The 243,793-nt window shown below is 37.1% G+C and overlaps 11 protein-coding genes and 2 long non-coding RNA genes across 19 annotated transcripts; 5 read left to right on the forward strand and 8 right to left on the reverse strand.

The window, feature by feature from the left end:
- Window positions 1–67,125: 67,125 nt before the first annotated feature.
- LOC124414532 (seipin) lies at window positions 67,126–69,629 on the reverse strand. The gene is made up of 5 exons (XM_046895493.1): window positions 69,185–69,629; window positions 68,870–69,015; window positions 68,555–68,757; window positions 67,708–68,032; window positions 67,126–67,408 (listed from the first exon to the last, which is right to left on the reverse strand). The coding sequence occupies exons 1-5, from the start codon at window positions 69,406–69,408 to the stop codon at window positions 67,290–67,292; spliced, it is 1,017 nt and encodes a 338-aa protein (XP_046751449.1). The 5' UTR covers window positions 69,409–69,629; the 3' UTR covers window positions 67,126–67,289.
- Window positions 69,630–110,027: 40,398 nt separating this feature from the next.
- On the reverse strand, window positions 110,028–154,217 carry LOC124414517 (unconventional myosin-Ie-like). Its single transcript, XM_046895473.1, has 21 exons — window positions 153,601–154,217; window positions 148,691–148,816; window positions 139,676–139,765; window positions 138,978–139,072; window positions 138,617–138,794; window positions 137,791–137,953; window positions 137,552–137,659; window positions 136,300–136,428; window positions 135,840–136,036; window positions 135,340–135,507; window positions 115,680–115,850; window positions 115,325–115,491; window positions 114,693–114,912; window positions 114,209–114,439; window positions 113,681–113,965; window positions 113,402–113,557; window positions 112,851–112,990; window positions 112,547–112,698; window positions 112,125–112,454; window positions 111,493–111,825; window positions 110,028–111,198 (listed from the first exon to the last, which is right to left on the reverse strand). Exons 1-21 carry the CDS (start codon window positions 153,601–153,603, stop codon window positions 111,113–111,115), a joined length of 3,528 nt encoding a protein of 1,175 aa, XP_046751429.1. The 5' UTR covers window positions 153,604–154,217; the 3' UTR covers window positions 110,028–111,112.
- Window positions 132,745–133,547, forward strand: LOC124414518. The gene has a single exon (XM_046895474.1). The coding sequence runs from the start codon at window positions 132,780–132,782 to the stop codon at window positions 133,449–133,451; it is 672 nt and encodes a 223-aa protein (XP_046751430.1). The 5' UTR covers window positions 132,745–132,779; the 3' UTR covers window positions 133,452–133,547.
- On the forward strand, window positions 141,765–148,571 carry LOC124414519 (arylphorin subunit beta-like). The gene is made up of 7 exons (XM_046895475.1): window positions 141,765–142,030; window positions 143,828–144,095; window positions 144,219–144,549; window positions 145,315–145,754; window positions 146,195–146,511; window positions 147,523–147,869; window positions 147,985–148,571. Exons 2-7 carry the CDS (start codon window positions 143,889–143,891, stop codon window positions 148,383–148,385), a joined length of 2,043 nt encoding a protein of 680 aa, XP_046751431.1. The 5' UTR covers window positions 141,765–142,030; window positions 143,828–143,888; the 3' UTR covers window positions 148,386–148,571.
- Window positions 154,218–163,777: 9,560 nt separating the features above from the next.
- Window positions 163,778–201,967, reverse strand: LOC124414955 (FERM domain-containing protein 5). 5 transcript variants are annotated; one of them, XM_046896148.1, is made up of 13 exons: window positions 201,780–201,967; window positions 187,087–187,191; window positions 184,373–184,415; window positions 181,401–181,577; window positions 180,783–180,994; window positions 172,792–172,944; window positions 170,785–170,799; window positions 169,499–169,587; window positions 167,167–167,399; window positions 166,798–166,962; window positions 165,791–165,916; window positions 165,401–165,580; window positions 163,778–164,661 (listed from the first exon to the last, which is right to left on the reverse strand). In XM_046896148.1, exons 1-13 carry the CDS (start codon window positions 201,873–201,875, stop codon window positions 164,270–164,272), a joined length of 1,986 nt encoding a protein of 661 aa, XP_046752104.1. In that variant the 5' UTR covers window positions 201,876–201,967; the 3' UTR covers window positions 163,778–164,269. The 5 variants fall into 5 exon arrangements, with proteins under 5 accessions (XP_046752104.1, XP_046752105.1, XP_046752102.1 ...); XM_046896149.1 differs by lacking the exon at window positions 165,791–165,916; XM_046896146.1 differs by having other exon boundaries at window positions 165,401–165,916.
- Window positions 201,968–202,977: 1,010 nt separating this feature from the next.
- On the forward strand, window positions 202,978–219,293 carry LOC124414958 (glucose-6-phosphate 1-epimerase). The gene is made up of 6 exons (XM_046896152.1): window positions 202,978–203,130; window positions 204,234–204,285; window positions 217,362–217,420; window positions 218,031–218,368; window positions 218,465–218,773; window positions 219,048–219,293. Exons 1-6 carry the CDS (start codon window positions 203,061–203,063, stop codon window positions 219,054–219,056), a joined length of 837 nt encoding a protein of 278 aa, XP_046752108.1. The 5' UTR covers window positions 202,978–203,060; the 3' UTR covers window positions 219,057–219,293.
- Window positions 219,294–223,752: 4,459 nt separating this feature from the next.
- Window positions 223,753–225,422, reverse strand: LOC124414961 (putative SERF-like protein). Its single transcript, XM_046896156.1, has 3 exons — window positions 225,235–225,422; window positions 224,180–224,291; window positions 223,753–223,967 (listed from the first exon to the last, which is right to left on the reverse strand). The coding sequence occupies exons 1-3, from the start codon at window positions 225,239–225,241 to the stop codon at window positions 223,889–223,891; spliced, it is 198 nt and encodes a 65-aa protein (XP_046752112.1). The 5' UTR covers window positions 225,242–225,422; the 3' UTR covers window positions 223,753–223,888.
- An 851-nt stretch (window positions 225,423–226,273) lies between these two features.
- On the reverse strand, window positions 226,274–229,235 carry LOC124414957 (protein disulfide-isomerase A3). The gene is made up of 5 exons (XM_046896151.1): window positions 228,984–229,235; window positions 228,357–228,588; window positions 228,043–228,251; window positions 227,779–227,895; window positions 226,274–227,674 (listed from the first exon to the last, which is right to left on the reverse strand). Exons 1-5 carry the CDS (start codon window positions 229,124–229,126, stop codon window positions 226,900–226,902), a joined length of 1,476 nt encoding a protein of 491 aa, XP_046752107.1. The 5' UTR covers window positions 229,127–229,235; the 3' UTR covers window positions 226,274–226,899.
- A 782-nt stretch (window positions 229,236–230,017) lies between these two features.
- Window positions 230,018–231,441, forward strand: LOC124414959 (iron-sulfur cluster co-chaperone protein HscB). The gene is made up of 3 exons (XM_046896154.1): window positions 230,018–230,516; window positions 230,603–230,859; window positions 230,972–231,441. The coding sequence occupies exons 1-3, from the start codon at window positions 230,118–230,120 to the stop codon at window positions 231,099–231,101; spliced, it is 786 nt and encodes a 261-aa protein (XP_046752110.1). The 5' UTR covers window positions 230,018–230,117; the 3' UTR covers window positions 231,102–231,441.
- Window positions 231,442–231,699: 258 nt separating this feature from the next.
- Window positions 231,700–232,815, reverse strand: LOC124414960 (adenylate kinase isoenzyme 6). Its single transcript, XM_046896155.1, has 3 exons — window positions 232,656–232,815; window positions 232,427–232,578; window positions 231,700–232,258 (listed from the first exon to the last, which is right to left on the reverse strand). The coding sequence occupies exons 1-3, from the start codon at window positions 232,696–232,698 to the stop codon at window positions 231,923–231,925; spliced, it is 531 nt and encodes a 176-aa protein (XP_046752111.1). The 5' UTR covers window positions 232,699–232,815; the 3' UTR covers window positions 231,700–231,922.
- Window positions 232,816–233,075: 260 nt separating this feature from the next.
- LOC124414839 lies at window positions 233,076–234,291 on the forward strand. Its single transcript, XR_006930079.1, has 3 exons — window positions 233,076–233,601; window positions 233,853–233,978; window positions 234,060–234,291. It is a non-coding gene; the product is annotated as an uncharacterized LOC124414839 (long non-coding RNA).
- LOC124414838 lies at window positions 234,109–235,080 on the reverse strand. The gene is made up of 2 exons (XR_006930078.1): window positions 234,865–235,080; window positions 234,109–234,572 (listed from the first exon to the last, which is right to left on the reverse strand). It is a non-coding gene; the product is annotated as an uncharacterized LOC124414838 (long non-coding RNA).
- Window positions 235,081–236,341: 1,261 nt separating this feature from the next.
- Window positions 236,342–240,702, reverse strand: LOC124414834 (Golgi membrane protein 1-like). 3 transcript variants are annotated; one of them, XM_046895928.1, is made up of 6 exons: window positions 240,264–240,702; window positions 238,835–239,126; window positions 238,559–238,637; window positions 237,915–238,094; window positions 237,136–237,228; window positions 236,342–237,037 (listed from the first exon to the last, which is right to left on the reverse strand). In XM_046895928.1, exons 1-6 carry the CDS (start codon window positions 240,428–240,430, stop codon window positions 236,937–236,939), a joined length of 912 nt encoding a protein of 303 aa, XP_046751884.1. In that variant the 5' UTR covers window positions 240,431–240,702; the 3' UTR covers window positions 236,342–236,936. The 3 variants fall into 3 exon arrangements, with proteins under 3 accessions (XP_046751884.1, XP_046751886.1, XP_046751885.1); XM_046895930.1 differs by lacking the exon at window positions 237,915–238,094 and having other exon boundaries at window positions 236,346–237,037; XM_046895929.1 differs by lacking the exons at window positions 236,342–237,037; window positions 237,136–237,228 and adding an exon at window positions 237,437–237,487.
- Between the last annotated feature and the right edge of the window lie 3,091 nt (window positions 240,703–243,793).

The raw sequence follows: 243,793 nt of genomic DNA on the forward strand, positions 1-243,793 counted from the left end.
GACGAAAACCCGCTTCGTCTCTGCGTCAAATGCGGATGATCGACGACTTGGGTTTGGTCTCTTCGTGTCGTTCGAATCTAATCGAGCTTATATACATACAATTTATATATAATTCCAGTTTAATAATCCAAAGTATCCGACTAAGAGGTAATTCACTCAAGGAAGTCATAGATTTACCAATTGAAAAATGGTCACCGAGTGACAAAAGCATTCTTCGAAATATAGAGAATCAATCATGATTATTGAGATCATTCGATCACAAACTAGAAATCTCAAACGATAGAAAATATGGCATTACATTATGGAATTGATCTTTGATTGAATTGAAGGATATAAAAAATATAATCTCTCGAGGTTTTGCGTTTCAATACTGATAATTAATTTAAGCATATGTGCAGGTAAAAATAAATAAATTTGAAAATAAGACTGGCATCGTTTTAGAGGTGCAAAAATTACCAAAAAAAATTTTACAGTTATAGCTGCAGTTGATTCAGAAAAAAATGGCGATGAATGTACAGCAGGATGCTAAATGAGGAAAATTGAAAAGGACTATATCATTACTAGCACTATTTTTATTACTCTGCATAAAACGTGCGATAGAAGAAGTCAGAATAATAATTCGGCCATTGAAATTCTCTGGCAGTTTTTTTTTCTCAATTATGACTTATCGATAATATCTTAAAACGATTTTCCATCAGTTCATCTTTATCGTGATATTTTGCAATTCAATTCGGGAAAGATACAGTATCAATAATTTCTCCGGTAAGTGAGAAGGATCAGTTTAAGGTATGAAAAACGAAAAAAAAAAAATCGCTGTAATTGCCATCTTGGAAAAGTTTCCTTTTCCAGAAAAGTAAGATAAATAAAACGAGGCATAAAACGTCTTACACTTTTATCTACTTACAGCTATCTCCGCAGATGGCAAAGAAGATGAAGATGAAGAAGAAGAAGAAGAAGAAGTAGAAGAGAAGGAGAAATGAAAAGCAACAGAAAAATCCGATGGGTGAATAAATCCTCAGCTGTATTTAATCGAGCTAAATACCGTGAGAGGAAATAAAGTTTTAAAATTATAAAAGCGGCGTTAGAACGTGCTAAGAAGGAAGACAAGGGAGGATCTTCTCCGGATAAATTCAAAAGAAGTTTTCGCCGTATTTCCGTCGGACAAAAGAAGAAAACGCGCGATATCCACCCTTATACACTCATCCCCCCGCAATTCTACGAGACACATAAGAGTATCGCCTGCGGGATGCTGGTCTTTTTGCAATAAACGCGTCGTAGGGAAGAACTTTGGTAAGATCTGCATCTCGGGGATACCTTTGGTTATTGTTACACCGAACAATGGAGCCCAAGTATCACTGGGAATGGTGTCGCGTGGCCTGGCATTACTTCCCTTCTCTCCCCTTTTTCTCTTCTCTTCTCTTCTCTCTGAGTTGCACGCTTTTCTACCATTTGCTCCAATTCCAACCGCCTCGGTTCTCCTGAGCTCCAAGAAGCTGCAGTTTCATCTGCAACGATATCTTCGAGATAGACGGTGCATGGAAAAACGCTGCAGCCTGTTAACGCGTGATGAAATGTTTCTTCGACCTTTTTTTCGCTATTCGTAATAGTATAGTCAACGATTTATCACCGCACCGAGAGATCTTTCTATTCTTGGAGTTACTTCACACTCCTTGTTGTAACTATTCTCATTCTTCACTGTAAACCAGAAATACGTTTCTGGAGATAAGGTGAAATTTAGTTGTTTTTTTTTTTATTTCCAACCAAAAAATCTAACAACTATGCATATTCTTTTCGATTATGGTCACTCACATCATACTGTTTTTTTTTTTTTTTTTTTTTTTTTTTCCCTCAACAGGATGTCGATGAAACGATAAATTCATGTCGAGTCTCTATTCAACAGGAAAAATCTAGTCGAACAAATAAATTTTTCATTGAAAAACACAGTAAATATTGTATTAATAACTATAACACAGCTGAACAAGAAAGAGTGTTTTTTTTTTTTTTTTTTATTCATTGCCTCGATTTTTTTCGTAATTTTTTTCATATCAAAACGTAGAACTTAAAACTAAAATCATGATTATATTAGATTGACTCTAGTTTTTTGTGTTATTTTAGTATTGTAAAGAGGGGGGGGGGGGGGGGGAGTGGTTTTTAATATAATCATGTTTTTATTCGTAAATTTTACATTTTCGAACACCAAAGTTCATTAATGGACAGAAAAAAATCAGCGCGACAAAAAAAATTTTGTGCAATATTTTTTGATAAAATTTAAATATTAGAAAGAAAAAAAAACTGTTTTTCATCAAAAAATTACTTTTTTTAATCATATATAAAAAAATTTTACTCCGAAAGTCGTTGACATGAAATCTTACTGAAACCACTCAAATATCAAAGGCAACAAAACTACTGTAGACTAGCTTAATCGTAGACAAATCGTTACTTGTACCAAGTGTTCTTGCTAATTCTAAATTCAGAACTATGTCTTGAAATATTCGATAATTTATAATATGCAATTTGTCTCGTTTTTGATCGATCTCCGATATTCTAAAGCGACGCTTCTACGTTAAGAGAAACGTCAGCGTCGTGACAGTACTTTAATGTATATTAATTTCTCAACGTTTCGACACTTTTCCGATAGTTGAAATGCTGCTTGTTTAATATTACCGCTCGCCGTTATCATTAGGACATATGAACATTATGTTAGAACATAACTTACGAATGCAACAGGTAATTCCATATACCTAATTCAATCTTCGACCGTTAAACGAACGCGTGTGTTTGTAAAAAACGTGCAAAAGTTGCACAATTCATATTTTTCTTTGCTCATATTTTTCTTGACACGAATGTCAATATTATTATTTATTATTTTAAATTACGAAATGAAGCGAAGTTTTTTGCTTTACTTGAACGCTGCAGAGAAGATAAAAAACGAAAACAAAAATTTCGATTTTCAAATTGTAATTCTTTCAGTTTTTTATTTTTATCCATACAACTTGTCTTTATAAATAAATACGAATCTAAAATTTACAATTAGCTTCACTTTTCGACAACTGACTATGATGATTTTAAGCTGCGCGGATTTATTATTTATAATTTAGGAACTTTTGGAACGAATTGCGAAAAGAAAGACGACCATAATTTTTCACTACATCATACATAATAACACCATGTAGAATCGGTGAACGAATGAAGATAATCTGAAAATTCGACCTTCGAAAATGATTCAGAAGAATTTTTGACATTTTTTTTCAAAATATTCAAAACCAACTGCCCTCTATTTGACATGGAATGCCTCATACGCGTGACACGGATGCAGAAAGCAGAGTCGCGTCAAATGTGATAGTAAAAAGTGAAAAACCTGTAGCTAGTCACAAATAGTACTCACACTCTACGCCTGTTATTTTGTCGAGTCAGAATAATTGGTTTAAAATAAAAATAACAGAGACGAGGAAAATCGTATTTACTTTTCTACCCGCGCCTCGATATAAAATATCTGTATCCAATTAGGAATTAACGATTTCCGCTCTTGTTTCGCAACGACAAGAAGAGAAGATAAAACATAGGATAAAAAAAAAATAACAAAAATAAAACGGATAAAATGAAGACAATGGAAAAGCATTGCAGAAATCGATACACGCAATTATCCAATATAAACGGTTATTAGTTTCATCGGGAAATTTCAACCATTTAACCAAACAAACAATTTTTAATTAATGATCAAGCTGATAATATTTTCAAATTAAATAAGTTCGACGATTTTGGAGAAGTCAAATTTCATAAATAATTACGATATGAAATTTCATCTACATTTTTTTTCTATTCCACAGTTCTGTTGAGAAATTAGTGGGATGATTGGTCAGATAATAATCAGATTGCAAATTAGATAAAAAAAAAAAAAAAAGTTTTGTTCCTCATGCTGTGAAACTATTTTGAGTTTGTATACGAGTGAAAGAAAAAAAAAGAAGCTTTTAAAGAACCAAATATTTTCGCCATTATTGTACTGATTTTTTAAAAATATTTTCAATACCGTGAATCCCAACAGGCTGAAAAAACTCGTATCAAGAAACTTTGTTGATTGTCGAAATTTCATGTGAATCGGAAAAGCTTCGAATTATTAGAAATCTCTTGAAATCGCTGACAATCCTTGAAGATCCTTAGAAATCACCTGAAATCATGTGTAGTCATTTGTAATCTTTTGAAATCATTTGAAGCCTTAGAAATCTTTGAAATCTGTAAAAATCTTCTGATATTCACTGAAATCATCCGAAATCTTTTGTAATCATTTGAAATCTTTAGAAATCCTTTGAAATTTTTAAAATATTCGAAAACATCTGAAGACTCTTGTAATATTTTGAAATCATCTGAAATCCTTTGAGATCCTTTGAAATGCCTGAAATCTTTTGAAACCATTGCAATCTTAAATTCAGGTGTACATTAAATCCACGAGTGATTAACCCCTCGGAACGATTTGACAACTCGAACCACCACAGCCGAAATCCGCAGTATTATAACCGTGATGATCCATGAGAGATAAACTGTGAGTTTACATCAGCAAGCGGCTATAACAGGCCTCGAGAACGTCCTGCGGGGTTGAAAAAGAAAACAATCAGAATCCCCGGCCTGCACGATGTCCGGGACAGGTAATTCTTGAGGGGCAATGGTACATTCTATAAGTACTTCACCATCGCTCCCTGCGACTAATAAAACCTAACTGATCTCAGCGTGGATTCGATCCGCAGGTGGTGGTCGCCTCTGCTCCTCCTCCTTCCACATCCACTGCACTGTCTCTCCCGCTACTACATCCACATTATAACCCGCGTTGTATGTGGCATTTTGTACATATACATGCGCACATGGATGGTGTACATACAACGTTACTCGAAAGGCAAGCACCGGGTGTTCTGGAAAAGTGTTCGTTTCATTAAGTGAAGAGAGGTGACGCTTGGAGTTGAAGCTGAAGCCGTGATTGAAGTGAATCGTTAGACAGTTTTGGAAACCACTTGAAGAGTTTCGACCTATCGAGCTTGACAAATACTGAAGTCTCTAATACTGAGTATCGTGATGGTCGCAAGAAGTTTACTCGAGTCAACGAAGCTTGGTGAGCTATGTTGGAGCACGAAATGGTCAGGAATATTAGGCTCCATTTGCATCGAATGATTGTTTGTTCGGTATATTGAAACTCGGTATTATCCGACAAAACTTGACGTTGTGAACAAGTTATGTAGGCCGATCGGAACTTTGGGTGTGTTGTACGTTGTTTGGTAGTGAAAGGAAAGTACTACGTAGAACCATACCTAGGTACTTATGCTGACACGGTACCGCTTGAAATGGATCAAGTTTTGCCTACCAAATTCAGAATGGACAGAATTATGATCCCGCTTTCACCCTATTTGAAGGAACTATAAATGGAATCAAAGGTGACGATGAGATAACAAAAGCGCTTCCAGATAGTGGAGACGGCTGATGAATTTTTTTCTTTGCTTCTTGATATGATCCATGGTGAATGGAATCACGCCAATTGAGACTCTCGATTGCATTCCACGAAATTATTAATCTCTAGACTAAACGTCCTACGCAGTGTATAGATTTCTAAAAAGAGATTATACAACGAGACAAGAACGAAGTGGATTTCACAACCAGCCTCGGTACTTCTTCGAACCAGTATAGAAATCGGAATCGTCTAAAGTCGCAGAATATTTTCATTAGCGTGGGTGAAAAATTCTGAAGTACCAGCATCCGATGAATAAACTTCGTCGAAACGACTGAATTCCAACAGTACAGAGATTATAATGGTCTGTAGAACTAATTGATACTGGTTAAGGCTAAATGAAACCCACGGTCAAAACAAACACTCAAAAACTCTCCAGCACTACTGTTATTTATGATCACGAATAAAACGACATCGTCTACACTGTGTAGTAGAAATGAATGTGAACAAGTTCCAAGGGATGTTGTCGCCATTCGTGTTTACTGTCACTAGCGCAAATACTAGTTCCAGAGATTCTTTGAACTGTCTTTTATTTTTTCCTATACTTCGATCAGGACTGTGGGTCCCGTAAATCATGACATATCAAAATTAAGGTCCCCTTTCGACTGTCAGAAACGAATATAAGAGAAGGGACAGTGTCCGTTTCTTGATAGCCACCCCGTATATGAAGGAGAAGCGACGTGCACATACATAGGCCATCGTACATATGTACACCTCAGGCTGTGGAGGGTATTATAGTAACGTAGAGGTTCTCCGGAACATTAGTTTCCCCGGCCATGGCCCCGGCGTCTTTCCCCCTCCTTCGACCCGTTTGGAACCGAGCCACGCGACCTCTGGCTTCGTCTTTGTCTTTCCCCTTCGCCCGAGGGATGCTGTTTGCGACCCTCCGTCCCTCTTTCTTCCTTCCTCTCCCTTCTTCCCTCCACCCCATCCTCCTTCTCTCACGATTCTCGAGTAAGGAGTCACGGTCAGGGCTCACCTGTCGTTGCCGAAATCCAGACCATGCTGAAGGTCCCTCGTGACCGCGTTGTATTAATTACTGACTTCGTGAAACTTGGCACAATGGGAACCACTCGTATCAAATACTTTCTACAGTGTGTATGAAAAATTCTTAACAAGTTTCTACCAAAATTCTCGATGTCAGATCACGTGGTAACAGGGTTGGGAAGTCTTACGTTTCTGCATCTTTTGTGAACTTTTCTTCATTTTTTGGCCTAAAATGGTTCCTAAAGAACCGGATAAACAATAAACCGGGCTCTACCACTTTTCTTCGTTATATCAGCGTAGTCCATCTGGACCATCGATAGGTTTCACCAAATTTCCGATTTAATCTTGTAGATGACAACTTGATGAACTTCTCGACTTTCTTTTTGCTCGTGATTTGATGTTGTAACTCGGCACCTAAGCATGCACCAGTATGAAATTTAAATATCGAATCCCTGTACATAATCTGTCAGGTTCAGTTCCATATTTCACATATATCCTGGATCACGACTAAATTAATGTGTTATAATACACTGCAAATCTCAATTTTGGCAATGAAACATTCACCAGCATTCTCATCCTCTAATAACCTCAATCACGCCGGAAGTTTATCCCCTAAATTTAAAGAATCATGCAATATTTGAGGTTAAACACAGTTCACCTATTGTCGTCTGCTAATAGCGAATACCGTTCTTTTAAAATGTTCTATCAAAGTCTTGCGTCGTTGCCGAGAAATCGGTACGAAGTCGATTTATATGGGAGCAAACTTTTGGGCGGTTTTTTACTCTTAAACGGCCGAATTGGCAGGTGAAAAAAAATACGTGTCTAATGTTTTATAATGTACTGTAACATATCGTAGAATGAAGCGAATCGGTGAGATGCACCGCGGGTGCTTTCCTTGTTAGAGTAGAATGCAAGTTGATTTCATAATGGAACGTTAAACCGAGATGACGGACGCAAAGTTTTGATGTATCAGAGTTGAGAAAGGAAACTGTTGATGATTTCGTTTGAAAAAAAATCGTATGGAGAATCAATATTTGAAGAGTTTCTTAACCAACATAGCTAACACCATGTTCTATTTGGATAAGTAATTATCAACTTCTACTCACGTCAAGCGGCCGCCTTTTGATGTTAATAAGGCTTCCGTCAGTCGAATTTAAAGCTGTGAAATCAGCCATGGTACCTCCACTGCAGGTAATTAAAGGTGGCCGTGTCGTCGATCAAGGTTTCAAACTGCAACAGAAAATAAAATTTACTTGTAGTTGGAATCCAATGTAGGATAAAAATTAACCTGAAAGTGCGTAACTCGGCTTCTCATTCCGTGTAAAATACTTTTCCGTGGAATTAAAATATATGAAACGAAAAGGGATGAGTTGAAGATGAATACTCTTTGTTAAATTATCACATTTTTTAACATCTATTATCTACTTAGATACCTATAATTTTTACTATCTATTGGTTACTAGGATTTTTCTAAAAATGCACAAGAAAAACAAACATTAATGAAATTACAACCAAGATCTACCTAGATACCGATTTTTAAATACCCCTAGACTTAGATACCGTAAAAATACGGTAATTAGTGTGAAATTCTTCAAAAAGTGACAACACTAATTACGAACTATATTTATGCAGGACCAGGGTGAAACGATGAAGTTTATACGATACATGGTTCCTAATTCGACATGCAAGTATGAAAGATCATTTTAATGAAGAATCATGATTCCTCCGAAATTTCGGACTATTGGTAGACAATTATAAAGAAACCACTGTACCCTGGCCTCCCCTACTTTCAATCTAAATTCGTTGCTCGGTCTTTTTCTGTTTTCTCACTGCTTTTCTGGCGGGTCCCTTTCTTTTAACCTCTCGTTTGGCAGGTGGTACAGCATTTGTTTTTGCGACAATCCGCTGACGTGTCTGTGATGCTGTAAAGACAACACGAATACCCTATTTTTTACACGGCAGCTTGTACCGATTAGAAACAGCTAGGAGTCCGAAAAATCGACACTAGCGCCGCTGCAATACCTGAAAGCAAACGAACGGGTCACGTGGGTGATAGCCTATCAGAAAGAACAAATTCAGTCACATGACTCCGTCACTTTAACCAATGACATACGCAGTGAATCACGTGATTCGTTAGTTCCATTAAGGCTATTGAAGCGCTGGTGGCGATTTCGTCTGTTTCTAATCGACTCAGGCCGAGGACGCTAGTCAGTCATCCAGTTAGTATATAGAAATCAGTGCGTGTCGCGCTGTCGCAGAGAGAAACATAGATTCCGGGACTGCAAATTGCAAAAACAAAAGACAACACGAATCTCCTATATCTTCAAGAAAACAGTGACCGTTAATTTACTGGTACACTCACCCTCTACGAACATGTGACTATCTCGTGACGTAACAAGTAACACCCGAAGGGCGATTGATCCTTATTTCAGGATTTCCCTGCAGGTCTCAGTGATAATCCGCGAACTGAATTCTTCGACAGTACGAGTAGGGTATCCAACGGTCGGTGATCCGGGGTAACACAAAGACAATTAGGACGTCTGCCGGGTGAAACGGCGACCTTTTGACCTGGGCACCCGACCTTCGCAGTTATCGCGGACTGACTCGACAACTGATGTATGTACTTTAACACGCCGTCGGTTAATTCGTCGAGCCATCAACTTAGCCGCGACAACGAGATGGGCGGAGGGAGGATCTGCCCTTGCCCAGGTGCGCCATGGTCGTTTGGGCAAACACCCATCATGGCTCACATTTGGCTACACGTCATGCGTGCAAAACACACGCAGAGTACAGAAATTAGAATCTTAGCTCGAGGATGAATGGATCCCGGAGTACAAATCAAGGGTTGGATGGAGAGAAAAAACGGTTGGCAAAAGTACACCGCAAAGTTAATTTTTGCGGGAATGATGTTACATGTATAGTGAAGACGAGTGTGAAACTGTGGGGAATGGGTTAATAACTTGAGATTGTATGCTACACATTTTATTACCTCCACCTTCTCTCAAATATTATCATAGGTCTGCAAAAAAATATTATATTTCACCAGCATGGGATGTTTTTGGTAAATATTATGTTTTCGACTGTGCTGAATCCAAAAATCACTTCCATATCTCTCCATCGCGTACAGTATTTTTGCAAAATACAAAAGGCTTGCATAAAAAAAGTATAACAATAATGAAAAAATTGACATTTCATTATAATGAACTAAACAATATTTCTTATAAAATTAAAGAAACATTTTTTTTTATCAACATTTATTGGAGATATGATGCCGACCGTTTTCGATTACGAACAACACCAAAATCTCATTTTGGGGACATTTTTTACCGACATTATAGGGATGCCGGTAAAGCAGCGTGTACTGTCGGTAAAAAATTACTGGCATGCTTATAATGTCGGTAAAAATGTCGCCAAAATGAAACGTCGGTGTTCTTCGTAATCTAAAACTAAACAAGCTGCCATTTCGTCATTTCACCATCAAATCTCATGGGACTGGGCTCCAAACGTGTGTTTCATCACCGCCGAGTGGCATCATACGGGAGATTTTGATCCATTCAGTGCAACTGTGAAAATTTGGCCAATTTCTGTGGGTGGTAACCAATCTGTAAAATTTTTTTCCAAATTTTGAAAAAGTAAAAAGTCGCTCCACTTTTTGCCAAAATAAGGCATTAACTCGGGCGAGTTTCATTCTGATCGCTTGAGCGGTATAGCAGTTTTGCATCCCCGCGTTTTTGAGGTGTACAACGCGTCTTTGTAAGCACCTTAAGTGCGTTACGTAAAAGAACTTTTCTTAAACCTTCAGCCTCCCATCTTCCAATTAACGTTACGCATACCGTAGGCATCGCTCCTTTTACGCAACTACGCGTACCAATTTCAATAGCTCAGAAAGAATTCTTGGTCCGAATTACTGGTGTAGGGAGATGAGGGTCGTCGGTGATGCCCAGGTGGCTTAACCTGGATATACACGTGACGTTACGTGGCCGTATCACCCGTGAGTCGGCCGTAATAATTTATACTTAAATTATACGCCTACACGCGCTGGCTAAACATACATGAGTAACAGCAGCCCTCCAAATCGGCCGAAAGAAAAATACGTTATTATTCATCTCTTTGAGGGTGAAATTTAGGGTGTATTTTTACTCCGGCGTCAAAGGGAGGAAAAGAAATCTTGAATTATAATTGCGATACTCGATTACATGATTTTGGTTTTATTTTTTCTTTCCTTTTTTTTTCTTCTGTTATTGTTTTCTGTATCACGTGTATAAGAGATATTTCCACCCCAATTTGACGAACGATTTTCCCTCATCAGTTTTTTTTTCATTTATACATTTTTTTATGAGATTGTCTTGCAAATCTGTTATTTTTCTATAAATTTTTGAAAGCTAAAATAGAAAGAGGTTTTTAAAATTTTTTTAAATATTCTCCAAAATTTTTCGATCAAAGACGATCGTTTCAGGTTAAATTTCGAAGTGAAAATTACTTTTTTAATATTCATTTCAGTCGCATATATAAATCAAGTCAATTCGATGAGTTAAAAATGTGCCCTCCAGTTATTTTTTTTTTCTCTCTTTCTTCTTTACACTATCCAGCCGTATTTAACGCTTTTCTTCATTCCGTTTTATCTCCTGCTTGTACATACTTTAGTACAGAAAGCGAAATAAGCCAACCGCAATAGCAGCTGCGTAGCGAGACCGAAGCGCAATGACGCAGGTAGATTTTAAGTACACAGTTATGTACGTAAAAAAGCGAACACATACATACAAAGCAGATCTTACTCTCTCATTCCAGTTTCTCAGACTCGTCAAAGCTCGAGCTTCAGCTTTGAGATTAAATACTTTGAGGGAGAAAATTTGATTTTAGATATATAGACGACTCTCTCGAATGCAGTTCACCGAAATACTTCCAAGTCTACTCCAACTCGCATTATGTACAATTTTTTAAACTCCTTCGGTTCATCAGATTTGCGAGACAATTTGGATTTTATTTTTTTTTATCAATATTGATTTCTATGATATCCAGACAGGGTGAAATGGGGTGTAAAATTTCTGTGGAGAGTGAAAAGAAACGTTTGAGAAAATCAACTTGCCTATATGTCAAAGAAACGATGTTTTAATTTTCTGCCAAACAGGTTTTCGGTTTCACAAAATAGAGAGAGAGAGAAAAAAAAAATTCAGAATTACAGGCTGAAACGATTTAGATAAAAATTTCACCAGTTCTGAGTTACAACCAAACCGATAAGATAACTATTTCATCTCAATATGCAGTTCATTATCGTTATCGAATTATTCCGACGGGATAAATAATGTGCATTTTTGCAAACTAGGCAGCAAAAGCCAAGCCGATTTTATACTCAAAATCTAATGCGTTCTAAGTTTGGAAGATCCGCGATAATTCAGTCGAGGATCTACCATATTCTTTAGATCGTTTTCGAGATATTTTTTGAAACGGTGCACATGAAACCAAAATTGCTTAATAGCGAAATTTTTTTTTGATAATTTATGATTTGATTCGAAATATTTTTGAATTTTAGGTGAAAATATTGATTTGTCTTTCAATATGTTACTTAGTGAGTAAAAATGTGATAATGCGTCATTCATGCAGGGGTAAAAAAAAACTCGATTGCTAGGAAAAATAAGCGAGTCGGTCGATTGATCGATTTTGAAAATTAATCGATTAAACTCGATAAATTGATAAAAAGTGATCGATTTAATGGAATATCGATTATTTCTAATCATTCTTAATCACTTTCCTCGTAAAACGTATTTATTATACTACAGTTTATTTATGATTCGAAAAAATGGAAGTCTTGTGAAATGTCAAGTCCGGCGTGTTTTCTCTCAGGTTGAATTCATCGACACGTAAAGAATCAATTCCGACCAGGTCAGGAACTCCGATCGGCGGGTAATTTGCAACAAAAGGTGATTATGGGCACCAACCCGGCGTAACGATATTGGAATACCAGCAAAGCGTACGTGCGCCGATTATCCGGAGCTTTAACGGTCAGCGAAACAAATGGAGCGCGCCCCCGTTTCATGCCGATGGTTTTCAACCCCTCGCCGTCTGCCGTTTCGACTCTCCACCACCCTTGCCCGCGATATTCGCCTGGAGGGTCGGACAGCCTGTAAGGTGTCAGCGATTCGAATCTGAACCCAAAGACCATCGGCTAACCTAACCTAACCTAACCTAAGCTAAACACCCTTAAAATCTGGTCGCGAGACTCAGCGCAGAAACAATTCCGAATGACCGTTACTTTATTTTGGGGATGAAATTTGTGTGAAAAAAGAAAACTCACTTTCGATATTTTATTGGTTGTATGAAATAATACAGTTTTATTTCTAGAGGGTGGTAAATAATTTCAATATCAATTCATCAAATTCTGGTTCATCATTTTTCATATTATTTTATTTTAATATGGTGTTCGTGACACGTCATTTTTTTTATGCAATTACAAGTAGCTTAACGAAATTAACAAAAATTCTTTGAAAACCTGATGAAATTAAGTACATTTCCTAAAAAAAAACCTTTTTTAGGTCGATTAAGACTTAATTATTTCTTAGGATCAGAATCGAAGAAACACGCTTATGGGCGAAATAAATTTTAAAAAGTGGAATATTTTTTTCCATGTACTTTTCGGCGATGCGTGAAATCTTTTAAATCTCTGGATGTCGTTGAAATCATACAAAAGCCTTATGACATAAAGCAAAACGTTTTAAGTATCTTCTGAACACCTTTCAAATCCGAAAAAACTTTAGTTTAATTTATTTAAACGTCAAATAATTTTCCAAATTCCTGTATAAAGTCTTTTGTAACTCTTCCAATGTAATATAGTTGAAATACATTAAGACTTGGAAAAAAATACTATGAAATCTTTGAAATACGTCGATATTCTAAAATTCTGTTTAATCTTTCGAATTTGTTTGAGTAGGTTTGTAAAATCTGATCAAACTGATTTTCGAGATCCTTTAAATTGTTGATATTTCTCGAAACCCTGTGAAATCTGATACGAAGTTATCTGAAATTCTTGAAATCTCTTGAAGTAATTCGCAATCTTGTGTGAAATCGGTTAAACTAATTATAGGAATTCCGGAGATTCTTTGGAATTTCCTAAAATGTTTCAAAACTTTCTGCAATCTTTGTGTCTAAGTACGCGAACAAATGATTAGCTGTAACAAAATCATACGAAAAGTTTAAAAACCAAAAGTCAGCAGTTTTATTAGTTTTTATTAAATCCATCCACTTTCTTTAATCTCCTACGTTTACAAGCAAAATTGTAATCAATAAAGATTTTGATTATTAATATTATTATTATAGACAAAGTATTTGAAAAAAATATCCTCAGAACGAATTAGTTGCCAAAATTACCAGATTGTGGGAAAAACCCCGCGTTCTCGATGAAAAAGCGTGACAGAATTTTCATTTCACGCTGAAGCCGCTACGACGAAAAATGGAGAAAACTTATAAATTCCGAACTATGACTCCGTCTTTCAAACATTAGCGGATCCCATTTTCCCATGTGCACTACCCACATGCACAGATTTAGATAGCTAAATATAGACCCTTTTTTTTTGTCAGCACCTTCCTTCGCGGAGAGGCTTGATCCTGAACCGTGACAACGTCCCGGATTTCTAACGGTCACCTCTGTGGTCCCAACAGGATTTTAGCGTTGCTTTTAAGAAAATTGAGTTACTCCGACGCCCCGGTTTTCACCCTCATCCCCCACCCGCCCCCTCAATTTTACTCTTTCACTCTTCTCACCCCGGATTGAGTTAGCTGCGGTGGTTGTCCCGAGGAGAGGTCGGCTTGTTTATTTTGACCGACGCTATCTAAATACCTCAAAGCCCTTTGTATACACGCGGCTAGGAGGGTAGGCATGGGGTCTCCCTTGAATGACTCCACGGCGTAATATCAGCGAAGTGGGACGCGTGGCGGCGGCAACGAGCAGATTAAATAATTGGACCAGGAAGCACAAGGCGTCCAGATTACAGCAGACCAATGCTAATGTGACAATCCGTTCGGCGCCCTCTTTGTTCAAACGCTAACTAACCGTGCCAAATTCAATTTAGCGGACACCGGATCCGCACGGTTATTTCAATTGTATACGTCATACTGTTCATATATCGCGAGCATATTTTATGCGTGTTTTTTCGTACAAAAAGTACCCGTTTTATATGACAATCGAGTGGGTCCGCCTGTGCGCATGCGCGGAGTGCTGAAAAACACTCCGCGCATGCGCAGTCGCAAGTAAATCTGACTTACGAAATCCTAACCTCAATTTCGTCTTGAGTCGAAATTTAGCACCGACTTTAAACCCTATGTAGCAGCTCCTCTACGTAGGGTTTAAAGATAGTAAAGTAGATTCTATTTCAATGCAATATCAGACCCTACTTTGGCGTCAAGAATGTCCGAAATTTCCCGATTTACTAAGTTTAGGCTCAAAGTAGGGTCTGTTTAGAACCTCCTTTAACTCCCAAGAGATAGGGCTAAGCCTGCTTGTTTGATACCCTCCTTTAACGCTCAAAATCATACCCCACTGATGAAGGTCCAATCATTCTGATTGATTATTACGATTGAAGTACAAAAAATTCGATTACAACGTGTCAAGTAGTCAAATTGAAATTCCAATAAATAGGAACTGGTTTACACATGCGTTCAATCGTATTTCGTGTACATTAAATCAGTTGAAATGGTTTTTATGTTCGTAAGAACGTCAATGAAATATAGTCGAAATGCAATACTAAATTTTCGTTGATTGTAAAAAAAATAGGGATTGTTTATAAATTTTTAAGAATTGGATGGTCAATGCAAAATTTCTAGGTTCAGTATCCTTTAAAGTACCTTCGTCTCGTAGTTTCGAAATTATTGCATTTGTATTTGTATACATTTAGTGCAAATTCGTCGAAAGGTGATGATGATGACAATGATGTATTTTCACGAGGGTAATTTGCACGGTATAATTTCATTCCTCCCTTCACCGGCTGCTGTGCAACAACCCTACCAAAAGTCCAAGGAAATTCCACGTACGTGGAAATTCATGAATATGTATGTACAGTACAGTATACCTTGTAGAGTACAAGTGCGATGTGAAAATACAAACGAGAAGAGAGGTTGAATTAGCACAGCTGCGGGAGGCGGAAACTTAGAGTTTATCACTGAGTATAATACTTAATTACACAACTCTGAAACATCCCTTCGCACAAAATTTTACAGCCTCGTGAAGCGTGAATTGAAAACTTGATCATTCGGAGAATTAAAAATGAAATAATAAACGAAATTCGGTCAGCCGTTAAACCGTAAAACTGGTTTGGCCAGAACCCGATATCTCATGCAGATCGTCGAGGAGAGTATCTTAACATGCGTTTCTGGTGTCTCGAAGATTTTAGAGATACTCCCGAGCTACGCTTCAAGGCTCGGACAAATCGTTGTTAGAATTTAGCAAAATACTGGAGGTAACGGTATAAAATATTGAAACTAATGCCGAGATCATCGTTTGATCAAAATTACAGGATTGAAAATTTGGTAGCTGAATAAAAATGGCGTGAGTTTTGGATCAGTGCAGTGAACATGTCAAATGAGTGTAGATCTAATGACTCAGAATATCTGTTTTACGATTAGTTGTATAAAAGGCAAAATCTTGACTTTCCTGAAGTTTGATTTATCGAATATGTGACCATCTTTATCGCAATTCTGCCATTTTCATAACGATCACAACATCATAATCAGGGAGTGATGTTACATTGAAATATTGTAATTTGCTTCATCGGTCCTACGATTTATACACACGGAAACACAATTACTCTTGTATTTACTAGACTGGATCAAAATTGGGACTATTTGGTAGTTTGCTTTTAAAGTTACTACGATCTGCTGTTGAAGTTACTAAATCGACAAGCGTCCAAATCACAAGGGAGAAACTTTGCACTTAAAAAAAATGTATAGTAAGATGAATAACAAAAACGCGCCAGTCACTACCAAAGTAGTGAAAGCAATGTTCACCAATTTTAGTTTCCGTGTAAAACACTAAGAAAGTCAACTTTGACGTTGGCTTAGGGAAAAAATCATGGCTGAAGTCAGAAAGAAGAGAGAGGTTAGAAAAGAACGAAAGCGATAGGCAGGTACTGCTGTACGTGTGAATCGAATGGGATGATAGTCGCTGGAGCAAACAGCCACTGTGCCTGCAGTCTCTCTTTCTCTCAGGAGCATCGGAGGGCAAGAATCTCGCCGTATCCCTGACATTGCCCGAAGGCAGGCAGGTGTAAGCCATCAGCTCTCCGGCACCATCTTTCTTTCCTTCTTTCTCCCGGCTATCTCTCTCTGATTCCCTGTTTCCCCCGGCGGCGTGGATGAGGCGCACAGCATCGATGGTCCCCGCTGCGTCCTACCTACACATCGTCCACTTTCCACCTGCAAGGTTCCCTCCTTTCAACCTCCGGATCGGGCACTTGCATCGTTTCTCTGATGCAGAACTACAGTAGGACCTTCTTATTGTGGTCTGATCGGGATTTGTGATCGAAATGACGAGGTGAACAAGAGACTGACCACGAAGATGTTGAAAACTAGAGGGCTTAGTGGGACTTTGAAGTTTAAAACAATGAATTTCATGGTAGCAGAGTTGGGAAGAACAAAGTTGAAAGCAATGGAATGGCAAATCACAGAGTTGAAAACATGAATGTAGTTTAACACAGTGGGGTTTGAATGAGCAACTTTGGAATTGGGAAAATTGAAAACAACATGTTCAGAAATGTGAACAAAGTTGAAAACAATAAAGTTGGAACCAACGGAGTTGAAAGTGAAAACAATGAAAGAACAAAGTTATTATAGACGCACGACTGGAATTAAAATCAACAAGAAACTACAAGTAGCAAGATTGAAAACTACGAAGTTGAAAACAGTAAAGTTGAAAGCAACTAATTGTAAGTTGACAGCAACAAAGTTGTAAATAATAAAAATTCAAAACAACAACGTTAAGTCAATAAAGTCAAAATCAATGGAGATAAAAACAAGTGGCTTCATGGTAATGAGGTTGACAACAACGAAATCAAGAACAATAAAGTCGATGATAACAAATGTAACTAAGCACAATCGAGAAACGTTGATATTAAGAATAACGAAGTTGACGATTTCAACAAATTTCTGCGGTAAGTAGAGAAAAAAAGGACTCGGATCTCCTCTTCGCAAATCTCTTTGGTACAATCAACTTTATTTTGCAATACCTCGACAATCTCGATAACAGCAAGATGTCGTTCTTAGTAACCGTGTAATTGATATCAACTTTGTTATGTTCAACTTCGTTTTTGTCATTCCCGTCTATATCAACCTCGATATTGTCGACTCAAATGTTGCCAAATTTATAGTCATTCTTTTTGTTGATTTCGTTCTTGTCAACCTTGCCGTTGACCTTCTGGTCAATCCTGTTGTCAACCTTGTCGTCAAGCTTGTGACGAATCTTGCTGTTAACTCTGTTGCCATCTTTAATGTCAACACTGTTATCAACTTTGATGTTGACTTTGTTTTATTTTTTTCAACATTATTATCAACTTTTTTTTTCAACCTTTTTATCAACCTTCTCATGGACTTTCTTTTTTCCAACCTTGTTGTCAACTTTAATCTTGTCAACCCTGTTGTCAACCTCGATTTTACCAACCCCATTGAAACGCACCTAATTTTCGTTAACCTGTTTGTGATCTTAGCCTGTAACATCAAGGTCCTACTGTATCTAGGAATACATAGATGCGCCAGGGTGTACTCTGAAGAGCCTGCACTAAGACGGAGGCGCGCGCGTCCCGCAGCTTCCAGGTCCACGCGGCTACCTTGGCGGCTCGTTAAAGTCCCCCTCTATCTTCCTCCCTCCCTCTTCCTCATCCCGTCAGCCAGCGTCCTCGAGGTCTCTGATCGCTTCGTATTTCAGCCAGGTGGAAGAAGAAGGAGTAAACCGAGTGGATCTGTGCTTGGAGAAGAAAGAGAGAGAAAGACGGGGAAGTACAAGACTGCACGGGGCGGACGCGCCACGCGATATGCAGGCGGAGGCCGACGCGACGTGCTGCCTGCAGGAGCAAGTGAGCTGAGTAAGGGCGTAGACGATGAACGAGGGGAATTACGCTTTGCTCTCGTCTTCTTGGTGCTCCAGCTCATTTTCTCTCTTCGACAGAGAGAGAGAGAGAGAGAGAGAAAGAGAGAGAAAGGAGGATAGGGCGCACAAAGTGCGTGCCTCCGTTCGTTCGTTGCGGCACGTAGTAGAAGCCCAGGTACAATTCCCGGTGCTCTGGAGTGTCTGACGAGCAAGAAAGAGACATCAAAGAGGGGCTAAATTGCTATCGATCAATTGAGTATAAGGTACCGATATGAGGAATCTGCGATTTATATATATAGTATAGATATATTATATAGATGCAAATTATTAGCCACCTTCATTACAGGGCACGTAGATACCATAAGTGATTATACCGATTCGTGCGCTGTAGTATTAACAACGAGGACATTATATTGGTTGTAAGTGATGCCGGTGATTATTGTCATTTAGCATTCTTTCCTCCTATTTTAAACCTCAACGGCACTACTCTTCGGCAATTATTACAGTTACATCATTATTTATCCTAATGTAACGTTAATCTATCCAAAGGCTTCAATGTTCCATCAAATGCGTTTCTCTTTACTCAGGTGAAATGGTTTGACTGACGATTACTACGGTTCACTGTTAAACACTTAGTCATAAAGTCATATCAAATCATTTACATCATTTCACCGATGTGTTCTGGTAGGTTCAGATGATTTCAAATCACGGATTTTTCACAGATAACCTTACGATACTTATTCAACTAAGCCACTATTCATTCTACTGGTCTACATTAATAAGTAAAATCTGTTGGCCGTATGAGAAATCTTTCAAAATCCTTCCAAAGTTCTCCAATTTGAAAAAAGCTGTTTATTTAACATTCTTTTTCTGAATATTCTGAAATGTACGTGCAAGCCCACGATATCTGATCACCAACAGATCTTTCGACATCCTCAGATGTTCTTCCGGAATTTAGAAATAATCTTATTAAATCCTTTAAAACCATACGAAATGTTTCGAAATCATCTACAATCCCATAACAACTGATCGACGAATCGATGAGAAATCTTCGAGTTCACACGAGTCCATTATTACCATAATCTTAGAATCTGGTATACATTCCTGAGTTCCACTATTGCGAATGTCGTCTAAATATTTGGCATGAATAAAAAACCTCCAGGATGTCTATTAATTACTCAACGATTTCGATCGAACCTCGCAGTTCGATTTCCTGTACTTCCCAATGCAGACCCATCAAAACTTGATTCAATCCGAACGCGAATCTTTTCGTTCCAACACTATTCTGAACAGACAGTGATGTGACATCCTTGAAAACGCTTTTCTTCGAAAGAAAACAAAAAAACCATGAAAAGCACTGCGTACTTGTCAATCCCGCGTTTTCCACCTCGTCCTCGTCTTGGTCCCGGTTGTCCATTACTTAGGATCGGCTGGGCAAGACGTGACCGTCGGCGTCGTTGACCCGGGCATCCCGAAGGAGTCGAGCCTTCACCGAGCCAGGGGGCGTTTACGCAACCAAATACACGTCTGGGCCGTGAACATTGGTGAACACCCATGGCCTACCTGGATAATATGTAGTATGTTGGCACATACATGCGTGTCTTTCTACCACAGAAAGACCCTGCAGGTAAAGATAGGCCGTCTATACAAGCCCGAGGCTCTTGTAGGGCGTGAAATATAGATTTCCTCAGTGTTTATTCAACACCAAACGGTGTTGCATGCTCGTGTATATGCCTGTTTTGATGATCACCAGGCTTCGGGCATGTGAAGCACGCGCGTAGCTACAACCCGGCAATAATAATGACGTTGTGTGATGCGTGGGAAGAGTAAACAGGCCTTTTTTTTCCTTTTTCTTCTTCTTCTTCTTCTTCTTCTTCGGATTTCTTCTATCGGTATTTATGTTGCTTCTCTTTATTTTTTTATTTATTTCTTCGTCATCTTTCTTTTATATCGAAGATCCCTCTTTGCTTTTTCCCTCACCCGTTTCTTACGCCTAAGCTTTCCTCCAGCTCTTTTCACAACCGATCACCGAACGTCGCTTTCGTTCTTCGTCAATGTCAATGCTCACGATATTTTTCTCATTTTTATTCAATAAGAATCGTATCAAAAGTTATCGTAAACTTTACTGAGGACTATACACTTGATTTCTATATATATACGATATACACTTCAGAAGCTTCAAGTGATTTCAGATGATTTCAGTCAGATCGATGTAGGCATGCATCAAGGTTTCGAGATTCAATTAAGGTCTTTAATCCCCGCACCTGACTGCACAATTCGTTTTTCTACCGATTTTTAATGAATAATGTGAATTCGGTTCTGAAATCCGAGGTTAGGTTAGGTGTGTCGTATTGAGGTGGACATCCCCTATATATGTATGGATATATATATATATTTATATTTATACATGCATATACACATTATAGACGGGAAATTGACTTCCGTGCAGTGAAGTTGCATGGATGATTCAAGCGACGAATAATAAACACGATCCAGACTGGACTACGAAAATCTAGATCAACGTTACGGTGCGTCGCCTCGACGTTGCTGCCGCTGATCGTTAGGTCGAGGGACCGACGGCTATCGATATTTATCAATCATTCATATGGCGCGACGCCAAGATTCGATATGGTAATTCGGTATAATTTGGAGAACGATGTCGCGAGAATATATGTGAATCGACTGACGTTTCGATATTGACAAAAACGACAAGTAAATATTTCGCAAATATTATCGCAAGGCTAATTTTGACGTAGAAAAAAATTCACCGCATCAACGAAAATTTTCCTCTACCGACGAGCTTGATTTCTTTTTTCCTCCTTTGCATTATTGTTCCCCATTCTTTGGAATAGGACGTCAATTGTAATACACTGAATGGATCAATCTGTCGAGCCGGTGTTCTCAACCTGAGTAACCTCGTTCGGCTTCAGTAAATCGAATGGTAACGCGTCACGCCGCTAGGTGGCAGCACTTTCTTTCTTTCTCTCATGAACCAAGACACTCGAGTTATAGATTAGAATCAAAGTCGCGGCTAACAACTCCACTTCGCGATGTCAATTGTTTGACTTATTGTTGACGTTTGGGAACGAGTGATATCTGTCGGATTCTTATCTTTTTCTGTGCGAGTCAGGAAACTTAAGTTGAACAAAAACGGGCCCGAAAGTTGCAAAATAAATGATTACTCGTGCCGACTCTGTAATTACATTCATCGCTGAAATCTGTTGATGTAATCGAGTCGAGCGATGTACGCGTGTGTTTTTTTTTTCATTTTTGTTGTTTTTCTCATGCCAACTTAACTTTGAGACTTCGTGTTTGTATTTTTATTCCGTACATGTTTTTGCTTAATTCTTTACCGCCGTCTGATTCACCTGTCAGCTGTGTTTCTAGGCCTGACCGAACACTTTGTAAGTGCCACACGCTGCAGATTTTTACCAACGGTGCAAAAAACGCGTCGGAATGGATGGGACAAAAAAATCTTGTCGCTAGAATTTCAAGTGTTGGGTTTGCGTGCAAGGCACTGAAGAGATTAAAACTACATTGATCATCATCATCTTGGTGCAAAAAAATGGCGAATTGGACGTTGTCGCAACTCGTTACGTGGCAAGAAAGTCAAACACATTTTGAACACGGATTTAATGGTACAATCGACGTGATTGAAAAATCAAACATCACAAATGTAACGTTTTGGCAAGTCTAAATCTAGCCAGGATTTAATCAGTCAATGGAATATTTCCGAAATCAAAGATTTATCAAATTCAAAGTTTATTATCTATAGTGAAACGTTGTCACAAATCGGAATATATTTGAAGATATACTTTGAGTTTGAAATTCACAAAGTAGAAAGGAAAAAATGACATTATTTGTCATTTTTTATTCTGATTTAAAAAACTGAAATTCCTATCTAAATCTGGATTTTGTATATCTTGAAATGTAATGAGAAATTCCAAACCACATTTTCAACTGTAAATATTAATTTGAATATAAAAACAACAAAAATCGTAAGTATAACATTTCAACAATCGCTAATAAAATAGGAAAATAACACAAAAATTGAAAGTTTAAAAAATTAATATAAACGATGGAAGCAAAAACTGGTACAAAAAGTAGGTGAAAAAAAAAATCACTACCATCAGAAAGAAAAAACCTCGTAAAAAAGTTGAATATAACATTTCAATCTTTAGAATAAAAGCAAAAGAATTAAGAAAGAAAAAAAACAAGGTACGTTAGTTCAAAACAATTAATCGACCGATGTGGGTCTGCTCTGTCAAAAAACGAACTTCAGTATAAGTTTTATTTATTCAATTTTTTTTTTTCTACAGCAATCGTGCACGGCCATAGGCAAAATACAAAGGCGCAAATTGATAATACAAGTAAGTATATCATCTTGGATATGTGTTAGCTTAAATACGAATACGGAGCAGCGAAACGAGCGGAGATTGGAAAGTGACTATTCTGTATGATATAAGGGGCGGGGATGACGAAGGGAAAAAATGAAAAATGGTCTAAGGTCGCGGATGCAGGAAGGCGTAGTCCAACATGCTCGGCCCTCACGTCTCGACAGTGACGGAGTTTCAAGAATTATATGAAAAAGCAAAGACCACCCACTTACCCGGCCCATTTCTCTCTCTCTCTCTCTCTCTCTCCCCTCTCTCTTTCCCTGTTTCTCTCTCTGTTCTCTTAGCGCACGACAGACAGACCGGCCTTCCTTCCCTGGACAATATAGTCGCAGTAGGTAGCCAAGGGTGAAGTAAACAGGTAGGAGTGGCACAAAAACAATTTTTCTTACGCTACTCTGCGTGATCTGGAATAATCTCACCAGCGCGGCGGATATGTCTAACCGGAATTTTTCAACACCATCGCCGCGTCCACGAAAACCTTTCTTCAGCTAGTATATTATATAGTCAAGCAGAGCTAATGAATGAAAAAATTGGATATTTTTTTTTTTTCATACCGCGGTTGAAATCTCTCGGTCCAAAAAATCTTGCTTCCTTCAAATTTTAACTCTTGCCATTCTTGGAATCGTTGCTGTATATTCTTTCCTGATTATTAGTGTAAACTGGAATATCTTATAATGATATTAATGATATTCATGGTAGGAAAGAAAATTCTGATTAAGCATTTGAAAATGGCCAGAGCACTATAAAAAATTTGGTGTTGAAATAGGCTGGTATGGACTTACACTATAAAATATTTGTTGTAGCCAATTGACATCAGACAATTTTAGATTGACATCAGACAAAGTTGAATTGACATCAAATTGTCTGATCTCGACATCAAATAGTGTTAGATTGACATCAGAGGGTATTGGATTGACATCAGACAAAGTTGAATTGACATCAGATTGTCTTATATTGACATAAGACAGTGTTAAATTTACATCGGATAGTCTTGAATTGACATAAAATATTGTTGGATTGGCATGAGATAGCGTTGAATTGACATCAGATTGTTTTATATTGACATCGGACGGTGTTGTATTGACATTAGATGATTTGAAATTATCGTGAGATAAATTTAAATTGACATTAGATAGTGTTAGATCAATACCAATTTATATTGTGTAAAAATTGACACTTAAATTTTTTTTACAGTGCGTCTATCTATAGAGAAAATTTTTTTTTTTTCAAATCCTAACAGCGAACGATTATCGATCCCTGACTGTAGTTGTTTATCATTAAAAGCCGAAGAAGAAGAGAACATATAAACCTGTATCATTAATTATTGGCTACTTGATGATAGAAAAATTTTCTGAAATAGCATAAAATATTTATAGATATTCCCGATGTAACCATGGAATAAATTTGGTCGAAATCGTGGTTATGGCTGCATGTATATGTATACATAGATACTTTGGGCTATAATGCATAATTGGAAAAAGATGTTATCACGAAGTTATAAGGCGAGTGTGGATCTACAATCTTAAACGAATGAATTGAAAATTTATAGATTCAAAACAAGAACGTATGCGCATAGAATAGTAAACGATGAATAAATTATCATTTTAACGATAAAAGTACGTCTTCTAAGCACTGAACGTCATGTCGGCGACGATCGTTTTGATCTGAGTTCCTGCACAGGAATTGCACAAGAACTCTTGACGTCTCATCACTTTATACGAGTTGCGTCTATGGCTTATAGAGAAAAACAACGTGATTATGGTATTGCACTTTACGGTGGATATAAAGAGTCACCGCAATCGCGCCGAGTGATGTAATAAATAAAAGTGAACGTGGAATTAGGGGGAAGAAAAATAGTAAAAGAGATAGAGCAACGAAAAAGAAATCATTCTGTTGAGAATCTTCCCACAGTGTGAGGATTCCATCTCTTCTGGTAAGACACACGATGTCCAGTTTTACCTTTTCCAACAGTTTCCGTCCACTGCTTTCAACCGATACTAGATCATCGAACCTCCCGGCATGGCATGAAACTCATACCCGGTACGTCCTGAGTACAGATATTATGCAAGATTTTTAGCTTCAATATGTCCAGCATCTTAAAAAAAGTTAACGTCAACGATCTTCGCGTTCTTCAATTACACTCGCTGCTCTACAAATAGTTGGAAACTTCGGTCAGAAATTTTTATTTTATTGATAAAAAGATAATGCAAATGGCAATTGAAACCTAGATTAATTCCAAAATCGGGAAATACGATAAGAAATCTTCACACGAAGATTATTCTTCTGTAAGCTTGTCATTCTGGTTGAAACCAGGATTAAACAATTTTGTTAAAAAATAGCAAAATGGTGGAGTTCAAGAGAAAAAGTGAAAGACTTTTTTTTAGTGGAAATCGGGCTGTAAAATGGAAAGTTAGGGTCGAAAAAAGAGATCCTAGTTCCTCCGAGAGCTATTGATGAGTAGAATAACATATCCAAATTTTAGTCCAATCGGTTGGATAGAAAGTTTTTTTATTACCGCGTTTAAAGTTTCAAAAATGGATTCTAAAAAATCGTACTCACATCAATCGTCTATGCTTGAGGCGTAAAATATGTTTTCAATTTCTTCGTAGGCATCATTCTCAGCAACTTTTTCTGCCCTGCGACTCATTATGGCTACTTTAGAAGCATTTGCCGTGTTATTTTCCGCCTTTGAGATCCGGAAGTTGTTGTACAATTTAGCGAGACGTTCTCAAATATTCATTATAACTTGATTAATATTTCGAATTTCGGTCGAAACTTTTCACAATTTACTCTCAGTATATTTTACTTTCGTAATAAGTAAGAAAAAAATAATCGATATTTCCAACCTAAGTTACCAGACTACTACCTTAAACAAACAATAACAAACTTTGAAAATGAAAACTAAGCAAACCAATATCTTAAGAACAAAGGAAACAACAAAGAGGTTAATAAAATATTAAAGTTTGCGAAATTTGGTCGTGCTTCAAAGTCTGATATAGACCGAAGTTAGCCGCTACCGTCTATCATAGAAAATACTTGAAGCGTGTAAAAAAGACAGAACGAGAGACAATTTCTATATATATAATACACATCGAAACGAGAGCCTCAACTTTTTTGCGGAGTAGGTAGATATTTCTTTTATTTTCGCCGATCGTGACTGCCTTGCAACAAAGCCTGTTAGGCTTCAGGCCCTACTATGTAACATACTTACACATATACTTGCCTATAGAATAAATATATATCGTATCGAGCTGATATCCGCAGATAAACTCGTTATTGGAACGAAAATCGCTATGATTCAATTTTCGGAGTTTCTTTTCTCCCCCCCCCCCCCCCCTCTCCCCCCACCACTTTTTTCTTACTTACTCACTCTTATAGGAACAAACTGCATTTAAACAAGTATTTCTAATTCAGGAGCTCATTGGCGATTTGGAAATCATTACTTTTTGATGGTTTTATTACGAGATACTTTTAGACTTTTCCGATTAATCTACAAACGTAAGCTACGATGGGTTTTATGAAGAGAAAAAAAAAAAAAAAATTAGGAATACTAAAGTTGTAAACACGTTTATTCTACGTATGGTTTAATTTTGTTGAGAAAACTATTTTTCTACAATTTACTGCAACGCATTTCTTATCTGTAGTATTGAATCGAACAATACTATTCGTCAATCAAAGTCAATATCAGTGCTGTTCGCGCTCAAGATTCGCGAACCCGTTGGTACTGAGGGTACCCAGCCGCATGGCGGCGCGCTGCGCGAAAACTGGGTCTAGAGGGCGCGCGCGCAGCTTCCGGCTTCACGCGCGCGCGCCGCGCGCGATTCACTTACAATCGAGCGCTCGAGTAGGTAGAACGTACTGCTAAATCTCCCTATTCTGCCCGTGCGTGCGATTACCGCGTTCTTCCCGCACTAGGTCGGGTGTCGAGTTCTTTCTATTTCACGTAATTTTAAGGATCGCGTTTTTAGGGTTGGTTATGGGAACGGGGTCCACGCTTTGGTGACCTGAGGTGCCCGTTCCTAGGGGGACTATTCATAAATGTCAAAAAAAGGATGAAAAATTTAAAAAAATGTCCATCTTTTTATATGTATAAAATAATTGTGTCCACTAAATTGAATCTTCAGAATTAAATCTATATAAGATAACTACTTATTCGCAAGACTGTACTGTGAATGAAAAGGTAAAATACCCACAATTAAATTTATTCCATATGTATAAACAACAAGAAAAAAACAAAAAAAATACAAAAATTATCGGATACAAAACAAATATATTCCGATCCGCAGAGATTGACCACGAGCAGAAACAGCAAAGTTAAGATTATGCAAAACTCCGACATTTACCGACTGAGCAAACTCTTCATTTTTCTTCCTTTTTCACTTAAGAAATTATTGTAATTCCTAGTTCTCCTCTAGCGACCTCAATATTGTATGAAATCCGTCTCACGATGCCTCATTTTTCCGAAACTGCGCAAAGTATCTCAGCTATACACTTTTTGGCCACTAAAATTCGGAACATGTGGGAATAGTAACACGTGTCAAAAAAAGGACAATTTTTTTTTTTTCTTTCTCGCGACGAATTTCAAGATATGAATAACTTTCCTGAATTCCGCTCCCGAAGAGCGATGTACCGTCAAAATCTGACCCCTTTCCGTTCGTTTGTTTCTTCAATAAAGAAATAAAAGGGTAAGTTTGTTCGGTCGGTAAAGGTAGGAGTACCACATGACCTTAAGTTTCGCATCCGAATTAAGAGATTATAGAAAAAGATGTTCGGAGAGTGAGTTAGATAAAGAAAGAGGGAACGAAAGTGAGAGAAAGAGAGAGAGAGATGGTTTACCCTCCCTTCTTCATCCCGCTAATCTTTTGGGGCAAGAGAAGAAGCAGGCTGAGGGGTAAGATGCCACGATACCGCGCACTAATTCGCAATTCTGCTCGACGTTTCGGCCTCCGCGTCCCTTCTCCCTCTCTCTTTCTCTCTCTTTCTCTCTCTCTCTCTCCCTCTCTCTCTCTCCCTCTCGCTCTTTATCGCGTCCGAAGGCGAGGAGTAGACAGCCCTCGGCTCCCGGTCTCCTTTTTCCCTCTTTACCCCGAAGAACCCCGGAGGCCATCCTTGCCGCAAACTAGACAGAGTCTTGAGGGCCACTTAGAGACCTCTTAGGCCGATTAGTTTTGCTAGAGGGTGTTTCAAGTTACACCAAGGTGGAAAACTTGTCAGGGATACTCGCCGCCACACCGCCCTCGAGTGTCCACTTCCTATTGACCTCTGAACCCTCGACTTCACCTCGCCACGTGTACCGTGGAGATCCGCCTTATTTCACCAGCTCCATCTCTCAAAATCACCACCCCCCCCCCCCCCCTCCCACCCTCGTTTTTTATCTACCTACCTATATCACCTCGTTGTAAAATTCCAATACACAAATTTCCTTCGAGTTACAATTGCATGGTTATTTATGGGCTGTTTCGGTTGAGAGGAATTTTTTCTACCTGAAGAAATTGCTGTAGGTAAGAAAAAAAAAAAAAAATTCTCTCTTGCAGTTAGATTCAATTTTAAAGTGATGCACTTGAAAACGTCAATTTTTTTTTTGCTGATCTATTGTTATCACATCAGGCTCATTTCTCAAAAGCAATTCCGTAGTCATTTGTATCCTTCGGAAAAGTCTCCATTAACGATGAGCAACGTCCGTTGCTCAAACGGTTTAAAAGTTATGAACCTCGAAAATTAATTTTTGAGATTTGAATGATCGACATTTCAAGGAAAATTGAAATCATGATTCTTGCATGAAATCCAATTCTTTACTGGCCCTTTTCAGGATAAAGTTCGTATCATTAAATTCCGCTGAGAATGAGTGGTAACGATCGTAAACAATCAGGAGCAGCATCGTACTCGTGGTATTCAAATGGAAAAACATAGAATTTCGAGAGCAGGCTTTTAAAATTGGATTTAGGATATATCCTTGAATTGTTTCTGCGATTTCAACTTTGATTTCAGACGAAAAATGATAAGAAATACATAAGCTTGTTTCTTTTTTTGTTTTTTGGATTTTTTAGTTTTTCGAATATTACATTGAAAAATTTATGAAGGGAAAAAGAAAAGAAACGGACACAGACCTTATATATTTATACGGATAAAAGCTGCTAGAAATGTTTTAAGGTATCAAATATGTATAAAATGAGTGACGTGAAACGTACTTTCAAGATAAAGGAGAAAACTTTTTTCCAAGACAAAGTTTTTTGCGACTCGTCAGCTCGCTGCGATATCGTTCAATTTAATTGTATAATATAAAAGTACAATAAAACTTTGCCTATATAAATATCTATACATATATCTATATACATGGAGTATATGGTGTATATATTGTATCCACTTTGTGAAATAATATTCAAAAGTAACAGGCCGAGAAGTTTCACTCAAATTCAATTGTTACACCCAATAAATTATTCGCAATTTGCGAAGTTTTGAAAAGACGAGGAGAAAGAGAGAGAGAGAGAGAGAGAGAGAGAGAGAGAAAAAAATAAGAATTCTCTCTCCTTCTCTTTCTCTCTTCTTCTTTACATCGAGACTCGCCAACTCCCTTCAGAAATTGATATTCAATAGTCATAACGGAAGCTGTATAAAACTCTTCTCGATGAGCCGAGACGAGAAACACACAGAAGACTATATACATAGACAGATAGCTATATATTATATAATATTACACTTAATATCGGAAAGAAAGTTGATTACTTGCATAATATCTACGCAAATGTGGGACATAATTCAATGCTAATGCAAATTTTTTCCAACATTTTGAAACTTGTTACAGAGACTTTTTTTTCACACTTTCAAAGACGCGATATCGACGTGAAGAAATATTCCGTAATTCAAATCAAATAAAAAATAAAATAAAAAAATTGACTTAAAAATAAAAATCACACCGTGCGGAAGTTTTTAATCGAATTCAAACTAAGCAAAACCAAACGAAAATTGTGCTTCTACTCCATATAATTATTCTTCAAACTTATACTCTTTTTTTGGACGATTGTAGACCCCCTCCCCCTTGAACCCCCGTTTTTTGACTATTAGTCTATAATCCGATCTATTTCTAATATTGTCCCTGATGAAACATAATCTAGGTTTATAAATAAACCGAGCGTCACATTTTTCTGACCCTTCTCCGTAACTTGTAACATCACATCAACCTTAACCCCCTCCCTAGAAGAGAACGTACTTGTTAAATAGCCCCTAGAAGTACCTTCACCATTTCAGTCACGCAATTCAGTTTTTTTTTCTTTTTTTTTCTTGTCTTTCTTGCACGGGATTGCAATTATACGATTCCTACGTAGTTATCAATTCGAATCCGATGTCAAAAATTGATAAAAACTAAAAACAACCCCTAAAATGGGGTGAAAATAAGGTGAGTTATCAACATTTTTTAGATAATGTTCTTGAATGGAATTTGCAACCCCCAATAGTATCTATATGCACCCTCCAAGAAAAGTGAAAACTAACCCTATTTTCTATTCGTCAACCAATGAATTTCAAGCGTTTTTAGTATAAGTTTATTATCAAGTTTCTCCGCTAACCTCTGACTACATTTACGAAAATACCTTAATTTCTCATATGTTTATTTACAACAACTGCAAACAATTATGGATTTACAAAAAAACCTAATCATTTCAAAGTTGAAGTATTTTTTCCTTGAATATAAAAAAAAAGGAGAAAAAAGAAAGGGTGCTACTACGGTGGCTTCTACGATTGAAAGGGTTAATCAAACAATGCGAAGAACATCGACAAGGTTGATGAGAATAGCCACGAGACCGAGAATATTATATCATTACAGCCAATGCAGTAGGCATGTGCGCAAAGAGTGCATCATAAAATTTCAAGAAAAGTTCGCATACCGCCAACCAATAGAGGCTCCATCAGAAAAGGTGGAGTTGCAGGTTGGCTTGCCACGTGGAACTGGGCTGTTGCAGTAACGAACTCATAATGGCGTTTAACGATATAACGAGAACGACGATGGTGACGTGACTTATATGCACATCGTGTTGAGTGTAGACAGACACACGAGTGTCCAGTGGGCAAGTGCAATACCAATTCAGGTGGGCACTTCATCCTGCTGCACAATTGCCCTTCAATAGTTTCAACGCTAGTTGTCGGTGATGCGTTTCACGAGAGTGTGCAGGTTTCAGAGATTGCAGGTTAACGTTCCTCGCAACGCACAAACCAGGTCCAACAACCCTGCAACCCATTATTCCCGTACATCGATTCACTTTATCGTATACGCATTGCTCGTTCACGATCATGGATACTAGTTAGATGGGAGGGGGAGGAAGGCATCTCATGATCATTTCTGATCCTGCAGTGGAGCACCGGGCTTATTATCAAACACGTTTAAAATTAGCTCTGGGGATCATCAGACGGCCGTGTAGATACATTGATCTTCTGTCAGTAGGTTGTTGCGGGAAAAAGCATTCCTGTTAAGCGATACCATCGGTTCGTATAAGTAATAGACCACCACGTTTAGCTTGTTATCATAATTGTTTCTTTTAGCGAGAGAACGAGAGTTTCTCTGACAATTTGTACAATGGGGTATCTAGTTTTCTCTGTAACTGGTGAATACATTGAATCCGGGAATCGGGATACCTTGTGATGTTATATATTGAATAGCATAATATGATAGTTGATGTTGAGAACCATTACTGTTGGTGCTGTTTGCATTATTATCAGGAAAAGTTCTTACTTCGTGAAAAATGTCGAGGGGTTAATCACTCATCGATTTGATGTACATCTGGTTTCAGGATTACAAGTATTTCAAAAGATTTCTGGTGATTTCAAAAGATTTCAAGACATTTTAAAGGATTTTAAAGGATTTCAGGTATTTCAAGTATTTCAAAAATTTCAAAGATTTCAAATGACTTCACGTAATTTCAGAAGGTTTCAAAAGATTACAAGAGACTTGGAAAGATTTTAAAAGATTTCAGGAATTTCAAAGATTACATAAGATTTCAGATTTCACAAGATTTCCGGAAAAATTTACACCAGATTTCACGAATGATGAACCCCTCGTGAAACGTTATAGATCATAATAAAAATTTCATATCAATCGAAAAAATGTTCATTTTCATATTTGGTTTTTAAATTAACAATGAGGATCAACTTTAAAGACATTTCGAGCACGCTGTAATTTATTTAATAACAGCCACCTTTCGTTCTTCCACCATTAAATTACGTCAACAATTGAGTTTCCTTTAGAGCAAATTAAGCGGTGAGAGATTTCGAACAATTTATCATTACTGTGAAAAGTGCAGATTGAATGAAGCGACGTGTAGATAGCGAAATCGTCACAAGTACCTGAAATACATGAATAAAGCATGAAGCTATTTCGTAGATTTTATTTCATATTGTTTAAGGTCCGTTTGTTCACCATTCATCATAGCTAGGTATAGAAGCTGTAGTTTATCACTTTCAAATTTCGTTCCAGAATTGATGGACGGATGGATCATCAATAATCTCACCGTTTGGCAGAAACAAGTACCGAAACACGCGGATCATCGCCGACAATGTTCGAGCTCGTGAGTCGACCGATTGAGATACAACGTTTTAAAAGCTTTTGGATCACGATGTTAAAATATGTCTTACAAGATCATTACGTATCATGCATTAGGCGGCGATTTGTTCGAAGAATAAACCGACATACAGGGATCAGGATTTCGATGTCGATACCCAACTCGACACAGTATCCATAACCAAATACATGTGTATATACATATATATAAGGGGCAATTCGAGTGCTCCTTTATTACTTTATTGAAGTTGTAAAAATATTTTCAAACAACATTCCAAAGGATTTGATGTCTGTGAGGTTATTATACGCGTGGGGATGGTGTCAAAGTAACTTTGCTATTTCCAATATTCAACAAGTATGAATAACATTTTTTGTGATCAAAAGATTTTCTCTTAATTCAGTTCTTCAATTTTTTTTGTATTTCTTTTCTACATCATAGGGACGTGAAAATTTCTAGTTTGAAAATAAATTAACGAACACTTGATGGAACACGGCCTGACTAATTAAGCCAGTAAATTTTAGTCTAAAACAATATCGTAATGTTATTAATTTCATTCACCGCTCCAGTGCAGTTGAATTGATTAATTGCGAAACGGTATGCAAATTAGCTGCATCTGGTACAAAATCTGCCTCCCAATATGCTATACAACAAATTTAACAAACACTTTTTGCGTACGCGTATATCGACCGATTTTGAATACAACTCAATTCGCAGTTGAGGGGTAGATGAAGTTTGGAAAATTAATGAGGTGAAATTAGCGTTTGCACAATGGCATTATACAAACTGCAGAGCATCGACTCAAAGCGTATTATACCTGTTAAGGTACGTCCCATAAAGCTGGTATTATAGGTACATATGTAGGTATATTATGTATGCATGAACGTGTGCGCGTGAAGCTGGTGTAGCAAGTGGCTGAAAATCCATTAGTTGGGTGTTCTCCGTACACCGCGAGGCAAAAGTTTTAGATCTCTGTGTTGGCGCAGGTTCAACAACTGGTACTGAAAACGTATAGATGGCGTACATATAAGAGAGAAATCGGTGTGTGAATGTGAGTCTAGGTTTTATGTCAAAGTGGGCGTTTTGACGAGGGTCAAAGTTATCCAACGTAACATTACCGCACCCTCCTCCTCCTCCTCTTCCTCCCTCACACTGCGTATGTACATACAAACACACACAATGCACAACCACAAGGGAGAGGAAAAGAAAAGAAAAAGAGGAAAGAGGAAGAGAAGGAGAAGGAGAGAGAATTAAAAAGAAGATCAAGAGAAGAAAGTGAGGAAAGTAGAGAGAAAAAAAGAAGGTAACAGTAGAGAAATAACCTACACACAGCAGGTGAAGAAGGAGGAAGTGAACGTGTAGTAGAGAAAGGAAGAAGTCCATGTGTGTGTACATGTGGATGAAAGAGGCTACTCAAATCATGTGCGAAGCAAAGAAAATTCACTGGCAAATTTTCGGTACGTACAACGAAATGTGACGGGACCTGACCCAAATGACAAATTGAACAAACGTACTGTGAAGAAAAAAGAGAAATAATTGTTTTCCAAGTATGGGTTATTACATTATGCCTCATGCGTGCTTGAATTTTTCATTTTCTCATTTCCAATAAAAGTAGGCCCAGCACCTATCGTTACGATCAACTTGTTGCCTACCGTGATGCTTTTGGTTGAAAGTTAACGATGACTATTCCACACAGATTTCACCATAAAGAGTAGCTTAATTAAACCAAGCTTTATGACGAAGACCGCGCGGTAACTTTGGATGTTTCAATCGTCATTATACCCTACCATTTGATATAATGAATCTACACCATTGGTTCCAATTATTGACCAAACAACCTTTACCGTACTAAAAACTTCAGGTGTATGATTCGAGGTCATAGAATCCGAATGTACATACATAGTAAAAGTGTAGTTTTATTACTTTTTTTCTATTGAACACGGTTAGGGAACGAATAGAGTGAACTTATCCTCTTAGTTCCAATTTTCGTCCTTTTATCATGCTGATGACTGATGATCCCATAGATTATTAACCTCAAAGAGTGTCCAAATCAATGGATCGAAGTGACAATAATAACTCGGCATACTTTGAGGGAAATATCATTCGAAGTGATGAATAGTTAAGTTGTGTCCCTAATATACATGAATGTAATTAGTATTAACGATGCTAATAATAACGACAGTGATTTCCAACTAAACGAAAAAATCAGTTTCTACATATATGCCTGAAAGGAATTCATAAAAAGAAGGGCTACTTTGTCGAAGTAGCGAGCTGACTAATTAACTCTTACTTTTATAGCCGAAGGTATATAATAAAAGCTCGGGAGTAAATTAGTCCCCGAAGGCGACACAGTGTATAAACGACGTCAAAAGCATCGGGAGGATCGTGATCGAGATGAGGACGCCTGGTCAAGAATAGGAGGAGATAGAAGATGAGAGAGACGAGAGCAGATGCGAGATTCTTGTTGGGGTCAGCAGCACCTATTCCATCCATCGCTCCATAACCCCCACCCATAGCATCTCGTCTTGAATCCGTCCATCTTTCTCTCCCTCCCTCTCTCTCTCTCTCTGGGACAGCAGTTTTCCAGGGCCGGAGGTGATCCAACCGGTCCAACAGGTTAGCATTGCTACAGGATGATCGCGTGTTGCTCGCGTGGCCGAGGACTGACGAACGGTGGCGGAAACCGGCGATCTCCGGCAAGGTGGTGCACGGTGTTGGTGTTGGTTCTCCTGCCCGTGGATCCCTGGTATAATGACACTGCATGGACTAGGTTGTAGGCATAGTGCGGAGTGCCACCTTGCCCACACATCCATGTTGGTCAAAGGAATGAAATACTGCGGAAGAGGTGAGAGAAGGGTGTTGGACAGGCCTTCGTTCCCGCGATATCGATCCTCTTGACACAAAGGACTCACTTTGATGGACGGCCCATGGAGAGGAGCTTCGGTGAAACGGAGAAGAGAAGATAGCGAGTGCATGGAAAAGATTTCGAAACTGTTAACGAATTCGGAGGAACGAGGATGGAAGAAGGATAGGAGGAAATGAAATTCTCGAATTTCGAAACACCCGATAAACTGTCGTTAACGTTAATTAGAGTGGGTACAATTATTTACTGGCTCTGTGTTCGTACGTGACCGTTGGATTTCTCATTTCTCAAATATCATTCTACCTCGGGCAGCTCATAACTTACCTCGGCTTGTACAGGCTACACGGCGAATCGCTTACTATAAGAAATGATCACATCAACGACCACGTATAACCTCCAGGGAATTTCTAGTTGATCGTACGTCTTATCCGTCGTTCGGTTTTATGCCGCGTGGCAATGATGCGACGGCTAGTATCCGAGGAAGGTATTCAATCCGCAGCTCTTCATGTCCTGCTGTAGTTCGAACGAAATTGAATAATTTGTACTGTGGACGGAGACACTTTTTGCGCCTCCCTCAATTCACACGCTCATCTCACGTTTCTCATATACCTGCTCTCACAGATTCTTCAATAGTAACAATCAAAGAAAGAACGGCTTAACCTGGCAAAATAGCAATACAAGAAGAGTTTTGAATACAGATTCCTACTACCGACACTTATCGACATCTTACCCAGATTCAAACCCTTCTTCTAGATCGAAATCGCGCTGCGTTACCAACAATTTTATCAACCGTAGATCAAGATTTTGCAGAAAAGGGTTTGGAGTCTGAGTGAGATGTCGGTAAATGTCGGTAATAGGAATCTGTGTCCAGAACTCTTCTTGTATTCGTATTTGAAAAAATCTCGTTTGAATGTTCACCAAAACCGTATAAACTGCACAAACGTTCCATGAAAGACACGTCAACTTCACTCATGGAGGCAAAAGCTTGTTTCGCACAACCGAAAGATATATTCGAAACAACTTACAATCCTTTATGCTGATACCTACGCAAGATTAACAACATTACTTGACTTGGGTTGTACTTTCAGCTTCCATATCTCACACTGACAATTGCAAAACTGACGTCTTGCAATTGTTAAAATTATGATATTACTTTTCTTCCCAAGAGAATGGAAATGAGATGACACTTCCGGCGATAAGTAGGATGAAAAATAGCAACTGGCCGCACATTCCACTCTCGGTAATATCCTGCAGGAAACTCTATTTTGAAGTCTGGCAAGGGCTGGAATAGTATAAAATATTTGTCTACGGAGTAACCTGGCGCCTTTCCAAACTCCGATTCTCAACGACTTCAACCGGGTCTGTACAATGACTTCCAAGAAGACACAGAACGATGGATAATTTCATGCATGGAACAGGAATGAGGGAATTTAAGGACCTCGGTCGGGAACCAAGAATTCAAAATACGAACTATAATAGGGACGAGCGAGTGTAAAACTAAAAAAAAAAAAAACTAAAACAAAACGTTGAGCTTTTCGGTCTTGACTGAAAACAGTAAAAGTTCTCGTGCGACAAAATTCACTCAAATCTCGGTGGAATCGTTTCACCAGAATTCGAGGTGCAAAATTGTCTCTTCGAACGCGCTACACAGAATGGAAAAAAAAAAAAAATGGGACGAAACGCGTGACAAAACGTGACTCCGATTCAGAGAAGACAATTTATTGTTTGTTCGTTTTTTGTTCTTTTTTTTTTTATTTTCAAAGTGAGATATTTCACGCGATATGAAATCTCCGTAATAACAAAGGAAGCTTCCTCGCGCGTTTTGCGATCGTGTCTGTACAGAAATACACCGTGGAATTTTGAGAAAAGAAATAAGCTGTTCAAAAGAACGAACAAACCCTACAATTGAGATACGCCCGATACTCCAGAGCTTCATGTACATATGAAAAGAAAAATTAACCCTAGCAATTTTCTCGCTCCTTTCGAGTAATTGAGACAAGCAATTTTGGCTTTCCATGTTTCTTTTTCACACCTCCTTTCATCCAATTTCAGCAATTTCAGCGTGCAGTTTACCCGTATCCCACACCTCTGGATGCATTATCGATCAAAACGAATTGAAGGCTCTGGAAGAAGAACAGCCTCTCACCATTCTATATATATATAGATACATATCGTGTATCCATGAAGAGATGCAAACTCGTGTTACAGTACACATAACGGTGTAAAACCTAGAGGTGAGTCCATAACCGTCGGTCGACTTCTGAGGCCCACGCCTCTTTCCTCTCTTCACTCTTTTCTTATTCTTCCTTTTTGCGGTGTATTTTGTACGTGTTTGCATCATTCCGAACCTGGCTCGACGATCGACTTCCACGAATCCCGCAGCTCTTTTCGAATATAATCGCAAGCCGCGAACGCGTCGAGAGGCGGACCGTTTTTTGCACATCTCATCGTCGGGAGAGCTCTCCTGTAATTTTTGCTGATTCAGGATTTGTTGTTCGAAATTGGCCCCGAGAAATCTGCAGCATTATACACGCCTGGTTCGTATCTGAATAATCATCTTTTACACACATCCGCGTTGCTGTGTGGAAAGGACGAGAATTTACACACGGCCTTAGTATATACCTTCATCGTATTACTCTGTGACATTTAATGTGTATACTTGAATCCCGTCAATCTTCACATATTTCACATTTATTTAATTAGGATTCAAGGTTTGCACAGGACCCTCGTCAAGTTTCATTATAATTATTCATTCAGCTTGAAGAGTAGGCATCTTGATATATGTATGTATAAGACAAATTTCAACATTTCCAACAATCTGTTTTCGACCATTCTATTTGCTCAAGTTCTACCCGATTTTCATCAATTTATCAAAGTATGATACTTTCCATCGATTTTTCACCAATTTTTTATTACGATAAATGTAAAAGAAAGCTCACGTGTATGATAATTAAATTGTCAAATTTTTCAGACGCGCGTATAACGTCAGGAATGTCATGTTCCAAATATGAGAAAAAAATTATTTCGATTAAGCTATTAAGCATGTAAAATAAGAACATTTGACAAATATTTTGTGAAATTTTCGTTTAAAAATTTTGAAAATTCAGCCATTGAGACCTGATTTTCAGAGAGCCCTTAGATAAAAGTATCTTTACGATAACTCGAGATGGCTTTATCAAAAACCGTAAATTTTCTAATAGTGGGTGAGTGTAGCTAGTGAATAAACGATGGATGTGGAAAAAAAAATTGAAATTTGTACAAAAAGAAAACAACAAAAAAGTACGATTTTCGGTGAAATCTACACCATCTACTATTGGTTTGTAAAATAAGTTGTGATCGATGAAAAAAAAAAAAAAAACACCTCATCCTTTCACTAGTCAATCTTACCTAGAAGAAATGTGCCAGATTTCAATAAGATCAGCGCGTTAGTTTTTAAGACTACAAAAATATATTTTTGAAAAAAGAAGGTCGAGCCTAATGAGAATAATTTCTAAAGGCTCTCTCTCCTATACTTTTACTCCAAATTGAAACTTGAAACTTTGGGACAATATTCTTGACATGTTGTGCTATTGAGTAAAAAAACAAAAAAAATTGTTTATGAATTTTTCGAAATTTTGAGATCCATGTAACCCCAGTAATACCTGCCAACTCATTCCGTTGTATTGGATACATACTCTTTGATATTCTTCACGAGATATTGAAATGCCTAAGATATCTGATATCTGTAAAGCTGCCTGAGACGGACATCTTTTTTTTTTTTTTTTTTTGAAACACCCAGCTATGTACAAAACGAATACCTTTCAGAATACAAGGTGAGCTCTAAAATTGTAGTGAAAAGTTCCCAGTCATAAAAAATCAATAATATTTGCAATAAGAAAAAAAAAGACTTGACGAAATACAGTTTGCAAAAATTTCGAAGAAGAAAAATTGGTGAATATTTCTTAACGAAATAAATAATGATAATTTTCGATCGAGAAATGAAAAACCTTATTCGACAGCATCAAAGTATTATAATCATAGAAATTTACTGATCTTCCATTTCTTTCGAAAGAATTTTGCGACAAGATTTCGTTTCTGTTTTATAAAAAATCACAATATCCCGATCAACAACACAACAAACGTTTTACGAATTATTCTGTCTTCTGCGCGTGTTGGTATAAAAAAAAAAAAAATAACTCGCCTTAGCCATTCTCAACCCTGTCTTCTTGTTGATATTTTTACATTGTATTATGTTATCATCTTATTCGCTACTTCTTTTTTCCCCGTTAAAAAAACGATGGTTTATGGACCAGCGGCAAAATGGGTAGCAGAAAAGAAAAAGAGAGAGAGAAGAGGGGCGGAGGGGAAGGGAGGTGAAGTGGTAAGGAAGATTTTAGAAAATTTGCATGGAATTAAACGGGGTGAAATTACACGCGCAGCCGGGCTGCGCTTCGCGATGCAAAGTGGCTACCTTGCCGCTCGCTCACTCGCCTGGCTGGCACTGTTCCTTCTTTCTTTGTCTAAATAATGAGTTTAATCATAACTTTGGAGACAGGAAGATCGGAAGGAATATAAGCGGGCCAGGTATACTGCTTTGGTGCTACCCGCGCATGATGCCCTGCTTAATAATAACCGAGCGAGGCGAAATGGAATTAAAAACTTTTTACGACAAAAAGCTGCATTATGTATGTATGTATTACATAGATTTATTGTACAGGTGTGCACATAATGTAGGTATAATACAACTGTACGTAACATGCAGCACTTTATAACCGGGCCCCTCAGTAACTTGTTCGAATTCAAGTGTTCCGCCATTTACTGCTTGAACTGCGGATTGTAACCAGAATGAAATTTTAGGTTAGAAAAAATCGCGAGTTCGAGAAATTTGATAAACCATTGTTGACAAAATGTGCATACGCTGATCGTGAGAAGATAAATCCTTGAAAGTCATCCTAAAATTGAGGGGTAATGATTTTTTTACTCCGGATGTATCGTTACGTTAACGTTACTAACTTCAACCTTGTAGATTATCTGCTTCGATATGTTATTATAGGTGTTATAAAAATTGACCAAAACGCTTGAAAATAATTGGAAATCAAATGCATCGCCGAAAATTAACGAGAATCGATACGAATCATTTAAAATCAATTTTAATTAATTGGGGATTCAACCCCTCTTGATACCGTTACAGTTTCAAAAATCGTCTCATTTCTATGCTCTTGGGAGGAAAGGAAGCTGAAATTACCCAAGTCAAGTAATGTTGTTAATCTTGTGTAGGGAATCAGAATAAAGGATTATAAGTTGTTTCGAATATAACTTTGTTTGTGCAAAACAAGCTTTTGCCTCCACGAGTGAAGTTGACTTTTCCTTCATGCAAAGTTTGTACGATTACGTAGAACATTCAAACGAGATGTTGCCAAGTAGCAATACAAGAGGAGTTCTGGACACAGATTCCTATTACCGACACTTACCGACATCGAACTCAGTCTCAAACCCTTTTCTGCGATGTTTGATTTACGGTTTCACTGTACTTAATTTCATTGGGAATTTAGGCTTACGTTATTCCAAAACAGAAGACGAACACCATTTTCCCCAAGAAGAATAATTTACCCTTTATAGACAATTATTATATCCAGCTTGTAAAAATTTTCAAAGCGCGCTGCTGCATCGTCGTGGAATGCGAGCTGCTTTTGCACGGAAGCTCTTTTCCCTCTGCACTTATATACATATATATACATATATGTACATGTGTTATATATTACATAGCCTTGCGCCCACCATACAGCCAACAAGTGTCAATACCACAAGCTACGTCTGCTCGGGAAGCGAAGTGAAAAAAAAGAGAGCGTAAAAAGGTTGAAAAGGAAATGAAAAGTCTGTAAAGACAAGGAGAAGAAAAAAGAAAAAAAAATACGAATACTGCTCTCGCGATGGAAAATTGCAGAACATATAATGAATAAGGAGAAAAAAAAATATTTACCTACATCAAAAGTCACGCTATAAAATTCTCCGACGTCTTTATATATTAGGTATATGCCTATACGTGTATATTAGGGTGGTCGTTAAAAGGCCTTTTTTCAATTTTCATGTTGAATGGTCTCTAATTTTTTCAAATTTTTATTTTAAGTTTTATTTCAAGTTTAATTATAAAAATAGGGAATTTTACGATTTTCGGGATCTCGTCTATTCACAGCGGTTTCGGATAGAAAATTTCCTCAGGATTACAGAAAAAATAATTTAAAAAATCCTTTCGCAAAAATAATATGAATGTTAATAATTGTTTATCATAGCATGCAAAATGTTTTTGAATTTTTTCACATTTTTATTGAATTGCGAAGTTAAAAATCTCTCATGAAATACAATTTTTATCTGAGAAGTGTCCAACATCCATCCTTAAATAAAAAATAAAATACGACCATATGGTCACTAAGGTTACGTAAGCGTTTAGCGAGTGGGTCGCGTCAACAAAAAATCATAATAATAAGCAAGCCTCGTTATTCTGCATTGAAAAAAATCAAATATCCTTAATTTTTTCTCTATTAAAATCAATTTTCAATAACTTTGTGCACAGATGGGATATTTTTAATTATTTTTCCTGTAATCTTAAGGAAATTTCCAATAGAAAGTAATTTTCAAATTGATGAATAAAAATCTGAAAAAATTAGAGAAATTTTTTTCTAGATATGGAGCCGATTCATAACCATCCATCATGATGTTACATGTAACGACCACCCTAATATATATATATATATATATATATATATGCAACACGTTATGGATTAGAGATTGAGGCAGAGTAAAAATACCGAATATTTGAAAACTAATCTGAGGGAAAAGGGTGATAAATCAATTCAGTCCTCCCCCCCCCCTGCCTCTCTCCCTCCTCAATCCGCGATATTATATTTACAAAAAACGTGTCAATTACATAAGTGCATGTATATTATACGTATTCATACACGCGATTCATGTGTGAGATAAAAAAAAAGAAAACGAACGAATGAATGAAAAAAAAAATCATCATATGACGTATTATTTTCTTTTTTCTCTAACATCCAATTGAGATACCAAGATATGGATACGGTTTACCAGGTTATAATCCAAATTGAATTTCCACCCTGCGATTTCTCCCCTAAGCTTATGTATATATATATATATATATATGCGTATACATAAAACTGCCATTGCAGAGTCATATAATAAAATATATATGTATTTCCAGAATTGGCTTGCCGTGTATATATTGTATAATATATAATATATATGTACGTGGGTGCATGAATAACAAGCAATATAATCGTTTAAAACGAAACCTGTAGGGATACACGTTTTATTTATACATATATCACGATAACAAATACAGAGCCTTATATATCACGGAGTTCGTTACAATGCATTTATAAACATAATGCCAATAGGTTGATTTTCTGTTGTCCGTTTATTTATAATATTTTAACGTAGCGTATAAATGAAAGAAAAAAGAAAAAAAATACATTACATCAAAAATTATATTTATTTTAGCTGCTGAAAAATATTTCTATTTTAATTTTTTTTTCCTATTCTTCTAACCATTTTTAATATCCTACATATGTTATACGTATAAAGTGTAAAAAGAAAAGAAGAAATAACGTCTGCACGAACGTTACTAAAGCTTTCAAAACATTGTTGAAATGAGTTGGATGGAAGAAAGTGTTGAAAAAAAAAAACAATACGGCATTTTTATCGTGCTAAGGCACCGAGGATCACGTCTACTTTAGTTGTTAAAAGGATGGTGGTAAAAAATTTCTGTAAGGCCTCACAGCGTAGATTTGTGAAAAATTAGATTAAGGCTAGTTTGAGCTACACATATATTCAGTTTAATATGCATGTACGTGACTACGGAGAAATTAGCGATGCTTTCTTTTATACATCGAAGACCAGGGCAAGTTTGCAAGATTTGCTAATTGCTTTAAAAGTCAATCAAACTTGGACCGTTAAACGATAAAATGAGATTATTTGCTATTAGACAGTCTGCGTCAAATTCTCGCACCAATTTTATTTTATTTTCTTTCATGAGGAGTCTGAAGCTCGGATTGAAAAAAAAAGAATCAAAAACTTCTGTAAATGACTGTCTAAAAAATCTTTAAGAATTCGTTTTTACCAGAATTCGGGCAAGAAAAATTTCACACAACTTTCGACGAGATTTAAGTTATTAACGTTGATTTTTTTTTTCTTCATTTTTAACATTTCTTATATATAATAATAATTATTCAGTTCGCTCCGAACTACAATCATTTAGAAATTTTCATTCTGACCATTTTTGTTTTTCCTATAGAAAAAACCACTGAAAAGATGGCCTTATTTTTTTTTTTTGTGTTTTTTTTTTTTTTGACAAAGTCCGCCATTTAGTTGATCATGTTCCGAAATTAATAATTGTAGTTCGTAGCGAACCAACTATTATAATGAATCTAACGCCACTACATTTTTTTTCCTTCAGACGATTCGTTCCAGAGATATGAATAACGTAACTCACCTGTCTATTTTCGAAGGCATTACGATTACCTGTAATTATTATGTATAAGTAATGTTAAAAATCAAAGATATAATTTTTTTTTTATTTCTACTTCGATAGTGTATTAATTAAGCCCAATCATTTTTTTGTTCATAACTTTGATAGAAAAACAGCCTTTTTTTCCTTTTTTTTTTTTTCAAGCGTGTAAAGTAGACTAATTCCTTGCGAGGAATTTTTTCTCCGTCGTCGATTCTAATTCACGCAGCAAGAGACCTTCAACTACACGTAATGAGAATTTCATAGCGGGTTAATTCGAAAACACACACGATGATCAACCGTGATTAACCCCAGGGAAACGGAGTTTATACTTCGTGTATAAAATGATCGTTTCAGCTATATAGACTTGTGTGCGTACATGTAGATGCACGTCGTTAACGATGCTCGATGGTTCGCCTGACCCCATCAGCAAAGGCACGCATCACTGCGTGGACCATGATAGTACACGATAAACTGCTCTTATACAAAACACGCGCATAGACTGTAGTGAGAATAATAAAATTTAAGGAGTAAAAAATAAAGGAAGAGAACAATACGCACCTTGGCGTCAAATAAGAAAAAAAAAACAGACGAGACAAATCAAAAATCGGCGTTTTTCAGTTAAAGGGATATTCTAGTCTAGAGTATGAAAATTTATTTGAAAAACAAAAAAAAACAGGCCGGTGAACTGAGGACTCAAAAAAAAAGTGTCTCCTGGTTGACGTGATTCCAACCCTTTTGGTGATCTGAAACGTGAATTTTTGATGAATTCTTAAAAAAAAAGGATGTGGAATTAGTCGGACGTAGGCGATATGAAAGGAAATTTTTTTTTTTTGCAAAATGACGTCTGTGTAAAAAAAGAGGTCATTTTTTTCAACTTTTAGAATTTCTTGAAACTAGTAAAAAAACAAAGTTTCAAAAATTCCTACTTTTAATTGTATTAAAAATTATTATTGCATAATTGTATTAAAATTATTGAAATATTATTGCACACTTTTTCAATAAACGGGAAAAAATGTAATATTATTACTCGCTTTTTTGAAGCCGGTCAAAAAAGTGACGCATAAAGTATTGATTTCTGCGTTTTTTGTACCCATAAACGGGACTAAGGTGTCCTTTTTTGAGACGGCACGTCGTAGTTATGTTACAATTATATTCCATTTTTCAACAGGAAAAAGTATATACATATATACAGATGTGTGTGTCTGTGTGTCATCGTTTTTGCTAACTTTTTAACAAACGGGTAAAAACATTGCATTATTACCCGCTTTTTCAATAAGCGGGCAAAAAAGAAATATTATTGCCCACTTTTTCAATAAACGGGAAAAAATGTAATATTATTACTCGTTTCTTTCAAGCCGGTCAAAAAAGGTCACTTTAGGGCCGCCTAATAGGTTTAAAAAACACGGAAATCGTGCATCTGTTACAAAAAAGTAATATACATATAGAAAACGAAAGTGTTCCATCCAGTGGTATGATAAATTGTCAAACGAAAAGGAATCGAGGGGAGATGAAGCTGTTACGAGGACTGAAGTAAGCGATGCTCAGCTAATTCCACGGTCTGATCCAACCCTCTCTAGTGTGATAAATTCATAAGCCGCGTATGAATTACCATGGCCAAGGGTACGTAACTAATTTAGGTTAATCGACCGATCAACTAATCGAATAAAATCGTCCCAAGCTCCAATCTCCGCCTCCTCTTACTCGGCTAAACAGCCTTGTACACCTTCCAAGTGCGCGGTGTGGCCATCCTAACGATACTAGATCCTTTCCAATTCGGGCAGTACTAGTTTTTGGACTTTTTTTACTAAATCAAAGTCTGGAAGTTAATTTTTGCCGAAGCATAGGATTCTTAGATCGAGTCTAACAAGGTGAGATTTGTTGTAGTAAATGAAAAAAGATTATACACTCATTTTTTTGAAGTACAAAATCGGCCGAAACAGTCTTATAGTTTATTCCGAAAAAGTAAGAAATGTCTGTATTATCGTCTGTTGATAGTGTATATCGTCCAATTAGATTTGCAAGAAAAAATTTGTGTCGTTATCGAGGAATCCTAAGTAAATATTGATTCTTGGAGTTAAACTTTAGTGGCGATTTTCTTACTTACTCAAACGAATTGGCAAATAAAAAAAAGTACGTGTCAAACGTTTGTTGATGTACCTACTACGATATATCGCTAAATTAAGAAAATCTAAATGAAGAAAAGATGAATGAAAACAAAGGTAATTTTCTTCATAAACTTGAGCCGAGAATCTTATAGTTTAAAAGGATTTTATACACGGTAAAATCTGGCGTTTAGACCTTGTTTCTGGACGGAATAATAAACTTTGTTCAAGGATATTAAAAATAGAATATTTCCAGGGCACAAGAAAAATTCAAGGATAGTTTTTAGGACTTTTGAAGGACACACAAAATTCAAGTATAGTTTTTAGGACTTTTAAAGGACGCACAAAATTCAATGATAGTTTCCAGGACATTTTCAGGTTATTCAAGGACATTAAAAAGAGAATATTCCCAGGGCTCAAGAAAAATTCAAGAATAGTTTTCAGGACTTTTGAAGGTCAAACAAAATTCAAGGATTGTTTTTAGGACTTTTAAAGGACAAGCAAAATTCAAGGACATTTTCAGGTTATTCAAGGACGTTAAAAAGAAAATATTTCCAGGGCACAAGAAAAATTCAAGGATAGTTTTTAACATTTTTGAAGGACACCCAAAATTCAAGGATAGTTTCCAGGACTTTTGAAGGACAAGCAAAATTCAAGGACATTTTCAGGTTATTCAAGGACGTTAAAAAGAAAATATTTCCAGGGCACAAGAAAAATTCAAGGATAGTTTTTAACATTTTTGAAGGACACCCAAAATTCAAGGATAGTTTCCAGGACTTTTGAAGGACAAGCAAAATTCATGAACAGTTTCAGGAGCACTGGCCACGTTGAATAAGGCAAGAACAGAATTTCGGCTTTTCACAGCCTCCGCTTAATTTCTCCTCGAGCTCCGGGGGAATATTCAACAGAGTAGAAAGTTGATGGCAGAAATTCGTGTCTATACACATAACCGCCTAGCTATCTCTGACGTTTCCGCTCTGAAACGAGGCTAAGTGAAAAACTCAGGGGAGTCGGAGGGTTGCAAAGGGTTGTGCAAACGTTCAACCCTGCTTACAACTTGGGGGAAAACCAATTTACGCCATTATCGATCCTCATGCAGGCTCTCGGAAAGCTGTACCAATTAGTGCGATTTCGGTAATTAAAGCGCGGACCTCACGCACACCCGAAAACGGAAACGCATTCCAAGCCGTTTTTTTTTTCTTTTTTCGCCCGCTAAATTTTCACCTCGCTTTATTTACATTGACCCGGTCTTTTTTGGATTTTGTTTTATTTTTTAATGAGTATTTGCTCGTACCGTTATCGTTATTCAACCCTTTTTTTATCCATGAATACCTCCATCGCTATTTTTTACATACAGCGATAGAAATTCACTATGACAGTAAACACCGTTTTAACTGTCAACCCAAATCGGTCCGATGCCCGTGGCAGAAAGGTCGCTCTAAACAGCTTTCAGTGACTTTTTTTTTTTTTTTTTATTTCTTGTTTTGTAGAGAAAGCCGTAATTACGTTATACATACGAGGGCCGATTTTTAACTAGCCATTCACCGCGTGGCGGTAGCGGCTTCATAACGTCGCATGTATCGAATGATCACTCCTCGTCTAATTACCTATTCAAGGCGCCACTTATCTCTACACCATCACCCTCGACATATGTTTTATACCTACTATAATATGTACGTAACCAATTTTTCCCTCAAACGTGAAACGTGATAAAGATATAATATATTCGAAATTTGTATTATGGCCTGATTATCCACAAATTGAGTCATCTTTTCTTATCTTATTTGGAGATTTTTCAATAGTACGATTATGCAGACGTTTTTTGTTATGTAGGTCGAATGTAAAAGATACACAAAAAAAAAACAAACAAAAAACAAAATCAGACCGAGTACTAATCAATCTATTGTTGTGTTTTTCACTCTGTCGTCAACATTTCAATTTGGTTCTACGTTTCGTTACTGTTACGATTGGACTGAACGATGTGAATATATATCCATGAGTTTGGCAAAACGCAATTTTATTCACGTCGAATTTTGTATGAAATCGGGTGATTATCTATATGAAATAGTTACATTGCGTTCATATCCTACAAACGTGCAAGCCACATTGTGAAGAGAACAATAGACAGAAAACTGACGAATTGTAAAATAATCGATTCAAATATTTCTATTCCTGAATGAGAAGAATGTATAAGCCACGCTGAAAACTGTTTTCCATTCTTTTATTATGCTTCTCTGGATTCCACCACATGTACGTACCTACGTACGTATATACATACATTCCCACAGATTCTGAACAATATTTCATCAGGAAATCAAGGATGCAGTTTTATCGAACAATGAGAACTGTTCCGTTCTTTCATCACCAAGTCGACGTTGCAAAATTCAGTGATTCATGTTTTGTTGGCTTTTCGAATACTACAGAAAACCTACGAACGTATACAAGATTCCGAAAGATTACCTTGAACGTTGTGTACAAATATGAAAAAATAGACAATCGTATCCAATATCCAAGAATCTGTTAAAGTGGTAGAAAAAGAATGCTTCATTAATGAACTTGAAAAAGACATTCGAGAAACGATATTCACTGTACAATAATATCTTGAGCATATTTTCGTAACTCCGAGTGACCACAAAGAGTCCTTTGAAGAGTATCAATCAAACTTTGAAGCTTTGAAGAAAAGTAAAAACTGAGCATTTCAGCCTTTCGTAAATGTTCAAGACTTGAAAGATCTCGATAACGATCAAGACTGTCAAGGACTGTAGAGATTCGAAATTTTAAAACTTTGCATGACTTTCATCGTTTATAACAATGGTACAAATGAATATAATCCAATTCGGAGTCTCTTCGTCTGGATTTTTGTATTAGACCCCTCTCTATCGATCCCCCTTCAAATGTAATCCCTATAAAATATTTTCACGATTCTATGATAACAAATGACCCGATTTCTTCCTAGTTTGCATTTCTTGATTGCCATTTTTGTCATTTTCATCTGACTTTCAATTTTTCAGGAAAGATTGATAGAGAGGGATCATACCAAGCGATCCACACAAATAGACATCGGATTGGATTACCCGTACGGCTGGAATCATGGTGAAACCCATTTGTACCTCGTTGGACTAATTACGTTGGACCGTCCATATTATTGGCCTGTAAACCATACCATGCAACATAATTATTCACAAATATGTGTGTGAGCGGGTTATAATCATTTCCACCATTGTTATAAACAATCAAAGTCACGGAAACTTCGAATACTAATTATACATTTCTTGGTGTAACGGAAAGTTTTTTTCATTACCGTCCAAGTAAGTGCAAACTACCAAACTACTCGAATAATGTAAAATCTTTATTCCACCTCAGTCGTAATTCATGCAATAAGGAGTTAATCAGAAATCTCGACTACATTTGAATTCCTACATCTCTCACAGGACATGCGCATTAATTCGAAAGAGCAAAGTGAACGAACACAAGGTAACAAGGAGAGAGAGAGAGAGCTGGGAGTCTGAGAACGAACGTGAGATCAGATAAGGGACGAAATCAGGTTGACAGCCACTGGGAACGAGACGGCGTGCTCGTCGTGTTGGTCCTTTCTTATCCCTTTTCCTCCTTTTACCATGAATTTTTTTTTCTTTCTTTCAGTCTTTTTCTCCTCTTTGTTCGCCTTTATTTTCTGGTCCATCTCGGTCGTGCTCGGCTGGTTCCGCGGCTCTTCGGGCACGCGAGAACCACGCGCATCAAGGCCGTCCTCCCGTCCCCTTTCCTTTCCTTTCCTTTCCATTCCTTTCCTAACCTAACCTTACCTTCCCGCGGCTCGTTCACCTGACTACAATTCACCTTCCTCCTCAAGTGCAGGGCACGTATACCTCGACATTAGTGTAGAGGCGAGTCCTGCACCAACCTGCCTGCCACCGGACCACAAGACCCAAGAAGGGTCTAGTCTGCTACCCGCGCGTGTGAGTTGACGCAACACGCACGACTGACCCTCCGCAGGCAGGAGAAACAAGTTCTGGTTGGTTTGTAGTAAATTTTAATAATCGTTATGCACGCATTCCTCCTCCAGCTATATGCGCGGTGTCGATTGTAATGGGTGGGTACTTCGTGCCTACCAGTCTGACTACCTGGCTGTTGTTACTATTTTCACGGAGTTTAATAAGACCACGTCAAAGTCATCCTACTGCCTCCGTACCAACAACAACATGGCTGATCCTGCCACTTCTTGGCACGTTTCACATCCTAATTGCGACAGTGTTAGCGAAGAATTTCGATCGCATGTTTTATCATCGAATATTTGAGAGACAACCATCCCATAATTAAGTGTCTCCAGTACTTGAAGAACTTCACGCTGCAACCATTCCAGACAGTCTTCAATCGGCAAGACATACCGGACTTTACTGGCATTGAAATAAGGTTTGAAATTTGATGGTGGAGATTCTTCCTTCCTTCGGGAAAAGCATGAGAAATTTTGTGTCGCACATACGAAGATCAGTTGGAATGGTGTTGGAGGTGTATGAAATGAGGTTCGTGAATGTCTCGATGTAACAAGCGCAGTATTTCTATAGCAAATAGTAAATAAAAGAAATGAGTAAGTAAACGGATGAATAAATCTTCGAGGAGGATGTATTGTGAAGCAAGGAAGCGGAATCATTTGCCGGTGCAGAGTAGAAGAGCCTGGCACAGCACCACCTTACGGCTACCGCGAGATAGATGCTGGGACGGACCAAAGTGTTTAGCCTGGGGCAGGGCAGGTTGTTGCCGCCTTTCTCCGACAAAGGTTGATCTCTTATGGGCGAGGCGTGAGAGTGGGGGATAATTTAAAAGCAACAAAAATCCGAGGAACGAGTCGTGCCTAGTGAAGAGTGAGCGGAGGGGGGAGGGAGCTGGCAAAAAGGAAGAAGACAAGGAAGCAGAGCGAGGACGTGGAGGTAGAGAATAAGAAGGATCAGGAGAGAGGAGAATGGAAGGTAAAAAGTGAGACACGGGTAGGCCTTTTGTTCGCCGAGTGTTTCGAAATAAATTAATAGTCGGTTCCACGGCAACGTGCCTGGTCCAGACCCAGGGAGGAAAGGAAGATGATCATTTAATTGACCCGAAGAGCTCCGAGCCTCTGCGGAACGAGCGGTATGGTAGCTGATGAGTAAAATAATCGACAGGAGCCGAAGTGGTTATGAACACGGACGAGAGGTGAGAGTGTTTCGGTGGAGTAACGATCGCTGAAAAGCTAGCCGAACGGTCCACCCAATGGAGAATAAAAAATTACACATCAATAATTTCGTAACACACACTCGCATAAACTTCCCCCTCCCTATAGTATACACGGCGCAAAATTTTCAGGTGCGATACTCATCGCGTCGAATCGTTACACAGATGTTCAGGGAAAAAGGATGCTGGAGTCGTTTCAAAAGCCATTAGGTATTCATCACTCTGCTAATTCGAATTTGGAAACTTTTCTCCTGCGTTAAAACGCTTGGCGAACATCCAATGGAAATTTATGTTCTGCAATTAACACACCGCTCTACACACCAAGGAATCGTTTAGAAGACCACCCTGTTCAACGGGTACCAACATTGAACGTTAATTGAGTTGTTCACCTAATCCTGCGTGTAATTCGAGCATCTTCTTATCCTTGCTCACCCGATGACTCAGCTAATGATTTTTATCTTTAATTAATATGACAATGGATAATGGTCTAGTCATTTGATTAAAATTCATGCACAGTGTAAGTAGCCCCTCGATCTTTTTGTCACGCATAGATGACGGAGTAACGTTTGGCAGTACAATGAACCACTTCATCGGTTCATAAATGGACTACAAACACTTTCAACGCCAAGTTTTCTTATCAAACCTTCTGTGTGTTCCTGGTCGTCTCTGAGTACATACATCTAACTAGTGAGGAATGGTCTAATAGTTATACCTAAAGTTTTTCTTGCGACGTTTTGGGTCAAACGGTTGATCCCTGTGACCTCTGTGCATATAGGCATAAGGTACTCGGCTCAGACAACCCGGGCTAATTGTAAGCCGGGTATTTCCGTAGCCTCTGGGATCTGTGTTAACCTACCAAAACCACAGGGATCTTGGAATTGACAGTTACATAGGTCCGAGGATCTGTCAAAGGGAATTGCCGACGGAGACAGAAGGTTCGGCTCAAAGGACCATTTCCTCATGATGATTTAATTGATCCCAAGTCACAAGGACTACCGGAGGCCTCGTCGTTTGGTATTATGTACGATACCTACACCTCGATTCAATCCCGAGAACAAGAAACTCCAAGAATAATTTACGCTCTGCGCAGTCGCCTAATACACTATTTACAGGATCCCAAAAAGTTCTTTGAATTCATCTGTTCGGTTACGTTTCATTATTTGTTCCAACATCTCCTCTCTCAAGTCGAATGAATCTCGAATTGAATTTCATTGATCGCAAAAATAAATCCATCGATAGCAAATACTGTGACATATCTATAACCAAAACAGAATCACGTACTACCATGGATAAAGATCCATCTTGAATATTTATACTGTCAAATGCCTGGGGAAAAAATTATCATGGCAAAGGTGTAAGAATACACCGAGTCAAGATCACCAGTTAACGATGCGAAGAACTATATTTTCCTTGCCACTCCGCCTTCTTCATCATTTTTCATCTTTGTTATTATCAGTAGGTAATATTATAGCCTGAAGTTGAGCAACGGGCGATCACGTGTTTGGGTAGAATTCCGAGTGAGGTAACGGAAGCAAAGCTACGGGATAAAAGATTATTTTTTAGACTCTTTTTCTTTTTTCTTTTTTTTTTTTACATGCAACTAACCAGGGAGGCCCTAATTCAAGGGATACATATATTTTTTCAACCTTCTTTCAATCCCCTCAACACGTGTGTAAGTCATATCACTGCAGAGTAAAACCGCAAGATATTTTTACTCGGTATGCTGGAATCGACCGAGAATTTTGTACGCAGCGTAAAAGTATGGGTTCGACGCAGAACTTAGATTCCTTGACGAAGGATTCGACTAGGTAAGACCACGAGAGGCTTCTCTTGGAGCAGGGATCATTTGGTTACCCGCTTGCAAGATGACGCCGGGCTCCGTGGCCGCCACGCACACACAAATCGGACACAACGAAGTCAATACACAGGCACAAGTAACCTTTGAAACCAGTTTTTGGTCGTTCATCGGCTAATCGCACCTGGTCGTGATCACCGGATTGGAATTTCGTCGAAAGAGAATGAACGGTGAAAAACGGTTTACATGCTGCGTAGGTAGATACACGATCTAAAAAAATTGGCATTTTTGAGTTAAGACCATATTTGGATTTGCATAGTTGAAATCTCTATGCAAGCTTGAAAAGTGAAAAAAATTGCGAATAGCTCATTATTCAACAAAAGTGACGCAAATCACAAGGACTGTTGTTCCTGCCACTTAAGGGTCCTCATTGAAACCCACTGAATGCCTTTAGCGCTTTTTAAAACATGCTACCACCAGTGCAATGGGCTCGGTTCGTTCTAACGGGTTCTTAAAATAACAAAACAAGTCGATCCGGTTCCCTTTTTCATCCAAGTACTACCAACCGTGTCTCGCTATGATTTAAATCCCTACATTTATGCAATACATGGAGAGAGAGAGAAAAGAATTTTTCAAACAAATCTCCCCAAAAAAGATTGTAACCCAATTTAGTCCCGCTTTCTGTTTGTTCCTGAATTATATTCAATGAATTTCGAACACAATTTCACCCTGGTAAAACAGATTTATTGAATATTGAAAAAGTTTGTAAAACTGGTTGATAAATGGCACTGAAATACAAAATTATATTCTTCCTCTTTGCCAAAACTGAAATGTACTCGCAATTATTTACAGAAGAGAAAAAATTCCGGAATTTCTGAGGTGTCTCCTACCCGATTCCTAATGAACCGCTTCTCGGGGTCTCCAAGTCTGTCTTACAAACATCATCTGATGTTTACTTCATCGTTCGGTTAGATCCTAATCATGGCATGACCAAAATTTTCCTAACATGCCTCTTGTTAGTAAGGACTAAAGAGCTTACTTAAAGTTGACGGTAGGCCAAGCAACCGTTAAATGTACGTATAGAATCTCGAAGAAAGGGCTGAGAAGGGTCAAAATTTAGGTTTACCTTGGAGAAAGAAATTCGCTTTGATCGTTTGACACGACGCAACGGGCAGACGGGGTGGAGGAGGTCACGGATGCCACAAGGTACAGTAAACGATGTGCAGCGTGGACAAGGGCAGGGGTTGGTGGGTACTTACTCAGTCTCTCCTTGGTATATACAAGAAGCAAACATTTATTCTGAAGATACGATCTCTGGCTCGGCAAGGAGGCGTAGATCTCGCAACACCACGTGTGGTTCGTACCTACCAACCTACGAACGTGTACTTCAACAACGGCCGCGTCACTTCGCCGGGGAAGTTTAGTGCTTGGAAAAAAGATTAAAAGTGTAAGAGAGAGAGAGAGGAAGAGCTTAAGGGAGCCTTCGAAGGCCTTCCGTTCCGAAAACCGATGTTATCAGCCGTGTCAACTTGTTTGTCTCTAAAAACCGCAGGATGATCAGAGATTGCGACCTTCTCGACGAGTTTGAACGATGCGCCTGCACCCTTCCTTTTCACCTCCTTCCCTCCCATTACCCTTCTCAATATCATCATTATTATTAAGCCCTACCGTAGGTATAGCGACTTGAAGCCGCTCCTGAGCCGTCAAAGGCTACATTCGTGTCGTATATCATCAACGTATCAAATGTCGTGCACGAAACTTTTCGACTCTTCGACATATTCAAAAGAGAGAAAATAAGTCGGTAAACGTCGTGCAGCTACAGCACCAGCTATTGGCTTCTCTTCCGTAGGTATATCATCCTTGCGAAAGGTTTTTCGACTCGCACGTCAACACTACCGATCAATTTTACAATTCTATTCAGTCCTCTTCTCCACGAGACCTTACATCCAATTTAGCACACTTAACATGACCTTAAGAAATTTTACCAATGACTTGAGCATGACTTCACTCATTCACGAGTTCGCTTGATTCTAACGAAATTCAACTCTTGCTTATTTCGTAATAGTTGTTATGCGAATGGTAGTGGCTACTGTATGGACATGGCAATGGCAACTATTCGAAGAACACCGAAATCTCATTTTGGCGACATTTGTTACCGACATTACGCGCATGCCGGTAATGTATGCGTGTAATGTCGGTAAAAAATTACCGGCATGCGTGAAAGGTCGGTAACAAATGTCGCCAAAATGAGATTTCGGTGTACTTCGTAATCAAAAACCAAATCAGCTGTATTTCGTCATTTCACCATTAAATCTCGTGGGACTGGACCCAAAATGTGTGTTTCATCACCACCGAGTGGCATCATACCGGACAGTTCAATCCATTCAGTGCAACTGTGAAAATTTGGCCAATTTCTGTGGGTGGTAACCGACCTGTAAATTTTTTTTCCAAATTTTGAAAAAGTAGAAAGATGCTCCACTTTCTGCCAAAATAAGGCAATAATAGCCCAAGTTTCACTCTGATCGCTTGAGCAGTAGAGGAATTTTGCTTCCCCGCGTTTTCGAGGTGTACAACGCTTCTTTATAAGCACCTTAACGTGACTTTATCGTGACAAGAAATAGAGATTGAAGTATCGGTTTACACCGTAACAACAGACCAAAGCCACATTACTTTCCAAGACGTTAATTCCCGGTTTGAAACTGTGGCCCACCTGCACCTCAATTACCTGTATTCTTAATGAGCTATAAAAAGAAAAACCATTTCTACGTATCAAACCATTTTCTCTGACTGTGAAAAGTGTTGGCGGGTATGGGAAACGGGCCGAAGTGTAGATGATGAAAGTGTGTTTCAAGAACAGTTACATACCTTGCATCCAGCGATAGATGGCATTCCAGAACTTATACGAAGTATATTGTAAGTACATATACCTGCATGTAATCGTAAACGTCAAATTTGAATCGATTGGATCGAAGGAGGACTAATGCGGTGTCGAAGTCGATGTAAGAGTGACGCGAAGAAATAGACACGGAATTTATTTCCGGTTGAGTGACGTTCGAAATTGCTTTTTCCCCTTATACCTACATACGCACATATCTATATCTATATATATTGTATATATACATATGTATATCCAAATACACGTACATTTATATGTAAGTAATACATATACACACGCGTGTAGATACAGGTATAGTACGTATACATATATTTCCACATAGCAGTAGCGGTTCAAGAGATTTTCTCCCAGGAATGAAAAATAAGGGACTTTGAAGGAGCGCGTGTCTCTCCGGTTTCCGGAATCCAGTTTGATCTCGCGGATTCCAGAGGACTATATACCCACACTTGCTAGTACCTGCCAGAGCGTCGCGGCGCCGTCCTGTCAACCTCCCGCAAGATATTCTTCCCGTATGGTACGTACCATATCACCGGGTGTTCCATTTCGAATGATCAATTAAAATATTGCAAAAACTGAATGAAATAGTGAAGAAAAACAACGTCAGACAAAACTTTAACTGAGTCCATCACTTCGAGTCTCTTAATCGACTCGAAAACGTGAATGTTTACGTTTTTCGTTTATCCAATGAAATGGATACACCATTTTAAAATGAGACACCCTGTATATGTATAGACACGTCTTACATGTTAGATATATATATATATATATATATATATATATAGAAACGTGCAACTGTAGGTGCGAATCTGTGACGTTTGTGCCTCTCTTCGACATTCAACACTGCAGTTCCTTCTACATCGACGATCAGTGTTGTTTCACCGGAAACTAAGCTCCGCGGTGTCTCAACGAAGCGTGGGAGTGGTGGACGAAGAAGGGAAAAAGAAAAACGAGGACAAAGGAAGGAAAAGGGAAAGACAAGTCGCTGAGCCCAGGGATTCATCCGTCACTGTCGATACGTCGGAAAGCCAAAAAGCCGCCTCCCCGTCAAAAAAAAAAAAGAAAGTGAAAACCCCGATGTACATAAATGAAAAAAATAACCACACGACTCGATCAGTATAACGGAAAAATTCAAGCGAAGAAAGAAAGATCCGTGCAAAATCAGGGTGAAACCGCAGACTGAATACGAAGGACCGTTTCCACCTGTGTGATACGTCGTTTCGTCTTATTGAATATTCTTTTTTAGCACTGTTTTCCTTATTATTCTGATTATATATTTACTTGTAAATGTTCAGTTTCACCAATTCGATAATGCACCACTCTAGTTAGTAAAGATAATTTTGGGTTTAAAAAGTTTCAAAATTCCGAATTAGGTGATTAAAAAAAAAAACACAAAACAAATTCACCCCACGTTTTCCTTAACGATGGTTGTTTTGCGACATTCACTAGGTTTTTGACAATTTTTTCAGGTTTTTAAAAATAGGCATTCGCAATCGACTTCAAATATTTATAAAAAATAAACGGTTTAGTGAAATTTTTTTTTTTTAATTCAGTTCGCCTTTTTTACCGAGTAAAATGTTAGAAAAAAAACATGAAATGATTTTAAGATGGTCAGGGCTTAACACTGGTCGAGTTGGCGCGGAATACCCCATATACATACATAATATATATTCCGATCGATCGAAAACAACGTTAAATAAAAATTATACCTAAATAATTATTAAGTTATATATAAATTATTAAATTAATTATAAAAGAGGGTAAGAAAGTTTGTTTCTTTTTTTTTCTCTTGGATTATTCATTCATCTCCGTAAATTTCACTTCTATTAATTTTCTATCCAAGCCAATGGTATGTATATCCACATATCGTGCATAAGGTGGTATAAAAATATAGTAATCAGAGCAATTCATCATTGTCAAAGTGTGCAGAGGGTACGAAAAGAGGAAGGGAAGAAGGGGGGTTGAGAAGGTAATGGATTGGTTCGTCAATAAAATTATGAAAACATTAAATTCCCTTGACTGCTAAACGCGTACGCGTACGTATACCTATGTTACATGGAGTGTGTACTTATAAAGTTCTCCCCCCCCCCCCCTCTGCCTTCACCCCCCAAAGTATTATGCGCAGTAAAATAGACTTGATGATTACATTGTATAATTATGAATTATATTATACACCTCGCAAATGTAAATGATGGATGAAGAGCCGTTGAAGAATAACGAAAAAAAAAATTCTCATACCCTAAAGGTATTGAGGCGATGGAACGCGGCCAGATGAACTGTAACTCCTAGCGTACATGGTGGTGTTCGACATGAATACCATGGTTGTGCTGGGTGCATAGATATTATTTTCAATCCACCTACGCTGCACACACGTTCCAATTAATATACGGTTCCGAGGCTACGGGCAAGTCTGTTATAGTTCAGGAATTATTACGGATATATTCGATGAGCCCTTCGGCGAGGCGTAACGACCATGAGAAATCGGGTACCGGATTCTGGGTAGTACCATGGCGGCCAGTTTACCGTACAACGCATTGATACACGTGTATAACCTATAAGCAGCTTCTTGGCGTGGCACCAAACTGCGCTTATCCAGACACGCGATCGTCCCTCAAGACAGCTCTGCAAAACGTCGGAGTAGACCACTTAACCGTGTAACACAGAAGGTATTTCATGCGGCGGAATGATTACCCCGCAAGCTTTTTATTTTTCACGGTTTTAAGGCAGGATTAACGAGCGGTGGGTCCTTTTCTCAGACGTATGCAGATTTTTAAGGCTTTCCAAATCTGACAGATCAAGCGCATGTTGTAATCCTGAAGAGGTAGAAAACGACCATGAGATGAGAACTGGCTCTCACACTGAAATCACCGAGAGTGTTCGAGGCTTTGTGCCCAACTTTATCGCTCCAGGTGCAGTAATTTAACCGAGGACATATTGTGGACACTTACTGTGTGCAACTTATCACCTTCAATCTAGTCCTCAATTGGTTATGTACGTACTTCAAGAGTGGAAACGTAGTATAACCAGACTGTAGTCTGCGCATGCGTTCAAATTGCACCACCGTTAACAATATTTATAACCAAGTTTCATTTTTCAGATACAACACGGGTAGTTATGATGTTGGAATGTTGCTCCTGGGACCGTGTTCGTTACTATACACTAATGATGTTTCGAGTCGACGAGAGGACTATTCGAACACTGACGATTCAGGATTTATATGTTTCACGAAAATTTGGATCGAACATTGGGTTTGAGTAACCAGAGTACGTGATTCATTCCAATCATTCCATTATCAAACTTTTTACAAAAGAATTGTAAACCTTGAGTTATAGGTATACACATATAGAAAGAAAAGTTTTCAATTTTTATCATGTCGGTATTGAATAGAATATCCTGGCAATCGAAATCTCGAAGAAGCTTCTCACTCGGCAGATCTCCATAAAAGAACAAAATGGCAGCGAAAAAAAGTGGCCATCGATCAGTGCCTTCATGATTTTACAAGGTCCTTAACCTAAGCATCAATAAGAAACTTCTTCACGTATAATAATGTTTCCATGACTCGATTTGGACGACTTGGAACACCTCTGCGGGGATCAAGGTCCACACTCTCACACGAGATCGAGATCGTTACTCCGCAGAGGTTTGAAGCCGAGTTAAAATGTATGGCTTGAACCTTGATCCGGCGTGAGAAGAGTATCGAGAGTTGAACTTGAGGTGGGTAATTAGTGAAAAGGTGAGACCGGGCAAGCGTGGAGGCGATAAAAAGCGGTCCATATTGGCCAGGCTTCCTCTGGACGGTGATGGCCAACTCCTCTTATCTCTTCGGCGGCGATCGGGCTTCGCTGGATCGAGGGTTGGGGCGTCCCGTCCCGAGCACTTCGTTATTATTTCATTATTTGGTTGCGCTCCACTCTTGTGGCATTACTACCGCACGCCAGCACCTGTCGTGTGCGGCTTGGGGGCTTCTAAGGTAAATGGATGGGCGACGGAGCCCAGAGAAAGAGAGAGAGAGAGAGAGAGAGAGGAAGACGAAGGCCAAAACATGGGCAGTATGGCTAGAGAGGAAGCTCTGAGCTCCGTCTAACCGGTCCAGGAATCCGGAGAGCGAGGAGCCTCAGAGCAAAGAGAGAGAGGAGAGGGAGAAAGGGCCACGCTTACAAAACAGCGATCCTCAACCGATCAGAATTCTGTGCCTGGGTGCTGTGTGAAATAGAGAATTGTCCAAGTTCAGACTTACCGTAAATATCAAGTAGTCGAAGTTCCGGCTGGGGGTCAATATTTGGAATGGCCGTTATATCGAAATTTTTAAAATGGGAAAATAAAGTAGCAAAGATTTCGAACAATTGATCTTTCGTGATTTTATTTTCGCATGTTTGAAATTTCGATACATCGGCTATTCGGAATATTGACCCTTCCAAGGGTTGAACCTCGGAATGAAATTCTAAATGGGCGAAAACTAGGTGGTGTACTCGTACACTGCATATTTCAAGGGGAGTAGGAAGTTTGGAGTTTTAACTATTTGCAACTTCAACCTATTCGAGGTTTCGCAGGTCATTCAGAGGTTTGACCGTTCAGAGAATTAACCATTTGAACTATTAAACGTTCATACTTTTTACCATTCGGAGTTTTGACCATTCGGAGCTTCGACGATTCAAAATATCGAACGTTCGTTTCAGTATTGAACGTTCGGAGATTTGACCATTTGGTGCATTAATTGTTCGGATTTTGACCTTTCAGAGTTATATTCATTCGGAGTTTTGACCGTTTGGAGTATTGCTGATTCGACCTTATGGGGGTAAAAAATAGAATAGCCGATTGATAGAAGGATCAAAATATCGAATTCGAAATTGTAGAATTATCGAACCGTCGAAAGTCCAAGTGTAGAAAATTTTAAATATAGAAAGCTGAAATACAGAAAGACAAAATAGTAGAAAGGTCAAAACATATTATCGAATCGAATTTCGAAGACTCTACATTTTAGCATTCTATATTCTGTCCTTTCCATACTTTTGCTTTCTGCATTCTCAACCTCTATAAATCACATTTTACGCTCCTTTGAAAATTCGATATTGCGGCCCGTGATTCCTTCAACTTTCTATATTATCACCCGAACTCTTGGATCATTCGATGCAATGGTCAGTCTGAACTTTGGCGTTAACTGGAGTAGGATAGATGCGGTTTCTTCAGATTGCTCTAATGGCAAAAGACCGGGTTTCGCAGTCCTGCACGCAACAAGTTCCAGCATCCTCTCTGTATCTTCTTCTATCCTCCACCTATCTTTCTCGGGACAATTTGCTTTACTTCTCGTTGGTGCGCCGTGCGTGTGCAGGATGCCCGGGAATTACTGGAGTTACATGGTCCGCCAGTATTATAGACATAGATATAGGATTGCCGAGTAGAGGTAGAGAGAGAGAGAGAAAGTAGTTTCGACGAATCTAACCAGGAAACGGGCATACATATAATACAAGACACCGTGCAAGGCGTAACATCCTGCAACGGGCGATCAACAGATAGCGATATTCACGCAGGCACCGTGATCCGTTAGCCGGTGAAAAAGCAAAATGTTAATCCAAAAGAAGAAAAAAAAAGAAAGAAAAAAACACGATACCACGCTTCAATTTCCTACGGTTAATTATGTGCACGCCCTGCAACAATAACGGCAGATCGTCCGAGTGCAATGCACAATAACAGACAGCTAGATAAAGCTAGAAGATAATGGTGAAGAGAGAAACCTGATGTTTGTAACATAAAAGCATAAGATAACCTCGGTATTACACACTAGTCTTGCAATTGTGGGATTCGAGGTGAGCCTCTTAACGTGCCAAGCCGCTAGCGTCGCTGCGATCGAGGGTTACTTGCACGATTTAGGTTATGTTTAAGTATCTCTCGATCGAAGCGCCATCTGGATTTTGCTTCGATAGTAGAGTCACTGCTTTCCGTTGGAATTCTGCCTGAGTTGCAAGACCAGCTGTGTGTAAGACCCTGAGTATAACGAACGATCAACCACTTAGCATGGTCGAAATATCAGCTCGGGACCATAAGGATGATGCAATAAGCGCAGGCATAAGGTATCATCGCATTTGGTTAATACCTAAATACGGTACTATTACCAGTAAAGACGAAGTCCATTAAGAAACATTCCAGGTTTGTTATCAGGAATTTCTAAACATTTAATGACATTTTTGTATACGTTAGGCTATTACAATTTGACTTTTTATTTTTGGAAACTTGTAAACGGGACACGATGTCTCCCAGAACGACTAAGTCAGAGATTGATTTCACCGCTATTAGGTCTGACTAAATGCTAATGAATTTATGTGATACTCTTCGACCCAAGTTACTCCTCTCTCTGTAGAATCGTCAACGACTTTCAGACGCTTCGATAATTCTGAGAAGATCTCAAATAACTCTCGTCTAATTTTCACTAGTCATTGGGTTTAGGTTTAGAACATAAAATGAAATTTCAAATAAACGGATCTGGGATATCACGTTTTTTTTTACAACATCACAATTTGATCATTTAATCAGACCTCACAGGTATTCCTAAGAGAATTATACAAAGAAAGAACTTTAGTTACGGAGATATTAAAATTTGATAATAAATTAATTATTTTATCCAGTTAACAAATGCAAAATCGCACTGCACCGCTTTTGAGAATTTTTTCACTCTGAGAGGGTAAATAATATACTGTGCACCTAGGGAGGAAAGTGGAGCTTGAAAAACTTTGCACACAGTTTTACTTCCCTAGGGAAGCAAAACATCTTTTTCCTCCCTCTTTATAAGTAGCAAAATAGGCCCTTCCGTTCATGTGTAACAAAAACTGACTTTCTTCACGCCGGAGGCTTGAAGAAAGTGAAAAAAAACTTCGAACCATTCCAATAAACACCATACGAAGATATTCACCCCCTGAATATTCGTAAATTCAAATCGCTGGGTCATTCTCCTAAACAATTATTATTGTACGCCCACAATGGTCGTATGTACTAAATAAGAACCTAAACTACCCTCTCAGCGATTGATATTTAATTACACCCTCTCGAAGCGACGGATTTATTTGAAATCGTAACTTCGCGAGGTGTAAATGAGAGGGCAGAGAAGGGTCTAAAGGGTGGACGCCCCTTTGCAGCCCAATTTTCGTGACGTGCCTGTACGTATAACTAATTCTATCTTGGCGTTATGTATAAACCTCGTTTTCGACAACGGCGCACATTATCCCGCATGCATATGGATATATCAGACTAGTCGCTGCAACGTTGTTTTAGCCAATTTAGTGTTACAGGCTTCAAAAGGTATTCCATGTCAAATTAGTGAAGGATTTTCCGAAACATTTTTTTAGTTTTACCAATATTTTCCGTGGGGACGGGGTTGAGGTTCAGAATTTGAAAAGTTTGGAAAGTGCCTAATTATGAATTATTTGGTGGCGAAACTTGAAGTGAAGTAATCAAACTTTCACGAAATGACGAAGTTTCGAATGGTCGGAAACCCCACGGCTTAAAGTTCCGAAATGCAAGATTCTGCGAATTCAAGTCACGATAGAGCCGAATTTCAAAAATCAAAATATACTCATACGGCGTAGTTTACTCAGCGAGTGGGTGTAAAAAATCAGAAAAATCGAAAATCTAAAATAAAGAAATATCACAGTTGTGAAATTTCACCAAGTTAGAAATTCGCAGAACTGAAAATCTTCGATCATTCGGAATTCTTTGACTTGTCGGATTTATATCCTTTCGAAATTTTGCACTTTTGGGCCGAACTTTGGGCGTCAAAGTTTGATTTCTTTACTTCAAGTTTCACCACCAAAAAATTCGGAATTTGGCACTTTTGGAACTTTTCAAATTCGAAATCTCAACTCCGCCGCTTTCCGTGATAGTATAGCCCCTGGAAATCCTCGACAAAGATAGTTAATTTTTTTCAACCAACTGTTATTAGCCTCTGAATCTTTAAATCCACGTCAAAGATGATCACCCAATTGATTTTGAAAAACCAAAAATGTATATATACGGTTTTCAATTTAAGAAATTTAAAAACTAAAAAATTTCAGAGTGAAATTATGATTTTTTTCTTTCGTTGGATCTTTTATTTTTATACCAATGCTCAGAATCTATTTATAATTTATACACTAATAACATATCTAATACAGATAAGTGACGTAACGATCTATCTAACTGATTAGATTAGACCTCGATATAATATTTCTGTCGATATGTTCTTCTCATTCAACTCGCCGATTAAAGAAATGTACTTCGACTCTGAAATTCTCATGTAAAAAATTTTCAAATTGAAAAGCGAATATTTCCAATTTTGATTTCTGAAAATCAATCGTGTCATTCTCTTATTAGGTATAAGATTTGAAAATTCGTAGACCAATTATAACGTATCACTAATAAAAATTGAAAGAAAATTTTTTTTTTAATTTACTCACGGGTTTCAGGGATAAAATATTATTACATTATCACAGGAACAACCCTTATTGGTGAAAAATAAAAAAATCTCACATGGTCAATGATTTACTCAGTTGACATGGGCTACCTTATAAACATGCCAAAAGTGCTGTATATGTATATATACGTACACCTGTACAAGTAAAAACATCCCCCACCCCTCGTTATATTGAATCGCATGGCGTGCGGAGATAGCGTCATAGTGATAATTAATATATCAGAATACATATTATATATGTGTGTACAAGCGGTTTACAAAAGCCATCCGAAACGAGAGAAAACCCTCCATCGGGCAGCGACAATTCACCCGAGCTGTTTTCCTTTCGCTAATTGGATTATACGAGCTCATTCAGTTCGCCCTCCGGGATCGATGGAAAAAGAAAACATTCTACGTGAAATACTCTTTACATTTCGTTTTTCTTTCTTTCAGTCGAATTCCCCACCCCGCGTTTTTTTTTTTTTTTTTTTTTTTTATTTACCTTCTTTTTCTCTTGTTTGCTTTACTCTAATTCCTCTTAATTTATTTTTCGAGTATTTCTTTGCCCTATGAAACTTTCCACCTCATCGTTACTTTTTCTCTATATATATATATATATATATATCTAAGTTATTTCTTATTTTTCTCTGTTTTTGTTTTTACTATATTTTTATATCTCTTCATATCAAATCGATTCCCCAATCTACTATTTTAACAATGAACGTCTATTTTATCCCCATAATATTTCTACCATTTTAACTATCTTATTTACTTTTACTTTTATACATATATTTCTATTACTGTTTTTATTTTTATTATTTTTATCTCGATTTATTTCTTATTTATTTTTACTCGTACATTTTATCATATCGATTATTTATTTTTTATTCTTTTATTCAATTACCTATGTAGTTGGTAACCTGAGTCGTTATCTTTTCTGTACTCTTTGTTTATATTTTTTATCTATTTTCTCCCTGTCCTATCTACTCCTAGAATTCTAATTTAATTTTATGCTCTGCACACTGTTCAACTGTATTAATGCTTAAAGAAACTTTTTCCAGAACGAATAAACCCTTCTCTCTCTCTCTATCTCTCTAAATTTTATTATATTCTCTCCCTTTTCAATGCTACACTAAATTCTCGAATGAGGGTCGGATAAGAAAAAAATTCAAGCAATACCGCATACATTCGACAGGTGCGGCATACTTGCTTTTCCGCATATGAAAGCCTTCATCCGCAAAAAACCGTGAAAGTTTGTTTTGTCTTCGTTTTATTTATTTATTTATTTATTTTTTTTTTCGTTTCTTTATCCGAAAAAGAATTTCACGCACGTCGTAAATATGAGACATTCCAGCTCTGCTTTTAAAGTTATAGTGACCCCATTTCCAACATACTCTTCGAAATTTTTCTCTCAATTTTCCGCCACCACAGATTATTGTTGAAGAAGAAAAACACACGTAATATCGAAAAAGAAATACTGGAATATTGTTGTTTCTCTGATAATGATCATTCTCATAAATATATCCGCGTTGAATTTGGATTCAATTTTAAAAGATGAATAAAATCCGTTTTTGTTTACTTCAGGCTGCGATAGATTCTTGCAAAATTTTTCTCTATTCGCTGTTCCAGAAAAAATACTTCATCTTCCAGTATCCAGAAGGTTTTCAGTGAACATGAGAATCATCTAACCTTTCGATGTTGCAAAAATTTCAGTTTTGTTAAGATTCTCAAGATATTTCTGTAAGAGATTTTTATCCGATTAATAATAAAGTGCAAAAAAAAAATAATTGCCAAAAGAAATAATCGGAAATACGCTTCCACCGAGAATAGTAAGCGATCGTTATTCATAATTGGTAATAAAAATTCAATTACAACGAAACCATAATAATATTTCATTTATTTTCCTTCAACAGATTTGATCGCGGGTGCCAATTAAAAACGAGATACGAATATTTGCGATTTGAGGATTGTTTGGGTGATTTAAATGGCATTATACGTTCGTCAATTATACGACCATTGGGATTAATTCCCAAAGGATATTAGCGGATCGTTCGATTCGATAAGCTAATTGAACTCGACATTGAAAAGTGTGTTTTTGTGATGGTGAAAATATCATACTGTTTCATCATAATTTATTCGCACCCTTTGCACAGCTTACAATTAAAATAAGTATATGCATTCTGCCATTAAATTTCATTCCTTTAACATATTACGGTATTTACATTATAATATTGTGTATTAAAGATAAATATATATATGTGTATTCAAGTACATCTAAGTACCATGGAGCAATTAGAACAATTCTTTTTCGTTGCATTTCATTCCCTCTCTATCACTCTGAGCCTCACTTTTTCTATCTTATAATTCACTTAAAATCGAACAGAAAGAGTTATTTCTGCAAAACTTAACAATAATTCGTATAATAATGCTTTAAATACATAACGAACTTTAAATGATTTGGAAAAAATCCTATCACATGTTACTCCCTGAAATATTGGAATATTAGGAATTTTAATTGATTTCATACCCAACGAACGTCTTCATACTTTTTCACACGCGTTAACAATTTAAAGTTTTCCAAAATTTTTCACTTAATCCATACACATAAATGTACATAATTTATAGTTTGATCACAAAACGACTGTGGAACAGAATGTCATTAAAACATTCTATCGATATCTTTGGTTAATTTTATTGCACAAGTAAGATCGTTGAAATAGAAATAAAACGTAATTAAGATTGTAATGCGTGTATGATAACAACAACAACAACAACAATAATAATAATAATAATAACTGTAGTCCGTTTAATAAAATCACAAACTGCAAATAAAAATAAAAACAAAAACAGTCAAGGAATGGAGCTCAGCTCTAACTCTGACATTATTGCATTATTCTGATTGATTCAATGGTAACAAGATATAAAAGTACAAATCTTACATGTTTTGATCCCGCCAAATATTAATACAATAATTTATCAGCTTCAAAATTTGTTCATCAGCTGTACACTTGCAAGCGGTAACCAATTATTTGATCGTTTCAAGTCGCGAAGTCCCAGCAGCTGTGCTCTGGCCCTCTTCTTTTTTACGCTTCGGAATTTCTTCAAGCATCGAAGTATCCCCTTGCGACGAAGTATCTGAAGACACTTTGAGAAGGTAATGATGTATCGTTGAAATTATTCGTATTGTAGAAAAAAGAGAAAATTTTCACTGTCCCAATACCATCGCAATTCTCTCAAGTTGCTTCAATTTACACGATAATCGATTGATAATTTTGCTTTTGTGCTTCGAGGTAAACGACAAGAAAATAAAGTTTCCTCACGACAAAAATTTTTAATATCATTAAGCTTAAGCGAAATTCGTGTTCAAATTCAAACCACTGATTGTAACTTTACGGCAAGACCTAGCGAATAATTATTACATGTTATATGATATTCGAACTTACGATCAGTATCAGATTTCCCATCCTTATAATCGCCACCCTCCTCCTCCTCCTCCTCCTCCTCCTCCTCCACCTCCTCTTCACCTTTCTCATAAATAAAATCATCATCCAGTATCTCTTCCTCAGCAATAAAGTGCAAGTAAGATAGAATGCATATCAACGCTATAAAAAATAGGTTGGTACTGATCCCCAGAATGGCAGACAGTATTGGCCAATGAAACATGATGTAACGTAGCCCGGACAAGTGTGCGTTAATCATCACAGTAGCCGAGTAGAATTCTACAAATCGCGACTGTATTTCCACGTACACGTCCGTCACTGGATGACTCTGTACAGCAGAAAATATATTCATTATTATGAGTAATCTGCCTTCCTTCCAATCATCTGTTATCAGTAAATTGTCACCCCTTCAAGATTGGATTTAACCTTGGAGTGAATGTGTGATGATGCTTCAATTCATGTTGAAGCGATTGAAACACCCTGTGATATTTTGCAAAAATAACAACATCTACAAGGAAAGTGCGCAGAGTTTAAGCATGGAATTTTTTTGACAAATGAGATTCAACTGATATTTCTCTTTTGACATCCTCGTAAGTCAGTAAGGCTGCAAATTCCAATAATAAGGATCTCAAGTAATCTAAAACTAATATTTTATAAGCAAATAATAAGAAACATCTCAAACACATGCTTCTTATGTAAATATAAATTCTTATCTCAAATTATTTCTTTTACCCATCTTCAAAAGAACAAGAGTTCTACGTTTTTCTATCTTAATTTTTATGTTACTTTATCGGCAAATAAATTCATTTTGCGTAAGATGTGTTTTAACAAAATGAGTGAAAAAGCATACTTGATCTTCCTCAAAGTTGGCAAACATTTCAAGAACAATGTTTTGCTTCTCTTCAGTACTGCCCAATATCATCATGGGCGAGAACGTCAAAGTAGTGAGAGTATGCAGCAACGAACTTCGATAGTGTAACATGGCTGAACGGCAAGCATTTCCGACCAAGACTCCATCCCGATCCCTCAATTGAGCGCAGACCATGAACATTCCTCGATAACGAATAAATGTAAATGAATAAAAAGACAGAATCAAGATTATTTGAAGATGCCTGATTGGAAAAATGAATCCTCTGACATCGAAGTCGTTGCCAAATCAACGTACCGAGTTCCTTGTTAGTCGGCGATTCCGGCATCTCCATATGCAGATTTACTTTGTATGGCTGGCCGACCATCAGGAGCTGTTGTTTCTTAGTCAGCTGAACATGAGCGGAGGGAAAGCTACATATCCCTTTCTTTTCATCGCAAGATCTAGTGTGAAAAAATTCAAATAAATAAACAGCAAGTCGGATGGAGGATGATAAAAATTGAAAAAGCACGTGCCAGGTTCGAGAAGGTTGAAAAATATAAATAGACAGGAATCTACAGGCGAATTCCTAACCTCAAATTCTAACCTAAAAATTCTCAGAGCTTGACTCACTCGAATTTTAAGTGAACGGGGCGCACGTGAGATATGTTCGGCATGTAAGCGTAGTAGAATGCGGCGTATAAAAATATGGATATCCAAACAACAACAATCGCTGTGATAACGATAATGCCGCCTCGTACGACAGCATCTCGTGCCGTTTGAACGCCTTCGGCAGTCTTTTGTTGAACATTAAACAGCTTCACTTCCAGTCGGCGAAACAAACGAAGTATAACCATTTTCGCCTACGAATTTTACTGATAGCTGTTCCGATGATTAACGCCGATATAGATAATCAATGTGTGGAAAAATGTTTACTCCAACTGATTCCCAGATCTTACTGCTTGTCACAGAGATAATTGTTGTTAAAATCAAACGATATATACCGCAACTTCTGCAGTTATCGACTGTTTCATATGCATTTTGATAGCGGTTCAAGTCATAAGGTCATTTCCCGTATCAAAGTGCGACATTTACCACGCTTTGATAGTTTGACTAATGATAACAAAATCACTTCTACGAGGATTGGTTGTCGTACTTTGGTAAACGGGTACCGAAAAACGTCAAAATTGTTTCCAATAAGCTAATGTTGTCGCCGCCTGACAATGCGTTTGCTAAGTTTGTGCTAATGGAAACGTAAGGCTGGATTTTCATGAGCAGCAAAACGTGGCGGCAGCATTTCCCACTATACAAGCATTCTGATTGGCCGACTAAGGTTAAGTTGAGTTCGTCTACCAATTAGAATGCTTGGATCCATGGATCCACCACAATTCTGTAACATCCGACCGGAACGTCCATATGTCTTACCGATTATTATTATTATTTATCAATACTGCCAACTAACCCAACTGTAAGTACGAGAATCTTGTAACTAGGAAGTATTGAACTACTGCCTAACTATTTGAAATATCCCTAGATACGGACCTACAGACCTGCGTTCTGAAACCTTACTTGAGTTACTGGAGTATTATTGTTTCTCTGTTTAATCTTATGCGTTCGACAAAGATATTATGATACCAGAGTTAACTCGAGTAAGATTTCAGAACGTAGTTCGGGACGCCATATCCATTATCCATATTAACCTCATCATTTCAACACTACGAGAAACTAATCATCATTCTTATTAAGAAATTAATCATCATGCTTATTAAGATTATTTGCAGACACGGAGTATTAAAGCCGTATACCTATGTTACTACGTATGATATTACACATTACTATGATGAATATATATTATTACATATAATACTCTATGTTACTATACACATATTGTAAACTGCTAGACATAATACTTTATAATACTCCGTATTAACATACATATATTATAAGCATAATATTATAGACTACCATACCCAATGATATAGGTATAACCTTTGAGAATATACTGTCAAGTAATCGCTGAGAGTGTTAATCTGGTCCATCATTGTAGTTGGATCATAGGGATACTATGTTGTATGTACGCTTAAATATTGAATAACAATTGTGGAGTTCCGAAACCTAAGCCACTATCACTTAAAACGAATTGAAGAACCATACTTCGAACGCCGTGTTGTAAGCAACACAAGAGCGCTTGGAAACGTTTCGAATTCCTGTTACGGAACCCTGCAATCGATTACCCGAGAGGCACATACCGACCGCAAAAAACGGAGCGCCGTAGGCAAGCTAGCCCGCGGCATAATCTTGCTAGGCGGAGCAACAGGTATTGACTAAAGATATGGGCATACTTATATTTCTTTGGTAGCGGTTGAGACAATGAAATATAAGGAATGAGCTAAACACTGGCTAAGTTTGACAGCATTTTTGTTATTTATGTACAAATACATTGTCACTTGCAATAGCGGTAACTTCCCACTCTTGGGAAATTATTTTTTCTATTTGTATAAATTTTCACCTGTGTTACGCCCCGACGCATCGACTCGGCGTACATTTCGCAGATACGCTCTTTTTGATGTGTTTTCTGAGTTCCTAGGGGTCAAATTACTATAGAGATGGACATACGAATCGATTCCGGAACGTAAAATTATCGGCTGCGAAAATGAACAAAAAAGTAAGGCCTTTGGATTTTTGACGAAAATTTCGACGACTATGGAAAGTGCTGCAATTAATCCTTTAGGGTACTATTCCGACGTGATTTTGCGAGAGGAATCGATTATTCGCAGTCCCGATACGCTGCGAGCAACACCTGCAAAGTTACAGCCGAAAAACTGCAGATTTTCATCGTCATTTCTCCGCTGCTGGTCCTAGGCTATTTTTCACGTGTTTTCTGAGTTCCTGGGCGTCGAATTAGTCTGAAAAGCGTCATACGGATCGATTCCCAGACAAAAGATTTTTCGGCCAAAAAAACTCCAAGGCTAACCCCTTTGCATTTTTGGCGAAAATTTCGACGACTTTGAAAAAAGCTGCAATTAATTCTTTAGGCTACTATTCCGACGTGATTTTGCGAGAGGAATCGATTAATCGCCGTCCCGATACGCTGCGAGCAACACCTGCAAAGTTACAGCCGAAAAACTGCAGATTTTCATCGTCATTTCTCCGCTGCTGGTCCTAGGCTATTTTTCACGTGTTTTCTGAGTTCCTGGGCGTCGAATTAGTCTAAAAAGCGTCATACGGATCGATTCCCAGACAAAAGATTTTTCGGCCAAAAAAAATCCAAGGCTAACCCCTTTGCATTTTTGGCGAAAATTTCGACGACTTTGAAAAGTGCTGCAATTAATTCTTTAGGGTACTATTCCGACGAGATTTTGCGAGAGGAATCGATTAATCGCAGTCCCGATACGCTGCGAGCAACACCTGCAAAGTTACAGCCGAAAAACTGCAGATTTTCATCGTCATTTCCCCGCTGCTGGTCCTAGGCTATTTTTCACGTGTTTTCTGAGTTCCTGGGCGTCGAATTAGTCTGAAAAGCGTCATACGGATCGATTCCCAGACATAAGATTTTTCGGCCAAAAAAAATCCAAGGCTAACCCCTTTGCATTTTTGGCGAAAATTTCGACGACTTTGAAAAGTGCTCCAATTAATTCTTTAGGGTACTATTCCGACGTGATTTTGCGAGAGGAATCGATTAATCGCAGTCCCGATACGCTGCGAGCAACACCTGCGAAGTTACAGCCGAAAAACTGCAGATTTTCATCGTCATTTCTCCGCCGCTGGTCCTAGGCTATTTTTCACGTGTTTTCTGAGTTCCTGGGCGTCGAATTAGTCTAAAAAGCGTCATACGGATCGATTCCCAGACCAAAGATTTTTCGGCCAAAAAAAATCCAAGGCTAACCCCTTTGCATTTTTGGCGAAAATTTCGACGACTTTGAAAAGTGCTGCAATTAATTCTTTAGGGTACTATTCCGACGTGATTTTGCGAGAGGAATCGATTAATCGCAGTCCCGATACGCTGCGAGCAACACCTGCGAAGTTACAGCCGAAAAACTGCAGATTTTCATCGTCATTTCTCCGCTGCTGGTCCTAGGCTATTTTTCACGTGTTTTCTGAGTTCCTGGGCGTCGAATTAGTCTGAAAAGCGTCATACGGATCGATTCCCAGACAAAAGATTTTTCGGCCAAAAAAACTCCAAGGCTAACCCCTTTGCATTTTTGGCGAAAATTTCGACGACTTTGAAAAAAGCTGCAATTAATTCTTTAGGCTACTATTCCGACGTGATTTTGCGAGAGGAATCGATTAATCGCCGTCCCGATACGCTGCGAGCAACACCTGCAAAGTTACAGCCGAAAAACTGCAGATTTTCATCGTCATTTCTCCGCTGCTGGTCCTAGGCTATTTTTCACGTGTTTTCTGAGTTCCTGGGCGTCGAATTAGTCTAAAAAGCGTCATACGGATCGATTCCCAGACAAAAGATTTTTCGGCCAAAAAAAATCCAAGGCTAACCCCTTTGCATTTTTGGCGAAAATTTCGACGACTTTGAAAAGTGCTGCAATTAATTCTTTAGGGTACTATTCCGACGAGATTTTGCGAGAGGAATCGATTAATCGCAGTCCCGATACGCTGCGAGCAACACCTGCAAAGTTACAGCCGAAAAACTGCAGATTTTCATCGTCATTTCCCCGCTGCTGGTCCTAGGCTATTTTTCACGTGTTTTCTGAGTTCCTGGGCGTCGAATTAGTCTGAAAAGCGTCATACGGATCGATTCCCAGACATAAGATTTTTCGGCCAAAAAAAATCCAAGGCTAACCCCTTTGCATTTTTGGCGAAAATTTCGACGACTTTGAAAAGTGCTGCAATTAATTCTTTAGGGTACTATTCCGACGTGATTTTGCGAGAGGAATCGATTAATCGCAGTCCCGATACGCTGCGAGCAACACCTGCGAAGTGACAGCCGAAAAACTGCAGATTTTCATCGTCATTTCTCCGCTGCTGGTCCTAGGCTATTTTTCACGTGTTTTCTGAGTTCCTGGGCGTCGAATTAGTCTAAAAAGCGTCATACGGATCGATTCCCAGACCAAAGATTTTTCGGCCAAAAAAAATCCAAGGCTAACCCCTTTGCATTTTTGGCGAAAATTTCGACGACTTTGAAAAGTGCTGCAATTAATTCTTTAGGGTACTATTCCGACGTGATTTTGCGAGAGGAATCGATTAATCGCAGTCCCGATACGCTGCGAGCAACACCTGTAAAGTTACAGCCGAAAAACTGCAGATTTTCATCGTCATTTCCCCGCTGCTGGTCCTAGGCTATTTTTCACGTGTTTTCTGAGTTCCTGGGCGTCGAATTAGTCTAAAAAGCGTCATACGGATCGATTCCCAGACAGAAGATTTTTCGGCCAAAAAAAATCCAAGGCTAACCCCTTTGCATTTTTGGCGAAAATTTCGACGACTTTGAAAAGTGCTGCAATTAATTCTTTAGGGTACTATTCCGACGTGATTTTGCGAGAGGAATCGATTAATCGCAGTCCCGATACGCTGCGAGCAATACCTGCAAAGTTACAGCCGAAAAACTGCAGATTTTCATAGTCATTTCTCCGCTGCTGGTCCTAGGCTATTTTTCACGTGTTTTCTGAGTTCCTGGGCGTCGAATTAGTCTAAAAAGCGTCATACGGATCGATTCCCAGACAAAAGATTTTTCGGCCAAAAAAAATCCAAGGCTAACCCCTTTGCATTTTTGGCGAAAATTTCGACGACTTTGAAAAGTGCTGCAATTAATTCTTTAGGGTACTATTCCGACGTGATTTTGCGAGAGGAATCGATTAATCGCAGTCCCGATACGCTGCGAACAACACCTGCGAAGTTACAGCCGAAAAACTGCAGATTTTCATCGTCATTTCTCCGCTGCTGGTCCTAGGCTATTTTTCACGTGTTTTCTGAGTTCCTGGGCGTCGAATTAGTCTAAAAAGCGTCATACGGATCGATTCCCAGACCAAAGATTTTTCGGCCAAAAAAAATCCAAGGCTAACCCCTTTGCATTTTTGGCGAAAATTTCGACGACTTTGAAAAGTGCTGCAATTAATTCTTTAGGGTACTATTCCGACGTGATTTTGCGAGAGGAATCGATTAATCGCAGTCCCGATACGCTGCGAGCAATACCTGCAAAGTTACAGCCGAAAAACTGCAGATTTTCATAGTCATTTCTCCGCTGCTGGTCCTAGGCTATTTTTCACGTGTTTTCTGAGTTCCTGGGCGTCGAATTAGTCTAAAAAGCGTCATACGGATCGATTCCCAGACCAAAGATTTTTCGGCCAAAAAAAATCCAAGGCTAACCCCTTTGCATTTTTGGCGAAAATTTCGACGACTTTGAAAAGTGCTGCAATTAATTCTTTAGGGTACTATTCCGACGTGATTTTGCGAGAGGAATCGATTAATCGCAGTCCCGATACGCTGCGAGCAATACCTGCAAAGTTACAGCCGAAAAACTGCAGATTTTCATAGTCATTTCTCCGCTGCTGGTCCTAGGCTATTTTTCACGTGTTTTCTGAGTTCCTGGGCGTCGAATTAGTCTAAAAAGCGTCATACGGATCGATTCCCAGACAAAAGATTTTTCGGCCAAAAAAAATCCAAGGCTAACCCCTTTGCATTTTTGGCGAAAATTTCGACGACTTTGAAAAGTGCTGCAATTAATTCTTTAGGGTACTATTCCGACGTGATTTTGCGAGAGGAATCGATTAATCGCAGTCCCGATACGCTGCGAGCAACACCTGCGAAGTTACAGCCGAAAAACTGCAGATTTTCATCGTCATTTCTCCGCTGCTGGTCCTAGGCTATTTTTCACGTGTTTTCTGAGTTCCTGGGCAACGAATTAGTCTAAAAAGCGTCATACGGATCGATTCCCAGACAGAAGATTTTTCGGCCAAAAAAAATCCAAGGCTAACCCCTTTGCATTTTTGGCGAAAATTTCGACGACTTTGAAAAGTGCTGCAATTAATTCTTGAGGGTACTATTCCGACGTGATTTTGCGAGAGGAATCGATTAATCGCAGTCCCGATACGCTGCGAGCAACACCTGCGAAGTTACAGCCGAAAAACTGCAGATTTTCATCGTCATTTCTCCGCTGCTGGTCCTAGGCTATTTTTCACGTGTTTTCTGAGTTCCTGGGCGTCGAATTAGTCTAAAAAGCGTCATACGGATCGATTCCCAGACAGAAGATTTTTCGGCCAAAAAAAATCCAAGGCTAACCCCTTTGCATTTTTGGCGAAAATTTCGACGACTTTGAAAAGTGCTGCAATTAATTCTTTAGGGTACTATTCCGACGTGATTTTGCGAGAGGAATCGATTAATCGCAGTCCCGATACGCTGCGAGCAATACCTGCAAAGTTACAGCCGAAAAACTGCAGATTTTCATAGTCATTTCTCCGCTGCTGGTCCTAGGCTATTTTTCACGTGTTTTCTGAGTTCCTGGGCGTCGAATTAGTCTAAAAAGCGTCATACGGATCGATTCCCAGACAAAAGATTTTTCGGCCAAAAAAAATCCAAGGCTAACCCCTTTGCATTTTTGGCGAAAATTTCGACGACTTTGAAAAGTGCTGCAATTAATTCTTTAGGGTACTATTCCGACGTGATTTTGCGAGAGGAATCGATTAATCGCAGTCCCGATACGCTGCGAGCAACACCTGCAAAGTTACAGCCGAAAAACTGCAGATTTTCATCGTCATTTCTCCGCTGCTGGTCCTAGGCTATTTTTCACGTGTTTTCTGAGTTCCTGGGCGTCGAATTAGTCTGAAAAGCGTCATACGGATCGATTCCCAGACATAAGATTTTTCGGCCAAAAAAAATCCAAGGCTAACCCCTTTGCATTTTTGGCGAAAATTTCGACGACTTTGAAAAGTGCTGCAATTAATTCTTTAGGGTACTATTCCGACGTGATTTTGCGAGAGGAATCGATTAATCGCAGTCCCGATACGCTGCGAGCAACACCTGCGAAGTTACAGCCGAAAAACTGCAGATTTTCATCGTCATTTCTCCGCTGCTGGTCCTAGGCTATTTTTCACGTGTTTTCTGAGTTCCTGGGCAACGAATTAGTCTAAAAAGCGTCATACGGATCGATTCCCAGACCAAAGATTTTTCGGCCAAAAAAAATCCAAGGCTAACCCCTTTGCATTTTTGGCGAAAATTTCGACGACTTTGAAAAGTGCTGCAATTAATTCTTTAGGGTACTATTCCGACGTGATTTTGCGAGAGGAATCGATTAATCGCAGTCCCGATACGCTGCGAGCAACACCTGTAAAGTTACAGCCGAAAAACTGCAGATTTTCATCGTCATTTCCCCGCTGCTGGTCCTAGGCTATTTTTCACGTGTTTTCTGAGTTCCTGGGCGTCGAATTAGTCTAAAAAGCGTCATACGGATCGATTCCCAGACAGAAGATTTTTCGGCCAAAAAAAATCCAAGGCTAACCCCTTTGCATTTTTGGCGAAAATTTCGACGACTTTGAAAAGTGCTGCAATTAATTCTTTAGGGTACTATTCCGACGTGATTTTGCGAGAGGAATCGATTAATCGCAGTCCCGATACGCTGCGAGCAATACCTGCAAAGTTACAGCCGAAAAACTGCAGATTTTCATAGTCATTTCTCCGCTGCTGGTCCTATGCTATTTTTCACGTGTTTTCTGAGTTCCTGGGCGTCGAATTAGTCTGAAAAGCGTCATACGGATCGATTCCCAGACATAAGATTTTTCGGCCAAAAAAAATCCAAGGCTAACCCCTTTGCATTTTTGGCGAAAATTTCGACGACTTTGAAAAGTGCTGCAATTAATTCTTTAGGGTACTATTCCGACGTGATTTTGCGAGAGGAATCGATTAATCGCAGTCCCGATACGCTGCGAGCAACACCTGCGAAGTTACAGCCGAAAAACTGCAGATTTTCATCGTCATTTCTCCGCTGCTGGTCCTAGGCTATTTTTCACGTGTTTTCTGAGTTCCTGGGCGTCGAATTAGTCTAAAAAGCGTCATACGGATCGATTCCCAGACCAAAGATTTTTCGGCCAAAAAAAATCCAAGGCTAACCCCTTTGCATTTTTGGCGAAAATTTCGACGACTTTGAAAAGTGCTGCAATTAATTCTTTAGGGTACTATTCCGACGTGATTTTGCGAGAGGAATCGATTAATCGCAGTCCCGATACGCTGCGAGCAACACCTGTAAAGTTACAGCCGAAAAACTGCAGATTTTCATCGTCATTTCCCCGCTGCTGGTCCTAGGCTATTTTTCACGTGTTTTCTGAGTTCCTGGGCGTCGAATTAGTCTAAAAAGCGTCATACGGATCGATTCCCAGACAGAAGATTTTTCGGCCAAAAAAAATCCAAGGCTAACCCCTTTGCATTTTTGGCGAAAATTTCGACGACTTTGAAAAGTGCTGCAATTAATTCTTTAGGGTACTATTCCGACGTGATTTTGCGAGAGGAATCGATTAATCGCAGTCCCGATACGCTGCGAGCAACACCTGCGAAGTTACAGCCGAAAAACTGCAGATTTTCATCGTCATTTCTCCGCTGCTGGTCCTAGGCTATTTTTCACGTGTTTTCTGAGTTCCTGGGCGTCGAATTAGTCTAAAAAGCGTCATACGGATCGATTCCCAGACAGAAGATTTTTCGGCCAAAAAAAATCCAAGGCTAACCCCTTTGCATTTTTGGCGAAAATTTCGACGACTTTGAAAAGTGCTGCAATTAATTCTTTAGGGTACTATTCCGACGTGATTTTGCGAGAGGAATCGATTAATCGCAGTCCCGATACGCTGCGAGCAATACCTGCAAAGTTACAGCCGAAAAACTGCAGATTTTCATAGTCATTTCTCCGCTGCTGGTCCTAGGCTATTTTTCACGTGTTTTCTGAGTTCCTGGGCGTCGAATTAGTCTAAAAAGCGTCATACGGATCGATTCCCAGACAAAAGATTTTTCGGCCAAAAAAAATCCAAGGCTAACCCCTTTGCATTTTTGGCGAAAATTTCGACGACTTTGAAAAGTGCTGCAATTAATTCTTTAGGGTACTATTCCGACGTGATTTTGCGAGAGGAATCGATTAATCGCAGTCCCGATACGCTGCGAGCAATACCTGCAAAGTTACAGCCGAAAAACTGCAGATTTTCATAGTCATTTCTCCGCTGCTGGTCCTAGGCTATTTTTCACGTGTTTTCTGAGTTCCTGGGCGTCGAATTAGTCTAAAAAGCGTCATACGGATCGATTCCCAGACAAAAGATTTTTCGGCCAAAAAAAATCCAAGGCTAACCCCTTTGCATTTTTGGCGAAAATTTCGACGACTTTGAAAAGTGCTGCAATTAATTCTTTAGGGTACTATTCCGACGTGATTTTGCGAGAGGAATCGATTAATCGCAGTCCCGATACGCTGCGAGCAATACCTGCAAAGTTACAGCCGAAAAACTGCAGATTTTCATAGTCATTTCTCCGCTGCTGGTCCTAGGCTATTTTTCACGTGTTTTCTGAGTTCCTGGGCGTCGAATTAGTCTAAAAAGCGTCATACGGATCGATTCCCAGACACAAGATTTTTCGGCCAAAAAAAATCCAAGGCTAACCCCTTTGCATTTTTGGCGAAAATTTCGACGACTTTGAAAAGTGCTGCAATTAATTCTTTAGGGTACTATTCCGACGTGATTTTGCGAGAGGAATCGATTAATCGCAGTCCCGATACGCTGCGAGCGACACCTGCGAAGTTACAGCCGAAAAACTGCAGATTTTCATCGTCATTTCTCCGCTGCTGGTCCTAGGCTATTTTTCACGTGTTTTCTGAGTTCCTGGGCGTCGAATTAGTCTAAAAAGCGTCATACGGATCGATTCCCAGACCAAAGATTTTTCGGCCAAAAAAAATCCAAGGCTAACCCCTTTGCATTTTTGGCGAAAATTTCGACGACTTTGAAAAGTGCTGCAATTAATTCTTTAGGGTACTATTCCGACGTGATTTTGCGAGAGGAATCGATTAATCGCAGTCCCGATACGCTGCGAGCAATACCTGCAAAGTTACAGCCGAAAAACTGCAGATTTTCATAGTCATTTCTCCGCTGCTGGTCCTAGGCTATTTTTCACGTGTTTTCTGAGTTCCTGGGCGTCGAATTAGTCTAAAAAGCGTCATACGGATCGATTCCCAGACCAAAGATTTTTCGGCCAAAAAAAATCCAAGGCTAACCCCTTTGCATTTTTGGCGAAAATTTCGACGACTTTGAAAAGTGCTGCAATTAATTCTTTAGGGTACTATTCCGACGTGATTTTGCGAGAGGAATCGATTAATCGCAGTCCCGATACGCTGCGAGCAATACCTGCAAAGTTACAGCCGAAAAACTGCAGATTTTCATAGTCATTTCTCCGCTGCTGGTCCTAGGCTATTTTTCACGTGTTTTCTGAGTTCCTGGGCGTCGAATTAGTCTAAAAAGCGTCATACGGATCGATTCCCAGACAAAAGATTTTTCGGCCAAAAAAAATCCAAGGCTAACCCCTTTGCATTTTTGGCGAAAATTTCGACGACTTTGAAAAGTGCTGCAATTAATTCTTTAGGGTACTATTCCGACGTGATTTTGCGAGAGGAATCGATTAATCGCAGTCCCGATACGCTGCGAGCAATACCTGCAAAGTTACAGCCGAAAAACTGCAGATTTTCATCGTCATTTCTCCGCTGCTGGTCCTAGGCTATTTTTCACGTGTTTTCTGAGTTCCTGGGGGTCGAATTAGTCTGAAAAGCGTCATACGGATCGATTCCCAGACAGAAGATTTTTCGGCCGAAAAAAAATCCAAGGCTAACCCCTTTGCATTTTTGGCGAAAATTTCGACGACTTTGAAAAGTGCTGCAATTAATTCTTTAGGGTACTATTCCGACGTGATTTTGCGAGAGGAATCGATTAATCGCAGTCCCGATACGCTGCGAGCAACACCTGCAAAGTTACAGCCGAAAAACTGCAGATTTTCATCGTCATTTCTCCGCTGCTGGTCCTAGGCTATTTTTCACGTGTTTTCTGAGTTCCTGGGCGTCGAATTAGTCTAAAAAGCGTCATACGGATCGATTCCCAGACAAAAGATTTTTCGGCCAAAAAAAATCCAAGGCTAACCCCTTTGCATTTTTGGCGAAAATTTCGACGACTTTGAAAAGTGCTGCAATTAATTCTTTAGGGTACTATTCCGACGTGATTTTGCGAGAGGAATCGATTAATCGCAGTCCCGATACGCTGCGAGCAACACCTGCAAAGTTACAGCCGAAAAACTGCAGATTTTCATCGTCATTTCTCCGCTGCTGGTCCTAGGCTATTTTTCACGTGTTTTCTGAGTTCCTGGGCGTCGAATTAGTCTAAAAAGCGTCATACGGATCGATTCCCAGACAAAAGATTTTTCGGCCAAAAAAAATCCAAGGCTAACCCCTTTGCATTTTTGGCGAAAATTTCGACGACTTTGAAAAGTGCTGCAATTAATTCTTTAGGGTACTATTCCGACGTGATTTTGCGAGAGAAATCGATTAATCGCAGTCCCGATACGCTGCGAGCAACACCTGCAAAGTTACAGCCGAAAAACTGCAGATTTTCATAGTCATTTCTCCGCTGCTGGTCCTAGGCTATTTTTCACGTGTTTTCTGAGTTCCTGGGCGTCGAATTAGTCTAAAAAGCGTCATACGGATCGATTCCCAGACAAAAGATTTTTCGGCCAAAAAAAATCCAAGGCTAACCCCTTTGCATTTTTGGCGAAAATTTCGACGACTTTGAAAAGTGCTGCAATTAATTCTTTAGGGTACTATTCCGACGTGATTTTGCGAGAGGAATCGATTAATCGCAGTCCCGATACGCTGCGAGCAACACCTGCAAAGTTACAGCCGAAAAACTGCAGATTTTCATCGTCATTTCCCCGCTGCTGGTCCAAGGCTATTTTTCACGTGTTTTCTGAGTTCCTGGGCGTCGAATTAGTCTGAAAAGCGTCATACGGATCGATTCCCAGACAAAAGATTTTTCGGCCAAAAAAAATCCAAGGCTAACCCCTTTGCATTTTTGGCAAAAATTTCGACGACTTTGAAAAGTGCTGCGATTAATTCTTTAGGGTACTATTCCGACGTGATTTTGCGAGAGGAATCGATTAATCGCAGTCCCGATACGCTGCGAGCAACACCTGCAAAGTTACAGCCGAAAAACTGCAGATTTTCATCGTCATTTCTCCGCTGCTAGTCCTAGGCTATTTTCCACGTGTTTTCTGAGTTCCTGGGCGTCGAATTAGTCTAAAAAGCGTCATACGGATCGATTCCCAGACAAAAGATTCCTCGGCCAAAAAAAATCCAAGGCTAACCCCTTTGCATTTTTGGCGAAAATTTCGACGACTTTGAAAAGTGCTGCGATTAATTCTTTAGGGTACTATTCCGACGTGATTTTGCGAGAGGAATCGATTAATCGCAGTCCCGATACGCTGCGAGCAACACCTGCAAAGTTACAGCCGAAAAACTGCAGATTTTCATCGTCATTTCTCCGCTGCTGGTCCTAGGCTATTTTTCACGTGTTTTCTGAGTTCCTGGGCGTCGAATTAGTCTAAAAAGCGTCATACGGATCGATTCCCAGACAAAAGATTTTTCGGCCAAAAAAAATCCAAGGCTAACCCCTTTGCATTTTTGGCGAAAATTTCGACGACTTTGAAACGTGCTGCAATTAATTCTTTAGGGTACTATTCCGACGTGATTTTGCGAGAGGAATCGAATAATCGCAGTCCCGATACGCTGCGAGCAATACCTGCAAAGTTACAGCCGAAAAACTGCAGATTTTCATCGTCATTTCTCCGCTGCTGGTCCTAGGCTATTTTTCACGTGTTTTCTGAGTTCCTGGGCGTCGAATTAGTCTGAAAAGCGTCATACGGATCGATTCCCAGACATAAGATTTTTCGGCCAAAAAAAATCCAAGGCTAACCCCTTTGCATTTTTGGCGAAAATTTCGACGACTTTGAAAAGTGCTGCAATTAATTCTTTAGGGTACTATTCCGACGTGATTTTGCGAGAGGAATCGATTAATCGCAGTCCCGATACGCTGCGAGCAACACCTGCGAAGTTACAGCCGAAAAACTGCAGATTTTCATCGTCATTTCTCCGCTGCTGGTCCTAGGCTATTTTTCACGTGTTTTCTGAGTTCCTGGGCGTCGAATTAGTCTAAAAAGCGTCATAGGGATCGATTCCCAGACCAAAGATTTTTCGGCCAAAAAAAATCCAAGGCTAACCCCTTTGCATTTTTGGCGAAAATTTCGACGACTTTGAAAAGTGCTGCAATTAATTCTTTAGGGTACTATTCCGACGTGATTTTGCGAGAGGAATCGATTAATCGCAGTCCCGATACGCTGCGAGCAATACCTGCAAAGTTACAGCCGAAAAACTGCAGATTTTCATAGTCATTTCTCCGCTGCTGGTCCTAGGCTATTTTTCACGTGTTTTCTGAGTTCCTGGGCGTCGAATTAGTCTAAAAAGCGTCATACGGATCGATTCCCAGACAAAAGATTTTTCGGCCAAAAAAAATCCAAGGCTAACCCCTTTGCATTTTTGGCGAAAATTTCGACGACTTTGAAAAGTGCTGCAATTAATTCTTTAGGGTACTATTCCGACGTGATTTTGCGAGAGGAATCGATTAATCGCAGTCCCGATACGCTGCGAGCAACACCTGCAAAGTTACAGCCGAAAAACTGCAGATTTTCATCGTCATTTCTCCGCTGCTGGTCCTAGGCTATTTTTCACGTGTTTTCTGAGTTCCTGGGCGTCGAATTAGTCTAAAAAGCGTCATACGGATCGATTCCCAGACCAAAGATTTTTCGGCCAAAAAAAATCCAAGGCTAACCCCTTTGCATTTTTGGCGAAAATTTCGACGACTTTGAAAAGTGCTGCAATTAATTCTTTAGGGTGCTATTCCGACGTGATTTTGCGAGAGGAATCGATTAATCGCAGTCCCGATACGCTGCGAGCAACACCTGTAAAGTTACAGCCGAAAAACTGCAGATTTTCATCGTCATTTCCCCGCTGCTGGTCCTAGGCTATTTTTCACGTGTTTTCTGAGTTCCTGGGCGTCGAATTAGTCTAAAGAGCGTCATACGGATCGATTCCCAGACAGAAGATTTTTCGGCCAAAAAAAATCCAAGGCTAACCCCTTTGCATTTTTGGCGAAAATTTCGACGACTTTGAAAAGTGCTGCAATTAATTCTTTAGGGTACTATTCCGACGTGATTTTGCGAGAGGAATCGATTAATCGCAGTCCCGATACGCTGCGAGCAACACCTGCGAAGTTACAGCCGAAAAACTGCAGATTTTCATCGTCATTTCTCCGCTGCTGGTCCTAGGCTATTTTTCACGTGTTTTCTGAGTTCCTGGGCGTCGAATTAGTCTAAAAAGCGTCATACGGATCGATTCCCAGACAGAAGATTTTTCGGCCAAAAAAAATCCAAGGCTAACCCCTTTGCATTTTTGGCGAAAATTTCGACGACTTTGAAAAGTGCTGCAATTAATTCTTTAGGGTACTATTCCGACGTGATTTTGCGAGAGGAATCGATTAATCGCAGTCCCGATACGCTGCGAGCAACACCTGTAAAGTTACAGCCGAAAAACTGCAGATTTTCATCGTCATTTCCCCGCTGCTGGTCCTAGGCTATTTTTCACGTGTTTTCTGAGTTCCTGGGCGTCGAATTAGTCTAAAGAGCGTCATACGGATCGATTCCCAGACAGAAGATTTTTCGGCCAAAAAAAATCCAAGGCTAACCCCTTTGCATTTTTGGCGAAAATTTCGACGACTTTGAAAAGTGCTGCAATTAATTCTTTAGGGTACTATTCCGACGTGATTTTGCGAGAGGAATCGATTAATCGCAGTCCCGATACGCTGCGAGCAACACCTGCGAAGTTACAGCCGAAAAACTGCAGATTTTCATCGTCATTTCTCCGCTGCTGGTCCTAGGCTATTTTTCACGTGTTTTCTGAGTTCCTGGGCGTCGAATTAGTCTGAAAAGCGTCATACGGATCGATTCCCAGACATAAGATTTTTCGGCCAAAAAAAATCCAAGGCTAACCCCTTTGCATTTTTGGCGAAAATTTCGACGACTTTGAAAAGTGCTGCAATTGATTCTTTAGGGTACTATTCCGACGTGATTTTGCGAGAGGAATCGATTAATCGCAGTCCCGATACGCTGCGAGCAATACCTGCAAAGTTACAGCCGAAAAACTGCAGATTTTCATAGTCATTTCTCCGCTGCTGGTCCTAGGCTATTTTTCACGTGTTTTCTGAGTTCCTGGGCGTCGAATTAGTCTAAAAAGCGTCATACGGATCGATTCCCAGACCAAAGATTTTTCGGCCAAAAAAAATCCAAGGCTAACCCCTTTGCATTTTTGGCGAAAATTTCGACGACTTTGAAAAGTGCTGCAATTAATTCTTTAGGGTACTATTCCGACGTGATTTTGCGAGAGGAATCGATTAATCGCAGTCCCGATACGCTGCGAGCAATACCTGCAAAGTTACAGCCGAAAAACTGCAGATTTTCATAGTCATTTCTCCGCTGCTGGTCCTAGGCTATTTTTCACGTGTTTTCTGAGTTCCTGGGCGTCGAATTAGTCTAAAAAGCGTCATACGGATCGATTCCCAGACCAAAGATTTTTCGGCCAAAAAAAATCCAAGGCTAACCCCTTTGCATTTTTGGCGAAAATTTCGACGACTTTGAAAAGTGCTGCAATTAATTCTTGAGGGTACTATTCCGACGTGATTTTGCGAGAGGAATCGATTAATCGCAGTCCCGATACGCTGCGAGCAATACCTGCAAAGTTACAGCCGAAAAACTGCAGATTTTCATAGTCATTTCTCCGCTGCTGGTCCTAGGCTATTTTTCACGTGTTTTCTGAGTTCCTGGGCGTCGAATTAGTCTAAAAAGCGTCATACGGATCGATTCCCAGACAAAAGATTTTTCGGCCAAAAAAAATCCAAGGCTAACCCCTTTGCATTTTTGGCGAAAATTTCGACGACTTTGAAAAGTGCTGCAATTAATTCTTTAGGGTACTATTCCGACGTGATTTTGCGAGAGGAATCGATTAATCGCAGTCCCGATACGCTGCGAGCAACACCTGCAAAGTTACAGCCGAAAAACTGCAGATTTTCATCGTCATTTCTCCGCTGCTGGTCCTAGGCTATTTTTCACGTGTTTTCTGAGTTCCTGGGCGTCGAATTAGTCTAAAAAGCGTCATACGGATCGATTCCCAGACAAAAGATTTTTCGGCCAAAAAAAATCCAAGGCTAACCCCTTTGCATTTTTGGCGAAAATTTCGACGACTTTGAAAAGTGCTGCAATTAATTCTTTAGGGTACTATTCCGACGTGATTTTGCGAGAGGAATCGATTAATCGCAGTCCCGATACGCTGCGAGCAATACCTGCAAAGTTACAGCCGAAAAACTGCAGATTTTCATAGTCATTTCTCCGCTGCTGGTCCTAGGCTATTTTTCACGTGTTTTCTGAGTTCCTGGGCGTCGAATTAGTCTGAAAAGCGTCATACGGATCGATTCCCAGACATAAGATTTTTCGGCCAAAAAAAATCCAAGGCTAACCCCTTTGCATTTTTGGCGAAAATTTCGACGACTTTGAAAAGTGCTGCAATTGATTCTTTAGGGTACTATTCCGACGTGATTTTGCGAGAGGAATCGATTAATCGCAGTCCCGATACGCTGCGAGCAATACCTGCAAAGTTACAGCCGAAAAACTGCAGATTTTCATAGTCATTTCTCCGCTGCTGGTCCTAGGCTATTTTTCACGTGTTTTCTGAGTTCCTGGGCGTCGAATGAGTCTAAAAAGCGTCATACGGATCGATTCCCAGACCAAAGATTTTTCGGCCAAAAAAAATCCAAGGCTAACCCCTTTGCATTTTTGGCGAAAATTTCGACGACTTTGAAAAGTGCTGCAATTAATTCTTTAGGGTACTATTCCGACGTGATTTTGCGAGAGGAATCGATTAATCGCAGTCCCGATACGCTGCGAGCAATACCTGCAAAGTTACAGCCGAAAAACTGCAGATTTTCATAGTCATTTCTCCGCTGCTGGTCCTAGGCTATTTTTCACGTGTTTTCTGAGTTCCTGGGCGTCGAATTAGTCTAAAAAGCGTCATACGGATCGATTCCCAGACAAAAGATTTTTCGGCCAAAAAAAATCCAAGGCTAACCCCTTTGCATTTTTGGCGAAAATTTCGACGACTTTGAAAAGTGCTGCAATTAATTCTTTAGGGTACTATTCCGACGTGATTTTGCGAGAGGAATCGATTAATCGCAGTCCCGATACGCTGCGAGCAATACCTGCAAAGTTACAGCCGAAAAACTGCAGATTTTCATCGTCATTTCTCCGCTGCTGGTCCTAGGCTATTTTTCACGTGTTTTCTGAGTTCCTGGGGGTCGAATTAGTCTGAAAAGCGTCATACGGATCGATTCCCAGACAGAAGATTTTTCGGCCGAAAAAAAATCCAAGGCTAACCCCTTTGCATTTTTGGCGAAAATTTCGACGACTTTGAAAAGTGCTGCAATTAATTCTTTAGGGTACTATTCCGACGTGATTTTGCGAGAGGAATCGATTAATCGCAGTCCCGATACGCTGCGAGCAACACCTGCAAAGTTACAGCCGAAAAACTGCAGATTTTCATCGTCATTTCTCCGCTGCTGGTCCTAGGCTATTTTTCACGTGTTTTCTGAGTTCCTGGGCGTCGAATTAGTCTAAAAAGCGTCATACGGATCGATTCCCAGACAAAAGATTTTTCGGCCAAAAAAAATCCAAGGCTAACCCCTTTGCATTTTTGGCGAAAATTTCGACGACTTTGAAAAGTGCTGCAATTAATTCTTTAGGGTACTATTCCGACGTGATTTTGCGAGAGAAATCGATTAATCGCAGTCCCGATACGCTGCGAGCAACACCTGCAAAGTTACAGCCGAAAAACTGCAGATTTTCATAGTCATTTCTCCGCTGCTGGTCCTAGGCTATTTTTCACGTGTTTTCTGAGTTCCTGGGCGTCGAATTAGTCTAAAAAGCGTCATACGGATCGATTCCCAGACAAAAGATTTTTCGGCCAAAAAAAATCCAAGGCTAACCCCTTTGCATTTTTGGCGAAAATTTCGACGACTTTGAAAAGTGCTGCAATTAATTCTTTAGGGTACTATTCCGACGTGATTTTGCGAGAGGAATCGATTAATCGCAGTCCCGATACGCTGCGAGCAACACCTGCAAAGTTACAGCCGAAAAACTGCAGATTTTCATCGTCATTTCCCCGCTGCTGGTCCTAGGCTATTTTTCACGTGTTTTCTGAGTTCCTGGGCGTCGAATTAGTCTGAAAAGCGTCATACGGATCGATTCCCAGACAAAAGATTTTTCGGCCAAAAAAAATCCAAGGCTAACCCCTTTGCATTTTTGGCAAAAATTTCGACGACTTTGAAAAGTGCTGCGATTAATTCTTTAGGGTACTATTCCGACGTGATTTTGCGAGAGGAATCGATTAATCGCAGTCCCGATACGCTGCGAGCAACACCTGCAAAGTTACAGCCGAAAAACTGCAGATTTTCATCGTCATTTCTCCGCTGCTAGTCCTAGGCTATTTTCCACGTGTTTTCTGAGTTCCTGGGCGTCGAATTAGTCTAAAAAGCGTCATACGGATCGATTCCCAGACAAAAGATTCCTCGGCCAAAAAAAATCCAAGGCTAACCCCTTTGCATTTTTGGCGAAAATTTCGACGACTTTGAAAAGTGCTGCGATTAATTCTTTAGGGTACTATTCCGACGTGATTTTGCGAGAGGAATCGATTAATCGCAGTCCCGATACGCTGCGAGCAACACCTGCAAAGTTACAGCCGAAAAACTGCAGATTTTCATCGTCATTTCTCCGCTGCTGGTCCTAGGCTATTTTTCACGTGTTTTCTGAGTTCCTGGGCGTCGAATTAGTCTAAAAAGCGTCATACGGATCGATTCCCAGACAAAAGATTTTTCGGCCAAAAAAAATCCAAGGCTAACCCCTTTGCATTTTTGGCGAAAATTTCGACGACTTTGAAAAGTGCTGCAATTAATTCTTTAGGGTACTATTCCGACGTGATTTTGCGAGAGGAATCGATTAATCGCAGTCCCGATACGCTGCGAGCAATACCTGCAAAGTTACAGCCGAAAAACTGCAGATTTTCATCGTCATTTCTCCGCTGCTGGTCCTAGGCTATTTTTCACGTGTTTTCTGAGTTCCTGGGGGTCGAATTAGTCTGAAAAGCGTCATACGGATCGATTCCCAGACAGAAGATTTTTCGGCCGAAAAAAAATCCAAGGCTAACCCCTTTGCATTTTTGGCGAAAATTTCGACGACTTTGAAAAGTGCTGCAATTAATTCTTTAGGGTACTATTCCGACGTGATTTTGCGAGAGGAATCGATTAATCGCAGTCCCGATACGCTGCGAGCAACACCTGCAAAGTTACAGCCGAAAAACTGCAGATTTTCATCGTCATTTCTCCGCTGCTGGTCCTAGGCTATTTTTCACGTGTTTTCTGAGTTCCTGGGCGTCGAATTAGTCTAAAAAGCGTCATACGGATCGATTCCCAGACAAAAGATTTTTCGGCCAAAAAAAATCCAAGGCTAACCCCTTTGCATTTTTGGCGAAAATTTCGACGACTTTGAAAAGTGCTGCAATTAATTCTTTAGGGTACTATTCCGACGTGATTTTGCGAGAGAAATCGATTAATCGCAGTCCCGATACGCTGCGAGCAACACCTGCAAAGTTACAGCCGAAAAACTGCAGATTTTCATAGTCATTTCTCCGCTGCTGGTCCTAGGCTATTTTTCACGTGTTTTCTGAGTTCCTGGGCGTCGAATTAGTCTAAAAAGCGTCATACGGATCGATTCCCAGACAAAAGATTTTTCGGCCAAAAAAAATCCAAGGCTAACCCCTTTGCATTTTTGGCGAAAATTTCGACGACTTTGAAAAGTGCTGCAATTAATTCTTTAGGGTACTATTCCGACGTGATTTTGCGAGAGGAATCGATTAATCGCAGTCCCGATACGCTGCGAGCAACACCTGCAAAGTTACAGCCGAAAAACTGCAGATTTTCATCGTCATTTCCCCGCTGCTGGTCCTAGGCTATTTTTCACGTGTTTTCTGAGTTCCTGGGCGTCGAATTAGTCTGAAAAGCGTCATACGGATCGATTCCCAGACAAAAGATTTTTCGGCCAAAAAAAATCCAAGGCTAACCCCTTTGCATTTTTGGCAAAAATTTCGACGACTTTGAAAAGTGCTGCGATTAATTCTTTAGGGTACTATTCCGACGTGATTTTGCGAGAGGAATCGATTAATCGCAGTCCCGATACGCTGCGAGCAACACCTGCAAAGTTACAGCCGAAAAACTGCAGATTTCCATCGTCATTTCTCCGCTGCTAGTCCTAGGCTATTTTCCACGTGTTTTCTGAGTTCCTGGGCGTCGAATTAGTCTAAAAAGCGTCATACGGATCGATTCCCAGACAAAAGATTCCTCGGCCAAAAAAAATCCAAGGCTAACCCCTTTGCATTTTTGGCGAAAATTTCGACGACTTTGAAAAGTGCTGCGATTAATTCTTTAGGGTACTATTCCGACGTGATTTTGCGAGAGGAATCGATTAATCGCAGTCCCGATACGCTGCGAGCAACACCTGCAAAGTTACAGCCGAAAAACTGCAGATTTTCATCGTCATTTCTCCGCTGCTGGTCCTAGGCTATTTTTCACGTGTTTTCTGAGTTCCTGGGCGTCGAATTAGTCTAAAAAGCGTCATACGGATCGATTCCCAGACAAAAGATTTTTCGGCCAAAAAAAATCCAAGGCTAACCCCTTTGCATTTTTGGCGAAAATTTCGACGACTTTGAAACGTGCTGCAATTAATTCTTTAGGGTACTATTCCGACGTGATTTTGCGAGAGGAATCGATTAATCGCAGTCCCGATACGCTGCGAGCAACACCTGCAAAGTTACAGCCGAAAAACTGCAGATTTTCATCGTCATTTCTCCGCTGCTGGTCCTAGGCTATTTTTCACGTGTTTTCTGAGTTCCTGGGCGTCGAATTAGTCTAAAAAGCGTCATACGGATCGATTCCCAGACAAAAGATTTTTCGGCCAAAAAAAATCCAAGGCTAACCCCTTTGCATTTTTGGCGAAAATTTCGACGACTTTGAAAAGTGCTGCAATTAATTCTTTAGGGTACTATTCCGACGTGATTTTGCGAGAGGAATCGATTAATCGCAGTCCCGATACGCTGCGAGCAACACCTGTAAAGTTACAGCCGAAAAACTGCAGATTTTCATCGTCATTTCCCCGCTGCTGGTCCTAGGCTATTTTTCACGTGTTTTCTGAGTTCCTGGGCGTCGAATTAGTCTAAAGAGCGTCATACGGATCGATTCCCAGACAGAAGATTTTTCGGCCAAAAAAAATCCAAGGCTAACCCCTTTGCATTTTTGGCGAAAATTTCGACGACTTTGAAAAGTGCTGCAATTAATTCTTTAGGGTACTATTCCGACGTGATTTTGCGAGAGGAATCGATTAATCGCAGTCCCGATACGCTGCGAGCAACACCTGCGAAGTTACAGCCGAAAAACTGCAGATTTTCATCGTCATTTCTCCGCTGCTGGTCCTAGGCTATTTTTCACGTGTTTTCTGAGTTCCTGGGCGTCGAATTAGTCTAAAAAGCGTCATACGGATCGATTCCCAGACAGAAGATTTTTCGGCCAAAAAAAATCCAAGGCTAACCCCTTTGCATTTTTGGCGAAAATTTCGACGACTTTGAAAAGTGCTGCAATTAATTCTTTAGGGTACTATTCCGACGTGATTTTGCGAGAGGAATCGATTAATCGCAGTCCCGATACGCTGCGAGCAACACCTGTAAAGTTACAGCCGAAAAACTGCAGATTTTCATCGTCATTTCCCCGCTGCTGGTCCTAGGCTATTTTTCACGTGTTTTCTGAGTTCCTGGGCGTCGAATTAGTCTAAAGAGCGTCATACGGATCGATTCCCAGACAGAAGATTTTTCGGCCAAAAAAAATCCAAGGCTAACCCCTTTGCATTTTTGGCGAAAATTTCGACGACTTTGAAAAGTGCTGCAATTAATTCTTTAGGGTACTATTCCGACGTGATTTTGCGAGAGGAATCGATTAATCGCAGTCCCGATACGCTGCGAGCAACACCTGCGAAGTTACAGCCGAAAAACTGCAGATTTTCATCGTCATTTCTCCGCTGCTGGTCCTAGGCTATTTTTCACGTGTTTTCTGAGTTCCTGGGCGTCGAATTAGTCTGAAAAGCGTCATACGGATCGATTCCCAGACATAAGATTTTTCGGCCAAAAAAAATCCAAGGCTAACCCCTTTGCATTTTTGGCGAAAATTTCGACGACTTTGAAAAGTGCTGCAATTGATTCTTTAGGGTACTATTCCGACGTGATTTTGCGAGAGGAATCGATTAATCGCAGTCCCGATACGCTGCGAGCAATACCTGCAAAGTTACAGCCGAAAAACTGCAGATTTTCATAGTCATTTCTCCGCTGCTGGTCCTAGGCTATTTTTCACGTGTTTTCTGAGTTCCTGGGCGTCGAATTAGTCTAAAAAGCGTCATACGGATCGATTCCCAGACCAAAGATTTTTCGGCCAAAAAAAATCCAAGGCTAACCCCTTTGCATTTTTGGCGAAAATTTCGACGACTTTGAAAAGTGCTGCAATTAATTCTTTAGGGTACTATTCCGACGTGATTTTGCGAGAGGAATCGATTAATCGCAGTCCCGATACGCTGCGAGCAATACCTGCAAAGTTACAGCCGAAAAACTGCAGATTTTCATAGTCATTTCTCCGCTGCTGGTCCTAGGCTATTTTTCACGTGTTTTCTGAGTTCCTGGGCGTCGAATTAGTCTAAAAAGCGTCATACGGATCGATTCCCAGACAAAAGATTTTTCGGCCAAAAAAAATCCAAGGCTAACCCCTTTGCATTTTTGGCGAAAATTTCGACGACTTTGAAAAGTGCTGCAATTAATTCTTTAGGGTACTATTCCGACGTGATTTTGCGAGAGGAATCGATTAATCGCAGTCCCGATACGCTGCGAGCAATACCTGCAAAGTTACAGCCGAAAAACTGCAGATTTTCATCGTCATTTCTCCGCTGCTGGTCCTAGGCTATTTTTCACGTGTTTTCTGAGTTCCTGGGGGTCGAATTAGTCTGAAAAGCGTCATACGGATCGATTCCCAGACAGAAGATTTTTCGGCCGAAAAAAAATCCAAGGCTAACCCCTTTGCATTTTTGGCGAAAATTTCGACGACTTTGAAAAGTGCTGCAATTAATTCTTTAGGGTACTATTCCGACGTGATTTTGCGAGAGGAATCGATTAGTCGCAGTCCCGATACGCTGCGAGCAACACCTGCAAAGTTACAGCCGAAAAACTGCAGATTTTCATCGTCATTTCTCCGCTGCTGGTCCTAGGCTATTTTTCACGTGTTTTCTGAGTTCCTGGGCGTCGAATTAGTCTAAAAAGCGTCATACGGATCGATTCCCAGACAAAAGATTTTTCGGCCAAAAAAAATCCAAGGCTAACCCCTTTGCATTTTTGGCGAAAATTTCGACGACTTTGAAAAGTGCTGCAATTAATTCTTTAGGGTACTATTCCGACGTGATTTTGCGAGAGGAATCGATTAATCGCAGTCCCGATACGCTGCGAGCAACACCTGCAAAGTTACAGCCGAAAAACTGCAGATTTTCATCGTCATTTCTCCGCTGCTGGTCCTAGGCTATTTTTCACGTGTTTTCTGAGTTCCTGGGCGTCGAATTAGTCTAAAAAGCGTCATACGGATCGATTCCCAGACGAAAGATTTGTCGGCCAAAAAAAATCCAAGGCTAACCCCTTTGCATTTTTGGCGAAAATTTCGACGACTTTGAAAAGTGCTGCAATTAATTCTTTAGGGTACTATTCCGACGTGATTTTGCGAGAGAAATCGATTAATCGCAGTCCCGATACGCTGCGAGCAACACCTGCAAAGTTACAGCCGAAAAACTGCAGATTTTCATAGTCATTTCTCCGCTGCTGGTCCTAGGCTATTTTTCACGTGTTTTCTGAGTTCCTGGGCGTCGAATTAGTCTAAAAAGCGTCATACGGATCGATTCCCAGACAAAAGATTTTTCGGCCAAAAAAAATCCAAGGCTAACCCCTTTGCATTTTTGGCGAAAATTTCGACGACTTTGAAAAGTGCTGCAATTAATTCTTTAGGGTACTATTCCGACGTGATTTTGCGAGAGGAATCGATTAATCGCAGTCCCGATACGCTGCGAGCAACACCTGCAAAGTTACAGCCGAAAAACTGCAGATTTTCATCGTCATTTCCCCGCTGCTGGTCCTAGGCTATTTTTCACGTGTTTTCTGAGTTCCTGGGCGTCGAATTAGTCTGAAAAGCGTCATACGGATCGATTCCCAGACAAAAGATTTTTCGGCCAAAAAAAATCCAAGGCTAACCCCTTTGCATTTTTGGCAAAAATTTCGACGACTTTGAAAAGTGCTGCGATTAATTCTTTAGGGTACTATTCCGACGTGATTTTGCGAGAGGAATCGATTAATCGCAGTCCCGATACGCTGCGAGCAACACCTGCAAAGTTACAGCCGAAAAACTGCAGATTTTCATCGTCATTTCTCCGCTGCTAGTCCTAGGCTATTTTCCACGTGTTTTCTGAGTTCCTGGGCGTCGAATTAGTCTAAAAAGCGTCATACGGATCGATTCCCAGACAAAAGATTCCTCGGCCAAAAAAAATCCAAGGCTAACCCCTTTGCATTTTTGGCGAAAATTTCGACGACTTTGAAAAGTGCTGCGATTAATTCTTTAGGGTACTATTCCGACGTGATTTTGCGAGAGGAATCGATTAATCGCAGTCCCGATACGCTGCGAGCAACACCTGCAAAGTTACAGCCGAAAAACTGCAGATTTTCATCGTCATTTCTCCGCTGCTGGTCCTAGGCTATTTTTCACGTGTTTTCTGAGTTCCTGGGCGTCGAATTAGTCTAAAAAGCGTCATACGGATCGATTCCCAGACAAAAGATTTTTCGGCCAAAAAAAATCCAAGGCTAACCCCTTTGCATTTTTGGCGAAAATTTCGACGACTTTGAAAAGTGCTGCAATTAATTCTTTAGGGTACTATTCCGACGTGATTTTGCGAGAGGAATCGATTAATCGCAGTCCCGATACGCTGCGAGCAATACCTGCAAAGTTACAGCCGAAAAACTGCAGATTTTCATCGTCATTTCTCCGCTGCTGGTCCTAGGCTATTTTTCACGTGTTTTCTGAGTTCCTGGGCGTCGAATTAGTCTAAAAAGCGTCATACGGATCGATTCCCAGACAAAAGATTTTTCGGCCGAAAAAAATCCAAGGCTAACCCCTTTGCATTTTTGGCGAAAATTTCGACGACTTTGAAAAGTGCTGCAATTAATTCTTTAGGGTACTATTCCGACGTGATTTTGCGAGAGAAATCGATTAATCGCAGTCCCGATACGCTGCGAGCAACACCTGCAAAGTTACAGCCGAAAAACTGCAGATTTTCATAGTCATTTCTCCGCTGCTGGTCCTAGGCTATTTTTCACGTGTTTTCTGAGTTCCTGGGCGTCGAATTAGTCTAAAAAGCGTCATACGGATCGATTCCCAGACAAAAGATTTTTCGGCCAAAAAAAATCCAAGGCTAACCCCTTTGCATTTTTGGCGAAAATTTCGACGACTTTGAAAAGTGCTGCAATTAATTCTTTAGGGTACTATTCCGACGTGATTTTGCGAGAGGAATCGATTAATCGCAGTCCCGATACGCTGCGAGCAACACCTGCAAAGTTACAGCCGAAAAACTGCAGATTTTCATCGTCATTTCCCCGCTGCTGGTCCTAGGCTATTTTTCACGTGTTTTCTGAGTTCTTGGGCGTCGAATTAGTCTGAAAAGCGTCATACGGATCGATTCCCAGACAAAAGATTTTTCGGCCAAAAAAAATCCAAGGCTAACCCCTTTGCATTTTTGGCAAAAATTTCGACGACTTTGAAAAGTGCTGCGATTAATTCTTCAGGGTACTATTCCGACGTGATTTTGCGAGAGGAATCGATTAATCGCAGTCCCGATACGCTGCGAGCAACACCTGCAAAGTTACAGCCGAAAAACTGCAGATTTTCATCGTCATTTCTCCGCTGCTGGTCCTAGGCTATTTTTCACGTGTTTTCTGAGTTCCTGGGCGTCGAATTAGTCTAAAAAGCGTCATACGGATCGATTCCCAGACAAAAGATTTTTCGGCCAAAAAAAATCCAAGGCTAACCCCTTTGCATTTTTGGCGAAAATTTCGACGACTTTGAAAAGTGCTGCAATTAATTCTTTAGGGTACTATTCCGACGTGATTTTGCGAGAGGAATCGATTAATCGCAGTCCCGATACGCTGCGAGCAATACCTGCAAAGTTACAGCCGAAAAACTGCAGATTTTCATCGTCATTTCTCCGCTGCTGGTCCTAGGCTATTTTTCACGTGTTTTCTGAGTTCCTGGGGGTCGAATTAGTCTGAAAAGCGTCATACGGATCGATTCCCAGACAGAAGATTTTTCGGCCGAAAAAAAATCCAAGGCTAACCCCTTTGCATTTTTGGCGAAAATTTCGACGACTTTGAAAAGTGCTGCAATTAATTCTTTAGGGTACTATTCCGACGTGATTTTGCGAGAGGAATCGATTAATCGCAGTCCCGATACGCTGCGAGCAACACCTGCAAAGTTACAGCCGAAAAACTGCAGATTTTCATCGTCATTTCTCCGCTGCTGGTCCTAGGCTATTTTCCACGTGTTTTCTGAGTTCCTGGGCGTCGAATTAGTCTAAAAAGCGTCATACGGATCGATTCCCAGACAAAAGATTTTTCGGCCAAAAAAAATCCAAGGCTAACCCCTTTGCATTTTTGGCGAAAATTTCGACGACTTTGAAAAGTGCTGCAATTAATTCTTTAGGGTACTATTCCGACGTGATTTTGCGAGAGGAATCGATTAATCGCAGTCCCGATACGCTGCGAGCAATACCTGCAAAGTTACAGCCGAAAAACTGCAGATTTTCATAGTCATTTCTCCGCTGCTGGTCCTAGGCTATTTTTCACGTGTTTTCTGAGTTCCTGGGCGTCGAATTAGTCTGAAAAGCGTCATACGGATCGATTCCCAGACATAAGATTTTTCGGCCAAAAAAAATCCAAGGCTAACCCCTTTGCATTTTTGGCGAAAATTTCGACGACTTTGAAAAGTGCTGCAATTGATTCTTTAGGGTACTATTCCGACGTGATTTTGCGAGAGGAATCGATTAATCGCAGTCCCGATACGCTGCGAGCAATACCTGCAAAGTTACAGCCGAAAAACTGCAGATTTTCATAGTCATTTCTCCGCTGCTGGTCCTAGGCTATTTTTCACGTGTTTTCTGAGTTCCTGGGCGTCGAATTAGTCTAAAAAGCGTCATACGGATCGATTCCCAGACCAAAGATTTTTCGGCCAAAAAAAATCCAAGGCTAACCCCTTTGCATTTTTGGCGAAAATTTCGACGACTTTGAAAAGTGCTGCAATTAATTCTTTAGGGTACTATTCCGACGTGATTTTGCGAGAGGAATCGATTAATCGCAGTCCCGATACGCTGCGAGCAATACCTGCAAAGTTACAGCCGAAAAACTGCAGATTTTCATAGTCATTTCTCCGCTGCTGGTCCTAGGCTATTTTTCACGTGTTTTCTGAGTTCCTGGGCGTCGAATTAGTCTAAAAAGCGTCATACGGATCGATTCCCAGACAAAAGATTTTTCGGCCAAAAAAAATCCAAGGCTAACCCCTTTGCATTTTTGGCGAAAATTTCGACGACTTTGAAAAGTGCTGCAATTAATTCTTTAGGGTACTATTCCGACGTGATTTTGCGAGAGGAATCGATTAATCGCAGTCCCGATACGCTGCGAGCAATACCTGCAAAGTTACAGCCGAAAAACTGCAGATTTTCATCGTCATTTCTCCGCTGCTGGTCCTAGGCTATTTTTCACGTGTTTTCTGAGTTCCTGGGGGTCGAATTAGTCTGAAAAGCGTCATACGGATCGATTCCGAGACAGAAGATTTTTCGGCCGAAAAAAAATCCAAGGCTAACCCCTTTGCATTTTTGGCGAAAATTTCGACGACTTTGAAAAGTGCTGCAATTAATTCTTTAGGGTACTATTCCGACGTGATTTTGCGAGAGGAATCGATTAATCGCAGTCCCCATACGCTGCGAGCAACACCTGCAAAGTTACAGCCGAAAAACTGCAGATTTTCATCGTCATTTCTCCGCTGCTGGTCCTAGGCTATTTTTCACGTGTTTTCTGAGTTCCTGGGCGTCGAATTAGTCTAAAAAGCGTCATACGGATCGATTCCCAGACAAAAGATTTTTCGGCCAAAAAAAATCCAAGGCTAACCCCTTTGCATTTCTGGCGAAAATTTCGACGACTTTGAAAAGTGCTGCAATTAATTCTTTAGGGTACTATTTCGACGTGATTTTGCGAGAGGAATCGATTAATCGCAGTCCCGATACGCTGCGAGCAACACCTGCAAAGTTACAGCCGAAAAACTGCAGATTTTCATCGTCATTTCTCCGCTGCTGGTCCTAGGCTATTTTTCACGTGTTTTCTGAGTTCCTGGGCGTCGAATTAGTCTAAAAAGCGTCATACGGATCGATTCCCAGACAAAAGATTTTTCGGCCAAAAAAAATCCAAGGCTAACCCCTTTGCATTTTTGGCGAAAATTTCGACGACTTTGAAAAGTGCTGCAATTAATTCTTTAGGGTACTATTCCGACGTGATTTTGCGAGAGAAATCGATTAATCGCAGTCCCGATACGCTGCGAGCAACACCTGCAAAGTTACAGCCGAAAAACTGCAGATTTTCATAGTCATTTCTCCGCTGCTGGTCCTAGGCTATTTTTCACGTGTTTTCTGAGTTCCTGGGCGTCGAATTAGTCTAAAAAGCGTCATACGGATCGATTCCCAGACAAAAGATTTTTCGGCCAAAAAAAATCCAAGGCTAACCCCTTTGCATTTTTGGCGAAAATTTCGACGACTTTGAAAAGTGCTGCAATTAATTCTTTAGGGTACTATTTCGACGTGATTTTGCGAGAGGAATCGATTAATCGCAGTCCCGATACGCTGCGAGCAACACCTGCAAAGTTACAGCCGAAAAACTGCAGATTTTCATCGTCATTTCTCCGCTGCTGGTCCTAGGCTATTTTTCACGTGTTTTCTGAGTTCCTGGGCGTCGAATTAGTCTAAAAAGCGTCATACGGATCGATTCCCAGACAAAAGATTTTTCGGCCAAAAAAAATCCAAGGCTAACCCCTTTGCATTTTTGGCGAAAATTTCGACGACTTTGAAAAGTGCTGCAATTAATTCTTTAGGGTACTATTCCGACGTGATTTTGCGAGAGAAATCGATTAATCGCAGTCCCGATACGCTGCGAGCAACACCTGCAAAGTTACAGCCGAAAAACTGCAGATTTTCATCGTCATTTCTCCGCTGCTGGTCCTAGGCTATTTTCCACGTGTTTTCTGAGTTCCTGGGCGTCGAATTAGTCTAAAAAGCGTCATACGGATCGATTCCCAGACAAAAGATTCCTCGGCCAAAAAAAATCCAAGGCTAACCCCTTTGCATTTTTGGCGAAAATTTCGACGACTTTGAAAAGTGCTGCAATTAATTCTTTAGGGTACTATTCCGACGTGATTTTGCGAGAGGAATCGATTAATCGCAGTCCCGATACGCTGCGAGCAATACCTGCAAAGTTACAGCCGAAAAACTGCAGATTTTCATCGTCATTTCTCCGCTGCTGGTCCTAGGCTATTTTTCACGTGTTTTCTGAGTTCCTGGGGGTCGAATTAGTCTGAAAAGCGTCATACGGATCGATTCCCAGACAGAAGATTTTTCGGCCGAAAAAAAATCCAAGGCTAACCCCTTTGCATTTTTGGCGAAAATTTCGACGACTTTGAAAAGTGCTGCAATTAATTCTTTAGGGTACTATTCCGACGTGATTTTGCGAGAGGAATCGATTAATCGCAGTCCCGATACGCTGCGAGCAATACCTGCAAAGTTACAGCCGAAAAACTGCAGATTTTCATAGTCATTTCTCCGCTGCTGGTCCTAGGCTATTTTTCACGTGTTTTCTGAGTTCCTGGGCGTCGAATTAGTCTAAAAAGCGTCATACGGATCGATTCCCAGACCAAAGATTTTTCGGCCAAAAAAAATCCAAGGCTAACCCCTTTGCATTTTTGGCGAAAATTTCGACGACTTTGAAAAGTGCTGCAATTAATTCTTTAGGGTACTATTCCGACGTGATTTTGCGAGAGGAATCGATTAATCGCAGTCCCGATACGCTGCGAGCAATACCTGCAAAGTTACAGCCGAAAAACTGCAGATTTTCATAGTCATTTCTCCGCTGCTGGTCCTAGGCTATTTTTCACGTGTTTTCTGAGTTCCTGGGCGTCGAATTAGTCTAAAAAGCGTCATACGGATCGATTCCCAGACAAAAGATTTTTCGGCCAAAAAAAATCCAAGGCTAACCCCTTTGCATTTTTGGCGAAAATTTCGACGACTTTGAAAAGTGCTGCAATTAATTCTTTAGGGTACTATTCCGACGTGATTTTGCGAGAGGAATCGATTAATCGCAGTCCCGATACGCTGCGAGCAATACCTGCAAAGTTACAGCCGAAAAACTGCAGATTTTCATCGTCATTTCTCCGCTGCTGGTCCTAGGCTATTTTTCACGTGTTTTCTGAGTTCCTGGGGGTCGAATTAGTCTGAAAAGCGTCATACGGATCGATTCCCAGACAGAAGATTTTTCGGCCGAAAAAAAATCCAAGGCTAACCCCTTTGCATTTTTGGCGAAAATTTCGACGACTTTGAAAAGTGCTGCAATTAATTCTTTAGGGTACTATTCCGACGTGATTTTGCGAGAGGAATCGATTAATCGCAGTCCCCATACGCTGCGAGCAACACCTGCAAAGTTACAGCCGAAAAACTGCAGATTTTCATCGTCATTTCTCCGCTGCTGGTCCTAGGCTATTTTTCACGTGTTTTCTGAGTTCCTGGGCGTCGAATTAGTCTAAAAAGCGTCATACGGATCGATTCCCAGACAAAAGATTTTTCGGCCAAAAAAAATCCAAGGCTAACCCCTTTGCATTTTTGGCGAAAATTTCGACGACTTTGAAAAGTGCTGCAATTAATTCTTTAGGGTACTATTTCGACGTGATTTTGCGAGAGGAATCGATTAATCGCAGTCCCGATACGCTGCGAGCAACACCTGCAAAGTTACAGCCGAAAAACTGCAGATTTTCATCGTCATTTCTCCGCTGCTGGTCCTAGGCTATTTTTCACGTGTTTTCTGAGTTCCTGGGCGTCGAATTAGTCTAAAAAGCGTCATACGGATCGATTCCCAGACAAAAGATTTTTCGGCCAAAAAAAATCCAAGGCTAACCCCTTTGCATTTTTGGCGAAAATTTCGACGACTTTGAAAAGTGCTGCAATTAATTCTTTAGGGTACTATTTCGACGTGATTTTGCGAGAGGAATCGATTAATCGCAGTCCCGATACGCTGCGAGCAACACCTGCAAAGTTACAGCCGAAAAACTGCAGATTTTCATCGTCATTTCTCCGCTGCTGGTCCTAGGCTATTTTTCACGTGTTTTCTGAGTTCCTGGGCGTCGAATTAGTCTAAAAAGCGTCATACGGATCGATTCCCAGACAAAAGATTTTTCGGCCAAAAAAAATCCAAGGCTAACCCCTTTGCATTTTTGGCGAAAATTTCGACGACTTTGAAAAGTGCTGCAATTAATTCTTTAGGGTACTATTTCGACGTGATTTTGCGAGAGGAATCGATTAATCGCAGTCCCGATACGCTGCGAGCAACACCTGCAAAGTTACAGCCGAAAAACTGCAGATTTTCATCGTCATTTCTCCGCTGCTGGTCCTAGGCTATTTTTCACGTGTTTTCTGAGTTCCTGGGCGTCGAATTAGTCTAAAAAGCGTCATACGGATCGATTCCCAGACAAAAGATTTTTCGGCCAAAAAAAATCCAAGGCTAACCCCTTTGCATTTTTGGCGAAAATTTCGACGACTTTGAAAAGTGCTGCAATTAATTCTTTAGGGTACTATTTCGACGTGATTTTGCGAGAGGAATCGATTAATCGCAGTCCCGATACGCTGCGAGCAACACCTGCAAAGTTACAGCCGAAAAACTGCAGATTTTCATCGTCATTTCTCCGCTGCTGGTCCTAGGCTATTTTTCACGTGTTTTCTGAGTTCCTGGGCGTCGAATTAGTCTAAAAAGCGTCATACGGATCGATTCCCAGACAAAAGATTTTTCGGCCAAAAAAAATCCAAGGCTAACCCCTTTGCATTTTTGGCGAAAATTTCGACGACTTTGAAAAGTGCTGCAATTAATTCTTTAGGGTACTATTCCGACGTGATTTTGCGAGAGAAATCGATTAATCGCAGTCCCGATACGCTGCGAGCAACACCTGCAAAGTTACAGCCGAAAAACTGCAGATTTTCATCGTCATTTCTCCGCTGCTGGTCCTAGGCTATTTTCCACGTGTTTTCTGAGTTCCTGGGCGTCGAATTAGTCTAAAAAGCGTCATACGGATCGATTCCCAGACAAAAGATTCCTCGGCCAAAAAAAATCCAAGGCTAACCCCTTTGCATTTTTGGCGAAAATTTCGACGACTTTGAAAAGTGCTGCAATTAATTCTTTAGGGTACTATTCCGACGTGATTTTGCGAGAGGAATCGATTAATCGCAGTCCCGATACGCTGCGAGCAATACCTGCAAAGTTACAGCCGAAAAACTGCAGATTTTCATCGTCATTTCTCCGCTGCTGGTCCTAGGCTATTTTTCACGTGTTTTCTGAGTTCCTGGGGGTCGAATTAGTCTGAAAAGCGTCATACGGATCGATTCCCAGACAGAAGATTTTTCGGCCGAAAAAAAATCCAAGGCTAACCCCTTTGCATTTTTGGCGAAAATTTCGACGACTTTGAAAAGTGCTGCAATTAATTCTTTAGGGTACTATTCCGACGTGATTTTGCGAGAGGAATCGATTAATCGCAGTCCCGATACGCTGCGAGCAACACCTGCAAAGTTACAGCCGAAAAACTGCAGATTTTCATCGTCATTTCTCCGCTGCTGGTCCTAGGCTATTTTCCACGTGTTTTCTGAGTTCCTGGGCGTCGAATTAGTCTAAAAAGCGTCATACGGATCGATTCCCAGACAAAAGATTCCTCGGCCAAAAAAAATCCAAGGCTAACCCCTTTGCATTTTTGGCGAAAATTTCGACGACTTTGAAAAGTGCTGCAATTAATTCTTTAGGGTACTATTCCGACGTGATTTTGCGAGAGGAATCGATTAATCGCAGTCCCGATACGCTGCGAGCAATACCTGCAAAGTTACAGCCGAAAAACTGCAGATTTTCATCGTCATTTCTCCGCTGCTGGTCCTAGGCTATTTTTCACGTGTTTTCTGAGTTCCTGGGGGTCGAATTAGTCTGAAAAGCGTCATACGGATCGATTCCCAGACAGAAGATTTTTCGGCCGAAAAAAAATCCAAGGCTAACCCCTTTGCATTTTTGGCGAAAATTTCGACGACTTTGAAAAGTGCTGCAATTAATTCTTTAGGGTACTATTCCGACGTGATTTTGCGAGAGGAATCGATTAATCGCAGTCCCGATACGCTGCGAGCAACACCTGCAAAGTTACAGCCGAAAAACTGCAGATTTTCATCGTCATTTCTCCGCTGCTGGTCCTAGGCTATTTTCCACGTGTTTTCTGAGTTCCTGGGCGTCGAATTAGTCTAAAAAGCGTCATACGGATCGATTCCCTGACAAAAGATTCCTCGGCCAAAAAAAATCCAAGGCTAACCCCTTTGCATTTTTGGCAAAAATATCGACGACTTTGAAAAGTGCTGCGATTAATTCTTTAGGGTTCTATTCCGACGTGATTTTGCGAGAGGAATCGATTAATCGCAGTCCCGATACGCTGCGAGCAACACCTGCAAAGTTACAGCCGAAAAACTGCAGATTTTCATCGTCATTTCTCCGCTGCTGGTCCTAGGCTATTTTTCACGTGTTTTCTGAGTTCCTGGGCGTCGAATTAGTCTAAAAAGCGTCATACGGATCGATTCCCAGACAAAAGATTTTTCGGCCAAAAAAAATCCAAGGCTAACCCCTTTGCATTTTTGGCAAAAATTTCGACGACTTTGAAAAGTGCTGCGATTAATTCTTCAGGGTACTATTCCGACGTGATTTTGCGAGAGGAATCGAATAATCGCTGTCCCGATACGCTGCGAGCAACACCTGCAAAGTTACAGCCAAAAAACTGCAGATTTTCATCGTCATTTCTCCGCTGCTGGTCCTAGGCTATTTTTCACGTGTTTTCTGAGTTCCTGCCGTCGAATTAGTCTAAAAAGCGTCATACGGATCGATTCCCAGACAAAAGATTTTTCGGCCAAAAAAAATCCAAGGCTAACCCCTTTGCATTTTTGGCGAAAATTTCGACGACTTTGAAAAGTGCTGCAATTAATTCTTTAGGGTACTATTCCGACGTGATTTTGCGAGAGGAATCGATTAATCGCAGTCCCGATACGCTGCGAGCAACACCTGCAAAGTTACAGCCGAAAAACTGCAGATTTTCATAGTCATTTCTCCGCTGCTGGTCCTAGGCTATTTTTCACGTGTTTTCTGAGTTCCTGGGCGTCGAATTAGTCTAAAAAGCGTCATACGGATCGATTCCCAGACAAAAGATTTTTCGGCCGAAAAAAATCCAAGGCTAACCCCTTTGCATTTTTGGCGAAAATTTCGACGACTTTGAAACGTGCTGCAATTAATTCTTTAGGGTACTATTCCGACGTGATTTTGCGAGAGGAATCGATTAATCGCAGTCCCGATACGCTGCGAGCAATACCTGCAAAGTTACAGCCGAAAAACTGCAGATTTTCATCGTCATTTCTCCGCTGCTGGTCCTAGGCTATTTTTCACGTGTTTTCTGAGTTCCTGGGCGTCGAATTAGTCTAAAAAGCGTCATACGGATCGATTCCCAGACAAAAGATTTTTCGGCCAAAAAAAATCCAAGGCTAACCCCTTTGCATTTTTGGCAAAAATTTCGACGACTTTGAAAAGTGCTGCGATTAATTCTTTAGGGTACTATTCCGACGTGATTTTGCGAGAGGAATCGATTAATCGCAGTCCCGATACGCTGCGAGCAACACCTGCAAAGTTACAGCCGAAAAACTGCAGATTTTCATCGTCATTACTCCGCTGCTGGTCCTAGGCTATTTTTCACGTGTTTTCTGAGTTCCTGGGCGTCGAATGAGTCTAAAAAGCGTCATACGGATCGATTCCCAGACAAAAGATTTTTCGGCAAAAAAAAATCCAAGGCTAACCCCTTTGCATTTTTGGCAAAAATTTCGACGACTTTGAAAAGTGCTGCGATTAATTCTTCAGGGTACTATTCCGACGTGATTTTGCGAGAGGAATCGAATAATCGCTGTCCCGATACGCTGCGAGCAACACCTGCAAAGTTACAGCCAAAAAACTGCAGATTTTCATCGTCATTTCTCCGCTGCTGGTCCTAGGCTATTTTTCACGTGTTTTCTGAGTTCCTGCCGTCGAATTAGTCTAAAAAGCGTCATACGGATCGATTCCCAGACAAAAGATTTTTCGGCCAAAAAAAATCCAAGGCTAACCCCTTTGCATTTTTGGCGAAAATTTCGACGACTTTGAAAAGTGCTGCAATTAATTCTTTAGGGTACTATTCCGACGTGATTTTGCGAGAGGAATCGATTAATCGCAGTCCCGATACGCTGCGAGCAACACCTGCAAAGTTACAGCCGAAAAACTGCAGATTTTCATAGTCATTTCTCCGCTGCTGGTCCTAGGCTATTTTTCACGTGTTTTCTGAGTTCCTGGGCGTCGAATGAGTCTAAAAAGCGTCATACGGATCGATTCCCAGACAAAAGATTTTTCGGCAAAAAAAAATCCAAGGCTAACCCCTTTGCATTTTTGGCAAAAATTTCGACGACTTTGAAAAGTGCTGCGATTAATTCTTCAGGGTACTATTCCGACGTGATTTTGCGAGAGGAATCGAATAATCGCTGTCCCGATACGCTGCGAGCAACACCTGCAAAGTTACAGCCAAAAAACTGCAGATTTTCATCGTCATTTCTCCGCTGCTGGTCCTAGGCTATTTTTCACGTGTTTTCTGAGTTCCTGGGCGTCGAATTAGTCTAAAAAGCGTCATACGGATCGATTCCCAGACAAAAGATTTTTCGGCCAAAAAAAATCCAAGGCTAACCCCTTTGCATTTTTGGCGAAAATTTCGACGACTTTGAAAAGTGCTGCAATTAATTCTTTAGGGTACTATTCCGACGTGATTTTGCGAGAGGAATCGAATAATCGCAGTCCCGATACGCTGCGAGCAACACCTGCAAAGTTACAGCCGAAAAACTGCAGATTTTCATCGTCATTTCTCCGCTGCTGGTCCTAGGCTATTTTTCACGTGTTTTCTGAGTTCCTGGGGGTCGAATTAGTCTAAAAAGCGTCATACGGATCGATTCCCAGACAGAAGATTTTTCGGCCGAAAAAAAATCCAAGGCTAACCCCTTTGCATTTTTGGCGAAAATTTCGACGACTTTGAAAAGTGCTGCAATTAATTCTTTAGGGTACTATTCCGACGTGATTTTGCGAGAGGAATCGATTAATCGCAGTCCCGATACGCTGCGAGCAACACCTGCAAAGTTACAGCCGAAAAACTGCAGATTTTCATCGTCATTTCTCCGCTGCTGGTCCTAGGCTATTTTTCACGTGTTTTCTGAGTTCCTGGGCGTCGAATTAGTCTAAAAAGCGTCATACGGATCGATTCCCAGACAAAAGATTTTTCGGCCAAAAAAAATCCAAGGCTAACCCCTTTGCATTTTTGGCGAAAATTTCGACGACTTTGAAAAGTGCTGCAATTAATTCTTTAGGGTACTATTCCGACGTGATTTTGCAAGAGGAATCGATTAATCGCAGTCCCGATACGCTGCGAGCAACACCTGCAAAGTTACAGCCGAAAAACTGCAGATTTTCATCGTCATTTCTCCGCTGCTGGTCCTAGGCTATTTTTCACGTGTTTTCTGAGTTCCTGGGCGTCGAATCAGTCTAAAAAGCGTCATACGGATCGATTCCCAGACAAAAGATTTTTCGGCCAAAAAAAATCCAAGGCTAACCCCTTTGCATTTTTGGCAAAAATTTCGACGACTTTGAAAAGTGCTGCGATTAATTCTTTAGGGTACTATTCCGACGTGATTTTGCGAGAGGAATCGATTAATCGCAGTCCCGATACGCTGCGAGCAACACCTGCAAAGTTACAGCCGAAAAACTGCAGATTTTCATCGTCATTTCTCCGCTGCTGGTCCTAGGCTATTTTTCACGTGTTTTCTGAGTTCCTGGGCGTCGAATCAGTCTAAAATGCGTCATACGGATCGATTCCCAGACAAAAGATTTTTCGGCCAAAAAAAATCCAAGGCTAACCCCTTTGCATTTTTGGCAAAAATTTCGACGACTTTGAAAAGTGCTGCGATTAATTCTTTAGGGTACTATTCCGACGTGATTTTGCGAGAGGAATCGATTAATCGCAGTCCCGATACGCTGCGAGCAACACCTGCAAAGTTACAGCCGAAAAACTGCAGATTTTCATCGTCATTTCTCCGCTGCTGGTCCTAGGCTATTTTCCACGTGTTTTCTGAGTTCCTGGGCGTCGAATTAGTCTTAAAAGCGTCATACGGATCGATTCCCAGACAAAAGATTCCTCGGCCAAAAAAAATCCAAGGCTAACCCCTTTGCATTTTTGGCGAAAATTTCGACGACTTTGAAAAGTGCTGCAATTAATTCTTTAGGGTACTATTCCGACGTGATTTTGCGAGAGGAATCGATTAATCGCAGTCCCGATACGCTGCGAGCAACACCTGCAAAGTTACAGCCGAAAAACTGCAGATTTTCATCGTCATTTCTCCGCTGCTGGTCCTAGGCTATTTTTCACGTGTTTTCTGAGTTCCTGGGCGTCGAATTAGTCTAAAAAGCGTTATACGGATCGATTCCCAGACCAAAGATTTTTCGGCCAAAAAAAATCCAAGGCTAACCCCTTTGCATTTTTGGCGAAAATTTCGACGACTTTGAAAAGTGCTGCAATTAATTCTTCAGGGTACTATTCCGACGTGATTTTGCGAGAGGAATCGATTAATCGCAGTCCCGATACGCTGCGAGCAACACCTGCGAAGTTACAGCCGAAAAACTGCAGATTTTCATCGTCATTTCTCCGCTGCTGGTCCTAGGCTATTTTTCACGTGTTTTCTGAGTTCCTGGGCGTCGAATTAGTCTAAAAAGCGTCATACGGATCGATTCCCAGACAGAAGATTTTTCGGCCAAAAAAAATCCAAGGCTAACCCCTTTGCATTTTTGGCGAAAATTTCGACGACTTTGAAAAGTGCTGCAATTAATTCTTTAGGGTACTATTCCGACGTGATTTTGCGAGAGGAATCGATTAATCGCAGTCCCGATACGCTGCGAGCAACACCTGCAAAGTTACAGCCGAAAAACTGCAGATTTTCATCGTCATTTCTCCGCTGCTGGTCCTAGGCTATTTTTCACGTGTTTTCTGAGTTCCTGGGCGTCGAATTAGTCTAAAAAGCGTCATACGGATCGATTCCCAGACAAAAGATTTTTCGACCAAAAAAAATCCAAGGCTAACCCCTTTGCATTTTTGGCGAAAATTTCGACGACTTTGAAAAGTGCTGCAATTAATTCTTTAGGGTTCTATTCCGACGTGATTTTGCGAGAGGAATCGATTAATCGCAGTCCCGATACGCTGCGAGCAACACCTGCAAAGTTACAGCCGAAAAACTGCAGATTTTCATCGTCATTTCTCTGCTGCTGGTCCTACGCTATTTTTGATGTGTTCTCCGAGTTTCTTGTGGTCGAATTACTTTAAAGATTGTCATACTGATCGATTTTGAGACGAAAAATTCTCGGCTCCGAAAATGACCAAAAAAGTAAGGCTTACCCCTTCGGATTTTCGGCGAAAATCTTGACGACTTTGAAAAGTGCCGGAATGAATTTTTTGAGGCACTATTCCGACGTAATTTTATGAGAGGAATTGATTAAGCGCAGTCCCAATACGCTGCGAGCGACCGATCAAGAGTTAGAATTCCGAGAACCACTAGATTTGCATTCAGTTTTTGAAGACGAGTGGAAGGAAAATCTCACTATATTACTATAAGATTCTGATGTAACTCAGTTTCACTCTATCGAGCATGTCTTCACTCTAATACAAGTCACTGATTGTTAGTACATAGTCTTTCAACAAGCTCCGGCATAGTTCCGAAGTGAAAGACAAAACGAAATTCAAAAACATTTTTGAAAATAATATCCTTGTTTATAATAGGAGGCAACAGAACTTTCACAGACATAATTTCATTTAGAGAATGAAATGTTTCAGTTGCGCTAGTTATCATAAATAAAAAATCATCAATGCGTCATTGTAGTCTGTCTGCGTATTTCAAGATTCGACCGACTTTCCATCTGCACCGCACTTTCCCATGATTCGATGTGTATGACTTGGTATTTCTACCACTTCATGTAATCTCTGTTGCAATGAATAAACAAGTGCATTAAATCTTATTTTTGCTTCAATTTTTTTAAATGTTGAATAATGCTTCATCGATGCTTTTAGCATCTTCTTCACAGTCCTTGGGGTCGAATCGGCTCAGAAGGAGTCTTCTGAATCGGATCAGAGTCAAACAATTATCACTCGCGAATGCGATGGTTACTCCATCCAGAGATAACCACAGATTTCATTCGATTTCACTCAGTCATTTGTCCTACGAGGTTTCAAACGCAATTTCTGGTTTCCCCTGGTTGTGTTCTGCTTAGTGCAGAAGGAGCATTTCAAATTATATCAAGACAGCACATTTTCGGCCCCAAAAATCAGAAAGCAGAAAATGTCATTCACTGAGATTTTAATAATTCATCTTTCACAGACTTCAGAAAATAATTAAAACAAATTTGAAATGCTATATCGACGTTATTTTGCAAGAGTATCAAAGACTTATTCTTATTACTCTTCCTATTCTTTCATCGCATGATAGATCCAACACTTTCCCAACTGTAGTCACTCTGTAGTTCTAATTTCTTAGGTTTTCATCACTGAATGCCCACAAATCGATTCTGAGTAGAAAAAGTTTTGTACTCGAAATATCGCAAAAAAAACAGATGGCTGACCTCCTCGGATCTAGAAACGATTTTAAAAGGATCCACCATTCTTCCCCCATAGATTGTGCCTACCCAATCATTATTATCGTTCAATCTTACGCACGTATATACCTATATCAAGTCAATTCTGTCGTTAACAAAACGTATAATTTGAAAAATTAATGAGGTAGGAATAATATATTTCATTCATCTGTCACAAACTTTACATGAATTAAATAGCACGTGCGTATCTTATAATACGCGAAATACTCAATTTGTATAACAATATTTACATTTGGTGTTCGCATTGGCGCACTTTACGACAATGTACTAAATTTAACATCGATTATAACTATGGAATAAATGACTGTACAGGTAATCACTTTTTAGAAAGGCACTACAAGGTAAATACATGTAAATCGATCTACTCACACGAACTTATCCAATATAATTAATTATTAATAATTAATCTGTATTATTGTAAGATTCAATTACCCACTATCATGATCAGGTCAAAGAACAACACTGAACCGTGTTGTGAAAATTCGTAACGGAAATCTTCATCTGTCTCGGAATAAGATGATGGCGATCCGTTATAGTAATTTGAAAAAGTGGTAAAAATGATCTGGGAGGAATAATTTGGCTATCTTTGGAATCATTATCTGGGTATGTATAATTTAATTACTTATAATCCTAATTTACCTCAAAATTAAAAGCAGTTTCTATAACGTACTGCGCTGCTTTATAGCGCAATTATATAACATTTGGAATAATCTACATACCTAAAACGATCTTACTACCCCCGGTGGATTGACAAACGAATAAACTACCATAGATATTAAATTATCCAGTAAACGAATATTAGTTAATAAATTCATTCTTCCAAGATTTCGAATGGAACTCAATTGGAAAGAGTTCATTTATTAAAAGACGTTGAATCATTGTTTAGAAAATACACATACACCAATATTTCACGCCATTTAAAATTAAATTGACGAAAATTCATTCACCGAGAACAGAGCTCTGATTTAATAAAAATTCCTTTTCACTACGGCAGTGACTCGGGCTATAATTATAAGCATGCGTATACGTGTATGAAACGTGTTTATCCTGCAATACACGATCCAATACTTGATTCATCTTATAATATACATCATACTATGGATCTACATACAATAAATATACCTATATTCAAAGTAGCACGAGTCTATGAAATTAGACATCATGTTTCCTTTTTAACATTATAATTTTATACAACCGGTCAGTCTAGATGCGAGTCCTATAAACCTGCAGCTTCAATTACTCCTAATCTTCTCTACGTAGTTTGAGGGAAATAATCCCTGTTTACCATTCAGTCTCCCCATCCACCATCCTCCTTGATCTGAAGTGAAAAATAAAAAAATTCATTATCATTCCTGAATTGTGGAAGGAAAAGAAAAGGCCACACCCGCCAACTTTAATTTTACTCAGCGCAGTAGATAGAGTAATAATAGTACAAAAATCAATACCACAACTTCTGTTTACAACAGTGCGTTAAAACCACTTTTACCCGTCACGTTTTTCGTCGATTCTTCTACTTCTCGACTGTTTTTAGAATGAAAAAATTTTGTGACGCTTAGTCCAATCGAACTGCGAGTAACTAAAACAGGCATACCAGCCACTGATTGCTACTCACGTTCTTTTATCACCTCAATGATGGATCCCTCTTGAAATCCGAGTTCATCCAAATCCTGCGGACTGTAATCGTAGAGAGCTTTGACCTTCGGTAAACTAGGAGTAGGTGGTTTCGGCGCAGGCATGTTTGGGGTGGCTGGAAGTGCTCTCTGTGCCATTCTCGCGTTTGGCCCTGATCTGGCACCGATCGGTGCTCTTTGAGTGGGTGCAGAACTGCCTGCTTCCCTTTTTTGACTATTCCCATTGCCTACATTTGGTAATCGGAAAGCACTGTGCACCGTCGGCTGATTGGGTGGCGCTGGACTCGTCGGAGGCGGCGGTGCTCGAATCAACCCTGTTATAAAACTCACATTTTAGATATCTCAAAGAGAAATCAACCTATTAATCTTATCGACAAACTATCGAAACAAAGAAATGATTGATCGTAAGTCTTAAAAGTAGAGCTGAAGATAATCAAATTGAAGAAAGTTTCAATATATACATCACATTATCAAAAATCAATTTGTAATGATTCGCAGAGAATCAATTTGCGCGATGCGCCAACGAAACAAATACATTACGGTAGAAATTGAACGCAAACTCTGCATCAGTCTACCAGTTTTGTAGCGTAAGAAAATTTGGATCATTTGATACCTTTTGGAGCAGCACCTGTGTTCAAAAGCATCCCCATTATCGGTACGCCAGTGGTGACAAGCTTCTTGGGATTTTCCGTCTTCGTTGTGGGATGAGCCGCTTTGCTGGGCTGTAAATTGGGTCGATTCGGAGGCAGGGAAGGTCTGCTCTGCTGGGGTACTGGGGCAATTCGACTCGGGGCATGTAAAGGTCGTGTCGGGGCTACAGATGACATTTGCCTCACAGATGAATTCGAGATAGGAGGTTCCGCCCGAGGTCTATTTGCCATCGATCTGGCATGATTTGTTGGCCTAGTAGTCGGCATGGCAGATGTTGCAGTTGAATTTGGTTCTGCAAGTGTTTTGAGATCGGTCAAGCTGTGTCAATACTCGGACAATCGATAGTTTTTTTTTTCCACCATTACGAAAGCGCAAAATACTCACTGGTTGTGCTAGGTAATCCAGGCCCGACAATAACGTTCAAGACCTTTCCGCTGGGTTTCAATATTTCCTTATCGCCGACGTGACTCTCAGAAAATTTTATTTGCCTGGTGCCGCCGCCACCCCATCCTTCTTTTTTCACTTTAAACTCTAAGCTGAAATAGAAATAGCGCAAAAAAAATTGATCAGTTATGATTTCTGAGCCGAAAAATTTTTACTGTGGTATTTCTTTTAGTACTTCTATATCTTTTCTTTTTCGTTTTGCCCAAGAGAAAAAAAAAAAAAACTGCAAATAATGAATCCTTACTTGTTATTAAACCTGATGTTTAAATTGTGTCCAGTCTCGGTGAGGTAATTTTTGCTTAATACCGACAAGAATTCAGTCTTGAATACCAGCTCAAGTAGACTGGCATAGTCATCTCTGGTGTGTATAATTAAAAATCCATCCTGAAAGAAGTATTATTATCAGATAAGCGACTCACGGTATGAAGATTAAATTGAAGAGTGACAAATCGCATTAAGCAGTGATCAATTAGACAAATTACTATGTGAGAACCTAGGTCAGACCTTATCGCCTAGACTTAGTGAGATACATTAAGTGGATCACGTTTTTTCCCAAGAAGTGCTCAACAATGATCGAACGCTGTGTGCAATTAGTGTTCGCATAATAAATTAACAAGCTAATTTAATCTTAATAAAAAGAATAGTAATAGAAATATTCAGAGGTATTAGCAAGATTTTTTTAGAACATATTTCATTTCATGACAGAAATTGCTTGCAACGAAAGAAATGATAGTCGTCTATTTCATTGCTCAGTGATAAAAGGTAAAATCTGAGAAAATATGTAAGTGCGCAAACCTGGAGAGTACTGAAGCTGACGTGGCTGATTTGGTCGAGCGGTAGTTTTCGCTTAATAACTTCGACCCATCGACCCTTATCGAGTCCTTTCTTGATCTGCTCTCTACCGATGAGCAAAAGACACTTTCCCGTAAGTATGAGATCCCTTCTGCATGGCTGAAAGCGTGAATAAATAAACATGAACAATTGAAGCTGAGAAAAACGTTGTTGGGGAAGGATTGGGTGATCAAAGTTAAGGTTTCGCGTAGAATTCCAATTTAACTGAACCAGTGATCGTACCTTGAACCGTCTGTCATACTTTTTGACGATCTCAGCAAAGCCGACCTTCTCTCGTCTGCCGATCAACGACATGGTTACTGGTTTGCTATCCAGGCCGATGTAATCGCCAACAAAGTTTCTGTTCAGACTAGCCCGTCGCCTCTGCTTATGACCGAATAGAAGAGAGGCAGCTTCCTGCTTCTGCTTGTTCTGTCGCTTCCTGGCAAAGTACTTTTTGAATGCCTTTTGTATTACTCTTGCGTACGCGTTGTACTTCCGGTCTCTTGCCTCCTCCAGCATGAACAGCTATGGAATAAATCTCGACTTTTAATTCTGTTCTAGTGTAACCCTCGGCGCAATGAATCTACTCAGCAGTGTTATGGAAGATACTGCATATAATTATTATTATCTAGATGAAAATCAGTATATTCTTGTACAAATTCATCTTCATGTTAACAAACCATTAAAAAACATAATCACGGAAGTCTGTAAACTTTTATTTCAAAGACACGAAGCGCGTGAAAAATGGTCATCGTAATGCATACTCACACTCTCAGGCGCTTTGATGAAGAGTTTAGTCTTTCCGAGCTGGTACTGGCCCCTGTCCATTCTGACGCTTGCCAGGATATGTTCGACGCCCTGTTTCTGGTCGCCCTGCCAACTGGGCCAGGTTTCCTTTGTGAGTATGGCATACCTGTGAAGGAATTTGGCGAACGGTCTTCTGTAGGCGAATCCAGCTCTGCGAACTCGGATATTCTCCTTGAGACCAAGATACTCAACCTGGAATTGAGTAGTGAGTTTTTGAGTGTTAAGATGTTGTGTCGGGGGATTCAGAAAATTTGCTTCAACAACTTTGTATAAAGGACAAAAATAATCTAAGTCCTTTCTGCGAAAAGGTTTGGTATCGTGATTTGTAAGATACTGTTCTAAAATCAAATCAATGCGATAAAATCATTTTGTAAATATTGTAAAATGATGATATGCTCAACGATATTTCATACTTGATGAAATTCTGGTTCCGGGTAACAATTACCTGGTGTTTGACTCGCAGCTGGTCCCAATCCCTGGGCCTTTTCGTCTCGTTCGGTTTTATGCATCGGATGTAATGAGGCATGCATTTCATTAACTGACTGACCAGTCTACTGGCCTGATTTCGAATCTTACTTCCGGCTGTCGTGGGTCTCGATTTCAACGTCTTCGTCTTGTCCGCCGCCGTTCTTACGTCGGGTGGAAAAAGTTCTCTCACCAGAGGGCTGTTGGAATTTAGAAAAACACGGTCAGGCATTAATCGACAAAAACATTAAAAAAAGAAGACAAAAGACTTTACGCGCTCATAAATCATACAAATTACAAATTACAAACAGTCGAGTCAAATTTTTTTTTTTCCTTTCTCATTTGAGTACAAATTGAATTATAGAATATCTTTACATTGAACACAAAATCAATTACTAGTAAAATTCAATTACTTGTTATACAATGTACCCAAAATTACATACGATTTGTTTTTCTTTCTCTCTCTCTTTCTCTCGTTTTCTATGTCTCTTTAACGAATAAGAAAAAAATATGACCCGATTGTTTCCTGTACTAGAGAATGAAATTTTTTCTTATGAAAATACCAAATCATACTGTATATATTATTACAGCAATGTATAATGATATACTCACTTTGTACTGGTTCTCATCAGTTCGATAAGATCTGGAAACAGAACGTCCCGATTTTTGTCGCAGAATCCCTCTACCGAATAGCTCACAATTCCAGCGTAATGCAAAACCGCAAAACCATCACCGGTGTTTTGGAAATGAGCATGACCATGAGCTGACCCCGATAATTTCTGAAAAAATGGAGGGTAAGGTAGTGTAAAATAAAACGAAAGCAAAAAAAGAAACTGAGTGAAACTTTCTATTCGAATCAGATACCTTATAGACACGAATGAATTCGAATAACAAGTCAATTTATGGAATCGAATATAAAGAGGAAAAAATGGCGATTCGCAATTTATTATATTGTATAGGGGTATACCTTTTGCAAATCTGCATCAGCTCCGGCGCTACCGCCGTGCAAAGTAGCGCAGACATCATCGAGGACCAGGAAAAGTCCCGGCGGCCTTTTGCCCTCGAGAAGTTCGACGACAACCGCGTTGTTGAAATAGTCGATGGCCGTCCATCGGATATTTTCGGCTATATATTCCTCCTGTAAGATAAGATCGAAAAAATCATGAAATACGCGTCTTCTGACAACAGTAGAACAATTACTGCTAAAAAAAATGCCAATGTTTTTTCGTTTCCTTTATTTTCTTTTCGTTTTTCTTTCGTCGTCCGTGAGGAAAAGTTCAAAAAAACACTACGATTACGCAACGAGATTATCACCGTTGTTAATCCGAACAACGTTTACTTGATCGTTTAGCGAGGATTAGGCATAAATTGTGTACATAAATAATTCTCTGGTTAAACTCTCAGTGCCGCTGTAACGCAAATTGCAATGATCGATGGTGTCCGGTGCGGATGTACGAATCACGTACCGGGCATTAAAAATTACCAAGAATATTCTAATTACGGTTATAACCGATTATTTTTCAAACTCGATTATTTATTCTCACAATCGGTTTTTGGTTTTTTTACTACCGTGAACGACGCAATAGAATGTCAATTTGTGTAATTAAAGTACCAATTATTATCATTTTCTTACATACTAACAATAAGTTGCATATTTGATATAATAAGTGACAGATAAGTGAATATTTTCACCTGAAATTGAAATAATATTTTTAATGAAGCTACAAATTATCAGAAAACTTTTCCGATACTGAAATTTACGAAATTTTGGTTTCAAACAAATACGAAATAATCGGCTAATCGATTAATCTTTACCGATTCAATCGAGTCATGTCGATTAGTTTTTTTGGACTCGATTAATCAATGAATCGATTATTTGTAACTGAGTGGCCATCGGTAGCGGGTACAAGCGTGAAAAGAAGCTACCTTACCGCCTACAAACAGGCAACCGGGCGTTACAATTTCGTTTGTTAGTTGGCACACATGAAAGCGATAAGACGACCCAACCTCAAACTTTTAAATCAAAATATGTAATCCGATCATTAGGAATACGGTGAAAAACGTAATTTATGAAATCAAATAAATTTCATCAAGGTGAGGTGACGCTGAAGTTTAATAATTTATTGATTTCTTTAGTGTGTTGATTAGAAAATAAGGATTTTCATCGAACCAGATTAAAAAACTCTATAGAAAACCTCATTGTCTAATCACTCTATGAAAATCAATAAATAAATGAATAAATTTCCGTGTCGACTAACCTTCGGTAGATTTATTTGATTTAACAAATAACATTTTTCACAATATTCAAAGCCTTCTAATAATCTGAATACATATTCTATTCAAAAATTTTGAGGTTAGGTCGCCTTGATGCTTTCATGTATGCCAACTTACGAACGAAATTGCTACTCCCAGTTGCCTATCTGTAGGCTCCGAGGTGGCGTGTTTCCACATTCAGGCCCGATATAAATTCTATGGGTAAAAATAATATCGGTCGTCTACTTATGAACGGCGGTTTCTTGGCGTGCGTCGACCTCATCCCACGACCTAGACCCACTTGAGAAAGCGGGTTTTAACATCCAGATCGCGGTTCACACGTTGTATATTTTTCTTTCTTTTCCTCCGTGGATTTCAGTTTTTTGCCTTAGTTTCTAGCGCCGAGTCTTGCTGGATGGGTACGCCTTAGAGCGATACTTAGATCCGTCGGAATGTGTAACAACATACATTTAAAATTGCTATTTTTAAATACCTACAATTTTTAGTACGAATCCACAATTTCGACCAGATTCTGCAGGAGTCTTTTTCTCCGCCATCTTGAATCTATGGTTTAAATCGGAAAACATCGATCGCAGAAAAAAAACTGTTACGAACAAAGTCGCAGAGATTTAAATTTACTACAAATTTTGTTATGACCATTTGTAATCGAAAGTTGTAAATTACTGCGTCAATTGATAAAAAAAAAAAATCTCCTATAAATTCAAAATGGCGACTAAAGCTATTGCAGAATCTAGTCAAAATTCTGGATTTCAACTAACAACGATTAGAAAAATTAAAATTGTGGCATTTAAAACTTTCAATTTTGGTTGTTATTGTAGTTTTTTTTTTTTTTTTTTTTTTTTTTTTTTTTTGTAATGGCAACTAGGCGATCTACCAGCTCTGCAAAATGTATTATTCTTCGCACATTCGAAGGACAAACGGCGGAATTGTATACTATAGTGAAAAGACAATGATAATTGCCGTTTTTCGTGCGTGCAAATTATCGTCGTCTTTCAAATGCAAATAATAATTATCATCGAGGTTTCCTCGAGGGGAAGAAGTCGCATAGACGAAGGTGACGAATTTTAGCACAAGTTTTGCGCGAAGAGGCGAAGAGAGGAAATAAATAAAAAAATTCAACAGCGCGGAATGTCATTGGACGAATAAGTGGAGTACAAACACCGTGGGAGTATGTAAACACAGGGTAAATGGCTTCTACAGGCTAAATAAGCCTCCGGAACACAATGCTATCTTCTGTTCTTCATCACATAATATGTACATCCGTCTTCAAACACGGAGGAGAAATTTTTTTTCACGGCATAATGTCGTAATTAATGAACGTAGCTTTTCGTTACGAAATTTCTTTTTTTTTTTTCTTTTCAGATCTTCCACATGCATGGATGATTCTCCGTTTCCTTAATTTTTCATTTTTCCTGTATTGCTGATTTTTCAGTAAATTGATGGTAATTTTGAAATCATAATTGCAGACTAAAGACAACTTTTTTTTTTCCCCTTCTTTTACCACAGAAATGAATTGTTTTTCTTTTCTATACAATCTTTTGAACGAAACTAATTGTGAGAACATTTTTCTTTTCTGCTCCATCTCTCTTTACAAGAATCTCAAAAAGTTTTTCGTAATTTCATGAGAATTTCAACCACCTGCAAGAGATAAATTTTTCTGCACGACAATGACGGTGGGAAATTCATGGTTGAAATTTTTATATCGTTCGTAAAAAATATCTTTATGGTTTAAACAGCGGGTACGTGTATATAATGGATAATTATAAGGACTGACGATAGAAGGAGTTTCGCTCTGAATGTTGACACGCTGTGTATAAAACACAACGTCGAGAAAAATATAGGTATACTATACCTGTATATAGTATATATATACACACACACTTTATAATAGAACGACGGAAAAAGGATGCAAGGAAGAAGGAAGACGGCATTCTGTGAAGTTCCTTTTCCTTCTCCACGGTTCGCGCTCTCTAATTTCATGAAATTGCAAGTCGCGGTTTGCAGTTTCGTCCTCGCAATTCCTTCCGATACGGTAGAATCGTAATTTCTGAATCCGTCGCTCAATTCCATTATTTCTTTCTATTCCCAGGCTAAAAATCGTTGGGCAATAATAAATTAATATCGTCAAGAATAAAAAAAAAAAAACTGCTTCTGTGTGTCGAATATATAATGTATTTGAAAATATCTCTTCATCAAAGTTGAATACTTCTTGTTTTGTAATCTTTCTGTTTCCGATAGATGGGGAAAAAAAATTCGTGTACATGAGTAAAAAATTTCACATCATTTCGTGGTATTTTTTTTTTCCCTCTCTTTCATTTTATTTTCTTCTTTCTATGGTAATTTCTTTACTGTAGGGAGAAAACTTGATTAAAAAAATATACCCAAAATTCTCGTTCTATTTGAAATTAAATACTTGATATAGTTTATTTCACGTATTACTTTTTAACGGTCAATGAGAGATTAACCTGGCCCACCTTATACACGCGTAACTGTAATCATAACGTTTTTTGCCCTGCAGTTAAATCCGAGACAATCGTGGTTCACTCACAACGCAGTAAGTCGGGTCGTGGTTATACAGTGTGTCCATGAGAAAAGTGCGCACCTTATGCGCGTGCGTCAAGTCAATCGAATTTTATTGGCTGACAGTTACCGCCTGATTGACCAACCGACGCAATACCAATCCCGACTGTAAGAAAATGTCCCTAAGAGCCCGCCATTGGTTGTATGTCATAAAATGTCCCTAGGAACCCAGCGTTAGTTGGCAGTTGAAAAATGTCCCTAGGAGCCAACCGTTAGTTGCCTGTCAGAAAATGTCCCTAGGAGCCCACCGTTGCCTGTCTGTCAAAAAATGTCCCTAGGAGCCCGCCATTGGTTGTATGTCATAAAATGTCCCTAGGAGCCAACCGTTAGTTGCCTGTCAGAAAATGTCCCTAGGAGCCCACCGTTGCCTGTCTGTCAAAAAATGTCCCTAGGAGCCCACCGTTAGTTGCCCGTCAGAAAATGTCTCTAGGAACCCACCGTTAGTTGTCTGTCAGAAAATGTCTCTAGGAGGCCACTGTTAGCTGTGGACTTCTAGGGATATTTTCTGCTATTTTTCTTATGGACGCACGGTATGGTCAGGTTTAAAGTATATAAAGGTATGCAACCTATTCGTCAAATGTCCTGCTTACGGTTTCGTCGTGCTCTACTTCATTGCTCGATTTTTCGTGGATTTTTTCACTCCGCAACGCTGCGCGCAGTGTGTACATACAAAATTCTCCAGAGAAATTCAAACGACACACAGAATAAAATTAACATAATTCTACCGCTTGTCGTTTTCATTTCAACAATATGAACAAGGCGCGAGATTTAACCGAGCAAGTGAAAAATCAAAATAAGAGAATAAATTTAAAAAAAATATATACGTATCAAGTTTTTTTCCTTTTTTTTTTTTTTAGTTCGTTTCTTTCTACAGGATTAGATATTTTCAGTCTCATACTTGAATTATATCTTAGATCTAGTGATCAAAAGCTTGTAATTGAAATTTCTCTATCGACCTACTAAATTGTAACATTTAATTATTCACTATTTCGTTTTTTTTTTCTTTCTTTTCAATTCCACTATTTGTTTCTATATGTCTTGAATGATTGAAAAACTATTCTTCACTATTCGATTTACCACTGTAAAAAAATGAAACAAGCAAATTAATTAATGGATAAACGCAGGCTGGCGTTGGATGGTTTTAATTATAAAGGTCGACTAATTACGCGAGACGCGATGATGAAAAGAAATAAGTATAACCTGGGAGTGTCGGTTGGACTATTAACAACAAGCCACGTTCATTACAATGCAGCGATCTGCCGTTTTATTGCTCGCACACCGCAAATTCGCGATCCATATAAAAGTTAAGTGGATAATAGAATTTGAAATTTTACTATTTATATATATATATATATATATAGAGATGTAGGTATACATTCTAGGTTAAAGTTTTACGTGGTTAAACTTGTATGCACAATAGTAATAACAACAATAAAGTAATTGTAGAGACAATATAATCGACAAAATCGAATTGAGATCTTTACGGCTGTACGCTCTGATTAACACGATCGATTTATAATTTACTTAGTCATTTATTTAACAGTATATTTACTTTTCCAGTTTCACAAATTTTATTTTATACAGACAAATTAACAAAAATTGACCAGCGAAAAATCGTGACAAGTATATTTAAAATAAAGGGGGGGGGGGGGGGGGGGGGGGGGGCGAAATTAATCAAAAAATAAAAATTGTTAAATTTCTTTCGCTTTAAATACAAATCTCTTTTGTAACTTGAAAGATTTATGACCAAAGAAATCAGACATTGATTGAATCTAGTCTTAATTTTATTATATTAATCTTGTGATCACGTTTCAGTGTAATAACGAGACGAAGGATAATTAATTGGAAGTTTCTCGTTACACGGTAAAAAATCGGAAAAAATATTGAGAACAAAAACGGATCGCGATTTCGATCGAGTTCGAACTACGTACACACATACAAGAGAGTAGAAAATTCTCGATTCGTGCACGGTTCGTTTGGATCGATGGGCAAAGAAGCTGATCAGCTATTGTTTCTCGTGAGAGAATGAAAATCCGCAAAGCTGAATCTCGAGGGGACTAAAGAAGCTAGAAAAAAGAGAAAAAAGAAAAAATGTATATTCTCCGCGAGACCGTGAAAAATCTCTGTGTATTCCGGCCGCCGATTAAGGCGGTTTCACATGAAGCGATGCGTTTAGAGGGTATTTCTTATCGGTGGTTGAAAACAAATGGATTACCGGAAGAGGTAAGAGGGGAAAAAGAAAAAAAAAAAAAAAAAAAAAAAAAACACTGGCGACTGATTGAGCGATGGAATTTCTCAGCTTGTTTAAACCACGATGAAAGAAAAATAATAGAGATTTAAAAAACAAATGCAAAAGTAAAAAATCAAAAAAATTAGTCTAATCGCCGTCACGTGAGACCAAAATGACAAATAACCTCGCGTTATTGGTGGGAATAGATATTAGCGGTAAGACAACTATGTTTAGTTGTATATATTGCATAGAAAGTTTATAGAGCAGCCCACAGCTGACTTTCTTCCAATGATATTATATACATATATATATATATACCCTGTAGCAATACCTGTAATGATTTAATTGCGACACTCCTCCGCGATACAAATCAAGTTTCCTTTACCAGCGCACGCGTGAAAAGGAACGTGATCCGAATTCACACATCACACGCCCTTATAATAAACGTTACGATAGTTATGATATTTAAAAAAATGAAACATAAATAATAAAAATGAAGACGTAAATATTGTAGAGTTTTAAAACAGTATAAATATAGTTTACAATGAATAAAATAATCGTTGATCAATTATTAAAACTGTGAGTCATTTTATTTTTTCTAAACTATGATATATATTATCCATTTTTACGGCATGGGCATTGAAAAGTCCACTTTTTGTGGCAGTTTTCGTACCGTAAAGTGACGCTTTATACGGCAGCGAACAAAGTTGCGGAATAAAGTCTTTATTCCGCAGTTTTGATGCGCAGTTCGAAGTGCGCATCCCAAACTGCCGAATAAAGTAGCTTCGTCGAACAGATCGCGACATAACCTCACTCTTCGTTTTGCTTTTCAATGCCCATAACGTAAAAAATATTGTACGTGGCATGCCCGTAAACCGTTTTTTGGCTCGGATAATTTCAGTACTCGCTTCCGGCTAGCTTCCGGCTCGCCTTCAGCTCGTCCTGAAATCTTTATCCTTAAAAAAAAAAATTATATTTCTCAGGACTGTTATAATAATCAACTGCAAAGGATTAAATAGCGCGGTGGGAAATCGGTGGGGGAATCGAGGCGGTCGAGTTCGTGCTGTTGGGATATAAAGATCGAAGAGGAGGGGGAATTATAACCGAGACAAGAACTGCAAAGAACTAAACGTACCTGCCTCGTATATTTCAGTTTACCTGAAGGTTCTACCGAGACACGCGCCTACGTCGCGATACACTCGTCGAGTATCAGAATTATTTGAAAATATTATTATATCACTGGATGTTGATCATTATTTAAGAAAGAAAATAAATTATTCGATTAATTATTATTGATTTCAATATGTAATTTATAAAAATTTAAAATTACCAAGTTACGAATTAATTTAACGTAAAAAAAATTTTATTTGCAATTGAGATTTGCATAAAAAGATTAGAAATTTTTATATCTGTGAGTTGTTGTGCGTGGCGCGGGTTTGACTCGTATTCGTTATTCGTCAAGATCATTCTAGCATTTTGAAAACTATACAAAACTCGATACGAATGAAATTAATTGAATAAATTTGACGAGTTTATTTGATAGATTAATTAAAAAAGTAATAATAATAAGACAAGAAGAACCGAGGGGACTGCAGTTATGCTCGTGACTGAGTAAAAATTCGTTTACGAATAGTGAGTTACGTTTAAAAAATTTCATAATTTCAATCTTCTGCGATGATAATTGTATGCGCAAAGAAATTTTTTGCCAAAGGTTCATTGCGTTTACACTTTCATCGTAGGAGATTGAAATTTTTATTTCAGAACACATACTACCGTAATTTATATATTTTGTTGGGAGGAATTTTTCATCAAATCTTTTTTAGCCGTTTCAAAAATAAAAAAATTCTATATCATCAGAATAAAAAAGATTTTACACATTTCCCTTAACATCATCATTAGTTATCGTATAAATTTCAATCGTCATATCATCTAAAGTCATCACATTTTCAAAAAATAGTATTCATTTATTTTCCATCATTTTTATTTGTTTATTTATTTTTTTTATACAGATCGAACTTGTTATTTTATCCTTATTCAATTCATTTGGAGGTTTTTTCGTATTACCTCGGTATTAAAAAATAGAGAGAGAGAGAGAGAGAGAGAGAGAGAGAGAGAGAAATCGAAGATAAAAAAAAAAAAATTATCACGCATTTGTAACTAAAAAATGACGAAGCTAAAAATGTAAGACAAGAAGCTCTGAGAATTTGTACGAAACAAATCGGATTTGTTCAATTGTATAAATCTAACACAGCAGTTCCTCGGTATTAATTACGATGACGAAGTTGTCAGATTCCGCAGTGACTTTGTATTCATCACGAAAATAATTCGACAATACAAAATATCCAAAAAGTAAAAACACTCACAAGTTGCATTGCACCACACGGTATTTATCCGCATCGAATAAGATTACGAGTGAAAAGGAAAAAATGGCGTAACTTTAATTTACCATAATAAAGATATGAACTTTTTAAAACGTATGTTGCTTTGTTTTTTTTTTCTTTTTTTTTTATTCTTTGCACAAGAACGGAAAAAGTTGAAATGATAATTCATAAATAGAATAAAGAGGGGGGGGGGGGAGGGGGGGCGTAAATTAATTACATTCGATTGTAAAAAGTATGGCTTTCGATCTCCTCTTTGTCAATTCCACATGGAATTTGTTAAAAATTCGTAAAACTTGAATATGCACGACATATCTTGCAATTTTTAATCAAAAAACAGTTGTTGTATGAGAAATTATTCAGCTGATTATTGCGAAACGCGTGTAAAAAGAAAGAAAGAAAGAAAAAAAATGGAAGAAGGAAATAGTCAAATTAAGAAAAAAAAATAATAATAATTAGGACAACGAAGAGGGGGGGGGGGGGGGGGGGGGGGGGGGGAGTTGAATAAAGGCAAGAAAACGAAAAGAAGAAAAATCGAGAAATTAAAACAAACGAACTGTACCGCGTTTAGAAAAAAAAAAAAAAGTTAAAATCAAAAAATGAAAAAAAAAAATTACAAAAACTCTTCCAGGCTGAAGTTGGTACAACGTTAACGTAACGAATCATCCATCGGGTGGGAAAGAAATTGGTTATTTTTTAATTTTCGAATAAGATTGAATGAAAAAGTTGACTTTTCGAAATGAGGTTATTTTTTGTTTCTCATGTTTTACTAAATTTCGGGCATCGATAAGGTCGCGATGAAGTAAAACGATTTTTCCTAAACATCCGTCGTTAAGGGGGTGTACAGTGTTATTTGTGAAATCGTAATTCCCTGAGAATTCCAGTTCTTCCAAACAAGAATCATGATTTAATTTCATTTTATTCTCGTGTAAACAATAAATGAAAAACATACAATAATCTAATAAAACAAGAATATTTTATATCTGACTAGAGCCAGAGCTCATTGTGGCAATTTTTCAGTGCTCGATTAACGATCATTGCCTGAAAGTTGAAAGAAAAATTATTTCTCTCTCACCAAATGTCTAAATTTTAACGAACCTAGAATGAAAATTATTATATTCCATATACGACATGAAAATCCCTAAGATTTTCAGTTTTTTTTTCCAGGGGGATATAAAATTCCCTGAGAATTCTCCGATTCCATAATTTCCATGAACACTGAACACCCTGGATTTGAACACCAACGACGTTGCGTTACTGTAAAACTTCCAACCTCATAGGTAGTCTGGCCGAGTTCCCGCGCCCGTTTCGTTCCCTTTGAAGGATGTTTTATGGTTCATAATACACCATTATGTACATACGTGCGTTTTACGTATGCGTGTATGTATTTATATATATGTGTAAATGAATGTGTGAATGTGTACATTGAGTTATGGCTTCAGTTACACATACGATGTGCGTATAAAATGTTGCGAAATTCCGTCACGCGTTTACCAACGTATATACAATACATTATACATGTATATATCATTGTGAACGCGTATTTTACCTCGTTGTTTTTTTTTTTTTTGTTTTTTTTTGTGTTCTTTTCTTTTCTTTTTCTTTTTTTTTTTTTTTTTTTTTTTTTTTTTGGTTCTTTTGTTTTGGTTTTAGATATTACGCCGATTCGATGCCGGCTATCGTCGAAAATAACGGTATGAAAAAAAGAAAAGTATAGTAAAAAAAGGTGTGGAATAAAAAAAAAAAACGATGAATTATTTATCGGGTGTGAATGGGCTCGAAACAGAGGATTCATTTTTTTTTCTTTCTCTTCCTCTTCTTTTTCTTCTTCGTCACTCAATCTTCAAGACGCGAAGTTCCGTTCGGTAAACGGAAAGATCGATCGAAAATAAATAAATAATAATAAACGAGGAGGAAAAAAAAAAATTAACGACCAAAACGAGTCGCAGAACGTTGTCTTTGAAAAAAAAAAAATTCACAAATTTCTGCGAAAAGATGGAGTTTAAATTTTCCGAAGCATCCGTTTTCAGCGATACTTTTTTCTCTCTCTCTCTCTCTCTCTCTCTCTCTCTCTCTCTCCAACGCACATACGCTAAAATTTTTAATAAATAACAAAAAAAAAAAAAAAAAAAAAAAAAAAAAAAAAAAAAAAAAAAAAAAAAAAAAAACGCTTCGTTATTGTTACACATTTTGTCGTTTTATGAACTTTTAAGCATTCCGCAAGTGTATAGAATCTGTATTCAATGATTTGGTAATAAGGTAAAAAGTGCCTGTTATAAATATATACATACATGTACATGTATATACATATATATATATATTTATTTAATTTATTTTATTTATCCTTACACAGGATCGCAACTGATCGCAACTGGAAGACAGACGAAATGAGGTGAAAACTTGTAACAGATTCATCCAGTTTTTTCGTTATCGGAAGAAAAATTTTCCACCCACTCACCCACCTCGTGAAAATGGGTAAGTAATAGTAAAAGCAAGAAAGATAAAAAAAAAAAAAAAAACTAATAATTTTCAAAAACTCGACCTTCCCATGGATTTTTTTTTTTTTTTTTTTTTTTTTGCACTCGCAGCGAAACCACAAGAACAAAGAACCGAGGGAAAGAAAAATATGGAGTACAGTTTCGTTGCTTTGAAAAAAAAAAAAAAAAAAAAAATTCCACACTCGCGATTAAAGTGCTATTTTATATCCAACAATCCGGCAGCGTGAGTTAGACGAACAAAAATAACTGAATTAAAAATAGCCAAAAAAAAATTCTGTAACCAAGCTATGTATGTATACACACACACACACACACACACACACACACACACACACACATATATAAACATGCATATAAAATTTTTTACATACCTAATATCGTGCACACGTGAGTTATGTACAAACGTGTCGTGAGAATTAAACAACGGGAACGAGAAAAAAAAAAAAAAAATTTTTTTAACAAGATTGAAAAAAAGAAAAAAAAATCCAACAACGAGTTACGCGTGAACGAACGAATAAACGAATGAATGAATGAATGAACGAATGAATGAATGAATGAATAATTGTTCCAAATTTGACACACGCGTCGTCGTGTCGCCTGCAATTCGGTCCGCGCCCTCGGTAAAATTACCTTAAATGTTAGGAAGCCTCGCGCGAAGCGCTCACTTTGATGTCTCGAAAATTTTCAGTTTAACGGTGTTCGGTGTTGCCCGTTACGCGCGGTAGCAGTTTTTGTCATTTCGTCGGCTTTCTCTCCGAATTCACCTATATTATCAGCACAGGTATATACATATATATATATACATCTCCTTAGGATAAATAAATAAATAAATAAATAAATAAATAAATAAATAAATAAATAAGGCAAATAGGTATAAAAAAACCGTAGAGTTACTCGGACAATTTTTTTCCACACTATTAACGACAAAGATTATTTTATTTTATCTTTGTCGTTATGATTATTATTATTATTATTATTTTTTTTTTTTTTTGCAAATTATTTTACATGGTTTCAAGTTGAAAAAAAAAAAAAAAAATTCATGCATACATGTATGTACATATCTGAACGAACAACATGATTATTCAATATACTCTCAATTTTTTTAATATCAAAGAATGACGAAAAGAAAAAAAATAGATAAGAAATCACAAAAGTGCAGGTGATTGAAAGTAGAATCGAAAGGATCAAAGTTTCGCACTGAATATGCAAGTGTCTAACGATTTATTATGTATGGATCATATGATCGATTAATGGAGTAATTATGTATTAGGTATACGTACATACATATGTGCTCGTTTGTAACACTTTCGCTTCGCAGTATTCTTAGTGAATATATTTAATGTAATATTGTGATTATTCGTCGTTAGTAGGTGCGTTAAAGAAATGAGAATATTAATTGAATTTTAGAAAAATTTTGACAGTGACTCGAGAAGAAAGGAATAGAATTAAAAAAAAAAATTTATATTAACTTATATATATATAAATATATGTATATACGTCAGGAATAAATTTGTGACGAAATTTTGATGTGACAAACGATAAGGACGACGAAAAAGGAAAGAAAAATTACGAATGCAAAAATTGATCGATCTAAAAATATAGCATAAAAACATAAATTAAGCGAACCAAAAATTTCATATCCATGGAACCACAAACTGTACGAGTAATTCGTTGAAAAATTTAACTTCCATTTTCTTAAATTAATAATTAAAATAAGAATTCAAATTCATTTTAACGTTAATTAAGTATACAAATTGAATGAGAAAAAAGAACAAAATCTGTGCAAAAAAAATTATACAGATAGAAAGATAGGAGGTGATAAAAAAAAATTGCGATCATCGAGAACGAAGGTGCGGCAGCTTATATATACATATATATATATATATATATTAAAAGGAGGAAAAAATGCAACGAAATAAAATCAAATCAAATAGTTATACGGTATAAACCGAGAAGCAGAGGGAGATAAATGCAGGTAAGAAGTGAACGTAGAAACGAACGGCTCGCAGCATCAAAGCTTCGGACTCGCAATCAGTCTAGTTAGGAATTGATCTCCGAGAGATATAAGTATATAAATATATATATATACATAAATAATGTATAGTTTCCGCACAGCAGTTGAGATCGAGTGGGCCTTGACCACTCTCACTTTCTGCGATACGAATATCGGTGTGTATCAATTTTCTCCGCAGGTTTTGCCCGCCGCCATGGGAAAATAATTAACGGGTGCTCGAAATGGCGAGATTTTTTTACAATCGAGTTGGTTAATTGAATAGGAGAGTTGAATAAAAAAAGGAGGCTTTAAGAGTGGCTGTGACAAGAATTAAAAAGAAATATAACAAAAAAAAAAAAAAAAAAAAAAAAAAAAGAAAAGAAAAAAAAAAGGAGGAAATAAATTAGAAAATAAAGAGATTGATTGAAATGAGAGGAAATGGGTGGAGAAGTGAAACCGAGATACAGAAATTACAGATATGAATGCGGTTTTATTGATTCCGGATCCGTAGGTAATTGAGTTTATTTATATACCGCAGTTGATTGAAAATAGCAATTTAATCCGGATAGTAAAAAAAATTATGATGATGATTATGACGATAATGATGATGACGAAGGAAGAAAAAAAAATTCTTAAACGGTGGGAATGGAATACGATGAGACAGGTTTCGATCGAAGAATTATTCAAAACCGCGGATAATAGACTGTCGTTTAATAATAGTAGCTATTGTCTGCAAGAGTACGAGAATAGAATTCAATTTCGTTATCAACTTTCACGCGGAAATGGTAATTAGTGTATCGTGATATGACTATGAATAGAATAATAAGAAAAATTTGACAAAATTTGAATACAGTGCAACAGTGATATAAAATAAAAATTGCATATTCAGGATTAACTTGATGAGCATCTGATTTAGTTCTTCAAAATATTCGTCTCGTTGTGTTTTTCTATTGGTACGTTATTTGATTTGTGTAATTTTTATTTACTATCATCGAACTGCGATCTATATTCGAATGTCACGTATACTTTGATTTTTTGATATACTGCTTTTTAGAGCTTCTAAAAATCTGCTGTCTTGTAAGATTTTCAATTTCATATTTTCCCGCCCCTTCATTCACTCTCTCTCTCTCTCTCTCTCTCTCTTACGTTTATATCGTGCCCGACTTTCACGAACTTTTTATCCACATCGCGTTAATAAAGTGTAAATACGTGCACGGATTTGCAACGTGTAGGACTTGCACTTTTCAGTATAACCTGTTTCAGGACGTGTATAAAGCTACTCGCGAATTTCCTAGCCTGAGGCCTCACGGCTTATAATATAGGTACCTACCGAGTTGCGAATGAGCTCTGTTACGTATCTACATACAAAATATATTACCTCTGTACTACGTACATACATTGAACATACGAAATGCCACGCCCGTTTCTCTCGAGGTTAAAGCCTTTAAGTGAGATGTATACCAACTGTCTAAAGAAATCCCTATATTGTTAGGGAATTATTTTTCTGACGAACGCTACCCTGCTCGATAACGCCATCGTGTATAGTTGTGATGTGAGTTATTTAAAGTCCCGCTCATTTTTTCCCACACACAGATTCAACGTCACAACAATTAATCACCACCGATCTAGGGGATTTTGACGCCGTTGGTACACGTCTTACTTAATAGAAAAAATAATCTTTTGGGGTTAAAAAAATCTTTTTCGTGATCGCAACGAGTCGTGAATCTTTTTTCATAAACAATTTTGCATAAGCAAAAAAAAGTACTCCAAGGATGCAAAAAAAAAAATATGAGACATTTTTTGTGAATTATTTATAATTCGTTTACTTTATACATATATATTTAATCGAAAACCACTCTTCCAATGGACAGCAATAATTATCGGATTTCTCGTGATTTAAAAATAAAAATAAAATTCTAAAAAGATATTAAGATTTTGTTTATCGATTTCGATTTTTTTTTTTTTTTCTCAACGAGCCTGTAATATACACCAAACCAGAAATGGAGCAAGTAAAAATGGGCAAGACAGACGGCTGTGATAACATCGATAAATTTCGTCCAAGTTAAATTTAAAATTAGATCATCAGCGGGAAAGTAAGGCGCGTTGCTCGAGGCCCCCTTTCGATTCCGTTCCTTTCCTTTCCTTTGCGTTCCCTTCGTTGAACAGTTTCGTTTGTAACGTTCGAGTTAACCGCCTATCCCCGCGGCTATTCCTACATCCTGTGTCTTGCGTTATAAGAGTTGCGTAATATGCAGGAGAAAAGAGAGATAAAGAGAGAAAGAGAGAGAGAGAAAAAAGGTAACGTACCGTTTCTGGGCGAACACGGTACCTAAGTAACGTTTGTACGTACATATGTATGTACATACGTAGGGTTACGTATAACATACATATACGTATCATCGTGCGGTGACTTTCACTGCATTTAATAACACGCTGCATTAAACTTGGGTTTCTTCGAGTCTCTGTATGTGTAACATTTATACCTGTACTCAGGATGCAGGATATTATACTTAGTGGAGTTTTCTCTCTGAACGTATGGGTATACTGCAGAGTGAATTCCTAACGACTGCACGTTCCGTCGTCTGCTAAAATTTAATGCACACGCGCTACAATGAGATACCGAGAAGCAGCGTGTTTGCCAGGGCAGCCAATAGTCAGAAACGTAACACTAATAATAGTATGTTGTGTAAGAAAAAGGCAAACACGGTATTTTCGGGCAGAGTGTAAAAGTTTGTAAAGACAAATATTGCAGATACGCAAGGCGAGGAAGTCGTTGCTTCCTTGTTGCACACGATTCTTTACTTAACAGAGTATGTTATGCAGTGTTTCACGAAACAAGAAATTGAGGTTAGGGTCGCGTAATTGCAGATTTGATTGCGACTACGCATGCGCGTGGTATGGAAAAAAACACTTTTAAAAGGATTCGTATAGTGACTTTGGGTGGGGATAAAAATTTATAAAGATCAGATAATGGAAGGGTCACGATATCGAATATTTAAAAACGTGAAAATCTCTAATGAGAATTCAGAAGGCGACAGTCATAAAATGTCCCTAGAAATCCACCGTTAAGGTGCTTATAAAGACACGTTGTACACCTCGAAAACGCGGGGATGCAAAACTCCTATACCGCTTAAGCGATTAGAGTGAAATTCGGGCGGTTAATACCTTATTTTAGCAAAGAGTGGAGCGTCTTCTTACTTTTTCAAATTTTGGAAAAAAAATTTTACAGATTGGTTACCACCCATAGAAATTGGCCAAATTTTTACAGTTGCACGGAATGGATCGAACTATCCAGTATGATACCACTCGGCGGTGATAAAACACACATTTTGAGCCCAGTTCCATGAGATTTTATGGTGAAATGACGAAATGGCAGCTGATCTGGGTTTCGATTACGAAGTACACCGAAATCTCATTTTGGCGACATTTGTTACCGACATTACGCGCATGCCGGTAATGTATGCATATAATGTCGGTAAAAAGTTACCGGCAGGCGTGAAAGATCGGTAACAAGTGTCGCCAAAATGAGATTTTGGTGTTCTTCATAATCGAAAACCAGATCAGCTGCCATTTCGTCATTTCACCATCAAATCTCATGGAACTGGGCTCAAAATGTGTGTTTTATCACCACCGAGTGGCATCATACCGGATAGTTCGATTCAGTCAGTGCAACTGTGAAAATTTGGCCAATTTCTGTGGGTGGTAACCAATCTGTAAAAAATTTTTCAAAATTTTGAAAAAGTAAATAGACGCTCCACTTTTAGCCAAAATAGGGCATTAATTGCCCAAGTTTCACTCTGATCGCTTGAGCGGTACAAGAGTTTTGCATCCCCGCGTTTTCAAGGTGTACAACGGGTCTTTATAAGCACCTTAACTGTCTGTCAAAAAATGTCCCTAGGAGCGCACCGTTAGCTGTAAGCTCCTAGAGATATTTTCTGACAGTCGCGATTGGTATTGCATCGGTTGCTCAATCAGGCGTTAACTGTCGGCCAATAAAATTCGATCGACTTGACGCATGCGCATAAGATGCGTCAAATTTCTCTCGGCGTTAGAATAATTGTATATGAAATGTTTCTATAGTATAACGATTGAAAAATTTCCCCCATTTTCAGAAATGGCGCTGAGAAGAGCATCGTTCCTGATAATATTATCAGCGGTGAAGTTGTCTCGATGCGCGTTGGTGCTTCCACGTCCTCCTCACTCTCCGAACTCCATCGAGCAGAGTATCGCGGGTCGAATATTGGATGGAAAATCTTTGTACAACGACAAGTCTTCGTTCGGGAGTACGACGAACGTCGAAAAGCCAAACACGGACGACTTTCGGCTCCTGGAAATCGAGTTGCGTTCCGGAAGTTCATCGGAAGGCGTCAAGAAAACACCGGCTAGCGGTAAGCTGGACGTTTTCGACGAGAAGATCTCGTCGATGCCCGGAGAAATCGGCCGCCATGAAGAAAAGCTCTACTACCTCAAGCAGGCAGGCCGAAAACGGACCAGCTGGGAGCCCAGGTCCTACCTGAAGGCTCTACTCGAGGGTGAGAAACGCTACGCCATCACCAAGAGCCTCTTTTACCCGAGAAAGAAACACGGGAGGATCGTCGACGCGCTGGAAAACGAACAACTCGAAACCTCTACTACGGAGAATTCACTCCCCACGTCCAGCGAACTTCCAAAACAGATTCCACCACCCCCTAGCAGGGTGCCAAGTCTTACGATTATCGCCCACACAACCCCGGTCCTCAAATTCATGTCCGGGAGGTCGGATATACTTCCTGGTTATAAATTTTGAAGAAGGCCTAGGGAATTTTGAAAATTTATAACTAGATAACTGATTATTAGATTCGATTTGGAGTTGTTTTATTGTTAGTCATTTGTAAGTGGGTCGAGGTTCGTTTGCAGAATTTTTTTACTAGCAACGATCAATGGGAAGTGTTGCTTCTGATAAAAAAAAAAAATCAAGTAAATGAAGCTCGATTTGTATACTTTAAAATAAAACAAACCCTAATCGAATCAGATGATTGTTTGTCGAAATGTAAGTTCCTGAATGTCAATAGCTTTTGGACCCCTGATTTCGATTTCTGGGTCGAAATTGTTCGATCGTCTATCGCCGGCTTCGATTTAGCTGCTGGAAATTCAAAAACTGGCTTGAAAAATATCGAAAAATCGTTTGATTTTTGCAGAATATGATTTTAAAATGGTCCATAGAATTTTTAGTTTTCCGCAATTTTCATACCAGATTCACAACCAATGACTTAAAAAGAAGCTTCTGGAACAGATTTTCTTTCCAAAAATATTCCGTCGCAATTCAAGGATTTACTATAATCTTAGATGATAGACAATATGACGTGGAATTTTCTACAAAGTGTGAAATACAAGTATTGTGAAGAAGATGGAAAAGAAATGGACGTAAACAAGTTGAAACTTAGTACCCTGAACACGTGAGAAGGTAACGCGGGTGAATTTTAACCGCTACTGATCGAACTATCAACAAATTTACCGATTAAGCCGATTGTTGGCTCTTAATGAGATGAACAATATTCACTAATTCAATAGAAAAAATGAGCAAATGAATATTAGGATTCTGTGAAAAAGAATTCAGTGAACAAAATTGAGTAGTTATACATATAATTGATTATTTCTTGGAAAAGGGTATGTGTGAAAAATTTATTTTCATTTCCTGTAACTTTTTGCGCAAGTTAATTCGAACCTACGTGAGCATGATTATCGAGCTTAAAAAAGATTTGTAAAAGTTAGCTGTGATTACGATTACGTAGATTAGGAATTTTCTTTCTTTTTTTTTTTTTTTTTTTGCTTTGTTATTACGGTACGTCAAAGAAGTAGAGAGGAAGAAAATTGTTTTTTACGGCATGGGCATTGAAAATTCCACTTTTTGTGGCAGTTTTCGTACCGTAAAGTGACGCTTTATACGGCAGCGAACAAAGTTGCGGAATAAAGTCTTTATTCCGCAGTTTTGACGCGCAGTTCGAAGTGCGCATCGCAAACTGCCGTATAAAGTAGGTTCGTCGAACAGATCGTGACATAACCTCACTCTTCGTTTTGCTTTTCAATGCCCATACCGTAAAAAATATTGTATGTGGCATGCCCGTAAACCGTTTTTTGGCTCGAATAATTTCAGTACTCGCTTCCGACTCGCTTCCGGCTCGCCCTCAGCTCATCCTGAAATCTTTACACTTACCAAAAAAACAGGCGGTTTACGGGCATGCCACATAAATAGCTACTTTAGACGTTATCGCCCTCAGATCATTTTCTTGTCAGGGAAGAATGAAGAATATTTAATTGAAATAAATAAGATTATGCACCGGCGATTTGATCGAGTGATAATACAGAATCACGTATAATAATACGCGACGATTATATTATTACTGCGATTCGTAGCTTTTCTACTGTTCCGTGTAGACACGTGCAATCGTACCTTCTATTAATGTAAACATGAACATTACATACCTGACTGTTATGCATATGTATATATATATATATATAAATACATACCTGATACTTGTTACGTATGTATGAGTAAATAATCAGTATAACTGTATAATATATTAATTATTGTTCAATAAAACACGGATGAGATGGTTATTTTAAGAAAAAAAAGATCGAAATGCAAGGGAAAGAAAGTGAAATAAGTTAGAAATATACCGAAACACTCGACTCACCTGCTCTGCCTTCAAAGTCAACTCAATGAATATTTGCTGAAGCTTTTCGTTGACAAAATTTATGCAGAACTGCTCAAAACCGTTCCTCTCGAATATCTCGAACCCGTAAATATCGAGGATGCCGATGTTCTGCCCATTCGTCGATGTCTCCATGGCCAAATTGACGCGCTGCAAATGAACGGAAGTTTTTACTCAGATGATTAAAATTCCAAGCATGACTTTTGTTCACATTCTATTCGTTTAAGATATATTTTCGATTAATTTCATGGTTCGTTTTTTTTTTCAAATTCAATTTTATTCTACTATTCACATTTAGATTTCGATTTTCACAAATCTTCTTTGTTAATTCTCAATTTATTTACATAATTTAAATCATCTCCTATTCTATTCTTCCTTGTTAATTTATAATTATTATTCGGGCGTGTTTGTGCATGAAAAAACTAATTGAAACAAGACTCCTGGTGTACGATGAAACGTGATGAAAAATTCACTATCGTTACCTTCACTAGATAATCGAACAATCTTGTGTATATATCCTTAGCCAACGCATCTCTGGCGTAGAGAGCTTGTTCAACGTTCAAAGTAACGTCAACGGTTTCCGACTGACTTCCCCACTTTGAATCGAATATTCTTGAAGTTAATTTGTGGGACAACTGCTCAGCCGATACTTCCAGCAAGTGTTGAGGATATTCGAGACCTGAATGATGAAAAAAACAGTAAAAGAAAAAAAAATTAATAACGAATAATTTCATGATAAAGCAATAAATAATTATCTTAATATTAGTTCTTTTTTTTATCGATAGTAGTTATCTATTTTCAGCAGAAGTTTGATTCAAGATATAAGTTAAATTTTATGCGGATAAAATATTTCAAAACAGGATTTGAAAAAACTTTTGTATAATTTCAACATGAAAATGGAATTTTTACAAAAAAAGATAAATGAAAAGTTCGTCAACTTACATTGAGGATCGGCGATTCGTGAGTAATTTCCATCTTCAACAAATTGTATGTTTCCAATATGCAAAACTCCGGCAACCAGTTGAAATATCTGGGAAACTTCTGTATTCCGAATTCCCATGACGCTCAAGGCTGTAGTTGATAATCATCGTAGAACATGAAGGTAAGATGAAAAAGAAGAAGCAATAAATTTATGAATTTTCTACCGGTTATTGCATTCAACTTACATCACAATGGCTTTAACCGATCGATAAATATTTCCGGTGAGTATAATTGTGAAAGAAGAATGCATCGTAAGATCGACTCGAGAAAATAAAAGTTATCTGATTTTTTTTTTATTATTCTTATCTTTATTTTCGCGTATCAAATATACGAGTTTCTCAGACAATTTATTGTAAATATTCATAGTTTTCGATCAAATCTGACGATAAGAATATCGCAAAGAATCATAGAGGAATCGGAGTAACCATAAAAAGAATGAAACTGTGAAACGACCTCGTTGTCAAGTCGTTTGAATTTTATTGGTCGACAGTCACCGCCTGATTGAATAGCCGATGCAATACCAATCGCGAATGCCAGAAAATGTCCCTAGGAGTCCAGAGCTAACAGTGGTCTCCTAGGGACATTTTCTAAAAGACAGCTAAGCCTGGATTCCTAGGGACATTTTCTGACAGACGGCTAAGAATGGGTTCCTAGGGACATTTTCTAAAAGACAGCTAAGACTGGATTCCTAGGGACATTTTCTGACAGACGGCTAAGAATGGGTTCCTAGGGACATTTTCTGACAGACAGATAAAAATGCGTTCCTAGGGACACTTTCTGACAGACAGCTAAGAATGGATTTCGAGGGACATTTTCTGACAGACAGCTAAGAATGGGTTCCTAGGGACATTTTCTGACAAACAGGTAAAAGTGGGTTCCTAGGGACATTTTCTGGCAGACAGCTAAAAGTGGGTTCCTAGGGACATTTTCTGACAGACAGCTAAAAGTGGGTTCCTAGGGACATTTTCTGACAGACAGCTAAGAGTGGGTTCTTAGGAACATTTTCTGACAGACAGTTAACGGTGGGCTCCTAGGGACATTTTCTGACAGTTGCGATTGGTGTTGCGTCGGCTGTTCAATCAGGCGGTAAGTGTCGGCGAATAAAATTCGAACGACTTGACGCACGCGCATAACGTGCGCACTTTTCTCATGGACACCCGGTATATTTGGAGGATAGCGATAATGGCGTGCGGAGAATTGGAACACAACCCACCTTTTAAGGTCTCCTGAAAATCGTGGGCATCATTTGTCCCGTCGACTTTATGGTTGCCGCCGTGACTCAGATATTCGTAATAGTCGAGATCTGTGAGTCCAAAGGATGCTGTAAAGGAGAAAAGGACAATTTGTTAAACATTTTCACCCGACGTGTAAATGAATATCGCAAATTTAAGCTTCTTTCAATTTAAAAATGTTGTGTTTTTGCACCAAAAAAAAAAATTTCGTTCTACTCACCTTTCATTTCTTCGTTGGCTCCAGTCGCGAGTTGATAAAAAACGTGAAAATTTCGTTCCCCAGGATTATGCGACGTGACTCTTGATTTTTCTAATAAGAAATTAGATATTTTTCCACCCTCAGGCTGGCCGCCAGATCCGAACATCATTTCCACGTACTTTCCCTGTAATTTAAAATCAAACGAATTAACTAATCAGAAGAAACTTGATTGTAAATTAAAATATCGGGAAAAATATTTAAAGAAAAATATTCTTTGAATATTGAATTTTGACGAACTGCGTAAACTGACGAATCTTAGCAAGGCTTCGATTGTTTTCTTTCTACTGCAACGTAAAATTTGGCATGTATTTTTTTTATCTATCCCACAAAATGAAGATAAGTAACTTAATTGTACAATAAAAATATTCCAATTTTCGTTTCTGCAATTGAACAATTGAGAAAATTCCGTTTGCCTCAGTAGATAAATAAATTCCCTTGAACTTTGATTAGCAATGACTGTTCTCAATTATTGGCACAGATTGAAACAAATTAGCACAAGATTATTAAATCACTTCTAAGTCACGTGCAAATACATCCTTCGTAGTTGATTTGCAAGTTTATAAACAAGTTTATTTCAAAGAGAAAATCTAAACAGGAAACAATATTCATATATTCAATCAAACGTGTACTTTGAGAAGCAACAAAAAAAAAAAAAAAAGCATAAACTCGTAGGATTGCATTAATTTCATTTAAATAAATTTTATCGCAACTATATAATGCGATCATGATTAATTAAACCACGCATCATATCTATTAAAAGCAATAAAAGCGTGTAAAAACAACTCACAAATCTACTGCTGTTATTGTTCCTGACTGTCTTTGCATTGCCAAAAGCTTCGAGCAAAGGATTCGACTCCAGGATAACATCCTTCACCTTTTGAACCCTCTCACCACCTCCGCTGACCCTCGATACATACGACATTATGTATTTAGCTGCGACGGTTTTTCCAGCGCCAGATTCTCCGCTGCAAGAAAGGAGAATGAAAAAATGTCAAATGTGCGTAACAAGAAATATAAATAAGAAAAAGTACCCAAAAAAAAATAATATATTTATTTAATTTCATTTCGTATAATTTATTGAATTTTTTTTTTTCAATTTTAATTGTTTTTCTTTTTTTTTTAGCTTACATCTTACGTAATAATCATACCTTATGATGACGCATTGACTCTCGTTGTCGATTAGCATATTTCTGTACATTTCGTCGGCAAGCCCGTAAACGTGGGGTGGATTTTCGTAGGGAGCCTTGAAACGAGAGGAAGAAAAAAACGGTACAAAGATGAAAAAAAAAGATAACTGTGCGTGCAAATGTGCATAAAGTGGTTTTTTTTTTTTTTTTTTTTTTTCCTTGTATTTTCAGGAAGAAGAAATAATTCGATCAATATAATGAACAGTCGTGTCACTGTGTCTATTCCGAATCACATCATCGATAAACAAAAACTAATCTTAAATTACATTATCGCGTAAGAATTACTAGAAACAATTTGGAATTGCCAAAATTTAAAAAAAAAAATAATACAATATTACTCAGATCCCACGATTATTCTGCCCAAATATATTCAATACTCAAAAAAAAAAAAAAAAAAAAAAAAAAACAAGATTCTTTCAAGAAACTATTTGAATAAAAATGATAAAATTCATCCCAAATTTCAACATTAATTTGTCAAAATTCATACCCATCTGCATAAATTCAAATTTGTAAATGTTTCAGTTATTTCTTCCCGGTATATATATATACCTACATTTTTTTTTCATTGATTTGATATAATTTCTTATATAGTTTCCTTTTTTTGATTATTATTATTATTTTTATTATTGTTTTGTTTTTTTGTTTTTTTACGAACTTACCGCTCCCTGATAAATCTCGATTTCCTTTTCGCCGAAGTAGGGCATCTGCTTGAAGGGATTGATGGAGACGATAACCGGACCGATGCATGTCTACGATCGGTTCTATAGAGTCAAGGCATATATTTTTTTCTGGCATACATGTGTAGTGTAGTTAAAAAATAAAAAAAAATAAAAAATAAAAAAAAACACATCTATCCATAGTTTTAAGTATGGATGTCGAAATATATGTTTCAAATTACGACGACACGTTTTTGTTTCGCTGGAACAAGGTCTGGACGTTATTAGTTTGATCGAGTCATTTAAATTTTTTTGCTAATTTTGTTTAACGTGTTTTAATAAAACTTTACGTTTTTCCTCAGTTTTATGATTTTTTCAACACCTGCAACGTGATTATAAAGAATTATAAAGCAAGTTTCTAATAATTCCGAGGTTATATTTTCGGACAAAGAAAAATCAAAGATCTATTTTTACCAATGCTCCCGTGATTTGACACGGAATGCCCCTTTGTGTGTGAAATCTTTCCAAAACAGGCACGCACGCACGCACGCTCGCACGCAGATTGCCGTAACGATAAGTAACTACATCCGTTCCGTTATACCTGAGGCGATCTATTTTTTCCGCCCACGGAAGGAAGGCTTGGCCATCGGCCCACCCCTGAACACTAATCTCAACACGATTAGATTGCTTTCAACTTATAAGGTGTACTACATATGTATACAATATACATATACGTATACAGGGTGGTGAAAGAAAAAACAAGAAAATACTGAACCGATTTGACAAACACGTGAATAAAATCCAAATCGATCGATGATCGATTTTTGAAAATTTCTTTTTTTCCTCGAAAATAGAAGAAGAATTACGAAACTTACGTTTAACGTTTGAAAAGCTGGAAAATCTTTATAATTCGTCGTTTAGATACAGGCTGTTTAAAAAACAAGTCAATGTTTTACAAAAATTCCCTGGAAGACTGAAAAAAATTTAATGTAAGAAAAGAATTTTCCACTTGATATCGATCTTGAATTATGATTCAACGACTTAATTTATTTTTTTTCAATTAATTACTTGAAATAAAATTCCAACTTTTCGAAAGTCGGTCAACGCTTTTGAATTTTTTTCACGTTTCAAATCGGTACCTTTTTTTTTCGCTCACCCTGTATATATAGTATATCATATGTAAGGACGGAGGGAGTAGACGTTGAACAAAGGAAAATAAAATCGACAGACAGGCAACGAGGTGAGAAAAGGAACTTTGTTCGATTTTTTTTTTTTTTTTTACTATTCTGAGGCTACATAATCAGGCGTGTAAACATCTGACGAAGAGAAGCTCACGCCGACATTCTAGCGTGATGAACGAAGGATTATGATATTCATGATGATAAAATTTTTCTCGCCTTTTATTTTTTTTATAATTTTTTATATCTCCGTTTTCTAATCTCATAAAAAAAAAAAAACTTGTAAAGTATTTTTTCACGTTTCTCAATCAATCGCTCTATACTTGCATTTAAATACATATTATATATGGTATACCAATTTCAAATCGAATGCGATTGATTTTATCGAAATTTTTTTTTTTTTTTTTTTTTGTGAAATAATCAGGAGTTTGAAGTTCGCAACTTGAACGTGACGTAACATTGAAAGGAAAAAACAAAGTACTGTTTTGGCTGCAATTATAAAACGAAGATCCTTTACTTTGACTGCTGCAACTCGATTTCTATGTTGTTTTTTTTTGTTTTTTTTTTTTTTAAACAGTTACTATAGAAAAGCGTTCGTTACACGTTACCATTATAAAAATTCAAACATCCGTAAATTTTTTCTACAAAAATTAAAGGAAACTGTTCCAGATAATTGTTCGAGCTTGGAAAAATAAAATTTGCAACTATGTAACCAGCCGTAAATTATTTAAAATTCATAATTCTTTCCTCGCAAACTTGTCAATTGAATGATTAATTTTAAAAAATTTTCTTACTTTATTCTCTGGTAACAAAAGTGGTCGAAATGAAAACTATAACGAAATGATATCGAACGAGTGACATTTTCACGCAGATTGGTCGTGTCCTCGACGTTTCTGTTATGTGGTGTTACACAATTAGCTGCACTTAAAACAAGTTAGTTAAATTATTTAGTCAGAATTAGTCGGTACGTTCAGTAGCACGCGCTTTTATTTTACCAAACGCGATATAACGTGGAATAAAATAAATTCCAGTTTACGGGTTTGACTGTCTATACCTAAGCGAACTCTGCACGAAACTGTTAAGAAGACGGCTAAATTTGCTAAACACATCAAGTCGTTGTTCTAGTTCGTGATAAGTGATACTAAAATCGGACATGAATTAAGGACGACGTTGGAAACAGGTTCGATCTTATTTTAATCGTTCCTTTCATTTGTGTTTTGTTTTCTGACAGGAATAGGAAGGGCGGGGTTGAAATTCCGAATTTGAAAAGTTCCGAAAGTCGCAAATTCCGATTATTTTTCGTCACGAAACTTAGTAAAGAAATTAAACTTTGACGCAAAGTTCCGAAAAGCTAGAAATTTGATTTCTTTACTTCAAGTTTCGTCATCAAATAATCCCCAGCAGAAATTAAATTTTTTTTGAAATCACTGTAGAGAAGAAAAGTTTGTACCTAAGAATCGGAATTTTTAGTTTAATAAAATATTTCAAGTGATGGAAAAATTATTGTCATTGAGATTGAAATAGGCGAAAAAGTGAAAATTTGTATGAAATTCTTCCGTTTATTAATAACGTCAAACGCATTTGCGTACAGCGTATAACGCTTAATTTAACATTGTTGCCAAATATAGGAATTATAGACACTCCGCACACGTCATACGCATGTATACTATATTAAATATTACGCAGGGTATAATTTCTACATTAAACATTATACGCAAACAAATTATAAACACGAAAGTAAAACGCAATTTGTTTTAATTTCATGTAACGTAAAATTATTCTCATACGTTTCATTCGATTACGTGAATTAAGAAGAAGAATAGAAACTAAATAAAAAATTCTATTATCGTATCTTCTGTTCCTCAACTGACAATTTTTTTTTTCCGCATTCTTTATCATCTTGTCTGCACTAATCGTACGTAGGAAACAAACGTTGCAGAGAGAAGAAAAAAAAATGCACGATGTATAATTCAACAAAGTAAACTTTGTTAATAAGACGAAACAAGTTGTTTCCGGATCGGATTGAATCACCTCGTTTCTCCGGTTTCTAGTTTCTATACAAACGTATGTACGTACATACCTACATGCGATTCTGTTAAACATGCGACAAGTAGTCCGCGTTAAACATGTCACAGTGTCCATTATCCAGATCATCGCACTCGGGAGGTTTAGAAATTGCTACTTTAACACTCCGTCGTGAAAAGAGGTCAAAAAAGTGTTATATTCTCGATTCTCGAGGCTCCATTAGACATGAAATTGCCACGTCAATGTAGGAGTAAGGACGTGGTGTAAAGTATACATGGTGGTCCTAGAACTCCTGTGACACGCCCTTTTCTTCGAGGTTAAGGCCTTTAAGGTGCTTATAAAGACCCGTTGTACACCTCGAAAACGCGGGGATGCAAAACTCCTATACCGCTCAAGCGATCAGAATGAAACTTGGGCAGTTGATGCCTTATTTTGGCAAGAAGTGGAGCGACTTTTTACTTTTTCAAAATTTTGAAAAAATTTTTACAGATTAGTTACCACCCACAGAAATTGGCCAAATTTTCACAGTTTCACTTAATGGATCGACCTATCCGGTATGATGCCACTCGGCGGTGATGAAACACACATTTTGAGCCCAGTTCCATGAGATTTGATGGTAAAATGACGAAATAGCAGCTGATTTGGAATTCGATTACGAAGAACACCGAAATCTCATTTTGGCGACATTTGTTACCGACATCACGCGCATGCCGGTAATTTATGCGTGTAATGCCGGTAAAAAATTACCGACATGCGTGAAAAGTCGGTAAAAAATGTTGCCAAAATTAGATTTCGATATTCTTCGTAATCGAAAACCAGATCAGCTACTATTTCGTCATTTTACCATCAAATCTCATGGGACTGGGCTCGAAATGTATGTTTCATCATCGCCGAGTGGCATCTCACCTCTACCCCCCATAGTATTCTCTCACATAAAATCTTTTCCAAACAGGTCACCAATACCAAATAAATCACCGTCCTACTAATCACCTCAACAAAATAGAAGAACAAAAATGTTTCGAGATCTTGCAATCCTCGCAGTATTAGCGATAACACCAACGATCTCGTGGCCCGCGAACAAAGAGTTTCTGCTGCAGCAAAAAACAGTTTACGAATTGCTACGGCACGTAGATCAGCCGAAAATTAGCAGCGATGGTTCATACTATGATTTGGGAGTGTCTTATGACATTGAGAAGAACATCAAGTACTACAACGACGAGGTAGGTGTGAAGAAGAAGGCAAATAAACTAACGTGTCCTCCCCCCTCCCCCCTCCTCCTTATAACATCAACACAGATTTCTCTGTATGTACTTTCTGCTTTCATGAATCGTCGTTGGGTGAAGAAATGCGTAAGAAAGTTCCTAGATCGTTATGAGAAAGGGATGCAGCCGCGGGGTAAGATCTTCTCACCCTTTTACCCCAAGCTACTCGACGAGGCAAAGGACCTCTTCGGGATCTTCTATCATGCGCGGGACTTCGAAACGCTCAACAAGACCGCGGCTTGGGCACGAATCTACATGAACGAGGGAATGTTCGTCTACGCCTTTAGCATCGCGGTTGTTCATCATAGGACGACACAGTTCATCAGCATTCCGGCCGTGCACGAGATCCAGCCACATCTATTCTTCAGTAAAATGGTTATTCGAAAGGCACAGCAGGCCATGCGGGAAGAACGTTAGCGAATTCAAGTTACTTATTACTAAACTCATGTTTTCGAAACATCATTTTCGAAGGGCTGTAATGGTTTCATGGCTTACTGAATTACAAGGTGATTCCATTGTTAGATAGAGGGTACAAGATTGACTTTCTCTAATTTTCAGTATTCAATGGTAGCTAGACTTCTCACTACTGACAAGTGATCCCTCAATACTGGAATTCCACTGTTGAACGGTATAAGCTTAACTTCCCCTAATTTTTAATGTTAAATGGCAGCTTGTCTTTCTATCATTTCCAAGTGAATTCCAATGTTGAAGGGTATAACCTTGAATTCCTCAAATCTCCGATGTTAAATGGTAGCTTGACTTCCTCCGATTGTCAAATAATTTCTGAACACTGAGTCTCCCTGATAGCCAGTTCTTTCCTCTAAGCTTCGATAGGCATCGACCTTTCACCGAATGAAGGCCGTGAATGAAATCCAATGATGAAGGGTAATTGGACATTCCGTGATTCCCAAGGAGTCCCTAGATTTTCAATAGTTGTTTAACTTCTCACTGATTTCCAAGTAATTTCCAATGCTAACCAGCGACTCAAATTCCACTGATTTCAAAGAATATCCAATTCTGGTTCCTTCAAAGCTCCAACCTGATTGCAAATCACTAATTTAATTGGCAACCTGATTGCAAGTAAGTTCACGAGGTTCAAAGTGCATGCAGCTTCAAGCGAATTCGAATGCCTTAGTTTCAAACACGATGGCACGACTCGTTTTCCGGTCTCTTCCAGACACCAGAAGCACTTATATGTCCGCCAAGGGTTACCTAGTGGTTCCAGCGTCCTACGGCAACTGGCAAAACACCAAGACTGACGGTTATAACGAAGACGAGCAGCGCCTCAATTACTTCATGAATGATGTGTCACTCGCCGAAGCGATGCACTACGCTCATCTGCTGAGACCATCCTGGTTGTGTCGTGTCGAGTTCAGCGACAATGTTTTCGCAGCATGGCCACCACGAGGTGAGATTTTTCTATGGTGGCACATGCACACTTTGGCACTTTACAAGATGGAACGTTATTCCAACGGCCTCGGGGCGATAAAAGAATTTGATTGGAACTACCCGCTTCCCTACGGACATGATTCCAACGCCAGCTATCCCAATGGATGTCAGTTTCCCAGTCGCAAAAAGGGATCGCGCATTCCACACCACCTTTTCCCACTACTGAAGGTGAGTGTGAAGCAGCTACAGCTTGCAAGGTTTTCATTATGTTTGAACATACGTTGTTGAAAGAAGCTTCATTCTTGTCCTCATTCGGTATACATACAGCAAGTTAGATGAACTAGACTAGCCGTGATAATTGGCAACCAAGAAAATTAACGAGGTTGAAGTTAATAACGTTAATGTCACCAGAAGAATAAAAGAAAAACTCGCTATATCACTATATGTATATAGAATGACTTTGAAAGTGTCGAGTAACCAAAATATGAGTGACTTACTTTAGCTTCTTTGCGTCGTGGACATTGACGTTACGAACTTGAACTTCGTCGGTGAACTGAGGTTTAACATAACTCGTTTACTGGTTCATGAATTGTAACTACTTACTATTCACGACATTTGGTGAACAGAAATGACCAACAGAAAAATTTCTGTTTTCATTCTTTCTATAGAAAGTTCGCGACCTCGAGTCACGGTTATCGTCAACACTGGACACAGGGATGATCATGGATATCCACGGTGAACCGGATGGCATTTATAAACAAGAGTTCGTGGAAATTCTGGGTAATATTCTTGAGGGAAACGCAGACTCGATTAACCGTGAATTCTACGGCAACTACGATGCATTGGCAAGACAAGTTCTGGGCTGTGCTCCTCGCCCCAAAACTAAGTACACACCATGTCCGAGCACCCTGGAACACTATGCTACCGGACAGAGGGATCCGATGTACTGGTCACTAACCCAGAGAATAATCAACGCCTATCACGAGTTAGTTCTGCTTCCACTTGTGCAAGTCAAGACGTTCTCACCCGAAACCATATCAAAGCTCTGCACTACTCCTTACAAGGTGCTTATAAAGAAGCGTTGTACACCTCGAAAACGCGGGGAAGCAGAACTCCTATACTGCTCAAGCGATCAGAGTGAAACTTGGCAAATTAATGCCTTATTTTGGCAAGAAGTGGAGCGTCTTTTTACTTTTTCAAAATTTGGAAAAAAAATTTACAGATTGGTTACCACCCACAGAAATTGGTGAAATTTTCACAGTTGCACTGAATGGATCGAACTATCCGGTATAATGCCACTTGGCGGTGATGAAACGCACATTTTGAGCCCAGTCCCATGAGATTTAATAGTGAAATGACGAAATGGCAGCTGATCTGGTTTTCGATTACGAAGTACACCGAAATCTCACTTTGGCGACATTTGTTACCGACCTTTCATGCATGCCGGTAATTTTTTACCGACATTACACGCATACATTACCGGCATGCGCGTAATGTCGGTAACAAATGTTGCCAAAATGAGATTTCGGTGTTCTTCGTAATCGAAAACCAGATCAGCTGCCATTTCGTCATTTCACCATCAAATCTCATGGGACTGGGCTCAAAATGTGTGTTTCATCACCGCTGAGTGGCATCATACCGGATAGGTCGATCCATTCAGTGCAACTATGAAAATTTGGCCAATTTCTGTAAGTGGTAACCAATCTGTAAAATTTTTTTCAAAATTTTGAAAGAGTAAAAAGACACTCCACTTTTTGCCAAAATAAGGCATTAACTGCCCAAGTTTCATTCTGATCGCTTGAGCGGTATAGGAGTTTTGCATCCCCGCGTTTTCGAGGTGTACAACGGGTCTTTATAAGCACCTTAAAAACAGAAACAACAGTTGTCGTGATCATGAAGTCTAAAGAATACAAATTTCCAGGCTTTTCCATCGATGTGACCATGTGACCATTGTCAAATAAATTCCTAACGGCACGTTAACTTTTCGTTTTTGCAGTTTTGCCTCACATTTGTGTCCCTACACTCTCAAAGACCTGGCATACGAAGGTGTGACGATAGAGTCAGTTGAGGTGGAAGACATTTTCACGTACTTCGAAGACGTGGATTACCTCGTCTCGACGGGTCTCGAAGTACAAAATGGGCAGAACGAGCCGGTGGTTAAGGTTAGCCAATGCCGACTGAACCACTTGCCCTACCGCTATAACATCACGGTGAAAAGTGCGACCACGACGACGGTTTGGGTCCGGGTGTTCCTGGGCCCGAAAGAAAACTCGAACCAAAACGAGCTGGGCATATCGGAGAACTACAAGGACTTCCTTCTCCTGAACGTGTTTGCGGTAGAACGTGAGTACCTGCATCACTCGAAACGTTGGTGGCTAAATGTATGGTTTTGTTCACCCCATGGACTTGAGTCACGACCTTTAGGACCGTCTTTTCGTCACTATTCTCCTGATTTCAGTTGAGAATGGAACGGTCACTATCCAGAGGAATAGCGCGCAGGATTACACAGTGGCGCCGGACAATATCAGCGGTGATTTGTTCTACGAGAAGGTTGTTCAGTCCCTGAATAATGGCGACGATATCTTTGAAATTCCGCATAATCTCTACGCCCTAAAGTATCGCACCGCCATTCCTAAGGGCTGGATCGATGGATTACCACTTCAACTTTTCGTCTACATAGGTTCACCGATGGCCGAGTTTATCTACACTAGTTTACCTTTAAGAAAATCGATTATATTTCCCCTGGACAGACCTCCGAACCTTGATCCATCCAGTTTGGAGAACGCTTACCTTAAGGAAGTCAGAATCTACCACACGGAATATTCAAAAATCAAGCAAAAGACTCGCGAAGCGAAATGAATCACCTCAACCGGTAAAGTAATCAACGAATGTGTTTTTGTTATCATTGCATTGTATTACTCACGCTTTGTATTATTCTTTACGTCAGTTGTCACGTTATACGTTCGACTGCACAGCTGTTATGACAAATGAGAAACGACGCTTAGTTGCTTATGAACTTGAAAGATCCTGAAATTATTAAAGAAGAAGAAAAAATTACACTCGAATAATCCGAAAGATGAGCAAATTAGAAATATGCGACAATTTCAAAATATTATTACTAGTTTTATAATTAAATCAGAATTTTCGTTATTTTTTAAGGATACAAATATATAATCGTCCATGTATCGTTTTTTCAGATTTTCAACGATCGAATCCTCGTTGACTTTTGGTAGTAAAACCATATCGTCAACACCCGACACCTTGACATTTTGACTCTGCCAGTGATAAACCTGAAACGAGAAAAAAATTTATGAGAATTGAAGTAGTCGTTGACTAAACGTTTAAGTACTAAATCAGAATTCTGAAATTTACCGATTCTAACTAAGCTATGTCAAAAAAAAAGGTCCGATAAAAACCGTATTTTGCACAATGAGTAAGATCAATAGCTATTTATGTGGCATGCCCGTAAACCGCTTGTTTTTTTGGCAAGGATAAAGATTTCAGGACGAGCTAAAGGCGAGCCGGAAACGAGTACTGAAATTATCCGAGCCAAAAAACGGTTTCCGGGCATGCCACATACAATATTTTTTACGGTATGGGCATTGAAAAGCAAAACGAAGAGTGAGGTTATGTCGCGATCTGTTCGACGAAGCTACTTTATTCGGCAGTTTGCGATGCGCACTTCGAACTGCGCGTCAAAACTGCGGAATAAAGACTTTATTCCACAACTTTGTTCGCTGCCGTATAAAGCGTTACTTTACGAAACGAAAACTGCCACAAAAAGTGAACTTTTCAATGCCCATGCCATAAAAAAGCAATTGTTGGCAAGAACGGAAAATTTTTGCGGTAAAACAGGTATCTCCGTGCGATGCAAACGAGAAAAAGAGTACGTAGTAAATAAAAACCAGAGAACATAAACGCTGGAACAAGTGCAGATTCATGCTCAATAAAGAAAGTCATTGAATATTATGGCGACTTAGATAATTCATCAACCAGTGATTATTGGCCAATAAATTTTAAACTAAATAAACTGCAGCCATCGTATTTTTTCCAATGCCAAACGATTTTTATTTATCATTAACAGAATCCATCTGTCAGTATTTTTTGTTTAGTTATCCTAATGAAAGTAGAATAAAGAAAGTATAATACCGAACAAAAAAAGGTTAAAAATCGATCGAACCGGGAGAAAAACGTCAGTCGAGGGGTTTTCGGGGTCGCTCAATACAAATCAGAAATCAGATGTTCAAAATTCAATATAGTGAATCCAACGAGCGACCTCGAATCCCCTGCAAAGAGTTTCTTGACCGTATTTGATGAAATTTGAAATTTTCATCCACCATATTGGACCCACGATCTTTAATTTTCAAATATGATTTCAGATTCATAAAATCAGCGAGTCCAAAACCCATAGAATACTATCTTGTTATAAAAATTGACTCGTTAAAATAATGTGTGAATCAAAGGATTAATATTATTATCATTATCGTCATTATTATTATTATTATTATTCGTATTTACAACATTATATTTCATATACGGTATATTTAAAGCGAGAAAGGACCGGAGAGATTGCGCTGCTGCGATTGCGAGCACTCGAGGACATCAGACTCGAAGGTTCTGAGATGATTACACATTTCCGGTTGGTACTGTTCGCTAAAAGTCTCTCTCTGTTCATTCACCGAACTTCCGCCGGCGGTGCTCCAAAGTAGGAGCTCGAAACCCGCAGCCACTCGACGACACGATGATTTTTTGTCTCGATAAGTATTATTCGTAAATACTAACTAATATTTAAATCAATCATAAATGTAATTAAATTTGCAGAAGATCAAAATCCAAAGTATATGAAAATTCGTACTGAATTTGTACAATTTCCTCAAAATATATATAATATACATTATTACTGTAATAAAATACACAAAATTATTAACATTTCTGCAAAACTTTCTCTGTGCTACGTACATACATTTTTTTTTTTTTTTTTTTTTTTTTGAGAAGAATAGCAGAATCAAAAGAATGAAAAACGAAGGAACGATTGAATTTTTAAATGTACATACATATATCGATTGAAGTTAGTAATGTTATCGTAACAAAACATTAGGAATAAATAACTATTTTCTTATTTTTACAATGATTTTCATGGAACAAAGATTGCAGAATATGAATACCTGTTTTTTGTATTATTACTGAATTTTAAACACTTCAAAAATCGCGAAATAACAGTTATACTTCTCAGCTTGAATCGTTGCTACGATAACGTTACTAACTTCAACGTGATAAATTAATTACATTTTTAATTAAGTTTCTAACTTGTCAAACAAGAAAAAGAAAAAAGAAAAGGAATTCTCGACAATAGTGAGAATTGAAAAAAAAAAAAAGGTTCGCAAAATCTGGACTATCCAATAGGCTACTTGTGTCTAAAATGAAAATTAATGACTTGGGCAAAACGGATGTCACGATTAGTGATAAAAGACTAATTACATGGATACCTACATATATATATATATATATATATATATATATATACATATACCTTCATGTTATTTATGCGTGTGATGTTACCGGTATGCTGAATGTATGCATAATTCTCCCATTGTACGCCAGTTTTTGTTATTATACATGAGGCTGCCGAAGAAAGTAAAACATAACGGTACCGCCCCCCACATAAATAACGCTCAGGTACTAATTTTAATCAGGTTGTTACAACAGTCCCAGAACGGTATTACAGAAGCGATATATCTTTTACTGCAGCAAAGTCAATCCGAAAAAGAGATTTTTCGCCACGTGACCGAAAGTTGGTTAAATTTTTTATTAAAAAATCTACTGCACGTCGGAGATTTTCAGATTTTAATTATTATTTCTGGCTTCTTTGTTACATCTAATCTTTTTTTCAGATTTTTATGATTATTTTCTTTTTATACTCTTGAAATTTATCACGTTTTATTACATAAATATACTTTTCATCGACACGAAATTTGAAAACCAAAAGATTTTATGTGTACATAAGAAATGAGATTTCAATTAAAAGAAAAAAGAAATTAAAAAATAACTCAACTTGTCGCTATAATAAACAAAAACAAGAAAGGTTATGATAAGAAAATTTCAATTTTACAAATGAAATGTGTCTTTCTTTTTACGATGCAACAATTCACGAATTATAATTTCTCTATCGTGATTGGAATATATTTTATACAAGTTGTTTTCTTTTACATACAAAATGTCAATCGCAATATGGTAATAAAATGAAGTATATTAATTAAATTGAAATAAAATGACAATATAAGAGTTTTTTCGAATATAGTTTGATGACACTCTTAAATAGCTCTAATTAAGCGATTTATTTTTTCAATCTCATTTCCGACCATTTACAGCCTTCGGAGATTATTATCATAAGACTTAAAAGTACATCGTAGAGTAGTAGAAAGAGTAAAATGTCTAGGAGAGAGTAAAAGAAGTTAGAAAAAAAGAAAAACATATCAACTGTTTGAAATCTGTAACAAGCAGGCTGCTACGAAAAAGACGATCATGTGAAATTATTTTCATTTGCGTTGAACGTACACAACGAATCCAAGGAACGGAGAAAAGGATGAGTCAATTGGGAATCCGAGAGAAGATTCTTCGTATAGGTATAAAGTTGTTATAGAGGCTGCTCAGTGACGCTACCCGATGAATAACATGGAGAATAGATTACGAGAAACTGCTCAGAGCGTGAGTGAGGAAGAAGAAATAACAACATGCTTAATCATCATCTGCTATGCTCATCCGCGTGTGTAATTACACAAGTTGAAAGATAGGATGAATTGATTCAATTCATCAAACCCGCGAGTAACGTAAATTTCAAACAATATACGATTTTCCATTATTAAGATCTAGTAAAAGAGAAAATGAATCATCAAGGCGACAACTTTTACATTCAGTAGTTCTAACAGACATCCGTTGTTTTTATTTGCGGTTTCCTTTCCATATCATCGCTGTGTAATGTTTCCTTTTTTTCCTCATTTCTTCCTATTGGACTTGAAAGGCCATAAAAAGAGTTTTCAAATTTGGCGCGCGTAAATTGCGCCTGTTTACAGATGATTGTGCATACACAAATGTAAACGATACCTAATCAAATCGTACGTCAGGCGGTAAAGTGAATAGAATATTTGAATTTAATTCGAAAAACAAAGGCAACAGGTTCGTCTCATGCGTCATTATCCTTCGAAGAAACGACCGACGACTCACGCGTAAACCGGACAGATTTTTTCCCACATTACATACGTGGGTATCTTTACAAGACACAATAAGAAGGACCTTCCGGCGTCGTAAGGACGCGTGCATCATCGCTAGGTTTCAAAGCCCTGTCTCATGAATTTCCAGTTTTTTTAAAACTAATATTGCTAAGTAATTCTTCAGGAAAAATTCAGCAAACGTATAGAAATTCATGAACAAAATATTGTCTTTTCTTTAGTGATATATCTATATACCTGCAGTACATAATTGGTACGTGACATAGAGTGAAACTTGAAGAAGCGGTGACTAATCCGTGGAATAGCAACAATCAGCGACGGCAAAAGCTGTTATATACGCGTATACAACATCCTTAAAAAGATATCGAGAGATAATAGGATCGCGGTGACTCAGAATCGACTTCGCGCCGCGCGAAATTAATAATCGCGAAATACGCCTACAGCTGATATCAGACGGTCTTTCACAGATTAAAGAAGATAACATAATAATTCCCGTAATACAGCGCTCTGATAAAAAAAATAAATAAAATAATACAGATACGCGCTCAATGGCTCGAAACTACGTATTTCAAAACATCATCGAGTTGTAAAAGTAACTCTCGAATCATTGCGGCAGGTCATCAAAGAGAAATTGAAAGTGAGAATAGCGATAAGCGAGAGGTGAGAAACCTCTCTCTCTTTCTGTATTATGTTTTGTATTCTAGGTTACGATAATCTCGATAGTTTTCCTATCTACACATCGCATCGACGACTATTCCGAATAACAGTCGTGGAGAAAGTGGATTAACTAGAATAGAAACAGAAGCTCGGATGTGCTGAAAACAAAAAACAATCATCGCGCTACTCACCATTTTGACGTGAATGTGTCCCGCACTTTAGAGTCTCCTTCCGTTCATAACAAACTTTACACCCACAGTTCGACAACAAAAACAACAGACAATCGTGCCACGAGTTCAAGAAATGACTGTCGCTGCACTGAATTTGTAATAAAGAGTTTGAAAGAGAAATGAACGCAATAACGATGCACCAGTCAGCGAACTCGATATTATTATACCCTAATTGCAGCTGGTCGTCGTCCGGTTGTCAGACGCCAGCAGTTTATCCATTTCGTCGTCGTCGTGTAAAGTCTGGCTAATCCAAACTAGTCTCGCACACAAGTTGCAGTGCACTCACAAAGCGCGAATCACCGACACTCAACTGTCACTTACACAGCCACCATTTACAGCTGACACCTCGCCAAGTTACCGACCGAGAAACTCGGCGCAACGTTTGCTTTCACGTGTAATTCGATTTTCGTGATTTCCGTCTACGAATGTTGACACGGATTTATTGCCGATGTTCGATGAATAAACCGAGGTTCAGCTGTTTCCGTGCACCGTTTTTACTGCAGTTGCACCTGCTCACACGCACGCGGAACACTGATGCATAGGAAACTGTGTCGTCTGTTACGTGACTCGGAATCTACGGCTACTATGCTCAGCCTGACGCGACGGCTGTTTATTCTCGACTGCCGACTGGAAGCGACAGAATCATTTACAGCGACTCGTCGCGCACCTTGCGGGAAAAGCCAAAAGCTCGGCAGTGACTCTCAACCTCGAGCTATGAAAACTCTAGGACTGAGCGATGAAATGAAGGTGCTTGATGTGGTGTTAGGTGACCGATTTGAGAATAGTGTTGCCAACCGTATAGAAATTCTGTGGAAAAAGATAAATCGTTTATTGATTAAGAAATATTGTCGCTTAGGTCGAGATCCTGGAAAAAAAACTGAAGATTTCACACGAAATCTCAAGACTAATAGCGAAGTCTCTAAAAATGGTCTGTGAAATTGAAACGATATACTAAAAATCAACCAATTTTGAGCGATCGCTAAAAATTTGTAAAAATTTTTTTTTTGTATTCTCGGCAACGTAATAAAGACAGATGTACTTGATGCTTGTATGTATATGTATGTACTAAGCATTATATTTATTAAATCGCTCATCAGGACAGGTATATACATACATACATACACCATATTATTTGAGTGACCGTTATTGTTAGCGCAGATCGATGTTGTTATTTTTGTCTATCTAATCTAGCTTTAATCGAACGGCGATTCGAGGTTATTGATATAGTAATGATTATTATTATCGCACAATCGTATATCGTAAGTATATAAATTAAGTCATGAGGATATTGTAGAAAGTATATTAAATACTCTAAAACCAAAATTATGCGGTCGTGTTCATTTATTTCCCATCGTTCTTTTTTTTTTTTTGCATATAATAATTTACTCTAGACATTTATATACCTACTATCATTTTCACTTTCCAACACCTTTGGTGGTGTGAGAAAAGTATTGTTTTTCGGTCGAAAATCCATTTTTCTGATTTCAATGAATCTTTACGTTTCCCAACTTCTAGAATCCGAAAAACAGGTTTTTAGAAAAATTGGTTTGTCTGTCCGTGATGATATCGGAAATGGTTTGATGGAAATTTCTAAATCTTACAGGATTTTACAACAAAATAATGGGGATGCTAAAAAATTGCCATGTGCTGTTTAATCTGAACTTTCGGTTATACCGGAAATAAATCTATTCTCAATATTTAACCGACAAAGCTATACTTAGTCTTCTTCATTACTTTTCTGAATGAATTTTATACCGCAAGACTCTTCCCTTTTCATGGTGATAAAAATTACCGTGAAAAACTATTCTTCCAGCTTGTTGTCGTCTAAATTCAACACAATTCTCAATTTTCTGACCGCTTCTTTTAGTGTTTACGGTACCAAAATTCGGATGAAAGTTCTGTGCAATGTTTCTAATGTAAATATTGCTAATCAAAATTCAATTTCCGAGAGTGAAGTTGACGGTAAATAAAAACAAATTACTTTTTTAATCAGGCTTTGTTTGAGAGCCGTCAGAGCTACACTCAGATCTTACAGCAGGAGTGAGTCACATTAACAGGTCCGGCTTAACCGTTCAACTCAAAAGCCTATAGCTGTAGACGCTCAAAATTTTCGGCTCTTCAATTTTCAAAATCAAATTTTTGTCCGTGTTGTCTCTGTTGAGCATAGAGAGTGAAATCGCTCGTGATTTAGATTTTGGAAATATAAAGGATGAATTTGCTAGCGTTAAGGCGGTAAAAAAAATATGAAATATAATTACTCAATATCGTAATACAAAATGTGTTTTCCAATACGATACTATTATATACAAACTTAATCACATTATTAAAAGAAATGTTATAATAAAAATATTTTTCTCAACCTTAGTTGATTTAATTTTCTATCACGAATTTTTAAATTCAGCCTATTAGACCATCTTGCAGGATCAACATTCGGCCATTATTTGTAGACCAGCCTTAGGTATCGTGCCCCCTTAATCCGAGCCTGGTCACACATGAGATAAGAATACGGTTGCGGATTACTGAAACGCCGGAGTTATTTCCACACTAACGTGTCTTCCGCATGCTTATACCTCTCTAAAGAATATCGGTTTTCATGTAAGAACAAGAAAACTCTTTACGTCCGCTGCGGAAATTCCAGCATCGGTTTTACGCACAACCTTCTGGCAGTGCTGAGTAAATATCAAAACGTCTGGTTCAACTACACACGGATTATCCATCCCAGTCTGAGTTTATGTAAACGAAGAGAACGCGGATGAAAAACCCGAATCAAAGTGTATCAATTGAATTGAGACAATGTCCATAATCGAGAAACTTATAAGATATAAAAATCTACGAGCTGGTTCGTATGGGAAAAACTAAAAATCAAAGAACCTTAACGAGTCACATCAATGATATCATATATCAGAACAAGAATATCTGCTTCGAAGTAAGTAAGTTAAATGTATCACTTGAGTATCTGTATGTGTATCATACGTCACTTTTATACGTTGATGGCAAAAAATAGTATCTTAGTCAGTACCCGAAGGCAATAACATAATTAAAACTGCACGTATACAACTTTCTGCAATAACTTGGCGCAAGCCAGATTAATACTGAAATACGCGAACTTCAACACCGTGAATTCATAACACCGTATAATATAAGGAAAATACTATTCTTTGATTAAAAAAAAAAAAAAAAATGTAACCGACAGGATACATACACTCGCGGTTATCGCTAAAAAGAACGACGAATAAACCATGTTACTAAAGATAAAATTATTTAAATAAACTTCGACTTGTTGATCGGTTGAATTAATCTTATATTACATCAAGATTTCAAGATTTTAACGACGATAGAACTACTTTCTTCTCTTTGCGCAAGACGTAACTTTTCAAAATTCGACTAGATTGATAGGTTAGAATCTGTTCGAATTAGTAGTAGAAAGTCTTGCTTTAATGTTTTCCATGAGCGGGTAATGAGAACGGTAAAATAAGAAAGAAAAAAAGTATATCGCAATATTAATTTAAGCATCCTAATATAGTTTGGCCGCGATAAATGTGATTGCTAATTCAAGGTCTACCGTGCCTCGAATATGTGTAACGTTCGTTCGCAATTGAAATGCGAGAAAGCCGTTTAACGGTGATGATTACCCCCCCAGAATCGCATGTATTAACGCCAAATGTTACAGTTGCGCCAAATTCGCAACTGTAATAACAAGTGCTCAGTTGTTACTCCACCTGATTCGAACTTAATCATGTTTAAACTGCCTATCCTAGATTATTGAACACCGCATAGTTGAGCTGAATTCGTTGCAAGAAATTAACTCGATAAGAAAATTCTGATAAGTGCAAATGCTAAATTGCTCGTAAAATCGTCGTTCGATTGATATATGTTTTTGATTTTTCATTTCTGTTTAATTGTTTCTACTCATTCAGCAATTATATTGAGATATTCACGGATTGAACCTTGTTTATATATCACGCACTTAATATTTGCAGTACCGTTTTGGGAAACGGTATATAACCGCACGTGTTGCAATAAATTTTTACACAGTATTCTGCTGTACGTACATGGAATGGCAACGTTACTCACTGACCGCCGATTTCTGTTTAAGACGGTGTAACAGTCCTACCCTTACCGACCGAGTAGACTCCTCCGTTTTCTTAATATATTAAATAAACAAACGAACGGAATGGGTTGAAATTTCGAAAAAAAAAACGGACTCATGTTTGAATTCGTGCGATCTTTCGTTCGCTATTAATTTACGTTATAAGTAAAAACTCCCAATATTGAACATAACGTATAATTAGATGTGTAAAGACGTAAACATACTTTTATTCAAGACTCAACCATAATGTTCACTTTTTTTACCTGAAAAGCGGGACGAAAGTGACTTATTATTCCCACTTCACTTTTTTCCCTCATCTTTGGGAAAAAATGACAATTCCAAAAGTGGCATTTTTCGCAAATATGAGATTGCATGGAAAATTAAAAATTCATTTTTTTTCAAATTTACTGGTTAAAACATCTCCGAAACTGCAATCTTTCAATTTCGATTCAGTCTTGCGATAATTAAAATTAAAAAAAAGTCATCAGAATCCTCAATAAATTTGATAATTTTACAGCTGTTGAGCGGCTTCATTCGTAACGAAAAAAATTATACATGGAGGAAAGAATTAATTTATGTACACGATGTATAATAAATATGCATACATACATGTATTACGTACTTGAACACAATACAGTGAACACGAGTTCCAAATTGTCTTTTTGTATTTTTTCAACTTTTTCCATTTTTTCTATTTCTTCTCTATTTTTTTTTCTTTGTTTCACCCATCAAATAAGTTTCAAACGACTCACATTGATAATGACGACACTAACACGTGCAGTTAGAAGCGTTAATGAAGACAAATTTTCATAATTCATGTATACGTTTTTGATCATGTATTTTTTAATGGGAAATTTCAATAAATTCACATAATTAGAAGTATTTGACTAGCAACTAATATTACACAAGCATATCGATGCAGATTATTGGAAATGTCGGGGATTGATAGAAAATTCTTTTGATCATACTTGTCGTCGCAGTTTTGTTTACAATAATTCGAATAAACTTCCATATGAGAAATAAAAATAAGAAAAGTATAGTAAAGTTAAAGGGAAAAACCTGAACATGAAACAACAATAAGATCAGGTGAAACATGTTTAAAATAAAAACATATATACATAAATATAGAAATACGTATAAAAATGTGTAAAAATAATAAAGTATATAATATACTTGTGAAATCATATTTCGATAAATCGTTCAACGTTTTAATTGTCAATAAATTTCGTTGATTGTATAAAATAATGATTGTATATTATTTATCGTATCATTGTCGTGAGAAAAATTTTCATGTAAGTACAATTTCATGTAGCTACTAGTATTTGTGTATTACAAATAGTGTTCCTTTGAGGCGAGAGATTGAGATTTCTATTACTGATATGTCAGCTAATTAAGCGCCATATACTATTCAACGTACGTATATCCTTTATATAGAAACGAAATGAAAATCTTTCGGCAATAGTAATATGTTACGTATAATTCCATAACCAAGCTAATTTTTTTTTTTTTTTTTTTTTTTTCACACCCTCTTTACTTGTTAGGTAATTTTGTTATATTATATTTATTTACAAATACGTTGATCAATTGAAAACTCATTATAGAAACTTACTTATATGATTTATAATTGTATTAGTATGTGTTTCTACATGTACCCAGCTAAAAAATCATTTTGTACTAAAGTTAATATATATATATATATATATATATCTATAGTATATCACACGAAAATTAAACAGCCTATTATTCATTATGTTAATAATAATTTGTTACGGGATGTTATAAGGTATGTATTTCGTGAACGAGTAAAAAGAAACAGAACAAAACAGAAAAAAAAAAATTCAACAACGTTATAACGTTCAAGCCGAGAATCCTGCGGTACGTAAATAATAATAATAATAATAATAATAATAATAATAATATGTATACAAGATTAGTTAAGTCAAGATTTACAATTCTTATGTCAATTGCTAATAAAATCAATTGAATAGATTGCTGATCTTCGATCTATATTTACATAAATGTGTCTGAAGAGCTGAAGAATACGAAATTACTACATGCTTGCCAATGTTAATTAACGTTGATGATTAGATTCTTGTTAAAAACCATCCAACATAGAGTTTGGAATTCTGTAGTATACCCAGCTGATGTCATACATATACATAACACAATCGCGACAGTTACGTACATAAATGAAATTTTTTAATTATCTTTTTTTACCTTTTTTGTTTTGGTTTAGTGTTTTTTACAACGCAAATGACGAATTCCTACGTAAATAGAAGTATATATACATATATGTGACATATATATATATACTATACTTATACAATATAATGTATACTGTTACTATTGTTGTTGTTGTTGTTGTTATTGTTGTTGTTGTTAGAATTATTAATATTATTATTATTATAACCATGCAAGATTGCGTACAAATTATGCTATCAATGATTATACGTGTACCTCAAAAGCGTTTGCTGTTTGTTTGTTTTCATTTTTTTTTTTTTATCTGCTAAACTTTCTTAGAAATCTGAATTTTAATTTCTTTTGGCTTGAATTTTTTTTTTTTTTTTTTTTTTTTTTGTGCTCTTCGTCTTAGCTCTCACCGAAGTGAAATGTTCAAACGAAAGGCAGTTTAGTACCATTCAATCAGTAGTTAAAGATTCCTTGATCTATGAGTTAAAATGTTGTTTGTTTTTAATTTTTAATTTTTTTTTTTTTTTTTCTCTGTTCGACTGCTTTGATCGTTCGTCCTGTATCCTTTTGCCAAAACCATTCACCCCCAACAATTATTATATGGCCTATTATAATGATTATAATAGTATTAGGTATAGTTATTAAGAAGCGTTTTCTAGTAATTATATATTTTGTCTCTTTGTTTTGTTGTGATGTTTTCGCTGTTATTATTTTTCGTTCTTGAAAATAAAAATAAATAAATCATCACACACATATACGTTTGTATTGTTACATGTATGAAATTTGTTGTACCGCAGTTTTTGCAGCAGTTTAAAATTATTATTAGAAATCAAATATTTCCCCCATAATTTGCATTTTCCTCGATGTAGCGCTCTGTATTTAACTGTAATTTTTACAATTCGAAATATTCTCAAATCTCTTCATTCGTTAATCAACAAATTTTCAATCTTTCGTTTTCTCATCACTTCTCTATAGTGAAAACTGTACGCGGGCGAATTTTATTATTTTACTTCTAGATTGTTTTATTTTCCTTGTCGTTCGATAAGGTTAAAAATATTACATCGATTTTATTCAGCGCTTCAATTGCGAAAAATGCTTAAGAATTGTATCTTCGCAATTTTTATGCCATACGACTAATTTTATTATTATCAATAGTATTATTATTATTATCAATATTATTAGCATCATTTTTTTTTTTTTTTTTTTTTTCTTCACCACTTGTAATAATTAATCACTATACACAGGTGATACAGCAGGTATACAATGAATTACCTATTTTCGATTTATTCAACTTTCCTTCATACTTTTCTTCCGGCAAAATTTTTCTTTAATTCTTTTTGTTTTTACAACTAGATTCATTATAATTATATTGCAATTGACATTCGTTTACATCTATATATTATTTATACAATTTCCCAAGTACAATTGTACAACGTTTCTAAGACTTGATATTATTCGCGTGAAATATTTAGCGGTTGTTTTTTTTTTTGGGGGGGTTGAAGAAGGGTTGAAAAATTGGTCGCAATTATTTTCAATCTTGTTTATTTTAATTTATTTTTTTTTTTTTTTTTTTTTTTGTTTTGTTCTCCTTTCTTAAAAAACAGGGCAAAAAAGCAATTAATTTCACCGACAAACACAGTCAGGCTACGCGAATTATTCAAGTCGAAGAAACACCGTGCGTGTAAATATATTATTGAACTATAAAGTTCCTATTAATCTATACAGTTTTGCATGAAGTTTTGGCATCTCAATAATTCGCCTCCTTTTCGAGCAGAAATTGCAAATTAGGTAAGAGAGAGAGAGAGAGAGAGAGAGAGAGAGAGAGAGGAACCGGATGAAATATAGTTTTCAGATAATTTTATATAGAGATTATATAATAAGTGCGCTCGTTATATCGGAGACGAAAAATTGTTTTAAAAAAGATTTTTAGTACAGCGTAGGCACTTGTAGGAAATAAGGTCAGTCCGAAAGTTTTCACGGAAAGAAAATATCGATGTCGTAGCAATCGTTCGGGGGTTTTTTTTTTTTTTTTTTTTTTTTTTTTTTTTTTTTTTTTTTTTTTTTTTTTTTTTCCAAGTTACACGTTTAAGTCTCAAGACAATCTTTTCGCAATTATGAACTCTGGCGCTTGAACGATTTTCACAAACACGAGATACAATGACAGTTTACAAAGATTCGTCTATTTCATTAATCAAGGTTTGTTATGTGTTTACTTTTTTTGGTTTGTCATATTACAGACACAAAATATGAGAGAAGAAAAGTATTTTTTTTTTTTTCTTTTTTACTAGCTCGATGCAATTTAGAGCTGACCCATTGATTTGTGACAGGTGTTTGTTTTTTTTTTTTTTGTTTGTTTTAATTTATTTTAGCTTGCGGTAAGGAGAAATTTTCTGCTTCGGCGTGCTTATGAATAGGGGGGAAAAAAAAAATGAATCCATATCTTTTACGAGAACTGAAAGTGCGATTGGTTTCTAGGTAGCGGCATTTACTATAGAACAATTTTAATACCTTAACATTTTCTTATCATTAGCTCCGACGATTTAATAAAATCACCCTAAGTATCCTCGGTGAATATTTTTCCCTTGCAAAGTTCTGTAGAAATTTTTTTTTCATGAACTTGGGCTTACAGAGACATTAGATTGAATAAATTTTGCCAATTTTTTTTTATGAACATTTGTATCTGGAAAATCATTACATTTCTTTGAATGTTTTTTCGCTACCGAGTTTCAATCCAAAAACTTATGCAAATATATGTTGTTTTTTTGATTGTTTTATTTGTTTATTTATTTATCTTTTTTTACCGTTTTTGCGGGTTAAACCTTCTAGTAAATGAAAGTACATTTCACCGATGAATACCTATTAAAAAAAAAATCAGATCTACCAATTACGTAAATAATATTTTGCTCTCTTATTCTTCATCACTTCGTTTTACACCTTTTTCACAAATTATTCTTTATTCACTTTTATCGCATTACTCTTGAACGCTTCGTGGACTAGAATATAAAATATAGATTAATATTAGTGAATGAAGGCAAAAATGCATCGACAAAGAAACTTTGAATAAAAAATTGATTGGAAAAAAAAAAAAAAAAAAAAACAAGAGCGAAGCAAAAAGATAAAGAAAAAAAAATACAATTCGTTTATAAAATCATTTACATACGTAACTCTGTGTGTAGGTAAAATCAGGAACCATAAGATATGATTTAAAGAAAATAATAATATATTATATATAAATATATATATATATATATAATTATGTATATATAAATGTATCTGTATAAAATAAATATACTAAATGAATAAATAATAGTTAATAATATGCTTGAGAGGCGGCAAGAAAACATTTTCAAACTTAGTAAAGATATTAGGTACGGATAGAATGGCGTGTAATGATAAATGAATTCTAATTGAATCTAAACTATACAGTTTTTCTATATTCATTTAAACGAAGCACATTATATTTTTTTACTCTGTCATGCCATCTATTTTCTGCGATAAAAACGCATAGTCTTAAATTCTACGTAGTAATTGCTTTTCGTTGAACATTAAAATTACCTAACATTGCTATAACGATTAATTCTATTAAATCATTTTTCATTACATCATCTATTCCTCAGTATCCATTTAACGATAAAATAGGGTAATTTTTGTTCTATAACGCGTGCGTTTATATATTATATAGTTAGTATATTATACGCATTTGCAGTATTTTAAATAATATATGTCCACGATTTTAGAAATTTTCACGCCTAATTATTCTGCTTAGAATTTAAAAGGAAATAAATAAAATTCATTCTTCTTATTGTAAGCAAAAGCCGGACAACGCGCGAGCAGATTATTTGTTAATTTATTTTCTTCTTCAATTAAATCACAGCGCTCTTTTTCTAACCCTCATGAGAAAATCTTATCAGCAATTTCGCAACAGGTATAGTAAATAATTCGCAAGCCACAATCGACCAAATTCAAAATAAGATTGGCGTTAAAATTAAGCAATGTCAATATCTGCGGATGAAAATTTAAGAAGTAATTGAAACTCGGAAGTTTGGTCACTTTGATAGAGGGTGAAAAGATACAGCGATGGAATTCGGATTCCAGTTTTCGTTTAACGTTGCAAGTTACAGGCATCGTGAAAGCGTACAAACAGCCTAAAAGGAAAAATATTAATGCGGCGATTGACATTGAAGTCGTCGAACTGATAACATAGTACGTTGATTTAGATTTGATTAGAAGTATAGCGGTCCGATTTACCGCACAATCTATTATAATAGTAAACCTATCTCGTCCCTGATTAAATTGGCACTGTCGTTAAGAGTTTAGATTATGAAAATTTTTCTCATATCGTAGACGACATCAGAACAGGCCAAATTTGCTTTTTAAAAACTCCCTTATAGGTGCGTAGCACTGATTCCTAAGAGCAACCATTTCCGGTGTCTTTCGCATGCTGTTAAACAGCGCCGTATCAGTTTCGAATATCAGCACCGTCACAATGCAGAGTACAACAATGGTCAGCATCAGCGCCGGGACGAAAATTTTTATTACGTGAAGACGTTTATGGGACACTTTTCCCGACCCCTGAACTTGTAAGCATAATTTCGAGTTCTGCAGCTTCTGCATCTTCGGCACAGGCGTCACAGATCTACTGTGAGGCTTTCCTGTCGCATCTAATAGCTGGCTTTCGGATGACGAATGGTCGAACGAATCCCTGAAGTAATAGTCATTCGTGTCCGCCTCGTCTGCGCCCACTGCAACAAGCATATCAATTTCTATATTTATTATGAAATTGAGGGTCTCTCGTCTTCTTTTTCCCTTACGCTCTAAAGGATTTACAGCAATTCTTGAACGAGTCGAGACTGGTTTGTTCATCGATATGCCTAGGGTACCAAGAACTGTGGAATCGATTCTATCTACGAAAAACACTTTAACGATAGATTGTTCTTATTTAGACAGAAGATGATTTGCTTACCGTTATCAGTTTCAAGAAAAACAAAGACGAATATTTCATAGGCACGAATTTTCAACCTTATTGTCTAAAATGGTAAAAATTCGTCGGCGCGTCAAGGCAGGATTTACATCTCTGAGATGGTCGTTACATAGAATCCAGCTTTTTTCATGTTATAATATTTACAATTACACAATTTATATGAACTGCATTTCCTTATTATGGCGATACAATTATATTTAAATCAAGGGACTTGATGAAATCTCGTGATATGTTTATAAGTCGGTGAGCTGAATAAAGGAGTTTCAAGACTCGTCATTGTGTATGTTTAGTAACGAACGACAAGACATGCGAAGTAAGAAAGCCTACGAGCTGTTGATAAGAAAGAAAAACCAAAAAATTTATACACGAATAATGTAACACGTACATATAAAATATGAGGAATAATTAATAATAGTAAATTACAGACAGAGAGAAAGAGAGAAAAAAAACTAATCGAATATATAGAAAAATATATATTTATACAAATTTACAAAGCTCACCTGTGTTCGAAAGAGCATCACCGTCCGTAAAGTTAATTCGATTTCTCCCCGGTGCTGGATCGTCTATCTTTGGGTTTACCTGGAACTTCCTCATGCCTGCGATATCCTGGAGATTGGAATCGTCGAGCAAATGCCTGGACGAGGAAGATAGACCTCGGCTCAAATCCGTTGGGGCAGAGTCTTTGGATAGGTAAACGTTACCGTTCAACTTTATATTTGAAGTTGAGTTGATAGTCGATGAATTTGGGCAAGAAGAAATTCCATTTGCCAGTGTTTTTGACGTTTTAACAATGAGGGCCGTGGATCTGACGACTTTTGGACTTTTTTCAAATGAATCTATCTTTTGCCTCACCAGTTTATCGATATTTTTGCCACTTAACTCCTCCGTACCTATCACTATTCTCTGACTGTACAATGGCGGTGCCTTGCTGAACGTCGTCTTTGCAAATTTCAACTTTTTCACCGGCTGTATCTGTTCGCCGGCTGCGTTCGCATGCGAATCATTCTCGTCTACGGCTAAAGAACAGAAAGAGAAATAAAACAAATAATAATAAATGAAAATCTAAAAAAGCCTAGGAGTAAAAAGCAAGACTTTGGTTCATTTCTGCAACCCGCTTAAACTTATCAATAATTATATAATCGACACAAAATTTTGCCATGACAATAAGCTTGATAGTGAAAAACGTTTCGTCATGCAACTAATTTCTGGAAACTCAAATAATGCTCCTAACATATCCGCGCTCAATTTCAATGCATCGTTTTCTCTTTAAACTCTAGATTTGCTAACCGTTTCTTCATTATTTTCTCGTTTTCACTACGGTACATACCTTTTCTCTCTGAGACGTGTCAGTAATAAATAGAAAAAAATAAGTGTTCGATCCGACAAAAAAAATGTAATCAGAAAACGAGAAAAAAAAAAACAGAAAAAAAAAACTGCAGAGATTATGATCGTTACTAATTTGCAGTTTTAAAAACTTAAGTTTTCTAAAAGAAAATCTCCAACTTGGTGAAATTATTGTTAAAGAGAGAAAAAAAGAGAACCGAGTATCGAAAATCGTGAACATGTGAAAAATTTTGAAAGTGATAAGTGAATATATAAGATAACTAATTAAATTCAAGATACTATGTGAACATTATATACATACATATGTATAAATGTGTATACTAAAACTATACAATATATATCTACAAACAGTGTTTTATACTTTCCCATAAAATTTCCTGACAGCAGCCTGGTTCTGCTTTTTCAGGTTTTTCATATAATTTTGAACGCGGTGAAAAAATCGAACACCTTGCTTAAACCCAGTATGGATTCAAGGGGACGAGACAATTTGGAACGGTGTTTAGAGATCGAATAACAAGGATGAAAAAGATGGGGAAAAGTGGCGGCAACCAACCGTTATTTCGACGAGCGTGAATCTCTTGATCTTCCGACACCGTCTCCAACAGAGGCAGAGTGTTGTCTGGGCAGTACGGAGAGCTGAAAGGAACTCCGCCACTTTCACATATCCCAGTACCGTCGAGACCAGCACTATGACAACTCCGTGGCAAGCTCGAGTATCCTGTTGATTTTCAAAACAACAATTTTATATAAGCATCGTTGGTATGAAATAGAAATGAAATATTTCTATACCTTGCAAAGGTATTTCTATATTAAATTTATAAACTGGTAGGAAAAGATAAGATGAATCGGGGAACTTGGCTTGATCCGGATAAATTTATTCAGTCAGTGTATAATTGCATTATGTTACGAATAAACTGCTTACGAATTTCGACCAAATCTTGACTGGGGGTGCTCGGCGTGGCAGGAACGCTGCTCGCCTTTCTTCTGAGACTAGATGTGCGTGCGTTACCACGTTGAATAGCAGGTTCCTCCTTTCGAAGCGGACCCGTCTCTTCGAGAACTTCTTTCTCAGTGCGACCGGTGTACTTGAATTTAGTGCCCCATGAAAATATGGAACCGCCACTAACCACAGGAGCGTCGGAAGCCCGGGGTAATCTGTTGATGAAAATTGAGGTCAGGACCGTAACTGTAGTGCTCTCACCTCTTGTCACAATTATAATCAGGTCTTTCAGCCAAGTTTATGGATATATCAAATGATATGCCTCAATAATTAGCAATTTAAAGAAATTATATATGAGAAAGAAGTTTATCAGTACGATGTAATCGTTACATGACCGTCCAAGAAATCTGTATCGATACTGACTTTCGATGTCTTTTCTTTTTTCTATGCTTCTTGTAGAAACGTTTCATAATAATTATTTGTTTTCATTTGCAAGCAGAAAAATTTGCACCTTTGATTGTCAATCGTATCGATATATATATATATATATATATATATATATATATATTCGAATACTATTATACAATAGCGGTTTGAAATTACTGGAGTGTAAAATGAGCGAGAAGGTGATAATTGAGGTATAATTAGGGAAATTAATTCCAACAAAGAACTGGAATATCAACAAGTATTCGCGTGCGTTGCAGTTGAACTTTCTAACTGTGTGCAAAGGTGCAATTTTTGCCGCATATAATATACCTATAAAGTATCCGGCTTAAAAGCACTTAGCTCTAATTCGAACTTGCGGCCCATACCTATCTTGGACAACGGCCAAAACTCGCACCTCTTTTCGCCATTCCGGTCGTAAAATTCAATTTCAATATCAGTGGGTATAATATTCGAATGAATATCGAGATAATTCGAAAAAACGAACGAGAATGTAAAGGAGATTTATTTAGGTATACCTTTATTTTGAACGATGTTCCATGAAATAGAAGATAGTTCCAAGAAATTTTAATAACAAGAAAGTCGCGAAAAAAGTTTTGTGTAAATAGAGTCGATTTTTTAAAAATTCGAACGGTGTTCTTATTTTTTTTTTTTTTTTTTTTTTTCAACGGTTTATGTTCTAAATGTATTAAAATTCCGTTCTATTTATTGTTGTTTCTTACTGCGATTCTTCGGCTTGTTCGAATTTGAACAAATTTGAAATGAAAAAAAAATTCGTCAAGTTTATAAACGCAGCGTTCCGAAATTATTTTCTCTGTCTCGCTTGTGAAATGAAAATGTTTTTCACTATAGATTGGATGACCATACATTCTAGGCTAGCATAGTGATACTTGAGAATAATGAATTCTATCGACTGAATTCTATCCTACTGGAAAGCTCCGATGGCAATTACGGTATTCTTTATTAATAGAATAATCTATACCAATATGCATCGTCTGTCTGGAAATAGTCTATATCTATTATTGAGAAGAAGAATAAAAAACTAAAAGTAAGGAATGGTGAAAACAGGGACGATACAATGTTGTAACTAATATACCTAAGAACACTATTACATGTATTAAATTTACTGATATATATTACATTATTTATCTAATTTAATACGATGTGTATGAAAATAAAAAGCTTACTAGAGCAACAAGGAGAATTCTGGGTACAGATTCGATTACCGACACGTTACTTAGTCAAAACACAAACCTTTTTCTCGAATGTTCAACGGTGGGGAATATCTCCACTTTGATTGACTGACTTTACCGATCATTGGATCATTTCGTTGCTCTACCTTACCGGCAATTCGCCCTGCCTTACCAAATTTTTTACCGACATTTAGCCAAGACACAAACCTTTTTCTAGAATGTTCGAGGATAAAGGATGTCTCCTTTATTGATCATAGGATTATTTAGTTACTCTACCTTACCATAGTTTCAATCCTTATCAGGTAAAATCCCTCGGTAATGCAGATCCTCGATCTAGTTCGATGAAGTACGCATGTAACTAATGCAGTTCTCGAGTTTTGCTCGATGATAGTTGAAACTACGATAATTCCGAGCGCAATTCCGAAGGATTTTGTCCGACAAGGATTGAAATGATGGTAAAGCAGGGCGAATTGTCGGTAAGGTAGATCAACGAAATGAACCGATAATCGGTAAAGTCAATCAATCGGAGTGAGGATGTCACCCACACTCAAACGTTCCAGAAAAAGTTTTGCGTCTCGTCTAAGTGAAGTGTGGGTAACCGAATCTGTATCCAGAACTCTTCTCGCTACTCTGCTAAGCTCTCTTAACATAAATGATATGGCCATTGTAATACTCACGTGAAAAATAGCATTTGTTCTATCGCACACCTCCAGACATGCCGACAACTCGAACCGGTTAGGCACTTAAAACCAACCGTGTGCTTTTTCTGAAAATTCGTGAAGAAGGAACAAAAAAACACACAAAACGACAACAACAACAACATAACAACAAGAACGCAAAAACACCCAGGAAAATTCTAGCTTCTAATGAAAACTACTCTTCCCTATGTGTGAGTAATATAATATAATATTTAAATAATTATCAATAATCACGGTATAATAATATTCTATACATTTGATTGTTCAAGTTACGGGGCTAATAACGATTATAATATGAAAATGTTTACTATTCTCTCTTTCATATCTATTTCTCCAACTAGTTTCTTATACTTGCAATATTTTGCATGACTATTTATTATATAAAAATATATCTATAAGAAAATCTACGTGTGTATTATATATGAAATCGATAAGGAAATGCAGGCTTCTTTTTTCTATACTTTTAATCAACAATTTATTCCTGGATTAAAATATTATAACAATATTAGATAAAATCAACGTTACGAGGCAGCTGGAATCAGGAAAAAAGTATATAAAAACTACAAAAAATCTTTATAGGTTTTCTTTACAGTCAGCAGGATTGTGGATATGTGGTGTATAATTGCGGGACACAAGGTGTAGGTACAGAATGGCGAGAAGTGCGATAACGAGATTAAAAGTTGCGCAACGTATCTTTTTTTTTTTTTTTTTTTTTACACTTATTTTCTTTAAATTTCCTCGTCAAGCTTTTTTTCCACCGCCGCTGCGGTAATGCGGACAATTCAATAAATATAATATATTACGTGTGCTCACTACTCACTTTTCGCATGGAATTTTCGCGAGGAAAAAATTGCGAGGTTTTCGACACCATCGGAGAGCCGCTTTTCTCTTCTTATAATCGTAATTATCATCACTTTCAGCCTGCATTTCCCTGAGCTTTGCTAAATTCTATTTTTCGTAAATCTCTCTTTTTTTTTTATTTTTTTTTTTTTTTTTATATTAGGTATTCAATTGGAATCAAGCACTGCGTGTAATATAATATTTTATTCGCATTTCATTATTGCATACTCTTAAACGATCATGGAAATTCAACCGATTTGATAGAATTTTGCGCCAAATTATTGTTCGCTAATAAATATAGTTCTTCGATCCTTACTTTCTCCGCACTTTTATGTGATAATTTTAAATAACGGTATATAACGGGTGAGACGATTTTCTCAAACGCGCGACTTCAACGACCGATTCAATAAACGCGACTGACTTACCTTAGTCCTCAAGTCCTGAGCAAAGCGGAATGCGAACAGATATAATTGAATTAGTTTAGCACTCAGACCACAATATACGTATACTGTATTATACATGTCTAAGTACAATGCACCGGTATTGTATCTACATATATTATATATATACATATGTGTACACTAGGGTGTCGCAAAAAACCGACTTGTTTTTTTTTTTTTTTGAGTCTCGTGTGACAAAGTGTTAATATTTGATGTTTTAAGAGCCCACTCCAAAGGACAGCTCAAAAAAAAAAATTTTACGAGGTCGCTCCAAATTTTTTTAAAAGTCAAAGATCGTCAAAAAATTATATTTTCAGTATTTTGTTTGATTTTTAATTCATGTCACATAAAAAATGCATTGAAAAAAGTTCAACAATTTATTACAGAATTCCCGATTAAACTATACGTAACGTGTATAAAATATATGAATTTACATTCATACGCCGATATGCATTATAGGTATACCTACACGTGTTTTACGATTGAACCGCATGCAGAGATCGGTTGAAGTGAAAAGAAAAAAGTCAAATCCACGATATGCAATATTTTTTTCTCAGGTATACCTATATTAGTATATTATACGTCTATAATGTAAGGCACACGTGCCTTAATGTGGGTATAGGATAAGTGTAGGCATGACGTAACTAATAGCACCTTATACTCCAGGTCAACCCTCCTCTCTATAGGTCTATATGTATACCGCATTCCGTCCGCCCGATACGCATGTAAATGGTGGTGTTCCACTAATTGTAAATAATTGTACAACAATTTCGTAATACATACATATATATATACATATATATATATATATATATATATATATATATATATATATATATATATATATCTGTAAAAAAAAATTTTATCTCTAATTTTTGAGAACTATTTTAATGTACGCAATATAATTTTTCATATATCGTTGTACGAGAGGCTCGAATTTTTATTTGATTTAAAAAAATTTTTTTTTTTTTATTCATCTATATTTCGCTATTTTTGTCCGAAAATTATTGACAATGACCGGCAAATTCGTAGCTCTGTTTTTTCGTTTCTTGTTTTTTGCTTCACACACGCTGTACAAATTTTTTTGTACGAATTAGGAGAAAAGAAAAAAAAAAAAAACTTCAAGATTACAACGTTTTATCAACTATTTTCGTGTGTTTTCCGTTCCAATTTATTTTCCAACAAACAACCGCACAAAATTGCAACATTTTGTCGAGTTTATTTTTTTTTTTTCTTTTCTTCGCCTTTGGTCATGTGAATTTATTCGAAATATGTATTCGAAAGTATATATATATATATTCGAAAGAGAGAGAGAGAGAGAGAGAGAGAGAGGAAATGAAATGAATGGAATAAAAAAAAAAAAAACATAAAAGAGGTGAAAACATGACTCGTTAGGTGATAAAACACGGCAGCTGCCGTACGGGTAGTGATAGATATCGCATGTCGTTTAATCGTAAGCGGCGATGAACGTAAAGCAAAAGTTGATCTATCTATCTATCTGTCTATCTATCATGCATCTGACTATCTATTCATCTCTATAGTCTAACTTATCGCGCACATTAATTTTACATGCACCATAAAACATTCTCAGCTTATATTTAATTAATATGTCCATATAATAATAATAATAATAATAATAATAATAATAATAATAATGATGATGATGATGATGATATATTAATTAAATATAAGCTCAGTATTTTCTTTCGTGCATGAAAAATGAATGTGCGCGACAAGTTAGACTATAGAGATGAATAGATAGTCGGATGTATGATAGATAGATAGATAGATAGATAGATAGATAGACAGAAATAGATAGACGTATGAATGGATAGACAGATAGATAGATAGATAGATAGACAGACAGATATGGATGGACGGACAAATGGATAAATAAATAGATAGACAGATATAGATAGACGGATGAATGGATAGACGGTTGAATAGGTAGATAGATAGATAGATAGATAGATAGAAAAGTAGTCCGCTTACCTCGTTAAACGTAAGATGTACAATAAACATCTTCCCCTCGTAATTGATCTTTTGTACTTCCGGCCAGCGGAAGTGATGCGTTTTCCGCGATCCTTGAAAGGTCAGAATGCCGCAGTGATTTATACCCAAGTACAGTTGAGACCCTCTGTGATCCTGCAATGTAAATACGTGAGAGATAGTGACGTTTTTTAGTATAGCAGTTCAAAAAATAAAAGAGGCTTATTATTATTGGTCATATATTTTATAGCATGATTTAGGAAGAATTTTGATTCTACCGCACCTATTATTGTCCAATTTGAAAATCTCACCTTTTGCAACACGGTAAACCAAACGCGGAAGGTCAAATCACATGAATTTTATGCCGAGGTGTATTCGTGAGTAAAATAAATCGTGATCTCAACTAATTTTAACATTATATCAGAAATAAAAAAAAAAATAAGAAAATAAAAAAGCTGTCGAAATGAAAAAATTTACACTTTGCAAAGTTTTTGCGTGCAGGCGAAACGAAAAAGTAGAAGAAGAAGAGAAGAAGATCCAAACACTGAAGAAGCCACAAAATAAATAAATAAATAAATAAACAAAATAAAAACAACAAACAAATAATCATCTCAAGAGTAGATGAAAATCGAATTTTACAATTCAGCTAATAAAACTATTCCAAAAACATAATGATCGTAGGAAAAAGACCAGAGTTTGATTATTTCGAACGTTAGTAGAATTTCCAAAATTGTTTACAAATTTTTGACGTCTGAACTTGAGTTGTTCGAATTTCTTCCAAACTATATCCTGTTGTATATAAATAAAGTTTTTCTCATTTGCGTTGGTGATAATCACATACAAACAGTTTCTTTTCTTTCTCTCTCTCTCTCTCTCTCTCTTACATAACTTTTGATTCGTCTTTAATCGGTCCAACTGCACTTACGCCGGACACGGAATACCGATAGTCAGTAGACGTGTGTCAGTGTATGTATGATGGGGGCCAGCCGAGTTGCAGGTATGAGGTACATATAAGGTCGAGCTAAAAAATGCAAAGAAATTGATCTGCGTAGCTGTAGCGTGGCAAAGAAGCCGAGAACCCCAAGAGAGCTCGGCTCCCTTCGAGCGAACGGTCAAGGAAAATCGGAAGTCGAGGCTTAGCCGATATGCCTTAAAATAAAAAAAAATACGAATATATATATATATATGTATTTACCTACGTGTAGATTCAAAAAAAGAAAGAAGATAAACGGAAAAACGTTAAATTACAAACTTTTCAGCCCCGTTTGCAAGTACGTACCTGAGTCAGAAAAAAAACAAAAAAAAAAAATCAAACGAAATGAAATTCTGGATGCAATTGCGTTAACTTTTTTTTTTTTTTTTTTTTTTTTTTTTTTCATCATCAGAAGAAGAAAAAGAAGAAGAATAACGAAAAAAAAAAACTTGGTTTCTCTGCAGGCGACGATATATATAATATATTGAATATTTTCGAACTATCTCGTAATGGGAAATTTCTTTTTTTTTTTTTCTTTTTTTTTTCGATCGCTTTACTCAGTCGATGAAAGATTTTATTTACAACACGATGCATACGATTCATATTTAATTGTATACACTTATGTATGTATATACAAGCCTAGAGTTCTCACGTATACGTATCGTGAAGTATTGCGAGATACTATTTGGGTCAAGGTGCATCGGTTCTTAAGATTTTAGGATAGTCATTCGAATCAATACGAAGGAGATTCCTCGCGTAAGCATGCGTGTAGAAATTATTTACAAAATTCGTATACAATCAGTATTAATTTCAATCTTTAATACTGAAATTGAAAAAAATTCGATACGATAATAATTATTATAATCGAGGAATGTTGTTTGTTTTTTTTTCTCGTTTTTTTTTTCTTTCTTTTCTTGAAATCAAAGACACCATCGAAAAAAACCGTGCAAATTACAATTTTATAAAATTGTGTTTTTAACGAAATTTCTTCTTCTACTTTTTTTTTTTTTTTTATTTTATTTTTTTATTCACTTCGCGTATTTTCTTAGGTTTGTTATTTGAATTTTTAATTGAAAAAAAAAAAAAAAAAAAAAAAAAGAAACTTCTTTTTCCGAAGAGACAAAGAGATCCGAAGGAATTTAGAATGGAATTTCGAAGGGAATGAAATTGGAAAATTTCGACACGCGCGCAAGCTCCGACGTTTGTAACTTCTTCGATCCTTCGTGAAAAAATAACCATCAGGGGTCTGCCGCACATAGTTGCATAAATAAATTCACATATAAATGTAAACAAATAATATAGTATCTATAAACATACGCCTGTGTGTGTATAATAAAATATAAACAAACTGAATTCCTGAAATCGGGTTGCGGAACTTTTTTTTTTTTTTTTTCTGTTTTTTTCTTTTCAATTTTCTCCCGCGTTATCCAAACTCGCGTTAACTGCATAAATATTTATCATCAAGTTGTATATACCAATTTCCACCCTGCTCGATTGGTGAAAAAAAAAAAAAACAAAAAAAAAAACCGAAAACTGATCGATCACGTGTTTGAAAATTTCATCATACATAAATTATATCAAAATCTAACGATTTTAATTGATTTTCAATCGATTAGAAACTAACTTAAGTATCGATGTACAAATTCTGATATTTTTTTGTATAAATAAATAAATAAAAAAGGTATCAATTTTTGGCCAACCGAATCCCTTAAAACCTGCATACATCTATGTATATATAAATACATAGGTATATGTATATACATAGTCGATGCCAGTAAAGATAGAGAGAGATAGAGAGGAAGATAATAGAGAAAGAGACCTACCGCAGATGCAAATTACCGTAGAGAATCGATTTCGCAATTCTGCAGCAGTTGCAGTATATATATGTATGTATATATATATATATATATATATACATACATATATATTCGAGGAATTCACGCAGTTTCGTAATTGTAAATTATTCTGTCTGTTCTGCTGCCGCTGCTAACAATTTACATCGTAGAATGTAACCAATCGTCCGTTCAATGAACAACCCTTGCAATTTCTCTAATCTCTAACGCTAGAGAAAAATAATTTTCCAGAAAAATAATCCCCCCCCCCCTCCCCCTCCCCACTTAAAGAAAAAAAAAGAAAAGAAAAACCTTGTCAAATGTTATTTTTCTCTTATTAATCATTGTTTCCTCAACTGAATTTCCTGTGTGTCAATACTTTTCTATACAATATATATATATATATATATATATATATATAGTATATGCGTATAAAATAATAACAATAATAATAATAATTCCTAAACAAATATTCATAATTCAAAAACAAATATCTTGCACAACGTTATTCGTGCGAATATAGAACGCTGTAATAAATCACAAGCAATATCTGCAGCGCGGATACGAGTCGCAAATAAATTTACTGCAAGGTGATGAAGAAAGTGTTGGAAAAATTCTAGTCGAGAGGATTTTTGCTGTGTATACATATATGCGTGTATATTATATATATATATATATATATATATATATAAGAAATAATTGTACAACAAATTAGTTTAAGGAGGTATTTTGGTATGGAAATTTGAATAAATGGCTTTCTTTTTCGTACATATTTTCAAAGTTTAGACCTTTAAAAATGAGCCTCTGGGAGGATTTTTCAAAATTCAAATTATTTTCGGTGTTACAGTTATTTTTCTGAAGCGCCACCAACTAAACCGGTCCGACTGGAACGAATTTTTAAACGCGTTTTTCTCGAAACTAATTTACTCGATACGGTTGACACGATATCTAAAATTCTAATGAACCGATTTACTTGAAATTTGGTGGAAATGTTCTTTGCATATATCTCTATGGTTGGAAACACGGATTTAGAAAACAAAAAATTTGTTAATTTTTTTTTTTTTTTGAAATTCGGAAAAGTCAAAAAACAGAGCACAAAAAGAATTTTTTTCAAAAATCGTCGGCATTTTGTGGAAATTTTTTTGTCCACCCTTTCCGTGCTCCGGACTATTGAGACGTCTTTACTGATAAAGAATTTCTTTGTATTGATGCAAATGTTTCTCTAAAGAGGCTAAATTCGTTAAAATATAAATCAAGTCAGATTTTTATAAAATTTCAAGTCGAACAGAAAAAAAAAAAAAAAAAAACAAGTGAAACTTTAAAACACATGTAAGTGCGGTGAAAAATTAAAGTTTTCGTGTACAAATCGCGAGATAAAAAAAAAAAAAAAAAATCATCCACAGTGTAAACGATTTCGTTTAATATGCGTAGAAATTTTTATTTCCGTACGAAATATCGTATATGCCTCTACGTAATTTGAAAAATCGAAATCGAAATCTGAATTGAGAAAAAAAAAGAAAATGAAATCTCGATAATTCCAAAAATTTTATTTCAAGCGTACGAAAACGTGTAAAATAAAATACTCAACTAGATCGAATGAAATGAAGAAGAATGAAGATAAGTTGGAGGAGAAAATGAAAAAAAAATGAAGACAAAAAAAAAAAAACAGGTCACGGATTCTTTCATTTTTTTCCGAAAAAAAAAAAAAAAACAAGAAAAATACAAAACTTACACAAAAGTTGGAGATTACATAGTCGATAATAACTTTCGGTTTCCCAGGAAGTACATGTAGAAAAAAAACGAGGGTTCGAAGGTTATCACTTATTGTAGGGTGAATGCTAGTATAGGAGCCCAGTATGTATATTATAAACTTCGTTTATCAAGAATCTCGCGATAACTTCGGAGTTTCTTGTCACTGTGCTTGAACGACTAACCTAACCGATAATGGGCCGAATTATACATGCGAATGCAACGTATAATAAAAAATTATACTATATATATGCAAAAATGCGTTTACAAAATATTGTCCAACGATGTAAAAACAATCGAATAAAACTCAAATTTTTTTTTTATCGTGTGGAGAAGAAAAGAAAAGAAAAGAAAAACACACACACAGAAATAAAAAAAACAACAATCTTTCAAAACTTTCCGCAAAAATCGAACACTTTTGATTTTATTCATGTTCATTTTCCTGTGAAATAATTTTATGACGATTGATTACAGAATTTTGGGCGAAGAAAATGGTGAACGAAAAAAAAAAACAAACAAAAAACAATCGACCAACTTTAATATCGCTCGAAAAAGAAAAACAAAAAATTGATCCAACTTTTGAAAATCTGTTTGCGTAAATTTATACGCGCCGTAAATGAGTTTTCGGTCACAAAAAAAAAACCTGAAACTTGTTCAAGATTGTAAATAAAAAACACTTTAGACGAAATAATTTTCATGGATTTTTGTTTTTGTATTACTTTTTGTTTGTGTTTCAGAAAAGTTAATTAACTTGGAGGTAAGAGGCACGATACAATGAATTTAAGTGTTGAATAATTTACGGCGACTTGGTTAATTGGGATCGTTTTGAAGTTGGTGAAAAAAATTGATTAAAAATCAATGTCTTGTAAAATTTTTACACAGACAAGCGCTTATCCATCGTTTCTATTGCGTGGATGCGCGTGTCTATAAATTGCTCGTTGAGACTAGTATGGCAGACCATCAGGGGTCGGGTCAAGTGCCAAGTTCATAAATATCGTTTTCAATCTATATTTTATTCACGCAGGGTATACTGAATAAACTTTGATGGGAAGAGGCTAAAGCTAAAACCCATTCGTTGTAAACTCGTGTATACGCGATAAAAAAAACGGGCTTAAACTGGGATGTTGGTGAGCAGAATGTACGAATCGATACAACACGTTTCGAGTATTGACCAAATTTTTGTATTTGGCAGGCTGCGAATAAATTTTTGAAACTTGTAAAACGTTCGATTTTATTCCGAAGAACTATTCGATAAAACTGATTTTCATTTTATTTACGATGGTTGTAGAAAATTCATTGTTGTTAATTGTTGACAATAATCAATGTGATGAGATGAGAAAAGTGTTTAATTGAGTTTTTTTTTAAATAAAACGATATAGCCAGACCGAATCTAATTTATAATATCTGAATAATAAAGAATTTCGATATTTTTATTTAATATTAATATTAATAGTCAAATGGATAACTGAGAGAATTTCAGTAAGAAAACAGTTTTGCCAACTTAGTATGCCAACAAGCCATTACAAAACGATGACATATTATTCATACAAGTAGTAATTATTTTGACCAAGCAATCGACATTTTCCACACACAACGCACATGAAGAACTAATTAGTTTCGAAAGTTCACGACTCTCTGAATCTGAAATGTCAAAGTTCGAGCACAAAGAGCGGATAACGATTTGACAAAAATAGCACGATAAAAAAAAAAAATTCTGTCTCTTAGAATGTTACATTATTATTCTTAACCCTTTGATCTGCAAAGAGTAACTCATCTGGCCTTAACTGAGTATTCTGGTCTAGATTGCTAAATTTTAGGCATTTTTCTAAGTAAGATATGAAAAAGAAATAAAAAAAAACATTTTTACAAGACCTTTATTGATGTTTCAAGAAGACAAAAAAAAATTCGTAAAAGCAAAACTTTTCAGGGTAATAAAGTGGGGGCTAGAAAAAAAAAAAGGTGCGTTCTGGTCGACATCGTTTTGACTCTTGTAGTGTTCCGAAAGAAAAAATTCAAAGAAATTCTTTGTTAGTGAAGATGTCTCAATAGTACGGAGCATGGAAAGAGAGGGAAAAAAAATTTCCACAAAATGCCGACGATTTGAAAAAAAAATTTTTTGTGCTCTGTTTTTTGACCTTTCCGAAGTTCAAAAAAAAAAAGTAACAAATTTTTTGTTTTCTAAATCCATGTTTCCAACCATAGAGAGATATGCAAAGAACATTTTCACCAAATTTCAAGTGAATCGGTCCATTAGAACTTGAGATATCGTGTCAACCGTATCGAGAAAAGTAGTTTCGAGAAAAACGCGTTTAAAGATTCGTTCCAGCCGGACCGGTTTAGTTGGCGCGTCAAAAAAATAGCTGTAACTCCGAAAACAATTTGAATTTTGAAAAATCCTTTCACAGTCTTATTCTTGAAGGTCTAAACTTTGAAAATATGGAGGAAAAAAAATCGATTTATCCAAATTTCTAGACCAGAATTCCCCCTTAATTTCTTCTCAAACTGTGCTATACAAATTGAAATATTAAATATAAAAGTAATACATATATTGCAATTTCCTCAACTTCAGTACTTGATACGAAAAAAAAAAAATGTTTGACTTGAGATGCAATTTTTATAACTTTTTTTTTCTCTTCAATGTTCCGTCATCTGAACGTGTCAATTGCAATTGCCTAGCTTTAAGGATGCGTGGGACGTACATTCGGGTAAAAATGGGTCGAATCAAAAACGTAATGAAACGAAAGTTAACCAGGACAACTGAAGCTGATCAAGTTTAATCTGAATTAAGAAAGTCTCTACGATGCAGATAAAAACGATTAATCACTGAATTTAAATTGTAAACAATCTTTGAAAAGGTAAAAATTTAGTTAAAACATTTCCAAAGTAAAGTCATATACTATATACCTATAATATAAATATTTATTTTACGATAGGGAATTTCTGAGCAACAAATCAGAATTTGAACAAATTTTCAAATTAGAATTGCGCTCTGCCTAACTGTAGTTACAAGTTTTTAATTCTGATCGGTAAAAAAATCCCGGAACTGCATTACCGACATGCGTACCTCATCGAGCAAGATCGAAGAACTGCATTACCGACGGATTTTACCCGATGAGAGTTGAAATTATGGTAAGGTAGAGCAAATAAGTAATCCGATGATCGATAAAGGAGATATCATTCTAGAAAAAGGTTTGTGTCTTGGCTAAGTGTCGGTAAAAATGTCGGTAAAGGAACCTGTATTCAGAATTTTCTTCTTTTGTGTATCCATTCCGAATCAACATAGATAAATTCGAATAAATAAAAAGTAAACACGCGATTATTTTGTAGAAAAAAATTACGAAAAAATATTAATTCTAAGTAGCGATATTCTTCGAAGGAACTCCAGCCTACAAAAAAAGGATGAAAAGAAAACAAGGAGGAAAGAGTCGATAATGGCTCACCTTGACCGGATGTGGGTCGACGGCGTAGGTATCCAGCTGAGAAGCCAGCCTCAAAAAATGCGTCTCGGCTTGTTCGGGCGTGAAGCCCTTAAGTTGGGTCTGGTGGAGATCCATCGCCTTCTCCTCGATCGTCTCGGTCTGTTTCAGCAAGAGCTTGTGTTCCGAAATGTAGTTACCTTCGTGTATTTCCGGATCGTAGTCACCCAGCTCGCCTGCAGACACAGACGGATGGATTTTGGAAGACCATAAAAATTCCAGGATATTTCAAATCGATTATAATCGAAACTTTGTGAAAGAAAATAACTTTGTACTGATTTAAATCAGAAAAAAATAAAATAAATCGTGATAAAAATATTTCTTTCGATTAGGAAATTGAGCATCTCGAGTCGTGCGTCTTCACAATTAGACCCGTTGGACATCGAATCGAACTTTGAACTTCCGTTTCACAATCAGGCGATGAATATCAAGGCATAAAATGGAGAAAAATTTGCATAATAAAATACCCTGGCTCTTTGCCTGACTCGAATTCCGGGTGAATGAATGAAAATGCGGAAAATTCCTTTTTCCGCACCGATCGCTCCGCCGTCACTTTGTGCTGCGTTGATGAAAGAAACTTACTTTGAACGACGCAGGCAGCCAGCAAAGCAGCCTCACCGGGACTGCAGTAAAGCCTGCCATGCAAGAGGTCCCTTTTCAGTTGCTGATACACCTGATACCTGGTTATTTCCTCCTTCAACCGAAAAGGATCCGGAGGATAAAATTTGACGCGGAAACTGAAGAGGATCGGATCCATGTCTGAAATAAGATTGGCCAGTTTTTTTAGCCCATGCACCGTTTTTCGATTACTAAGGTATATATATATTAGGGTGGCGCAAAAAAACCGACTATTTTTTTTTTTTTTTTTTTTTTTTTTCCAGTCGTGTGAGACAAAATGTTAGTTTTTGATGTTTCAAGAGCCCACTCCAAAGGACAGGTAAAAAAAAAATTTAAGAAGTCGCTCCACATTTTTTAAAACGTCAGAAATCGTCAAAAATCGATTTTTCTTTTTTTTTTAAATTTTTTTTCTCGTTACGGTATAATTTTATATACAAAAAAAAAAATAAGTTTCCCAAGTTTCAGTTCAAAATTTGAATTCTGAAAGGTCGCTCATAATTTTTTTTCAATTTTTTGGTGCATTTCTTTAGATCTTTTCGAGCGACCTTTTAATATTCATATTAAAATTTCATCGATCTTTTTTCTTTAATTCAGTAAGAAAGAATCGATAACAATACACCACGACATGAATTAAAAATCAAACAAAATACTGAAAATATAAGTTTTTTCATTTAATTTTTTGACGATTTTTGATATTTTTTAAAATTTGGAGCGACCTCTTAACATTTGTTTTTTGAACCGTCCTTTGGAGTGGGCTCTTAAAACATCAAAAACTAACATTTTGCCACACGAGACTCATAAAAAAAAAAAAAAGTCAGTTTTTTTGCGCCACCCTAATGTATATACGTAATTGTAATTCAGGAATTTTGAAAAAAATTAACCCAAAAAATTTTTGATATAATAGGTAAATATAATATTATTTAAATAATGGAAATTGATAAGATTTCCAAGTTTTGACTTGACGATTTTTAATATTCATTATCATTATTGAACAATGACATAAATCTTGAAACCGTTTGATCGAAAAACTTTTTCGAAACTTTAATTCTCCGTTACAATCATTTGAATATCGTTCGCTGGATGATAAATTCATTTATTCCTGCATTTTTGTACATCCCTTCAAAAGTTTCGAATTCTAAAAAAACGAGAATTTCGGTATCTTAAAAAGTTTTCAAATACGTCGAAGGTGAAATAAATATTTAAACTATGTTTCATCGCATCAGGGGAAAAATTTTACAAAAAATTAACTTCACCTTTTAATTCATATCAACATTAATTGGGAGTGATTTTAAATTACGATAATTGCACAATTGCGATTTTCATACTCTTCCGATAAAAATTTGAACTGATTTTCCATCATTTCAAATACGATTTAAAATCTCATCTGCTGATCTAAAGTTACAACTTTCTCTAAATCTATAATCGTAACGGCACTAGATAAAATCTATTCCACATATACAGTAGATCATAAATACTAATTTTACGTTTCTAAACCAGCCAGCAGCCGGTTTAATCACAAGTCTTGGAAGAAAAAAGAAAAGGTCTGAAACGAACCTTGGACAGTGCTCGGTTTCACCTTTTAGATCTTCGGTTATTAAATTTTTTCCGCAGGTTGCATATTACGATAAAAAATCTAATATTTAGATAACCTTCAGCTGATTCAACGCTGAAGTTGAGAGTACGCAGATCAATGAAACAAATAAAAAAAAAAAAAACGTATTCGTTACAGGCAAGGCGAAAATTTCGCAATTCTGGCAAAATTTCGATTTCTTTTCTTCTTTTTTTCGTTATTCTGTTGAAGAATTAAATGAAAACAACCGTTTAATATATATGAGGTATTCCATCCCAAGTGTGTAAGCCCGTGACCCTCACCCTCTCGGATTTTTTTTATTTTTTTTTATATGATCGCATTGAGCCTAAAAGACACCCTCATATTTTTTTTAGATTTTTTCAAACATCCCTTATCTCAAAAAAAAAAAAAAAAATTCAAAAAAAAACGCCATTTTTTTTAAATCTGAAAAAATTCTCAAAAAACCGTGATAACATATAAAAATTTTCAAGCTATCACCCGTAGTGGGCAGATTTTTTTTAATGTGTTTTACAAGCTATTAACGTTCACAAAATTCCAAAAAATTCTCGAATAGCTCACCTTGAGCAGATATTGAATTATTTCGGTACTTAAAATGAATTTTATATTATCAATTATGAATTTTATATTCATTTTGAGTACCGAAATAATTCAATATCTGACCAAGGTGAGCTATTTGAGAATTTTTTTGGAATTTTGTGAAGGTTAATAGCTCGTAAAACACATTAAAAAAAATCTGCCCACTACGGGTGATAGCTTGAAAATTTTTATATGTTATCACGGTTTTTTGAGAATTTTTTCAGATTTAAAAAAAAATGGCGTTTTTTTTTTTTTTGAAAAAATTTTTTATTCTGAAATAAGGGATGTTCGAAAAAATCTAAAAAAAAAATGAGGGTGTCTTTTAGGCTCAATGCGATCACATAAAAAAAAATAAAAAAAATCCGAGAGGGTGAGGGTCACGGGTTTACACACTTGGGATGGAATACCTCATATATACGATAATTTGCTTTATATTTATTTGTACTTACAAAATTTCACTATACATTTTTGCATAGTTAGTTATTCAGTTGTTTTCTCTTTGCAAAATACATTTTTTTTTTCTTTCTTTTTTTTTTTTGTGTGTAAAATGTGACCGAATCAGCAGATTAAAATCCCTCTTTTTCTTTTGTTTTTTTATTTCTTCCTTTCTCCGTGTAGGTATATATATACGTACAACTTTGCAAGTGAAATGATAATTGAAAAAGTTTTAATTCCCTTTCAAAGTAAACTTTAGTCATGCGAATAAGTGCATAAATATGCATACAACAGTAAGTATATATATATATATATATATATTCATTATACTGACCTTTGACTTGTTTGATCGCGGTTTTAGCCAGATCCAACCAATGCTGAAAAAAAATAAAAAGAAAAATATATGAATATCTATCGGGAAGATAATAAAAGTATAAATAAAAATATCTAATTAAGGATACCGTGTCTGTATGTATATATGTATATATAGTTATAAAGCTTCTCTATATTTCTTTTTCTCTTTTCTTTTTTTTTTTTTTTACTTTTCTTTTTCAAATTTTATTCAACGACGTTTAGACGTTAGCATTCGATATAATGTATTTGCGGGAATCGAGAATGTTCGAAGTTCAATTAACAAGTATAACTCGAAAATTATTTACGATATAGAAAAGAAAAAAATATTGGATGTAAAAAAGTTTCAGGTTTTTTTTTTTTTTTTTTTTTTTTACCGAAATTCAACGGCAAGATATGTAAATATTTATGTAACTTATGTCGTAACTCTATTTTTTTTTTTTTTCTAAAAATAAGAATCTAAAACAAACAAAAAAATAAATAAATAAATCCCAAATATCCTCGACAAGCAACAGAAATTTTAAACCGATTCTGACAATTAGAGGATCAGGCTTTCGATCAGATGACTGATCTGACGGAGAATGCCCAATATATGTATATAAAATGGATGAGAAAGTATAACATATTCTTTTATCACATGATACATGAACTTCGGGTTCTTTGCTTTTAATTTCTTGGTGTTTTTCTTTCGTTTTTTTTTTTTATTTTTTCCTTTTTTTGTTTTGCCCTCTAAAATTTAGTTACCTAAAAAATTTACAAAAATCACGCGGAGTTGGTAGAATTGATAATCGTCAAAAAAAAAAAGGCGATACTGTGTAGTAACAATTGTGATTGAAATCTTATGTGAAAATATTTCATTTACTGCGGGATTTTACTTCGATTGCGGAAGAGAAAGAAAATTTTTGATTGTACATAAAAAACGAAAAAACGAAAAAACGAAAAAAAAAAAAAAAAAAAAATCAAGGAAAGTCGTCTCTGAATTGCGAATTACATCAAATTGTGAGATAATTTCTAACATAACGCGAGCGTGGAACTATTTTTAATTTTTAATTTTTTTTTTTACCGTTTTATACACATTCAATTTTATATACGAAATTGTCCGATTTCTGAATAATTTGATTTCTTTTGTAACTGTTATAAAAAAAAAATCGGATCGTGTTACTGCATCTTTTTAAATACCATTGTTACTCATTTACACATATACAGAATGACACAGCGACAAAAAGTGTTGCAACAGTTTATTATTAGCGATCAAGTCATCATCAAATACACGGCTACGTTTCTTCGGTACAGAATCATCGGTTACATATATATATATATATATATATATATATATATATATATATATACATACATAATAGGGTGGCGCAAAAAAACCGACTCTTTTTTTTTTTTTTCAGTCTCGTGCGACAAAATGTTAGTTTTTGATGTTTTAAGAGCCCGCTCCAAAGGACAAATGAAAAAAAAATTTTCAGAGGTCGTTCCGAATTTTTTAAGATGTCAAAAATCGTCAAAAAATTAAATTAAAAAAATTGTATTTTCAGTATTTCGTTCGATTTTTAATTCATGTCGTGGTGTGTTTTTATCGATTCTTTTTACTAAATGAAAGAAAAAAAATGTATGAAATTTTAATATGAATATTAAAAGGTCGCTCGAAAAAATCTGAAGAAATGCACCGACAGATTGAAAAAAAAATTATGATCGACCTTTCAAAGTTCAAATTTTGAACTGAAACTTTCGGAAACTTATTTTTTTTTTTTTTGGTCTGCAAAATTATACCGTAGGGAGAAAGAAGATTAGAAAAAAAAATTCGATTTTTCACGATTTCTGACATTTTTAAAAATGTGGTGCGACCTCTTGAAATTTTTTTTTTTCGCGCTGTCCTTTGAAGTGGGCTCTTAAAACATCAAAAACTAACATTTTGTCACACGAGACTCAAAAAAAAAACATGGTCGGTTTTTTTGCGACACCCTAGTATGCATGTACATACGTATATATATATATATATATATATATGCATTCGGTCCATACGCGACTTTTATACCAGCGAGAGTCCGGCCAGATTTTCGTATCTTACATAATCATATCACTGCCATTGATTAGGTCATCGGGTATATAACGTTCCACTATACATACATTTTTTTTTAAATCAACTGGTTCAAAATTTATTTAAAGTTATAAATTAATTATGTCAAATTTCACGATTTTTTTTTTCATTTCCACTATGAAATAATGATTGAAAAATGAAAAGAAATTATAATATTTCTTAAAGTTTATATTATATTATCTTCTTTACTGAAACATCGAAAATTTTCCCCTAAATTACGATTACCTATAAAGAAATAAATTTTCAACGCAAACTATTGTACAAAATTTATATTTTTATCAACTTTTGAAACCAATGGATTTACCAAAAAATCGCAAAAGACCTTTTTTGCATATATCCTACGTTCAATTTCCTACAAAAACTTGTATCGTTCTTCACGATACGCTAATCCGTTTTTGAGTAATATAATTCCAAAATATATGAAAAAAAAATTTCATTTCATTTTCAAAAATTCGCAAGTGTATCGTATTATTCGCTTTATCGTACACAAGACGAAGAAGTGCGAGAAATACGTAAAAATGTCGGGTAAAAAAAAAAAAAAAAAAAAAAAAAAACAGAATCCGCGATATTTATCTAAAAGCATAACTCACCCTCTGCCTTGAGTGATCGACGTATCTCAGGCCGAAGTAATCCGTCTCCAATATGTTCAACTGTTTACACACGTACTCGAGGATGAATCTTCCCTTGTGTTGAGGCTGTTGTGACAGAACAGAGAGAAGAGGTTGAATTTTAATACGATTTCTGACGGGAGATAGAAAAAAAAAAAAAAACGAAACCAAAAAAGAAAAAAAAAACTGCAACACACGTGTAAGTTGTGTACAGGGAACGATTTTTGATTATGTTAAAAAAAAATTTCTGCGATTTTTCCAATTCCGAAACAGTACCCTGAGCTTTTTTTAGATTTTTCATTAATTTGTTTAATTATTTATAGATACCGAAAGTGATTCTGGAAAAGATCTTTTTTAAGGTTTTCAAAAAGTGTATTTTCTTTTACAAAACATTTTAAGACCAGGCCCATACTGGAATGAGATTTATTTTTCTATTATTTCTAGCACTTCAAATTTTTTTGATCAACTAAAAGATTGATTAAATGGTATGAAAATTTCTAGAACATAAGTTAAAACTTCTGTTTCTGTAAAATTTCTGGACCGGTTTCATTATAAAGTTGGTGAAAAAAGGTAAAGGAGCCAAAAAATAGACAAAATCGCTCCGTAATAGATTATCGGTCTGGAAATATTCTAAGTCAAAAATAGAAGTTTTAAGAATTTTTGTTGAATTTTTAAACCGTTCAAGCGATGTTTTAGTTGGTAAAAAAAAAATTGAAAGTGTGAAGTGAAAGTGAAAGACTTTTTAAAAGGATTAAAGCTCATCAGCTTCCGGCAGTCTAAACGTTAATCAATTAGTCAAATTACGAGCAAATTTTTTTTGCTCGCCTGAAAAATCATAATAATTACACTAATTGCATCGTTTCCCGTGCTAGCCTTCATTTCAAGATATGTGTAAATATATATGGGGCATTCCAAGTGAAATCGAAGAGTCATTTCCCTCAGGTCATCAGATCCTTGCATAACTTTTTTTCCACATCGATTCCACTTCAAAAAAGGGTTAATTTTTTTTTTTAAGAATTTTCTCGCGCCTCCTTAAGGTGATTTGATTCGATGTTGTTACAGGATGAAACGATATTGTAGAACGAAGAATGGATCGCATGATCAGAAGACAAGGACCAATCAATTTCCGTGTCAATATAGAGTTTGCGAGAAGATTCAATTTCAGCGGCGCAGCGCGTGCGAATCGTTAAAACAGGAAAGGCTCTCAATTTCTCTCTGCAACGCTGCCGGAAGTGAGGATCGATCGAGGATGCAAGTTTCTTACTATATTAACGTCGATTATTCGTCTCTGATAAACTGCGACAGTTTATTGAAGGAGAAAGTCGATTCTATAGGAAAATAATTAATTTAACCAATTGTAAGAGTAATTTAAAAAAATTGTAACATTCGTAATTAGCTACGAAAATCACGTTGGAATTTCAAAAATAGAATGTCCTGAAATTATAAATAACAAAATTTTTCAAAGTCTAGTACATATTTGTTCGATTTCAGTTTACCGATATTAGTTTTGTTGTTAAGATTTTTTTATACATATTCATCCAAAGTTTTATTCTAACATCTATAAGTGATAAAATTTCTCAACATTACACTGATATTGATGATGATCTAGAAATGGAAACGTTGAACCGACTACTGAAAAGAAGAAAATCGGTTCTATAGAATTTGTAGCAAATAGTTTTCTGAGTAAAATGAGACATCGCGAAGTGAAATGGAAATATTCTACTAGATTTTGAGTCCTTTTAAAGCGATTTTGAGACGCAGCAGCGAGATAAAAACTTAACTTTTCTGTTAATTTTGGGACGGGGATAAAATTCGGAATTCTAAAAACTCCGAATTTCTTCAATCTTCTTAATCAAACTTTGACGGAGCATCAAAATTTCGAATGATCAAAAACCCGATGCTCAAAAATTCCAAAAGTGCAAAAATAAGAAAATTTTGAAATCTAAAACATCGAAATTCCGAATGATCCAAGATTTCCAGTTCCGTGAATTTCTGGCTAGATGAAATTTCGCCATTTTGATCTATCTTTGTTTTGGATTTTTTATATTTTTACCAAGTCCTAGTCATTTTGACTTTCAGTTTTTCTCATATTTTGCAACCACTCCTAGAATAAACTACACTGTGTGACTATATTTTAACTTTCGGAATTTTACTTTATCGAAACTGTATTTAATTTTTCGAAATTTATCGGAACTTGAATTTTCGAAACTTTGTTGTTTCATCCAAGTTTCGCCACCAAATAATTCGGAATTAGGCGTTTCCGGAAATTTGTCAAATTCCGAACTTCAACCCCCCCCCCCCCCCCCCACCCGCCATTTCTTTTCATTTTAAAAGAACTTTTCGTAGCTTAAGGACACAACAATATGATCTCGTATTACTAAAATAATTGATAAAAAGCATCCATTTTTAGCTAACCGATTTTTATCTTTGACACGAAAAACCTAAAACCTATTAAAGATCTCTCTTTTGACTATAGGTTTTCTATTTCGACGAATTTCGCGCCAACAGACGACGTGACACGGAAGCTGATTACACCCAATTAGGTACGTAATAGCAGCTGCGCTGCAGTCGTCTACATTTGTTCCTTTGAACTGACCACAAAAACTCGAGGTTCTGGTGGCTGACCGTAATATATTATCGTAATATCACAAACACACACACACAGACGTGGATTATCTGACCGCAGATTAATTTACTAGATTCGCGTGTGTGATGATATTTTTATACGTCATAACCATGAGACGAGTAGACTTTCCATAATAAGAATCAAACTTTTTTAAAGATCGGTTAAAGAAGTGCACTTGATACCTGATCCCGGAAGTAGAATGAAATTAAAAATGTATATTTACAAGCGAAAACCTTGTTTAACAATTCTCATTATTATTAAATCGTTATATAACACAAAGTCTGAGAGCTCATTGCTCATCCTGAAATCAAAACTCGTGAGTACAACTTCTACAGCAGATCAGCAACCGGTTATAGGCGTGAAAAGGATCGGCAAACAACGCTAATTCTTCCAACTACTTGACCGTTAATCCCAGAACACATGACGATGATTGATATCGAAGGTTGACTGAACGTTGCTAAATGTTGACTAATGTGTACGTAAAATGTCAGCGACGAGTGTCGACAGTTTGTAGATTGTGAGAATAGACTGTTCTCCGATATTTGAGTTTCTGTCTCTGCTTTGGAGGTATTCAATCCGAGACTTGAAAGCGACCAGAAAAGCAACAGATGGAAAGCAAAGCCTTTACGAGTCGGATGAGAACGAATTGATGTTTTATTTTGAATGAAAAAGTTGTCTCTGAATGTACTTCCGCGTTACGAATGCTATCGATGATCCAAGAATCAATCTACCAATCACTGGAAAGCAAGTACTCGTAGACCAAGGCAATGTGGTATGTACAGAATGTGCCGCGGGGTATTGGAAAGCAATAGAACACGTCGAACAAATCCAACATTCTAATTACGACTACAGCAATGAACGTTGACGTGTTGAGCTATCGACGAGAAGTCAATTCCGGTTTTCCATTCATGATCGAGGTATGGCACAATGTGCTGTAGGTGCTTTTGGACACTTTCAATTGAACTGATAATCGTATAAGTGTGTGCAAGTTATGAGATGAAGTTGAGGATGAGTTTGATTTGAGTCGAGAATCGATGCTTATTGTTTATTTGATCACGAGACAATAGCACCTTCCATATTTGTAAGCTTAAGGTGTTTATAAAGACGCGTTGTACACCTCGAAAACGCGGGGATGCATAACTCTTATACCGCTCTAGCGATCAGAGTGAAACTTGGGCAGTTGATGCCTTATTTTGGCAAAAAGTAGAGCGACTTTTTACTTTTTCAAAATTTGGAAAAAAAATTTACAGATTGGTTACCACCCACAGTAATTGGTCAAATTTTCACAGTTGCACTGAATGGATTGAACTATCCGGTATGATGCCACTTGGCGGTGATGAAACACACATTTTGAGCCCAGTCCCATGAGATTTGATGGTAAAATGACGAAATGGCAGCTGATCTAGTTTTCGATTATGAAGAACACCGAAATCTCATTTTGGCGACATTTGTTACCGATCTTTCACGCATGCCGGTAATTTTTTACCGACATTACACGCATACATTACCGGTATGCGCGTAATGTCGGTAACAAATGTCAAAAATGAGATTTCGGTGATGTTCGTAATCGAAAACCAGATCAGCTGCCATTTCGTCATTTTACCATCAAATCTCATGGAATTGGGCTCAAAATGTGTGTTTCATCACCGCCGAGTGGCATCATACGGAAGATTTCGATCCATTCAGTGCAACTGTGAAAATTTGGCCAATTTCTGTGGGTGGCAAACAGTCTGTAAAATTTTTTTCCAAGTTTTGAAAAAGTAAAAAGTCGCTCCACTTTTTGCCAAAATAAGGCATTAATTGCCCAAGTTTCACTCTGATCGCTTGAGCAATATAGAAGTTTTGCATCCCCGCGTTTTCGAGGAGTACAACGCGTCTTTATAAGCACCTTAACTATATACCCTGACTCACCAACCTCCTGAAGGCTTGACACCTTGGTCGAAAAATTGGAGTAATATAAAATGGCGAATTCGTATGCGAAGTGAAATTATGACTTGCTCAGTATGAATGAATGCGCAATGGTGCAGATTGCGGTGGTGATGGTGAAGATTACTGATCTGGCTAAAAGTCAGCTGGCGCCTGGCGTCTGCAGGTCGACTAGATTCGTTGGTGGCTCCTCGATTCTCGCTTTGTTGAATTTTCTATGAAAGCAGACGCTCGTTGTTTTCTTTCCTTCGTCGCCTCGGCTTCCCCAAACTTTACCGAATATAGGTCAGTAGGACAAGAGGGTGAGGGTGATCAGGATGAAAAGGGATGAAATGGGCTGACGAGGGTCTCGCACTGACGTTACCACCATCGAAATTCATGTAAGCTTTTGATATTATCTGTGTTACACTGATTGTCAGAGAAATTTGTAGATGTGGTTAGTGTTGGTACGTTACAGTCCTTATCTGTATTCTCGTTTTTTTACCATAACCGTAAAATACAGTTCGAAGCGCAAAGTGAAACCGCGGTTTCATAGAGCCTGTATTCGATTATGGCCACTGGTACTTCATTTTCTTGTAACCATTGCACGCCGATTGTATAAGTTATGGTATTTTCTTAAATTGTTTTGAATAATTCATTTTTATGTTAACCGAAGGGTTAACCACGGCGTACACCTAACTTCATAACTTCAAAACTTCGTGTAACTTCAAGTGACTCCACTAACTTCACTGATTTCAAGTAACTTCAAATTACTCCAAGAAACTTCAAGTAACTTCATGTGACTTGAAGTGATTTCACTGATTCTACTAAATTTCAGTGACTTCGTGTAACTTTGAGTAACTTCAAGGTACTCCAGGTGACTAAGTGACTTCAAGTGAGTTCATTGACTTTACTGACTTCAGGTGATTTCACTGACTTTAGACTACTGACTTTCAGTGACTTCATGTAACTTTAAGAGACTTCACTGACTTTATTGACTTCACTGACTTCATTGAATTTACTGACTTTAAGTGACTTTAGGTTATTTTACTGACTTCAGATTACTGACTTTCAGTGACTTCATGTAACTTCAAGAAACTTTACTAACTTTATTAACTTCACTGACTCCACTGACTTCACTGACTTTACCGACTTCACTCGCTTTATTGGCTTCAAGTAACTTTAGGTGATTTTACTGACTTTCAGTAACTTCATATAACTTCAAGAAACTTTACTGACTTTATTGACTTCACTGGCTTCATTGAATTTACTGACTTTACCAACTTCACTTGCTTCAATGACTTCAAGTGACTTTAGGTGATTTTACTGACTTTAGATAACTAACTTTCAGTGACTTCATGTAACTTCAAGTGACTTCACAAACTTCACCGATTCCAAGTGATTCTAACTGACTTGGAGTGACTTCAAGTCACTTTGCGTAACGTCTACACTTGATTTCATGAATAGTTAACCCCTCGACGTTAACTAACCTCAACTTTCAACCTCGTATTAAAGTTTCCAGCAAACTGCACTTCTGGTCAATTTACAAATCAAACTGTGTTACGTGTAACAAAATCAAGTGTATATACAATAAAGTGATTTCACCAACTGACTAGCTAACTTCACTTCCTCCTATCCTCAAACCATCTGCAAATATGTATACAACAAACGACAAGTGATTCACACTAGAAATTAAATCTTACCTCTTTTCTCGAAACTCTTTAACCCCTCACAAACTTACACACATAATGCAAGTTGTGTCTACACACTACACAAAGAATTGTTGTAACAGTATAATAGCTAATGCAACGTTTCGGTCTTCTCTGTTTTGCAAGTACCGATGAATGGCATGTATAAAATGGCGAGAGAGAGAGAGAGAGAGAGAGTTTCCCGCCTCCTCTTCCTCCTCCTCTTATTCGTCGTTCTTCAACCACTTGGCAAATGATCCTCAACTACAGGCATGCAGGGTGAATTCTAAAACAGGTCAGCATGAAGCTGCCCTGCTCTGCCTACTGTTCTCCTCTTTTGGGGTTGACTCACATCTACAGCTGCGACCCACTGATGAACTGGGATACATTGCCGGACAATAGAGAGAATGGATAGACAGACCCGGACACAGATGCCGTATAGAATTCCCCCGTGCAGTGACAATAATGTCGCGGTCTGTGAATTTCCGATTGTTAGACCGGAGCTTTTACTACACCGCAATAATTAGATAAGAAGAAGGAAAACTCTCGTTCTTCCCGAGTTAAACTAAATTTCGAATCGCGTTACGGATATTTTTTATTGCATTACGGATTACACGTTTTACCCAAAGGTTTGAAGAGAATTGATTAAGTTAACGTTAAAAAAAATTTTGAAGCAAAAATGGCTACATTGGTGTTTTAATAATTCGAAATCAATTTGAGACGTGGTTGAGTCTTTGACACTATCGCTTACTTTTACTTTGTTATATATGGTTTTTTCTATTCCAGACAATCTTAAAATTAAGAAGTAACAATTCCCCCATCAAAAAAAAAAAATCAATCGTTTCGAACCGTGCAGCATTGATTGTTCAATAGTTACCAATTCTGTAGCTTTCAGAAAATGGATTACATAATTTTAGATAAAAATGAACAATAGATACGTTATTAACCTATTTCCAGACTTAATGCACCGCGTTAGTCACTGTTTCTTGGAACTATTGAAGAATGTAGATTAGGGTGTTGCAAAAAAACCGATTTTTTTTTTTCTGAGTCTCGTGTGACAAAATGTTAGTTTTTGATGTTTTGAGAGCCCACTCCAAAGGACATCTCAAGAAAAAAAATTTTAAGAGGTCACGCCACATTTTTTAAAACGTCAGAAATCGTCAAAAATCGATTTTTTTTTTTAAATCTTTTTTCTCGTTACGGTATAATTTTATAGACAAAAAAAAAAATAAGTTTCCGAAAGTTTCAGTTCTAAATTTGAATTTTGAAAGGTCGCTCATAATTTTTTTTCAATTTTTTGGTGCATTTCTTTAGATCTTTTCGAGCGACCTTTTAATATTCGTATTAAAATTTCATCAATTTTTTTTCTTTAATTTAGTAAGAAAGAATCGATAACAAAACACGACTACATGAATTAAAAATCAAACAAAATACTGAAAATACAATACAAATACAAAAAACTGTAAAAAGTACTTTTTCATTTTCGTTTTTAATGAATCAATCAAATTTTGAGACAGTTTTTTTCTCTCCTGAAAAATAATCTTAATGTTTGTCTTAAACTTGGACAGTTTTTCTGTGTAAAATTTTCATAATTTTGGGATGAAGTTTTTTTTGTTTACCGTATCGTTTCGTATTAGAGCGTGCGTATAGATTTTTTTTACAATGTTTATCAATGAAAAATTTACTTTCCAATTAATTGTATGCCAATGATACATTGTTTGAGAAAGAAAATTGTATATTCTGAAGAAAAATCTGTCGCAATTAAAAATTGTGTGTTTATACGTATATGAAAAAATTTGTAATTAAAAATGATACAAAATTGGAAAGGAATTATTTAATTTTATTATAGATAAAATCCAAAATTTTGAATTTTCACCATTGCAAAGATTTCTCGTGCCTCACCGAAAATTCACTACTTCGTTCATCTCTAACTTGACATAGGTATATATGGGTAATTCCACGCGAAACCTAACAACGTCTAGCCCTCGAAATTTCTGATTCTGTTTAAAAATATTTCTGCATTTCTCTCAACTCTGAAACAGTATCCTGAATGTGTTACATTTTTTATTTTTATTCAACTGCTCGATTATTTATAAATCTTCAAAGTGATTTTGATACGAACCTTTTTTTTTGAAATTCCCAAAAAATTTTCAGAAGCTGGATTTTCTATTCCAAAAATTTCAAAACCGGGCCCATTACGGGCCAATTTTTGTTCCATTTTATTTCGGCACTTTCAATTTTTTCGGCCAACTAAAACATCGCTTGAACGATCTAAAAATTCCCGAACAATTCTAAAAACTTATATTTTTCCACTTGTAACATTTCTTGACCGGTTCCATTACGGAGTGATTTTTGTAGCTATTTTTTCGCACATTCAACTTTTTTCTAATCAACACTTTTTCACTACTTTGAAAATTCATAGACAAAAGCATAATGAATAATTCTTCTTCTTCTTCTTCTTCTTCTACAAGATACACTTTCAACCAAATTTATCCAACAAGATCAGATATACATAATTAGAAAAAAAATAAATAAATAAATATATCTTTCTTTGCAAAAAGATTAAAAAAATGTATTAAAAATTCGAAAAATCAATTCCTCGTTGATGATGTCAATATCTGTATAGGTAAGTACGAATATATAGAGTTTGATAAAAACAACCGTCGATCCTTGACGAATGATCATCTGTATAATACATTATATATAATATTTATGTTTCCAAATTCCCCCGCCCCCCTCCGCCCCCATTACGACACCATAAAAAAAATCGGAGTTTAAATTATACAATCATCCTTGTATGATAAGAGCATCATCACGTGATCTTGTAACGAAAGTTACAAACGAAAAAAAAAAAACAGAAAAATAAAAACACGTCGAACCCTGTTGAAAATAATACTTCCGGGCGCTATTCGAGCTGATTTTCAAGAGAATACGATTCAATATATATATATATATATATATATATAGCAAAAAGGCACGAGGTTGTGAAAAGCGTCTGTTGTATACATATATATATATATATATATATACACACGTATAGATCCGAGCACTTTATACACCGGGAAGGAATAATAATGATTAACGATTCATTCACGGCCTCAAGGGTGGTGGTGGTGGTGATGGTGGTGGGGGGAGTTCACGGGGTGATTTTGCGCCGCACCAAAGTTTTTGGCTCGGGGGCCAGAGCGAGGATCGATTAGACCGGAAATAGACCGGAGGATGCATTATTACTCGGCGTATGATCGCAATAAATATACCGGAAAAAAATTTATCTCACTCTACAGGGCGGCTCAATAATAATAATAATAATGATGATAATAATAATAATAATATTGTACAACCCTGCATTGTGAGGATTCGAACACCTTTAGGGTGTCTCTTGTGTAATTAACGACGATAATTATTCTTTCTCTACTCATAGAAAAATGCATTCGTCTCTTGACGCTACGCCTGTTATGATAATAAAATATTATATATATATATATGTAACACAGAAACATAAAATTCGTTAAAATTTGGCCCAATTTGACATTTTCTTTTCATTTATTTTTTTTTTTTCTTTCTTTCTTTCTTTCTCTCTCTCTCCTTTTATCTTCCCTCTTGAATTAATTGAATTTAAAAAACAAAACGATGATAAATACTACAAGTGTGTTAAAAACGTATCGTTCAATGCTGGTTGAAATTTACTTTCCAAATCTTTAAATATAATATTCTCTGAAATGACGGTGGCGAGAAGAAGAAGGAAAAAAAAAAAGGAAAATTTTGTTGACTAGCAGAAAGTCAAGAAACTATATGAACTATATTATAATAATTATTTCAATTGTTTCGTAAACTGTTAAATCGTAACTATTTTATCAAAAGATATTAGATCTTCGATTCGAGTGTCGCGCAAAATTTTGAACTTTGATTAGTGTTTTGCCATACTACATACATATATATATATATATATATATATATATATATATATACATATATTTGGATAACTTAGATATAAAAAAATTAGTGCCAATTATGTTCTGAAATTTTTTTATTTCAATATTACGGTGTATTCAAGTTTAATAGAATTAGTTTTTATTGTTTTTCATTGTTAGTTATAGAATTCTTTTAATAATGAAATTGACTATTACTCAGTTTCACTTGTAAGACCTTAATTTTGTGAGTTGAAAAAAAAATTTCAAAACGATCTCGTTGATCGGTTGATCAAATAAACAAAAACAAAAAAAAAAAAAGAACTGAAAATTGCTTTTCTCTTACGCGAACGACGAGATACGCGGTAGATAAACAAACGAGTATACAATTTGAAAATAAACATTATTACTATTATTAAACAAAGGAAAATTATGTTTTAAAATTATTCTAAACAATGTATAATTTTACTTTTAATATACTTAAATTTATACTAAAAAGAGACCCCCATTTTAATCCGACACGATCTGCTAACCTCGATACGATATCATGTCATACATATGTATAGACATACATATAGATATATAATAATATATATCCATGCACAGTATAAAAGTTCAGCCGCCGCCTTCTTGGGTCATTTTTCGGTTTGGTATATATTCGATATTATCTGCAGGTCAGGTCACGCAAGGTTTGGAATTTAACAATAAGAACGAGCAAATGATATATATATATATATATATATTAGGGTGTCGCTAAAAAACCGCCTTTTTTTTCTTTTGAGTCTCGTATGATAAAATGTTAGTTTTTGATGCTTGAAGAGCCCACTCCAAAGGACAGCTGAAAAAAAAATTTTAAGGGGTCGCTCCAAATTTTTAAAAATGTCCAAAATCGTCAAAATATTAAATAAAAAAAATTATATTTTCAGTATTTTGTTTGATTTTTAATTCATGTCGTGGTGTATTGTTATCGATTCTTTCTTACTAAATTAAAGAAAAAAAATTTATGAAATTTTAATACGAATATTAAAAGGTCGCTCGAAAAGATCTAAAGAAATGCACGAAAAAATTGAAAAAAAATTATGAGCGACCTTTCAAAATTCAAATTTTTAACTGAAACTTTTGGAAACTTATTTTTTGCTGTCCGTAAAATTATACCGTAACGAGGAAAATTTTTTTTTTTTTTTTAAATCGATTTTTCACGATTTCTGACGTTTTAAAAAATGTGGAGAGACCTCTTAAAAATTTTTTTTTTTCAACTGTCCTTTGGAGTAGGCTCTTAAAACATCAAAAATTAACATTTTGTCACACGAGACTCGAAAAAAAAAAAAAAAAAAAAAAAAAAAAATAGTCGGTTTTTTGCGCCACCCTAATATTGTCATCGTTTTTAAAGCTGATTAAAGCTTGCGTAACACAATAAATTGTAAAACCTAAATTATGCAGACGTAGTATAAATATTTATGAACGAAAATAATTTCTCAAAATCGTGAGAATAAGGCATTCGGGTATCAAAGCTCCCTTCATTACCGTAATTACAAGCATGTCTTACTTACGATTAGCGCCAAGTTCTGACGGACAGACGTATTTAAACGTCTTTTGGTTATCAAGCGCGTAAGCAGCAGCTACGATCTACCATGTAGCGTGCATTCAGAACCAAAGTTCGCTAGGGTCTCTCCATTCCAGTACATAACATGACATGCATGGATACATGATGTGAGAGACACGTTTCTGAAGAGAAAGAGGGATATACTGTATATATGGGGTATTCCATGCCAACTCGACCAGTGTTAAACCCCGACGATCTCAAAATCGTTTCATATTTTTTTTCAACATTCTACTCGGTAAAAAACGTAGCCTGAATTTTTTCCAAATTTTTTTATTGAACCGTTTTTTTTTTTTTTTTTTTTTTTTTTTTTTTTTTTTTTTTTTTTTTTTTTTTTTTTTTTTTTATAAATATTTAAAGTCGATTGCGAATGGCAATTTTTTTAAATCTGAAAAAATTCTCAAAAATCTATTGAACGACAAAAAACAATCCCCCGTTAAGGAGAACGTGGGCCGGATTTTTATTTCTATTTTTTTATCACCTAATTCGGAATTTTTAGATTTTGAAACCGCATGTATAAAAAATTAACGGTTTGATAAAAAAAATTTGGCAAAAATTCAGGTCAAATTTTTTACCGAGTTTAATGTTGGAAAAAAAAAAACATGAAATGATTTTGAAATCGTTGGGGTTTTAACACTGGTCGATTTGGCGTGGAATAACCCATACACATATAAAGAGAGAGAGAGAGAGAGAGAGAAAGAAAGAGAGAGAGAGACAGAGAGAGAAGACGGATCAATGAAGAAGGGTATATAATGTAACGTAAAATTACGTATCGTAGAAATTTTTTCACTTTTTTACTTTTTCTCTTGTCTTCTTTACTACCCTCAAGAGCAGCTAGAAAGAAGGAAATAAAAAATTCATTCAACTTCGCGATTCTTTCACGATTCTTGCAGCACATGTAATGTAATGAGATAATTTTATTTCACATTATTTAAGTTGTATTTATAGTATTAAATCGTTAAATATAATTGTTTAAATCGATCGGATTGTAATGGCGATTTTTTTTTTACTAATTTATCAACTTTTCTTATTCATATGTAATCTGAGAAATTCGATGAAACAATTTACTTGACTATATAATTCTGAGCTCAGGATAAGTAAGGGGAAAAGAAAAAATTGGTCGTAAATTTTTGAGAAAAAAATTACGTCACATTTTCAGGTTTCCTAGGACCAAAGACTTTTTCAGTTTTCCTCTTGACTAAAAACTACTAAGCTACTAAAATCTAAATCGTTCACATTATTAACTCTATGTTTGATTAAAATTCAATTCCAGGTGAAAACAAAAGTATTTATAAAGAGTATAAAAAAAGTCAGTTTAAGCCAATTTTCTTTTCTCGAGGTATAAAAAATTAGGTTTCTTGTCTAAAAAAAAAAAAAATCGTTTCCATATCAGTTCTAGTACTTTACTAAAACCTAAATCGTTCACATTATTCACTCTATGTTTGATTGAAATTCAATTCGAGGTGAAAAAATATAAAGAGTATAAAAAAAAAAAAAAAAAAAATTTGTCATATCAGAAAAAATCGTTTCTAATTCCCCTTACAGAAAACTGATATGTTCAATTTTTTCCATGATCAAAATAAATATCAAACGTACCAAGTTTGTCTTTTTAGTTTTCTATTCCTTTTTTTTTTTCCTTTTACGAGAGATTCAATTCGGGTTTTGATACGAATTTGATGATTTTCATTTTGTCTTCATCTTCTTCGTCTTTACCTTTTTCTTTTTCTTCCCTCGTTTCTTAAAAACAACGAACAATATTCAGATACATTTACGCATGTATTATGCATCCGGCATAATGCGTGCTGCACGTTTTTTAATACGCACGACGACGTCGCTTATAGGTATGTATATATATATATATATATATATATATATATCGATTCGCGCGATACACTTCGATATTCGATCTTCTCATTGGAATTGCGAATATCGCGCTCGGCAACGATTTTATGGAAATTTAATACGAGCATAATCCAAACCGAGAATAATTGATGACTTGGTGCGATTTTCTATACATATATATGGTATATAGAGCTGTGTTTTAATAATGCATTATAATAAATCGATACAACGAATTTCATATTGTTATTAATACGAAAAAAAATACTGGAAAGTGATTTGTGATATCGATTTTCTTTTCCCTTTTTTTTTTTTTTTGTTTAGTTTTTTGAGTTTTTAATAATCAACTAATCTTCGCTCGATAAATCGAAGTATCGATAAATCGATGATCAAAGATCATACTCATGCTTTTTCAATTTCTTCAAACTGTGCCTTCATTTTTATTTCTCACTTCTCTTATTTCATTTTCATCGTGATGAAGGAGATAAATTATAGATATAAGTAGGTTAATAAATACAAATTTGCAAAACACACACGATGTTGATATCCTTCTTTTCCTCCGCAGTGTATAAATTTACAATTTTATACTTTTCAATAACGTGAGAAAATATGTTAAGTCACACTGCTCGAGAAGTATTCCAAATATTATAACGTGATTTGAAAATTTCATCATGAACTTCGTGAAACGAGAAATTTATTTACGATTACAGACCGGGATTTCTATAAACAAACAATGAATTTTTTACTATATAAATTAATTTCACGATGGTTTGGATAACATCGCGGTAAAAAAAGAAGAAGAAAAATGGAATTTCAAATATCGATCAACCACTTGAATTATAGAGTACATGGTAACCGGATAAAGTAAACAAAATAAACAGCTTCGAAACGTCTTCGTAACTTCAGGTCTGTTAGAATAAACCACCGAAGAGAGAGTTGAGGGATGATCAGGTTTAAGTTTGTAACGTTAACGTGTAATAACACATCATTTCCGTCAATAAAACATGAAGAAAATCAGATTTTGTAATTTACTTTCAACGTTTCGATACGGTAACGTTAAGTTACTAACTTCAGCCTCGTTATGATAATTAAGTGATGAAGAAACTCACCTGAAAATCGCACTGTATAATCTCGGTGTCATCCAAAAGGCGAATAGTGGCGCGATGCACCACTGTCACATCGTTTTTGCTTCCAAACTTCAACATTTCTAGTCTCAAATCTCTGTCGGCAATATCCCTCTGTCCCTCATCCCTCACCCCACAGCACCACACACTGGCTAGATAAAGAAGGGGGGGGGGTAGGAGAGAAAAAAAGCGACTATCGGTCGCGGTTTCTTCTTCTTTCCGTGTTTTGTTTTCTCTTCTCTTTTATTTTATTTTATTTTACACGCCTGCTGCTTTGCGTCGCCCTATTTTTGAAAACATTTGCTCATCGTCGCCGCTCGTTTGTTTTTTTCCTATCCACCCTGCGCCGCACTAGACGATGTTCAACTCGCTAATATATACTTATCGGCGAATCACCGAATTACTACTCCGTTCTGTCCTCGTCTCGACGTCGTCGTCGCCGCTGTCGTCTCGACAAAACACACCGAGACATCACTGATCGTCAGGCAGGTTTCGGGCCCGTTTGCAGTCGCCCCAGTGCCCGCTGTATAGCAGACCCGACCACCGTCGTACGGAATACCGATTGACCCGCGGAACGACGCAAGCCGCGAACCGAAACAATCGAAGATCGAAATTCGGAACCGAGGAACGTGGAACTGGAACTCGAACTCGAACTCATTGACCGCGAAAATTCAAACTGGGGTGGAGTTTATGATTGAAACAACAAACTTCGACAAAAGATAAACCACCCGTATCTATCCAAGCTAAAATACTTGACATGAACGGAAGAATTTATCTTCAGTCAACGTACTTGATGAGTAAAACGTAGATTCGACATTGCCGACTGCGAACCGTCCCCTCCCCCCCCCCCCCCCCCCCCGCCCTTCCGGTTCCAAAAGAGAAAAGATAACGTGTCAAAAAATTTCTAAAATAAAATAACGTAAAAACCTGTAGATATCGCCTACTTAAAATTAAATCGTAATGAAGAATCAAAATCCACGTCCAATAAACAAAACCTGCCATACCGACTGAGCAGGCTAACTCGCAAGGTAAGTATGCAGGAACTTCTCTTATCGGTCGAACACTCTCAAGATGGCGCTAGCGTTGAAAAATGCAAAGGTCGCGGATGCACTCATGGCATTGCGGTGGCGGCACGGCGAAACGGTGACTCATGACGTACGACGCGTGGTAAAAGGGCGGGGGGGGGGGGGGGGGGGATTGCCTTGGGTGCGTTTACGTAGCCGTTAGGTCGTCGAGCGGTCGACAGCTCGCATTCACGACTCAAACATGGCAGCGGCTACAAGCGTTGTGGTACTCGACCGAGGGAACAATACCACCTGCACGATTAATCTCCATGGTGTGTGTTTATTCTATTGTTATAGATATACGTAGAGTTTGTTATTTTTCGGTTTACCTTTTACCCGCGTTTAATTTCTCGTCACCATCTTATCGTCGGTCGGTTGATAATTTTCACTGATAATTTTTTATCTATCAAATCCGCCGTAGCTCTCTTAATTTTTCTAATATACGCGATAATTTTTTTTCGTTCTCCAAGTGATTGAAGTGTTCCTTGCGTTTGTGTTGTTATTTCGTTTTTCTTTTTTTTTTTTTTTTTCTAGGTTAGGTTTTTCAGAATCGCACCGAACGGCGATCCGTTGGCTAACGAATTCGACGAATCGTGTATCTAGTTACGCATGTAAATTTTATCAATAAAAAAAAAACAGAAAAAAAAACAAAAAAAAAAAAAAACAAGAGAAACGGATATTGAGCAGCGACAGAATTACGGAAGAGAAATAAATATCGCAAAGGGAATGGACAGTGACGGTTTCTTATGCGGCTAACCTCTGTACATGCATAATACATACACAACAGTTCAAGTGTCCTTACGCATTTTCTATTATGTAATAATTGTGTGAAATTTACATTTCCTTTTTTACTCGTTTGTCGATCAAAAAAAAAAGAAATCAATTATCTTCAATATCCGCCACACGAGAAGTTTACTTATTCTGTGCTATGTGTAGTGCGTTTGTGTTCCAACACCGTGTTCTTTTGTTTTTTTCCAATCAAGGAAAAATGGAAAAATTATAGATGAGAAACTCGATTAACGCAGAGTAAAACTCGATCTAGATAGACGCGGCAGATTTGAATCAATTGTAAATAGTTGACAAAAAAAATTATACAGGGATAGGCTATCAAATTTTCATATGCAGTATAAAATAGGGATTCTTCAGTGTATTCGGTGCGAAATAAAAATCCAGAATATCCTGCACACTTCTTCCTACATTCTGAACACACGCTATGCGTGTTAATTACTGACAAGGTTAATTGCTAACCACTCCGTGAGCCTTTCAATGATAAATTAATAATAAGATAGTCCAGGAACGGGTTGAAGTGAACGAAAAGAAAAAAAAAAAAAAAAATGGATACGAACGATTGTATAACCTTTATTTATAATTTCAGGAGCTACTGTGGTTTCCTGGCGAGTCAACAATCAGGAACAGCTATTCGTTAGGTGAGTTAATCATTATTATTCATTATCCTCGGGATGGTAATAATCCCTGAAAAATTTTGCGTAAATAAGAAATTTCATCCACAGAATCCTGAGAAAATCGAGATTCTTAAATCGTTTTACATTACGCATCGCGATAGGCGTTTTAATTTCTGTATTTTGGCGCCGTTTTGTATGAACGCGGTCAAGATTCCGAAGAAGAATTCGACAGAAAAACGCGTGATCAGATGACAAAATACAAACTCGAGATGAGTTTCATGTCGTCCAACAGTTTTTTCTTGAGTTCCTCTCGTGATCATCGATGCATGTAAAAGGCTGTTCAGGTTGCGTTCTTTTCCTATTTTCATCGTTACGCCGCCGTCGTGTATTTTTGCTCCCTACCATCTTTTTTAATTCTATCGTCGTTTGCCATTTGTATTTTTCATCTTATCACAAGGGAAAAAAAAAGTCTGCTGTGACACGATCTTGATTTTTTTTTTTTTTTTTTCTTTCTGGCTGCTTCTTGTATTTTTCTCTCACGTAATCTGACCTGGTAGAAAACTATGCAGATTTATGTGGAAAATAAAAAAAGATCCGCCTTCTACCCAAGTAACCATTAATTGTGGAAAATTGGATTAACACGTTTTGCGATAAATTATATTTAAATAAAGCCATCTCACAGGGTTTTAGCCACCTTTTCAGCAGTACGTTAACACACGTGTGTATTCGAATATTTAAACAGATGCGGCCATTTTATTATGTGTATACTAGTTTCAAATAATTACGTCACGATGCTCGAATTTAAATCCAAAACGCTTCTTACTTTCATATTTAATTACATAACGGTATATTTACTATATAAAATAAGAGATATGATAAATAGAACAAAAATTAGAAAAGAAAAAAAAAAAATTAACCACGTAACAACGAAATTGAATTATAATTGAAAATTATACGAGTATGAATAATTTTTCTCAGATGTAGGTACATAAAATCAACTGTGTCAATACGTATAAAGTGCTAAAGGTGTATATGAAAGATCCATAAAAGATAGATAAGATAAAAAGAATAAAGAAAAAAAAAAAAAGAAAAGAAAAAAAAACAATACGTATAAAATTTTCCGCGCATGCGATGATGTAAAATCACGCGTATCTCGCGTACATACATATACGTAAGAATCAAAGGAACGTTCAAACGCGGCTTGATACCGTCGTAACATATCATGAAAGTAATTGAAAAGACGCACAGAGACGAAACGAAACGTGGCGGTGGCGGTGGCGGCAAAGAGCCGAAGGAAGAACCGCCGAAGAAGTCCCGCTGCATCGCATCTCTGTGTGTGAAGCACATAACCATCCAACCGCATGAGTAACGCGGTGCGTTGATTCCTCGAGTAGCAGCGAGACGACGACGACGACGACGACAGAATACGAGGACGAAGAGGACGAGATGATGGCGAAGGCGGAGGCGAAGGCGGCGGGGGGGGGGGGGGGGGGGGGGAGATTTTTAAAGAGAGCGTCGGTCCGCCGTCCGTTCCTTTTTTCCTATACGTACGTACCTATACCTATATATATATGTATACCCTGGTATACTTATGGACGGTGGAAAAAGGAACGATAAACAAAAAGTCGAGCGAAAAAAGGAGGGAAGAAATGGGGGGAAAAACGACGCAGGATGAGGGGGGGGAGGGGGGAGGGAGGGGAGGGCAGCGGTTAACGCCGCGTTACGTATGTACGTAGGTATACCTTACGTACTCGGCGTCTACGTCTCGACATTGGGAAGCGGCGGTCGGGGCCCCTGGGCCCCTTTCCCCCTCCCTTCGGTCCCTGCGAGGGACCTTAAGGCCGCAGCATTCGCCTCCGAGACCAATCATCTCGGAGGTATCACGCTAGTGTGTGTATATATATGTTGTATATATATATATATCTATATAGGTGTGATTGAAGTCGCTGTTAGGACCCTTTCGCCGGATGATGAAAATTCAGGCATGAATATATATAGATAGATAGATAGATAGATAGATAGATAGATGGATAGATAAAGTTTATTCGTATAAATCATGTTTTATGTACATACAATAATTCACAGGTTTAAATGGTAGTGGCAAAAAAAAAGTGATAGTAAAAGAAAATATAACAGAAAGGAAGAAGAATGAAAAAAATAAAATAATAATAATAATAATAATAATAAATAAAAGTAGAAAACAAAGAGGAAGCTGCAAAAGAGAATTAAAGGGCAAGAAGAATATAAAGTAGCATAAAAGAAAAAGGAAGATTAAGAATATGAATAAGAAAAGATCTGTAGGACAGGTTTGAAAAGTTTGTCAAAACGAATTGACAACAGATCTAATGGGTGAGGGTGAAAATGTAGAAAGATCAAAAAACATGAAGAGCATAATGCGGAATTGAAAAAAAAAAAAAAAAAATGAAAATTTATTTCAATTTATGGAATTTAAAGATTTAGAATGTCAAAGCATGGAGAAGCTAGAAAATAGAAAGATCAGAATATAAAATGCTGAAATATAGAATCGTGTACAGATTCTAGATTGAACTGTTCTATATTTTGACATTTCTGGGTTTCGACTTTCTATATCTTAAATTTTCCGTACTTGGAATTTCTACATTTCGATCATTCTATGGATAAGATTTTTGCGTTCGTGAAAATTCGAGTATGTTTCTTCTATCACTCGGCCATTCTAGTTTTTCTTTTTTTTTTTTATCTGCAACCAACTACACGCGATAGGAATGAGACAACATGAAGTTTTCAGTCACGCGAGAATCTATTTTCCATAGAATTTCAAAATGATGTAGAAAGTTTTAAAAGTTGAGAAAATTCGAACATACCTAACAGAAAGCCTTTTGAAAATATTGAATCTTCCGTATTCCGGACTCTTTTATTGAAAATTCATAAAAAAAATCAGCTGAATAATACGATTTCCGCGTTACAAAAGGATAAAAACAAAAAAAAAAAAGTTTTTTTTTTTTTACAATTTCAAGTCTTTTTTTGATAATCATTTCTACCTCAAGATGATATATAATTGTTTGAATAGATGCCACGCCTAACTTTGAACTTTTGTTTCGTAATGTTATTGTTTCAACTTGTTTTTGTAGCTTCAACTCTCATTGTCTTATTTCTTGTGTCAAAGTTCAGCGAAAGATGGCTGCTGAATAATTTCCAACAGTTGAGAACGACCTACAGACCAAAAGAAGAAAAAACAAAAAAAATAAATGAAACCTCGGTTTTGGGTCACTTATTTCCAATAAATTAAACTATAGCAGTTATAATTCAACTGCACCAATTAATTGTACTTTTATCTGCAATTGGGGATTAGTAATTATATTGCAAAAAATATTTCTTCATATTCACAAAAAAACTAGATTCATTTACGGTTTTTCGTTCATCAATTGTCGTGTCCGAAAGTTTGACGTCCGGAGAAAACGAGGGTAAAAAATGAATAAAAAAAAAAAACGTCAACGAATCATTTTATTGCTTTCGCAATCGTTGAGAGAAGCAAGAAATTCGAAATTTATTTTTAAAAAAATAGAAGGACAAAGATGTCGAATTTGCAAATAGACGCGTAAATCTGTTTCATCGCAGAATTTGAAAATAAAAATAAAAATAAAAATAAAAAAAATAAAAAAAAACAAGCAGAAAGATCAAAATATATAAAAAGCAAGACGATATTCCAACGATTCGATTTTCTCGTTTATCTATCCTTCACTTTAATTCTACATTTTTTTTTCAACTTTATTACGCAGTTTTCGAAATAAGTCGACGAAAATTGCGAAATTTCTATTTTTTAATTCTTACATTTAAACCCCTTTTTTACATCTTTTTTCTCCCGTTCCTCGACTAGACGAGATTAGTTGTAACGAATTGGACGTGATGAAGAAAGACGCGCGAATAAATTTTCCCTCGGCAATAATTCAGCGCGTGACGTAAGGAAGCGACTTTTTGGAAACGAGCGAGAAACTCTCGGAGGGATTCTAAACACGCAAACTCCCCGGTTAGGGCCTCCGGGGTGCCTCTGAGGGGTCGCGCCTATTCCCATAGATCATCCTTCGGGGCGGAGTGAGTGTACCAGCCATGTGGCATCAACCGGCGTCGTTAACTGAAACTGGAATAACACCGCGAGGAGGTTCATGCATCCATCATACGAATTACAATACGTCTTATTCCTAATAAAGGGTTTCATCTCATCTTCGCGTCATCATCCGATTGTTCTCGGAATTGTAACAACAAAAAAAAAAAAAAAAATGAAATTTTTTCGTCCCCCCCTTTTTTTTGTTTTTATTTATTTATTTTTTTTCTCGTCTTTGCTTTTACCGGGTGATTATCGTAATTTTTTTTTTTTTTTTTTTTTTTTTTTTTTTTTTTTTTTCTACAAAATCAGAAAATCTTTTGTTCTTCCTGTGGAAATATATAGAAAACGTCGAATTTCGAGGATTTTTCTTTTTACCAATTGACTGGAAATTTATGGAATTATTGTAAATGTTTAAATTTTAACATTACATTTTTATATACTGGTTCAAAAATACTGTGCATTGGTGATTTGCAGTTTCGGATTAAAAAGTTTCGTGTAATTGAAGTACAAAGACTTTAATGTAAATAATAAAATATCGTGTTTAACCGATTGATTATGATTTTTTTGATCGTTATTTGTGACTAGCGTAAAAAGTATGTGTGAAAAAAATTGCAAACATCAGAGACGTTTTACAAGAGTTATACGATTCCAGATTTTTATCTGAAAGCCTGATGGATTTAGGAAAATTTCACAATCCAAAATTCCTGGCAACAATTAAAATACTTGGATTCCAATTTTTAACAGTATAGCAGTTTGACTTTGCTTCCAGTTGCCGTAATCTAGTCATAATTGATTCGATATTCTTGTATCGATTCGAATTGATTTTAAAAACTTCTTCACTTTTTGTTGATTACATGAAATACCGTTCAAAAGCCACGACGAAAATGAGAGGAAAAAGTTCAGCTTTTCCATTCGCATGACACGCGTAACCCGCAGTCCATATTTTACCATTTTTCTTCCGCATCTTATCAAAAATCACGATAATGATAAACGATAGAATTCCCGATACGTTGAAATCCAGAAAATTGAAACTCTGCAAATTTTACTACCTAGACAATGAAAATCCCAAATCAGGGCCGCACAAATTGTCTCAGAATATACCATGCGGTTGATGCACCCTTTGGGTAATTTTTGGGCGGGTCTTAAGACGACTATCGCGGGTTATAGAGGGTCGGTTAGCAGAGTGTATTCTGTGTCCCAGCAGGATCTCCGCTGTAAAACAGGGGAGGCAAACCACCACAGAACTCGTGTGTAAAATCCCGGGTCAACGAAGTGTTGCAGCAGTTAACGGATGGAAAGAGGAAAGATAAAGGGAAGAGGATGAAGGAGGAAGGAGGGGCTGTTGAAAGGAAGGGATGGTAGGGCGAGGACGAAGGGTTGGAGGGGGGACGGATGAAGAGAGACGAGCAATGCACCTAATGATGCACTGCAGCAGCCGTCGCTCGAATAGTTTTTGCCGGTGCCCCCCCCCCCCCCCCATTCTCTAGAGAGAAATGAGAGAGAGAGAGAGAGAGAGAGAGAGAGAGAAACTTTGAGATTCGGATTCTTCGCTGGATCACGTCCCGCAGTCTGCAGTTTTGAAGGATGAAATTAATCCCCGGTGGGGTTAAAAAACGCATAATTTTCAACCTGACAAGGAAATATGATAACACTTTTTTCTTCTCCTTTTTATTATTATGTATAATTATCATAGATTTGATACTCCTGAATCAAAATATAGTGAGAAAAAGTACGTACCATTTATACTTTTCATGTAGTGATTTTTTAAGGGCGGGGGCAGCTTGGACGGTCCCCCTCCAATGTTACCGTTTTTTTTTTTTCTGCTCGACTTCATCCGCAGTCAAACCTCTTGACAAAAAAAAAATGAAAAGCAAGTGAATCTTTTTGAACTTTATCGCAAGAACGCAACGCAAGTCGATGATAAACTTGGACGAAATAAGGATCGAGGGAATACCGATTTGACCGTGACAACCAGACGTGTATATAATCCACGAAGATGGCCATACGACGGCCAGAGATCGGTCTCCGTAGCCTCCGGCTTCTCGGGTACGAATCACGTTCGAACAAACTCTCTCGGTAGCATCAGCAACAGCAACAGCACAAGCTTAACCAGCGGCGGTATCCAGCTGAATGGGAATGCTGTAGAATGTCGGCAAAAACGTCCGCAGCCACTGAAATCATTAGTCGATTGTGTGCAGGACCCGGCGAGAGAGCCGCGTGTATAACTATACACACAAACACGTAGAAAAGGGTATATATATAACGTGATGTAACGGGTGATACGCGATTTTCGAACCTCGCTTACTGCAGATCGCAAGCCAGTGTCGCCAACGTTTGAATCTCTTTACACCAGAAGAACGGTTTCAAAAATCCCTAGAATTAAACTGAAACCCCCTAAATTGGACACATAGAAAAATATATGCGGTTCACCACCAGATATCATAACTGTGATAAGATATTCAAAAAATATTTACAATAGCAAATCTAATATTCATATTCATGGGACAAAATTTTGTGAAAGTAAATAATGAATTTTATTTTCAGCCTATAAGCAAAATTTTTTGATCCCCTAATAAAACCTCTGAACATTTTTCCCCCCCGAAAAAAATCACAGCGCAATTATTTTCTCCCCAAATTTAGGGGTAAAAGTTATAAGTTGGCGACACTGATTGCAACGCTTCACGAAAATTATGTTAGAGTACGCGATGCGAAACGTGGAATTAATGGAAGGACGCGAAAGGTTGCAGAAGTCAGAAGTTTGAGGTTATAAAGTTCGTAACGCTGACGGAACGATGCAATATTTTCAAGAAGTATCGATATTTTGCAACTTTCGAATAGCATGAAATTAGGTGAATCGTAATAAAGTAAAATATGTACTCATATTTCGAAAATTCAATCCCTACAGTCGTTCGAAAATGGCAAAACAGTTGTTTTTGTTCGTGTAACGTTTTGTTTCGTTCAGGCTCGTTTAGAATTTTGGGCTTTGGCTTGGAAATTTTTTATGAATATTTTTTATGAGAACGTAAAAATTTCCAAAAACAATGAATTATTTCAAAAAAGAGAGGAGAACGAAAAAAAATACGAACAAATAAGACATGGTTCCACTTTTAATAGCTGTCAAAAATTATTGACAAATTATCCAACACAGTCCATTCCAAGAAAATCAAAAGATAAATCAAATCCTCGAACGCTTTGAAATTCACAATGAATTCACAAACATTTGCAAAATTTTCGAAAAATTTAGTAAAACCTTGATAGTTGTTAGTTTCGCTCTGATAAATTGAAGAAGAAAAAAAGAACAAGGTTCGGGGATTTAAAAAATTTGACTTTTTTTTATAAAATTGGATTGCACGTAACTCAAGTTTACCTGGAAACAGTGAAAAATCGGTTGGATGATCGATTCTTAATCGACCCCAGCAAGAAGTGATCTGAAGGAAAAAAATCTGGATCGATGGATCGAGCGAAGAAAACTGAAGAAGAAGAAGAAGATGAAGAAGAAAAAGGGGGAGAAGAAGAGACGATATCGAACCTCTCTACGTGTCTTCTGTGTGTGTATTTGTGTATAGATACACCGAAGATTCCTTTCCTATTTTTTATCCGATCGTACATACCTTTCTGCTGCAAAGTATAAAAGATGCGAGGATAAAAAAATAAAATAAAACAACGACGTCGAGTTTTACGAGCGTGACTAATTATTATATGCTCGCGCCGGTTGTTAAGCTCTGACTAAAGTCGATCTGAATTTGTTATACATAGATATGCAGGCATCGCATCGATCGATTCGCTCTAGGAATCGATTCTCACTATTGTTAAACGGCAAAAAGGGGGGATTTGAAATCCGAAGAAACGGCACCGAAAGATTAAAGAAAAAATTCAACAAAACAACGATAATGGAACAGAGAAATGCTCAGAAATAGGTTCAGTTTTTCTTTTCCTGGAGATTTACGATCCTCGTTGGTTTCTTATATTTCTATATTTTACTTTTTCATCTATTATCTTGTGTTCTGTCACGACTAACTTTTGGTCTCCGAATACTCACATGTATTGCGAAAATTTATAATTTATTTCTACAGTTTTATTCATTTTTCCTCCGTTCAATTTTTATGAATCTTTCGATTCACGAATCGTCGAATTTTCTTTTTACGACATAGGCATTGAAAAGTCCACTTTTTGTGGCAGTTTTCGTTCCGTAAAGTGACACTTTATACGGCAGTGAACAAAGTTGCGGAATAAAGTCTTTATACCGCAGTTTTGATGCGCAGTTCGAAGTGCGCATGCCAAACTGCCGAATAAAGTAGCTTCGTCGAAGAGATCGCGACATAACCTCACTCTTCGTTTTGCTTTTCAATACCCATACCGTAAAAAATATTGTATGTGGCATGCCCGTAAACCGTTTTTTGGCTCGGATAATTTCAATACTCGCTTCCGGCTCGCCTTCAGCTCGTCCTGAAATCTTTATCCTTGCCAAAAAAAACAGGCAGTTTACGGGCATGCCACATAAATAGCTATTTTTCTTCACACTTATCAATTTTATAATTTTCTGCATCAAAGAATTTCGACAGATGTTCAACATTGGCGCAGAAATCGCGACCTGCGATTATCATTCAATTCGCAGACAAATACAAAGCACACGTTTGTACGCTTTATCGTTGCAGAAACAACGAGTCAGTCGCGAGCAGCGATATAATTTCCGTACATAATAATATCCAACGAAAGCTATGATACGAGTTAAGGCGGTGATATGAGCTGATTTAGCGGCCCTTTGTCAGTTTACAACGTTATATCGTATAATGTAAGTTGATAAGTGGTCGCGTGGGATGCATATACTGCAGCAGGAATTCTTGAGGAATTATTATATCCTCAAGCGCGGCTCGGTTGAGTCTCTGACAACGATTACGATATTGCAGCAGGTGATTAGCCGCATTGCATGCAGGAAGGTAGAAGATAGGAGACAGACATTGTGACACGCGTCTGTTTTTATTATTATTAGTGTTTTTTTTTTTCTCACATCACGTGTCTGCTTTTAGCAGGATTAATTGTATTCAAACCCTTCAGGGAATTTAATGACAGTCTAAGAAACATCAGTTCCTTTCCATTAGTACCTCATACGAAACAATGAAACATCTATTGGAAGACAGGATCAGAATAGGTACTTTAATAGATGAGACAACAATTATTGAGACTTTCTTTTACTCATTGTTTGAAATTTCGGAACCCCTTTCGAATTTAATGTCCAACAGATTTCAGAAGACAGTTGGTATGGCGTACCAGTTGTAAAAACGATTTCAAAAAGTTCGGATCGATAAAACTGTGAAACCATTTTTGACTTTTGGAGGTAATTCAGGAACACCCCAAGGATCGTGTATAATCGGCGTCAGGGAGGTGTGGGTACAACTTACACACCTATGGGCAGAACCCTGCTAAGGGAGCGGGGCGTATAAACAATACATGTATGCATAAGGTCTTGAGAGCCGGTGCAAGCATCCTGGAGCAGCTCGGCGACCGCAGAGGAGTTTTTGCGTTATCCCCAGGCTTGAAACGCCGGCTACTGCGTCAGGTTAGGTTCGTCGAAACCTGCAGCACACCCTCGTATCCGTCCCGTTCCGACCACCGAGGTCCGGACCACCGGCTCCAACGACGTTATAGCACAGAACTTTGTTTAACTAAGCAGAACAAGAACCAGACCTATTTATACCGAGAGGAGAGGAGAGGAGAGCAAACCGTCGTCCATTCCTCTTCTTCGCTAAAGTTTGGAAATCGGATTTCCAACCTCCGGTTTAATCTGATATTTCTCTTCGTGCAGGAATTAGGTACTGATTCTGCAGATTTGATATTACTGCACTTTCGAAATCACGGATTACGTACAGTGTCCATTGGAATTCAGGATGCTGAATCCTTCGGATTAATTGGTGGACACATTCGGTAATATATAGGTATGTCAAAAAGTATGTGAAGCTATTTTCATTCGAACTCTGACTTATCGTCATACACGTTCGATATCGGAATCATACTGTAATCTAATTCTCAACTGCTCAGGTACTCGATGAGTTATCTTCGATATCCGGACCAGATAATATGCTGGATGCCTGTAATCTAACAGCGTTTTGGCGTTTGTAATGCAATACCGTAATGGATGGTGGACTAGGATTACTTGACGTGCTGACGATGACGTTTGTGACGTTGCTGTGACAGTTTTCTTTTCTTTCTTTCTTTTTTTTTACAGAACGTGGTTTGCGATTGTCTCAAAGTCGGTAAACTGTAGTACAATGCAACACTATACAAAGTAGTGGTTTTCCTTTCATCGTTTTGTTATGTTGACGTTACTAACCTCAACGTCCTTTCAACATGAATCTTCCTATTCATGTACAGTTGTGTTTGAAAATTCCGAATTAATCATGGAATCATCACTGTTTTGCCAAATTTAGAGTCTATAGTTGAAACATGAAAAAAGTTGAGAAAGTCTCGAAACAAGGTGTCGCAGTTGTTGCAAATCGAAAAAATTTTTGCTGAGTAAACGCCCGTGATACATAGAGAGAAAATTTGAATTTGAACCATGAAACGTCGTAGAATTTCGAACAAGTTTTCCAACTAAAATAATCGGAAATTATGGTATAGGGCTGCGGCTAACCCGCGTGTGATCTGCGGGCCACGACTATGGTGGCATGGCGATGTATGTCCCCAAATATCGATTTCGCATTAGCGAACTCCATCAAAATAGTACCTTTCCTTTCATAGATATATATAAGTGTGGTGTACATCTGTGATGTATACATTTACAGGCCGGAGTTTACTGCGAACACTTGAAAGACATGCATGTCCATCATTCACACCGTCATCGAACCGCGATATTCCCAACTTCCAGAGAATCCAAACAGGTGATTATCCGGGTGTGCATGCTCATCGTTAGTTAGTTTTCCACCCGAAAATAAGCTCGAAAAAGGTTTAAGCAAGATTACAGTAACAAAATGGCAGCTTTTTATAATCGGGCTCAGAAATCTGAGAAACCGAAAACCTCTGCTGATATAGCAGAATTTTTTTGGTGCTGTTTGTATACTGTTCCAAGTCTCATTTTGAAGGTATCAACGAATGACGAAACGTTTATTATTTCACCTCACTTCGTGCTCCGACTAATACAAAATCTTCATCGATACAGTATTCAACCGAACGGTTCCGAGTCCGAAGACGACCTCAACTTCAACGAATCTTTTCCATCCTGAAGAGAATCATCGAGAATAATGTCTAACGACATTCAGAATTATTGTTACTACAACATGGCGACTTGTAATTCCGATTTTTAAACTCCAAGAGGGTAAAAAATTTTTGGCCTCAAATAAAATTGGAGCGATTCTGGGTAAGTTCTAGAAATTGGCCAAACATATTCGTACACCTTGCAGCCATGACGAAACTCCCGCCTGACGAATTGGCCTTCTTTTAAACTGGACAGATTTCGTTTCTTCACTCTGCACTCCGAAGAAATATTCTCCGGCTAACGCTGCTGGTGCTACAGACTCTGGCTCCAGCTCCGGCTTCAGCTCCGGCTTGGTCGATGGTGGTTGGAAACTGCGGCGCCCACAAAAAGCTCGGCAGACAGCGGAGACGGTTTTTGCTGGGCATCAGCATCAGCATCAGCCACTGGCACTGCCTCCCTTTCCCTGCCCCTTCGTTCCCCTCGTTGCCTCTCCTCTCCTCTCCTCTCCTCTTCTCTTCTCTTCTCTTTTCTTGCCTCCTTTCCTCCCCGCAGCTTCCTGCGTGTGGCACAAAGGTGTGTGTGTGTGTGGACATGCACACCATCCACTCTTCCACTCTGTATAACTACTCTACGCTCCCTCTTACACTTTGCACAGGCTTGAACAGGCTATAACCATCATTTGCGATCGGGATACCAACTCCAAACCCCGACGTGAGTTCCTCAGGTTCGCAGTCTACCGACGAAATTCGTGAATAATTTATACCATCGGCAATGCAACCCTAACCTCTCTATAAATCGACTTCTTTACACCGTTTCTCTGCACGTGTATGTAATACGAACTAAACCAGGATTGGTTTCAATCTCAAGTCATTTCAAAAACCTGACCGTATGACAAGAGGCTTGAAATACTTCTCTTCTCATTCTAGATCTTTCGATATTATTTCACTTATCCAATACTCAGATTTCTGCCCCAAGAGGCACCAGAACGCCGATCCTTGGGCTGATGATAACGTCTGAAAGTTGATGCATGGCACATTGGGCAGCGCGAATGGACGTTGGAACTATCATTATTCAAACCTGTCGCATGGGGTCCTTAGAGTGGTGAGAGTGGAAAGTTGAGTCAACTTGCCCTTGCGAACACTTTGGAGGCCATTTCCTGATGTTCAAAGCAAATCCAAACCGCAATTGAAGCGTAAGGATGCGTCTTCGTGGACTATAATGGATCTTTAGGATCTGTAGATTTGGAACGGAGACGAAATTGCTTGTGCAAACTTTGACGATATTCCCTCTTCATCGATTAGTCCTTCGTTTCTTTGAGGTCGAGTTATTTGCTGGAGATGCAACATTGTTTTCGGTATATTCACACTTTGCTGGCACGTGCAGCGGATGCGATGACAATGAAGGAATTTGCGCAATGGGGGAGTAATGCGAAGGCGATCGTTGAGGCGTGAAGAAGAGTCTGCAGTACAAGAGACCACAAAACCCATAAGATCGAGAAAATCCATTAAGTTTTCATCGAGCACCACCTGTTCCGCCTCACGATCAGCGGTATTAAAGCGCGTCAGGATCGGAGAACTTGATCTTCTTCAATGCTCGCGCTCTATGGAAAGAGATTTCGATCAGAATCCGAGATCCGAATCTCTTTCGAAAACAAATTTCTTTAAGTTTTCTCTCAGCCTTCGAAGGGGCGATTTACCCTCCGACGAAAAGCTGAAACATCTCTCTCATCTGTTATAGTGATTAATTGCAATCCAACAGCTAGCAATTAGGTAATCACAATTAAGGCTCGAACGACTAAAACGGAGAAAACTTTCGTTATTTTTGTTTCAGTAAGCAAGCGGTTTTCGATGGCAAGAAGGCGATCAGAGGCGGGATTCCATTCGTATTTCGTAAGCATAAATTTATCATCTTTTTCAGATTTATAATCACGTTTCCAGCAAGCTTGATGTATCCAACATTTTTAGAAATTTAATTACTCAACTTTGGCATCGCAATAATATTACCAAAATTATGTTACAATTATTATTTTCAATAATGGGTGGATTGATTGATGGATGGATGGATGGATGAATAAGTCGTGCTGTTAACAGTTATACTTTTATACATCCTTTGAAATGGTTTTTGTCAAGGATTAATCATCTCATGACGTTGAAGAACGAAATTACGAAGTTAATTATGAGTTTCATTTGCACAGTGAAACATGAATACGTTTTACAGTAGCTTCAATCTGCCTCACATAAAACTTTTTTCACAATCCAGGTCTCTGCTGTGAACGTTTAATGTAAACATTTCAGTGTTCAGTACACTCAGATTCAAATTACATGACCATTTATTTTCTGATAATCCTGTTTTCTCATTATTTGGAAAACAAATATCCAATTAGATGAACTTGTCTGTCATTTTTCCTTTTATTGTCCTTGCAACATCAAACGACAAGTAGTTTCTAGCATTGCGCCTTCCAATCTCAGTGTATAATCATCAATCTTATATGAATCGCAGCCCAATTTGGAGCGTGGACATTCGGTCCAGGTCATGGATTCGCAAGGATCGTTCGTTGGAATCTAGAAAAGTCACCGGAGCGTCTGCCAAGCGGTGATGTGGAAGCGATATTTTCAGTAATGGATAGTGAGTTCACACGCTCAATGTGGAACTACCCGTTCAGGCTTACGTACAGGCTGATACTGCGGGAAAAGGAGCTCCACTTCAACATCGGGGTCTACAATCCCAGCAAGGAGCACACCTTCAGCTTCAATTTACTTCTCCACACGTACTTCAAGGTCCCAGATGTAAGGCGGTGTCAAGTGACTGGCCTGCACGGATGCACCTTCATCGACAAGGTTTGACGAATAAACCGACGTCCATGACTATAATAGCTTGAGATGAGAAAGCCCTGAAATTTTCATTCACATTCAAATTACATGTGTAATTTTCAGACAAGGGACAATCAAATATTCCAAGAAGGCAGGGACGTCGTTACCATATGCGAATGGACGGATAGAATCTACCAAAACACACAGCCGGAACATATAATCACCAACGTTGTCTCCGGTAGGAAAATGAGAGTCCAAAAATACAACTTCCCAGACACGGTGGTTTGGAATCCGTGGCAGGACAAGGCTCGAGACATTCCTGATTTCGGTGACGATGAATTTCCAAATATGATATGCGTCGAAAGCGGACATGTCAGCAGTCCCGTTATCCTGTTGCCAGGGACCGCCTTTGAGGCTAGCCAAATTCTCCAGGTAACTTGAATTCGTCTTCAACGACTCTCGACAATAGTCAAAAAAAAGTACGGTGTAATATCACAATTGGACAAACTGGAGCGGAGAGACCATGGATACAAATTCAGACTCAATATTCACTCCTAAAAACGTATTTTGGTACAAAATGTAGCATTCTATAAGCCAACGAATATCCTGCCATCTTCGAAAGTCGAGACTTGACAAAGAGGGCGACTCTTACAGTGAAGTTCTCTCGTTTCGCGTTGATAAAATCATCTATAATTTTTTTGTATAGGTAATGTGAGCGGAGAATGGACCGTCAAACGGGCCCAGCTCCTCGCTTCCGGTATCGTCGACTAGAGCCATTGCATCGCATGTTCGGCTCTCGGAAACGGAAAACAGCCTTTGGCCCTACCAAGCGGAGTTCGAAGCAGGACCATCGCCACCACAGCTATGTCGAGAGAGGCACTGCAACGCTCGATATTGCTCGATATGTACTCTAAACCTCTGAATACCTGACCATATAAACAACGATAAGCCAAGTGGGAAAGACTTCTTACTATAAAAAAGTTAGGATCATAATATCTAACTATTTTTCTTGCCAGCCGATTGATATGCAATAACAAACTTGAATGATGCGCCGTTCAAATAATCGCTTGCGATTAAATTATGCGAGTTCAAAGTTTTAACTCCGACTCAAAAGTTTACAAATTCTTTTTTCTCATCAACTTACCATAGTTATTTGGTATTTTTTTTTTTTTTTTTTTTTTTTTTTTTTTTTTTTTTTTTTTTCAACATTTAATTCACCAATGAAATTTGCGCATCATTTGTTAGGAACTAAACTGCGGCGCACAAACCACACTTACAAAAATGTAGTGGTAAGCAGGTATAGCAATGTATAAATAAGAGAAATGGAGAAAGAAGAAAGAAGGGAGCATGAAATAGCGTAGATAAATTATAAAATGGTTTAGCAGAGTACCGGTGACGTCGGTTAGTTGGGCATAGATTGAAAAAAGAAAAAAAAAAAGGAAAAGAAAAAAAAAAGCGTTTTTCGAAATATGTACGTTGGTCGACTCTAAAATTAATTCTAGTATAAATAACGAGTAATTAAATTAAAGTAATTCATACCCTATAATGTATTTTACACTTATTATACGCGTTCATAAGCAATTCCAGAGTTCCGATGAAAAAATAATAAGGAAAAATGTTCGCATACATGTTACATTTGCTTACACGTACTATTATTAATTACCTGTGTGCATTCCCGCTTGGTATAAATCTCGCTGGAAAAAGATGAAATTTCTATTTTATAAAAACTGCATTGCCGTCTATCTCAACGTACAAAATATCCCATTCCATTAGAAATTTATAGTAATACGTAGATCACGCAATATTATATCCATATAGAAGAAAAAAGGAGACGCAATACAAGATTGATTGTTATTATTATATTATCCTTTTTTTTATTGTTATTATAGAACACGTTTCCGAGTTCGTGAATGTTTATTCCGAATTCGAAAAGAAAAAAAAAAGGAAGACAACTTTAAATTCAATATATAGAGATGGTTTTTTTTTTAATTATTATTATTGTTTTTTTGTTGTTTTTTTTGGAAGATAAAAGAAAATAAGTGGCAATTTTCAATCTTTGGCCTTCTGTATAGCTACTACAATAATATGGATATTACAAAATTGTCGATTAGGCGGAAAAACTGGTCGATCATCTGCAAACAACACAATACGATACATTTATGGTGCTATAATAATATATATATAATACTATAGATAAATGGAAAGAACTCTTTTTTAAACTACGCAAACTTGTACGTATAGAGAATAATTTTTATAATAGGGGTTATAAACCGTCAGTTTGATGAAATAGATTAGCTAGCGACCGGTTTTCTTGTTCCCCCGAAGTTAAAATCCGAAACTCTTTTCTTCAAATCTCTATACCGGTAAAAAAATATATTACATACATACATACATACATAAAATAATCATTATCGAAATAATTATTCATACGTAACGTAACGTAACAATAACATTGTCCGTAAAATTATAACGACAAGTAGCACGATGAAGTTTGCTAATTTTTATTGGTGAAAATAATTAAGAATATGAGATAAAATATAGATAAATTAAAAGTGGGAAAAAGAAGAGAAAAAAAAACAAAAAAAAAAACGAATGCAGTAAAACTTGCAGCAAGTATACGATTAACAAGAATATCAACAACGATTTTATTCTTTTACCATAAAGGTTCGTTTGTCAAATTAGACAGATAGTAAAGAACGAACAAGAGATTTTTTCCACCTAAGCCATCCCGTTTTTAATAGAGTTTCTCTAATAATGCCGTGTCAATTGTAATGTATATTTCCTTACCAATAACTCTGAGGCTAATGGAAATTGAAATAGTTGGTGAAAAGCTTGTATACGTGAATCATACGTACCATGTTGAAAAATTCAATGATTATTTCTTTTTCTAATTTTAAAACGAATGTATTTTTTATTAAAAAGCAAAAAGATATATAGAATGTAAGTAATCCGCAGCAGTTGGTGATAGTGGCGTTGCTCAATTATTAGCGAAACGAAATACAGAGAAAACTCGTTCGAAGAGTGCCATTTTCCGTACTTTTAGATGTGTAATTACAAGAGTTCGGTCTGTCGTTTTCTCGTATCGTTGAAACAAAAGATTCGACAAAATTACACGTCTTTCAAAGAATATTACTCGCAAAATTATACTTACTGTGTTGAAAGCTGAGAAAAACGGTTCACCCAGTTATGAACTAAATTCCTTTTAATAAAATTGTTCAATTATTTTACACATGTGTCAAGGAAATCATTTTTATATTATTAGTAACACTAATATACGATCGTCCAGCTTCCGCGAAGCCACCGTCAATTAATACGCCATTAGTAGCTCGGATGCCTTAATTTTGTGTATGAAACAGGATACGTTAACGATAATAATGTATACGATGAGACGCACCCTGTTCCTTTTATAAATGTGAAAAATTATTCCTATAGAGCGTATGACGATTGTGTAAGAAGAATTTTTTTCATACACTTTTAGGCTTCCAATTTATTTTTCTTTCTTTCATTCCCTTTCTTTCGTTTTTTTTTTCTCCCTCTCTCTCTCTCTCTCTCTCTCTCTCCTTAATATATCGCCAAAGTTCCTCGGTTAGTTTGTATACTGACATAACAAGAAAAAAAAAAAAAAAAAAACAAAAACAAAGAAGTCAACGTTTGACCTACGAACGTGATAATTTCTTGCGTATGTTGATAATATTACATATTATAAGTGAAAGGTCTGGTGAAGTAGTGCGAAAGAGCGTAAAATAAAAGAGACAAACGAAAGAAAAATCGACGCGAAGGAAAGATATACCTGCGATTGGGTTCGTTTTGCATACGTGATTTCAAATGTTTGTGCAAAGTGATTAATTAAGCAATTCGAAAGAGTTATAGCAATAAATTTCATTACCGTTAGCTGCGTAGTATTTAGTAGAAAAAAAGTAACAAAAGATGATAAAAATAATGAAATATTTGATAAGGGTTTTTGGTCTTTAGAGGCTAGACAATATTTTAAACAATTTTAATACAAGAGAAATAATGTAATTCTTTTTTTCAACTGTTAATCTTAATTATGATTATTATTATTATTATCATTATCACGATTTCTTCCCCACGTCAGCGGATTATAATATATATATATATATATATATATATATATATATACACACATATTTACAACGAACTAGAACTCAAAGGTCTTCCACGAATGACGAAATGAAATCCCATCATATGCACGTAGTCAGTCGCGAATGTAACGTTCCTTTTGTTATTGAAATTTGCTAAGAATTGAAAGCTTATAAAATACGACGATCCTTTGTAATAAACAATGCATTTAGATATTACCGTACCGTAGCGTATTAGTATCGTATAATAATAAAACGTAAAAAGAAGAGAAAAAAAAAAAAACTTCCATCACGATATTGTAAACGATAAATAAATATGTTGATTAAATGTACTTTTGGGAAAGTGCAATAAAAAAAGAAAAGACAAGAAATGTGCGGGAAACTGTCTAGCAATTTTTAGTGTTTACTATATAACAGCGTGATCCTAAACCCACTCAATCGACACAATAATGACAAGAACGTATCGGTAATTCAGGAGTTCCATTTAGAATTTAGCAACTATGCGACTATTAATTTCATTTAAATTATTTATTCATGAATAAGGTTACTCATTGCTCGAAGTTATCGTATGAATACATTGAATGAGTTTATCAACAGCAAAACGTTGGAATCTCACTGTAGTAGAGTCGATTGAAAACAAAATTTTTTGAAATTCCTATCCTATCAAAAAACATTAAAGATTACCTTACCAACAACTCTGAGATTAATGGAAATTAAAGTAGATGGTGAAAAGTTTGTAATTATAAAACGAAGCTATTAATTCTCGAGTAGTAATCACTAATGAAGATAAAGGCTGACACGGAAGTTGATACTCAATATTTTGTATCATCACACAAAATAAATTGAATTTATTTGAAATGACTTTCGGAAAATTGATTTATGATCGCGATCAACTACAACAATATACACATTACATGCGATATAATATTGTACAATAATACATTTTGCAATTACTTAACTGTTCAAATGTAACTTAGTATCCTGCTGGATTAATATCATACAGAGCTAGAGCATGTGCATTGTGCATGTGCATGTAAATATATACATCACATAAGCGAGATTGTTATAAAAATTAAACCATAACTAACCGTGAAACAGTTTGAACGACTACGATATTGCGGTTTTATCACTGCGTGGCTTTTCCACCTGGGAAAGCAGCGCGCACGTGATTATATATAGTTAATGATAATAGTGATAATAGTAATAATAGTAATAATAATGTACTCAGGTAATGTAGTAGGCAAAGTGGTGTTTTTTATTATTAGGAGGCTATTTGTATTCTCAGTATTTCAAAAGATTTTTTTTTTTTACTTTTTGTGCTTTTCGTTTTTGTTTTTTTTTTTTTTTTTTTTTTTTGCTCTTTTACTTGTCGTTTTTATAATTTGAGATTGACTTACTTAAAACTCTGTTAATATTTGAATCTTGGTATTATCTATGACCCGGTTAATTAACTCGCCCCTTGTTGTTGCACCTTCCCTTCATCTTGCTGCTTTTTCGATTGTTTTTCTCTCATTCGATCGGCGTCACTGTAACAATACAATCAACAATTAGTCACTTGAATATGAAAAGAAGTATTTCTTTAAAAAAAAAGAATAATAAATCGAGTGGGACAACGGTGAAAAAATATTTCAAAACAATGCAGAACTGCAACAGTAACTGACTAATTCTGACTTCTGAAGTCTGAGAACTTTTTGTTTTGAAGCTGTTTTTAGAAGAATAATGAAAGAAAATTTTTTACCGTTGTTTACGTTGCTCGAGGGTCAGACCCTTGTTGCTCTCCTGTTCTGCAGCCGATTTCTTTGCAGCCTTTTTCTGGTTTTTGGCCCGAGCTAAGTCTCGCTGATTCCCACCTACGGGTCATTATTTTCAAAGCATAAGTACTTGGGTGGGTAGAAAAAATGCCACGGGCATTGGTGAAGACTGGTTACAATACGTAATTTACGGAGGGCCGATGTCCTCGAGCAAATTCCGTTGCTACCTTCAAGTCATTATTGGAAAACGAATTTTCGAAACAAAAGAAAACCGAACGATTGTCTTCTGTTTCACAATACGACATTAGCCTTCGGGCTTTTAACGGCCCGTTTCGCAAACGGTTTTTCCGATTACGCATAACTTTCTACAGCTTATGACGTGTACGTGAATTATCTGCCTTGACCATAATAAACCATACACGCTAAAGATGCAACAGAAAAGGACAACAGCGTGATAATGAAAAAGAAGAAAACAATCTCAAAAGCACATACAAGACACGATGTAACGTTCAGTTGTTTTACACGCGCACGGTTTATTTATTTATCTGACACGGTATTTCGCGTCCGTATGATATATGCGTGCACGAGAAGGAAGGTTGATAATTTTATTAGCGATGGTATAAAATTAGAATCGATAATAATTTAACATGTAGGTGTCAAGGGAAAAAAAAGAAATTTCAACGATACTGTGGAGCGTTAATTGATCTTGGTATGAAACATCGTCCAACTTCACGTCGTACACAGAAATGTCGAAAATAATGAACTGCGGAATATGAAATGTCGGTAAAACTGTCTGAGGCTTGAAAAAGGCTTTTTTAACGTATCCGCGTGTTAGTCTGTGGGAAATATCGTTATGAATGCTAGATTAAGTCGTTGACTACGTTCGACGCGACAAATTCGATCATGGATGACACATTCACTGTATATTGTATAAAATGAGGACAGTGATATGGCGATGTGACGAAAGGATGCGAACGGAATTGATACAGGTGAAAAAAAAACAAAAAAACAAAAGATGATGCGGGAAAAAACCACTACTTACGAGTCATTTTTCAGCCTTGATCTCCGACTAGCAAGTACTTCGAAATTTGACACGCAAATATCTGCGGCGTCTCGAGCAACGGGCACCTCTCTCTAACTCTCTGGCACGAAAATTTCTGAAGTGAACAGTGGCGGACCAAAAATAATCCGAGTTAAATGCCTTCTGCTGTTCACTGCTCCACCTGTAGTTCGAGTTCTGTTATCGTCACGATGGCGCTGCTGTCGACAAGCGGATAAATTTTCAACCAATCAACATTGTCGTAGGTATCAACTACCAACGCCCCTTAGCGTGGAGTTTTGTAACTAAATTTCAAACGTTTTCACGTGACTGACCCGTTCTTATCATCAGAGAGGATTAGGCTTATCATTACGAAAACAGTCGATAATACAGAGCTGATTTACAAAGCGGATTCTACCTGACGCCAAGAATTTGACTTTAATTTTCAATTAATTTTGAATATCATGGTAGCACGTACACAATTAGCATACGATAAACAATAAGGATAATAGGAAAACAACGAAAGAATATAAGAATGTTAAGTTCTAGTAATTAATGATTGCAGATCATACAGCAATCATTCGTAAATTTTATGTTCCATTACAGGATTACACTACAGGAACGAAATTAAAGGTTTCACTTTTCCTTATAAAAATTCTATTTATTCAATCAATCAATCTATAATAATAATAATAATATTATTATCATTATCTTAATCACACATAAAATAATTTTGTTTTTCCTATACGCAGGCATGTATTTTATTAATTGTGTGTGTGTATGTGTGACATGAAAATAAATTTTCGTTCCCGTAAAAAAGAAACCAAATTTAATAAAAAGAGAGAATCTAACTTGTAAGTAATTATTCCTATTCGTTACCACTGGACTCAGGTGAGCTCTGTGACGATGTTGGAATGATACAATATCTAGTTAAAAATTGATTTCTCTGTGAGAAGGAACGCGAATTATTAATTCTCCATCGACTTTCTTTGCCATTATATAAGTTTGTATAGAGATTGCTAGTTTCTTTTTTTTATTGTTATTATTAATCTTAATTTTCAAAGAAAAAGATGTAACCGCACATCTGGTATTCAAACGTATAGAAGTACAAAAAAATTACCAAAGCTTACACGGAAAAACGCGTGATTAATGATCACCAAACACATTCAAAACCAACTTTCTATGTGTCGATGTGTAAATGTTTGTTTGTTACAATCGTGGCATTGTTGTAAATGTTTACTGACCCTCTGCGATTTTTGATTTCCTGAGGTATCGTGCAAATGAAAAATTAAACATTTTCACGCTATCAGCAATATTTTCGCTATCCGCGCTCGCTTCGGTTTAGGTACGACGAATATGATACAACCCAATTTTTACAACGCAAGTTTGAGTCACGAGCTGATAAATGTCATTATGTACGTACGTACGTATGTATGTAAGTATGTATGTATGTATGTATGTATATACACAGATCTCGAAGTGGCCTATGTATACGATTATTTTTAACGTTTATATTTCAAAGGATGACATTTTATCGTTACCACTCTCCCAAAATAAGACTGCTGATAGAACACCCCCTTGTCATACTTTGCTAATTACGATTCATTCCCTCTAACTCGCACAGACTTAAGATACGCCTGGAACATCGTTTGTAGGGTGATACCGAACTTAAAGTTCGTCAGCCGGAGCCTTCTTGGCTTTTCCTTTGCGGTCGAATCCTTGAAGCTCGTTAGTCGCATGTTTAGCAATGTATTTAACGAAGTCGTCGAGATCCCTGCCACCCTCGTATTTGATAGGATCGTCTTTAGAGTTCTTGGGCGCCCAGAAGAGCGTTGGGAAACCTTTCACCTCGTATGGCGCTGGCACGTCGTTATTTGACGCATCGAATTTCACAATTTCCACATCCTCGTTGGCCAACTTGTCTCCCAATTCGTCGTAAATTGGAGCAAGTTTCTTGCAGTGGCCGCACCAGGGCGCGTAGAATTCAATCAGCGTATCCTTATCATTGTTGGTTACAATCTCGTCGAAGTTTTTGGCTACCGCAATCTTTACGTTTCCGCTATTGTCCTCGGGGACCGGCTCGGATTTTAGATAAGGCTCGAGAACTCCGCCTTCGAAGTCCTTCAAGAAAGCCTCAAAGTTTTCGACGGAGAATTCGTCAGTCATTACGAATTTCTGGTTCTTCGCATCGCGCGCCAATACGGTCGGCTTGTCACCTTTGGTGAAGGTGATTCCATGGTCGTTGAGCTCGTGCTGGAAATCGTCCTTCGATGAAATCGCGAAATTGAGACTTGGGAAGTCCTTTGCGACCTTCAGTATCCTGTTACGCCAGTAGTTCGTTCCCTTCACGTTCTTCACGTAGTCGACGTTGTAGTAAGCAACTACCAACGGGTTCTTGAAGTCTGGTGCATTGTCTCGTGTTCTTACGCCAACAATGCCGAAGCTGGAAAAACCGTTTCATGATAAGCTATCATCATTTAGAAACTTACAATTATCAATATTTAACAGTTTCTATGAAAACCATTGAAATCAGTCGACAACACTTACTAGTTCTTGGTGATAAAATCATGCACATCAGCGATTGAATCGCCACCTTCGAAGGTCACGCTGCTTGGCTCAAATTTGCTGTGCAAAATTTTTGGACGGTAGAGGACAATGTTATTTCTGAAAAATAGAATTGGCATACATAAGATTTCAACTAAAACAGCAACGTTCGTGATAATTGCCACATATATTACTGTATGAAAACTTTTGTTTGTTGTTAAACAAATTCATTTTGAGTCTCCTGAAAAATGATGCAGTTACACTTACTTGAATCCTTCCTTCTCAAGTAGCGCATTTGCACTTGTATGCGCGAACCTGACCTTCTCCCTCAGTTTCTTGGCAACGGTATGGAAGGCAGCCGACAAGGGTGAATCGTCCTTCTCAAAGTAACCGATTACTCCAATTTCGTCAGATTCCAAGAAGCCCTTCTGGCAGTCTTCGCCAGTCAATTCCTTGGACGCGGGTCCAACTTGAGCCTACAAAACAATACAAAAACTGTGTAAAAAGGTTTCTGACAATACCCAGGCAAAATTTTAGGAAACAAATAAATTTAACATTTCCATTATTTCATTTAGTCATACCTTCATGTGCTTTGCGATACCAGGTGCTTCTCGTGGGCCGTTGTAATCGCCGACCATTTCATTTTTCGAGAATATCTTAAGCGTCGGATATCCACTAACGGAGTATTTGTTACAGGTGGTCTTACCCGCCTCCGTACAGTCAACTTTGGCCAAAGTGATCGGTGGATCATTACCCTTGAGAAGTTCCGCCGCTTTGGCATATTCGGGCTTAAGACGTTTGCAATGTCCGCACCTGCATGAATTCGAGAAATATCAACCATAATATACATTAAAAATAGAATAAATCGAGATAAAAATTCGTTGCAAAGATGCTCAATATCAGGTATCAAAATTCTGCACACAAAGCAGCAAAGATTTCATGTGAGATAAGGTTACGTGATTCTATATGTGCGTCTGTATAAGAAGTTGCTATCAACGTTCTTAAGATTGGTGAATAATCACAATTATCAACGCATATGTCCCGCAAACAGCGGTGAGCCGGTCTGACGTTTAACGTCACGTTCGAGAGAAGATAAGCGGTATTTTAGACCGGGTTCCGGTGTTTCGGCATCTTATGAGGTTCAGGATTTTCGGAATACAAAGCCACGGGATAAAGCGTGAGGTAAATAAGAAGCTTCGATTGCTTACCAAGGCGCGTAGAACATGACGAGTGAATTCTCATGGCGTTCTAACTCGTGTGAGAAATCGTCGTCCGTCAATTCGAGGACATCCTCTTCGGCGGCGAAAGCGCCGAGAACCAGAGACACCAGGATTAAACTTCTGAACAGCATTTCGCGAGCTTTTATCAAACCCTCCGCTGATGAGAATTTTTCCTCTTAAAGTATAATGCTCAAGGATCGGAAGACTAACGACTGACTGACTGGAATGGAATCAACGACTGATGATAGAAGGGAGAGGACGACGTGGCTGCTCAGAGCGAGGTACAACCTAAGCGGTGTCGCGAGCTGATTGGACGATTTTGAAAACACGCCGCCGGATCGCCGACAATGGAAGCGCAGGAGGCTGGAGGAGCTCGCAGTTTAATTCCTTTTCTTTTTCCTGTTCATCGCTTCTCCCTCTCTTACTCGTACTTTTTCATCAGCAAATTAAGTTTAGTTATTTTCAGCGCTATCAGCATTATGAGTGGGATGCCGAAGCACTACATTCTGAAATAATAAATAAGATTTGAACAATTGTTCGTCAGCTGTTGTACGACACATCGAACCGAAATCTGTTCCGAGGATTCTTGTTTTTCTTGGATCTTTCATTGTTTAAGGTCATGTGTTATTCCTACTCTTACCGACTGAGAAAATTCACCCTCTTTCTTCCTCTATTAAATAAGAAAACTAACGGAACGGGTTCAAATTTCGACGTTCCATCGACCTTTTGTAGCAGAATTTAGGAAAGTTTATTTATTCAATTGTAGGAAGAAAATTGGTGAGTTTGCTCTGTCGGTAAGGGCAAGAGTAATAAATACCCTTATTACCTTTCAAAAAAATATCGGTTCACCGATAACACAAAAATACACGGGGACTCTAGTCAATCAGCTGCCAGCGATTCAGTTCAATGCTGTAAACAAGTCGAAAGGTTCTAATTTCAGTTTTCCAGTGAATCTGACCAATCTGACCAATGACATCGTCTCGTGTTTAGACTTCAATATGGCCGCCGCTGTTTAGCGTAATTTCTTATTTCCTTCCTCTCGTAGTTTCGATGGTATTGTCAATCGCTTCGCAGTCGCGGACGATCCGCAATAGAATAACAGGAGAATTCTAATTCCGAGCTATGACTAGTCGTTCTTTAACGAACGGCATGAGGCTGCGATCCATTTGCCGTTGCCTTTCGACCAGAGGTTATGTCGGCGTATGTAATCGCCCGGATTTGTGTACGAACGACAAATCGGGCCGTACAAATTTCGCAGTTGCTAGTATCGGCGATGCGTCTCGTCGCTGCAGGAATTATTCGAGCAACGTACCATCCAAATGTTGGAAATGCGACTTCCAGTACAAGTCGGATCTATTTTGCTCCAAGTGCAGGGCGCTACAGGAGCCGCCCGAGAATCTGAATTATTTTCAAATAATCGGCGTCAAACGGGATTACGACCTGAAGAATGACGAAGTCCACAAAAAGTACAGAGAATTACAAAAATTTCTGCATCCTGACAGATTTAGCAATAGTACAGAGGTGATTAAATGCTTTCCTCTAATTTTCTGTTTTATTTCATCTTTACCGAGAAAACTTGACCCTTCTTTTTGACCCTTGTTTCACAGAAAGAGAGAGAATTATCCGAGAACCTATCCTCACTGGTCAACAAGGCTTACAGTACGCTATCACACCCTCTGAGCAGGGGTTTGTACATGTTGGCATTGGAGAAGTTGGAAATACCCGAGGGAACGACTACTTTAGATCCTGAATTTCTGATGACGGTAATGGAGAAAAACGAGGAGATCGAAGCGGCCACTGACAATGCTGAGAAAGTCATGAAATTGATGAAGGAAAATAGGAAAGTATTAGCGGAATACACCAGGTAATTTTGCACTACGTTATTGAAGGATCATAAACATGTTGTCAAGAATCTCCCTCCGACCTTATTCAACATTTTTCGTACTTCATTATTCATGCCGTTCTAATTGTTACAGACAAGTTTCAACTGCTTTTCGAGAGAAAAATATTGAGCTGGCTAAAAAACTTCTTGTCAAAATGAAGTACTATGCTAGTATGGAAGCAAGATTGAAAAACCTGAAAGAAAATCTTGGAATTGTCGAGTAGAACAACTGTTGGAGCTAAACTATAAAATAACTCGAGGCTGGAGGAATACAAACAGCACAAGACTTTTGTTCTGCATTAGTAATGAGTATTTCTCACTTTACTGGTAATCTTATTTACCTTATTTTACATTTCATGGATGGTTTTCTGTGCTGAAGTTCTCTAATAATTATGTAATACATAAGCTACACTTTCCCAACAATATTTAAACGTTCCAAGATGTTTCTCAATAGACTTTCCTCAGATTGTCGGTATAAAATTCCACAAGTGTTCAATTTGTAAGAAAGTCCTACAAGAATCGGAGTGCAAATAATTTAATTTATACTTTCTAACACTTTCGCATTAACTTCCTTGAAGCTTATTACTGAAGATTTGAATTCGAATGTGTAGATAACATGTGCAAAGGTTGAAAAAGACTTCTTCAGGGCAGAAGATTCTGAAGATTGTAAATAAAATTGTAGAATAGTCTCGGATGGTTGCAATATACATAGTAATGATTCTTATTTTTTCAATTAGACTCTACTTATTTGAGTCTAGACTTGCAAGAAACTTTATGAAGAATCAGAGCTGTAATATATTGACTCAATGCTCTGGTTTTAGCAGGGTCAACTTCATTGCAAAAAAGCTGATATGTCGTTAGTAACTGTGTAAGTTTAGATGTGTACATAGCATATACAGAAGTAGAAAAATTGTGATCAGAGCCAAGAGCTCTAATGATTGTGATTAAAATTGTAAGACACTAATTGCTAGTTAAATCATTGCTACAGCGGCAACAATTAGTACGTTGGGGGAAACCGATTATTATGTTATACAAAAATTTCGATTTATTTATTGTCAATTTTCCACTGCTCGAGCCACTGGCATATCCTGTTTACATTTTGCTCCATTTCTTCAGGTGTGTTACTCTGCAGTTCGTGAACTATCTCATCCTTATAGGAGGCCTTGGCTTCCTCTAATATCGTCTGAAATATCTCACAATCAATGTTGTCTTCAAGTTTCTTACCAGTGTAACCCCTCGCCACCAATCTGTCATATAATATCGTGTTGTCTGCTCGCAACACGAACACAATATCAAACCAACGTTCTGGGAAAAATTCTGCACCGTGGTAATCCACGATTTTACCACCCTCCTGCATCGCCGGTTCCATGCCATCCAGTAGCTGCTTGCAAACCCGAAGAAAATACACAAATGTGTTGGAATTTTAATTTTGAGATGAGAATTAGAAGAGAATATTGAAGGCAAGATCAAGCCTAGAGACAAATTCTCATGACAAACAGATCTGTATGAAACACTTCAAACAGATTAGCTCAAAGGGATTCGAAAATACCTTATCCTCGTCCAGAACAGGGCATCGATAAACCTCGTCGTACTCCTCCAAGCATTTGTTTTCTATAGCCAACTTGCTCACTTCTAGCCACATTAGGCCTGATCTTTCCGCGAGCAGACGACACATCGTGCTTTTCCCAACGCCTGGCGTTCCTGCAATGAAAAACGTGTGACATAAACAAAAATTTAAAAAAAAGAGGTTATGAGCTTTCGACAGTAACCGGAATTACCTGTGATCAATATATTCGGACCTGTACGATTTGATCCGTTCATTTTACTTCTAAATTGATAGTTTTCAAAGCCTTGTTGGACGCTCGCGCTGAATCAAATTGTCGCGTGTCGCTTAATCCTGTCAGACACGCGTGTCGGCGATCAGCTGTGCTCGGTTTTTCCGGCTATTAGCGCAACGGGATTGGTCAAATCATGATGGATAAAATGAGGTGTGCTTCTGCGCAGTCATCTTGAAGAACCAACCGTTTGCGCCGACCATATGACGGCCATCTTAGATTCTTAACCAATCGGAGTCGGTATACTTTCAAGATGGCTTCGATATGGTAAGCGCAGAACGAAACAATATTGCGTCTGCCGGAGGAACACATCTAACCTTTTTGCCTTATGGGTTAAACATTTCTTGAATTTAGGTGGGGATTTTTGCGAGGGAGGAAAGTTATGTCCTCTAATCGCTGTGTCAAGCAGTTTAGATAAAGAATTGACGATTTGTCGTGAGATTAGGTTGAAACCTGCGTTGGTGACTGAAGATCATAAAAGAGGTTAAGATACGGATATGAATCCGTTCTCGAATCCTCGCCTGAAAATTCTTTTGGCCACGGTAGTTAGCTTGCACGTTGCTGCCTTTTTTGTCAGGCCGATTTTCTCTCCAAAGAAGAGTAGCGGAGAAAATTCGAGACTCAGAGTGCAGCCGGACTATCTAAACCTAGCAGAAGACAGAGAGCCACAAACGCAACACGCGGTGCGCGAGGATCGCGTCAGCTGATCCTCGGTGATCGTCATGAGGATTAGAATTAGAAGGCCTCGATATTTTCGCAAGGGTGATATATTCATTGCTATTGTATTGGGAACCTTGAGCGGTTTCTACATCTTTGATTCTGTGCTTAGAGAAAACGCCACGAAGATCAAGGAGCTAAAAACTGCACCGGACGCGACTGTTGAAACCTAGTAAGTTTCATCGTCTCAAACCTAACCTAATCCATTTACCTGATAGATTCTCGAGATATTGAGAGATGAAGAAAAATTACTACTAATTATCTATAAAAAATATGAAGTGGGTCTGGAAATTTTTCACCGTCTTTTTGCATGGATAAACTTTATACAGAAACATTGTATATTCGGGAAAAATTTTCAACTCTCTCAAGATTTAATCAATTTTTAACAGAGTTAAAACCTATTTTTACCTACGTAATTTATAGATTTTACACGAGTGGTACGTTCATTTTTGAAAAGATGTTGGAGCGGTATAAAAAGTTTGCTAGCGGACCAACAGGCTTGGTGGTAGCTGGAATAAGTATAATGACTAGTATTATAGTGGGATGGAAGTAAGTGGAATTTAATAGTGTTGTCTGATTTGACTTTATACAGTCACAAACTTTAGTTTTAATCCTGAATTGTTCCTTAAGGTGGGGCATTTCACCGATTTTAAAGAAACGGAAACAAGAGCAAGCCGCAGAATTCGCTGAATTCATTTTTCAAGAGCGTAGGAAGAAGAATGGCGAAAATGTACAACAATGAATATTTACAATACAAATCGGATGTGTAAATTAAAATACCACTTCCCGAAGTTTCAGTTTGTTGTACGCTGTGTTGGGCGAAGGAATGGTGCGCGGTGTACACTTGAGCAAATAAATAAATCTTAACAATAAGATCTTACATAGAGTTTTATCTTCAACATTTGTTACAATTAATCTATGCACCTGGGAAATTACATTGTTCAAACTTTCACAGTGATCGGTCTAACAGGAAAACGCTGATTGACTAACAGCAATCTTGTTTCATTTATACGTGCAACTGTTGGTTACTCTTCTTGGTATTTCGCATTCCAAATGGGCACATATTGAAGAACCGCTTTCCATTCGGTAAACCATATGGCACCTAGACCTGCAGCTGCGCCAAAGTTCACCAGCGTAGGTACCCTGGAACACAACAATGCAAGAATATCGAGATCTGAAATTGTTACCTTAGTAACATTAAATGGGAATGAAGTTAGGTTAGGGTCGAATTTCTCGAGTTACATAACACGGCTTACATAAATATTTCACCAAAAAACTGAGACTATTATTATTTCTTTTGTTTACTAGAGAATAATCCGACTGAAAAGAAAATAATACGGATTCTCAAGGTGACAATCAGTCAAAAATTTATGACTAAAAAAAATCTACGATTTGATCGCAACTTATTTTTCGATTGCATTTTTCTGTTTCTCACCATCGGCCTAGCTGTTCAAAGTGTCTTCTGCCCACCATTTTCAACGGTCCAACAGGCATTTTGACTAATTGTTTAGAAAAGTACGCAGCCCACTTTCGTCAAACTTCAACCGAAGGACCAGATAACTGAAGTCACTTGGGGTTAGGGGTTAGCAGACAGTCCGATGGCTGTTTAATGCCACAACCCGTGTTCCTAAAACACACTTGTAGTTCCGTAATTGAGGCGCCAGATGGTGCAACGAAACCAAGAGCGCCTCTTTCTGCGGTGCGAAAGCAAACGGAGTCATTCACTAAACTACGATCGAATACGAAAGTTTCTTACGTTGTAACGTTTGCTATGTAATAATAAAATCCATTTATTCATGTCGTAGTCGACATGCATCGATTTCAATAGACCATATCAGGACTTAGAATGTAATAGTGGATAAATTTTAGTGGTGAAAAAAGCGGGACGCATGGAGCTACTCAACTGCGGCTATGTTCACTTACCTCGCGGATTTCGGCGGACTCATTTACCGGTAAATTGAATATCAGTGTCGTAAAAGAGCTTTGTAGAATATGTTTATGTGAAGTGATAATTGTGTATTTGTGCTTACTTCAGGCGTTGACTGCCTCAGGCTTGTTAAGAATAAATCGTTAAATTTAAAAACGCGTGAGAGGGTCGAGCGGCGGCCATCTTGCCTATCGCCAGTTTGAAATTTAGAACACAAGTGAGACGCTGACAAGTTCATGTATGTTTAAATTTTTGTAGAATTTGTATAATCCAGTGATTCTTCGGGTCCTTTTCTACCTAATAAATCGAATCAGCAGTTAAAACTTAGCTGATTACTGCCCAGACACACTATTCAGACCAAATGAGCGGTGTGAAGTGTGTTTATAAAGGTCTCCCGCAATTGTCCACGTTTTTGCTCCTCCGGATTATTGTGTTTTGTAAGTACAATTATTGGCACAAATAAAAGTGTATTAGTAACGTTTTCTCCGACATATGAGTAACAAAAGTACAAATAGACGATCTGTAATTATTTAAAAATCGAAACAGACCACATATGATTTCGGTATACATATACAATGAAATTGTGCGAGTGAATTTGTAGTGAAATTTTACAAAATGACAAGAATCGTCATATCGTCGTTCAAGATGCTGAGTCGATTCGATGCAATTGGGGATGCAGAAAAACAACGTGGCTTGACATTTTCTAGACGTTCAGCAAACGGTAAGTCTTTTATCGCACAAAATGACGCGAAACAATATTATTACGCATTTTTATAAACAAAGATAAATTATTTCCTATTCGATCCAGAATGCAAATTTTCCACAATTAATGGCTTGAGAATCCTTAAGTTCACTACGACTCTTGAAAAAAAATACAGAAAAAGTATTAAGCCCTTATCGATCCTCTTCGTTATCTAAAAACGCACTATAATTTGTTTGTTAAAGAATAAATAACGATCAATTCTTTTCAGCAATTAAACATTTATAATGCATAACTCGATTATATATACAAAAATCTGGAAAACCGAACAATGAATTTATCATAAAATACACGCTATCTTCATTGTTATTAATATACCTATATGTGTATCAATACTTTGTAATAAAACGGTCACAATTTATCGAATAGCTTAAATATACTTTACAGTAAAAAATAGCATTTAAATCCGTGCTAAAAGTTTTCGGATTTTTTAAAGTAACGAGTAAAAGTGATTCCGATTCGCTTGGGAGAGCCAAAACTCTCTCTCCTCTCGCGCAATGGCATTGGCTATCAGCGATGAAACTAGGATAATTTTCAGAGATTTGCATTGCTTAATAATAACGATTAACCGACTTAGATACTTACATATTAGTTAAATTGATATGAGATTAAAGGTTCCGGATTTCTTTTACACATTGTAGTATAAGGCTGGAACATTAAAATCTGCTGGCTATGATTCAAAATTTGATTTGGCCTCGCGCTTGCTTACAATTAGATTTCCTTAGCAAGCTTAATTGTTGTTTACGCAGGTATGTATTGCACGATGCCTAATACCATTCGACGGACTATTATTACCTAAATTTATTCTTCTCGTAGTAATTTAATTTCCTGGCTGATTCGCGTCCAATTTTGCTGTTTCTTGATTCTTAGGGTTGTCGTCATCTGCTGCCTCTCTCCCATCCATGTTTTCGTCAATTTGATCTTGTTAAAAAATATTATCTAATCAAAACTTTGGAACGATGGACGTTAATTGAAAAAATTGGATAATCTATAGGTTTTGAATAATTGTTTTTATTTACCCTCCATGCGATCGTTGCCGGCATCTATACCGTTCTGTGCATCTTGATTACCGCCATTCTGCGTTTCGTTGCTCAAAATTGGAGCTTCTGATGCTGGAAATTATTCAGTTATACAATTTTACTATTCTATCATTGAACACGAAAGATGCTGGTTTTTCTTATTCCAAATTCTAATGTATGTACATATTTTTCACGTGTACGTAAGCTTTTAATTCTTCTTTTTCTCTTTTGGTTTATTATCCTTGGTTTTATTCAATATTGTATTTTTTACAAATCTACAGTTCTAGTCTTATTAGAACGACTTTTTGGAACAGTTTTTTTTATCTTCAAACTAATCAACCAGCACTAGTATCTACAAAAAATCATGATACGTTCAGTGTTCGTGATCGATGCGTCAACCATTCAGTACCAAAGCAACATCAAGAATATTGAAAAAAATCAGAAAGCTTTGATCCATCAAATTTACTCATGCGCTAACGATTCGTTCTTATTGAATCTCATCTTATGACGATGGAGAGATTGTAAAAAATCAAACATCCAATGATAATTTTGAAAAACATGACAAGGCAAAAATAGGAGTGAAAAGCGTTATTTGCTAAAAAAAAAAAAAAAAAAAAAAAAAGGAAAAAGCAGAAATCTAAGCGATATGTAAGCGATTTTCATCACAGTGACAAAAAGGGTGATTGCGGTTGAGGTTCTTTTTTTTGTTTTTTTTTCTGTTTTTCATGTTATTCAAACTAGCGTTGGGTAGCTGGTATTCTTCCTCCATCAGATTATACCTTTGATCATCGTGACCGAAAGCTTAATGGGTTGCCGCTCGGCACCCGGCGGATCTCGAGGAAGAATCGGAATGCCGTGGTACAAAAGACCTTGCTGACCCGGGTTCGATACCTTCACTGCGCCCTCGAGAACTGAACCCAAGTTTGGTTTACTGGGCGGTACAAACCTTGGCGGCGATACTAATAAGTAAGGCAAATTCCGTGTAAAAACTTGATATTACGATGAGGCTAACGAGGGATGCGTTTATATTGTGATCTCTAAACCAATCAAATGTTTTATACAAAGTCGAAGTTCTGTTGCGTACCAAGAGCTAAGTTTGTTTAGAGAAGTTAGAAAGATCGTTGAACGATGAACGGAAATCAATTAGCGTTCAATGCGGGATCTACTAGAGATCGTTAACTTTTTTGTTAGCAAATTTTTCTTTACACTCTCGTTTAAATTTCATGCAGTAAACCAATAGCAAAACGACATGCGCTTTTTCACCCAATCTACAAATCAAACGACACGTCACAACTCAATAGGCAAAAACATAACTTTGTAAAGAAATTAGCTAGTAAGCCAGACAAGTCGAAAGAATGAAAAATAAAAAGAAAAATAACAAAACACTCGTCATAAATTAACGATCCTCAGGCGGTGAACTCACCTTGCGACACAGAACTGGAGGGTTTATTACTGCCTGGTGAATTTACGGCAAGTTTCAACTCACTCAGCTGTTCTCGGGCCTAAAACGAACGATATTTATTCATCTCCTATTATTGATTCTTATTTATTTAACGAAATAATCAACAGAATGCCTTTTTTGAAATGAATTTGTCGAATAATAAAAAGTCGAGATAAACTTCATAACAAATCGCTGCGTTGGAGCAGCGTTCGGTTCGCCGATTCTCCGTAATATTTTTTCACTTTCGCATCAACTTACTTCTTCCAATTCACTTTGCAGTTTCTTAATATCGTCTTTTTTTTCATCCACCTCTTTCGTCAACGCATCCTTTTCCACTCTGAGAGATTCTAAAGTGGCTTTTTGTGTGATGTCCAATTGTTTTTGAGATTCAAGCTCCGTCTTGCATATCATCTCCCCGTCTTCCAGTTTCTTTTGCAAAGCTTTGTCTTGCTCGATTTGCACATGGAGCGACGCAATGTCTTGTTCTCGTGTCTTGAATTGATCCTCCAGAGAAGTTCGCCGCATTGTACACTGATCTCTTTCCTCTACGCTAAAATCATCATAAACAAGTCATTAAACCCTATTTTCAAACAATTTCCATTTTTTTTTTTTTCTTTCATTAATCATTACTCGCTTAGATACATGGTTTCAAGTTTTGGGCGGAGGATTATTATTCGAACATATTTTAATGGTTCGTATTTGCGATTTAAAATATGTTATCGATCCTAACGACCAGCTGTAATGCAAAAGATTTAAGCTGGTCGTCAAGTTGATATGACGATCGAATTTTCGTAATAAATTGTAATTTAGCAATTTTAGAACTGTCTGAAATACATTAACTAATTGAGAGTAAGATTATAATTTTCTTTCATAAGTTTCGTTAGAATAACGTTACTAATTTCGATCTAGTTTGAATTTGAATTTTTTTTTTTTTTTTTTTTTTTCAAATTTTATTGTACAAACGTAGAACTTAAAAATCGTGAGTATAGACAAATAAAATAAAAAAAAAAATTTCATTGTTTTTATTTGTCTATACAAAACAAATTTAATTAATGAATGCAAAAAATTAACGACATCTTTTTAAAACGCGTGATTGAGCGAGTTTTTATGACGTCACTTATCACTAGCCAATAAAAAGAAACGGCGGAATACGGAAGACAAACTTGACAAAAAAAAAAAAAAAGAAATACGAACAAAACGTTCGAGTTCAAATATTTAGTATTAATTGAGGGAATTTATATAATTCATGTAACAGATTAACATTAAGGTGTCTGTAAGAATAATTTCTCTTTTTACACTATCGCCGAATAGCTAATACGTGGCACGCACGGCACGTGGCACAGACAAGAATGATTAATGTGAAGTTATCAGCGTTATCGAAACCGATTCAACGTTCGAAGAAAAAACGGTTATTTCGAAATTTTGAAACTTTTTAAAACTGAGTAAACCTTAATAATAAAATAAAACATGTATTAATATTTTACAATTTTAGTTCCAATAAAAATCATTGTAAAATTGAAAAAAAAAAAAAAAAAAAAAAAAAAAAGCATCCATAGTAAACGTTAAAATTCACTGATACGCACGCGGGATATGCGGTGACCACGAATAATATGATCGCGATACCTTATCTAAAACGACTTCAAACGGAACGCGGAAAAAAATAAAAAAAAATAAATAAATAACCGACCTGCTTTTCAATTGGTCAATAAGGTCGTCGATCTGTCGAAGAAGTTCCGCATTTTCCGTCGAAATCGTCCACCAGTTACAGACGAGTAAAAAACACGCGAGCACCAAACCGCCCACCAAAAGCGGAGGGCACCGACCGCCGCCAACCCTCATGCCGTCGAATCCCATCGTTCGATTATTCCGTCGTCCCGACGGATTGATTAATCGGGAATATTTATCTGCGATCTGCTTGTGTACCGTCAAAGCGGCATCGACGCTGAAACGATTAAGATCCCTCGTTCTAATCTGTATTATTACTGATTTACTCTTTCTTCCGAGCTTTTATTTTATCAGCTTGCCGTTACGTCTAACCCCTCGTGCTTTATACGTCAAACTGTCGTGGCACGTACACTCGTCAAATAATCACCACGAATTACCCGGGCGAATGTAGACGACGCAAACTCAACGCGAATTCTAACCTAACCTTAATTTTTTTTCAACGCTATCGATAAGGCGGTGATGCGTTTCTGCTTTACCGGTTGATGATAAGTCTCTGTTTTATCGGCTGGTGGTAAGTCACACGGCTTATCTTGTTGTCGCACGGAGTATGGACAGTTGTAATCTTGTATCTAGTGAGGGCGAATGTTGAGCAATGCAAAGATGACGCGGTCGGTAAAGAGAGACTGTTTTCAAGTGAGAAATTTCTATGCGGTAAGATTAATTAGATTATATTATTTTCAATTAATAGATATAATCGAATAAGACGAGAAAAATTCGTTGCATTTGCTTCTAATTTGTGTATTATACGAAAAAAATCTTGTCTCGGTTACCGACGATCGTTTTATCTCAGGTGTTGAATTTTGATATTTAGCATATTTATCGTATTACCGATACATTCTTTTTTTTTTTTGTCGATGATAGAGAGGTTCGTAGTTTTTTTCACACGTGGCAGTCGGTTGAACAGGTATTTGAATTATAAATTTCCAGACAAGAAGCTCTGATTATCAGTGATAAATCACAAGCCAAAATATTATAAACTATTCAACATCATTTCCATTTCAGAATCTATATCATTTCGGGAAATTAAATTTTTTTTCTTATACTACGTGAGTTTCGATTGAACATTTCACACGTTGGCAGCCTGATTTCAAACTAACAATAATTTGTGATATCAAAGCATTACCCGAGAAATTGTTGAAAAATTATTGTTAACGTAACAAACGAGATTGATTAAAAACTTGGATCTTTCATTAATCCATAAGCCATTGTAAAAATTTTCGCAACTGTAAATAAACTAGAGAATGTCTCAAATTAAGAAATTCATAGAAACACTGATATATAGGTGATTCTATCAAAAACCTTCGTATCTTTCTTTTTCATACACACAATAAGTCATCAAAAACTTTCAAAGAAAGCTTATAATTAATATCTCGATTGAAATGAATCGATATACGAATTAAAATAACGCTCTATTTTTCACAGGTCAGGTGAAACAAAAAAAAATTTTTTTTTCTTTCTTTTTTTTTTTTTACATCGAAATGAACCAATAATTACGGGTATAGGCTCGTAACGTGATACATACGAGGTAATCGATACAGGCTGTCGACACGGACACACACGCGTATAATATTACGTTATACTAACTCTTAGCTGCATGAGAGCATGTGGCTAATTATAATTCCTTTTTGGATCAGACTATCATTAGTCCCGATCGTTAAGTAATAATTGATTATTCGAAACAACCGTATACATTTGTACCCGATGTTGTAATTTTTATAAAACGATAAACGGTAGGTATAGGTACAAATATATTCATCCTCTACGATGATGCATGATATAATTATCCTCCATTTAGTGTCTCCTTAATCGAACAAGCGTGAATAAGGTTATCGAAATGGTTGAAAACGTCACGAATGAATAAAGTACGAAACGAAAAAATAAACCTTAAAATACGTGACACACACATAGTTACGTTGAAATTATTGAATTTTTTTTTTTTTTTTTTTTTTTTTTTTGACGTCGCATTAATTAAACAATCAGCGAATTCATTTATCATTAAATTTTATTGCAATTATTAAAACACTTTGAAAAATTTACAATAAAATATACAAATCATTTTATCGAAAGTGAAGTCTGACAAGCGAGGTACAGTTTAAATAAACATTAAAATCCGATGGATTTTATGTTCGGAGATTTTTCAAAATTTAAAAAACTCTTAAACAATTTTCACTGTTACTTTATTTTCATACTTTTCACACATTTCGCACCTGCGCTAATAATGGCGCTAAAAAATATCGATAACTTCATTTTACTTACGTCTTCAACGTATTTCAAGTCATTGTGCAATATTTTTTCTACTTCTAATATCTCGACGACGAGAGAAAGAAAAGAAATACTAAAAAAAAAAAAAACTTCAAACTTTATACTATTTAACGATCGATATTTCGACGAGTTGAAAATTATTAAAAAGAAAGAAAAAAAAAAAAAAAAACGCATGCATGCTAAGTTTTGATAAAGTTCTAAATTTCTTGACTATTTAATTTTTTTTTTTTTTTTTTTCAAATTTAGATCCAAGCCTTGATTCTTAACTTCTCTTCATCACGAGAATTTCTTACAGTCTTTTGATATGAAAATGTATATATTGCTTGGATCTATATACATTAGGGTGGCGCAAAAAAACCGACTATTTTTTTTTTTTTTTTTTCGAGTCTCGTGTGACAAAATGTTAGTTTTTGATGTTTTAAGAGCCCACTCCAAAGGACAGCTCGAAAAGAAAATTTTAAGAGGTCGCTCGAAATTTTTTAAAATGTCAAAAATTGTCAAAAAATTAAATTAAAAAAATTATATTTTCAGTATTTTGTTTGATTTTTAATTCATGTCGTGGTGTATTGTTATCGATTCTTTCTTAGTAAATTGAAGAAAAAAAATTTATGAAATTTTAATATGAATATTAAAAGGTCGCTCGAAAAGATCTAAAGAAATGCACGAAAAAAATTGTAAAAAAATTATGAGCGACCTTTAGAAATTCAAATTTCGAACTGAAACTTTCGGAAACTTTTTTTTTTTTTTTGTCTATAAAATTATACCGTAACGAGAAGAAAAAATTTAAGAAAAAAAAACAAACGATTTTTGACGATTTCTGACGTTTTAAAAAATGTTGAGCGACCTCTTAAAAAATTTTTATTGAACTGTCCTTTGGAGTGGGCTCTTAAAACATCAAAAACTAACATTTTATCACACGAGACTTGAAAAAAAAAAAAAAAATAGTCGGTTTTTTTTCGCCACCCTAATATACATATATATATATATATATATATTGGATAGATACGTATAACACATGAGTATGTACAATGTACATATATACAGATAGCGAGTATTGCTTTTAACGAATGACTCGTTGAGTTAAAAAGCGTTTAGAATTCAGGCTTGATTATCCTTTGAAGATCTCCTTCCCTTCCTCCTCCTCCGCCGCTCTTTCTATTCTTCTTTCTCTCTCGTACGCTCTGCAGGTAGAACGCGGCTTACACTAAACCGTCTTTCAAGTTTCGACTT

Source organism: Diprion similis, chromosome 14, assembly GCF_021155765.1.
Source record: "Diprion similis isolate iyDipSimi1 chromosome 14, iyDipSimi1.1, whole genome shotgun sequence".
NCBI classification, from domain to species: Eukaryota; Metazoa; Arthropoda; class Insecta; order Hymenoptera; family Diprionidae; genus Diprion; species Diprion similis.

Coding starts and splice junctions, on each gene's coding strand:
- LOC124414532 (XM_046895493.1), bottom strand. CDS start 69,408: ATGGTTATACTTCGTTTGTTTCGCCGACTGGAAGTGAAGCTGTTTAAT. Junction 68,033..68,554: donor CCAACTTTGAGGAAGATCAA/GTATGCTTTTTC, acceptor TCTGCTGTACAG/AGTCATCCAGTGACGGACGT. Junction 67,409..67,707: donor TGGGAAATCTGATACTGATC/GTAAGTTCGAAT, acceptor ACCTTCTCAAAG/TGTCTTCAGATACTTCGTCG.
- LOC124414518 (XM_046895474.1), top strand. CDS start 132,780: ATGGCGCTGAGAAGAGCATCGTTCCTGATAATATTATCAGCGGTGAAG.
- LOC124414519 (XM_046895475.1), top strand. CDS start 143,889: ATGTTTCGAGATCTTGCAATCCTCGCAGTATTAGCGATAACACCAACG. Junction 144,096..144,218: donor TCAAGTACTACAACGACGAG/GTAGGTGTGAAG, acceptor CGTTGGGTGAAG/AAATGCGTAAGAAAGTTCCT. Junction 144,550..145,314: donor GCAGGCCATGCGGGAAGAAC/GTTAGCGAATTC, acceptor GGTCTCTTCCAG/ACACCAGAAGCACTTATATG.
- LOC124414517 (XM_046895473.1), bottom strand. Junction 135,508..135,839: donor TGTTCGATTATCTAGTGAAG/GTAACGATAGTG, acceptor GTTCATTTGCAG/CGCGTCAATTTGGCCATGGA. Junction 114,440..114,692: donor AGCTGCGAGTCAAACACCAG/GTAATTGTTACC, acceptor ACTCAATTCCAG/GTTGAGTATCTTGGTCTCAA.
- LOC124414955 (XM_046896146.1), bottom strand. CDS start 201,875: ATGTTGAAGTTTGGAAGCAAAAACGATGTGACAGTGGTGCATCGCGCC. Junction 184,416..187,086: donor TCGATCACTCAAGGCAGAGG/GTGAGTTATGCT, acceptor ATTTTTTTTCAG/CATTGGTTGGATCTGGCTAA. Junction 172,945..180,782: donor TCGACCCACATCCGGTCAAG/GTGAGCCATTAT, acceptor TTTACATTGCAG/GATCACAGAGGGTCTCAACT.
- LOC124414958 (XM_046896152.1), top strand. CDS start 203,061: ATGGCAGCGGCTACAAGCGTTGTGGTACTCGACCGAGGGAACAATACC. Junction 217,421..218,030: donor CGGGATTCCATTCGTATTTC/GTAAGCATAAAT, acceptor TATGAATCGCAG/CCCAATTTGGAGCGTGGACA. Junction 218,369..218,464: donor GATGCACCTTCATCGACAAG/GTTTGACGAATA, acceptor TGTAATTTTCAG/ACAAGGGACAATCAAATATT.
- LOC124414961 (XM_046896156.1), bottom strand. Junction 223,968..224,179: donor CTCGAGCAACGTAAACAACG/GTAAAAAATTTT, acceptor GTATTGTTACAG/TGACGCCGATCGAATGAGAG.
- LOC124414957 (XM_046896151.1), bottom strand. CDS start 229,126: ATGCTGTTCAGAAGTTTAATCCTGGTGTCTCTGGTTCTCGGCGCTTTC. Junction 228,589..228,983: donor GTCATGTTCTACGCGCCTTG/GTAAGCAATCGA, acceptor GAATTCATGCAG/GTGCGGACATTGCAAACGTC. Junction 227,896..228,042: donor CTTGAGAAGGAAGGATTCAA/GTAAGTGTAACT, acceptor TCTATTTTTCAG/AAATAACATTGTCCTCTACC.
- LOC124414959 (XM_046896154.1), top strand. CDS start 230,118: ATGACTAGTCGTTCTTTAACGAACGGCATGAGGCTGCGATCCATTTGC. Junction 230,517..230,602: donor GATTTAGCAATAGTACAGAG/GTGATTAAATGC, acceptor CTTGTTTCACAG/AAAGAGAGAGAATTATCCGA. Junction 230,860..230,971: donor GTATTAGCGGAATACACCAG/GTAATTTTGCAC, acceptor TAATTGTTACAG/ACAAGTTTCAACTGCTTTTC.
- LOC124414960 (XM_046896155.1), bottom strand. CDS start 232,698: ATGAACGGATCAAATCGTACAGGTCCGAATATATTGATCACAG. Junction 232,579..232,655: donor TCCGAATATATTGATCACAG/GTAATTCCGGTT, acceptor TTTTCATTGCAG/GAACGCCAGGCGTTGGGAAA. Junction 232,259..232,426: donor CTGTTCTGGACGAGGATAAG/GTATTTTCGAAT, acceptor GTTTGCAAGCAG/CTACTGGATGGCATGGAACC.
- LOC124414834 (XM_046895928.1), bottom strand. CDS start 240,430: ATGGGATTCGACGGCATGAGGGTTGGCGGCGGTCGGTGCCCTCCGCTT. Junction 239,127..240,263: donor ATTGACCAATTGAAAAGCAG/GTCGGTTATTTA, acceptor TGATGATTTTAG/CGTAGAGGAAAGAGATCAGT. Junction 238,638..238,834: donor TGCAAAGTGAATTGGAAGAA/GTAAGTTGATGC, acceptor CGTTCGTTTTAG/GCCCGAGAACAGCTGAGTGA.